General features: G+C 40.9%; 6 protein-coding genes and 3 non-coding genes across 13 annotated transcripts; 5 read left to right on the top strand and 4 right to left on the bottom strand.

The window, feature by feature from the left end:
- Nucleotides 1-12,079: 12,079 nt before the first annotated feature.
- Nucleotides 12,080-51,058, bottom strand: LOC139480173 (uncharacterized). The gene is made up of 19 exons (XM_071263205.1): nt 51,017-51,058; nt 48,696-48,789; nt 34,541-34,738; nt 33,578-33,714; nt 32,673-32,781; nt 30,447-30,607; nt 30,033-30,155; nt 29,363-29,474; nt 28,883-29,049; nt 27,663-27,770; nt 27,035-27,112; nt 26,058-26,181; nt 23,100-23,273; nt 21,889-22,110; nt 17,801-17,919; nt 16,352-16,409; nt 14,563-14,787; nt 14,281-14,352; nt 12,080-13,103 (listed from the first exon to the last, which is right to left on the bottom strand). The coding sequence occupies exons 1-19, from the start codon at nt 51,020-51,022 to the stop codon at nt 12,961-12,963; spliced, it is 2,430 nt and encodes an 809-aa protein (XP_071119306.1). The 5' UTR covers nt 51,023-51,058; the 3' UTR covers nt 12,080-12,960.
- Nucleotides 51,059-56,234: 5,176 nt separating this feature from the next.
- Nucleotides 56,235-81,184, top strand: LOC139479203 (uncharacterized). The gene is made up of 19 exons (XM_071262047.1): nt 56,235-56,276; nt 58,138-58,231; nt 59,157-59,354; nt 60,076-60,212; nt 60,960-61,068; nt 62,027-62,187; nt 62,587-62,709; nt 63,281-63,392; nt 63,720-63,886; nt 64,806-64,913; nt 65,446-65,523; nt 66,063-66,186; nt 68,769-68,942; nt 69,958-70,179; nt 73,620-73,738; nt 74,998-75,055; nt 76,016-76,186; nt 78,680-78,751; nt 80,641-81,184. Exons 1-19 carry the CDS (start codon nt 56,271-56,273, stop codon nt 80,778-80,780), a joined length of 2,373 nt encoding a protein of 790 aa, XP_071118148.1. The 5' UTR covers nt 56,235-56,270; the 3' UTR covers nt 80,781-81,184.
- Nucleotides 81,185-81,412: 228 nt separating this feature from the next.
- LOC139479204 (probable methyltransferase-like protein 24) lies at nt 81,413-95,089 on the bottom strand. Its single transcript, XM_071262048.1, has 7 exons — nt 94,802-95,089; nt 88,320-88,370; nt 87,501-87,619; nt 85,868-85,996; nt 83,772-83,846; nt 82,392-82,530; nt 81,413-81,754 (listed from the first exon to the last, which is right to left on the bottom strand). The coding sequence occupies exons 1-7, from the start codon at nt 94,889-94,891 to the stop codon at nt 81,455-81,457; spliced, it is 903 nt and encodes a 300-aa protein (XP_071118149.1). The 5' UTR covers nt 94,892-95,089; the 3' UTR covers nt 81,413-81,454.
- A 9,477-nt stretch (nt 95,090-104,566) lies between these two features.
- LOC139479205 (probable methyltransferase-like protein 24) lies at nt 104,567-120,070 on the bottom strand. The gene is made up of 6 exons (XM_071262049.1): nt 119,926-120,070; nt 113,041-113,162; nt 109,882-110,010; nt 107,540-107,614; nt 105,978-106,116; nt 104,567-105,145 (listed from the first exon to the last, which is right to left on the bottom strand). Exons 1-6 carry the CDS (start codon nt 120,037-120,039, stop codon nt 104,843-104,845), a joined length of 882 nt encoding a protein of 293 aa, XP_071118150.1. The 5' UTR covers nt 120,040-120,070; the 3' UTR covers nt 104,567-104,842.
- A 15,713-nt stretch (nt 120,071-135,783) lies between these two features.
- LOC139478908 (uncharacterized) lies at nt 135,784-170,490 on the top strand. 5 transcript variants are annotated; one of them, XM_071261591.1, is made up of 25 exons: nt 135,784-135,813; nt 137,215-137,317; nt 140,646-140,840; nt 142,972-143,105; nt 144,203-144,311; nt 145,096-145,253; nt 145,402-145,524; nt 146,398-146,485; nt 147,808-147,974; nt 149,164-149,280; nt 151,185-151,274; nt 152,217-152,343; nt 153,668-153,841; nt 154,768-154,977; nt 156,665-156,789; nt 157,157-157,217; nt 158,603-158,692; nt 158,759-158,800; nt 159,823-159,948; nt 161,875-162,102; nt 164,327-164,404; nt 165,326-165,565; nt 165,934-166,164; nt 167,540-167,605; nt 168,632-170,490. In XM_071261591.1, exons 1-25 carry the CDS (start codon nt 135,808-135,810, stop codon nt 168,763-168,765), a joined length of 3,222 nt encoding a protein of 1,073 aa, XP_071117692.1. In that variant the 5' UTR covers nt 135,784-135,807; the 3' UTR covers nt 168,766-170,490. The 5 variants fall into 5 exon arrangements, with proteins under 5 accessions (XP_071117692.1, XP_071117693.1, XP_071117690.1 ...); XM_071261592.1 differs by having other exon boundaries at nt 158,624-158,692; XM_071261589.1 differs by having other exon boundaries at nt 158,603-158,800.
- A 5,722-nt stretch (nt 170,491-176,212) lies between these two features.
- Trnar-ucu (transfer RNA arginine (anticodon UCU)) lies at nt 176,213-176,286 on the top strand. The gene has a single exon. It is a non-coding gene; the product is annotated as a tRNA-Arg (tRNA).
- A 2,145-nt stretch (nt 176,287-178,431) lies between these two features.
- Trnar-ucu (transfer RNA arginine (anticodon UCU)) lies at nt 178,432-178,505 on the top strand. Its single transcript has one exon. It is a non-coding gene; the product is annotated as a tRNA-Arg (tRNA).
- A 4,094-nt stretch (nt 178,506-182,599) lies between these two features.
- Trnar-ucu (transfer RNA arginine (anticodon UCU)) lies at nt 182,600-182,673 on the top strand. The gene has a single exon. It is a non-coding gene; the product is annotated as a tRNA-Arg (tRNA).
- A 23,996-nt stretch (nt 182,674-206,669) lies between these two features.
- On the bottom strand, nt 206,670-207,065 carry LOC139478477 (octapeptide-repeat protein T2-like). The gene has a single exon (XM_071260962.1). It carries the CDS (start codon nt 207,063-207,065, stop codon nt 206,670-206,672), a length of 396 nt encoding a protein of 131 aa, XP_071117063.1.
- Between the last annotated feature and the right edge of the window lie 60,319 nt (nt 207,066-267,384).

Genomic DNA, 267,384 nt, shown 5'->3' on the forward strand with positions numbered 1-267,384 from the left:
TTTTCATCGATTTTCGGATATCACAGATACTGTTTTCTAATCTTGTTATCTCATAATGAATAGAAGTCTGGACGCATTACAGCTCTGAGTGTCACCAGTGTAGGAGTGGAAATCCAGTTTGTGTCTTCTCAAAATGTCACAGAGAAGCATATAGATGGCGAACAGGAGGGGGCCTAGGACAGTCCCCCGAGGGACCCCTTAGGTAAGACATGTCTTGTTTGATGATGCCTCTCCAACCACTACTGAGTTCGGATTGTAAGATGAGATTCAACCCACTTGTTGATCAGGTGATGCTCACAGTGGTCTCAAGTCGGTCGTGCCACTAAGATGTTGTGGTCAATATTATCGAACGCTCAAAGATCAAAACCAAAATATGCACAAAGACACAGATCAGCAAGAAAGGAGCACGGCTGCTATAAGGTATCACATGATCAAATACGTCAAGGCGTATTTCCCTTTCTACACACATTGCAAGTGTTACATCTAAAAGTTGTGATTTATGTCTACAAAACCTCCGTGATGCCAAAAATAGCATAACACCCTTGAAGATCCGGGTTAGAATTAGCCTTCAGTAACCCTTGCATGTCGTAAGAGGCGACCATCGGGATCGTGTGGACAGGCTCGCTGACTTGATTGATGCATGTCATCGTATCCCAATTGCGTAGATCGATACCCATGATATCAATCACAGGATTGTCTGGTCCAGACAGGCCACCCTCTGGAACGTTGCTGAGTACAGGGTTAAACACCAAACAAACCAATAAAAATAGCATAACTATTTAAGCCCGTTCTGGCATTAAGCAGCGCCTGGAAAAGGTGCTCGGTGACTACCTTTAAAGTAACGACCTAGTGCTTAATATTGCCAGGGCCATCCTGGAACTAATTTCACAAAGAGGGTGTTCCCCATGACCTGACGTCAGTTCACGTTTGGAGCAACCATATCACAATACAGTATCGGAGACATCAAGTATCGCAAGAGCCGTGTTATCGACAATTCATCAGAAAACACAGTTTTCAGTGGAGAATATTTTTGTGTCTAAACTTTACAACATTCTACATAATATTACCGCTACTAATAATACAATAACTACATAATATACTAATCAATATGCTACACTACTGACCAGAGGGCACGGGTGGCCCAGTCGTCTAAGGCGAGTGGGTAGAGTTGTGTCCCATGGTCACACCAGAAATCTATGATCGTGGGTTCGAATCCCGATTATGTTTCCGGATTTGACAGCACCATATTCGCGCTCGTGGGTTTCACCAAAGAGGTAAACTTCACCATTGCGGGCTTTACTCCCACATTAAGCAGACATGCCGTGTTACAAGTAGATAGCTTCTCAAAGCGCCGTTAAACCCAACTCACTCACTACTGATCAGTTGAAAAACTGATGTATATCCATCATATTCATGGCAAATGTGTCCCTTATGCTCATATAAAATCTCAACTCACATTTCACGTTAACTACTTAGTCAAGGTTCCAGATATGCAAATCAGAGTGTTATTAGTTTCCCTTGAAGCAGATCAAACTCGCACAACGGAGTGATTTCTTACACATTTGTATACTGATATTCTTCTGTTAAAACACCCACACATAATCCTTAAATATACTAAGAATAAACTACGTTTATAACGAACACGCTTATAACGAACTGGCGGATATAACAAGCTGGTTTTTTTTATCCCAGTCATACGCTGTTTATGTTTACAACGAAATACGGTTATAACGAACTAAATTTGTATTCCCTTTGAATTCGTTATAACCGAAGTTTACTGTATAAGCATTCCAAGCATTATAATACTGGCATACGTTTGGACCAGTAATAGCAGCCACACAGACTCTATATATCAGTGCATTTCATATGATCTCACTTATGGTATCACAATACCCCCCCCCCCCCCCACCCACCCCCCACCCACCCCACACATCAAACACACACACACACACACACACACACACACACACACACACACACACACAAACCGCCAACCCCCAGTAAGGATTCCGCGTAAGAATCGTCGGGGCTCGTAAGAGCTCGCTGACCTCGTTAATAGCGTGTGACATCGTGATACGACGGCGTTGATCTTGGCGCGCAATACCGATCACCGGATTGTCTGGTCCAAACTCGACTATTTACAGGCCCACGTAATATAGCTGGGTTACTGCGGATTTCTGTCGTAACCAACAAAGAAGGAAGAAACACATTGTTTTGTTAAGTAACTTAAGTAAATGGTTAATCTTAATGTCACATAACCATCATTTAGCTGTTTTAACCAGGATGACAGGTAGGTAAATTATACAACTATGTTCAAAAGTGCATTGCCTGTACCTAACAAGAAAACAGCTTTAACACTTAAAAAGCTAACTGACTCAGTTTCTATTTCACACATGCCTCAACCAAGTCAGCGAGCCCGACCACTCGGTTAGTCGCCTCTTACGACTACCATGGTTCCTGAAGACCAGTTCTAACCCGGAATCTTCACGGGACTATACCCAATAATGAAGGCGTCTGAAGACATCCTGAAAGAGTGTGTACTTTCTACGCTGCCACATTTACCTTTTCGTTCTAACGTTATTGACCTAAGGACATTGCACTGGCGAGCTGCAATACATCTCACAAAAAAGAAATGTCTGGTGAAAACTTATATCGTCCCGGTTAATGAATGTCCTGTTATCCAGTCGAATTGGAATTAGTTTTGTTCATTGAAACCAACAACAATCACTGGAATGTCATTTGCCTGAGTTTGATGCACCCAGAGACCAGTAGGCTTGCGCTCTATCGCACAACCTTACGTACTCACACATCTTTGCTGCGTTTCAAGCGTTACCTCATCAAAGAAAGGTTTACAAAGATTTACCACTTTGTACCAGGAAATACTGACTATTTATTTTTGCCTGAACTGTTGTTAAACAAGGTTAGTTGGACATACCAAAAAGTGAATGTCTTGAAGCTCTGATTGAAAAGAAATAGTCTGACTCTGACAGTGATCCCAGCTCTCCATCCCCACCAATTCTAGAATATTGAATCGTCGGTCCCAAGTTTATGAAGGAAAGGGCTGTCACCTTGACTCTTGGTGTAGCTGTCAGACATATACACTTGACTATGGTCGATTTGGATTTAACAATCATCGGTGACACTTAGAGACCGTTCATTTGATATTACGTGTTTTAAAGATGTGACCTAAAATATACCTTGTTAACACAGAAATATTAGAATATTTCACGGTTGGACACTAAGGATGCAGCCTTCGGGTAACTTTGGGTGAATTTTAGGATCAGGCTATCCATATACAAGCTAACTACTAGGTCAAGTTGGCAATATGGAATATATCAAATCTACTAAATACTAGTATTTTACTGAAAAGTAAAATCGCAATCGGCACGAGTTCGCCATGTATCAATAAGCACGATCAATGGATGAGTTATAACTGCCTCTCTTCTAAGTATCCCCATCTATCAGAAAGAGCATGTGGGCTGGTATGTGTTGAATATTTTATGATAGGTTCTGGTGTCAGTTTCAACTACAATGACAGTATGTATCACTGGGAACAATTGTAAGCCTCCATGATGGTCCAGCTTTTTCGTTTGTTTGCTTTGAGTGATGCGTTGGCTAAGATTTTCTGAGTGGTTGTTTCCCTGCCATGTCGCGCGAGTAAGAAGAAATAATTGGCGAATAATCTAGAAGCAATGATGAACAAAAATGAAATATACAGCCAATGAATGGAAACAAAATGCAAATATGGTAATTACAACCGATAAATTTTATATGAATAAAACGAGAAATTTATCCGTCACTACCCACATGTGCCATAAATCTGTTCACAGCTTTACAAATATACTTGTGTGTTTCTCATATTTGAGTGCCTGAGTATAGTTTTACGCCGCTTTTGCAATATTCCAGCAAAATCTGGCCGGGGAACATCAGAAATGGGCGTCACACATGTGGGGAATCGAACCCAGTCTTCAGCGTGACGAGCAAACGCTTTAAGCCTAGGCTACCCCATCTCCTCTCTCATGAATAAAAATACAGTAGGTCACGGAAGCGTTTCTGGATGGTGTCTTCTGTTGTGTTTCGCCATGCAGTTTTGATCCAAGTGCTTGCATATAGCACTGATGGATTTGCACAAATCACAAGCATTTGAATAGTTGCTCCTTATACAACCAAGCATCATTGTACACAAACTGTTTCGGGGTTATATGATTGTGACTCGTGGTCATTTTTCAACTTATCTTGTAAGTTGTTTCTTGGAAGTGTTTCAGACAGATGTCAAGTCTGATTGGTCAACCGACCCGAAATTTAAAGCATCCATTGAATTTGATAACAATGATCAATCAATCAGGTATTATCTGTTAATCCCTTGAACGCGCATAGGCACTTGAGGTGCCTATAAATCATTCAACGTATTATCGGTTAACCTTTTTGGCCATTTTCAGCAACCCATCTGATCATGCCTCTCTTGCCTCGCTGCCACGTGTATTTTACACAGCATTTAGTACATTTAATTCCATTTATAACCCAAATCCGACAGTCACTGAATAATTGACCGAGACAAAATAACTGCCAAATGGGAAGCACTTATTGCTATATATATCCTAGCCCCCATCTTCCCATTTGTTTTGTTTGTTTATTTGTTTGTTTAACGCTGCACTCGGCAATATTTCAACTTTATATATGAATATATGAATATGGGATCGGGTGGTCAGGCTCGCTGACTTGGTTGATGCATGTCATCGTATCCCAATTGCGTGGAGTGTTGCTCATGATATCAATCACTGGATTGCCTGGTCCAGACTCGATTATTTACAGACCACCATCATATTTCTTGAATTATGATAAACAAAAATGAACAAATGGGGTTTTATATGAGGGACTCAAACATCATTATTTTTATTATTACAGGTACATTTACGGAATCAACCTGTCTTTGTATCATTCACACAATCAGAGAGCCAAACGCTTCCACATCGAGAATACTATATTTAACTGTAACCATCAAGAGTATTGTCAAATAACGACATCCAAGGAGCCGTTCTTGTTTCCCTGTGTGTTGATGTTGAAACAAATTTATTAATATGCAGCCTTTGTCATATCGAAATCTTCAAAGATCAAATAACCAACCATTCAGTGTTCAGAAATGCGTCTTGATATTGCTTTAAAGTCTATTACCGCTGTCCTCACGGACGGTAGCCAAGTCTTTTGTCACGCTGAACTGCGTCAGCCAACAAATCCACTCAAGATTATCTCAAAGCGGAATCTGTTAAGGATAAATGAACAACGATTTCGTAGAGTGCAGATGCAAAGTTGATTCTGGAGCCAGTAATTGTTACTTATTTTCCGCCAAGACGTCGGACGTTGTATATCTATCTCACTGGACAAAACACTAAAGTTGTGTCCCGTCTTTCGTGCACTGGTGTTGGAGTATTTGTCTGGTGTCAGATATTTTCCGGGCGCCTCTTTGAATAGAACTCTCATGAAGCGCATATGCATACACGCAAACACGCACACATATACTTTGAATTTCTTTCAGCAAGAGCATATATGTGCAGTCGACCCCTTCTGAATATAGCATCGCATTATGGATCCCAATGATAACACCCAACTTCGTTTTTTTAAAATACTTGTACAATGAGATATATGAATATGCGCGTATGGCGGGGTAGTTAGGTTGTTACGTTTGAGGCACAGGTATTTCTGTTTTGTGAAATACATACACCTCCTAAAGAGATTTTGGGTACAATATTGGACACAGGGCCTTGTCACAAGTCAGTAATGTCCCCAAATACAAACTGCCGCTGTTATCCAACCACCAACGTTCGGCAGACAAGGAACAAAACCGCCGTCTTTGTTCTCTCATCAAGGTTATGTTCTGCCGTTTGAATGAAGGAGTAAGTAAGTATATACTCCGAACTTTGTGTTTCTTTGATAATGAAGTTGACATCCATAAATTCTCTTCCTAATAATCTCCTTGCTTTTTAATACACTACTCATATCTATAGTGATGCTTTTCAATTCCAGTCAGGAAGAAGTTTTCTGAAGCCACTCTGAAAAACACCATTCACGGCAACTTTGAGGTCATCGGTGTCTCATAATACTTTCCACGAAAACAATTGGTGAAAATGGGATGAATACCCCCTGAGACACTGTATACATGTACTTACTCCGAGCCGGCCAGTTCTTGTTTGATCCCCTTAATCCCGAGGACCAGACAGGGTAACAACAAGTATCATCTTTTAACGTCTTTTGGTAAAACGCGGCCGGGGATCGACCTCCCGCTCTCCGAAAAGACGCTCTACCACTAGACCATGGGGGCAGTCCTTACGGGTTAAGACCCGTGAAGATCCGGGGTAGAACAGGTCTTCGGCAACGCATGCTTGCCCTAAAAGACGACTATGGTTGTCGTAAGAGGCGACTAACGAGATCGGGTGGTCAGGCTCGCGGACTTGGTTGATGCATGTCATTGTATCCCAATTGCGTGGATCCATGCTCATGATATCAATCACTGGATTGTCTGGTCCAGAGTCGATTATTTCAGACCGCCGTTATATAGCTGGAATATTGCTGAGTGGCGTTAAACAACAAACAAATAAGATTGGTATGATTAAGTTTAGATGCAAACCTAGATTGGTTTGATAGAATATAGAAGCCAAGGAATCCATTTAGATGCGAGTAACGGGATCGGGTGGTCAGCCTCGCTTACCTGGTTAATACATGTCACTGTAAATTAACTGCATGGATCGATTCTCATGACGTCAATCACTAGAATGTTTGGTCCAGACACGATTACGGAGACTTTGATTTTAACGCAACGTTATACTGAACGCCATTTCACATCACCTCACTCCATCAGCTATATCGACCTGTATATATACTCAATAAGAAATGTTGGACATTATCCCAAATAAAATTCAAGACTCCTAACTTTTTGGTTCAGTATAATTGTTGAATCTGTGCCAAGCAAATCAGTGGTTGAAAGCTGGAGCAACGAACCACGCTGTTCCACGTCACAGTATTACCACCTGATGCACATTAGCGAATTACAACCAAAATGGGCAACGTGACATTCGAACCCCTGGTAAGGTATGACATTATGACGAGAGGCACTACCTCTCATGGTTGCAATGCCTCCAACATGAACGTCATATTGATTTTCTTCTCATACCCACAAACCAGACACAAATAACAAACACACACTGTACGTCCCCTGCGGTACTAGTCGAAGGCCTTTAATTGTCTACACCATACACATTTTTTGACTAATAACAGAGTATTGTATTCCTCAACGAACTCTCTGGGTTCAACCGATAACCATCTGAGCTCCCTTGCTCTGACGCCACAGTGACGTATGTATCTTACTGTAAGATTATTGGCGAAGAGCCTTTTCCGCAACACCCCGTCTCCAACTTCTGAAATTAAAGCTGCTTGTTTTATGGCTAGACCGCAGGCGAGAATGAACTCACCGCCCTATACTCCATACAAGCGCCCTCTATACATTCCCCTTTGTAATTGGTTTGCGCATGAAGAGAAATCAATTTCATTCTAATTCATTCTATTCAAACGAAAGGAATTTCATTTCACTTCTACCCACAAACCAGACAAATAACAAACACACACTGTACGTCCCCTGCGGTACTAGCCGAGAAACAAAGAACGGGCAATTGCTAGCTGCATCGCCGTTTTATTGTACTAAACAACAAATCAATCACCTATAGTCCTAACGACTTCGACACACTGAGTCTGACTCAAACGTCATCTTTCACATAGCCATCCCTTGGCTTTCTCACTGCGCCAGCATCCGTGTCGCTTAAAAAGTCTATCTGGAATGCCATTATTGGCTGCTGCTGCTGTAGCTCCTCCAGATCTCAAACTGTGGAGGCCATATTTCGAAATATCTGGTACAACGGGAGACATTGCAGTCAAAAACACTTCTCTCAATCTTGTATAAGATATGGGCTTATTTTCCCATTTCAACACACACTTGCCTTTTGACATTGAAAGTGATCTGAATATATACTCATTTGAATCTGCAGTCATTTCACCTAAATTCAAGATACGACTTCATGTGTTGAACATGGCACATCAGACAATGTAGCAGCTATGACAACCCCTGCACCATCTCGGTAAACATCGGTTTTGGATTTTTCAATAAAAAATAGACATATACTGGTCACAAAAATATATATCAGATCTGGAGATATGCAGCATCTCGCGGGAACGCAAAAATCCCGAATAAGCCACGAGAATCATGGTTACCAATCTACTGTCTTTTAAACTTGATTTCCACTTAGAAGCGTTAACTATATACTGTATGTGAGACACAGTGATTAGCTCTTTTTTGCACACAGACTTAGCAATTCTCCTTTTGCCAGCTTCCAATACATTTTGTACCAGAGTATTCTCAGCTGGGCAAGGGATTCCTACAATAACATGGGCATATCTTACGCTGTAAAATGCATTCATAACTGGGGATATACTATCACAGCTTTGTATCAATGATAGATAAAGAGCACAATACAAAGGTATTACTGGAAGAGAACCTGATAAACCGTGAGTATCAGCACAAAGCTTGAGTCGCCTGAAACCATAATCATAAGATTTAGATGTTGAAGCAGATCTTGCTTCATTCAAGAGCTCATTCTGTGGATTTATCTCATTTCTCAAGCTCTTTGGCAGAGTGGATATGACATCACCATACACACATTGTAATATACATGAACCTGAAACAAAGACAACATGCTGTGAATCACATCATCCAGAATAATCTATATACAATGCTAACATTTGAAACTTCAAATCTTCAATACCAAAAATGCCACCTCCACAACGTCCTTTGACATATGCTTGTTTGCATATAGGTAACCAGACCAAATCTTTGACTTGCGAATTAAAACTTGCATTAGGACACAGCAAAGGCCAAAGATTAGCTGAATACCATCTAGGGACTACCAATGTGCCTCTGGCCTTTCACTTACTCATAAGCATCAACACTCTCGCAACCAAATACACCGTTCCAGTTCATTTCACCGTCCCATTCAACAGTAAACGTGTCAACTGATTCGCAACCTGGGTTCCAATGACTAGAATAAAAACGTACAACTTTATTATTGTTGTAAGATGCAAATCTGTCAATAGAATGAGGACCCCATTCTTCATCTATCCACTTGAACTCATAATCTGCAATGCTCCAATCATCAGTGTCATATAATCTGCTTAGATAATCTGCCCTATCATTGAGGCAGCGAGGAATCCATTCAATGTCCAACTGAATACAAGACTGTAAGCACATCTGGTAAATTTCCAGAGCTGTTGACTGAAGTTGAACTTTCATGCTACCTTTCTGCACAACTGAAACCACGTTTTGGTTGTCTGAACCATTTCACTGTGTGGAATCCTAAAAAAATGAAAAAGCTACTAAGTACCATGGCAACTGCTTTGAGTTCCCTCCACGTGGAGCTCCTCTGCATTTCACTGACTGACCATTGTCCATGAGAAACTCTACCACCGAATTGAACACAATATCCTCCATAGCCCTTGCCACTAGCATCACTATAAACTATCCTAGTTGGGGTACTTTCAGCACGCAAGGACCCTGAGTTATACACTGAAATGTTGGACAACCAGAACCTAAGTTGTTCATAACAAGTAGGAGATAAATAGATCCTCACATTCCAAGACCTTGCCTGTAACACATCAATAGATAATGCCCTCGTCATGAGTTGACTGACAGAACCAATAACTGCCTTCATTGCTATTGTCTGACCTACAACTGACGAAATACTCCGGAACGGTATCTTGCATTTCATTTCTGCAATGTTATCAATACAACCCTTGAGTTTATTAGTTTTCCTATCGGGCACGTTGAGCCTGAACAGTGAAGTATCTACGCAAAATATGACCAGGCCCATGAAAAGCGAAGATAAGCAGTATGCTGTGGAGACATTTCGATGTGATTGTAAGCCGAATGTATATCAAATTTAATAAGCCAGTCATTGGCATTAATATACATTTAAGCCGTTCTCCAGTCCTCATATTTGACTGAAAGCTTGTAAGCCAGTTTGTTAACAAGAGAGAGATCTAGTATGAGTCTTTTCTTTCCTGGTGATTGAACAGAGACAGGAAGGGGATTCACAACAGGTGGTCTATCAGTACATTCAACAATAAGGTCTTTTTTGAGCAAATATCGTATTGCTTCACATACAAATTCGTGGTGATTAAGCGCTCATCTGTTATTTTTCGGTTCCATTGACAAAGGCGAGGAATAGAAGGGTATATTATAACCATGCTTAATAGTATCTAGCACAAAGTCAGTACATCTTATTTCCTCCCAAACGTTGCTACAAAGTCTCAAACGTCCTCTAACTCTGATTTCAGCATCACGCTGCACGTATTCGTCGAAATCAGTGAGTTCAATATCTGATTTACCTTGTTCATTCTGTTTTGTTGGTCTTGTTGACAGCACGACTGGGTGGCTGTGATGTGACTGTGACGAGCGGGCAGTCTCTCCCCCAGTGTGACGGATCTCCGCACGTGAAGCACGTGCCTGTTCTGTAGTTTGTACGAAAGGGCCGCTGGGACATGACAGGCTGAGTTGTAAGGTTAGCCACAGGAAAAGTAGACTGGGTAACAGTCGCTGTATGTGGTTTTCTCTACGGGGAAAACCTGTCAAACTTTGACTGCTTCTTCTCAATTTTCTTAACAGCTCTGGCTTCAGCTCGGAACATCCTTCTTTCATCGTCGGAATTATCAGCCAGCTCATTGTTTCATACTGACGCATTGTTTCCCACCCAGCTTCTGATGTATCGGTCCCCCGCCGTGATATTGCTGGAATATTGCTAAAAGCGGCGTAAAACCATACTCACTCACTCACTCACTCGGATGTATCTGCTAGTTTGATGTGCTTATTTCTTCCTACAATGCGTGAAATCTCAGTGGCGATCAGCTCGTGAAGATACTCCCCTTTTCCATAATCAAAAGCAAATTTAAGTTGCTTCAAATTGCCTATGGTGTCCGCATGAAAGTTATACTGTATTTTATGGCCGTCACGTTTCCACTCGAATTCTTTCTCAGATTAAATTTCTGCAATTCCAAAGAAGTTCTATTAACTAGCATGCAAACCTGCAAGTTTAGCATCCACTGCATTGTCAATGTCTTCTTTGGATACCAACTGTGATCAAATGCTATCCAGTTTTTCGTTGATCTCAGTCCATAGTCCAATTAATAGATGCACTCGGACTATATTTTTGCGGGAATAAAGCTGCTTGTTTTATAGCTAGAATGCAGGCGAGAATGAACTCCCCGCCCCATGATGTCACTCATATACTCCATACAAGCGCCCTCTATACATGAGTTACTCCCCTTTGTATCTGGTTTGCGCATGAAGAGAAATCAATTTCATTCCATTCAAACGAAAGAAATTTCATAAATATCATTAAAGGATCGTGCTGGTGATTTAAAGTGCGCCTCAGGTGGATACGAGGGCTCAACCTCTAGACCTACAAGTATTTGTTTGTTCGTTTGTTTGTTGTTTAACACAGCACTCAGCTTTATGCTAGCTATATGACGGTGGACTGAAAATAATCGAGTCTAGAACAGACAATCCAGTGATTGACATCATGAGCATCGATCTTCGCAATTGGGATACGATGACATACAACCATGTAAGCGAGTCTGACCACCCGATCTCGTTAGTCGCCTCTTACAATAGCAAAGTCGCCCTTTTTACGGCAAGCATGGGTTGCTGAAGACCTAACACACACGCACGCACGCACGCACGCACGCACGCATTGTAGTTCATTCGTCTTTGTTTTGTTCCAGGTAGCAGCGTTCTTCTGATTCACCTGGACCTTGGGGAGTTTCTGTGCAAAAGCGTCCACTATCTTCAGAATGTGTCTGCCATGTGTTCTGTGTTTACCCTGACCGCCATGAGTCTGGAGAGGTTTGTACAACTGCAGAATACTGATACTGCCCACAGAAGCCCGGTGAGTGCGACGTTAAACAAACAAACAAACAAACAAACAAACAAAAGCACCAAAACCATTTCCATAATCATAAGAAATATTAAAGTAGAATTCATTGCACGATTCCCACTTTATTAAAGCATGTTTATGAACCACTGTTAAAAGGTGTTAGTGTTTAATGGAATTTCAAGTTGGGTTACGAGTCGACGAAAACCGCCATGTCTGTCCATACAAATGGATTGCCATGTGGAACGGACGTGCTTTAATTCGACGGACATCCGGGTCGCAACTGTCATGCGGTGGTCACGTGAATTGAAATTCGATGGCAGGTCCAGGCTACAAGATCCTTTTTGAATAGAAGTTTTCGAGTATACGTAACTGACCCTTGAAATATCTCGTGATACACGCGTAATTCCAAAAAACGACACATGCAGTCAAACACCGCTGTGTCGAAGTTGAAGGGACCTACGTTAATACTTCGAGATTCGATCGACACAACCGGAAATGATAATAAATAAGGTGTACGCAGGGACCAAGCTTTTACTTCGAGATAACCATAAGTTCGACACATCAAAGTTCGACACAACCGTGTTTGACTGTATATGCCTTTATCTTTATTTGCCTTTTTTCAAAGTAAACAGAATATTGAGATTTGTTATACGAAACATGAACACAAGCATATATGATTAATAACAAAACAATAAAGAAGTCACATTTCACCACCAATGATTAAATATAATTATCTGGATACAGACATTGAAATATTTACACGATAAGAATTGTTCAGAGTAATCTCTTTCCAAATCATTTGTTAAAGAGTGAGTGAGTGAGTTTGGTTTTACGCCGCTTTTAGCAATATTCCAGCAATATCACGGCGGGGGACACCAGAAATGGGCTTCACACATTGTACCCATGTCGGGAATCGAACCCGGGTCTGCAGCGTGACGAGCGAACGCTTTAACCACTAGGCTACCCGACCGCCCCCATTTGTTAAAGAGTTTTAGCTGTCGTCGAAGGTTTTGTTGACAAAGGCAACTTCAAGGTTGTCTTTTTTCTGCTGCCGTCGCTGGAGAAACATCATGACTGCGACACCGATGATGCAGCCCACAACCAACATGGCTAAAGCAACTCCCACGAATGCCCCTGGATGAAAAAAAGAAGACGGCTGTACGATGATTTTAAAATAAAATACCAAAGACCCGAATCCATGCCGTTACTAGTATTTGGTGTATGTCTGATGTGGTTCCATGTGATGTGGACCTGTGTCACGTGGACATGTGTCATGTGATCCTGTTATCTTGTGATCCTGAGTCATGTGATCCTGTGTCATGTGGACATGTGTCATGTGATCCTGAGTCATGTTGACATGTATCATGTGATTCTGTGTCACGTGGAAATGTGTCATGTGATCCTGTTGTCATGTGATCCAATTTTTGATGTGATCATATTGCTCTGTGCTATGTGTCATGTGGCATATGGTCGTGTGATGTGTCATATGTGTTTTGATTCCCTGTCACGTGGGCCCATGTCATGTGTAATGGGATCATGTGTGATACGTAATGTGATGTGTCATGTAGTCCGAAGTGATGTGTCATGTGATCCTATGTGATGTGATCCTATGTGATGTGTAATGTGATCCTATGTGATGTGATCCTATGTGATGTGTAATGTGATCCTATGTGATGTGTAATGTGATCCTATGTGATGTGTGATCCTATGCGATGTGTGATGTGATCCTATGCGATGTGTCATGTGATCCTATGCGATGTGTGATGTGTGATGTGTGATGTGATTATATGTGATGTGTGATGTGATTTTATGTGATGTGTGATGTGATTATATGTGATGTGTGGGAGCACGTGTGGCCCAGTCGTCTAAGGCACCGCGATTCACTGTGCAGAGTTGCGTCCCTTGGACACGTCAGCAATCTATAATTGTGGGTTCGAATCCCGGGTCGCCCCGAAAATGTTTCTAGGTTTTTCAGCACCATACCCGTGCTCGTGGGTTTCGCCGAAGTGGTAAACATCTGAGACCTGCATCACTTCGGGCTTTCCCCCTACATTAAGCTGACAGACCGCGATATGACTGGAATACTGTTAAAAGCGGCGTTAAACCCAACTCACTTACTCACTAACTATGCGATGTGTCATGAGTGATGTGATTCTATGAGATGTGTGATGTGATCTTATGTGATGAATGATGTGATCCTATGCGATGTGTCAAGTGATCCGATGTGATGTGTCAGCTTGCCTGTCCCACAACACATTTCTTGCATGTCTTTAGAATTTAAACGGGACCATCGTAGTTGTAGAAGTCGTACCTGCGTGGCTCGACGACTTTTGTGGGGATGCGACGTTGGGACAACTGACAGGTGGCTTCGTCGGGTTCTTTCCTGTTGTTTAAAGAAAGAAAACAATTAGTTACAATCACAACTACAGATGACTCTCATAAATTTTGGCAGACTGAATTTATATCTCGATCAAAGGTGTTTTGGTCTCTATTAAGTTGAGGTTGCTTCTGTAAACTTTACATTTATTATGTAAAGTTCAAATTTACACATAATACTTATACACTATCCTATACCAGTTAATGACGTGTTCACCTTGATTCGGTGTCTGGTGTCCAGGGTTTGGCAGTGGTGTCTGGTGTCCAGGGTTTGGCTGTTGTGTCTTTTGTGCAGAGGTTGGCTGTGGTGTCTTTTGTGCAGAGGTTGGCTGTGGCGTCTTTTGTGCAGAGGTTGGCTGTGGTGTCTTTTGTGCAGAAGTTGGCTGTGGTGTCTGCTGTCCAGGGGTTGTGTTTTGTTTGACGGCTGGTGGAGGCGTGGCTCCTAGGACGCCAGAAGGATGACAGTGAGATTATTACAAGGTTTAACAGTCACAGTGACATTTAAAGAAATAGTTTTCAATGCTCATCAATATTACGTCATCAGGAGAGAGAGAGAGAGAGAGAGAGAGAGAGAGAGAGAGAGAGAGAGAGAGAGAGAGAGAGAGAGAGAGCACGAGCACCATATACACGTAATGTCTGTTGTCCTGCGTTTACAAATGATATATCCTTCAACACGAACGTTCAACGCACTAGATTCGAATAAGATGTCATGTCGCTAGAACAAGTAGTTGTTAACTTCCACATTCCACACTCCCCCTCTCCCACATTCCACACTCCCCCACTTCAACATTCCACACACCCCCACTTCTTTGTGTATACTCTACATGCTTGTCCCTCTATCAATAGCCTAATAGTGATATTATACAATGACACATGTTTTCCACACAATCAATAGCCTAATGTTGTTATAAAACACCCGCTTGCCAAACTATCAATAGTCGTATTTGACATAACATCAATAACAATGTGCACGTGAATACTACATAATGCATTATACTTGACAAACTATGAATAAAATAAAATAGCATAATACTGCATAATGCTACATACATGACATACCATCAATAATATACTGTGAAAGGTACATAATGCTATATACATGACACACTATCAATAACGTACTGCCAATACTACATAATGCTGTATACGTGGCATACCATCAATAACATACAGTGAATACTACATAATGCATTAAACATGACATACCATCAATAACATACTGTGAATACTACATAATGCAATAAACATGATATACCATCAATAACATACAGTGAATACTACATAATGCAATAAACATGACATACCATCAATAACATACAGTGAATACTACATAATGCATTAAACATGACATACCATCAATAACATACTGTGAATACTACATAATGCAATAAACATGATATACCATCAATAACATACAGTGAATACTACATAATGCAATAAACATGACATACCATCAATAACATACTGTGAATACTACATAATGCAATAAACATGATATACCATCAATAACATACAGTGAATACTACATAATGCAATAAACATGACATACCATCAATAACATACTGTGAATACTACATAATGCAATAAACATGATATACCATCAATGACATACTGTGAATACTACATAATGCAATAAACATGACATACCAGCAATAACATACTGTGAATACTACATAATGCAATAAACATGACATACCATCAATAACATACAGTGAATACTACATAATGCTGTTTACATGACATACCATTAATAACGTACTGTGAATACTACATAAAGCTATATACACGACATACCATCAATAACATGATGGTGATATTGTACAATGGTTTAGTGTAACATGCTATCTTGCCAGTGCTCGATATCATATATATGTATGTATGTATGTATGTATGTATGTCTGTATGTATGTATGTATGTATGTATGTATGTATGTATGTATGTATGTATGTATGTATGTATGTATGTATGTATGTATGTATGTATGTAGAAAACTAAGACTTCTTACCCTGTGTTGTTGCACTGTAACTTCGCTGTCCTATGCTTTTAGCTGTAAATGTCTGATTCTGGAAGTGATTAAAAAAGAAAATACTCAAATCTTGTTCAAAGCGGGTTCACAGAGAAAGTTTTGAAAGACAGTATTTAAGAAAAACCCAAATAAATCGAGGGTATGTGTAAGTGAGTTGGGTTTTACGCCGCCTTTAGCAATATTCCAGGAATATGGCGGATAACACCAGACATGGGCTTCACACATTGTACCATTGGGATTGATTCCACTATGCAAAGGTATATATGTGGAAATATAGATCAATTAACGCCATATGAAACCTAAAATAATTCATTTCGAAATAAGCATGATAAAACCACTAACAACTGTAAACAGTTACTTGACTTACAACGAAAGCATAATTTTTTTTAACGGATGTTAAATGTATGTTCTTTTCTTACAGAGGTCACTAGTATTATGCGAGATTTGGTTGATTTTGTTTTCACCGTCGGCGTTGATGGTTCCATCTCATCAGATCTGTCACTCCGATTCGAGTACGATACCTCTCAGCGGACAGATCTGAGGATAGACACCTCCATAGATCACGTCAGATGAACCCTGTACGAACTCTCTGATAGCAGTCTAAACGAAGGATGCGTGGCACAATATAAATGAAGGATGCGTGGGTTCTTGAGCCAATCAGATGTCAGCTTCTTAAGCGATTCGGCTCTATTTCTCAACTGACGTAAAACGGAAAATTTCGACTTTACCAAAAGACAACTCACACAGAACAGACCTATCCATTCGATGGTACTCACTTTCGGGTGTGGATGGCTTATAAATTATACACAAAATAATTGCACATTTTGTTCTCATTTACATTCGGAACAGACCTATATATATTCGGTTTTGAGATACAGAAATGCTTCGTTCAGTGTTGAAGCCTGGCACTGATGAGCTGGTTAGAACGTTCACCTGACGTGGTCGTCTGTGGAGATGGCTCGGCTCTGCATGTGGACAGGTATTGTACAGGGGTAAAAGACCTGATTTTTAATGTGTCGTTGATCATGTTATCAACAACTGGCATGGCTTTCCTTACAACAGGCTTGTTGATTCACAGACCTCCCTGAAGTAGCTGGAATATTGCTGTCTAAGGGGAATTTAAAACGTCACCGTCAGCGAATAACCAGTCTAGATTATCCGCCGAAACGGATTCCATTGGACGTAAAAAGGCAACACAGCTGTAAAAATTATATGAATTACTGAAGATCGGTGATGCCAGTGTTCGCTAAAAGGTTAAGCATTGCCTGCTCGACAGGTAGAACCCACGTCTCACACAATGTGCACAAAAAGTACCTGTGTGTTCCCTGACGGCGGCCGGCAAACAAACCAGACAATCAAGTGGTCGATGGACCAGAAAGTCAAGTGACACGAAACGCATTTAAGATTAATTTAAGTACGTGTACTTACGATGCCAACAGTGGGAAGCTGCACTGGGATAACAAACTTCCCTGAAGTGACTGCGGTACGTATAAGTCTGTACGCCGTTATTAACGGTGTCTCTTGGTCAACTGCTCCGGTCAGCACACCTGTAACACAAATATGCTTATCATGAAGTTATCATATGGTATCGTATCGTATATCATATCTTATCTTATCTTGTCATGTAGCATCTGAGGTAACGAAATTGAAACCCTCTCAAATATGAAACAGAAACTACGCGTTTTAAGGACACAAGCCCACATGGATATATATTGATCGACATATGTGTACTGAACACACAAAGTTCAGGGATCATGAATATTTTGAGAGATATTTTTGTAAGTGAAGACTGAGCATACAATTTCATAAAAATATCCCCAAAAGTTTTCATGATCCCTAACTTTTTTGGTTCAGTATTTAAACAATGTACGAAAATAATGGCGGATTTAGTAAAGATATAATGTTTGGGATCTTATATATAGCGGAATCAGCGGAGATGTCACTGTTGAAAACTGTAACCTGTAACTATGTCAGCTTTCAAATGGACAATTTTGCTTCATGTATCATTAATTTATATGCCATGGTTTGGGACATAAAGGTTTACTTTAAGAGGAACATTTCATGAAGCCAGAATACATTTTCGACAAAATTATACCACAAACAGTGCAGGAGAATCATGCACAAGGATCAATGTAAATCACTGAACAATATACAGCCATAAATTCAATCCTTGAAAGTTGTAAAAATGTTTTGAAGGCTTTTTGAGAATGACTGAAACAAACACTTCTAGGCGTGCAGGGACATTTATTTAAAATATTATCGACCGTGACCGCCATGAAACTGGTCTATGTATATTATTAATAATATTAATATTAATGAGCCCACTTGTAAAGCGCTGTGCATTCACGTGTGTGTGTTTGGGGAGGGGGGCTGTTGGTACTTGTAATAAAGTAACTGTATGGTTCAACAATTATCTGCACCCGATTCTTATTTTCTATGTAATCACGTGTTGTCCGTGTGTTGACATTCATTCGTCACCACTCGCCCCTGTCCGTAACCTGCAAAAGGACTCGTACCCCTATCGATGAATACGACAAACCAATCAGAATGCGCATAGGAAAGGTCAAAGAATCTCTCAGGAATATTTTTATATTTTACACATGACTTTCATTTAAAACTATACCCAAGGTACAGTTTAGTGTGTTCAATCAAACTGTATAATACTGTAAGTCCCGATGTGTCCCAAATGGCATTTGGAACGTACATGGTATGTGAGGCAAATGTACGAGAATCATGACGCAACGAGTTGAAAATTCCTTTAGCAATGCTCGTTTGCACGTAGGCGGAACCCAGTCGCAAAGGTGGGCACGAGAGGGGCACGGGTCGCTATTCGGCTTGTCCCGGATTAACACGAGTTGGTCACGAATGTGTTGACATTGTGCCTTGTCTGTGACGATGAAATAACAAACTGCCAGTACATTGTCTTGAATGACAACCCTGCACTTCTTCGTTTTTTTCAGTGCTAGTCCGGACTAATGCCGATGTTGTAGTGCTAGCCCACTGAGATACCATGCCGCAGTTTTACATGACTACCCTACTCTGACACAGTATACTGACTCCGAGCCCACCAGTCCTTGTCTTAGCCCCTTAACGCCGAGCACCAGACAGGGTAACCATCACTTAACGTCTTTTGGTATGACGCGGTCGGGGATTGAAAGCCCGGACCTTCCACACTCCGGGCAGACGCTCTGCCACTAGACCATGGAGACGGTCGTTTTTGTTTATATGAAAATTGTCCTCCGAATGAAGACATCTCGAAGGTTGATACGCGATGTACGTAGTTCGAGCTTGAGGATATGAAGGGGAGACATTGTGTACTGACAGGTATATGGGTAGGAACTGTATGCTCTCCTGGACTTGTAACCACAGAGATGTCAGGACAGACGGGTTTTATAAACTAGTCTACAACGAAAATGTAGCCCCAGCTCTGTTTTCCTTATTTATGATCGGGGTGGTCGGATAGCCTAGTGGTTAAAGCGTTCGCTCGTCACGCCCAGACCCAGGTTCGATTCCGGACATGGGTACAATGTGTGAAGCCCTTTTCTGGTGTCCCCCGCCGTGATATTGCTGGAATATTGCTAAAGGCGGCGTAAAACCATACTCACTCACTCACTTATTTATTATCGATCTGGGGAAGCATTTAGATATGTAAATTGGTAAAGATATACAGCTCATCCAAATATCTTTCATATTTCGCGTAAAACCCAGTTTCATCGTATTTCTATGTGCAGATGATACTGTTCCCCTTGAGACAAGTACCAGTGAACTACAAATGATGTTGAATCTGGTAGTTGTTACTGTAAAACGTCCATTTTAAACCAATATCTTGTATCTATAACGATTATATAAGTATGTTCAATGTCGGATTCTCCCTAGATCTAACACAATCAAGATACATCTTATGTAACATGTTGTTATTGTGTAAAAGTATAACAAATTCACGACTCCTAAACATAACTCATGCAGACAAGACACAATCATAAGCCATGTCTACCGGAACAGTAGGACATGCTTACCCTTTCCGTGAACACCTGGTGTCAGCGGTAATTTAAAGCGGTTCGTTCGTATAAATATCATCACTGCCTTGCCTTTTACGCCTAATGGAATCTGTTTCTGCAGATAATCGAGACTCATCGTTCTCTGGCGTGTCATTTTTACGTTAACACAAGGTCGACACAATCCTGTCTTCATTGAATGTCTTTTGAATGTATTTGATTGCAATTGGGGGATTTGCATTACCCTAAAACCACAACTTATTAAAATCACAGCTTAGTATCAAAATCAGATCTTAGTTCTCGCTACCGCTAAACAAAGTTCTGACGAAATCCCATTTAGGGTCACGTGGGAACGACCTTTCTTCCGACCAATCCTAGAGTCGGCGAAAAGATCGGGAAAGTGACATTCGAAATGTGTTTTCTAATCATGCTATCTCGAAATGGATAACACGGGGTATTCCGAGCGACAGTTGCGTCAAAATCCCCGTCTGTCTCTCGCTTCACAATGGGTTAAAAATTTGAAACGGAAGATGCTTACCGTACTCCGTGAGAAGTACTGCCATACGATTTCGGATACAATACTTTTCGTTTGTTCAGTTTTCAAATTTTCAATCGATATTGTTCAAAGTGTAGTCTGGAATGAAAGCCAGTTTAAAAGCGTGTGCCATAAAGATCGCATTCTGATTGGCTTATGCGGACATTTTGTTTTATTGGTCGGTCAAAGTTCGGTCGTTTTGACGTGATCTGTTATGGGCTATCTGAACAAAATCGGCTATTTCCGGTGAAATTAGGCCTATGAGGTGCCTCGTAGCCATTGTAAACCGGGACTATATTAGGCCACATTACCATTGCGTGATGTAAGCATACTAGCGTGCAGATGACAATAATGAATAGCTTGTCAGAGAAAAAAGAAACTGCTTCTTGTGTGGCAAAAACGACCGTTTGCATATTTAAGTTATGTCACTCATCTAACGTTGAGGATAGTTATGTTAGTTATTTACGCTAATCATTATTCTCCGTCAGGCCACTTTGGACCATGAGCAATTCATATTTGTTTACATCAACATGTTGGAAGTATATTTTCAAAACGTTGTTGTATAGGAATATATATGGAATATATTGAGGATTGATTTTCTCAATAAGTAGCTAAGTATATGTAGGACTCGTGAAAATTAAACAACGATGAAACGTTAACGTGCTAAAAACGTGCCTCCGAAATCGTGTTAGCCTGTTTACTGTTGGGACAGAAAATATCCACACTCACAGCCGAGTCTCATTTGCGATTACTGAAAATGACGGAATTGGGCGAGATTGACCGAAAGCTGGGATGTTCTCAGATATTTGTTCAGCGGTAGCGAGCACTGACATCTGATTTTCTCAGCGGTTCATGGAATTCCGTGCAGCTGCGGATATCCTTAATGGAATGAATACTAGTATTGTCTGTCTCAACAAGCGTGGGCCTTAAAAGTTTCATTTCAAATAATGCTTCTTTGTTTACGCCTCAAGTCTAAATTGACTTACGCGAAAAGTGATCACAGGTCTCACTGGTTTGAAGAACCTTTCCAACCGATGTGTAATTCGAACTCATGGCGCATGTTCTTGCACCTGGGCAGAGGTCGAAGCTGTTGCAAATAAATGCCTGGTTTTTGCACACATCCGCACAACCGAGGGCGTCGCCGACGTTTGTTACACGAAGGCTGTCTGCGAAGTGTGCCACCATATTCGGCCAACGCCGGTACCTGGCTGAACCAAAAAACAACACCCTGTATGAGTAATTGTTACCGAAATGTATGGAAGAAGAAGTGGTTTTGAGTATATTGGTCTGTTAAGAAAATTTCATGCATAATGTCTGGCATTGTTTTCTCGATTAAAAAAAAAGGATGACACATTATTCATAACGTGGAAATATGTGTCCCTTAGGCGTGTCAGGATCCGCTGTTTCACCTTGTAATTGACGTCTACGACCCTTTGAACTGCGATTTTTCTTTCAAATAATTATATTGACGCTGTGGCACTGAAACACGTTTCAAAGCGGCATCAGCACCGATTATAAACCGTGTTCTATCTGTGTCCAAAGTGCCAACATCTACTTCCTGCGTTCCCTCATGAACCTGACGCTGTGTCATAACCGAAGTACTGTTCAAGGCGGCATTAAAAGTGCAGTATTGTTTATCCTTGAAGAGCAGACAACTGGGTTAGAAAAAGTCTTCAGCAACCAATGCTTGACTTAAGAGGCGACGAACGGGATCGGGTGGTCAAGCTCATTCACTTGGTTGATGCATCTCATCGTATCGCTATTGTGTAGATCGATACTCATTATATCATGTCTGGACTCGATTATTTACAGACCACCGTCATTTAGCTTGAATTCTGCTGAGTGCGACTTTAAACAACAAACAAACGACTAAACAAACATTTGAGTTTCGTGCTCTAAGAACATACTGCATACGTGAACTGAACTGAATGAAAGCATCAAACATCAACGATGTTACATAAAAAAAGAAAGTAGGCCCTTGGGGCCCTGTTCACAAAGCGATAATAGTGCTACGACTATCGTATCTCCCATACTTTCACATATAATTAAGACAGCCGTTGCGCTACGATCGCTTTGTGAAACGGGGCCCAGCTCCACAAAGCGACCTGACTACGACTGTTGCATGTCAATGTTAAAGTTTCACAAAGATCGTCTTAGCATTAAGATCGTTTTGTAAAACGGGCCACTATGAAATTACCCAGAACGGGGGCCATGTCAAGGATTGTTCCGACGAAGTAGGCGTTCTGTTTGTCCCAGTGCATGTCCACACGTTGTATTCGGACAGGTGATAGACCTCCCGTCTTGGCGATGACCACAATCACAAGATCTTCCAGAATAGTCTTGTAGTTGAGTAAAAAGTCAACATAGTTCCCTGGGGATGAAAGTAACACACTCGAAATCATTTAGCATCTGTTTTGTTAATGTCAATAAAAGAGACTAAACCCTTTCCACTTTCATCTGAAGCAGTGTCCATTGTACGATTCCCACCTTTTCATAAGTATGTGGTTATGAATCACTATCAATTAGTGATGACATTAGGTTTTTCCCGAAAAGGTGGGCGTATCCGGCCCAACAAGTGGCATCGGTCACAAACACATGCAAAGTCAAGTCAAGCCTTCACCTGAACAAACACATTCAGAGGGAAAGTTACTTTATACAAACAGGGAAAGTGTCATTATACATACAGAGGGAAAGTTATTTTATACATAGAGATGGAAAGTTACTTTATATATTCAGAGGGAAAGCTACTTCATACAAACAGGGAAAGTTTCATTATACATACAGATGGAAAGTTACTTATAACATACAGAGGGAAAGTTACTTTATATATTCAGAAAGAACGTTACTTTATATATACAGAGGGTAAATTACTATATACATACAGGGGGGAAGTTGCTTTGTATATTCAGAGGGAACGTTACTTTATACATACAGGGGGAAACTTACTTCAAACAGAGGGAAAGCTACTTTATACAAACAGGGAAAGTTTCATTATACATACAGAGGGAAAGCTATTTTATACATAGAGATGGAACGTTCCTTAATACATACAGGGGGAAAGCTACTATATACAAACAGGGAAAGTTTCATTATACATACAGAGGGAACTTTACTTTATATATTCAGAAGGAATGTTACGTTAACTTATAAACCTCCGGTGACGTCATCCTGTTGTTCTCCAGTGGGGTTCAATCTCATAAACAGGGACGTTGTAATGTCCCTGGGATTTTATAGGATATTCAAGTCATATTTGCTATATAATGTGTTATAATATCCCATAATATCCTGTGTATTTTATTTAAAAAACTTCCGTTCAGATTGTAACATGTAATGGAATTTAAAATGAAATGACAAATGTTTTCTTTATATTCCCAAGGATCGAACTCGCATCCTTCATATCTGTAGCCCAGTAAGTGTACACTAGGCTAGAGAGGTGTTGATATGCTGCACTGCTTTTTAGAATGTCCTTTTCAAGATCCGTACGCCAGCAACAGATATTTTACGCCCGTTTCTTAAGGTTCATGGAAAGTATGTTCGAAACATAAAAATGTTGATGAACGTAGTTTTAAGGTTCAAAATCGGTAAATAAGGAAGATATAACACTTCCCCTCGGGTTGTTATGATATTTATAACCCTTTCCCTAGGAAAATCCCTTGGGATGCGGGTTTTACAGATCATAACAACCCTCGGACGTGTTTTATCCTATACATACAGAGGGAAAGTTACTTTATATATTCAGAAAGAACGTTACTTTTTATATACACAGGGAACATTACAATATACATACAGGGGGAAAGTTGCTTTGTATATTCAGAGGGAACGTTACTTTATACATACAGGGGAAAACTTACTTCAAACAAACAGAGGGAAAGCTACTTTATACAAACAGGGAAAGTTTCATTTTTCATACAGAGGGAACGTTACTTTATACAAACAGAGGGAACGTTACTTTATATATTCAGAGGGAACGTTACTTTATATATTCAGAAGGAATGTTACTTTATATGTATTCAGAGGGAATATTACTTTACATATTCAGAGAGAATGTTACTTTAACATACAGAGAGAAAGTTACTCTGTATATTCAGAAAGAACGTTACTTTAAATATACAGAGGGAAAATTACTTAAACATACAGAGGAAAAGTTACTTATATATTCAAAGGGAACGTTACTTAAACATACAGAGGGAACGTTACTTAAACATACAGAGGGAAAGTTATTTTATATATTCAGAGGGTAAGTACATGTAACTTTATACACACAGGGGGAAAATTACTTTCTACATATAGAGAGAAAGTTACTTTATACATACAGCGGAAAAGTTTCTTTATACATACAGAGGGAAAGTTGCTTTATACATACAGAGGTAAAGTTACTTTATACACAAAGAGGGAAAGTTACTTTATACTTTCAGAGGGAAAGTTATTTTTAACACACAGAGGGAAAGTTACATCATACATACAGAGGGAAAGTTACTTTATACATACATTTTATACAAGTTAATTTAAACAATACTAAATGCTACTTTTTACACACAGACGAAAGTTACTTTAAACATGCAGCGGGAAAGTTGCTTTACACATACAGAGGATAAGTAACTTACAGAGGGAAAGTTTATTTATGCATACAGAGGGAAGGTTACTTTACACATACAGAGGGGACATTACTTTGTACATGCAAATGGAGAGGTACTTTACACATACAGGGAGAAAGTTCCTTGATACATACATAGGGAAAGTTACTTTATACATACAGAGGGGAAGTTGTTTAAAGATGCAGAGGGGAATATTCTTTATACATACAGAGGGTATGTTACTTTATACATACAGAGAGAAAGTAACTTTATACATACAGAGGGAAAGTTTTGGGGCAAAGGTTACTTTGTTCAAACACATAGGTGAAATTGGGTTTCACGTCGCGTCCACGATTATTGCACTTGTATAGCGCCGTGATCATTTACATGGGGTATTGCAAAGCTTAGCTGGACACACAAGGGTATGTAAATGTACAAGGGGGGGGGGGGGGGGGGGGGTGCACACACATACACATAAAGAACGTCTATCCGCATAACACAACACCTTTATCACGCAGTGCTCAAACATGGATAAAATCGTCCTTGAGAATGCGTCTTTGTACAATACATAGAGTACTTACCTGGGAATGTTATCTCGAAGCTAATCTCATCTTGGTCGGTGTAGCATGGCGAAATGTCAAAGCGACTCAACACTGGGTTTTCTTGATCAAAATTGTAGAAATCATACGACAGAAAATAGTCATCCTACAAAAAAAGATGAAATGCAATAGCTGACTGTCACAAATACATGTTTTTTCTCATATATACTAATTATCATATATTTCCATATAATTTCCCTTAGTTTGTTTCATTCGTATAACCTATACAACATAAAGAAGGTTCATTTGACTTCAATGTCATAGAGAGCGAGTGAGTAAGTTTAGATTAACACCCCTTTATACAGTATTTCCGTGTCAGCTTAACAATTGAGGAAAGCCCCAATGGTGAGGTGAGGTGATGAAAAATTTGATTTAACGTCGTGTTGAAGATTAATGCACTTATATAATGCGCACGTACGTTTTTGTGTTTGCTTGAACGTGTAGAGATTTATTCAGGTTTATAGTGCTAGCCTACAGAGATACGATGCCGCCGTGTAACAAGATCTAGAATACCCTACTCAGACACATTATACTGACTCTGAGCCGACCAGTCCTTGTGTTATCCCCTCATTGCCGATCGCCAGGCAACAACAAGTACGATCTTTTTAAGGTTTTGGGTATGACGAGTCCAGGAGAGAAAGGCCGAAGGGAAGTAATTCTTAAACGTTACCACTTTTGTGAAACCCACGAGTGCGGGTGTGGTGCCGAAAAACCTTGAAATTATTGGTTGCGGCCATGCACACATGTGAGACGCAACTCTGCATAGGGAAGTTCAAGGCCTTAGACGACTGAGCCACCCGTGTCCCTGGGAACTGTGTCGAGGCACAAGTTGTCACAATACTAGCGCCGCAGTGCAACTGGTATGACTATTGTGTTTTGAACTATCTCAACACGTTTGAATTATATACAATGCTGGCAAAGGTCTCACTTGATAAGCGTAAAGGCTATTTTTTACTCACTGCCGAAATTTCAAGCCGTACTGGAGTGTCCACGCTGTCCTGGTTGTTGCCGACGTCGTTGTCGCTAATCCAGTCATTCTAGGGAAATTTAAATGACATAAGTACAGCTTGTTATCACACAGCTAATTGTGACATTATTGGTAGATTTTGTTCGTCTTGAATGTACTGCCACAATGTATACCCTCACCCCAGCTTGATAATGGTGTCAGAATCTACATAGACGCTAAAGGCAATAAACCAGAAGCTGTTATGCATAAGGTTTTACGTTTTCTTATTTTGTATATCATCAAATTCTTTGCATGCCAATAAATGAACACAAAATGTAAATATCAGTTACATCAGTATTATAATGATTCGACCCTAGATTGTTTTCCCGTCCCCAAAACCCCGTGAATTGATGCCGTGCTTGTCTCTGTGAGTAACGGGGTCAGGTGATCAGGCTCGCTGACCTGGTTGATGTCTGTCATCATCTCCAAGTTGCGTACATCGATGCTGATGATGTCATCACTTGATTGTCCGATCCAGATTCGATTGTTTACACACCGTCATCATACTTCTCCCCATATACCGCGACGTTAAACAATGAAAAAAACCCAAACAAACCGTCCCTCACAATACATCAACTCACCGACATGAAATACACTTCGAAGGTTACAGGCATGCCTAGAAGTCCAGCGTCAGCGAAGTCCGTACGGACATTAGTAAAGACGTCACACAAGATCCCACGAGCTGTCCGCTTGTAAACACCACACAAGGTTTTGAATATGACAGGTACATACAACATATTTATATATCATCAATATGCACACACAGCTGATGTGTGTGTTCCTGTTTTTTTCTTTAATGAGCAGTTCCCTTTGGTTTTGTGATACCTGTCTACCGGAATATTTTAGAATCCGACATTCTGATTGGTCCAACGGCGTTATCAAATCTACGTTAGACAATGAATTTGCTATGACCATTTCTCTGTGGAATTAATACCTGTTGGAAACCTTGTCTTTCTCAAACCCAAACAGGAAACCATTCCACATTCTGAATTGTAATAAACGTTACGTAATAGCGCGTTATGGGACATAATCTTTCAGACAGAAAGCAGTAATACTACGAAGTCAGTGATAGAATGTTGATTTGTTTGTAAGAAATATAATTTGCTCCAGAATGTCTGGAAAAGAAGTAATTGTCATGAGGAAAGAATTCGCTAGATAGACAGGATGGCCAAACAGTATGCAATTATTTTAACCTCTAAATATTTCAGACAGGAAGCAGTAATTTTACGACGTCAGTAATAGAATGTTGATGTTCTTTGGTGAAACATATAATTTGTTCTAGAAGAGCCTGAAAAAACTAATTGTCACCAGGAAAGAATTCGTTGGGGATGCTAGATGGCCTGAAAAAAGGCCTGGCAGCTTGAACTGATTGCATCATTGAAAATGTTGAGCCGAAAATGATTATCAATTCAAATATTTTCGATTTAAAGGTGGATTAATTTCCATTAAGAGTTTCGTCATCCTTTTACACGTATGTCAACAAGCTCCAGCGGTGCTCCCAATCGTGAGCATATCTATTGTGTGAGGGATGATGGATACATGGAATTTACGATGGAATTCTGCATGGATGTCTTTGGTTTGCGCTTAAGATTCACTTATGATGTATGTTACATGGATTCTTCTTGCTTTCTCAACAAATCTATTTTAGTTGACAGGGATACTTTGAGATTAACATTTTGCTTAAAACTCGGAACAACCCAAGGTCAAGAGAAGTCAAGAGAACGTGTGATTAATGTTAGAAGCAAATGATTTTGCACCTTAAATAACGCTAACAAGCTCCTGACAGGGTGTATTGTACTACCTGTCCAGAGTAGGCAAATGTAGGATCTAAGTCAAAGAGCTGTTCTGGAGACTTCATCCCGATGGCTTGATGCAAGCGGGAGACATTGACTGTTGCGTCCCACGTTCCGTTCTCAATTGGAACAACAGAGCAGTTCAGGAAGGACTTGTCAATAACGTAGGCAACCCCTGAAAAATATTTCACACAATTTAGCAACTTACTTAAAAACTACATTTCCGAGTATCATCAATCCTTGAAGTATCAAAAACATTTAAAACTCATGTCCGAAAACGTTGATCATCTTACGTAAATCGTAAGTCCCCGAAACGGTTTACAATGAGAATGCAATACTTTTTATCAATATATATTTCATTTCGACATCGCTGTTCTAGTTTTCATAGATTATAACTTGTGTCATTTCGGGGTTTCGTCTCACATTATACATATCCGTCTGTCATAATCCATTAACCTGTATCTATTGTATGTATTTGTATCCAGTACCTGTGTTATAATCGTGTATTTCCGTGACGGCGTCGTAGCTGTAGTAAGGGTAGCTGATTACGTTAGGACGGTTGTCGAAACGGAGGAGTTTGTAGTTGTAGTCGTAATACACCTGAGGAAATAACGTCGTGGCATGGAATGAAGAAACCCTGTTTCTACGGATGATGAGGGAGCATGGCTGATCCATTTATCGAAGGCGACGTGAATCGCCTTGCAGAGGTGCGTTCGTAATAATTAGGCGTGCCAGAAACCTATGCTCGTGGGCTTGAATCCCGGTTGGTCCCAGTCATGTTTTTAGGTTTGTCAGCACCATACCCTTGCTCATGGGTTTCACCAAAGTGCTAAATTTTATATAAAAGCGAGAAACCCGTTCCATTTAAATTCTCTGCTGAAAACAATTGTACGATTCCTAATACCATATGTCAATCTATATGATGCCAAGTGTGTGAGAAAACCGGTGCATCACTTCACCGATGATACGCCATGATACAACTGAAATATTGTTTAAGCGACGTTAAACAACACTCACTCACTCATATAATATGGGTGAGATGTATATATAATTAGCTTCAGCGTATTGGTTTATGAATATTATTTATACATCAGGTCGGTTACCATTGTGTTATGCTTGTATGGACGTTGTTATCTCTATGGACATTTATTTGCTTACATCGGCATTTACGACCATGTTCATATCCTGGTCTATTATCTCCTCCCTGTACTGGTAGTGTGTCTTCAGCTTCGGCATCGCTCGGGTGTGTTTCCGACCGGCACATGCAACGCCTTTTGGAGTCTAGATGAAATTATTATGATGATAGATAAACCACACAAACAAACAGAAGGATAGTCTCTCACTCACTCACTCACTCACTCACTCACTCACTCAGCCACCCACTGTCTCAATCACTCACTCACTCACTCACTCACTCACTCACTCGTGCATGTGCAATAATCTTCAACTCGTCGTTAAACCACATTTCGACTCACATCTACTACTATTGAGGTTTACCATTGTTATGGAAATTAATCAATTATTAAAACCTATTCAACAAAAGCCAATGTTGAATGGGTTTTTTTCTTTTACCTCTAGATTTGTCGGGTCGACAATGTAGCTTTTAAAACCAATATAATCATAAATATGATGGAAGCTTGACATTGCACCCGGGCCAGCAATGGAGTTGTAGCCTTGAACCTCAGCTCTGACAGGAATTTGCATTGTTCCGTCTGCACTTGTCCACGTGGAGACTGAAACATGAAACAGAAATAATTAGCTACAAAACGGAGGAGCCAAATATATATAATATACCTGGATGTATATATGGATGAATATTATCTGTCTTCCCTTGTTTCCTGTGTGAAAAATGCAAAAATGAAAACATATGCACGGCTGTGTGTGTATTGAGGCATAGTTCATTGTGTAATACACATTTCAATATACACGGTTGGCTCAGTCGTCAAAGCCGTGTAAAAACATTTCAATATACACGGTTGGCTCAGTCGTCAAAGCCGTGTAAAAACATTTCAATATGCACGGTTGGCTCAGTCGTCAAAGCCGTGTAAAAACATTTCAATATACACGGTTGGCTCAGTCGTCAAAGCCGTGTAAAAACATTTCAATATGCACGGTTGGCTCAGTCGTCAAAGCCGTGTAAAAACATTTCAATATGCACGGTTGGCTCAGTCGTCAAAGCCGTGTAAAAACATTTCAATATACACGGTTGGCTCAGTCGTCAAAGCCGTGTAAAAACATTTCAATATGCACGGTTGGCTCAGTCGTCAAAGCCGTGTAAAAACATTTCAATATGCACGGTTGGCTCAGTCGTCAAAGCCGTGTAAAAAACATTTCAATATGCACGGTTGGCTCTGTCGTCTAAGCAGCCGCAATTCGCTGTCAAAAGCTGCATCACTTAAGCATGTTCAAAACCAATGTTTTTAAGGTTTGTCAGCACCATATACGTGCACCACCACCACAACCCCACCCCATCCCCAACACCACACAACGTGATGTAACTGGAATACTGTGCAAAGCTGCGTTAAACCCAACTCACTCTCTCAAGTCAAAATACCAAATTTCAAGTGATAACAGCTAGTGTTGATTTTGTCCGTTTAATCAAATATAGACATTCCCGAATGGTTTAGTGTGACCATGGTAACATCCTACGACGTCGACACGACTACATATATTTGAGGTTAAGTAATGGTTATGCTGTAAAGGATACCAAAATGCAATGAACACAGCACACAAAAAAACGGTTTCCGTTTTTCGGTAACCACCCGGAGATGAAAGAACCTCAGAAAAACGACCGAGACATTAACAAAAGTGATAAAAATATGAAGTACATTTATATCAAATAATAGTTAAAGAGACATCACGTCATTATTTGAAAGTACAAAGAATTATGCCCACGAGCTTTTTGTCGCATTTTCATAATTTGCTCACGGGCTTTTGTCTGAAACAGATGTTTGGAATAATTTGGAATTTATCACCCGTTAACCATAGATTGATGTGCACTGGATGCACATATTTCGACATCGATTAATTAAAAAAAAACATGTCTTGAAAACATATGGCACGCACGAACTTTTTCTTGTTTCCATGTTTAGGTATTGTTCAAATGAATGATGAAAATATTACGTGACCTGTTAGATATTAACATAAGTAGGATGTACAAAGTTCCCTCTGGTTAACAATTCTACCTGTTTAAACTCACATTGCAAAAAGAAAACAATAAATGAAATCAAGAACATATCACAGACTTCATGACTTCAACCAAATCTCAGTAGTTATTTCATCCAAGAAACGAGAAACCTGAGACGGTAGAAAGGGAAACACATTCTTCAATGGATTTGGAAATTCATGGATACTGATTGGTCAATCAGGTATCTAATCACTGTAATATCATCTGATTCAAATAGCTGATTTGACAAAGCTCATATCTATAGAGTAGTCTCTCTTTTTCAGTCATTTTCGGTAAGCGTTTTAAAATACTATATATGAAAGATCACAGAATGTTGTAGGTGCGTGTATATGTCATATGCATTTCCTTCAGCACTTGCGAATTTTTCAAAATATGTAAAATCCGAAAGTGGTCCTGTGGTATTGTCAACAGGTATTTTTTTCATGTGTATGTCATTGCACACATGTGACAATGGTGTAAAATCCGGTTTTTGGTCTTGTGGTAGTGCCAACTGGTAATTATACATGTGTATGTATATGGATATTCGGGATAGTAATCGTCCGGGAGGACGGGCTCCGGACTAAAGAGGCCAAGTCTATCGAGGTTTTCCTCTACCTGTTATTTTTACATACCTGAGAAGTAGTAGTCGACGGTGAAGTTGACGCCGAGAAAACCCCAGTACATACACGACTGCCAATGATCACACAGGACACCTCTCACCGATGTCTGCCCCTTGTAAACCTTCAGAGAACAGGTTAAGGCCTTGTACACATGACCTTCTTTAGTAGTCAGTTCAATATTTGTGACCCACAAGGAGAAAAGAACTTATGCTAGGATACAATGATTTAATTGTGCTCTGACGTCATAAAGACGTTTGACGTCAACTTACTTCAGTGAAGATCGCCATGTTTGCGGACTGTACACAAATATCTTATTTTTCTCTCGTTAGCTCGTAATGTAATAAAACATTATTTCAAAACCTTTCAGCATACATGTCTACTTTCAATTCATCAGATATTATGTCTGAAAACAGCAAATATTACATAAACAGTTATAAGTCGGAAAATATGTCCAAATGTTTGATCTCAAGTATCTCTGTAATAAATATGAATTGAAGCTTGTAAGTTGAATTTTTGTGGTCCGAAGATACTGTAGTTTTGAAATAAAATGACAGGTAAAAATGTGATTTTTCATCCATAAGGTACCTTTTCTCATGGTTGGTCACATTTAATTTACAAAACACTGACTATATGATGAAATGTCAGGTAAACCAATGTGGTGTTGATATGACAAAACTCTGGGTTTTGCAGTTATCCTGATTTGTTAAATTAATGGAAAAATTATCCTAAGAAACACAGAACTTGTATCTAGCTAAAACAGCACCTACACAGCAAAAATCTATTATCTTTGGACTTTAGAAGGATTTAAAAAATACATGAAAACGTTTACAAAGATCGGTCGTACAATGAACAGCATTTCATCACTTAAGCAAAACAGTTGTTTCAGGTGAGCTAACGATACATGTAAAGGATCATACCTCCCCGTACTTTTGAGCAAACTTCAGGATGTAACTTGTTGAATAGGTGTGGGTCATGTTGCTGTTGCCAGGCATTTTACCACCGATAAATACATCATCCATGTCCGTAGCTTGGTTCATGACGGTGCAGTTATTGTCTAGAAAACGGAAGAGAATCGTCCACAGAACAACACAAAAACTGTACAAATCAAGTTTCATTCAGAAACCTTACAACCGATAAAAAAACCACACGCTATTATAATCCTTTCAATTCAGCGTAAACGCTATTTCAGATCACGTTATTCAATGCCATCGGAAGCAGGAAACACCTTTGGATTAGAAATGCATTTGGCTTGTTGAACGTACCGGTCACACCATACAGGGAAAATTTGTAAAGCGCCGTCATTTCATGTTCTTTCCAAGAAAACAACGCGTTTCTTCTAGTGATGAAATGCACACCTGCGATCGAAACGTACCACATCTTCATTAACCATTAATGACCTTGTTAACCTAATTAGCCACTGAAATTGTTTTACGGCGCATTTAATAATAATCAAGCTGTGTCCTGAAAATATTCGAACCCGTACAAGGCAAACCAAAGGTTGAGAGAATGAGTAGCTATCCTCACGGACACAGTCAACGCGGTCATACATATTATCCTCAGTATAATAGGATCCTTCGTCTTCCCTGGGATACTGGGATCCTGCCGCCGACCTTCCACGGAAATATTTGTCTCAGAAGACAGTCAGGCCAGTATTATCGTTCCAACTTATGAATATTGCAAACATGACTTATAAATAGAGATTCCTAACATCTAATGTTATCTGGAATAGAAGAATATCCTTTAGTAATCGATTTATTTTCAATATAGCACCAACTTGAAATATATATCAATTGGTTCCATTTTGGTTTTTCTTTCTTTCAAAGGTAAATCTGTACATTCTTATATGCATAGGGATAAATAGTTCCATACAGAATACTTACTTAGGACATGGTAGCTCTCATTCGTGTTCATGTTTATGTACATGTACTCAATCTGTCCGTTCTGTGTGAGTTTCATGGCGGATCGCTGTGAATCTTGATCGAAATATTCCTCCGCAACCACGCTCATGTTCCTATCAATGAGAGCGCCCTCGATGGTGACTTGAAAGGACGGTGGCAGGGCTTGTGGAAGGCGAGGATCTGGAAGATGTTCGTGCAAGACATTAAGATATTTCAGTCATGGACAGAACATAAAGGGGTTCTTTTTACGGATAACCCATGTCTTCTTGAATCATTATTATTATTGTACTGTGCATTATGGTACAACGCCCCGGCATTACTAAAACAAAAAGTAGGAGTTGTATGATAGTATCATGATGTCATATATGAATATCGTGACGTAAAGTTCTCAGATAGTGGTGCAATGCCGTATCACTGAGGTGACCTGTTATGGTGTTGTGGTGTCGTAATGCCATAGTGTTGTGTCGTTGTGTCATGTTATCGCGGCGTGAAATTGGAATGATGTCATATGATATCGCTTTAGCATGTTGGAGCTCTGCGACAGCATGTGGCTTTGTGATGTCATGTTGTAGAATTGCGGCATCATGTAGCTTTGTGATGTCATGTTGTAGATTTGCTAAATCATGTAGCTTTGTGATGTCATGTTGTAGACTTGCTGAATCATGTAGCTTTGTGATATCATGTTGTAGACTTGCTGAATCATGTAGCTTTGTGATGTTAGGTTGTAGAATTGAGGCAACATGTAGCCTTGTGATGTCATGTTGTAGACTTCCTGGATTATGTAGCTTTGTGATATCATGTTGTAGACTTGCTGAATTATGTAGCTTTGTGATGTCATGTTGTAGACTTGCTGACTCATGTAGCTTTGTGATGTCATGTTGTAGACTTGCTGAATCATGTGGCTTTGTGATGTTAGGTTGTAGAATTGAGGCAACATGTAGCCTTGTGATGTCATGTTGTAGACTTGCTGAATTATGTAGCTTTGTGATGTCATGTTTTAGACTTGCTGAATTATGTAGCTTTGTGATGTCATGTTGTAGACTTGCTGAATCATGTAGCTTTGTGATATCATATTGTAGACTTGCTGAATCATGTAGCTTTGTGATATCATGTTGTAGAATCACGGCAACATGTATCCTTGTGATGTCCTGTTGTAGACTTGCTGAATCATGTAGCTTTGTGATGTCATGTTGTAGACTTGCTGAATCATAAGGCTTTGTGATGTAATGTTGTAGACTTGCTGACTCATGTAGCTTTGTGATGTCATGTTGTAGACTTGCTTAATCATGTAGCTTTGTGATGTCATGTTGTAGACTTGCTGAATCATGTAGCTTTGTGATGTCATGTTGTAGACTTGCTGAATCATGTAGCTTTGTGATGTTAGGTTGTAGAATTGGGGCAACATGTAGCCTTGTGATGTCATGTTGTAGACTTGCTGAATTATGTAGCTTTGTGATGTCATGTTTTAGACTTGCTGAATTATGTAGCTTTGTGATGTCATGTTGTAGACTTGCTGAATCATGTAGCTTTGTTATATCATGTTGTAGAATCAAGGCAACATGTATCCTTGTGATGTCCTGTTGTAGACTTGCTGAATCATGTAGCTTTGTGATATCATGTTGTAGAATCACGGCAACATATATCCTTGTGATGTCATGTTGTAGACTTGCTGAATCATGTAGCTTTGTGATGTCATGTTGTAGACTTGCTGAATCATGTGGCTTTGTGATGTCATGTTGTAGACTTGCTGAATTATGTAGCTTTGTGATATCATGTTGTAGACTTGCTGAATCATGTAGCTTTGTGATATCATGTTGTAGAATCACGGCAACATGTATCCTTGTGATGTCCTGTTGTAGACTTGCTGAATCATGTAGCTTTGTGATGTCATGTTGTAGACTTGCTGAATCATGTAGCTTTGTGATGTCATGTTGTTGAATTGCGGCAACATGTATCCTTGTGATGTCATGTTGTAGACTTGCTGAATCATGTAGCTTTGTGATGTCATGTTGTAGACTTGCGGCAACATGTATCCTTGTGATGTCATGTTGTAGACTTGCGCTATCATGTAGCTTTGTGATGTCATGTTGTACACTTGCTGAATCATGTAGCTTTGTGTTATCATGTTGTAGAATCACGGCAACATGTATCCTTGTGATGTCGTGTTGTAGACTTGCTGAATCATGTAGCTTTGTGATGTCATGTTGTAGACTTGCTGAATCATGTGGCTTTGTGATATCATGTTGTTGAATTGCGGCAAAATGTATCCTTGTGATGTCATGTTGTAGACTTGCTGAATCATGTAGCCTTGTGATGTCATGTTGTAGAATTGCGGCAACATGTATCCTTGTGATGTCATGTTGTAGACTTGCTGAATCGTGTAGCTTTGTGATATCATGTTGTAGAATTGCGGCAACATGTAGCCTTGTGATGTTATGTTTTAGACTTGCTGAATCATGTGGCTTTGTGATGTCATGTTGCAGACTTGCTGAATCATGTGGCTTTGTGATGTCATGTTGTAGACTTGCTGAATCATGTGGCTTTGTGATGTCATGTTGTAGACTTGCTGAATCATGTGGCTTTGTGATGTCATGTTGTAGATTTGCTAAATCATGTAGCTTTGTGATGTCATGTTGTAGACTTGCTGAATCATGTGGCTTTGTGATGTCATGTTGTAGACTTGCTGAATCATGTGGCTTTGTGATGTCATGTTGTAGACTTGCTGAATCATGTGGCTTTGTGATATCATGTTGTTGAATTGCGGCAAAATGTATCCTTGTGATGTCATGTTGTAGACTTGCTGAATCATGTAGCCTTGTGATGTCATGTTGTAGAATTGCGGCAACATGTATCCTTGTGATGTCATGTTGTAGACTTGCTGAATCGTGTAGCTTTGTGATATCATGTTGTAGAATTGCGGCAACATGTAGCCTTGTGATGTTATGTTTTAGACTTGCTGAATCATGTGGCTTTGTGATGTCATGTTGCAGACTTGCTGAATCATGTGGCTTTGTGATGTCATGTTGTAGACTTGCTGAATCATGTGGCTTTGTGATGTCATGTTGTAGACTTGCTGAATCATGTGGCTTTGTGATGTCATGTTGTAGATTTGCTAAATCATGTAGCTTTGTGATGTCATGTTGTAGACTTGCTGAATCATGTGGCTTTGTGATGTCATGTTGTAGACTTGCTGAATCATGTGGCTTTGTGATGTCATGTTGTAGACTTGCTGAATCATGTGGCTTTGTGATGTCATGTTGTAGACTTGCTGAATCATGTATCCTTGTGATGTCCTGTTGTAGACATGCTGAATCATGTGGCTTTGTGATGTCATGTTGTAGAATTGCGGCAACATGTATCCTTGTGATGTCATGTTGTAGACTTGCTGAATCATGTGGCTTTGTGATGTCGTGTTGTAGACTTGCTGAATGATGAAACTTTGTGATGTCATGTTGTAGACTTGCTGAATCATGTGGCTTTGTGATGTCATGTTGTAGACTTGCTGAATCATGTGGCTTTGTGATGTCTTGTTGTAGACTTGCTGAATCATGTAGCTTTGTGATATCATGTTGTAGAATCACGGCAACATGTATCCTTGTGATGTCATGTTGTAGACTTGCTGAATCATGTAGCTTTGTGATGTCATGTTGTAGACTTGCTGAATCATGTGGCTTTGTGATGTCTTGTTGTAGACTTGCTGAATCATGTAGCTTTGTGATATCATGTTGTTGAATTGCGGCAACGTGTATCCTTGTGATGTCATGTTGTAGACTTGCTGAATCATGTAGCCTTGTGATGTCGTGTTGTAGAATTACGGCAACATGTATCCTTGTGATGTCAGATTGTAGACTTGCTGAATCATGTAGCTTTGTGATATCATGTTGTAGAATTGCGGCAACATGTATCCTTGTGATGTGATGTTGTAGACTTGCTGAATCATGTGGCTTTGTGATGTCATGTTGCAGACTTGCTGAATCATGTGGCTTTGTGATGTCATGTTGTAGACTTGCTGAATCATGTGGCTTTGTGATGTCATGTTGTAGACTTCCTGAATCATGTGGCTTTGTTATGTCATGTTGTAGACTTGCTGAATCATGTAGCTTTGTGATGTCATGTTGTAGACTTGCTGAATCATGTGGCTTTGTGATGTCATGTTGTAGACTTGCTGAATCATGTGGCTTTGTGATGTCATGTTGTAGACTTGCTGAATCATGTGGCTTTGTGATGTCATGTTGTAGACTTGCTGAATCATGTGGCTTTGTCATGTCATGTTGTAGACTTGCTGAATCATGTGGCTTTGTGATGTCATGTTGTAGACTTGCGCTATCATGTAGCTTTGTGATGTCATGTTGTAGAATTGCGGCAACATGTATCCTTGTGATGTCATGTTGTAGACTTGCTGAATCATGTGGCTTTGTGATGTCGTGTTGTAGACTTGCTGAATCATGAAGCTTTGTGATGTCATGTTGTAGACTTGCTGAATCATGTAGCTTTGTGATGTCATGTTGTAGAATTGCGGCAACATGTATCCTTGTGATGTAATGTTCTAGACTTGCTGAATCATGTGGCTTTGTGATGTCATGTTGTAGACTTGCTGAATCATGTGGCTTTGTGATGTCATGTTGTAGACTTGCCGAATCATGTAGCTTTGTGATGTCATGTTGTAGACTTGCTGAATCATGTATCCTTGTGATGTCCTGTTGTAGACTTGCTGAATCATGTGGCTTTGTGATGTCATGTTGTAGAATTGCGGCAACATGTATCCTTGTGATGTCATGTTGTAGACTTGCTGAATCATTTGGCTTTGTGATGTCGTGTTGTAGACTTGCTGAATCATGAAACTTTGTGATGTCATGTTGTAGACTTGCTGAATCATGTGGCTTTTTGATGTCATGTTTTAGAATTGCTGAATCATGAAACTTTGTGATGTCATGTTGTAGACTTGCTGAATCATGTGGCTTTGTGATGTCATGTTGTAGACTTGCTGAATCATGTAGCTTTGTGATGTCATGTTGTAGACTTGCTGAATCATGTGGCTTTGTGATGTCATGTTGTAGACTTGCTGAATCATGTAGCTTTGTGATATCATGTTGTAGACTTGCTGAATCATGTGGCTTTGTGATGTCATGTTGTAGACTTGCTGAATCATGTAGCTTTGTGATGTTAGGTTGTAGAATTGAGGCAACATGAAGCCTTGTGATGTCATGTTGTAGACTTCCTGAATTATGTAGCTTTGTGATGCTAGGTTGTAGACTTGCTGAATCATGTAGCTTTGTGATGTCATGTTGTAGACTTGCTTAATCATGTAGCTTTGTGATGTCATGTTGTAGACTTGCTGAATCATGTAGCTTTGTGATGTTAGGTTGTAGAATTGAGGCAACATGTACCTTGTGATGTCATGTTGTAGACTTGCTGAATTATGTAGCTTTGTGATGTCATGTTTTAGACTTGCTGAATTATGTAGCTTTGTGATGTCATGTTGTAGACTTGCTGACTCATGTAGCTTTGTGATATCATATTTTAGACTTGCTGAATCATGTAGCTTTGTGATATCATGTTGTAGAATCACGGCAACATGTATCCTTGTGATGTCATGTTGTAGACTTGCTGAATCATGTAGCTTTGTGATGTCATGTTGTAGACTTGCTGAATCATGTGGCTTTGTGATGTCATGTTGTAGACTTGCTGAATTATGTAGCTTTGTGATGTCATGTTGTAGACTTGCTGAATCATGTAGCTTTGTGATATCATGTTGTAGAATCACGGCAACATGTATCCTTGTGATGTCATGTTGTAGACTTGCTGAATTATGTAGCTTTGTGATGTCATGTTGTAGACTTGCTGAATCATGTGGCTTTTTGATGTCATGTTTTAGAATTGCTGAATCATGAAACTTTGTGATGTCATGTTGTAGACTTGCTGAATCATGTGGCTTTGTGATGTCATGTTGTAGACTTGCTGAATCATGTGGCTTTGTGATGTCATGTTGTAGACTTGCTGAATCATGTGGCTTTGTGATGTCATGTTGTAGACTTGCTGAATCATGTAGCTTTGTGATATCATGTTGTAGACTTGCTGAATCATGTGGCTTTTTGATGTCATGTTGTAGACTTGCTGAATCATGTAGCTTTGTGATGTTAGGTTGTAGAATTGAGGCAACATGAAGCCTTGTGATGTCATGTTGTAGACTTCCTGAATTATGTAGCTTTGTGATGCTAGGTTGTAGACTTGCTGAATCATGTAGCTTTGTGATGTCATGTTGTAGACTTGCTTAATCATGTAGCTTTGTGATGTCATGTTGTAGACTTGCTGAATCATGTAGCTTTGTGATGTTAGGTTGTAGAATTGAGGCAACATGTACCTTGTGATGTCATGTTGTAGACTTGCTGAATTATGTAGCTTTGTGATGTCATGTTTTAGACTTGCTGAATTATGTAGCTTTGTGATGTCATGTTGTAGACTTGCTGACTCATGTAGCTTTGTGATATCATATTTTAGACTTGCTGAATCATGTAGCTTTGTGATATCATGTTGTAGAATCACGGCAACATGTATCCTTGTGATGTCATGTTGTAGACTTGCTGAATCATGTAGCTTTGTGATGTCATGTTGTAGACTTGCTGAATCATGTGGCTTTGTGATGTCATGTTGTAGACTTGCTGAATTATGTAGCTTTGTGATGTCATGTTGTAGACTTGCTGAATCATGTAGCTTTGTGATATCATGTTGTAGAATCACGGCAACATGTATCCTTGTGATGTCATGTTGTAGACTTGCTGAATTATGTAGCTTTGTGATGTCATGTTGTAGACTTGCTGAATCATGTGGCTTTGTGATGTCATGTTGTAGAATCACGGCAACATGTATCCTTGTGATGTCATGTTGTAGACTTGCTGAATCATGTGGCTTTGTGATGTCATGTTGTAGACTTGCTGAATCATGTGGCTTTGTGATGTCATGTTGTAGACTTGCTGAATCATGTAGCCTTGTGATGTCATGTTGTAGAATTACGGCAACATGTATCCTTGTGATGTCAGATTGTAGACTTGCTGAATCATGTAGCTTTGTGATATCATGTTGTAGAATTGCGGCAACATGTATCCTTGTGATGTGATGTTGTAGACTTGCTGAATCATGTGGCTTTGTGATGTCATGTTGCAGACTTGCTGAATCATGTGGCTTTGTGATGTCATGTTGTAGACTTGCTGAATCATGTGGCTTTGTGATGTCATGTTGTAGACTTCCTGAATCATGTGGCTTTGTTATGTCATGTTGTAGACTTGCTGAATCATGTAGCTTTGTGATGTCATGTTGTAGACTTGCTGAATCATGTGGCTTTGTGATGTCATGTTGTAGACTTGCTGAATCATGTGGCTTTGTGATGTCATGTTGTAGACTTGCTGAATCATGTGGCTTTGTGATGTCATGTTGTAGACTTGCTGAATCATTTGGCTTTGTCATGTCATGTTGTAGACTTGCTGAATCATGTGGCTTTGTGATGTCATGTTGTAGACTTGCGCTATCATGTAGCTTTGTGATGTCATGTTGTAGAATTGCGGCAACATGTATCCTTGTGATGTCATGTTGTAGACTTGCTGAATCATGTGGCTTTGTGATGTCGTGTTGTAGACTTGCTGAATCATGAAGCTTTGTGATGTCATGTTGTAGACTTGCTGAATCATGTAGCTTTGTGATGTCATGTTGTAGAATTGCGTTAACATGTATCCTTGTGATGTAATGTTCTAGACTTGCTGAATCATGTGGCTTTGTGATGTCATGTTGTAGACTTGCTGAATCATGTGGCTTTGTGATGTCATGTTGTAGACTTGCCGAATCATGTAGCTTTGTGATGTCATGTTGTAGACTTGCTGAATCATGTATCCTTGTGATGTCCTGTTGTAGACTTGCTGAATCATGTGGCTTTGTGATGTCATGTTGTAGAATTGCGGCAACATGTATCCTTGTGATGTCATGTTGTAGACTTGCTGAATCATGTGGCTTTGTGATGTCGTGTTGTAGACTTGCTGAATCATGAAACTTTGTGATGTCATGTTGTAGACTTGCTGAATCATGTGGCTTTTTGATGTCATGTTTTAGAATTGCTGAATCATGAAACTTTGTGATGTCATGTTGTAGACTTGCTGAATCATGTGGCTTTGTGATGTCATGTTGTAGACTTGCTGAATCATGTGGCTTTGTGATGTCATGTTGTAGACTTGCTGAATCATGTGGCTTTGTGATGTCATGTTGTAGACTTGCTGAATCATGTAGCTTTGTGATATCATGTTGTAGACTTGCTGAATCATGTGGCTTTGTGATGTCATGTTGTAGACTTGCTGAATCATGTAGCTTTGTGATGTTAGGTTGTAGAATTGAGGCAACATGAAGCCTTGTGATGTCATGTTGTAGACTTCCTGAATTATGTAGCTTTGTGATGTTAGGTTGTAGACTTGCTGAATCATGAAGCTTTGTGATGTCATGTTGTAGACTTGCTTAATCATGTAGCTTTGTGATGTCATGTTGTAGACTTGCTGAATCATGTAGCTTTGTGATGTTAGGTTGTAGAATTGAGGCAACATGTACCTTGTGATGTCATGTTGTAGACTTGCTGAATTATGTAGCTTTGTGATGTCATGTTTTAGACTTGCTGAATTATGTAGCTTTGTGATGTCATGTTGTAGACTTGCTGACTCATGTAGCTTTGTGATATCATATTTTAGACTTGCTGAATCATGTAGCTTTGTGATATCATGTTGTAGAATCACGGCAACATGTATCCTTGTGATGTCATGTTGTAGACTTGCTGAATCATGTAGCTTTGTGATGTCATGTTGTAGACTTGCTGAATCATGTGGCTTTGTGATGTCATGTTGTAGACTTGCTGAATTATGTAGCTTTGTGATGTCATGTTGTAGACTTGCTGAATCATGTAGCTTTGTGATATCATGTTGTAGAATCACGGCAACATGTATCCTTGTGATGTCATGTTGTAGACTTGCTGAATTATGTAGCTTTGTGATGTCATGTTGTAGACTTGCTGAATCATGTGGCTTTGTGATGTCATGTTGTAGAATCACGGCAACATGTATCCTTGTGATGTCATGTTGTAGACTTGCTGAATCATGTGGCTTTGTGATGTCATGTTGTAGACTTGCTGAATCATGTGGCTTTGTGATGTCATGTTGTAGACTTGCTGAATTATGTAGCTTTGTGATGTCATGTTGTAGACTTGCTGAATCATGTAGCTTTGTGATATCATGTTGTAGAATCACGGCAACATGTAGCCTTGTGATGTCATGTTGTAGACTTGCTGAATTATGTAGCTTTGTGATGTCATGTTGTAGACTTGCTGAATCATGAAGCTTTGTGATGTCATGTTGTAGACTTGCTGAATCATGTAGCTTTGTGATGTCATGTTGTAGACTTGCGGCAACATGTAGCCTTGTGATGTCATGTTGTAGACTTGCTGAATCATGTATCCTTGTGATGTCATGTTGTAGACTTGCTGAAGCATGTAGCTTTGTGATGTCATGTTGTAGACTTGCGCTATCATGTAGCTTTGTGTTATCATGTTGTAGAATCACGGCAACATGTATCCTTGTGATGTCGTGTTGTAGACTTGCTGAATCATGTATCCTTGTGATGTCATGTTGTAGACTTGCTGAAGCATGTAGCTTTGTGATGTCATGTTGTAGACTTGCGCTATCATGTAGCTTTGTGTTATCATGTTGTAGAATCACGGCAACATGTATCCTTGTGATGTCGTGTTGTAGACTTGCTGAATCATGTGGCTTTGTGATATCATGTTGTTGAATTGCGGCAACGTGTATCCTTGTGATGTCATGTTGTAGACTTGCTGAATCATGTGGCTTTGTGATGTCATGTTGTAGACTTGCTGAATCATGTGGCTTTGTGATGTCATGTTGTAGACTTGCTGAATCATGTAGCCTTGTGATGTCATGTTGTAGAATTACGGCAACATGTATCCTTGTGATGTCAGATTGTAGACTTGCTGAATCATGTAGCTTTGTGATATCATGTTGTAGAATTGCGGCAACATGTATCCTTGTGATGTGATGTTGTAGACTTGCTGAATCATGTGGCTTTGTGATGTCATGTTGCAGACTTGCTGAATCATGTGGCTTTGTGATGTCATGTTGTAGACTTGCTGAATCATGTGGCTTTGTGATGTCATGTTGTAGACTTCCTGAATCATGTGGCTTTGTTATGTCATGTTGTAGACTTGCTGAATCATGTAGCTTTGTGATGTCATGTTGTAGACTTGCTGAATCATGTGGCTTTGTGATGTCATGTTGTAGACTTGCTGAATCATGTGGCTTTGTGATGTCATGTTGTAGACTTGCTGAATCATGTGGCTTTGTGATGTCATGTTGTAGACTTGCTGAATCATTTGGCTTTGTCATGTCATGTTGTAGACTTGCTGAATCATGTGGCTTTGTGATGTCATGTTGTAGACTTGCGCTATCATGTAGCTTTGTGATGTCATGTTGTAGAATTGCGGCAACATGTATCCTTGTGATGTCATGTTGTAGACTTGCTGAATCATGTGGCTTTGTGATGTCGTGTTGTAGACTTGCTGAATCATGAAGCTTTGTGATGTCATGTTGTAGACTTGCTGAATCATGTAGCTTTGTGATGTCATGTTGTAGAATTGCGTTAACATGTATCCTTGTGATGTAATGTTCTAGACTTGCTGAATCATGTGGCTTTGTGATGTCATGTTGTAGACTTGCTGAATCATGTGGCTTTGTGATGTCATGTTGTAGACTTGCCGAATCATGTAGCTTTGTGATGTCATGTTGTAGACTTGCTGAATCATGTATCCTTGTGATGTCCTGTTGTAGACTTGCTGAATCATGTGGCTTTGTGATGTCATGTTGTAGAATTGCGGCAACATGTATCCTTGTGATGTCATGTTGTAGACTTGCTGAATCATGTGGCTTTGTGATGTCGTGTTGTAGACTTGCTGAATCATGAAACTTTGTGATGTCATGTTGTAGACTTGCTGAATCATGTGGCTTTTTGATGTCATGTTTTAGAATTGCTGAATCATGAAACTTTGTGATGTCATGTTGTAGACTTGCTGAATCATGTGGCTTTGTGATGTCATGTTGTAGACTTGCTGAATCATGTGGCTTTGTGATGTCATGTTGTAGACTTGCTGAATCATGTGGCTTTGTGATGTCATGTTGTAGACTTGCTGAATCATGTAGCTTTGTGATATCATGTTGTAGACTTGCTGAATCATGTGGCTTTGTGATGTCATGTTGTAGACTTGCTGAATCATGTAGCTTTGTGATGTTAGGTTGTAGAATTGAGGCAACATGAAGCCTTGTGATGTCATGTTGTAGACTTCCTGAATTATGTAGCTTTGTGATGTTAGGTTGTAGACTTGCTGAATCATGTAGCTTTGTGATGTCATGTTGTAGACTTGCTTAATCATGTAGCTTTGTGATGTCATGTTGTAGACTTGCTGAATCATGTAGCTTTGTGATGTTAGGTTGTAGAATTGAGGCAACATGTACCTTGTGATGTCATGTTGTAGACTTGCTGAATTATGTAGCTTTGTGATGTCATGTTTTAGACTTGCTGAATTATGTAGCTTTGTGATGTCATGTTGTAGACTTGCTGACTCATGTAGCTTTGTGATATCATATTTTAGACTTGCTGAATCATGTAGCTTTGTGATATCATGTTGTAGAATCACGGCAACATGTATCCTTGTGATGTCATGTTGTAGACTTGCTGAATCATGTAGCTTTGTGATGTCATGTTGTAGACTTGCTGAATCATGTGGCTTTGTGATGTCATGTTGTAGACTTGCTGAATTATGTAGCTTTGTGATGTCATGTTGTAGACTTGCTGAATCATGTAGCTTTGTGATATCATGTTGTAGAATCACGGCAACATGTATCCTTGTGATGTCATGTTGTAGACTTGCTGAATTATGTAGCTTTGTGATGTCATGTTGTAGACTTGCTGAATCATGTGGCTTTGTGATGTCATGTTGTAGAATCACGGCAACATGTATCCTTGTGATGTCATGTTGTAGACTTGCTGAATCATGTGGCTTTGTGATGTCATGTTGTAGACTTGCTGAATCATGTGGCTTTGTGATGTCATGTTGTAGACTTGCTGAATTATGTAGCTTTGTGATGTCATGTTGTAGACTTGCTGAATCATGTAGCTTTGTGATATCATGTTGTAGAATCACGGCAACATGTAGCCTTGTGATGTCATGTTGTAGACTTGCTGAATTATGTAGCTTTGTGATGTCATGTTGTAGACTTGCTGAATCATGAAGCTTTGTGATGTCATGTTGTAGACTTGCTGAATCATGTAGCTTTGTGATGTCATGTTGTAGACTTGCGGCAACATGTAGCCTTGTGATGTCATGTTGTAGACTTGCTGAATCATGTATCCTTGTGATGTCATGTTGTAGACTTGCTGAAGCATGTAGCTTTGTGATGTCATGTTGTAGACTTGCGCTATCATGTAGCTTTGTGTTATCATGTTGTAGAATCACGGCAACATGTATCCTTGTGATGTCGTGTTGTAGACTTGCTGAATCATGTATCCTTGTGATGTCATGTTGTAGACTTGCTGAAGCATGTAGCTTTGTGATGTCATGTTGTAGACTTGCGCTATCATGTAGCTTTGTGTTATCATGTTGTAGAATCACGGCAACATGTATCCTTGTGATGTCGTGTTGTAGACTTGCTGAATCATGTGGCTTTGTGATATCATGTTGTTGAATTGCGGCAACGTGTATCCTTGTGATGTCATGTTGTAGACTTGCTGAATCATGTAGCCTTGTGATGTCATGTTGTAGAATTACGGCAACATGTATCCTTGTGATGTCAGATTGTAGACTTGCTGAATCATGTGTCTTTGTGATATCATGTTGTAGAATTGCGGCAACATGTATCCTTGTGATGTGATGTTGTAGACTTGCTGAATCATGTGGCTTTGTGATGTCATGTTGCAGACTTGCTGAATCATGTGGCTTTGTGATGTCATGTTGTAGACTTGCTGAATCATGTGGCTTTGTGATGTCATGTTGTAGACTTCCTGAATCATGTGGCTTTGTTATGTCATGTTGTAGACTTGCTGAATCATGTAGCTTTGTGATGTCATGTTGTAGACTTGTTGAATCATGTGGCTTTGTGATGTCATGTTGTAGACTTGCTGAATCATGTGGCTTTGTGATGTCATGTTGTAGACTTGCTGAATCATGTGGCTTTGTGATGTCATGTTGTAGACTTGCTGAATCATGTAGCTTTGTGATGTCATGTTTTAGAATTGCGGCAACATGTATCCTTGTGATGTAATGTTGTAGACTTTCTGAATCATGTGGCTTTGTGATGTCGTGTTGTAGACTTGCTGAATCATGAAGCTTTGTGATGTCATGTTGTAGACTTGCTGAATCATGTGGCTTTGTGATGTCATGTTGTAGAATTGCGGCAACATGTATCCTTGTGATGTCATGTTGTAGACTTGCTGAATCATGTGGCTTTGTGATGTCGTGTTGTAGACTTGCTGAATCATGTGGCTTTGTGATGTCCTGTTGTAGACTTGCCGAATCGTGTAGCTTTGTGATGTCATGTTGTAGACTTGCGCTATCATGTAGCTTTTGATGTCATGTTGTAGACTTGCTGAATCATGTAGCTTTGTGATGTCATGTTGTAGACTTGCTGAATCATGTGGCTTTGTGATGTCATGTTGTAGACTTGCTGAATCATGTGGCTTTGTGATATCATGTTGTAGACTTTCTGAATCATGTGGCTTTTTGATGTCATGTTGTAGACTTGCGCTATCATGTGGCTTTGTGATGTCATGTTGTAGACTTGCTGAATCATGTGGCTTTGTGATGTCATGTTGTTTCTGGCGTCCCTTTACAAGTATAAGATAATTTGTAAATGTGTTTCATAATAAATAACATTAACGTATTTCCTTTACTCTTTTTAACAGCGTTACTGGGGCTTTTCGTTGTACACCAATCATCCGAGATAATATGTACACTGTATTATCTTATCAGGACAGAGGTGGACCCAACAATAATCAGGCTATCATAGCTCAACCGGGCACCTATATATGATTGTCGCGGGATGCTCACCGTTCGGGCCGACTGTTGCGGATGCGGCGAATGTACACACCTGGGCCGTGCTGGTGTGCGCCGACACTAGCCATAGTCCAAAAAGTAACAATACCTACAATCAACAGGAGAATCAACTAACATCCAACTTTCCTTTCCATAATCTAGTCCAAACTTACCCTATAATAAGCATGTCGTCTGAAACCACTATCAAACTAACAACGATACCAGGTGTTCGCAAAAAGGTGAGCATAGCCTGCCCCACTGCTGCATCCATCACAAACACATGCATGCAAGTTAATTGTTCACCTGAATAAAACGGGAAAACATGGTACAAGTCAAAATAGGGAACTGTATCGGACATCATTTTTGTCATAGAAGTGTCTAATTTGGAAATGTCCCCCACATGTTTACCATATAACATTTGTATAGCGCGTTAGTTGCCTTGAATATTGTTAACATAATTGAGTACATCGGCACCAATGAATGGAATAGTTATTTAATTGAAGTGCTATATTTATGAACGAGCACATTCGAGGTAGCTATTGTGTATTTTATTGGTAAAATAAGGGTAATATGTACAGTTGGTGAAGAAGATATCTTAAGAGAAACTTTCTTATTTCGTGTTGATGTAGACACAGGATTACCAGCATATTGATGCGCTTTTCTAAATTATTAATAGAATTCTAATCAATGTATGCTTGTCATCATTGTACATCCAGATATTTTAAGAAAAGAAATATACACTATTTAAGCATGTTCATGAAGATATTGCACATATTTGTGAAATGTGTTTTAATCATATAACAACGTTTTTATTTGAAGTGATTGATGGATATTGTTGGTAAACATGTACGACTTCACGTGGGTGATCAGATCACAAAATGAATACGTCAGTGCATTTATCAACTTTGACGTCATATGATGAGTTTATGGTATGTAATGTAATGTACCTATGTAATGATGTTATTCATTCGTACATGTACAGGGGGCACGGGTGGCCCAGTCGTCTAAGGCGCCTAAAATTCGCTGTGCAAAGTTGCGTCCATTGGGCACGCAAGAAACCTATGATCGTGGGTTCGAATACCGATTCGTCCCGATTATGTTCTAGTTATTCTAGGTGTGTCAACACCATACCTTTGCTGAGACCTGGATCACTTGGGCTTTCCTCCCACATTTAGCTGACACCGTGAACTATTGTTAAAAGTGGCGTGAGTGTTAAAAACTCACACACTCACCCATATACAAATACCTTAACATTTACTTTTCATGAGGGAAATAAGGATGACATTGTTAGTTTTGCTGTACATACTGTAAAGTGTGTGGTTAAATATGTTTCAGCAACAATGGATTTACAAACTGAAGTCACTGAATCGAACCGGATCGTCGTCGTGGAGAACCAACGATTTAAGTAAATAGGTATTTGTTAAATGGCTGTTTTACTGTAATATCAGATGAACTAATATATTAGAGGACCAGAATATCCAAGTCTCTATTAACCTGGATAAGAGTGAGTGAGTTTGGTTTTATGCTGTTTTAGCAATATTCCAGCAAAATCATGTCGGGGATACCAGAAAAGGCACAATCGTTATAGCCATTAGGCTACCCCACTATCCACAGAGAAGATAGTTAGTACAATGAGGACGTGCAGGGCAAAGGTACTTTATCTGTAAGGACTGTATATGATAAGGTTATATCAAACGCTGTCTGATTTAACTGTTGTCCAGTGGATGAGTCTCCATGTGACACAATTTTCATCTTAGGATTTTAATTAGGATTATTAAAAAGCATTGACCGTGACACAAAAACATATTCTATCTCTAACGAAAGCGTGGACACGAAGAAAACTTTACTTCGCACAACATAAACAAATATATACTAACAGCTATCCAACATCGATAGTAATTGTGTCATTAGTGATTTCTTACAAATAATAATTTCAATCGCCAGCATGTCAAATATAGGTCTTCAGATAATAATGACACAAATACCCATACCCTAATTATTGTCACCCCTCGATATATGTGTGATATAGGATGACTATATTATGAGTATAGGTATATATACCAATTTATACGACATATATACCAGCCAAAACAGGGCAAAGACATATGCTCCTGAATAAACTAAATAACTGTGAAGATTGTGTTATATTTACAAAAAGTTATGATGATATTTTAGTCGCCATTATGTCAAACATAGTGCCAGGTTCAAATTATCAAATTCATACGATATATTCAAATATAACATAGTAAGACATAAATAAGGATGAATGAACTTTTAACATGTATATGTTTGTTTTATATTATAAGTGTGAGAATACAGTGTAAGTGTTTGCTTACCTTCATGTTGATGCTGTAAAAAGTCCGTCGTTATCAATTGAGTGAAGCACTGATAAAAACTTAAGTAGGTGTATTTTAGTGTATCACGTTGGCCTCACTGCCGACGACGTGTACACACAATGACACACTTCATCACATGACATTCTTGAGTTATTGGGTAATTAGGGAAATAAGCACTGTAATTGCTGATTAAATGCAAGCAATGTTCATCTCTGAAAATGTGAGTGAGTGTGTTTGGTTTTACGCCACCTTTAGTAATATCCCAGCAACATCACGGAGGAGGACACCAGAAATGGGCTTCACACATTGTACCCATGTCGGGAATCGAACCCGGCGTGACGAGCCAACGCTTTAACCAGTAAGCTACCCGACCGCTCCCATCTCTGAAATAAACACGAATGAGCTTTTTTCCATAATTATATAAGTGTATTGTACGATTACGACTATAGCATAAGCATTTGTTATGGATCACTATCACATAGTGATGATAACAGGTGTTTGCAAAAAGGTGAATGAGTGTCTCCTGTCCCACCTGTGGAGCCCGACACAAACACATACAGAGGCAAGGCAATTGTTCCCCTAAACAAATCCCCAAGGGAACATGTGGTACAAGTCGAAATTGGCAATTGTTATTTAGGTCTTCCAGTCTTTGGGTATGGCTCGATGACTTCCTTTAAGCAACGTCAGCGGCGGAGTGTTGTTGGATGGATGACCATGCTCGAAATACCGCAGTCTTGTGACCCTTTGTGTGAAGCCTTTCTATTTATAAAGGATCGATCATTTGACAATGGCTCTGGAAACAAATTTCACATTTCTAAACAGGTCTTAAACATTCAGCTAATACCCAAGAAGATGTAGAGGAATGTAATCACTCTGGGAAGGAGTATTGTATATGCTGGAGCTGGACGTTTCCCCTCCGACATATGTTTTAGCTTTATGACGGCGGTCTGTAAATATTCGAGTTTTGACCAGACATTCCAGTGATTGACATCATGAGCATAGTTCTTCAAAATTAGGATACGATGACAAGCATCAACCAAGTCAGCGAGCCTGACATACCGATCCCGTTAGTCGCCATTTGGGTTGCTTGCAAATTGGTTGCTGAAGACCAATTGTAACCCGAATCTTCATTGGTCAAAAGGGGCGGTTGGGTAGCCTAGTGGTTAAAGCGTTCGCTTGTCACGCCAAAGGCTCGGTTTCGATACCCGACATGCGTACAATGTGTGAAGCCCATTTCTGGTGACCCTCGCCGTGATATTGCTTGAATATTGCTAAAAGCGCCGTAAAACCATATTCACTCATTCATGGGTCAAAATCAATTATAAGACTACAGGCAATACTAGAATCGAAATGACACATTGTGAAGTAATGGCCATTAAGGACGTCAAAACGTTTTTAATAGTCATCATTATTCATTAGTGTATAAGTGTAGGATAATACATGTCCGGAGATTTTGTGACATTTAAAACTCATTCTATGAATTTTATCCTACTATTACCTGAAAGAAATAGCAACATTTAGCCGCAATTTTATGCTTCAAACATACTTTCCATGTATCGTAGGCAACGGGCGTAAAATATCTCCTAGCGCCGTACATGCACTTGAAAAAGAAGTTCTTTATCAGCGTCTCTGTAGCCTGGTTCGATCACAAGGTTACAGATACGAAGGTTTCAAGTTCAAGTAACTGAACTATATAGAACCCATTTGTCGTTTGATGTCACATCATTCCGTTCATTTCTTCATGAAGATTATGTCCAAATGTGAAATACACGTTTCAAAAATGGAAACGCACAGGTAGTATGTAGTTCATTGAACCTGACTATACAAAACATCCGGTATATAATTTGGATATATGTTATTGGAAAATGTTGGTGGGGTGATATTCGACAAACTCGTGGTAGTGGCTATAAAAAGGCAAGCATAGGCCAATAAGCCGATCGGAACATCGCCGTAGGACGTATCCAAAGAGTTGAATCGTAGTCTTCTGTTGCACGCCATTTCAACGTCCACCACAGCACCATTTGCCGCCTTTGGGACCGATACAAACAGTTCAATTCCACTTCAGACCCTCCAAGGACCGGCCGACCAAGAGTTTCCATCCCTACACAGGGCCATCTTCGCGAGGCTGGAATCCGACCCAGAAGACCAGTTATCGTCCCTGTTTTGCAACAGACCCATCGACAGCGACGCTTGTGCTGGTGCCATACCTTACAGCCTTGGAATTTGAGAAACTGGGGACGAGTTGTGGTTTAGCGATGAATCACGATTTCTTCTTCACCGGCGAGATGGAAGACAACGTGTTTATCGTCGTCGAAATGAGCGTTTTGCCCCACATTGTGTACGTGAATTCGACATTTTCGGTGGCGGTAGTGTCATTGTGTGGGTGGCCATGTCCTACACAGAGAGATCTGACTTGGTTGTGGTTCAGGGGAATTTGACAGCGTATCGCTACATGAATCAAATTCTTCAACCTCACCTTCTTCCAATCATTGACCGCCAGAGGGAGCTGTTTCAACAGGACAACGCCCCACCGCACACAGCTCGTGGCACGGTAGACTACCTACATAATGCCAACATCGACGGCTTGCCCTGGCGGTCAAGATCTCCAGATCTCAACCCAATCGAACACCTCTGGGATGAACTCGATCGATGTGTACGTCAACGTCAATACACGCCAAGACACTCCCACAACTGGCCCAGGCGTTACAAGCAGAATGTCGCAGAATTCCGCAGGACAGATTTCGTACACTTATCCAGTCAGTGCCGAGGAGATGCAGAGCCGCGATCGCTGCCACGGGCGGTCACACGAGATGCTGAGTTAAGCGCAACATTGTGGCCTTATGTGACATGACAATGAACAGTTTTCACGGGAGTTGTTTATCGATCAATAAAAGGCTGCAGTGAGAATGAACTACGAGGGGGTGGGGTGGGGTGGGGGTGTGTTGGGTGTTAGGGGGTGGGGGGTGGGTAGCCTCTTTAAGGATGACAATACAATTAACAAGCTTTGAAAATATTTACCCGTTTTTAATTAATGATGACTCCCTGAATACAATCCGATCTCGGGAATGTCGGACAAGTCCATTGTATGAAAATGGGTTTAAGTTTGCTATTTCCTTAAAAATAATTTCAATTCTCACGGCCATTATCTGTACCTTTTTATCATATTAAAGATTGCCATATCTCTTGCACTTTTGGATGTGATCGTTCGGTCTTTGCGTTTAACGCCCCACCATACGGGGATGTCACAGTTAATACATTGTATTTTCAAGTTCCCGTGATATTGTAACATAATGTACCGTCACTCGCTAGATATAGTTTTCGCATTTGAACACAGTCTTCCTAAAGAAATTAACGGAATGATGTAACATCAAACGACAACTGTGTTCATTATAGTTCAGAGGCTTGAACTTGACACCTTCGTATCTGTAACCTTGTGATCGAACCAGGCTACAGAGACGCTGATAAATCACAATGCTTTAATGAAGTTCTTTTTCAAGTGCATGTACGCCACGAGGAGATATTTTACGCCCGTTGCCTAAGATTCATGGAAAGTCTGTTTGAAAGATATAATTGCTGCTTAATGTTGTTTGAAATTATTTTTTGGTAAAAAGCAGGATAAAAAAACTTTGGATGATAGTTTTAAATGTCACAAAATCCTCGGACATGTTTAATCCTACTCTTATCTATCCCATATCAACCACCCCTTGGGTCGAGCATGCCATGCAAAAGAAAAATCATTTTAGTTATAGTTTATTGACTGTAATCAATCAAAAGCAGCTTCACCGAAACTGTATGAATAATAATGACTGTTGAAAAAACACATGTGAGTTGTTTCCATTCTAGTTTTGCCTATCGTCTTATAATTGATTCTGACCCATGAAGATCCGGGTTAGAATTGGTCTTCAGCAACCCATGTTTTTCGTAAGAGGCGACTAACGGGATCAGGAGGTCAGACACCCTGAATTGGTTGATGCATATCATCGTATCCTAGATCGATGCTCAAGATGTCAATCACTGGACTGTCTGGTCCAGACTCGATTATTTACAGATTGCTATCCTATAGCTGGAATATAGTGAGTGATTGATTTTACTACAAGTTTAATGTTATAGTGACAGGGCCGTTCAGATAGTGTGAGGAATGTAACAGCCAGCACTTACTCTAAGTTTACTTACTGTCGGTAATAACCTTCTTGCTTATTAAATAAGATGCAAATTGACCATTTCCTGAAGGATGTATTAAATGTTATTCCACACAAACAAAACATAAGGAAACAGAAGACTCGTTGAAATACAAACCGTTAAAAGCGGCAATGTTTTTATCGTGTTAACGCGCCTTCCAGAAATAGTAGCATGACGTGGCATATGTAACCCCGAGTATAGTATATAGTATAGTATCGCCTACCTCAAATGCTGATCCGTTTTTAAAGATTATGAAGGATGTTTTTTTCAATGTGCTCCAAGGTTATCCTCAACTCTCATATAGGTCAAGGTCGGGTGAAGAGGTCAAGGACACTTTAAAAACTTCTGTTTCACTACTTATGAGGACAAACGTTCCTCCCAAGCTGAGAAATCCCAGAGAGATCCCATTCCTCTACCAGAAAGATATCTCCTTGGTTATTAGCAGAATGTTGAAGACCTGTTGAGAGATGTGATTTTTTATTCCCGAACCATTGTCAAATGATGGATCCTTTATAAATAGAAAGGCGGTATATCGAGCATGGTCATCCATCCAACAACACTCCGCCGCTGACGTTGCTTAAAGGAAGCCATCGAGCCATACCCAAAGACTGGAAGACCTAAATAACAATTGCAAAAATTCGACTTGTACCATATGTTCCCTTGTTTATGTTAAAGTGAACAATTGACTTGCCTCTGCATGTGTTGTGACGGGCGCCACAGGTGGGACAGGAGACGCTCAACTTTCCGCAAACACCTGTTATCATCATTATTTGATAATGATTCATAACACATGCTTATGATATAGTCGGAATCGTACAATACAGTCATATAACTATGGAAAAAGTTTATTCGTGTTTATGTCAGAGATGTACATTACTTGCATTAAATCAGCAATTACAGTGCTTATTTCCCTAAGGACCAAACAACTCAAGAATGTGATCTGATGAAGTGTGTCATTGTGTGTACACGTCGTCGGCAGTGAGGACAACGTGATACGCTAATATACACCACTTTATCAGTGGTCCGCCATTCACGATAAGTCAGCTGATAACGAGGGACTTCTAACAGCATCAGAATGAAGGTAGGCAAAATCTTGCGCTGTATTCTCACAATTGTAACATAAAACGAAACACAGGCACATGTTAATAGTTGATTCATCTTTGCCTATGCCGCACTATATTATCATTGAATATCTCGTATGAATTTTATAATTAGAATCTGGCACTATATTTGACATGATGGCGACTAAACTATTATCATAACTTTATGTATATATAACACACTCTTTCTTCACAATTATTTAGTTTATTCAGGAGCTTTTGTCTTTGCCCTGTTTTGGTTAATATATATCTCGTATGAATTGGAATATATACCATGCTCATAATTATAGTCACCCCATATCACACATGTATCGAGGAATGACAATAATTAGGGCAAATATGGTGTCATTATTATCTGAGGAACTATATTTGACATGCTGGGGATTGAAATTATTATTTGTAAGAAAAATGACACAATTACTATCGATGTTGGGGAGCTGTTAATAATATATTTGTTTATGGATTACATTAAAGTCTTTTTCTTGTCCACGCGTTGGTTAGAAGAAAGTGTGTTTGTGTCACGGTCAATGCTTTTTATTAATCCTAATGTTGTACATCAGTAAAATCCTAAGATGGAAATTGTGTCACATGCAGACTCATCCACTGGACAACAGTTAAATCAGACAGCCTTTGATATAACCTTATCCCTGTTGATAAAGCACCTTTGCCCTGACCCAGAACCTCATCATTGTACTCTCTTCCCTCAGTGGAAAGTGAGGAAGCCTAAAGGTTATAGCGATTGCTCGTCACGCCCATGGCCCTGGTTCGTTGTCAGTGGGTACAATGTGTGAAGCTCATTTCTTGAATCCATCCACATGATGTTGCTGGAATATGGCTAAAATCCAACTCACTTAAAGGTTTATAGAGTCTTGCATTTTCCGGTCCTCATACTTCTTATGATTTTACAGCAAAACATTCATTTAACAAATACCTATTTACTTATGGGGAGATGGTTGTGACAAAGGGATTAAATGGTTGGGTTCGACAAGCCGAAGATCCGTGTTCGATTCCCCAAGCGACTTCAGTTTGTACATTCATTATTGCTTAAATATATTTCAACCATACACTTTACAGTATGTACAGCAAAACAACCATCTTTAATTCTCTCATGGAAAGTAAATGTTAAGGCATTTGTACATGGATGAGTAAGTGACTTTTAAACGCTGCTTTTAACAGTGATGCAGTTACATCAGGAGATGTCAGCTAAATGTGGGAGAAAAGGCCGAAGTTATGCACTTATGCCACTTTGGCAAAACCCACGAGCACGGGTATGGTGTTGACACACCTAGAACCTAACCGGGGAGAATCGGGATTCGAACCAAGGATCATAGGGCGTGACCAAGGGACGCAACTACGGCAATTACAGCGCCTTGGACGACTGGGCCACCCGTGCACCCTGTACATGTATGAATTATTAAAATCATTACATAGGTAATATGATAACTGTGAAGTGCGTTTTGTACATGTCACAAAATGCAATAACATTTCACTAAAAAACAAACCTGTGTAAATAGTATAAATGAGTTCTCCATTACTATAAACTCATCACATGACGTCAATTCTATGACAAAAACGATTCTGATGCAGTTCCCTATTTTGACTTGTACCATGTGTTCCCGTTATTTTTTTCAGGTGAACAGTTGACTTGACTTTGCATGTGTTTTGATTGATGCTGCAGTGGGGCAGGCTATGCTCACTTTTTTGCGAACACCTGGTATCGTTATTAGTTTCATAGTAGTTTCAGAACACAGTCATATTGTGTAGTAAGTTCTGACTAGATTATGGAAAGTGTTTGCCGCTTTTATCAATTTGGATATTAGTTGATTCTCCTGTTGATTGTAGGTATTGTTAGTTCTTGGACTATGGCTAGTGTCGGCGCACACCAGCACGGCCCAGGTGTGTACATTCGCCGCATCCGCAACAGTCGGCCCGAACGGTGAGCATCCCGTCATATAATCACCGCCGAAAGAAACGCTTACGGTAGAAACGTATGGAGAATGTGTACCACTTAAATAACAAAAATAACTCTGTCAAGCGTTTAAACTTTACACGCTAATCCTGCACAAGACAATAGGTGCATCTTGAGTTATGGATCTATGTCATATGTGATGCGTTCACGAACGTCGGTTTACACAGTATGTTTTTTTGCATCGAAACAATCCAATGTCTCTTGAATATAATTAATTCTTCATATATTGACCAACATGTATCGTATTCGCGTTTCTTTTGTCGGTGAGTAAATATAGGTGCCCGGTTTAACTAAGATTGCCTGATTAATTGTTAGGCCCAACTCTGTCCTGATAAGATAATACAATGTAGTTATAGTATCTCGAACGTCAGAAGATGGTAAAAGTCCGGGACCTGCATCATTTCACACTGACATGTATGGAAATCAACTGTTTTATTTTGCGGCGTACTTGGCTTGGCTGGGATGTTAGAGGGTTCAGTGTATTCTGATCCTGCCGCAAGTAAATGTGACAATGTAATACCAATAACAGTAATAATCAATGTACCATCTTTTAACATCTTTTGGTATGACGCGGACGTGGATCGAACCCCAGACCTTCCGCTCTCCGTGCGGACGCTCCTCCGCTAGACCACGAAGGCGGTCCGACGATACATGACATCACAAGCCTATATGATAGCACCATTCTACAACGTGACGTCACGATACTCATACATGACATTTCGACACTATTATAATACTGCTACTTCTTTGTTTTTGTATTGCGAAGGTTTTGTATCTCAATAAATACAATAATGATAATAATCCAAGAAGACAGGGGTTATCCGTAACAAGAAGCCCTTCATTTTCTGTCCATGACTGAAATATCCTAATGTCTTGCACGAACATCTTCCAGATCCTCGCCTTCCACAAGCCCTGCCACCGTCCTTTCAAGTCACCATCGAGGGCGCTCTCATTGATAGGAACATGAGCGTGGTTGCGGAGGAATATTTTGATCAAGATTCACAGCGATCCGCCATGAAAATCACACAGAACGGACAGATTGAGTACTTGTACATAAACATGAACACGAATGAGAGCTACCATGTCCTTAGTAAGTATTCTGTATGGAACTATTTATCCCTATGCATATAAGAATGTACAGATGTACTTTTGAAAGAAAGAAAAACCAAAATGGAACCAATTGATATATATTTCAAGTTGGTGCTATATTGAAAATAAATCGATTACTAAAGAACAGTCTTCTATTCAAGATAACATTAGATGTTAGGAATCTCTATTTATAAGTCATGTTTGCAATATTCATAAGTTGGAACGATAATACTGGCTTGACTGTCTTCTGAGACAAATATTTCCGTGGAGGGTCGGCGGCAGAATCCCAGTATCCCAGGGAAGACGAAGGAGCCTATTATACTGAGGATCAGATGTATGACCGCGTTGAGTGGATAGCTACTCATTCTCTCAACCTTAGGTCTGCCTTGATTATAATTAAATGCGTCGTAAAACAATTTCACTGTAAGATCAATCCATGGCTAATTGAGTTAACAAGGTCATTAATGATTTATGAAGATGTGGTACCTCTCGGGCTCAGGCGTACATTTCATCACTAGAAGAAACGCGTTGTTTTCTTGGAAAGAACATAAAATGACGGCGCTTTCCAAAGTTTCCCTGTATGGTTTAACCGGTACTTTCAACAAGTCAAATGCATTTCTAATCCAAAGGTGTTTCCTGCTTCCGATGGCATTGAACGAAAAGCGTTAATATTTTATCGGTTGTGGTGTTTCTGAAGATGATTTTATTCTTCCGTTTTCTAGACAATAACTGCACAGTCTTGAACCAAGCTATGGACATGGATGATGTATTCATTGGTGGTAAAATGCCTGGTAAAAGCAAAATGACCCACACCTATTCAACAAGTTATATCCTGAAGTTCGCTCAGAAGTACGGGGAGGTATGGTCCTTTACAGTAATTGTTAGCTCACCTGAAACAACTGTTTGGCCTAAGGGACGTAATACTGTTCATTGTCCGAAAGTTCTTTGTCAATGTTTTCATTTCTTTATTAAATCCTTCTGAAGTCCACAGATTATAGATTTTTGTGTGTACGCACTGTTCAGCCAAATACAAGGTTTGTGTTTCATAGGACAATTCTTCTATTAATTTAACAAATCAAGATGACTGCAAATTTTTTTATCAGATCAACACCACATCGGTTAACCTGACATTTCATCATATAGTCAGTGTTTTGTAAATTGAATGTGACCAGCCATAACAAAAGGTACCTTATGGGTGAAAAAAATCACATTGTGACTTGTCATTATATTATAAATCTACAGTATCTTCGGACCACAAAACTCACAAGCTTCAATTCATATTTATTACAGAGATACATGACATCAAACATTTGGATTCATTTTCCGACTTTCACTGTTATGTTATAACTGCAGTTTTCAGACATAATGTCTGATTATTGAAGGTAGAAATGTATGCTGAAAGGCTTTATATAATGTTTTTATTACAGTACAAACTACAACTAACGAGAGAACGTTTTTAATGACGTCATAGCACACTTGTATTCTAGCACCCATAAGGTTATTTTCAATAATTGTTAGCTCACCTGTTTCTTTTCAACTGATGGGTTACAAATATTAAACTGACTACTAAGAAGATGTCTACAAGGCCTTAACCTGTTCTCTGAAGGTTTACAAGGGGCAGACATCGGTTAGAGGTGTCCTGTGTGACCATTGGCAGTCGTGTATGTACTGGGGCTTTCTCGGCGTCAACTTCACCGTCGACTACTACTTCTCAGGTATGTAAAAATAACAGGTAGAGGAAAACCTCGATAAACTGGGCCTCTTTAGTCCGGAGCCCGTCCTCCCGGACGATTACTGTCCCGAATATCCATATACATACACATGTATAATTACCAGTTGGCACTACCACAAGACCAAACTCCGGATTTTACACCATTGAAACACGTGTGCAATGACATACACATGAAAAAATACCTTGAAACATATGCTTAAGGGACGAAACGCTTGACAGCAAAATGCGGCGGCTTTAACGAGTGGGCCAACCGGTCCCGTTCGTATTTTAGAATGTTCATTATATGATGAACTATGCCTCAGTCTACACACAGCCGAGCATACGTTTTCATTTTTCATCTCAAACAGAGAGAGTGATTACAGATACATAATATTAGTTAAAGTGTCTTCAGTTGCCGTATGCGGTGCCATATAAGTTAGCAGAAAAATATTGACGCCTCGTCCAATATATTATGCCGAAAAGTTTACACTCTCTGGTATCCATATCGCACGTGTCATGTCAAAATGATAACTTGACACTTACAACCGTACGATAACGTTAAGGGTCAAAGGGAGACTACTCTTCAAACATAAGAGGCCAAACCTTGTTGACAATCTAAACTATAATCTTTATCAATAAAGTCACGAACGTGATCTGAAAAACAGATGAATGTCCTTGTACATCACAACTAATGCTAGTAAAACATAAAACCGTGTCAAATAACGAATTTCAGTACCAGCATTTTCATGTGAAATATGTGAGGTGGATGTTGTTACTGACGCTATACAGTTTCATATTAGGTCAGTATCAATCATTTTGGATTCTTACTGACGGTATACGGGCTCATGTGGGGTAAGTAGTTCTGCTCTCTGATTGGCCAATCTCACTTTGAGGTACATCCAGGTACATTATATATATTGGCTTCCTCTGTATTGTAGCAAACCGTCTTTTGCGTGTTTCAGTCTCCACGTGGACAAGTGCAGACGGAACAATGCAAATTCCTGTCAGAGCCGAGGTCCAAGGCTACAACTCCCTTCTTGGCCCGGGTGCAATGTCAAGCTTCCATCATATTTATGATTATATTGGTTTTAAAAGTTACATTGTCGACCCGACAAATCTAGAGGTAAAAGAAAAAAACACCATTCAAATCACACAATTAGCGTTTTAAATAATATTTTGTAATTAAAGATTAATTTCCATAACTATGATAGACATCGAAAGTAGAAGAAATGAGTCGAAATGTGGTTTAACGACAAGTGTGTGTGTGTGGCTGTTTGTGATTGAGTGAGTGAGTAAGTGAGGCTTTTTGGGATTGATTGATTGAGTGAGTGAGTGAGGCTGTTTGTGAGTGAGTTGCGAAAAGCAGACGATTTCCGCCTCTGTAGTTGTACGAACGTTTTTTCTTTAGCTTTTTGATTGCCCTTGAAACGACGGTTTAACGACGAGTTTGAGTGAGTGAGTGAGTGAAGTGTCCTTCTGTTTGTTTGTGTGGTTTATCTATCATCATAATAATTCCATCTAGACTCCAAAAGGCGTTGCATGTGCCGGTCGGAAACACACCCGAGCGATGCCGAAGCTGAAGACACACTACCAGTACAGGGAGGAGATAATAGACCAGGATATGAACATGGTCGTAAATGCCGATGTAAGTAAATGTCCATAGAGAGAACTAAGTCCATACATGCATAACACAATGGTAAAAATAAAGGTCATAAACCAATACGCTGCTGAAGTAATTTTTTACTCATCTCCCCGATATGAGTGAGTGAGTATGTGAGTGAGTGTTGTTTAACGTCGCTTGAACAATATTACAGTTATATCACGGTGCATCAGTGATGCACCGGGTTTTTCACACACTTGGTATCACTGTTTAACAGTAATACATGAAAACCAGGTTGACATATGGCATCTTATAAATCGTACAGCATGCTCGTGTTTTCAGCAGAGATTTTAAATGAGTATGGAACGGGTTTCTCGCTTTTATTTAAAGTTTACCATTTTGGTGAAACCCATAAGCAAGGTTATGGTGCTGAACCGGATATCTAGGGCTAACCGGGATTCAAGCCCACGATCATAGGTTTCTGGCACGCCTAATTATTACGTACGCACCTCTGCAAGGCGATTCACGTCGCCTTCGATAAATGGATCAGCCGTGCTCCCTCATCATCCATAGAAACAGGGTTTCTTCATTCCATGCCACGACGTTATTTCCTCAGGTGTATTACGACTACAACTACAAACTCCTCCGTTTCGACACCCGTCCTAACGTAGCTACCTACCCTTACTACAGCTACGACGCCGTCACGGAAATACACGATTATAACACAGGTACTGGATATAAATACATGCAATAAATACTGGTTGACGATAATGATCAGACAGAGGGCTATGCATAATTTGGGAGGAAAACCCCAAAATAACACAAGTTATGATCCATGCAAACTAGAACAGCGATGTCGAAATGAAACATATATATATATATATCGATAAATAGCACTGCATTGTCATTGTAAACCTTTCGGTGACTTACGATTTACGTAAGGTGAACAACGTTTACGGACATTTGCGGTTTTAAATGTTGATACTTCATATATTCATGATGTTCGGAAATATAGTTTTTAAGTTAGTTGCTTATTTGTGAGAAATATTTTTCAGGAGTTGCCTACGTTATTGACAAGTCCTTCCTGAATTGCTCTATTGTTCCAATTGAGAACGGAACGTGGGACGCAACTGCCAACGTCTCCCGCGTACATCAAGCCATCGGGATGAAGTCTCCAGAACAGCTCTTTGACTTAGATCCTACATTTGCCTACTCTGGACAGGTAGTACACCACACCCTGTCGAAGCTTGTTAGCGTTATTTAAGGTGAAAAATCAGATTCTTCAAATATTAATCACATGTTCTTTTGACTTTTCTTGAGTATGGTTTGGTAGCGGAAATACAAAATTTAATATATTGCGTTCTGCTCACTGACATCGATATAGGATAAGCAAAAGGTTAATCCCAAAGTATTCATGTCAACTAAAATAGATTTGTTGGAAATGCAGGGAGAATCCGTGTTAACAGACATCATAAATGAAGGGCAAAACAAAGACATCAATGAACCATACTGCATTGCATCCATCAAGAAGAAGAACTGCATTGCATCCCTCACACAATGGTCATGCTCTAGATTGGGAGCACCCCTCTATGGAGCTTGTTGACGAAAGTTGGGAGGGGGAGGGGTTAAAATAATTGCTTATTGTTTGGCCATCCTGCCTGTCCTGCGAATTCTTCCCTCGTGACAATTACTTCTTTTCCAGACATTCTGGAGCAAATTATATTTCACACCAAACAATTCAACATTCTATCACTGACGTCGTAGTATTACTGCTTTCTGTCGGAAATATTATGTCCCATAACGTGCTATTACGTGGCGTTTATTACAATTTAGAATGTGGAATGGCTTACTGTTGGGGTCTGAGAAAGACAAGGTTTCAAATAGTCATTAGTTTAACGGGGGAACGGTCATAGCAAATTCATTGTCTAACGCAGATTTGATGACGCCGGTGGACCAATCAGAATGTCGGATTCTGAAATATAACGGTAGAGTGTTTACCTGATAAGTAAAACCAAACCTAAGGGCACTATTCATTAAAGAAATTAACTAGAACACATCCATCAGCTGTGTGTTCATATTGATAATATATAAATTTGTTGAATGTACTTATCATATTCACAACCTTGTGTGGTATTTACTAGCGGACAGTTCGTGGGATCTTGTGTGACGTCTTTACTAATGTCCGTACGGACTTCGCTGACGCTGGACTCTTAGGCCAAGCTGTATCCTTCGATGTATATTTCATGTCGGTGAGTTGATGTATTCTGAGGGACCTTTTGTTTGTTTGTTTGCAATATGAGGACCAGTATGATGACGATGTTTGAACAATCGAGTCTGGATCAGACAATCAAGTGATTGACATCATCAGCATCGATCTACGCAACTTGGAGATGATGACAGACATCAACCAAGTCAGCGAGCCTGATCACCTGACCCCGTTACTCACAGAGACATGCATAACATCAATTCTCGGGGTTATGGGGACTGGGAAACAATCTAGGGTTGAATCATTATAATACTGATGTAACTAATATTTACATTTTGTGTTCATTTATTGGAATGCAAAGAACTTGATGGTATACAAAAAAGAAAACTTAAAACTTTATGGATAACAGCTTCTGGTTTATTGCATTTAGCGTCGATGTAGATTCTGACACTATTATCAAGCTGGGGTGATGGTATACATTGTGGCAGTACATTCAAGACGAACACAATCTAACAATAATGTCACAATTAGCTGTGTGATAACAAGCGGTACTTATGTCATTTAAATTTCCCCAGAATGACTGGATTAGCGACAACGACGTCGGCAACAACCAGGACAGTGTGGACACTCCAGTTCGACTTGAAATCTCGGCAGTAAGTAAAACATGGCCTTCTCTCCTTTCTGCGTCATACTAAAAACCTTTAAAACATGGTACTTGTTTTTGAAAGGCATGAAAGTGATATACATCAGGAATGAATGAAGGGATAAAGCAAGGCTTGGTCAGCTCAGAGTCAGTATGTGTTTGAGTGGGGTATCTCAGTAGGCTACCGGCATGCATCTCTACAAATACAAGGTGACACGCAAACGTATATTCACTTTACTATGTAAGTGCATTAATCTTCAACGCGACGTTAAACACAATTTTTCATCACCTCACCTCACCATTTGGGCTTTTTTCAGTTATTAAGCTGACACGCCGTGATATAACCGAAACACTGTTAAAAGCGGCGTTAAACTAAATTCACTCACTCACTTTCTATGACATTGGAGTTAAATGAAACAAGTTCACGTTATATACGTTATACGAATAAAACAACGTATGCGAAATAATATGGATATTTATGACAAATAACATATCTGAGAAAAACATATACTTGTGAAAGTCAACTCTTGCATTTTATCTTTTTTGCAGGATGAATATTTCCTGTCGTATGATTTCTACAATTTTGATCAAGAAAACCCAGTGTTGAGTCGCTTTGATATTTCGCCATGCTACACAGACCAAAATGAGATTAACTTCGAGATAACATTCCCTGGTAAGTACCAAAGTTGGAGGTCCTAGTATTGCTTCACGTACAAAGCTACGTTTCATATTACATGTCGGGCGTGTTAGTAATGTATTACAGTCACAACAGTCCGATGTGTTTGCATAAAGTAACCTTCTCCCGTAACTGTTTTACCCGTAGGTATAAAAGTAACTTTCCCTCTGCATGTACAAAGTAATTTTCCCTCTGCATGTACAAAGTAACTTTCCCTCTGTATGTACAATGTAACTATCCCTCTGCATGTACAAAGTAATTTTCCCTCTGCATGTACAAAGTAACTTTCCCTCTGCATGTACAAAGTAATTTTCCCTCTGCATGTACAAAGTAACTTTCCCTCTGCATGTACAAAGTAACTTCCCCTCTGCATGTACAAAGTAACTTTCCCTCTGCATGTACAAAGTAACTTTCCCTCTGCATGTACAAAGTAATTTTCCCTCTGCATGTACAAAGTAACTTTCCCTCTGCATGTACAAAGTAACTTTCCCTCTGCATGTACAAAGTAACTTTCCCTCTGCATGTACAAAGTAACTTTCCCTCTGCATGTTCAAAGTAACTTTCCCTCTGCATGTACAAAGTAACTTTCCCTCTGCATGTACAAAGTAACTTTCCCTCTGCATGTACAAAGTAACTTTCCCTCTGCATGTACAAAGTAACTTTCCCTCTGCATGTACAAAGTAACTTTCCCTCTGCATGTACAAAGTAACTTTCCCTCTGCATGTACAAAGTAACTTTCCCTCTGCATGTACAAAGTAACTTTCCCTCTGCATGTACAAAGTAACTTCCCCTCTGCATGTACAAAGTAACTTTCCCTCTGCATGTACAAAGTAACTTTCCCTCTGCATGTACAAAGTAACTTTCCCTCTGCATGTACAAAGTAACTTTCCCTCTGCATGTACAAAGTAACTTTCCCTCTGCATGTACAAAGTAACTTTCCCTCTGCATGTACAAAGTAACTTTCCCTCTGCATGTACAAAGTAACTTTCCCGCTGTATGTGCAAAGTTACTTTTCCGCTGTATGTATAAAGGAACTTCCCCTCTGTATGTATAAAGCAACCTTTCCTCTGTATGTATTAAGTAACTTCCCCTCGATATGATTTAAGTAACCTTCCCTCTGTATGTATAAAGCAAGTTTCCCTCTGTGTGTATTAAGTAACCTTCCCTATGTGTGCATTAAGTAACCTCCCCTCTGTATGTATTAAGTAACTACCCCTCTGTATGTACAAAGTAACTTCCCTCTGTATGTACAAAGTAACTTCCCCTCTGTATGTATAAAGCAACCTTTCCTCTGTATGTATTAAGTAACTTCCCCTCGATATGTTTTAAGTAACCTTCCCTCTGTATGTATAAAGCAAGTTTCCCTCTGTGTGTATTAAGTAACCTTCCCTATGTGTGTATTAAGTAACCTCCCCTCTGTATGTATTAAGTAACTACCCCTCTGTATGTACAAAGTAACTTCCCTCTGTATGTACAAAGTAACTTCCCCTCTGTATGTATAAAGCAACCTTCCCTCTGTATGTATAAAGCAACCTTCCCTCTGTATGCATTAAGTAACTTCCCCTCTGTATGTATAAAGTAACCTCCCCTCTATGTATAAAGTAACCTTCCCTCTGTATGTAAAAATTAACTTCCCGTCTGTATGTATTAAGTAACTTCCCCTCTGTATGAATAAAGTAACCTTCCCTCTATGTATAAAGTAACGTTCCCTCTGTATGCATGAAGTAACGTTCCCTCATTAAAATATTTTTTCTAACCAAGATGGCAACTTTTCATCAACTGAAGTTAGTCCTACATGTTTCGTGATGTGGCAAGCTTAAATATGGAATTATAACGACATTGTACTACCTGTGTAAATTCACCCTTATTTCACAGTGGCTGAAAATGAAATAAACAAGAAATGGTGGTTCAATGCTTATGTATTTGATATCGGTATCAAGGCGATATTACATGCATGTCAACGAGTATCTCACAACAGGTCACACAAGTAACGTTTTGAAAACGTTTCCAATTACTTGGTCACAACAGTTTATTCTGTGTATTCTATTTTTGCCGTCACCTTAGTTCATAATACCACCAGCAAACTTCTCTTGTTGATATTACATCCCCACCTTGTCTGTTGCTATGGCAGCTCATAATTTGGACAACTTATTCACATGAAATTATGCTGAAAGCCGCGTTAAACAAAATTCAGTGGCAAAAAAGAACCATATTTGCCCGGGGTTGATTGTTTTCAGTGACCAAAGTTATGTCCGATAGTTTTCTCTATTTTGACCAAAACGTCGACCATATGTTCCCATGTTTGTCTGGGGAAGACTTGACCTGCCTTTACATGTGTTTTTGACCGATGATACCGGTTGGGCAGGATACGCTCACCTTGTCGCAAACACCTGATGTCATAATTAATTGGTAGTGATTCATAAACACGTGCTTATGATATAGTAGGAAACGCACAATGGACTTTGCTTCTGATGAAAATGGAAATTGTTTTAGTCGCTTTTGTTGACAGCATTAACATAGCAGATGCTGCTGAATGAGTATGACTGTGTGTAGCTGTCCACCATTACTTTCATCCCCAGGGAACTATGGTGACTTCCTACTCAACTACAAGACTATTCTGGAAGAACTTGCGACTGTGGTCATCGCCAAGGCGGGGGGTCTGTCACCTGTCCGAATACAACGTCTTGACATGCACTGGGACAAACAGAATGCCTACCTCGTCGGAACAATCCTTGACGTGGCCCCCGATCTGGGTAACGCCATGGGGCCCGTTTTACAAAACGATCTTAATGCTGAGACAATCTTTGTGGAACTTTAACAATGACATGCAACAGTCGTAGCTAAGGTCACTTTGTGGAGCTGGGCCTCGTTTCACAAAGCGATCGTAGCGCAACGGCTGTCTTAAGTCTTTGTTAAAGTATGGGAGATACGATAGTCGTAGCACAATTATCTCTTCGTGAACTGGGCCCCAAATGCCTACTTTCTTTTTCATGTTTCATCGTTGATGTTGGATGTTTTGATTCAGTTCAGTTCACGAATGCAGTAGTTTCGTAGAGCGCAAAACTCAGATGCTTGTTTGTTTGTTGTTTAATGCCGCATTTCGCAATATTACAGCATAATGACGGTGATCTGCAAATAATCAAGACAGACACTTGAGTGACTGACATCATGAGCATCTCCGTAACTGCGATACGATGACATGCATCAACCAGGTCAGCGACCTTACGTCGCCTCTTACGGCAAGTATGGGTTGCTGAAGACCAATTCTGACCCGGATCTTCCCGGGAAGAAGCTCAGATGTAGTTGTGAGCTCATCTCAGTATAAACAATACTGCACATTTAATGCCGCCTTGAACAGTATTACGGTTATGACACGGCGTCAGGTTCATGAGGGAACGCAGGAAGTAGATTTGGGGCATTTTTGGTACTGACAGAGAACAGTTTATAAACGGTGCTGATCTAAAGCCGCTTTGAATGGTATTTCAGTGTCACAGTGCGTCATTATTATTTGAAAGACAGCCCGAAGTTCCAAGGGTCGTTGACGTCTAACATCATGGTGAAACAGCGGATCCTTACACGCATAGGGGACACAAATGTGCACATCAAACTTTCACGTCATGAATAATGTGTCATCCTTTTTTTAATCGAGAAAACAATGCCAGATATCATGCATGAAATTTTCTTAACAGACCAATATACTCAAAAACACTTCCTCTTCCATACATTTCGGTAACAATTACTCATACAGGGTGTTGTTTTTTGGTTCAGCCAGGTACCGGCGTTGGCCGAATATGGTGGCACACTTCGCTGACGATGCTGTTATAGCCAACGTCGGCGACGCCCTCGGTTGTGCGAAGGTGTGCAACAACCAGCAAGCAACTTGCAACAGCTTCGACGTCTGCCCAGGTGCAAAAACATGCGCCCTGAGTTTGAATTACACATCGGATGGAAAGGTTCTTCAAACTAGTGACATCTGTGATCACTTTTCGCGTAAGTCAATTTAGACTTGAGACGTAAACAAAGAAGCCTTATTTGAAATGAAACTTTTAAGGCCCATACTGATTCAATCAGTTTTTTCAGGTATTTCTGACGGGGATGCAGACAAACAATCATTAAAGATATCTACAGCTGCTCGAAAATCCATGAACCGCTGAGAAAATCAGATGTCAGTGCTCTCTACAGCAAAAACAAAGATATCAGTTCATCCCATAAAACCTTTCGGCCAACCTCGCCCCATTCCGTCGTTTTCCGTAATCGCAAAAAAAGACTCGGCTGTGAGTGGGTAATTTATGCCCCAACAGTAAAAAGGCTAAAGACGATTTCGGAGGCACACTTTTTGCGCGTTAACGTTTCATCAATGTTAAATTTTCGTGAATCTTATATATACTTAGCTACTTATTTGGAAGAATTGATACCAAATATATTTCAAATAAAGACAACGTTTTGAAAATATAGTTCCAACATGTTGATGTAAACAAATATGATTATGAATTACTCAGAGTCGAGGCCGGGCCTGACGTGCTATGCCGATTAGCGTAAATACCTGAAAAATACTACCCTCAACGTGAGATGCGTCACATAACTTAAATATGCAAACGGCCGTTTTTGCCACATACCTCTGATAAGACATTTATTACTGTCGTCTGCTCGTTTGGTCATGTGGCCAATACAAATGTTGTCCGGTTTACAACTTCTTACGGACTACGGTAAGCCTCTCCCGTTTCAAATGTTTATCCCATTGAAGCGAGAGATAGACGGTGATTGTGACGGACTCAGTCGAACAGACTACAACTGTCTTTCGGAATAACCCGAGTTATCAGTTTCGAGATTGCATGTATATAAAACACATTCCGATTGTCACCTTCCCGATCTATTAAGCGACTCTTGGATTGATCGGGTTAAAGGTCGTTCTGACGCGACCCGTAATGGGATTTCCTCGGAACATTGTTCAGCGGTAGCGGATTTTAATAAGTTCGTGGTTTAGGGTTAATGCAAATCCAAAAGTTGCATGAGAAATGGGGGAACCATACAATCAAACAAATTCAAAAGACGTCAAGGTAGAAAAAATATTGTCTACCTTGTGTTAACGTAAAAATATAACGTCAAAGCCACAGATTTCGTCAGAACTTGGTTTAGCGGTAGCGAGAACTAAGATCTGATTGTGATACTAAGCTGTGATTTTAATAAGTTGTGGTTTTATGGAAATGCAAATTCCCCAATTGCAATCAAACAAATTCAAAAGACATTCAATGAAGAAATGATGGTATCGACCTTGTCTTAACGTAAAAATGACACGCCAGAGAACGATGAGTCTCGATTATCTGCAGAAACAGATTCCATTAGGCGTAAAAGCCAAGGCAGTGATGATATTTATACGAACGAACCGCTGTAAATTATCGCTGACACCAGGTGTTCGCGGAAAGGGTACTGTTCCGGTAGACATGGCTTATGATTGTGTCTTGTCTACGTGAGTTATGTTTAGGAGTCGTGAACTTGTTATACTTTTACGAAATAACAAGATGTTACATAAGATGTTACAAAAGATGAATCTTGATTGTGTTAGATCTAGGGAGAATCCGACATTGAACATACTTATATAATCGTTATAGATACAAGATATTGGTTTAAAATGGACTCTTTACAGTAACAACTACCAGATTCAGCATCATTTGTAGTTCACTGGTACTTGTCTCAAGGGGAACAGTATCATCTGCATATAGACATACCGCGTTATACCTTTACAAAATAACTACATATATAAGATGTATCTTGATTTGTTTAGATCTAGAGTGAATCCGACCTTGAACAAACTTATATAATCGTTATTGATGCTCCCAAAGATACTAGTATTGGTTTGACATGCCTTGATTATTGGACCTTTTAAAGTAACAATTACCAGATTCTAGCATCTTTTGTAGTTCATTGGTATTTGTCACAAGAGGAACAGTATCATCTGCACATAGGAATACGGAGAAACTGGGTTTTACGCCATAAAAGAAAGATGTTTGGATGAGTTGTATATCTTCACCAAATTACATATCTAAATGCTTCCCCATATTGATCATAAATAAGGAAAACAGAGCTCGGCATTAAGGGGCCAAACAAGGACTAGTCGGGTCGGAGTCGGTGTACTGTCTGAGTAGGGTATCCATGTTAAACTGCGGGATGGTGTCTCAGTGTGCTAGCTTTATGAAATCGGCATTTTTGGGACTAGTACCAACTAACGTTCGCTAGTTCGACGACGTTAAGCACCATTCCACCTCATCTCACCCTCCAAGTAAAAGACCTTTGATGCCAGCTCGTTTCAGCATTCAGATGTAGTTTTATGGACCCCCCCCCCCCCACCACCACACACACACACACACATACACACACCCCCACCCCCATCTCAGATGCGCCATTCCTGAACCGCCTTTAAATCCCGACTAAAGACCCATCAATTTCAACCATTATTTGACTATGTGCTTTTATGCCTTTAGAATATTCCTACGAGGAGTGCAGTTACAACGCTCTCAAGTGGCCTCATTAATATTACTTATAATATAAATAAATCAGGTTCCCATGACAGCCACAATCGATATTTTTGTAGTAAATTTCCTGCACAAAAGATGTTTGTTTCAGAATTTTTCAAGAAGCCTTTAAAACATTTTCCATATTTTAAGAATTGTTTTTGAACTTAATATGTCTGTATATTGTTCAATATTTCCCGATGACCTTTTCGCATGATTTTCTTGCACTGAATAAACATTGTCTAATTTGAGTTGTATAATTTTGTGGCTATAGAATTCTGGCTTCATGAAATGTCTCTCTTAAAGTAAAACCTTATATCCCAAACCATGGCACATATTTCATATATGAAGCAAAATTGTCCGTTCGAAAGCTGACACAGTTGACAACAGGTTATAGTTTTCAACAGTGACATCTCCGCTGACTCCGCTATACATAAGATCCAAAACATTTGTATATTTTATAAATCTACCATTATGTTCGTACATTGTTTGAATCCTGAACCAAAAATGTTAGGGGTCATGAATAATTTAGGGGATATTTTTATGAGTGAGTGAGTTTGGTTTAACGCCGCTTTTTACAGTATTCCGGTTATATCACGGCGTGTCAGCTTAATCTGGGAGGAAAGCCCGAAGTGATGCAGGTCGCCGACGTTTACCACTTCGGTGAAACCCACAAGCACGGGCATGGTGCTGACAAACCTAGAAACATAATCGGGGCGAACCGGGATTCGAACCCACAATCATAGGTTTCTGGCGTGACCAATGGACGCAACTCTGCACAGCGAATCGCGGCGCCTTAGACGACGGGGCCACCCGTGCCCTCTTTGATTTCAGATATGATATGATATGATATAATATGATATGATATGATATGATATGATATGATATGATATGATCGTAATAAGCAAATATGTGTTACAGGTGTGTTGACGGGACCAGTTGACCATGAGACACCGTTAGTAATGGCGTACAATCTTATAAGTACCGCAGTCACTTCAGGGAAGTTTGTTATCCCAGTGCAGCTTCCCACTGTTGGCATCGTAAGTACACGTACTTAAATTAATCTTAAATGCGTTCTCGTGTCGCTTGACTTTCTGGTCCATCGACCAGTTGATTGTCTGGTTTGTTTGCCGGCCGCCGTCAGGGAACACACAGGTACTTTTGGTGCACATTGTTTGAGACGTGGATTCTACCTGTCGAGCAGGCAATGCTTAACCTTTTAGCGAACACTGTCATCACCGATCTTCAGTAATTCATATAATTTTTACAGCTGCGTTACCTTTTTACGTCCAATGGAATCCGTTTCGGCGGATAATCTAGACTGGTTATTCGCTGACGGTGACGTTATATATTCCCCTTAGACAGCAATATTCCAGCTACTTCAGGGAGGTCTGTGAATCAACAAGCCTGTTGTAAGGAAAGCCATGCCAGTTGTTGATAACATGATCAACGACACATTAAAAATCAGGACTTTTACCCCTGTACAATACCTGTCCACATGCAGAGCCGAGACATCTCCACAGACGACCACGTCAGGTGAACGTTCTAACCAGCTCATCAGTGCCAGGCTTCAACACTGAACGAAGCATTTCTGTATCTCGAACCCGAATATATATCGGTCCGTTTCGAATGTAAATGATAAAGGCTGTGCAATTATTTTGTGTATATTTTATACACACGACCACGCCCAAAAGTGAGTACCATCGAATGGATAGGTCTTTTCTGTGTGAGTTGTCATTAAGTAAAGTTGAAATTTTTCGAATCTAATTGTTTGAGAAATACAGCCGAATCGTTTGAGGAGCCGACATCTGATTGGCTCAAGAACCCACGCATCCTTCATTTAGATTGTGCCACGCATACTTCGTTTCGACTGTGCTATCAGAGAGTTCGTACAGGGTTCATCTGACGTGATCTATGGAGGTGTCGATCCTCAGATCTGTCCGCAGAGAGGTATCGTACTCGAATCCGAGTGACAGATCTGATGAGATGGAACCATCAACGCCGACGGTGTAAAACTACACACAATTAGCCAGATCACGCTTTATAACCTCTATAAGATAAATACATTCATCCAATGTGTGAGCCCATGTCTGGTGTTATCCGCCATAATGCTGGAATATTGCTAAAAGCGGCGTAAAACCTATTTCATTTACACACACTCTCTGCACAATGACATTGTCACAAATCATGGGCTTGCGATTTCTTTTGTTCTGATTATAACGTTTTTCAAATCTTTCTCTATATACTCCCTATGAACAATGTACTGAATATGACTCTTTTGTTTTTAAATTACTTCTAGAGTCAGACATTTACAGCTAAAAGCATAACCAAGCGAAGTTACAGTGCAACAACACCGGGTAAGATATATTTATATCATATATCTATCAGCGGCTAGATAGCACGTTACACGAAATTATACACAATATAACCACTATGTAATTGATGGTATGTCATGTATATAGTATTAAGTAGTATTCATAGCATGTTATTGATAGTATGTCATATATATGACATCATGTAGTATTCACAGTATGTTATTGATGGTATGTCATGTATATAGCATTAAGTAGTATTCACAGTATGTTATTGATGGTATGTCAAGTATATAGCATTATGTAGTATTCATAGCATGTTATTGATAGTATGTCATATATATTGCATTATGTAGTATTCACAGTATGTTATTGATGGTATGTCAAGTATATAGCAGTATGCAGTATTCACATTGTTATTGATAGTATGTCAAGTATATAGCATTATGTAATATTCACAGTATGTTATTCATAGTATGTCAAGTATATAGCACTATGTAGTATTCATATTATGTCAAGTATTTAGCACTATGTAGTATTCACTTTGTTATTGATAGTATGTCAAGTATATAGCACTATGTAGTATTCATAGTATGTCATTCATAGTATGTCAAGTATATAGCAACATGTAGTATTCACAGTATATCATTCATAGTATGCCATGTATATAGCATCATGTAATATTCATTGTATGTCATTCATAGTATGCCATGTATATAGCATCATGTAGTACTCATAGTATGTCATTCATAGTATGTCAAGTATGTAGCATTATGTAGTATTCATAGTATGTTATTCATAGTATGTCAAGAATATAGCACTATGTAATATTCACATTATTGTATTGGTCGTGTGACAAGTTAGTATCATTGTAAGGGGTCAACATTAGGCTCTTGATGGTTTGGCAAACATGTGTCACGGTGAGTTTGAAACGCTTCTTTAAATGCTACTGTGACTGTACAACCTTGTAATACTCATACTGTCTTCCTTCTGGTGTTCTATAAGCACAAAACCCAAACCCTGGACACCAGACACCACAGCCAAACCCTGGACACCAGACACCACAGCCAAACCCTGGACACCAGACACCACAGCCAAACCCTGGACACCAGACACCACAGCCAAACCCTGGACACCGGACACCACAGCCAAACCCTGGACACCAGACACCTAGAGGTAAACACGTTTTTCATAGTGTATAATTATTATGTGTAAATTTGCACTTCACATACGTCTTACACGTACACTTTGTTCCACAATAATCATTATGTTGGTCTTAACATATATATATGTCAAGTTTACAGAAGTAACGTTCACATGATCGCAGCCGAAGCGCGACAAGTGATCGCCATCCAATCTCCGATTCCAGAGCGACCAAAATATCTTTGATCGAGATATATTTTCAGTATGTCGAGATATTATTTGGTTGTTTTACGCCGCAATATAGCTTTATCAGCGTATTAATTCCAATTAATTAGCGTGTCACGATAATGGTGAGTGAGTTAAAACTTAACGTCGCATCGGCATTATTTCAGCCATGTAGCGATAATAGATATATCGATTAATTAGCAAATCAACCATCCTGTTCAAATCCCAGATAGGACTCAATCCCCCAAAATACAAGAATCTGTACTTTACTAAGAAAGTGTTATCCCACAATATAACATTTGGTTCATTTGACAACTTCCTAAATGGTATTTGTGTGTTCATAGCCCATGCAAGTCGATGTTTGGCAAGTCAAGATTACTGAAGTATCTGAAAATGAAGAAAGTCCCTGGGCCCCATTTATTGTAACAAAAAATAAAAATATAAACTGACGTCCAAAAGAAACTTTACCAGAGTTTGAAATCATTCTTGCTCAAAAACAACAAAACATACATGCATGAAGTAAAGTGTATTGAGAAGATCAATATATCAACATAATCAACTCGGAAAATGACAATCATACCGCGACCGAGAATGACGTCAGAGCCCCCCAAAGTTGGGTGTGGTACAAAACTCGAGATTTTAGAATCATGGACATTAGGCAGAGTACATAAACAATCGCTCACGTTCAATAACAAGTCATTAGTAGCGTGTGTGACCACCAAATGCCTCAATACATGCAAAAACTCTTCGACGCACAGAAAAAGTCAGTCGTCTGATGAGGTCAAGATCAGTTCTTGCCAGTTGGCTGGAGAGTGTGGTCGTTGTCGAACACGACGATCCATCAAGTCCCAGAGGTGTTCTATGGGGGACATGTCGGGTGAGCGTGCAGGCCACAGCAGGACGTTGACGTTGTTGGCTGCGAGGAAGTTAGTGACAATTCTGGCTGTATGGGCTCTAGCGTTGTCATGCTGATAAATGACACCACGTGGCTGCTGTTGGAGAAACGGTAGGACAACTGGACGAAGAATGTTATCCATGTAACGCTGAGCTGTCAAGTTTCCGTCAACGATGACCAGCGGTGTCCTCTCCTGCCCACAAATCCCTCCCCACATCATGACACTCCCTCCGCCATATGGTACGACCTCCCAGACGCAACACGCCGCCGTTCGTTCACCCCTTCGGCGGAAAACACGTTGTTCAGCCCTAAACATACAGAATCGACTTTCGTCAGTGAAGACAACCCTCTGCCAGTCACGTTGTTGCCAACGTCGTACAGTCCGGGTTCATCTCAATCGCAGACGACGATGTTGCGCTGTCAATAGCTGCCCTCTGTATGGTCTAAAAGCCCTGATTCCATGAGCCCTGAGTCTCCTGGCCACTGTCTGTCGACTAACCCTGTGACCTAAGGCATTTGTCGCCGATTACGTCACTGCCAGGAAGCGATTTCGGTCATCATGGGGCGTGGTCACCCTGGGTCTGCCTGTTCTTGGCCTGTCAGCGGTCCGCCCTGTCTGTCTGTAACGTTACATCAAGTTGGTAACGGCAACACGGGAGCAACCGAAGGTTCGTGCAATATGGGCGTGGGTGGCTCCCATCAGTACCATACCCAAGGCTCGTTCACGTTGTTCTACTGTGAGTCGTGGTATTTCTTTTGTGTTTTTTTATCACTGTGGATGTTTGACTTGCCGTTGCAATCGTTTTATTCCCTTACCCGCACGTGCATTTGCAGTTGTCCGTGGTGCACGTGTTTTTCACTTTATCGCGTGTTATCTCGCAAACATGTAACAGACGATTAACATGTTCTGCATACACTTTTGTTGTATTTAGGTTATGTGTTTTAGATAGACTTCATCGAAAAAACAATTATACTTTGTCTGAAATTTATATTTTCAGTTGGTAAAGTTTCTTTTGGACGTCAGTTTATTTTGTAACTGTAACTATAATTTAACAACTGTTTTTTTCTGTAAAATATGTTAATTTCAGAGATTAGATGTTAGTCTAAGAGAATGAGTGAATTGGGTATTCAACTGTGTTGAAACCTACAAATACAGCTATGGTGCCAACAAACCTAGAAACATAATCGGGGCGAATCGGTATTACAATGATAGGTTTCTGGCGTCTCTGAGAATTGCGGTGCCTGGGACGACTAGACACCTGTGCCCCGCGATAATCAGAACATGGAGGTGATGTACGTCGTATGTCAGTATGTCGAGTAACAGTTGTATGTCGAGATAACCAATGTTTACGAGAGTCAACTGTGGTTTTGATTGTAACTAGTTCCTTTCTTTTTTTAAACAACAGGAAAGAGTTCGACGCCGCCACCATTCAGTTGTGGCAACGTCGCATCCCCACAGAAGTCGTCGAACAACGCAGGTACGACTTCTACAACTACGTTTAAAAAGTAAAAACAAAATGCAATGTTTAAAAAGTAAGAAAACAACATGCAAGAAATGTGTGGTGGGACAGGCAGGCTGGCTGATCGTGACCACATTGGACATTGAATAGGATCACAACACACATCACATAGGATCACATCACACATTAAATAAGATCACATCACACATCACATAGGATCACATCACACATTACATAGGATCATATCATACATCACATAGATCACATCAATACACATAGGATCACATCACACATGACATCGGATCACATCACATATCACATAGGATCACATCACACATCACATACGATCACATCACACATCACATACGATCACATCACACATCACATACGATCACATCACACATCACATCGGAATCACACATTACATTAGATCACATTACACATCACATAGGATCACATCACACATCACATAGGATCACATCACACATCACATAGGATCACATCACACATCACATAGGATCACATTACACATCACATAGGATCACATCACACATCACATAGGTTCACATCACACATCACATAGGATCACATCACACATCACATACGATCACATCACACATCACATAGGATCACATCACACATAACATCGGAATCACACATTACATTAGATCACATTACACATCACATATGATTATATCACACACGGCACATCACATAGGACCACATCACACTTGACACATCATATAGGACCACATCACACATGACACATCACATAGGAGTGAGTGAGTGAGTTGGGTTTAACGCCGCTTTTAACAGTATTCCAGTTTTATCACGGCGTGTCAGCTTAAAGCGGGAGGAAAGCCCGAAGTGATGCAGGCCTCAGACGTTTACCACTTCGGTGAAACCCACGAGCACGCACGGGTATGGTGCTGACAAACCAAGAAACATAATTGGGGCGAACCGGTATTCGAACCCACAATCATAGGTTTCTGGCGTGTCCAAGGGACGCAACTCTGCACAGCGAATCGCGGCGCCATAGTCGACTGGGCCACCCGTGCCCCCCACATCACATATGATCACATCACACATCACATAGGATCACATCACACATGACACATCAAATAGGATCACATCACACATGACACATCACATAGGGTCACATCACACATAACACATGGCATGGGCCCATGTCACACAGGGTCACGTGACAGGGGATCACATATCACACGATCATATGACATATGACACATCACTCAGACCAACATGTTCACATCAAACGGGTCCACATGACACAGGATCATATGACACAGGGTCACACCACTCAGACAAACACGATCACATTGAACGGGTCCACATGACAAAGGGTCACATGACAAAGGTCACATGACACAGGGCCACACCACTCGGACCAACATGATCATATTAAACGGGTCCACATGACACAGGGTCACATGACACAGGTCACATAACACAGGACCACACCACCCAGCGCAACATGATCACATTAAACGGGTCCACATGACACAGGGTCACATAACCCAGGATCACATGACACAGAGCCACATGACACAGGGCCACACCACTCGGACCAACATGATCGCATTAAACGGGTCCACATGACACAGGGTCACATGACACAGGTCACATAACACAGGACCACACCACCCAGCGCAACATGATCACATTAAACGTGCCCACATGACACAGGGTCACATGACACAGGTTCACATCACTCAGAGCAACATGATCACATCAAACGGGTCCACATGACACAGGGTCACATGACACAGGTTCACATCACTCAGAGCAACATGATCACATCACACAGAACTACCACATACTTTAATGGTATGGATTCTAGTCTTTCTTTCAAAATCATCGAAAAGACGTCTTCTTTTTTCTTCCAGGGACTATAGCTGGTGTTGCTTTTGCCATGTTGGCTGTCGGCGTCATCATCGGTGTCGCAGTCATGATGTTTCTCCAGCGACGGCAGCAGAAAGCTTCCAACCTTCAAGTTGCCTTTGTCAACAAAAACTTCGACGACTGAAAGTTTTTAACAAATGATTTGGAAAAAGTTTACCGTCAACTCTGAATTCGTGTAGTGTTAACATTTCATTGTCTATATCCAAATGAATTATATCTGAACACTGGTCGTGAAATGTTAGTTCTTTATTGTTTTGTTATTATTTACACAAGCTTGTGTTCATGTTTTGTATAACAAAGTACAGTAAACTACGTTTATAAGGAACTGACGGAAAAAAAAAACATGCTTTTGTCCCGGCCATTTGCTGTTTATATGCTTATAACGAACTGCGGTTATATCGAACTATATCAGTGGTCCCTTTGAGGTCGTTATAACCGTAGTTTACTTTACTTAGATGTTCTAATTACCGTGAAAAAAGTCAAATAAGAGAGAAAAAGATAAATGTGTATACAGTCTAACACTGTTTTGTCGAACTTATCGTTATCTCGAGGATTGCTGAAGACCTATTCCAACCCGGATCTTCACGGGTCTGATGCACATGCCCCCACACACTTGCCCACAGCTAAAATCTGACCCAGATGCTCCCACAATCTAACTACCCGATATATGCACTCACTCACTCCTTTTTACCTTAATCCTATCAATACCCCCATCTCCGAATCATATTTCCTAAAACCTTTTAATGGTGTGACGGATGGAACCGGAAACAAAACCACTTCAATTGATGCTAATCTCACTCAGCAAACTTTCATCATATATATTTCATGACACGAAGTCCTCTGTTTTCCTGTCGAGGACTTGTAATGACAAAACTGGTTTCTGTGTGTAAGGAAAATCCGATAACCGAGATCATACAAATCCCGGAATATTCCCAGAGCTGTTATATATTTTTCTGAAGGAGCATCCTTATGCTGCAGCGAAATGTGTACCTCAAACACAAACTGAGTCACGTTGTGCAAGGCGTTGTTGTTAATGACTTCCGGTACCACCTTCCACTCCATGTCTTCAATATCAATTTTTAAAACATCGATCGTTGTCTGAAAGATACAAAAAATATATTTTAATGGATGTGTTGTTAGGTGTTTGTTAAGCTTGATGGTGTTTTGGCAGAGACTAGTGGTTAAAGTGGTCTCTAGTCACAACAAAGTGAGTGAATTGGGTTTAACGCCGCTTTGAACAACACGCAGTTATAACACTGCGTTTCAGCTTAAACCTGGAGGAAACCCATGGCAATCTGGGATAGAATAGGTCTTCAGCAACCCATGCTTGTCATAAGTGGCCACTGACGGAATCGGGTGATCAGGCTCGCTGACTTGATGTGATCGTTTCCCAATTGTGTGGATCGATGCTCATGATATCAATCACTGGAGTGTCTGGTCCAGACTCGATTATTTACAGACCGCCGTCATATGGCTGGAATATTGCTGAGTGCGGCGTTAAACAACAAACAAACATAATCTGGGAGGAAAGCTGGAAGTGGTACGAGTTATTTGGACCGACCATTTGATCCCTTGCATAGAATAATTCTGCAATTATGCTTCGGACTGTTGCAATATTAAGAAATTGTGGGTCACAAAATTACATTGTTGCAATGTTAAACAAACAAACAAACAAACAAACAAACCGTACCATGCAAACGTAGTAGAACAAGAGTCATACAACAATGTTAAGTACCTGAGTGTGTTTAAGAGACTCGCGTATACAGTTGAGAGTTTTCATTGGCCATTTTCTTTCTGACCTTCCATTGTAATCAGAAAGTCCCAGAGAATGAAACATCACGTGGTCGCTGCGCCGATGGTCTGGTTTGCCCATACTGAGAAAAAAATCCCATATTATCTCAATCACTTTAATTGAGTCAGATCCTTACATAGCCAATCAACGTTTCTCTGTCTTTGATGTTTCACGCCGTATCCTGCTCATGCCATTATACTTTGTTCTACATTGTAATTCGAACTTGTGCAGAGTTGGTTTTCTTAAACAAGCCTGAGTTCGACTTATAAGGGGAAATTTATAGTCATGTTAACTCTTAGGTTGAGTTCGAGCCAACCGTTATTCGACACATCCTGTTAAAATAGTGTTTGTATATAGTAAGTGTTTCCCGGGACCGTAAAGTCACTTCGAGACAAGCCTTATTTGACACATACAATTAAAATTGTGGTAATATAGAGTATGTATTTCCCAGGACAATAAAGTCAGTTCGAGCCAGCCGTTCTTCGACACATCCAGTTAAAAATAGTGGTAATATGTAGTAAGTGTTTCCCGGGACCGTAAAGTCAGTTCGAGACAAGCGTTATTTGACACATACAGTTAAAAATAGTTGTAAAATACAGTAAGCGTTTCACGGGACCGTTGAACCAGTTCGAGACAACCGTTATTCGACACATCCAGTTAAAAAAAGTGGTAATATATAGTAAGTGTTTCCCCGGGCAATAATGTTACACTGCACAGGAAGCAATTAGCTATTGCCATCGAATTATTACAAAACATGTCATAGCAATCAATTTCGGTTTGTGTATTTCATTAAGTTTGGCTCTTTATTAATATATAGAAAGGAGGAGTAAAATAGTAAAAGAAACGATCCTCAGAGATGATGGGGTTGTTAACGATATTACCTCCAAAAAATGAGCTATACAGGCGCTTAGTCAGCACTCAAGAAATACCACAATGTGTTTTTACTTTTTAAAATATAATTTAATTTATAACTGTTTAAAATTTAAAACAATTTCGCATAATACACAACTGCTGTTGGGTATCTTAGACATGTTATATTTGAAACAAATAAATCTCTTTTCGGCACATATTTACATTTCAAACATGGTAGTGGTCACGTTGCACATTCATTCCCTTGAAATTTCAGACTACTATTTACAAACTGTTGCAGGAATAATTCAATAATTTTTCAATTACATAAAAAACCTCGGTATATTTTCATTTCCTCTTTAGTATATGTTTCTTCAGAAAAAATACAGCATGAGATTTTCTGAAACTTTATTTAACGTGGGAGTACATTGTCAGCTATTTATGAGTATATAGGTATATATCTGCAGCTCTTACCTGGGGTCAAAGGCATGGATCTCACATCCGTATTCTTGCGCGATTGCGTCGTCGAAACTGAAGTCATTGTTGATACTGAAAAAATAAAATATAGATACTACTCACATTGCGATAGAGATATATTACTATGACCCGAAGCTTATGCAAAATGGGTCTTGCAGTATGAATATTGTCAGCACAGTACACGTGTTTCGGGGTTTTCAGTTTTAGTGATTTGTTTGTTGTTTAACGTCACACTCAGCAATGGTCCAGCTGTATGACGGCGGTCTGTAAATAATCGAGTCTGGACCAGACATCCCAGTGATCGATATCATGAGCATCGATCTACGCAATTGGGATACGATGATATGCATCAACAAAGTCAACGAACCTGATCACCCGATCCTGTTAGTCACCTCTTAGGACAAGTGCGGGTTGTTGAAGACCTATACTGGCCTGGATCAATAAAATGGCTTCAATAAAATGGTACGTCACATATCCAATTGTCCATCCTCAAACATTATCCTGGCAAGCCGTGATTTAACTGAAAGATTGTTCAAAGCAGTATGAAACACAACTTACACATCCACACTTATATGCATATTGGAATATCATGAAGCTTTTCATTATTCCCATGGGTGTGGTGTGGTGTGGTGTGGTGTGGTGGGGTGGGGTGAGGTGGGGTGGTGGAGTGGAGTGGATTGTGAATATTGATATGAATGTTTCAAGCCTAATGAATGTGACGAGGGAGGACGGCGATTGAGTGAATCTGTTATTGCTTAGTGTGTTTTTGCATCGTCAATATCATTTTAGGAATACAAATTGTATTATTCGAGTATTATTATCTCTCCATGCATTGTATGGGGTTTTTTGTTTAACGCCGCACTAGGCAATAATGGAGTCTGGACCAGACAATCCAGTGATTGACATCATAAGCATCGATTCACTCAATTGGGATACGATGACATGCATCAACCAAGTCAGCGAGCCTGACTATCCGATCCTGTTAGTCGCCTCTTACGACAAGCATAGTCGCCTTTTACGACAAGCATTGACGCCGTTTAGGGCAAGCATGGGTTACTGAAGACCAATTATACCCCGGATCTTCACGGGTCTTAATTCATTATTTATTCTATTCTCGGTTATGCTGTTTTGAGAAACCAGTGTGGTTCAAATAAGAGTTACGTCCCAGAAACCTTTAATCCTGTGTCCAAATCCCGATTAATCCCTCGTGCTCGTGGGTTTCACCGAAGTGGTAAACTTCTGAGACCTGCATCACTTCGGGCTTTACTCCCACATTAAGCTGACACGCCGTGATATAACTGGAATACGGTGACGATAAACCCAAATCACCCAACTCACTCTCTTTGTTTGTTTTTTACCGTTTTTTTATTTCAGAGAGACATTTCATGTTTGTTTGTTTGTTGTTTAACGCCATACTCAGCAATATTTCAGCTATATGACGGCGGTCTGTGAATAATCGAGTATGGACAAGAAAATCCAGTGATTGACATCATGAGTATCAACCTACACAACTGGAATTCGATGACATGCATCAACCAACTCAGGCTCGCTGGGATGCGCGAAATATTCGCATCTTGCATGAACAATTGAAATATTTTTGGTTTGTTTGTTGTTAAAAGCCGCACAAGCAATATTCCAGCTATATGCGGCGGTTTGTAAATAATCGAGTCTGGACCAGTACTGTGACTGACAGCATGAGCATCGATCCACGCAACTGGAATTCGATGACATGCATCAACCAACTCAGCGAGCCTAATCAACCGATTCCGTTAGTCGCCTTGTACGACAGGCATTGATGCTCTACACTAGTTTCGGGAATAATACTGAAAGCCTAAAGATCTAAATCAGGGCTTCGAACCAACGATCAGCATATCCTGACGCAAGTATGGATTGTAACTCTGCACAGGGAATTGCATCATCGGTGTCATCGGTGTCATCGGTGATCGGTGATCCCCTTACAATTGTAACAGAGGTGAAAAGTACTGTCTTAACTACTTGCAATGTGTATTATCCAATAAGACATTTCTGCTTTCGAGGACTTTGTTTTCTGGTAACCCCGCGCCAGACAGAAATAAACTGAATCGTGTTCTCACCCAAAGGAATAGACAAGGCACGGTTTCTTTGGTCTGACGATGGGGTCGTTACAAACCTCCCAGCCGCCATCTTGCTGAAGTCCCATCCTCTTCATGTCCCCACACGCCACCTGGATGTTTTCCACGTAACTGCAAGGTCAAGGTCATATGTAGTACAGGATGTCACCGCCGGGATATTCACGACGTAACAACAGCAAGGTCAAGATCATATATAATACAATACTTCCACAACTCCAACTTGATGTTCTCCATGTGAGACGGAAAGTCCCACAAACCAAGTAACAAGGTCAAGGTCAAGTGTACTGCAGGATGTGGTCATACGCCACATGTGTTACATATGACACAGGATGTCCAAAGCATCCATCTAGAAATCTCACGGCTAAAGTCATTGATGGTAAGGATGACACCAAAGTGTCACCTGCGCAATGTCCTCGTAAATGTACCAAGGTCAAGGTCATACATACAATTGTGACAAATACCAAATTCACTCGTGCACGATGCAGGTTTATTACCATTCGGCACAAATCAATGCGATATCAATATTCGGAACATCTATAAAAGAGGCATTAAGGTGTTCATTTCCAGTATTGAACACAACATTTGACACTGAGACTGTGTCATAGAAATATCATTGACTGCTCGAGTGAGTGAGTGAGCGAGTGAGCGAGTAAGTTATGATTTTACATCGCATCGGCAATATTGCAGCTATGAAAACAAGTTTATTATCATAAAATTCCTGTCGACAAAGGACAGTAAAACAGTAAGGTGTTATCACAGTGTAGACATAAAACTTACCTGAGCAATTGCTCGAGTGATAAACATCATAAACAAACAACAGTTTTTGTTGAATAAATGTTGCATTTCAATCACAAAAATGCGTCATTGTCCGTTCCAAAATTATATGTCTCACACCTTGGTGTGAGGGGGTGGAAAACTGTTCAAATCGGCGTTAAACAAAACTCACTCACTCCTTACATGTTAAGAGGGTTAGAATTGGTCTTCAGCAACCCATGTTGCCGTAAAAGGCGACTATGCTTGTCGAAAGAGGTTGATGCATGTAATCGAGTCCCATCGAGTCTCATGATTTTAACTGGATTGTCTTGTACATATTTGATTATTTACAGATCGCCGGAATATATAGCGGGAAAATTGCTGAGGGCGGCGTTAAACAAAAAAAACAAGCCAACATGTCCAGATATAAGCATTGGACTCAGTGAGTGAGTGAGTGAGTGTATGAGGTTACGTCGTTTTGAGCAATATTCTATCAACATACCGGCGGGCCACCAGAAATAGACTCCACACATTGTACCCCAAATTGTGAGGAATCAAACACGGGAAGTCAGCGTTGCGAGTGAAGAGTCTTTAGTTCCAGATGTGAAGTTTCCAGATATGTCATGACCAAACACGTGCAAAGTGGTAAACGTCTGAGACCAACTCAGGGATTCACACATTAAGCTGACACGCTGTGAGATAACTGGAAATTGTTCAAAGCGACGTTAAACCCAACTCACTCACTCCATATTAGAATATGACACACTGTGAGTAATTAACAAAGTGGGTATGTTCATTATAACACGGACTATTAACTTATGGGAGATAGTCTCAATGAGTTTGGAATTTTTAGATATTTTACCTGTGGTATACTTCAGTCATTTGAGCTGGGTCAAGGTTGCCTATCTGTGAACGTGTCGGTGGCACATGACCTCGGAGACACTCTGCCTCAGGGATGATGGGTTTGTCTGTAGAAGTGTTCTGGAAAGACAATCAGTCAGTACTAGATCATTCTACCCTACTAAATCATTGACGCGAATTTGGTCCAAGGACTGGATCAAAGCCAAAAGATCGGCGATTCTCTAAAAGACATTCTGAAGGAAATTCAAGGCGCGTTTCCACACTGCATATCCTTTCAATACATACTTGTGCATAATATTTATTACATTTCAGATTCATGATGCATCCTTGTTAAATAAACCTAATACATTACTACATACAACACAGTGTTTTTTGGGACGGTCGGGTTGCCGAGTGGTTAAAGCGTTCGCTCGTCACGCCGAAGACCCGGGTTCGATTCCCGACAAGGGTACAATGTGTGGAGCCCATTTCTGGTGTCCCCCGCCGTGATATTGCTGAAATATTGGTAAAACGGTGTAAACCATACTCACTCACTCACAGTGCTTTGTAAATGAAAACACCAGTAGATTTATAAGTCGTTGTCTTCTATTGAAAGAATGGAAGAATATTGTTACTCAATAGTATTTCTGAGTGAATGAGTGAGCGAGTATGGTTTAACGCCGCTTTTAGCATATTCCATCAATACCACGGTGAGGGACAACAGAAAATGGGCTTCACTCATTGTATCCATGTGGGGAATCGAACCCTGGCCTTCGGCATGACGAGCGAACGCTTTAACTGCTAGACTACCCCTAAGATAAACATGTTATTTGCGGCGTACCTTTAGGAAGCTATAACCTGGGCAGTTTTCTTCATAGACGATTGGTACAAGCTGGAACAAGATAGGTCAATGGTTATTATTTGTTACTTACTACATATTCTCATGAACACCATCTTTATGTAATACAGCTTACCATATATTCTTATAAACACCATCTTTATGCAATACAGCTTACCATATATTCTTATGAACACCATCTTTATGTAATACAGCTTACCATATAATCTAATGAACACCATCTTTATGTAATACAGCTTACCATATAATCTAATGAACACAATCTTTATGTAATACAGCTTACCATATATTCTTATGAACACCATCTTTACATGAAAATGCACACATGACAGATGAACTAAGGTAGAATGAAAGAATCGGGTGTTCTTTAACTTGTTTTGTGTAGTTCATATGTAATGCATGTGTATGTACATTTACACAATCATGTACGTGAAAGTATGTACATTAATGTACACATACATTTACGTAAATGCATGTAAACATAAACATATTATGAATGTGTTATACGGTATGTAAATGTATGTATATGTAGACATAAAAGTATGTAGACATAAAAGTATGTAGAGGTATGTAAATTTAGACTTGAATTTAAAGATGCTATTATTCAACCACCAGCCCATCATCTGGCTCGGAATCCACACTGGAAAACACACAATGTGGTTCAGTAATACTATCTGAGTTCCAATAATCCATTTGTTTTGACTGCAGACAACCCTTTAATGTGCGAGGAACATTGACCGGGACAGTGAAGTATTTAATAAGTGTAATATATAGCAGCTGTTGATGTAGTGGTTATAACTGTTGCGGCTCGTTTTACTGTGTTCAATCAGACAAAGTTAGGTCGCAGAGACCAAGAATGGGTGAGAATGGTTTCAGCGATATTCAAGATATATCACAGCAGGGTACACCAGAAATGGGCCTCCGGGTGTTCAACGTGACGAACTAACACTTTAGCCACCAGGTTACACGATCGCCCCAGATTCAGTGAGTGAGTGAGTGAGTAAGTGAGTTACGATTTAACGTCACATCGGCAGTATTTCAGCCATATCGTGAGAACTACATTATTAAGACATATATTGAGACTAAACAAAAACCCGTCAACGATGGACAGTACAATAACTAGATTATCACAGAGTCTACTTAAAACTAGTTGAGAATATTAAAAGTTTGTAGGTCCCAGATTCAGAGTAGTTGGGTGAATATGAAGAAATTAACTATACATTTCGAATACTAGTACAATAAAAAAGACTCCAAATAACCTTTCTACGGTTCATACACAAACCATACAAAAAATAAGTGTTCATATATAATACACCGTTGGTGCTTATACTGCATTGCTATTCGTCATATGCTCAAGGGGTACTTAAACATTTTTTGGATGAAATAATAATTTACTTTTGAACCTGAATGTGGGCGCGGTGCGCGCCGTTGGGTCACTTTGACCCATAATCAACCGGGTGACACATATTTAAAAACAATCCTTATTCATTCGGTCCTTGCGACTACCACGAGGCACTAGAATCATATTGTAATCGGACTCCCGACTGGAGGAACCAGGATATATTTGTTTGTTTTTTGCTTAAGGCCGCACTCAGCAATACCTCAGCTATATGACGGCGGCCTGTCCATACTCGAATCTGTGCCAGACAATCCAGTGATTGGCATCATGAGCATCGATCCACGCAATTGGGATACGATGACATGCATCAACCAAGTCAGCGAACCTGACCACCCGATCCCGTTAGTCGCCTCTTACGACAAGCAAGGGTTGCTGACGACCTATTCTAATCCGGATCTTTATGGGTCTACTGGTACTGCTTGAATAGGTAGTGCAACAATATTCAGTCCTCGTCATCCTCTATTGTTCCACTAACAAGCACGCATGACTGCACTGCCCATTCTAATGAAGAAGAAGAAGAAGAAGAAGAAGAAGAAGAAGAAGTTTACGCTCGTGAATCACAAAGTGACATAGAGGACAAACAGCCCTTATATGGGGCTTTTTTTAAAAAGTCATTTACAAAATACACGATTAAACAGTAGAGTCATAAAGTAATACATACATTGACCTCTGACATATGAAGCTAGTGTTATCATAAGACGCTTGTAAGTACATTGCATTATGAAGATACGATCCCAATTGCGTGCATCGATGCTCATGCAGTCAATCACTGGAATTGTCCAGACTCGATTATTTTACAGGACGCCGTCATATAGCTGGAATAATGCTGAGTGCGGCGTTAAAAAACAAACAAACAAAACATTAGGAAGATATTTTTAGATGGATATTTACATAAATATCGGAGGTAACACGCATGAGATTTCTTAGGCTGCGAAACAGAATGTATCTCAGCCAAATACATCTCAAACGTGAGGAGAGCAGGGATTTTTCATTTTAATTTTTTATTGAAAACAAATGTGACTCAGGAGGAATTCCTAATGGGTTTTTTTCACCAATGAGGACACATTAAACTAGACAATTTGTCAAAAAGGCGTGAAGGATTATATGGTTTCATTTCATAACTATGCAATTGTGACGATTGTACCATCCGTCAAATAACCTTACACATAAAATGTGTATGCACCTGTAACATCGGCTCTGTCCGGAGCATTCCGTCTAGGTATTGTCCGGATTTTAATGGTTCTTGCAAAGGGACATAACTCTATAAAAATACTCAAAAAGCTCGGAGAATAAACCTGTTTCTTTCAATGTGAACAATCGCTTGCAACGACGCTCGCCACATTAGCGTCACACGATAAATATCATGTTCCTATTACAACTAGTAATATATTTTCAGCTAACTTCGAGCTTCTTATTATTTCGCAATAACTAAATCTCCAAACGTCCAGTGTAACACTGTCTATTTACATTCGTACCTGAAACATGACCATCACACACACACACACACACACACACACACACGCACACACACACACAGATAAATAAATAAATTAATAAATAAATATTAAATAGATATACTATGTCATCGCCAAATAAAAATTTGCCTCGAAATAATCTGCCTTAACAGGACACCTTTAAGTCTTAAAGGCAAAATGGTGAAAATGATAAGAATAAATCACTGAAAATCAGTGATTACGCCAGGTGTTCGCAAAAATAAAATCACCCAATACTGATTACAATAAAACATGTATCAAATCGTTTCAAACAGTTTTTCAGTAGAGATGTAAAATAGAAACAGACATTGACAGAGGCATTGGTATTGTAGATATAAATCGACATCTTTTATGACCCCTTTTCAAATCGAATCGTAGGGCATAATCGAGGAAAAGGATGGTACGGCTGTAGAACAAAGGCCTTCACGAGAAGGACGCAACACTCTTCATATAGATATTGACAAACTCAACATTACATGCTCTGGTTAAGCAAGAACAAACACTTTTACCGTATGTGCAAGTATGTGGGATATATCTTACGATTTATGTTAGGACGTCAATATGTGAGTAGTATAGGTAATGATGGTTCTGGACCACTTCCACTGGAGCCAGATTTACATACCTATACTGCCACTACAGAGGGAATTTTTGATACAAGATCGATTATGTGATTCAACGATCGTCATGAGTCGTATTAAAAAAATCATCAATATTAATTAATTATGGATAAAATTTATTATAGACCACGAGGATATTGGAACGGTAAAGGAGCAATCCAAACATTAGCCACTGCGGCTAAGGTATCTAAAGATGTGGCCAAGGATTGGCTAAAGAAACAAGCGGTGTGGCAAATATACTTACCAGCACCGCGTTATATCCCGAGGGAGAAGTTTGATATTTTTACAACGAATGAAGTTCATCAGGCTGGCCTCTTGTTTCTTCCCCATGATAAGGTAAGACGCAAAACATATAAATACGCTTTAACCGAAGTGGATGTGGCTAGTCACTACAAGGAGGCTGAACTATTAACCTCGAAAGATTCAACGGAAGTAGCTGATGCAATGAGTCGCATATATAAACGCGGACCACTAAAATGGCCCAAGTTATTTCAAGTAGATCCTGGTCGTGAGTTTATGGGATCAGTAACTAAACTGTTAATAAAGCACGATGTCGAAATCAGGCGTGGTGAAAAAGAGGCCCACCGTAGTCATATACAATAAACTACGGTCATAACGAACGTGTGTGTGTGTGTGTGTGTGTGTGTGTGTGTGTGTGTGTGTGTGTGTGTGTGTGTGTGTGTGTGTGCGCGCGTGCAATATTGGATTTGTTGTCTTGGCAGTTTTATAATCATGTAATATAGAACGTCAACGTCAGAAAATAAGCAGTCACGATTATCAGCCGAAACAGATTTCAATGGGCGGGCGTATAAGGCCAAATAGTGGTGATAATTATATAAATGGACAATGTCAAACCAAGCCTTTCTAAATTTGACCTGCTGTGATCTTCAAAATCCCGTTGTAACAAAGTATGTGCTCTTTTGGCGTAAACTCTTTAAATAACCCGATTAATTCGTTTTTGCATTTATTTATTCATTCAAATTTTGGCAGGGGTTATTTCGTGCAAACCGTTATCACATTCAATTATTTTCATTAATTCATTCATTCGTGAAACCGCCCGTGGTGTATTACAGAGAACACACCACGTCAGTATAGCTGACACAAAGTCATTCTTAAGGTACGATGTAGAGTGACAATGGACACATTCTTGATTTCTGAGAGACATTTCATGTTTGTTGGTTTGTTGTTTAACAATATTCCAGCTATATGAGGGCGGTCTGCAAATAATCGATTCTGGACCAGACAATCCAGTTATTGACTTCATCATCGACCTACGCAGTTGGGATTACGATGACAAAGCATCAGTCAAACCAACCATCCCGTTAGCCGCACGTTATGACAATACAAACTTGACCTTATTAACATTATAAAATAAAGAATTATGTACAAATGTGGAATTAAAAAGAATTAAACGCAAGTCATCATAAGAGTTACATTGGATTTTCAGATGGTATTCGTCTACCATATTAGTAATATGTATAGTGTTGGATAAAATGTATTATGTATAATGCCTCTCGGGAAGAGGTGTTGAAGGCTTGGCGATACACATACGTAAAATTTACTATATGTTTTCCTCTATTTTTTCCTCTATCATTCCACAAAGAGGTGCGCCAGTTATCAACATCACAGTTCATTAATATCCTTTAAACATAACCAACACAACGATTAGCTCCCTACTCATTGTACAACAGAAATTCACAACTGTACTGTAATAAACAAGCTACAGATCCTCCTATCTATTGAATTTATTTTGAGTAGAGACCATTTATAAATTTAATCAACCAACCGACCGACGGTTGATAACGGTGTAAGAATCTCCATCGAAACGTCGCTATATGCAATAAACAAGAAGTTGTTTTCCATAATGTTGCATGTTTTCTTCTATCCTATTCGTGTCTATATATACACCACATTGCATCCTGCCAGCTAGATTCATTGCACAAGGCTGATACAGGTCACACACAAGAACTTCATGACATAACTTAACGTATTTGAAATTAAATTGAATGGTATGTTATGAATGAGTGCATGTGAACAAAAGGCTATACAAGGCCGTGTTGGACAGGGAGCCTATCTCGCAATGTCACCAGCTCCGGTGAATAATGAGGTAAATAGCCTGTTTTTGGAGTGGGGGGGTGGGGGGTGGGGGTGTGTGTGTGTGTGGGGGGGGGGGGGGGGGGTGAATTGGGTACAGTACAGGGCGAGATCAGAAACTACAACTGGGCTTGCCTGTGGTGTCTTGTTGAAAACAAAGGAAGTTTTAGCTGCCACCTCAATTTCAATAATAAAATCAATAAATTCGAGTCGTGGGCAATCTGTTGTTAATTTTACCATTGATTTTCGTCAAAATTGCCGCAACATATGGTCTGAATGAGTTGATTGATGACAGCAGTATTCATACTACTAACGAAAATCTTCTCGAAATTATTTGATAATCATTTTAACTTTGTCAGGTTATCATGAAGTCCATTTAAACTATAAATAATTTTACATTTTGACAAATATCTGAATTAGTGTTATTAAATTAGCTGATTATCATTTATGTTTATTAAAAAGCTACAGGAGTGTGGAATTAGAACCATGTTTTCTGAAAATGTTGACATATTTGACCCACACACCAGCACTCTCTGTCTCCTGAGTTTATACTGAGTCTATCGTCTTTGTTATGCACATGGGCGTTGCTCTGCCCATGCGCCAAGCCACATCGTGAGCTGATCTCCACACTGCATGTCTGAAGGTTGTTTAAGATTTCACGTGATCCTAATTGAGAAATTTATCAATCGATTTCAAGGTTTGAATACATGCTGCCGGGGACAACAGAAAATATTGAGGATATATGTTTCTCCTGTTTAGATTTCATTATCAAAACGTCAAGCCATTAATTAAACAGGGACACGGCCATTATCATAAAAATAACATGCACGTCTGACGTTTTAAATAAGGTTGTTCACTTACCTTAAAATAGTTCCCAATTCCTGCATGAAATATAATGATTCCAACAAGAAGGACCAAGCCCATCACAACCACAGCAGACGTGCGTCGCATCTTTCAATGGAGGTAATACGGGATATTGATTTATAACTAAGGGTAGTTCTGTGACCAACACTAAGATTTAAGGACAGTGTTTATGACCGAGTGTGTGGCAACATGTTCTCGTATTCCATGAATGGAGGACAAAGCAAACGCCCGAGGAGCCAGCGAGTGACAAAATGGCGCCATACATGCATTACCACCGCGGACAAAAGACTGTTTCGCTTTGTGTGGTGCAAAAATGTGCGAACAGTCGGAATTGTACAGTGGAAGAGATTGCTTGTGGAGAGAGTGTTGACGCTTGACATTTGAAATTGATATCAAGGTGCGTGAGGCGAGAATTTATATGAAAGACAAAGCACACCCGAGGTGTTTATGTATGCATGCATGTATGTATGTATGTATGTATGTATGTATGTATGTATGTATGTATGTATGTATGTACATGTATGTATGTATGTACATGTATGTATGTATGTATGTATGTATGTATGTATGTATTTACATGTATGTACTAAATTTGGACGGAACAAAAACATGCCTATAAACCAACATCACCATATGTGATACACTTTGCAGCCATTGATTTCCCACCAGCAACCCATGCTTGCCGTAAAAGGTGACAATGCTAGCCGTAAAAGAGGCGACCGACGGGATCGCGTGGTCAAGGCGCACTGACTTCGTTGATGCATGTCATCGTATCCGACTTGCATTGGATCTATGCTCATGATGTCTATCACTGGATTGTATGGTCCAGACTCTATTATTTACAGACCGCCATCATACAGCTGGAATATTGCTGAGTGGGGCGTTAAACAACAAAGAAAGAAAACAAAACATGCTCCACCTAGACTTCCCCCATCTATTTTTCATTTAACCACCACCGTAGTCTATTTGAAATAGTTTTCTGAATTGTCAATGGGTCTTGTGGGGAACTGAATAGAAGGTACAACTTATTCCTGAACTAACGGGATCGGGTGGTCAGGCTCGCTGCATGTCATCGATCCCAATTGCGTGGAGCGATGCTCATGATATTAGTCACTGGATTATCTGGTTCAGACTCGATTATTTACATAGCTGGAATATAGCTGAGTGCGGCGTTAAACAACAAACTAACCAACCAACCAATTTATTCCTGATATGTTGTCAGTTGTTCCGTTATAGTTTTATAGTAAACCCTGAAATGCATGACATTTGTAACTTGTAAGAAAGTTTACCACAATAATGACAGGGAGAGAGTGCCTACGTGGCCAGTCATCACAACAGTTAGGAAGATCCGGGTCAGAATAGGTCTTCAGCAACCAATGCTTGCCGTAAAAGGCGGCTATACTTGTGGTAAGAAGCGACGAATGGGTGGGGTGGTCAGGCTCGCTGACTTGCATGATACATGTCATCGTATCCCAATTGTGTGGATCAATGCTCATGATGTCAGTCACTTGATTGTCTGTCACAGATTCAGTTATTTACAGACCGCCGTCATGATCATGTAGTTGGGACTATTTGAATACGGCGTTAAACAACAAGCAAACCAACATGCCCGGGTTGGACATTTCGTCAGTCACAGAATATGGAGCTGCAGGCAAAGACGAACGTAGATACATTATATATACGTCGATGCTACAGGCAAGAAATTAAGCTCTCTATTGAAACTGTATCGTCTAACAATATTGACATTCGGCCATATGTGTACCCCAATAAATATGCCAGGCCAACACAGGTATATTGCCTGCTGCCACGAGATCAACAATTGCCTCGCCACTTGAAATAAAATCACGAAACATCACGATTATTTATTAACCAAGGTCGATATGCACGCACCGCTAAAAATAACCGCTCGCAGCCACATGACTGTGAGGTGAGGTGAAATGGGGTTTAACGTCGCGTCCAAGATTATTGCACTTATATAGCGACGTGCATGTACGTGTGTGTGTTTGTGTGGCTGTTTGTACTAGTCCGGGCTGATGCCGATTTATAGTGCTAGCTCACTGAGATACCATGCCGCAGTTTAACATGAATACCCCACTCAGACGCAGTATACTGACTCCGAGCCGACCAGTCCTTGTTTTAGCCCCTTAATGCCGAGCGCCAGACAGGGTAACAACAAGTACCATCTTTTAACGTCTTTTGGTATGACGCAGCCGGGGAACGAACCCCACATGACTGTCGATCCATACTTGGAACGTAAAAACGTGATGAAACCTCAGATGATGTTTGTCGCTAGCAAAATGGATATTTCTGAAGAGCACACTTTTTGTCATTACTATAAGTCATATTCCTTATCACCGAAATGGCTTGTTTTCACTCAATAAGTATTAGCACACATGCAGCTAGCTTCGTTAATTAATAATCACGATATGTTATTATTTCGTGATTCTGTTTAAAGTGGCAGGGACAAAAGATTCCACTGTCTCCTATGGATATGGACCAGTCAGTTCAAAGTAGTATTCTAGCTGAAGGTGTCTCGTCCATGTGTATATAAACCCTGTATATTGATTCACTGTAGTTACCGATTTGGTGAAACCCACGAGCACGGGGACGGTGGTGACATACCTAGAAACATAATCGGGGCGAACCGGGATTCGAACCCACGATTAAAAGTGTCCAGCGTGCCCAAGGGTCGCAACTCTGCACAGCGAAGTGCGGCGCCTCAATCGACTGGTACGCCGGTCTCCCATCTACACATGGCACGTTGCAACATGACAGATATTCCAAGCATGAACGCTTGCCCTTGAACCGCCTACCTGATACTGTATACTGGCGGCTCCAGGGGTATGTGGCTGTAGCTCACCTGGACCACCATATTAGACATGGCTACGTACATGCTGATAGTTATAAATATTGATGTATCGATTCGAAAGTTTTGTTCTTTTCCAAATATTCAATGTCACTATTAATTTAATTTAATCTATGAAACATGCAATATGCAGATAGCAAAATATTAAATACTCGGTGTATCGACCCGTTCTACTCACTCTCCCCTTCCTGTACCATATGTACCCGCTCTCCCCTTCCTGTACCATATCTACCCGCTCTCCCCTTCCTGTACCATATCTACCCGCTCTCCCCTTCCAGTACCATATCTACCCGTTCTCCCCTTCCTGTACCATATGTACCCGCTCTCCCCTTCCTGTACCATATCTACCCGCTCTCCCCTTCTAGTACCATATCTACCCGTTCTCCCCTTCCTGTACCATATCTACCCGCTCTCCCCTTCCTGTACCATATCTACCCGCTCTCCCCTTCCTGTACCATATGTACCCGCTCTCCCCTTCCTGTACCATATGTACCCGCTCTCCCCTTCCTGTACCATATCTACCCGTTCTCCCCTTCCTGTACCATATCTACCCGCTCTCCCCTTCCTGTACCATATCTACCCGCTCTCCCCTTCCTGTACCATATCTACCCGTTCTCCCCTTCCTGTACCATATGTACCCGCTCTCCCCTTCCAGTACCATATCTACCCGCTCTCCCCTTCCAGTACCATATCTACCCGTTCTCCCCTTCCTGTACCATATCTACCCGCTCTCCCCTTCCTGTACCATATCTACCCGCTCTCCCCTTCCAGTACCATATCTACCCGCTCTCCCCTTCCAGTACCATATCTACCCGCTCTCCCCTTCCAGTACCATATCTACCCGTTCTCCCCTTCCTGTACCATATCTACCCGCTCTCCCCTTCCAGTACCATATCTACCCGCTCTCCCCTTCCAGTACCATATCTACCCGCTCTCCCCTTCCTGCACCATATCTACCTGCTCTCCCCTTCCTGCACCATATCTACCCGCTCTCCCCTTCCTGTACCATATGTACCCGCTCTCCCCTTCCAGTACCATATCTACCTGCTCTCCCCTTCCTGTACCATATCTACCCGCTCTCCCCTTCCTGTACCACATTTACCCGCTCTCCCCTTCCTGCACCATATCTACCCGCTCTCCCCTTCCTGTACCATATGTACCCGCTCTCCCCTTCCTGTACCATATCTACCCGCTCTCCCCTCCCTGTACCATATCTACCCGCTCTCCCCTCCCTGTACCATATCTACCCGCTCTCCCCTTCCTGTACCATATGTACCAGCTCTCCCCTTCCTGTACCATATGTACCCGCTCTCCCCTTCCAGTACCATATCTACCCGTTCTCCCCTTCCTGTACCATTTCTACCCGCTCTCCCCTTCCTGTACCATTTCTACCCGCTCTCCCCTTCCTGTACCAAATCTACCCGCTCTCCCCTTCCTGTACCATATCTTCCCGCTCTCCCCTTCCTGTACCATATCTACTCACTCTACCGCTCGTACCCACGCAACCCGCTCTCATGAACGTTCCCACCCAGAAAACACTCCACCCGCGAACCGATTTGCTTAGAATTGAATGAAGCGCCCTGAAAATATGTTATTTTTTTTAATGCAAGTTTCAAACTTGCAAATAATCGCAGGTTTGGAGGCAGAAATAGCAGGTAAAATGTCATGTTTTTCAAACTTTCAATCGGGACCGGGTCGAATCTCACCTCTCAGAATAGCTCCATTGCCTCATCACACACGGTCTGTTGATCCAGTTAACGAGTGAATGAGTTGGGTTTAACGCCGCTTTTAACAGTATTCGGGATTCGAACCCACAACCATAGGTTTCTGTCGTGCCCAAGGGACGCAACTCTGCACAGCGAATCGCGGCGCCTTAGACCACTGGGCCACCCGTGCCCCCTCCAGTTAACGAAACTGATTTCAGAGTCTCAGACTACATCATCCAGAGTCCAAAGGGGAATTGAAGCTGGACTCGATGGAGATTTCTGCAGAAGTGGCAGTGGCTACAGGCCCTAATTAATTATGGGGCTGTTCTTTTAACATATATTCATAAAAATGTAACAAAACTTGTGTCCGCGGGTGTTACCTATCCCATAAATTGTTGATCGACTTGCTAAAGTCCTAAACCCTGATTTATTTCTTGTGGATACAAATTAAATTGTTAAAATCCCTACACGCACGCACGCAGTAAGTACCTAATTACAGGGTTATAATGCTTAAAGGCCCACGTTACAATAGGTACGGACCCTGTAGTACAGTAATAAATAAATCGACCCGTGAAGATCCGGGGTAGAATAGATCTTCAGCAACCCATGCTTGCCGTAAAAGGCGACTATGCATATATGTCGTAAGAGGCGACTAACGAGATCGGGTGGTCAGGCTCGATCACTTGGTTGATGCATGTCTTCGTATCCCAATTGCGTGGATCGATGTTCATGATGTCAATCACTGGATTATCTGATACGGACCACCATCATATAGATGGAATATTGCTGAGAGTGTCGTTAAACATCAAACAAACAAACAAAACTGAGGAATTTAGGATAGAAACATACACAAACAATAAATATATCAACCAATATATAAATACACAGAGAAAGGGTCAAGACTGCGAGGGACGACTACTGGGAGCAAGAACTTCCACTCAAACCCTTAAGATATAATGTCATTCCTCGTGGGCTTAGTGCAGGCCATTCGTTAGTCCTGCACCATGACCGTGGAATATATTTATTTTATGAAAAAAACATAATCTAGAAATGCATACAAAAGCAAGTCTAGCCAGCTCAAGCTAGCTCTATTCCACAAAATCAGCATAGGGATTTTTTTTTTTTAGAGTCAAGAAGGATCTTGTGTAATATAAGATTTCAGAGACTAAATGTTAGTCTAGCCATTCGTGACCAACTCGTGTTATTCCGGGACAAGCCGAATAGCGATCTTCTTGCAGTAGACGGAAAGGGGCGAGTGGTGACGAATGAGTGCAGGCGAGAGTCCTAGCTATAGGCGTCACAGATCAAGGCCATAACGCGGGGTCAAAGGTTACTTCAGGCATTATCTGCCACCCATCTTGGGGGTTGAGATAACGACTCACCCCTGCGAGTCATTGCGAGTCACTACGAGTCCTATCAGAGCTGATCATAATCAGGCCCCGACATTGCGACATGCTCCGAACAGATTGTCTGTGAATCTCATCACGCTATATGGGTCAATATAGACGTGTAGATGAGCACTTGTCTCGCAACGGTGTCAAGGGGGCATCTCTGCTTGACAATTGTTGTATTGGATGTCGTGGTTTCGTCTGTGAGAAGGTGTCGTTGAAGCAACACAACGATATGACATTTAGTGCAATTGTCTCAATCATATAGGACGTGGAATCTGAAGCCACCGAGCAATTGTTGTGTCATATATTGCCACCAATATGCTGTGATATATGTGTGCTCGTCTCTTTTCATCGAGATACATGTCCTTCAACAATAGGTATATTTAAAGGGATTGATGTTTGGGGAAATAAACTACATTAAACTACGTTTGTAACGAACACACTTACAACGAACTGACGAAAATAACGAACTTTGTCTCTCGTCCATTTGCTATATAAATATATGCTTATAATGAACTACGGTTTTAACGAACTAAAATTGGTGGTCCCTTTGAGTTCGTTATGGAGGTACGTCTGGAGGTGGTTTGATTTGTTTATATTCTGGTAGTTTGTTTGTTGTTTAACGCCGCACACAGCAATATTCCAGCTATATGATGGCTGTCTGTAAACAATCGAGTCTAGACCAGACAATCCAGTGATTGATATCATGGGCATCGCTCCACGCAATTGATACGATGACCTGCATCAACCAAGTCAGCGAGCATGACCACCCGATCCCGTTAGTCGCCTTTTACGAAAAGCATGGGTTGCCGAAGACCTGTTCTACCCCGGATCTTCACGGGTCTACATTCTGGTAGTATTCTCCTGACTTGGTATTATTACAACGTTCCTGCAATATTGTATCGGTAGTTGAAATAGGACACTTTATATAATTTTGAGGCGTCATCTGAAGGAAGGTCGGTGGTTCAATCCCTGGCCCATCATACCAAAAGACATTAACAGATTTGTTGTTGCCCTGCCTGGCGCTCGGCATTAACGGGATAAAACAAGGACTGGTAAATATACTGTGTCTGACTGGGGTATCCATGTTAGACTGCGTCGGCTAGCACGTGCACTGTAGTCCGAGATGTACAAACAGTAGCACAGTTTATGTCTCTTTTTACGTGAAATAATCTTGATAGCGCCGTTAAATCTAATTTAACCTCACATTTCTGAGGCAAAGCAAAACTCAACTTCTCTGAACCTAGCATTTTACATTAGTAATGATAATGATACAGCAGATCACCCCAGCTATACACTGTAAATAAATATAATCTCATAGTGACTGTCTTCAGCAACCCATGCTTGCCGTAACAGGCGACTATGCTTGTCGGAAAAGGTGACAAGCGGGATCGGGTGGTCAGGCTCGCTGATTTGGTTGATACATGTCATCGATCCCAATTGAGTGGATCGATGCTCATGATGTCAATCACTGGATTGTCTGGTCCAGACTCGATTATTTACAGTTTGTTTAACGCCGCACTCTGCAATAGTCCAGCTATATAACGGCGGTCTGTAAATAATCGAGTCTGGGTCAGACAATCCAGTGATTGACATCATGAGAATCGATCCACGCGATTGGGATACGATGATATGCATCAACCGAGTCAGCGAGCCTAACCACCCAATCTCGTTAGTCGCCACTTACGACAAACATAGTCGCCTTTTACCGCAAGCATGGGTTGCTGAAGACCTATTCTACCCCGGAATCTTCACGGGTTTGTCCAATGTAACTGTCCAGATTGTTTTTGTTTTTATAGCTCTACGTGGTTTCATCAGGGTCGCCTTGGGTTTTGTAAAAGAGACATAGTTCACTCATTTGATTATCAAACTATAGGCACACTCTTATTATACTAAATGAAAATCCCGTCCTTTGAACGTTTCATGACAATATGCCTTCATGCGTAGTAACCCGTGAAGATTCGGGTTGGAACTGGATCTTCAGGAATCCAAGCTCGTCGTCGTTGATGCATGTCAGCATATCCTAACTGCGTAGATGGATGCACATGTCAATAACATGATCATCTGATCCAGACTCGATTGTTTACAGACCGCTGTCATATAGCTGGAATAGTGAGGCGTTAACAACAAACAAGAAAACATACGTGGAAAGGCGAGCTTTCACGTTGCGCCAAATCAGGTATAATGTCTTAAAAACCGTTGTTGGGAGTTTGGGTCGGAATAGGTCTAAGTACCTCATGGCTATCGTAGGGTCAGAAATGGGGGTCGGATGGTCAGACCCTGTCACCTGGCTGCCATTATGACGACGTTGGACAATCGTCATGCCATCAGTCACTGATTTGTCTGACCCGAATTCGATGATACACAGGAAGTCGTGATACATTGCAGATTGTGGTTTAAAATCAAAGCAAACAAACGCGCATTAAACATGCGTTGGTAGCAATGCGTATTTTAATTGATATTGGTGTTTTTCAAAGACGTATGTCCGAATACTACTTGATAGATATCACATTATGCAGTTAATTATTATCTCAGCTTACAAATATACGGCTGTGCGATTAACTAAAAAAATTATTTTTTTAGGGATATTTTAATATATAAAAAAATGAATTGTATGCGTGAGTTTGAATTAACGAACTTTTAGAACTGCATATCATCAAGAGTCAGCATGATGTGGGAGGAAAGCCCGAAGTGATGCAGGACTCAGATGTTCACCACTTCGATGAAACCCGCCAGCTCGGGTATTGATACGCAGTGGAAGTCTCAAAAATAACAACACAACGTAAAGTTAACGTCTGTTTAATAATTGAAATTCAAATTTACACCATATCTTAATTAACCCACGATTTCAGAAACAATTTCCAAAATCACTACTTACCACGATTTGTCCTTATTTGACTATTTAAAACCCTTATTTGGTTTTATGAAAGTCCTCATTTGACTATATAAATTAATACAATTGTGCCCCCGCCGCACACATTTGCGCATGCCGCTCGTACGCCACGTGCTGTTGTCCAGAGCACAACACCTCAACAGATGGTGCGTTCGCGCGAATGTTTTTGAATGATTTGTCATCCTTCTGTTCAGGTATGGTCCTGAGAAACCTAGAAACATATTTCAAGCATATTGTTTCGAGCATGCCCAAGGGAAGCAACTCTTCACAGCAGAACTTCCGTGCCTCAACGTCCCAGATGGTAAACAACAACAACACTTACACGTGTATGATGACTAGATTATAATTTCTATAGAAAAAAGACCGCCTCCGTGGTCTAGTGGTAGAGCGTCCGCCCGGAGAGCGGAAGGTTCGGGGTTCGATCCCCGACCGCGTCATACCAAAAGACGTACTTGTTATTACCCTGTCTGGTGCTCGGCATTAAGGGGCTAAAACAATGACAATACTCGGAGTCAGTATACTGTGTCTGAGTGGGGTATTCATGGTATCTCAGTCAGCTGGTACTATAAATCGTCATCAGTCCGGACTAGTACAAGCAGCCACACAAACACACACACGTACATGCACGTCGCTATAAAAGTGCAATAATCTTGGACTTCACTTCTAAAAAAACATTAGAAATATATTGCAATCAGTGAAGGTGCAAAAAGAGAGTCGGTTTTCTTTTGGTAGATATAGGGAAAAGAGTGAACTACCTACATGTGAAAAACACCCAAGACATATCAGGCACTATTCATTTAAAAGAATTGCCATATACATGGGTTGTCATATAAACATAAAACCTTTCCGGTTCACTTCTTATGTTGTAGTGGTTAAAGCGTTCGCTCGTCACGCCGAAGACCCTGGTTCGATTCCGACATGGGTACAGTGTGTGAAGCCCATTTCTGGTGTCCCCCGCCGTGATATTGCTTGAATATTGCTAAAGGCGGCGTAAAATCAAACTCATTCAGTCTTATGTTATGGCTTGTATTTGAACAGATGTACACTTCTTAAATTATGCCCAAATTATGCCTAACGTATTAAGATTCTCGAAAAGGTGACATTTTGGGAGGTGTTTATGTTGGGCGTCAAACATCCGTCACAGCACATTCCATCATGAAAGCCTCGTCAATGGGCGCCTTATCAGCACACTTTCATCATAAATACTTCGTGGCAGGAGGTCCTCTGTTTTCCAGCTAATTTAGACTTGTAGTGACACCATTTGTTCCTATGGGTAAAGAAAATCCGGTATCCGAGATCATATAAGTCCCGGAATATTTCAAGAGCCGTGAAATATTTCGCTTGTGCAGCATCTACCTTTTTAAGCGTGATATGCACCTCAAATACAAATTGAGTCACATTGTGCAAAGCGTTGCTTTTTATCATTTCCGGAAACACTTGCCACTCCATTTCTTCAATATCAACTTTCAAAACATCGATTGTGGTCTACAAAAAACAGAAGTATCATTTGTTTAAACAGTAACAATTATGAAACACAATAATGAAACAGAAAGTGTCAACAAGTATTTCTTTCGCAGTTTTTTTCAGTTTTTAAAAAATATGAGATTTTGCCCAAACTAAGTGAGTGAGTGAGTTTGGTTTAACGCCGCTTTTAACAGTAATCCAGTTATATTGCGGCGTGACAACTTAATGTGGGAGGAAAGCCCGAAGTGATGCAGGTCTCAGACGTTTACCACTTCGGTGAAACCCGCGAGCGCGGGTATGGTGCTGACAAACCAAGAAACATTACCGGGGCGGACCGGGATTCGAACCCACAATCATAGGTTTCTGGCGTGCCCAAGGGACGCAACTCTGCGCAGCGAATCGCGGCGCCTTGGACGACTGGGCCACCCGTGCTCCCACGCCCCCACTGCATTCGAGTAGGTGTGTGAATGTTGTTTTATCCTTTTGACTTTGTTCATTTCTCAAACAATGGAATGAATTTGTGTCAAAAGGACAAATATTCTAAATCAAAGCGACAAAACCCTTTCCATATTCAATAGAAATAGTTAATGAATCTATATCATAAATAAATAGTGATGATACCAGGTGTTCGCGAAAAGGTGACTACCAAAGAATAGACAGGAAATGATCGAAATAAAAAGTGGGAAATGAAGTTGTACAATTTCTTAAGTGGGAATTGGGCCAATATATGTGCCAGCATTGATCTGTTTCAATGACGTGTTTGGTAATGGTGACTAGACTTGTTGTACGCTCATCGTACAATGGAGTCATTCCACATGTTACCCAGGGAAGAGCACGTGATATTTGTGTTTACCTGTTCGTGATTCAGAGACTGGCGTATATCGGCGAGAGTCTTCATCGGCCACTGCTTGGAAGATTTACCGTTATATTCCGCCAGACCTAGGGAGTGGAACATCACGTGATCCCCGTGCCTATGGTCTGGCCGACCCATGCTATGAACAGAATCATATAACTGTACAATGAAGTCTTGTGAAATGCCATTACCTGAAGCCACTTCCTGGTTTATATGCGAGTATCTGAAGACCACCCTGAATAGTTTATTCATAAATACACATCCTCTGCTGAGATCCACAAATATAAAACCTACATGTACCATTGTGCACCGAAGTATTTTTTTCACCCATGTACTCAGAAATATAATTCAGGCTTTACATCTAGAAATATACGCCCTACTCTTATCTCCAGAAATACACGCCCTTCACTTATCATCAGAAATATACACCCTACTCTTCTCTTTAGAAATACACACCCTACTCTTATATTCAGAAATATACACCCTACTCTTATCTTTAGAAATCCAAACCTTACTCTTATATTAAGAAATATACACCCTACTCTTATATTTAGAAATATACACCCTATTCTTATATTCAGAAATATACACCCTTCTCTTACATTCAGAAATATTCACCCTAACATCCATGAAAATAATCCAACCTTTATATATAGGTACATACAGCCACTCTCATATCCACATTAATACATTAATAGATATCAAGAAATACACAGCCTACCCTTATTTCCAGATATATAATACTACCCTTATATTCAGAGAAATATTCTGGCTCTTGTATAAACAAATAATGTACCTAATCCTGAAATCCTAATCCTAATCCTGAAATCAGGAAATATGCATCCGACCCTCATACCAAGACATATACATCGCATACTTAGAAAACAACATAACCCTTAGTTTTATAAATATACATCTTTAACTCTTGTAACCAGAAACTTAAACATTCCACTCCGTTTTTCTGAAAATATGCAAACACCATTACATACAGAAATATATCATTTCTATTTAGAAATTACGAAAGCCTATTACGGTCAAAAGTGAAATATGGAAAAGACACGAAAAGAAATTCGTTACAACGGAAAAAGATTCGTTATTGCGCAAAAACTTCGTTTTAACGGAAAAAAAGATTCGTTATTATGAAAATAAATTCGTTATAACGGAAAAAGATTTCTTATTACGGAAACAATTTCGTAATAACGAATGTTTTCCCTATTCGGAAATAACGAAATTATTTTCGTAATAACAATTTTTTTTCGTAATAACGAATCTTTTTTTCCGTTATAAGGCAGTTATTTCCGTAATAACGAATCTTTGTTCCGTTATAACAAATTTCTATTAATCTCTTTTCCATATTTCAATTTTGACCCCAGTAGGCTTTCGTAAGAAATGTACAAATTTAATTTTGTATCCACCCTTTTATCAAGAAATATGCATGCATCCTAACATCCAGAAAGAGACATCCCACCCATATATCCATGATAATACAGCCACCCTTATGTCAACAGGTAATTTACAGAAACTTCACAAATGAACTTTATCATAAATGTTTTTATACTTGCCTGGGATCGAAGGAATGAATCTCACATTTGTATTCTCTTGCCATTTCGTCATCAAAACTGAAGTCATTGTTGATGCTGGACAATCAAATGGTACAAAGTCATTGAAAAAGTCGCACAACAACTTCTACATACTTCTTCATACGTAACAGTCAATTAAAGAGCAAATTCAGGAAATGTATGTTACTAACTCACATCACAAGCTACCTGACTAACACATCCACAAGCTACCTGACTAACACATCCACAAGCTACCTGACTAACACATCCACAAGCTACCTGACTAACTCATCCACAAGCTACCTGACTAACACATCCACAAGCTACCTGACTAACACATCCACAAGCTACCTGACTAACACATCCACAAGCTACCTGACTAACACATCCACAAGCTACCTGACTAACACATCCACAAGCTACCTGACTAACACATCCACAAGCTACCTGACTAACTCATCCACAAGCTACCTGACTAACACATCCACAAGCTACCTGACTAACACATCCACAAGCTACCTGACTAACACATCCACAAGCTACCTGACTAACACATCCACAAGCTACCTGACTAACACATCCACAAGCTACCTGACTAACACATCCACAAGCTACCTGACTAACACATCCACAAGCTACCTGACTAACACATCCACAAGCTACCTGACTAACACATCCACAAGCTACCTGACCAATTCTGACACTTGAGATACTGCCAGACTCTGACACTACAAATACCTGAGCACATCTGGCATATTTACCAACCTGACGAAATATACAAACTACATATACCTACATAAAACAAGAATGAACAATAGGTACATATTTATATAAATTGGACACTATACAGACACCTACAAAATTTGGACAAAGGACAAAATACATGTATTTCTATTAATCGGACAAAATGCAATATATATACCGTATTCGACGTAATAAGCGCCCAGGGCGCTCTCAAAATTAGAAATAGGGGGCTCTTATCAGAATATTATTTTGGTGGAAAAAACAGAGTTGAAAGATAAATTTCGTGGTTTATGCTGACGGCCTGAATGTTTATATACGACAGATATATTTTTCCAGAATTTAATTGCCCATAATTAAGAGTACATTTAACACACGATTGCGTATTATACACGAATAAATAGATCTTGTGTACATTGATCAATCGGAAGGGGTGCTAATTGGGATTGTTCACTTGCCAATATATTTGCAATTGTAAACCTATAGAAAGTGTGTTCTGTGTTGTGACTGGCTAATTTGGGTCACATGACCAAATGTCAAAGGGTGAAAATATGATTTGAATTCCCTGAAGCAAGCGACCGAATCACTGTGTAGAAAACAGAGATTACTACACTATAGTGTCTGTCAGATACCATTGATCTTACGAGTTGTTTTAAAACGTATCTAACGATGTGTATTTCCATAATAAGTGCAACGATACTCTTCCCATGAATATTCTCAAACGCGTGATGGAGCCAATGTATGCAACAATTAGACGAAAGTACCTCTAAAAAGGCTACACAGTGTAAAATCTGAATTTTGCTTTGTTTACATTTCAGCAAGTACAGTTTTCCGAGCATAGTTTTCGTTTCCATACCTAACTTATTTCGCATGATTTCATCTAGATAATTTGCATTGGTGACAAAGACCATTTATCCATTGTTTCGAAAATGTATGAGGAATTCAGGGATGCATGTATAGCATTAAACATTGAAATATACCTGATCGAATAGGCGTCTCATAACCAGCATTTTGTAAACAATCCAATATGGCGGAACGTACACTTCGGCGTTCGTGTATGCGTATTTTCCAAAATATTCTAAACGATTCTAGGCTTATCAGCGCCGTTTCAGACTTATCAGTAGTGATTTGTTACCCGTGATCGCTAATATGCTAATTTTCTACTTTAATTATTCGAGTAAATATCCGATATTTAGATTTCTAAACACACAGTGAATATCTATATAACGCCGTGAATTGTGATTTGGCGAGATTTACAATGTACCTAATTTTCAGAAGTCATTTTCAGTAATTTTGAATTGCCTAAAATGACAGTAAATGATAAACAGAAAGGAATTCTGGTTGGTGGGGGGGGGGGGGGGGGGGGGGGGGGGGGGGGTGTTATTACGTCGAATACGGTATATGCAATAAACCAGATGCATTACTACCTTTGACATTGTTTGGACAAACACGATATACACTTGTAAAAACTGGAGACAGTTATCTATTATCAGAACATGAGCAACTCCGTGACAAAGGTGATTCTTTTAGAGATGTGGCTAAAGACAATTCAAACGTATTGTGTCAAAATAAGGTGAAGGCCATGTATCTAGTCGTGTTCTCACCCGAAGGAATAGACAAGGCATGGTTTCTTTGGTCTGACGAGGGGGTCGTCACAAACCTCCCAGCCGCCATCTTGCTGAAGTCCCATCCTCTTCATGTCCCCACACGACACCTGGATGTTTTCCACGTAACTGCAAGGTCAAGGTCATATGTAGTACAGAATATCTCGACCAGTATGTGCATAACGTAGCTAGGTCAAGATCATATTTAATGCAACAGCTGCACCAAATCACCGGGATACTTTCCATGTAACTGCAAGGTCAAGGTCATATGTGGTACAGGGTGTCGCGATCAGGATGTTCATGACGTAGCAAGGTCAAGATCATACATAATACAATAATTCTACCACATTTTCTCCGTGCGAAACCGAATGTCCCCAAATGTTCTCCACGAAACTGCAAGGTCAAGGTCATGTGTATTGCAGGATGTCCGAACATGCCACCAAGATGTTGACGACGTTGCTTCATCAAGGTCAAAGTCATATATAATTCATTACGTTTCATCACACCATCTTGATGTTCTCCACCCAATTAGGTCAATATCATATATTATACAGTACGTTCCACCACGCAATCTTGCAGTTCTTCACGTAACTACAACAAAGTCGCTATATCATACATGGTGTCAATCATCACGTAAAATCCAGGTCAAGGTCATATATTTTCCAATACGTTCCATCCCGCCACAAGGACGTTTTCCACGTTAGAACAAGGTCAAGGTCATATACGACACTGATCATGTCCACAGTTCCTAGGCATGATGTTCATGATATCAATCACTGGATTATCTTGACCAGACTCGATTATTTGCAGACTGACGTCATATAGCTTGAATATTACTACCTGTAATAAGTAATATAGAGTAAAATACGTTCTTTTGTTGAAATTTTACGAAAATAAGTTTAAAAACTGCTTTTTAGACACATTTAAGATTTACTTCTGCATAGGTGTAGTTATGCGTCCAAAATTCTGAATGTGTTCCAAAACGTTTTTATTTTCAAAATTCAAATGTTTTCTCATTTAGTAAATTTGGCAGTTATCTTAACCTACAAATGCTCTTATCACATGTGTCTTTTATGACATTTAGCTATCTAACATTTTAGATTCAGTAACGTGGTTTAAAGGGGATCTTCTGCGTTATTACAACGTTGTTGCTATGTTGTATTTCCACTTGGGTTATCCTGTAGCGTAGTTACGATCACCTCTTAAATATTTACACAATCGGGCCAGGGTTCAATCATAATCTTCACCATTGCTGCATAGAGATATTGCAATGACTGCCATTTGTAACGTTGAAACATTTACGACCATAACTTAGTTTGTACACATAAGATAACGTTGAGCTCGCGTAATTGCTTATTGAGTTTACGGCAAAGGTAAACATGGACTGATACATGAAGACATTTCCTGCCCCTGACAAAGTACACAAGTCATATCACAGAGATCAGATTTAATGCCGGAGCAAAGTCCAACGTACCGCGTTTTCTACTTTGAGGAACCAACGAGAGGTCTCGTGTAGAGAAACTAAGGGTTATAATCGGATTGAATCTGGGATTCGAACATAAATCAGCGGATCCTGATAACTGCAAGACACACCCCAGGACAACGTCTTGTGAACGAAAGATAATCCTGCTAACGTGAGAACTGTTACATGGGAATATGCCGATCATCCTAGCAAAAATAACATAAAAAGAATACGTATCTACAGATAGGTGATAAAGGGTATGCTTTTAGGGAATAATAATCCCCTAATCGAGAATACTTCCCCTTCTATTGGCTTTGTTTGCTTGTTTCCAGCAACATGCCGCTAAGTAATAATACGACGGCCTGTAAATAATCGAGACTGGACCAGACAATCCAGTGATGGATATCGTGAACAGCGATCCACGCCTTCTACGTGTCACCTAGTTTAATCACCCGATCCATTTTGTCGCCTCTCACGTCCAGCAAAGTTTGCTAGGGTCCTTCTATCGGCATTGTAGTACACTATTTATATTTGTATTGTAAAGAGAAATAGAAAAATTGACTGTGAGCACGAAGTGATGATGTGACAAAAACACATTAAAAACATGTCAGGCATTACACATGAGACATACAGTAACATTCGATTTTTTTTTCGATGTTTTAACTTGTTCTCTTATACGTATCCTTTTCGAAGTGAATATCGTTTCTTGAGCAATATTCCAAATAATATCATAATCAACATTTGGGTTACCAAATGTACTTTTAGTTCAACCTAAATTTTCTTCATCAACACTATAGCCATATCATATTTTGTCACAAATATGTTTCAGAATACAACTGTTATTTACAGCATTATTACCGGAACAGCTAATACTAACAGCAGGTACATACAAATCACCAGCCAGGTAAGCATTGGTTTTACAATATCTATATGTATATGCAAACAGTTATAAATCAATTTTGAAAACACTGATGATCAGTTGTCATAAAATCCACAGCCATTTGTCTAACCTCCTTACCTGTGATAAAGATAAGCTATTTGTCTGACACCTTACCTGTGACATAGATTAGTCATTGTCTGACGTCTTACCTCTGATAAAGCTTGGTCATTTGTCTGACACCTTACCTTTGATATAGACTAGCCATTTGCTTGACCTTAGCGCCTGTGATTAAGATTACCCATTTGTCTGACGTCTTACCGTTAAGATAGATTAGCCAGTTGCCTGACTGCTTACCTATGATATAAATTAGTCATTTGTCTGACGCCTTACCTATGATTAGCCATTTGTCTGACCTCCTTACCTGTGATAAAAAATAGCCGTTTGTCTGACGCCTTACCTGTGGTAAAGATTGGCCATTTGTCTGACGTCTTACCTGTGATAAAGATTGGCCATTTGTCTGACGTCTTACCTGTGATAAAGATTGGCCATTTGTCTGACGTCTTACCTGTAATATAGATTAGTCATTTGTCTGACACCTTACCTGTGATAAAAAATAGCCATTTGTCTGACGCCTTACCTGTGATAAAGGTTGGCCATTTGTCTGACGTCTTACCTGTGATAAAGATTGGTCATTTGTCTGACGTCTTACCTGTGATAAAGATTGGCCATTTGACTGACGTCTTACCTGTGATAAAGATTGGCCATTTGACTGACGTCTTACCTGTGATAAAGATTGGCCATTTGACTGACGTCTTACCTGTGATAAAGATTGGCCATTTGTCTGACGTCTAGCTTGCGGATCTCTGGTTTAGTAGGGAGCACGTGACCTCGTTGACAGTCTCCATTGCCTATATCCGCCATGGGTATGTAGACGATATTCTGGGGTAATAAATTGCACCATTAATATATGGAGGTTGTTTTAGCTTTTCCTGTCATATGCTCGGCTCATCTGGTCGGGTGAGAAACATAATCGTTTAATGAAATGCCCAGACACGAATGTCAACTTTGTCTATCCAAAATCACAAGAAAAGGCAAACCTTCACGATCGTACCCTGAGAACCATGTGATCCTGGGATCTGGGACCTTGTATCAGCTTCTTTCGGGAAGAATTTAATTCTTTTCGATAAAACAACTTATATAATCTGAGAACAAACGAACACTTTCTGATTTTAGGGATTAAGGGCGTTATAATATTAATGAGAGTAGGATTAGATACGACATTCAACTACAGTAAGACCTATCGATATATACAATCATACCAGCAGTGTTAGAAATAATACTAAAAGTCAAGGCGAGACGAAGGCCGTTGAGTTTAAATTGGTGCATATATTACAAACACAATTAATGTGGGTTCTATCACCAGTGTCACAAAAAACATCCAGGGTCCCTAGCACGGGTTGAACATGTGTCAGTCTAAAAAAACGCAAACCCCACAACACCATAATACGCCACCAATTAATTTATCAAAATGTACGCAAACATACCAGAACATGATGTTAAATATTGACATTTAAAGTAGGAAGGGGAGTTATTTGAGCCCGGGGAGTGTTGGGCCGACGAGGGTGAAGTGCTTTGAGCCTTGAGGTAGTGATCGGAGGCTTGGCACAAAAAACTCTACAGTGATATCAACCTAGGCCTAAGTCACTCTAGAGTGATTTGAGCCGGGGGATTGCGTTTGGCGTCCTACACCGGGAGAGCGTCACAGGTTTTCATCAATAATTTTACTTCACAAACATCATCATACATGTCTTGTCTTTTCATCTCTGTAAATGTGACCGATTTGATGATATATATTTCCTCTTTTAGTTGAATCGATGCTACCCACTATTGACTACTTAAGTAATTAGAGTATGACACCACATTTCGAGATCGATCAGAATTCCTGCAATGATGCTGTGAAGATGATGATTTACATGCATGGATACATCGCTTCATACCTACATACATCATCATCATCATCATCATCATCATCATTCCAATGCATTCTGTTAGACGCGGGGACAGGAGTGATCCGGTCGTCTAAGGCATCGCAGTTCGCTCTGCAGAGTTGCGTCACCCACTGCACACTATGATAAAGTTTCCAGGTTTGTCAGCACCATACCGTGCTCGTAGTTTTCACCAAAATGGTAATCGTCTGAGACCTACACCACTTCAGGCTTCCCCCCACATCAAGCTGACGCGCCGTGATATAACTGGAATACTGTTCAAAGTTGCGTTAAACCCAACTCACACACATTGTAAGACGTGAAATACTGAATTTAACAGGAAACAATAATCCAAATAAATATTCCTCTGCTTGGTTTAGACCATGTCTACTTGTACAGTAACAATGGCAGATGCATCAGAATCTTAACAAAGGAATTCAATTCGTTGTTCATTTATAAACCTCATATACCCCACCATAATCACTATCCATCTCCCGTCGTTGTGTACCACTTACGTTGTGAGCAATTGACTTTGCACTGGGGCTAAACTTGAGGTTACAGTGAACATAAAACTACAGTTATTACCAATATTTTCAATGTATTTCATACTGGATCTTGAACTAAAGCAATATGTTCGACAGATATAAAAGCAAATGATGCATATTTAGTACAAAGTTCTTGTTAGGATTTGCAAAACAGCCTTGGTCTTTGCTTTGCAATGTCATTTCCAAACACACTCAATGTTACTTCCAATCTTATTAACGTAAAGCGACAAAGCTATTTCCATAGTCATGAGTAATAAACAGAGTCGGTTGTATTATTCCGATAAAATCAAGAACATGTGTTCACACTCAAAAAGTGATGATACCAGGTGTTCGAGAAAAGGTGAGCGTATCCTTCCCCACATCAAGCACCCGTAATACTCGAATATATAAAAAAATAAAATCCTAATGATTCTGGGTTACCCAAATATATCATTTATTGACGAAATCGGTTGACATCAGATTGTAAAAGTCACCAGGTGTATACAAGCTGTCGTTATCATTAAAGTAGGCATTCAGTCCGACATGATGGCAGTTTTTTGGTGATTGTTGCCCATGCAATATACATGTACTGTATTCCCATTGCTGCTATATATTCGCAAGGACATTGGACCGTGAATTGACGTCTTATACCATCAATGTAAAATATTCTAAAACGTCACAAACCTGGCTTGCTCAGACAATGAACGGATATTGATTTCCAAACATTGTTCTTTAATTATTTATAACTCAACGCTTTTGTCACAACGTGCGATGTATTAATTCTTATTGTGGCTGGCGTTGTAGACATTTAACCCTTTCTCAGCAGTACCATTCCAATTTCAGTCATCCAGATCAACGAATCGTGGACAAGGAATAAGGTCTCTTTCTGTGTATATGTAGACGAACCATGGTTTGTGTAGACGAACCATGGTTACAGAGTAATACCTCTTTCTGTGTATATGTAGACGAACCATGGTTACAGAGTAATACCTCTTTCTGTGTATATGTAGACGAACCATGGTTTGTGTAGACGAACCATGGTTACAGAGTAATACATCTTTCTGTGTATATGTAGACGGACCCTGGTTTGTGTAGACGAACCATGGTTACAGAGTAATACCTCTTTCTGTGTATATGTAGACGAACCATGGTTTGTGTAGACGAACCATGGTTACAGAGTAATACCTCTTTCTGTGTATATGTAGACGAACCATGGTTTGTGTAGACGAACCATGGTTACAGAGTAATACCTCTTTCTGTTTATATGTAGACGAACCATGGTTTGTGTAGACGAACCATGGTTACAGAGTAATACCTCTTTCTGTGTATACGTAGACGAACCATGGTTTGTGTAGACGAACCATGGTTACAGAGTAATACCTCTTTCTGTGTATATGTAGACGAATTAACGTTACATAGCAATAATATTGTCTTTGTAGAGACGATACATCTGTATGAAGGAAGTAGAGATATTTAATGCCATTCTTGTGAAATATTCATGTGAAACTAATGACTGCAGATCTATTTTAGAATACTGCAATATACATGCATGATTTTCTTCATAACATGACACCTCTTTAGTCTTGACCTCACCAATACGGACACCTTGCCATACAGAGGATGATATAACGTAACGTCTACACATACATTGAGGGTAATTTCTCCAATGATTTGTTAATTCGGACGTTCGTTAATCTGGACGATTTCACATTGGGCAGCACTGTTGGGATAAGCGAGTTTCCACAGTACATCAATACTGTGTCGATTTGATAACGTGCATGCATACAGCTACGTGTAAAGTGCTTCTCTCCTCTGACATAAACTTAAACAATATCGTTTTGTAAGTATGCATTTTGGCGTTCTAAAGCTGTGTTGGGCAGGTTGTTTGATCAGTGGGTGTTGATTGATCGGTGGGTATTGTAATACCGCGTTCCGGTCAGACATGTCCACCTGTGTTGGGCAGCTTGTTTGATCAGTGGGTAGTTGCCAACGCGTCGCGTTCCAGTCACAAACCTGTCCCGCTGTAAATAATGTACGTGTTCAATGACGTGGCAGCAGGCTTGACAACACGATATTTTCTAAGCACATCACTAAAATACTACCGTAGTCCGTGCCAAGGAACAAGTAATAATCGTAAAGATATATAATTCACAATACTGCGCATAAAGTGATACAATAGTTTTAACACATCAACGTAACATCATTAGAGTTTTTAAAACCGTCAACTTAACATCATTATGGTCTTTAACACATCAATGTAACATCACCAGCATCTTTAACATTATCAACGTGACATAATCAGCTCCTAACTTCGTCGACTTAATATGATTAGAGTCTTTAAGACAACATCTTAACTTCATTAGTGTTTAATATCATCAACTTAACCTCATGAGCATGTTTAATACCATCAACTTAACCTCATTAGTGCGTTTAATACCATCAACTTCACCTCAGAGTGTTTAATACCACCAACTTAACCCCATTAGCGTTTTTAATACCATAAACTAAACATCATTAGTGTGTTTTAAACCATCAACTTAACCTCATGAGTGTGTTTGATACCATCATTTTAACCTCATTAATACGTTTAATACCATCAACTTAACCTCATTAGTGTGTTTTAAACCATCAACTTAACCTCATTAGTGTGTTTAATACCATCATCTTAACCTCATTTGTACGTTTAATACCATCAACTTAACCTCATTAGTGTGTTTAATACCATCAACTAAGTCTCAATGATGTGTTTTAAACCATCAACTTAACCTCATTAGTGTGTTTAATACCACCATCTTAACCTCATTAGTGTGTTTAATACCATCAACTTAACCTCATTGGTGTGTTTTAAACCATCATCTTAACCTCATTAGTACATTTAATACCATTAACCTAACCTTATTAGTGTGTTTAATACCATCAACTAAACCTCATTAGTGCGTTTAATGCCATCAACTTAACCTCATTAGTGTGTTTAAACCATCAACCTAACCTCATTAGTGTGTTTTATACCAACAACTTAACCTCATTAGAGTGTTTAATACCATCAACTTAACCTCATTAGCGTTTTAAATACCATAAACTAAACATTATTAGAGTGTTTTGAACCATCAACTTAACCTCATTAGTGTGTTTGATACCACCACCTTAACCTCATTAGTACGTTTAATACCATCAACTTAACCTCATTAGTGTGTTTTAAACCATCATCTTAACTCATTAGTACATTTAATACCATTAACTTTACCTCATTAGTGTGTTTAATACCGTTAACTAAACCTCATTAGTGCGTTTAATACCATCAACTTAACCTTATTAGTTCGTTTAATACGATCATCTTAACCTCATAAGTACGTTTAATAACATTAACTTAACCTCATTAGTGTGTTTAATACCAACAACTTAACCTCATTGGGCTGTTTAATACCATTAACTTAACCCTATGAGCGTTTTTAATACCATCAACTAATCATCATTAGTGTGTTTTAAACCATCAACTTAACCTCATTAGTGTGTTTGATACCAACATCTTAACCTCATTAGTACGTTAAATCCCATCAACGTAATCTCATTAGTACGTTTAATCCCACCATCTTAACCTCATTAGTACGTTTAATACCATTAACTTAACCTCATAAGTACGTTTAATACCATCAACTTAACCTCATAAGTACGTTTAATACCATCAACTTAACCTCATTAGTACGTTTAATACCATCAACTTAACCTCATTAGTACGTTTAATACCATTAACTTAACCTTATTAGTGTGTTTAATACTGTCATAGCGACTGATTGTCTAAAGTACATTTGACTCCAAAGACAAATTACCCTGTAGCCATGTCTCCATAACTTAATTGTCTTTAAGTTTTGGGCGCTAATCCCCGTTGTTAATCCTCACTAACATTTCATTGTATATTGACTGACAGCCAACCTGGGCTACTTTATCACTTCCCGTTAATTACTGTTATTTATAGTATGACATTTATTGCCTTAATTGTTCACGCACACACACACACACACACACACACACACACACACACACACACACACACACACACACACACACACACACACACACACACACACACACACACCACCCCGGGAAGTGCCATGTCCAGAGCAACGTCATTGTCTTTCCATTTTTGTTCATTACCATATATGTGCTACCATTACACTGTTACTAGGGTGTTAGACAAGCTTGGTATTCCGAGTGCTGGTGTAGGGTCGACCCCTAGCAGGATGTGCAGCTCGTAGGAAACGCCCTGAGGTGAGCTGGATCTCCGCTCACCTCATGTATGCCTGAGCTGGAAGGTCCGCTCATCGCTGTGTTTGTGTTGTCAGAGCAGGTATTCCGCTCATGTGGAATTGTTGTTTATGGTTTACATGTTGTGCATAAAGCGTTCCGGGACAGTGATGTCGATTTTGTCCTGTATTCCCCCACAATCAAGAAGCAGTTAATACAAACATGTATTATCATGGTTTAATATAATCTGGTGATAGTGTTGAAACACAGATGGGAAAATTGTTTTCATAAACAAGAGAATTTCATGTTTTAGTCAGCGACAAGATTTTGCCATTTTCTGTAGAATGACCCGATTATGAGAGTATGCGTTGATTGGAGACGCGTCGTTGAGACACGTAAAGAACAATGGGTTGACTCTAGTAATCGGTTCCCAAGTGCTAAATGATGAAGCTTGATGTAGTAATACAATACATCTTGTTGAATTATTTATCTGACTATTAAAGCCCATGAAGGACAGTGAAAGTCTTTTCATATATATTACAAGTCTTAATAATCTCATGGGGTGTCTGATCTGGGACATTAACGGGGTCCCAGAAGGTGGGACGCAGGAAGGTATGGCTGATTGAGTCATTAAATATATTTGTAGAATGCGTGTTACCTGCAACTAACCTTTCTATTCTCTTAAGAAATACATTTAAAGTGGGCACGGATGATATATAAATGAATAGATCAAATACACAAATTAGAACAGGGTTGGTAAATATATAGGTGAGCGTTAACCCTTTTATCGCAAGATGCTGTACAGTAACGGTACAATTAATGTCAACAGTGTTATCTGGAAGCTCCTCTGCAGAAAATTAACGTGTAATGAATAATATACGAATCACACTGTAGTGTCTTGGGTTGTTTCTATACCAATGCCCCGTGAGCTGTTGAGGAATGAATACTTACCTGGCTCTGTTGTATTGTATGACTACTCCGTGATTTCTGCATGATTACATAGCCACACATAGCAAACACCATCAAGATAACTGACACGATCACAAATTTTGTCAGTCGCCACATTTCAGAAACTGGACTATCCTTTCCGTCAGCTACAGCGACACCAAGATTGTGTGTGACCCGTGGAGGCGTGTTTGTTTCTGTCCGGGACGATTGTGCTCACCGGCTATATACGCAGGTGTACTAACCGTCCGGCGGCTGTTGTTCCTTGTGCGTGTTTATGGGTGCGCTAACAATCTGACAATAGTGAAGCTAGACATATTCAATTTACATGTTTAATGGCGAAAATGTTTTGGGCTAAGCTCGTTCGAGGTCAAAACAAAACAATTGGTTTACATTGCCACGTAGACGACAGGTCCCGCTGGGAACGTATGCTCATACACAAATCGACAATAAAGCTTACCGAGGTCATTTTGATATATATTTATCATGTAGTTATTGTCGTTTCGATGCGATATTTACGGATACTACAACTGCTACTACTACTACTACTACTCCTCCTCCTCCTACTACTACTACTAATTAGAATAATAGATCCCACCACCCTCGCTCTTCCCTCAAATAGGAGGGCGTGGTTTGATTAACTTGGATGCTCTTCATGATAGAATTGTATTGTGCAATTTTGGACACATTTATTCATCTGATGATCATTTTGTGAAGCATGTCAAGACTCCTGATGAAAACAAGGCATTCCACAATTTTATTAAACGAGCCAAAGATGTGGGACATAATCTCTATGTCAGTGTTGATTTTGTGTTGACGGTACAGAAAGAAGTGTCAACCAAGCGAAGTGCCATATCAAATCGTCCTAGTTATTCAAGGAGAGGCTATCTGAATGACCACTGCATCGAGTTTATGTGCTGTGTGTTGAGAAGATCAGCGGCCCTGCAGAGTCCTTTGTTTGGATGAAGTCAGTTGGCGTGAAAAGTGAAATAGAAGGCTTTTTGTTTGCTGCTCAGGACCAGTCACTTCCCACTCGAAACCGCCAATGTGTGATTTTACAGCAAAATGTAAATTTGAAATGTAGAAAAGACAATGAATGTAATGAGACTGTCCAAAACATTGTTAGTGGATGCTCAGCTTTGGCACAAACACAGTATCTTAAGCGACATGATTGAGTGGTTCGATTCTTTTATTACCGTCTTCGCCATGCTTGTGGTTTTGACACAGAGGTCCAACCATGCTACGACACGGAATATGTAGAGGGTGTCATTTATACCATTGCATTTTCTGTCCCTTTTGGCACTAATGTGATTGACAAGATTGAGACAACATGGCAAATATGAGGACCTCGCTTTCGAAAAGTCATGCTTGCATCCTTAGTACCAAGTTGTCCGACTCCCCATTGTTCTCGGTGCCTTAGGATTGGTACCTCCCAATCTGTTGACTGACATTGGGAGAGTACCCGGGTTTGCTACCAAGAATACAGCCCTCCTGACAATCTGGGTAATGCATAAGGCTGCAGTGTTGGGAAGTCTTCACATTCTCCGAAAAGTTCTGGATGGGTTTGACTAGGCAGTGCTTCCTGGTAGAAGTCCCATTCGCTGTCTGGGCTGCATGTAGAGGGGGCAAGGGACCTGGGCTGATGATGAGCCTAACCAGCCTGACTGTACCAGGATCACCTAAACCCTCTTTGATGCATTTTTTATTTTAATCTGTACATAATAATAATAATCATTATTATTATTATTTATATAGCACCAAATATCCTGCGTTTACCTGGTCAGTTGTGCTTGTTCTTATCTATGTATAGTTTTGATAAAATCCAGACACGTAGCCAATACAGTTACAGTGATATGCACACACAAACAATAAAATTTAACTGCACAATCTTCAGTAGCTCCATGACTATCTTGCTTGGAGATAGCGTTTCGCCCTGAACCAGCAAGAAGCCAAATGTTTGCAATTAGGATGAGCCGATTAAAAAGTAATTTGTTTGGTTGTAAGTTGTTTAACGCCGCGCTCAGCAATATGCCAGCTAATATGACGGCAGTCTGTAAATAATCAAGCTTGGACCAGACAATCCAGTGAATGACACCATGAGCATCGATCTACGCAAAGGGGGTACGATGACATGCTTCCGCCAAGTCAGCTAGCCTGACCGCCCGATCCCGATGGATCTATCCCCAACTTATCCCCTTAACCGAGGCGGTCGGGTAGCCTAGTGGTTAAAGCGTTGTCTCGTCACGCCGAAGACCCGGGTTCGATTCCCGACATGGGTACAATGTGTGAAGCCCATTTCTGGTGTCTCCCGCCGTGATATTGCTGGAATATTGCTAAAAGCGGCGTAAAACCATACTCACTCACTCACTATCCCCTTAATCCTCCCGAATTTCAGTTGTAAACTAACTGACCCCGTCTCACATACAGTCACTCATCGCACAGCAACATGCTACTGCAGTAGTTATTGCATAATGTATGCAAGATACCGGGGTAGAATAGGTCTTCAGCAACCCATGCTTGCCGTAAAAGGCGACTATGCTTGTCGTAAAAGGCGACTAACGGGATCGGGTGGTCAGGCCTGCTGACTTGGTTGATGCATGTCATCGATCCCAATTGCGTGGATGGATGCTCATGATATTAATCACTGGATTGTCTGGTCCAGACTCGATTATTTACAGACCGCTGTCATATAGCTGGAATATTGCTGAGTGCGGCGTATAAACAACAAACAAACAAAACAAAACCACAGGTAGGGGTTCACTTGTACTTCTTTCGAAATCACCAATTCATCTTCTGAGAAACACTCTCATTCCATGATAACTCAAAAACTATATATATAGTTGTCATCAGTACACCGCAAAGAGGAACAAAGTAAGAACAATCGATGCATCATTTTATACACGGGTGAGCGAATATTTTAAACACCGAAAACTCGCACTACAAAAGAACGTGTGAACCCGTGTGAACCCGTGTGAACCCGACTATGACCGTGAAAGGGGGCTCTCCTGCTTGAGTGCGAATGGAGGGGCGGACTTGTACATGTTGTACAATGAGGTGTGTAATGTTGGAGGTAGCTTGTACGACCAAGCGTGTAATTTTGGAGGCAATTTCCCCCAACAAGTCCATATATGGAGCCTCCGTCTCCCCTGTATTTTCATTTCAACCTTTGAAATTGATAGACAGGACAGAAGTACAAATAAGTTTATTTATGAGCCGCTTTCAATGTTTTAAATAGTTAACACATCAGCTTAACATCATTAATTAATTAACGCATTCACCTTAACATAAATAGAATCTTTTAAACCATCAACTTAACATCGTCAGTCTTAAACACCATCAGCTTGACATCAATAAAATATTTAAGACTGTCGATTTAACATTAGCGTGGTTATACATCAACTTTACAGTATTTGGTTTTATTACCATCATATTAACATCATTAGAGTCTTTAACATAATCATATTAACATCATTAGAGCATTTAACCGGATCACCTTAACATCAAAAGATTCTTTAACACAATCAATATAACAGCTTCAACTTAACAGCATCAGTCTTTAACAACATCATCTTATCAAGGTCTTTAACACCCTCAACTTAACATCACCAGTCTTTAACACCATCATCTTAACACCATCAGTCTTTAACAACAACTAAACATCGTCAGTCTTTAACACCATCAACGTAACAGAATTAACTTAACATCATTAGTCTTAAACAACGTCAACTTTACACCATCACTTTTAAGCGCCATCATTAGTATTTAACAACATAAACTTTACAGCTTCAATTTAACACCACCGGAGTCTTTAAGACGTAAAGGGTAGCCTAGTGGTTAAAGCGTTCGATCGTCACGCCGAAGATCCGGGTTCGATTCCCAACATGGGTACAATGTGTGAAACCCATTTCTGGTGTCCCCCGCCGTGATATTTAATCAACATCACCATCTTTACTATTCTCTATTTATGTTAACATACATGTACTGTTGAAACTAGTCCCCTGAATAACGTTGTGCCTAGTTTAGATAAGGAAACACTTACATGTATTTTAATCTATAACTTACACCATTTGTATATAATGCTTATGGGATCCCAGACAACTATGTTCATTATAAGGTGCTCAGAAACGAACAATCCTTTCACGACAATTACTTGGAACACTAAGAGAAAAGTATTTATTGAACACTGCGTTTGATATTGGATGGATAACATAGTATTCACATGTACATGTACACTAAATAATATTTATGGAATGCAGCTGCTGGTGTAACATTAGTGCAGTTACAAGAAACCGAAAGTAAAGAGTATTAATTTTATACTTTTGTTCAATTATGGATGAGTACAATAATCACCCGTACTGAATATATTTGTTTGATTGATTGAATGTTTAAAGCCGCACTCCAATATTCAAGCTAATTGACAGAGCTGTAATTAATCGATTCTGGACCAAAAAATCCAGTGATACGATACGAATGTCAATAATTTCACTATTATCTTATCTCGTTCAATGTTTGTCTTCCGTATCTGTTGGTTATGACCTGCAAATGTATGCAAGCCAAGAACGAACATTGGCGCTTTGCTGCATTTCTGCGTTGTCTCCTTTACAAAAACAAGCAAAACGTGTCCAAATTAATATAGCGCGAAAAGGCAACGATGCGACAAATTATCAAAGTGTCGCGTTGGTGCATTGTCGCGCTTTGAAAAATTTTGATAGTTTCTGCTTGTTTGGGTAATTTGGCAACTCTACAATACCTATGCTAACATTCCATACACAAGTGTACAGATAAGGTAAGATAAGATATATATGTTACACTGGAATTATAATAAGAATATAATATACCGTTCGACCTGCACACAACGCGTTAAAGTAGCAGTACATATTAAAACTAGTGGTTTAAAATATTTGCAGATACCAACCTATCACAAACATATCCCATCAACCTTATTAATGTAATTCAACTAAGATTATTTAGAGTCTCATAACCAATGAGATGGGTGACATTTCCTCCGCTTAAAACCTCGGCAAGGACTAAAGATAACAAAACTGTCAGCAGTTATTCTCATAACGGTAAATATTGCTATTGCAACTGAGGCCTGGCAGTTATATTAGGGCGGCCTTAATTTACAACGGAGATAACAGGCAGATAGATCTATGGGCGACTGCATACTTCAATTGATGTGTCATAATTGGTCGGCTGTGCTGGTTGGGCCCAAACATCCTTATAAAAATCCCCATAATGAACACAAGTAGGCTTTTTAAGTCCGAATGTGTATGGGTAAGAAAGAGACTTCATTATGCTGAATTTACTGATCTTATTAAGAATCCCGACCTCATTGGTCGGCAAGAACCGACATGTTTGATGATTTAAGATTAGATGTATATGTTTGTTTGTCTGTTGTTTAACGCCGCACTCAGAAATATTCCGGCTATATGGCGGCAGTCTGTAAATAATCGAGTCTGGACTAGACAATCCAGTGATTGACATCATGAGCATCGATCCACGCAATTGGGAAGATGGATATGAATTACATATTCATCACAGGTCATGCTTTTTAAGAAAATCCGGTGGTATTGGTGTTGCAATCAGAAATACCTTAAATGATTCGGTCAAATGCCTAGAAACAGAAAGCACATATGTTTTGTGGAATAGGATATCAGAGTCAGTGTTCCACATTGACCAAGACATGTATATTTGTACTGTATATCTCCTACCTGAAGGTTCTGAGTATGTCAACTGTAATGCATTCAATGTGATTGAAAAATCCCTATTACACTCAGTCTGTCTGTCACTCATTGATTATGGTAGCCATGGGGGATTTTAATACCAAAATCAATACCATGTGTGATTACTTTTTACTTGATAAGCACATTACTGATAAACTTGAAATGGATCTACCAGAAATGGAAAATGATATTAACCCTTTGATTCGGTCAAATGCCTAGAAACAGAAAGCACATATGTTTTGTGGAATAGGATATCAGAGTCAGTGTTCCACATTGACCAAGACATGTATATTTGTACTGTATATCTCCTACCTGAAGGTTCTGAGTATGTCAACTGTAATGCATTCAATGTGATTGAAAAATCCCTATTACACTCAGTCTGTCTGTCACTCATTGATTATGGTAGCCATGGGGGATTTTAATACCAAAATCAATACCATGTGTGATTACTTTTTACTTGATAAGCACATTACTGATAAACTTGAAATGGATCTACCAGAAATGGAAAATGATATTAACCCTTTGAATATATTAAATCAACTCAGCTTACCATATCAGAGGGGCGGTTGGGTAGCCTAGTGGTTATAGCGTTCGCTCGTCACGCCGAAGACCCGGGTTCGATTCCCGACATGGGTACAATGTGTGAAGCCCATCACTGGTGTCCCACGCCGTGATATTTCTGGAATATTTCTGGAATATTGCTAAAAGCGGCGTAAAACCATATCCACTCACTCACTCACACACTACCATATCAGAGGTGCACACAAGATGAAGATAGCTGTTTCTGTAAACTTTTCTCAAGTATCCTTAATGCGAGGTTTGTAGAAACAAATAATATTTTAACTCCATCCCAGGCAGGATTCAGAAAAGGTCTCTCCACAAGTGACAATGAATTTGTTCTACATGCAATCAGGGAAATTTTATTACAAACAAAACGGAAACTCTGTTGCGTCTTCATTGATTTTACAAAAGCATTCGGCCCTGTGTGGAGAGCTGGTCTATGGTATAGATAGCTAAATTATGGTATATATGGTACATTTCTTAACTTATTAAAGGAAATGTACCAGAACATAAAATCTACTGTTATGTTACATAATCAAATATCCCCATTCTTCCCATGCAACATTGGAGTAAGACAAGGCGAAAGTCTCTGGCCACTTTAGTTTTCACGTTTTATTAAAGATACTTAGCCCTTCCTACTGAAACGAGGAAGTAAAGTTGTTAGTTTAGACTACCAAAGGGAAGCCAATCTAATATTCTGACTGCAGTTTATTGTTTTGTTATGTGCAGATGATGCTGTCTTATTCAGTGAAGACACTGCAGACCTACAACAATCACTTGACAAGTAATTGTAAACTTGTCAAAAAACAAAATAATAGCTTTTGGAACCGGGCCTGCTAGAAACAGTAATCTGAAATACTCATTCACCTTTGGCAATCAAACTACAGAAATTGTTGATAATAATACTTAATATACTTAATAAAGTTTCACAGAAACTGGAGATTTGTAGAAGCCATCAAAACCTTAGCAGAAAATGCAACAAAAACTTTGTTCTCATTACTAAAAAAGGACGTAATATTAATTTACCTTTGGATTGTTTAATATCCGCAATTGATATTTTTATTTCACCGATCCTAATGTACTGTAGTGAAATCTGGGCATTTGAAAACATAAAACTAACAGAACAAGTTCAATTAAAATTTCTTAAACTGGCAGCAGGACTTCGAAATGCAACACCAAATTAAATGATCTATGGGGAGCTCGGAAGGGAAACCCTTTCCATCAAAAAGTACAAACGTGTTATTCTATCCTGGCATAAAATGGCAATCTGTAATCAAACTCCAAAATGAACAAATATGGTCTATACATTTATTGCTCATAGCTACGCTTGCATCTCTGAAAAAACTTCCATGGACAACACTTGTCAAGAAAATACTAAACAAATGTGGTCTCAGTGAAATATTTGACAACCCGCTAATGTGTTCATCTCCATGGCTACATTGGCTAGCTGTAAAAATATTGAAAGACCAGTTCCTGCAGAATTGGCACAGTTCCATTACTGAGAGTTCTAAAGGTATGTACTATAAAATGTTTAAAGAAAATATAACCTTTGAAAAAAATCTCTATCCGCCTAAAAATGTTTGTCACCCAATCTTACAATTTAGGACCATAACTTACCAATTTAAACTGGACGCTGGTCTGATATCCAAAGAGTGGAACGTTTGTGTAATCTCTGTAGTTCTCCCGTTGTTGGTGACGAGTTTCATTACCTGTTTAGATGTGAAGCTCCTCTCCAGTGGCGGTCTATGTACATACCTAAAGATCTCTCTGAATGGCCTAATTTGTATAAATTTAAAAAAAATGTGTATCCAGCATTAAAGTAAAAGATATGAAAAACATATCCAAATTCATCAAGACCATATTTAGAAATGTTGAAGCTTTTCGAAAACGTGTATAAGGTTCTTGTTTTCTTTATTCCTATCATATTGCTTTGTAACCTTTGATCATATATGTATTTGCACAATTCTCCTGACATCTTGATGCTGATATTTTTATTATATTGTTAATGGATATTATAATGTTTCTCATGTAACACCGTTGGTGGGATTTTCTTGGAATAAACTGTACTGAACCTGGTGTGATCATTGCAAGCTGACAGTGATTATAGTTGATGATTTGGTTATACCATGTCTTTCTGCGGCCGATGTAGTTTATGTATATATTTGTTGTAATTTCATTTTGAGGTTTTTACATATCTTTATTATTTATAACTAGTTGTTAGTTTAAGTCACCCATAACAAAGTGTAGCTGACCTGTTCTGAGCTGTCATTGTTGCTGACGCTTGGCACTTCTGTACATGTACCCGCAGGAATACCTCATGGTAAATCCAGTAACATGTAAAAACTGTATTATCGTTACATATGGATACACTGTGTGTACAAAATCTGCACATCTGAGCATTCATTTAATCTCTGACAGCGATGGCTCAAACTTCTGACGATGAGTTTGTCTCCACTGTCATGGCGTCCCAGGTTCAAGCCTTCTGTGTTGACATTGATCATGGTGATAATCGTCGTAAACGACGCTATGAAGAACAATGCGATAACAAGGTGGACAACATAAATAAGAAAAGCAAAGGTGAGAACGAAGTGAATAGTAATGATTATTTTCACGTGACGATGCACGACTTAGTGACGTGGTGAGAGCTATGAATCTTTTGACCACAGCATTCACAACACGTATGGACAGATGGTATGCTCAAGAAGATAGAACAAGCTTTTGACAGAAAATTGAAAGACGAAAATGAAACTTGTGCATAATAATATAGATTGCATTGAACATACGGCATGTGATAGCAATGACACCGTAAGACAAAAACTGGGTGAAATAAGAAAGAAGATTGATGTTAAAGAAGAAGAGTCAATTAAATTGAACATTGTTCTTAATAATGTACGCGAGACAGAAGGGGGAGCTATAGGGAACAAAGTGAATGCTATTTTACAGTCGGGATTGAAGTTGAGAAATATAATGATTGACAGAGCTGTGAGAAAACTTTCTACAATCTGGCAGATAAGATTGACATTCTAAAATCAAAAGTCACACTCAAAGATTCGAAGACATATACATCGCTTCTGATAAGTCAAAACAACAAAGGCAATATGAAGCCAAGCTGAGGTCGATCGCCACCGCTGTGGGTGAGGAGAGGCTCGCTGTGAGAGGTGCGCGTCTCGAGGTAAGAAGATCACGTGATGACCATATACACCCTGGAGACAGATACACAGCACAAAGGTGTGAGGTGGGTGAGCAGTTAAATACAGACTAACATAGTAAGCTTGATGACTCGCTGTTACAGTGGCCAGTGTCATGTGAGGCTATTAATATTTGCTCTCAGGTAGCAGATAACCAGTCAGACACGGTTTATGCTACACGATATATTTTATCTGATATACCTTCTGATTTTTTAGCATCGGATAAATGTATAGCACACGTGAATGCCATCATATTTCAGCTCGAGATGTCGACCCAGTCTCAGAATGACCTATATCCAGGTGCGGAGACTCTCACAGACTTAGTTCAGAGAGAGATGAATGAAAAGTTAAAACTACGTTCTCATGTTGTTTTTGGTGGTAAAAGCAATAAAAAGCGCCGTGTGAGAACTCTATGGTGGAATGATGATCTGCGTGTGTTGTGGAATGACATGTGCGAGGAAGAGAGAAAGTGGTGTAAATGTAAACGCCCTGGTAATGAGAGATTGTTTCTGAAACATAGTTTTGTTAGAGGGCGAAAACATTTTGACAAGGCAGTGCAAATTGCTAAACGAATATATGTGAGAGGGGAAAGTAAACGGTCAAATGAAATGTGGGAGGATAATAATAGAGAATTCTGGAAGAAGATTGCTAAGATTGGGGTAGGTGGGGAGAGACGAAAACAGATCCCCATGAGAGTGGTTTTAGAGGATGGAAAAGTGTCTGGGAAATGGAGTGACGTACTAGATAAGTGGAAGAATGATTATTGTAAACTGTTGAATGGTGACGTCAGGATGCAGAATGTTCAGTGAGACAGGTGACACACATGTGTTCTTGGACGCTTAAGTTACTCTCTTTGGAGTAACTAGAGCGGTTGATAGAAGCTATTGTGGCAAGGCATCGACGGCATCCCGATGGAATGTCTTAATTCACAAAATGTTATTTCGGCGATGCACAATATTTTTATTATCTGTTTTTGCACAGGGGAAATCCCTGCATTGTGGTTAAAGGGCATAATTAACCCCATAGCAAAGTGTTCTACTTTACATCCTGCGGATCCTTTATCATATAGAGGTTTGACCCTCACCAATTCTATGTACAAATTATATTGTAATATTTTAAATAACCATCTGCAATCTTGGGCTGAAAGCACAGGAGATCTAAATGATGCACAAAATGGGTTCCGGAAGCGTAGATAACTACGTATTACATTCACTCTGTTTGTTCTTTTATTAAAAACCAGAAAGTGTACTAAAAAGGACACCTTTTCTGCTTTTATTGACTTTCATAAAGCGTATGATAGCATTAACAGAGGTGTGCTGTGGGAGAAATTATGTAACATTGGTATGAAAGAGAAAATGGTCCTAGCACTTCAATCTATATAATTTTTATGCTAATGTGAAATGCATTCCGCGTATAAATGGTATGCTTACACCCTGGTTTAATGTTAATCGGGGTTTAAAACAAGTATGTTTACTCTCGCAAATTCTGTTTAACTTTTGTATTAATTTTTTGCTTGACAAGCTAAATGAAACTGGTATTGGTATTTGTGTTGATGATATTACTATTGCAGCCTTAGCATATGCTGATGATCTTATTTAACTTGCAAAATCGGCAGATGATTTGAATCGTCTATTACATGTTATGAATACATGGTGTGTTGATAATAGTATCCTTATTGATAATGACAAGTCAAAGATGGACACTTTAGAAATGTAAGCGTTCCAAGAACAACAGCTTTTTTAATATTGGTAATTCTATTTTAGACATTGTTGATTGTTATAATTATCTAGGCCTACTGCTCACGTAACATGTTGACTGCGATGCTATGGCAAAAGCAGCACCTGAATCGGCTAACAGAGCATTAGGTCTTCTTATATGATATGTAAATATAAGGCAATCGTGGGTATGCAATCCACTACTTATTCCAAATTGTATGATACGATGGTTTGGCCAGTCTTGAGTTGTGGGGCATCTATTTGGGGTCATCGTGACATTTCTTCTGTAAATGCCGTTCACCATCGTGCTTTGAGAATTTTCTTTGGGTTGGGTAAATACGCTCTAAATGTTGCTGTTAATGGAGATATGGGATGGATTCCTCCGATAGTTAGACAATGGATGTATATTGTTAGACAATATTGTCGTTTTACTAAAACGTGTAGAACAATGGGCAAAGCTGGGCAAAGCTGAACGAATGGGGTCTGAATATTTCTGAGAATGTTAGCGTGAAAAGTGTAGTTGTATATGTGCATGATATATGCATGGGAAAGTATGTGTATGTTGGAATTAACTGTTATGCAAGCCTGGCGGAAGAACGAGTGGTAATAAATTACGGCTAGTAACTGGTAGTATATATTATATACCCCTTTTACACTAATATATTTATTATGTATATACTTTGATATATTTTAAGTCTCTCGTAACCCTTAACGGGTGGCTCACTTTTATGTCCTGTTATATATATCTATATAAATATTTTTGTGAGGTGAGACTCAAATAAACAATCTGTCTGTCTGTCTGTTTTACCTACCAACTGCCCCATGGCCAGAAGCTTTCATATGCTGATTGGCCAAAATAACACCTATTGTTAAACTGCATGTTTTGATCACACTGCATACTCTCTCAGCACATGAACTGACAGAACTGCTAAGACCAGCATAGGAGGAAGATTTAATATTAAAGCGGGTGAGTTAAATGGCTATAATCTCTATTTTGTGTTGTATTGAAATAATACAGTATTTAAAGTTTAAAGTATTATAATAAGTAAATTAAATGTATGTAATCTATTATAAATGTTGGTTATGTATAAATATTTAAACCTGCATAAGGTATAAGCTAAACAACCATAATTTATCACAAAAATATATCCTATCACTTTAATGAAACCGCCGTCATATAGCTGGAATATTGCTTATTGCGGCGTTAAACAATAAACAGCTTTGTAGTGTACAGATTCAGATGTGATACATGCGAATCATTGTGAATAAATTGTGTGTATTTTCTTGTTCAATATATTAAATGTTAATTAGTGTTTTGGTCTATGTATTATTTATTCAGATTAATGACTATGGTGTTGCCATAAGTGGGGGGATCCACACCCTTGTATCAACACCCACAGGGTATGCATTGCATTATTTATATTTCTCTCAGATTTATAAAGAGACCGCCTCCGTGGTCTAGTGGTAGAGCGTCCGCCCGGAGAGCGGAAGGTCTGGGGTTCGATCCCCGGCCGCATCATACCAAAAGACGTTAAAAGATGGTTCTTGTTGTTACCCTGTCTAGCGCTCGGCATAAAGGGGCTAAAACGAGGACTGGTCGGCTCGGAGTCAGTATACTGTGTCTGAGTGTGGTATTCATGTTAAACTGCGGCATGGTATCTCAGTGACCTAGCACTATAAATCAGCATTAGTCCGGACTAGTACAAACAGCCATAAGCATATAAGTGCAATAATCTTGGACGCGACGTTAAACCCCATTTCACCTCACCTCACATCTACGACTTAAGATGTGATCTAAATGTTATGACCACATTTAATGTCAATTCATAATATCATTAATTTCTGTCTTAAAGTACTGTATCTGTTTATACAGAATGTGTAAGTGTTATGTATGTATATTGTGTATGTATTATACAGCCAAATGAAGTTATCTCCCTTGGATGTAGGTATATGTAGCATGAATATTACTGTATATGTTCTAGTATAATCGTTTAGTGTACAGTCTGTCTAGTGTTTCAATGGATGACTGATTTATGTAACGCTTACTTGTAATAATATGCTGTGTATCTGGCATTGATGATAATGTTTTACCTATTGTTTATTATGCAATCATCTGATATCTTAGATCTTTGATCTTACACAAAAGGTATCACAATAAAGACCTCAACACTGAAGCATGTGTTTGTTCACTGTGACAAGACATCCACTAAACTGCTACATTTCTTTAATAGTTGAATCGCCTACCACAAGATACGAGTTTGCATTCGCAAACACTCGTGTAATTTCGGGACAAACCGACTTTCAGTAGACTTGGTTCCGTCTCTTCGCAAACGCAATAGTCGCCTTGTTGTGCCATACCTGTGTTTGGTTTGTAAGTGTACAAAGATATTTCCCAACAATTAGCTACAAAATCTATGTACGACCGCTTGTGATTTAGAATGGCGAAACAATAAGATGTTATTATTGCTTTTGTCACTTTGGTATATTTTAGATACAAATTATTGCTATTAAAGTACTTATAGTGGTACGAGCTTTCTGAATACTAGTAGATTGTACTGTTTTCTCATATAACATCGATAGATAGGAGACAAGTGTTCTGGCAGGTTACGGAAAGGCGCAAGTGAAGACGAACACGAGTATTATTACCTCCGTTATATCTTGATAATGGATCCGTGATTAACCAAATTGTATAAAGAAACCAGACACAAAAGAGTTTTTAAGCACATGGAGCATATGACACAATATCCCTCACTAATCTCTCTGATGACACCTTTAAATGACTTGGGTACCTTTAACCATTATTGCCACTTGGGGTACGAATATGGGGGGTTAAGTTATTTAGCTCATCATTGGGCAGAGCGTGACGGAATCCGAGTTCGAATCCCGGTTCCTCCAGATTGTGTTTTGTGATTTGCCAGCATTATATCCGTGCTCGTGGGTTTCACGAAAGTGGTAAACATCAAAGACTGCATCACTTCTGTGCCTTGATACAAGTGTTCAAAGTGTCCAAAAGCCGAACTCACTCACACACTGTGGGCCAGAAGGATGGGTAAGCTGGTAACACCAAAGATGTGCATACCAATGACATGTAAAACGAAGAGAACGTCCAGTGCTTCCTTTGGTGCATTATCTTGCTTTGATGTAAGGTTTTCAATTTGTCAAAATATTTTGACATCACATTTAACCAGGGCTCCGTCTCACAAAGCGATCTTAACAGATGCGATCGTCTTAATCACTTGGATGTTTGTTTGTTTAACGCCGCACACAGCAATATTTCAGCTTTATGACGGCGGTCTGTAAAAATTCGAGACACTTCAGTGATTGACATCATGAGCATCGATCCATGCAATTGGCATACGATGACACGCATCAACCAAGTCAGCGAGCCTGACAAACCGACCCCGTTAGTCACCTCTTAGGACTAGCATAGTCGCCTTTTAAGGCAAGCATGGGTTGTTGAAGACCTATTCTACCCCGGATCTTCACGGGTGTAATCACTTTGAGGACGGCATTAAGGGGTTGAAGCAAGGACTGATCGACTCGGAGTCAGTGTACTGTGTCTGAGTAGGGTATTCATGTTAAACTGCGGCATGGTATCTCAGTGGGCTAGCACTATAAATCGGCATCAGTCCGGTCTAGTACAAGCAGCCACACACACACACATGCATGCACGTCGCTATATAAGTGCAATAATCTTGGATGCGACGTTAAACCCAATTTCACCTCACCTCACCTCACTTTGAGGAACGGGGCCCAGGACTTCAATTTACCAAACATCTAGATGGCAAATTCAAGGCAGATAAAGTCAAATAACGGAATATAAAAAATAATATCACTTTTCAAATAATTTAATTCGGAGGTCGGGTTTGATAAATTTGTAAGCTCTTTATGGCGTACTGTTGTAATAATTTATAAATAGCGGATGCCATTACCAAAGATGAAGGAATGAAATTCCACAGAATGGCAAACGTGTTGATGATGACTTCGTTGATGGCCCTGTACTGCTCGACGGGACGAAGATGGCATGGGTTAAGTCGGAGTCAGAGTCGGTTCTTTGAGTTATTACTTTCTGTGAAGGATAAAAAGTGCGTTATCTGACTTAACTACGTATTCAGATATAAAACACACCCTGAGAGCTAAAATCAATCAATAAATAAATGAAACTAAATACAACATAAATATGCTGCACGGAAATATCACGCAGTCATTTCGTAATACACGAGAATATTGCATTATAAAATCATTTTGAAATAGTTTAGTTGGTGTTGCAATCCATTCGACCTTTGTTGTACAGATATCGGCGTATACCATCGCTGTGATAACACCACAGTGTTGTCAGATTCCTGAGCTATATCACCGAGAGCCCTATCGCCCGGTATACCGTAGTCTCTCTACTGAAGGCATGAGCCCAGATTTAAACATGGTTTCAAATACATGACACTGCAATGCTATCTTAAGGACAAACCGAATAATGCCAAATTTACCAAAAAGCAAAACAATTCCACGTGAGCTTAAATAAAATCAATACAGCATGTTCGGTAAGCGCCCCTTTGGTATATTATAGAGTAAACGGGTATATTTTATTTAATAATTATCACAGAGATCTTGAACGTTATGGGGGCATTACGGTACATATGCTGCTCATCACTTTTGTCTGTCGGGTCAGAGTTCATTGTGACGTCACGGTAGAATAACACGACAATGAAGGTAAATGTTTATATCTCCCGAATCTTTATTTGTTTTAACTGTATTTTATCCATCCCTCACCCATGACGTTATATATTAAAGAGGGGATAGTGTGTATTGAAGGTAGAGAAATTGTGTGGTCATACGTTCACGTTAGAGCGATAAACAAACATCGACAAGAACGCTGCCGTGCATCGTGGTGTTTGTAGCCAGCATCGTCCTAGCAGTTTCAGATGGAGTGGGTGAGTTCGGCTTCTCACCGAATTTAACAGTGGGCAGGAAGAAAGGTTTTCACACATTGTGACCATGAGAGAATTGAACTATTTTCATTGACGAATCGGGGGCAGGGCTGGGGGGCAGTCGTCTGAGGCGCCGCAATTCGTTGTGCAGAGTTGCATCCCTTGGACTCGCCAGAACCCCATGGTCGAGGCTTCTAATGAGATCACCGAGTATTAGAGGAATCGGTCTATGGCCTTCTATCCCAGTATATCCGCTTAAGCATGGCTATTTTGATTATGTTACTGTGTCATCGACTTATGAACTTATGAAATCACGTGCCTGATGTATTTCATAAATTATATTAAGCGAACATTCTGTGTAAGTTCTGTGTATTTCACATTGCACATAATGTATGTGCAGCTCCTAAAGTATACAGAATCTAGGAATTTGTTAAATAATATTTTTACTGAAGAATGTATATGAATACATTCCTACAACAGTTTGCATATCTATAAGGTTTAGCTATCACAATAAAAAACATATAGTTTTGTGTAAAGTGAGCGAGTGGGTGAGTTAGGTTCAACGCCGCTTTGAACAGTAACAACCTGTCAGCTAGGAGGAAAGCCTGAAGTAATGCAAGTCTAAGACGTTTACTACTATGGTGAAAACCACGAGTATGGGTATGGTGCTGACGAACCTAGAAACATAATTGTGGCGAACCGGGATTCGAACCCACGATCGTAGGTTTCTTGCGTGTCCAAGAGATGCAACTCTGCACAGATAATTGCGGCACCTAAGACGACTGGACCACCTGTTCTGTGTAATGCACGTGACACAATGTTAAAGGACTGGGCCTTAAAACCAATTAGACATGGAAGTTCTTTTGCAACGGAACGTTATCCTCTCGTTCGGATAATGCAGGACAGTCAACAGTACCAAGGAGAAATATTTTGTTTAGAATAACTGTCGAGACGAATGTAATAGGAATCACGCCACATTCAGTGCAGGTTATTTTGGGAACTCACGTTCATGAAATACAGAACGGTCGGGTAGCCTAGTGGTTAAAGCGTTTGCTTGTCACATCGAAGCCCCGGGTTCGATTCCCCACAAATGCGTGAAGCCCATTTCTTGTGTCCCCGTCGTGATATCGCACACACGGCGTTAAAGCATACTCACTCATGAAATACATCACAATCGTTGCAGATTACGTCATTACTTCTACTGTTTGGATGTGTCATCCATCATGTCAGCACGGTAACGACAGGTCCCTATTGTATAGCCGGATCACCACAGCCGAATCAAACCGGTACGTGTGCATCAATGGGTGAGTGAGTGAGTGAATCGGAAGTATTCTGCAGTGATTCTAGATTCGATTCAACTGTACCACGGCGACATGTACGAATGAAGTTAATCTGTCATTCATTAATGAGACCAAAATGATGTAAGGTAGGTGTTTTTTTGTTTTTTTTGTTGTGTTTTTTTTATATTTTATATTTTTGGGGGGTTTCAGGATTGCACGCACGCACACATACACACACGCGCGCTCACGCACGCACGCACGCACGCTCGCACACCTGAAACACATCACCCTACCTCCACACAACCAACTTTTATCCCACTCCCTATACACTCCCACCCGACCAAGGAGCGTCCATTCCAATTTGGAATGAACGTTGGATTGCTTTGGAAAGATCGCTCATTCCAACCTTTCCAAAGCTTGGAAGGATCGATCTTTACGGAAAATCCAAAATTGGATTGGCAACATTTCCAAACATATTTCCAACACAGGAAATGTTTGGAATGACTTGGAATGGTTTGGAATTGTTTGGAATTGTTTGGAAGTATGTTTAGAAGGAACAAGTTAAAATATGTTTTATTAGTAATTTGAACAATAAAAAGACTATGAATTATCTATTGAGTTTAAACTATATATGATAAATAATAAACTTATCTCAAACATTCACTACTTGTCTGTCTAGCGAGGGGCTTTCACAGTCGCAATCTCCCTAAGGTGAGAGAGAGACCCGCACTTGACTCGACAAGACAATAATAGGTCTCAAGATTAAGTTTTCGGCTGGATGGCAGCTGCCATTTAATTATAAAACAGACAGTCGTCTATACGGCTCACATGTAAGTAACATCTAATTTATTGTTGTCTCACGCCAGAGCTTTGAATAATTCTGTTCATTGAACAACTGGAATACAGGAAGTTATCAATAAGTGTTTTACTTAACATAAGATAAGATAAGTTGTTTACAACATAATATCATCATGTCAGGACGTACTACAGTCAAAATCATATATTTTAAAATCAATTTAATGACAGACTATGATTTCCAAGTCCCGATTATCAAATCAATGAGGTATCAGTTTCACCACATGTGCACAGACCGCTATATATTTTTCATAACTATTCTCCAGTTAAAGTCCTATCCTCTTATAAAATAATAATCTGTGAGAGTGATCATCATTAACGAAACTCATTCTCATCAAAGAATACAGAACAAATGAAGAATAAGATGCATTCATTTATTGCCATGCTTCATTCATCACTAAGCAGATTTACATACATTTTCGAATAGCACTTAAACTTTTACCATGGTCCATATTGACATAATAATATATACATATATACAAAACAGGATATGCATTTAATAAATATTTACCATAATATGGATTTCCGAGTATATAAACGACTTCAACGTTGATATTTCAGACAAAAACAAAGTCTCCTGTGTACAACGGAAAATCTTGTTTTAGCGATAGCACATTTTTAATTCAATCAAATATACTTTCCTTGATTGATTATATGACTGCGGTCGTAGATCCGGATGTATCCAAATATGCTCAGTAAATACACAGGATTTATTGTTATACTATTAGGATTAATAGATACAATTGAATATTTATACGCTTGATCATAAAGTTAGTCACTACTTTCACATGTTCGATTTGTATGATTTGGGTTATGATTAAATTGACAAAATAAGAAATCATTCCGTGTATATGTGTATTATATATTGTACCCCAATACGTAATTAAATTGTGTATAAATAAGGACACTAGGTTAATTACTGTAATTGATTATTTGATAAATGTATTCACCTTTAGTTGCGTCATATGTCACAGAGGTAAAGCTAATTCATAACAACTAATTGTCCCACTTATTTGGCTTCTATCTTTTATGTGAACCAAATGCTATAATATGGGGTGATAAACTTCATTGGCAATAGACGTAGCATATAATTGTCCGCATGAACAGTCTACTCTGTTCCAGATATGTTTATTCATTTTGTCAGCATTTAAATCGTTGCATTCCTGGCTCAATGATTCATTTGACGAAATCTTGTTCCCTGTTTTGCATTACCGTCAGATAGTTCCAGAACAATTATAAAATTTCCAGTCCTATGTGTTGCGCATAAATCCGAGATAATTCGAAGTTCATATTCTTGTACGAACACTTATCAAAATTCATTTATACCTAGTACTATTATATACATATGTATATAAGTTCAAATTATAATAATGAGGCCCTCTATTCTCGAAACGGTCTTTGTTCTACGACAACCGTAAGTCGGTATGGGAAAACAAAATATTTGTTTAATTGTTCAAAGTTCATAGTCAATGTCATATGATTATAGACAAGGAAGATAAGAAATTAAATATAAAGAGTAGCCACTTTAAATGACAGAAATTCTTTTAGTTAAATTTGCTCATGATTTGGTCTTTTCGTGGTAAATAGTGCCAAAATACTCTTAATTATTTACTGTCATGTCATTACTAATCTCACATAAGGTCAAAAGTTGTGCAACGTTTAACAGATATGATTATGACATGTTGTATCCAAACATATCCAAACAAATCCAAGCTTGGAAATATGACCTTGACACATTTTGGAATGGTCATATTTCCATTTGGAATGGTGGTATTTCCAAGTTTTGGATTGTTTGGAATGGATGATATTTTGTCCAGTGTCCGCAACTACACACAAACACAATACCCCTCCTCGCACCCATCACAACACAAGAAGCCCAATTCCGTTTTTCATTTTCAGTAAAAAAATCAAACACATTGTCCAACAGTATTTAATTGTGTAATAAAACCTTCAACAAACAAGGTTTAACAGAACCAAATTTCAGGACTCAAACATTCATATTTTTCAAATAGTTGCTTCTTGAACAATGAATCTCAAAGTGCCTTTAAAGCATTGAGAATCTATAATCACATACAATCACGTCGGTAAACACATCCACATCTCGACATACACGGTTAACCACATTTCACCTCGCCTCAGATAGACAGACACTCCCACCCCCACCCTACCATCCTCCCCAACACAGCAACTACCCCCCACCACACCACACACACACACACACACACACACACACGCACACACGCACGCACACACACACACGCACGCACACACACACACACACACACACACACACACACACACACACACACACACACACACACACACACACACACACACACACACACAGCAATCGTTTAAATGTTAAATCTTACGTGCCTGAGTTAATCACACGGACAAAACACTCGTTACCTTAAATCTGATTATTTCACCACGGTACGGTAAAACGACCATAACGCCAACCTGAACTTTCTCAAAATAGACCCGCCCTTTCCGGATCTTCCCCGGAGCTTCCAGACCCGCCTGGAGGCGAACTTAGTCGACCGGGGTTTCACCATGGAGGTTGCTGAGTACGCCGACGGTGACGGTAACAGAGCGGCGTTGACTGTGGTGAGAGGGGGAGACTTCACGGACGTGGTATTCGACTATCAGGCTGGACAGGTGTACACGGTGCACGGTAAGTGCTGTTATCAGTTTGCACTTGGCGCTGCTCAGTATCCACACAACCACACTTAACGACCATATGACTACTAGAAGTAAGTAGCGGTAGGCATGTTGTAAAGCCATTAACCTTTGCGGGTAATGTCTTTACTGTTCTGGGCATGACATACCCTTGAAACGATGTTAGAAAAAAATACACTTCAAAATACCAATCAAAGACTACAGATACAATTATTTCTTCAAATAAACATTCTAATTCAGAGTACATAGAAAACAAATTTCAGGGGCATTTTAATTAATTTGATTAATTATGATTTGCAACAAAATAGTTTTTCTGTATTTTCATTTTAGTTTTTGACATTTTCGTTTTTGATTTTGACATTTTCATTTTAGTTTATGACCTCTCGTTTTTGATTTTGACATTTTCATTTTAGTTTTTGACATTTTCACTTCACTTTTCAGCGATTCACTATCTACTTTATATATAATTTATTACATAATTGTATGACAAATCGTGTTAATTTGCAAAAGGTTACGATAACAGAAAGTGAAAATTCAAAATATTGAAAAACAGACTCCATGTCCCTTATGGGCCACCGTATGTATGTGCTATTCATCATTTAAGATAGGTCATCGAAGGACCATAATTATAGAAATGATACAGGAGTGTTAAATGGATGACCACGGATTGCGGTTCCGCACTAACTGCATGCTAAGTATACATGTATGTTGTCAGATTTCCTATGTGAAACCCCAGCTGAACACCCTACGCTTTTTTATTAATCAACCTTACAACTGGAATGTATTTTAAATACAATACCCCTCAGCCTACCTTTACAAATGTATAAGATTATGTTGCAGCTACCATAACTATACAATTGCAATAGGAGCATGTGAGTGGCGTGGGTTTCAGTTAGATCACGGTATGTCAGCTTAATGTGGGAGGAAAGCCCGAAGTGATGCAGATCTCAGATGCATGGGTGTGGCTGACAAACCTAGAAACATAATCGGAACAAACCGGGATTCGAACCCACACTCATATGTTTAATGATAAAATTGACGCCTTTGACGACTTGGCCACCCATGCCCCCGAGAAATAGGAAGACGCACATATGTAGATGCGTCATCAACTTATTTGTATGCAGGGCGACATGGAGATGGCCCGAATCAGTCACCATAGATTTGGATTTAATGACGTTGAAAATTAATCATATTTTACTATTATGTAAAGCATATTCTTTGGGAAAGACTGGTTATCTGGACGATCATTATTATGACAATCCATATTACATAAATTTATAGTTTTATGTTCCGTCACATAAATATTCTACTGGTTCATTGTGTAACCTTCTACTTGTAAACTTGTTTCGTTGTTTCTTATCTTGTAATATTATCATAACACAACCCTAAAACTTAAAGTTGAAAATTTTATCCACCATCTTCGGTACATGTGTCACAGTTCACAGTTTAGTCATGTAATATGCCAGCATCACAACATAATAAGAGTGAGTGAGTATGATTTTACGCCGCTTTTTAGCAATATTCACGCAATATCACGGCGGGGGACACCAGAAATGGGCTTCACACATTGTACCCATGTCGGGAATCGAACCCGGGTCTTCGGCGTGAGGAGCGAAAGCTTTAACCACTAGGCTACCCGACCGCCCCCAACATAATAAGAACATGACAGTGCCACAAATTGGTACGAGAGAGCGGCATCTAAACACTGGCTTCCAGCATGTTCTGGTGTCATGGCATAACCAATTTTAATATTTGTTCAGAAAGTTATATCTTATGAGATTGATGTTTGTAACAATACATTGTAGGACTGTATATATTGCGATGTAACCTGCCGGACAAAAACGAATATACACTCATGATTGATGGCTAAAAATAAAATAAACAAGAAATGGAATTCGATGGTGATGTATTTAATACGGGCATAGTTGTGTTTTTTTACCTTAAGGAGGCAGTGTTTTGGCGACTGTTTTCAGCCCAGTAGCAAATGTAATTTCTTTGTCAAATCCAATTTTAGCCCGACAGTATAGTGTTGCCTTGTTTTGTTGATGAAGTGGTTGTCATATACAATAGGCTGATGTATACAAATGAATTCTGGTGGAATCTTGGTTTATTCTTACTTCTTTAAGACGGTGTCTGTGTGACCAAGACGATGTCCAACGACTCTGTTGACGACTACTTATTTGGCGACATCGGAATTAACGGCACCGGTCACATCTTCTCAACAAATGACATCATTAAGTTTGCAAAGCATTATGGTGAAGTGAGTATATTGGTTTTATGTGTATTCATTCGACGAAAGCAACTCAGATCCCTTTATCCTCTGAGGAATCCGGTTTAGAATAGGTCCCCAGTTACCCATGCTTGTAAGAGGCGACTAAATGGATTCTTTTCTTCGTATTATTATCTGTATTAAATGATCGAGTATGTTTTTACACCACTTTTAGCAATATTCCAGCAATTTGACAGCGGGGTACATCAGAAATGGGTTTCACACATTTTACCTTTATGGGAAATCGAACCCGGGTCTTCGGCCTGGCGAGCTAACACTTTCACCACTAGACTACCCCACCACTCACATCTGTTTTATATCTATCATTGATATTTTAATGATGCTTGAAGGTTCTTTGGTTTCTTCAATGAACTGAATGAGGGTTATCTTCTCTTCCTTTTTCTTTAACTTTAGACCCGTGAATCATCCGGGTTAGAATAGGTCTTCAGCAACCCACGATAAGAGCCGACTGTGCTCGTCGTCCGCGGCGACTAACGGGATCGGGTGGTCAGGCTCGCTGTTGTTGTTGATCCATGTCATCGAATCCTAATTACATGGATCTATGCTCACAATATCAATCACTGGATCATTAATGATCTAAACATAGCATTCTTTGACTTATCTGTTTCCCAATCCTGAAGCTTCTTCACCAGATCCTCCTGAGTCAAAACTTGCAACAGATGAGCATTGGCTTGCTTCACATATTCGGCCTTCGTATGTTTGTCCTGGACTGCTTCTTCTACATGTGCCGTTGCCTCAATGCACACCACTTTCAGATGAGGGTCATCCTCCAGGAATTGCTCTAATGCCAGTTCATGTACTGCCATGTTTGAGTATATGTTATCAAAATTGCGTGGATCGATGCTCATGATGTCAATCATTGGATTGCCTGGTTCAGACTCGATTATTTACAGAACGCCGTCATATAGCTGGAATATTGCTGAGTACGGCGTTAAATAACAAACAAACAAATCTTTAACTTTGTTCGCTGATTTTGTTAAAACGATTTTGTGTGTTGTCTTGGGACGGAGTGGTTCTAGACATGTATGGAAAAACATTCAAAGATGGTGTGTTCATTACTTTCCCAGGCCTATCTGGGTCAATCTGAAGTTCGTGGTATTAACTGTGACCATTGGCGGACTTGCATGTACTGGGATTATTTCAAGGCCAACTTCACACTCGACTACTATTTTTCAGGTAGGAAAACCCCAAGAGCAATGTTTGACATATAATGACTTAAATTTCAGATCAACAGGCATAAGGACGATATGATACGCAACCGGCAAAAACCAGTGTTTCAAATAAATTAATTGATGTTAAACTTTTGTATTTTGCTAAGCTCTCATCTATCATTTTCAGTACTTATTTGTCTTTAAAAATTCTGAGAAACAAAGCCAGCATTGCAGTGAAGGTAATATTTTCTTCGCGTGTGAACTGAGGAGAAAAAAACTTTACGCTCCCAACTTCTAAATGCCTCTCAAAAAAGCTATTAATCCATATATATCTTATCTTTACTTATACCTCTCTGTTGATTTAGGTTTAAAAATATCTTAGTTAGCGATATTATATCCGAAAATAACGTCACTTTGTCAGCATTCAAACAATATTTCAACATGGTTTTATGTCATTAGATATAATTAATTTTGATTTAAAAATATTTGCACGGTGCATAACAGCCAATGGGGATCTCAGACATCTTATCTTTGAAAATCAATAAATTTCAAACACGGCAGGGGTCATGTGGTTGCATATTCATGTCTTAATCCAGTCTTCATTAAACCAATCTGTTTTCATACTAAGTTACCCAGCAACAGATTACTTTTACAAACTAATGCAGGAATGAGTAATGGTTAAATAGACATAATCAAATTAACAACAATTCTTTCATTTTTCAGTTACTTTACAAACAAACTCGCTGTACTTTCTTTTGCCTCTCAGTTAATAAACTGGCACACATATGTTATTTCTCCTGTGTGAGCAGCTCTGAACTGGACAACATCGATGACATATCCACAAGTGCCTGTTAGAGCAGACGTCACAGGAATTATGCAAACAGCCTCCGGCCAGAGGGACTTTCATCACATGTACGATTACTATGACTTCCGGCCCGGAATAGAGCCAGGTCTCACTGTCTTTGAGGTATAGCGGTTTCATTATATCGCTTTTGATGGAAAACATAAACAATATAATTGCATTTGTATCAACTCTTTTAATGTCTCATTTGTACCTAATATACCGTGAATATGTTTTGTCTGCTAAATGTGTGAAATTATGCTTTCTTATCCAGACACCGCCAAATGTAGTGTGCCCACAAAGGGAGAGCGTCAAGCTGATTCCGAAGGTGGCCAATCAGTTTTACTTCCGGATGGAAGACACGAACGTACCGTCTGCACACACTTTCAACTTACAGGTGAGACTTGACATGGTTTACAACAGTTCTTCATACCAATTATCATCTCAAAGATTAGGCAATGCATGTGTATGAATCCTGCTGAGGAACTACATCCAACTTAAGTCACAACGAGGTTTTATATCGTCCTGGACACGTCCTTAAGCTGTGTCAAGGTCAGCGTTGAGATCGCGTAGAGTTGAGTTGGGTTCAAGGCCGCGTGTTTAGTGATGTGAGAGGAAGGCTGTAAGTGATGCTGATGTGTGTTGTTTACCAGGATTATCAGGGTGAATCTGGGATTATACCCAATGATAATAGGATCCTGATACGCAAGAGGGACGCAACGTGATCTGTGGAGATGACGAAAGTCGGATGAATCTTTGTAATTGTGTGTGCCATCATGTCTTACCAGATGATTTGTAAATACAGTCGATTTTAAGATAGTGTAGAATTAAGTGAGTGAGAGAGTTGGGTTTAACGCCGCTTTGAACAGTATTCCAGGCTTATAACGGGGTGTCAGCTTGATGTTGTAGTAAGGTGATGCAGGTCCCCAGACGTTTAACACTTTGTGGATAAATATTTTCCGGGTCTTAAAAGTCAATTTCAACAGACATTCTGTTTGTTGTGCTGGAAAACTAATCAACAAACTCCCGAAATCTTGAGCTGGCATTAATGGCTGATTCCTGGGAACAAATTAATGTTTAAATGGATGAATTGTTGACCAATGTGACCAATGTTGCACTAAATTTCATACATCATGGATGTGACTTTATTAGTCCGGATTAGTTGTATTCAACATAACGTTCTTCAGAATGTCAGCACCACACCAGATATACTGTATAATAACAGATTACCCACGTCTCCTACCTGCACAATGTACGACTTTCTGTCTAGGCGTGGTACGACAATGAGTACAAAGTGATACGGGTGGATTATCCCGACCAGGGGCGACCCACAATCCACATTGATGACTTCAATAGGGGTAAGTGCTGACACCCTTTCACGATGTGTCTGATGTGTGGTACCGCGACGCAAGGATATCATAAATAGACTTGGAAGAAAGTTCCTTCTGAATTAAGCGCGCCATCTGAAACGTGTATGTAGCTCCCATTGCAGCAGGGTCACTCCCTTTCGAAATAAGAGATCTGCGAGGGTTTCTTGCTTCAGAACTTTTTCTGAGACTTTGAAATGCCAACACACTTATGTCAAGAAATATTTTTTTAATGTGAAATTTACACGATGTGCGACTTTCCGTGATTCGAGTCACATGACCTCGAAAATGACGTTCATAAGCGTGTGAATGATTCATTTTGACGTTTATATGTTGTTCAAGAGACGTTCTTAAAATGACGTATATATAGACGAACTACCTTGGACCTTTAAAAAACTTCGGAAAAGTCAGCTTCGACGGTCACGTAATTTGGCTATTAATCGATGCCTGGCTCAGGGGCTATTGGGTAGCCCACTGGTTTAAACGTTGGCTCGCCACGGGTTTGATTCTCCACATTGGTACAATGTGTGAAACCCATTTTCCGGTGTACACCGCCATGATATTGCTGCCGTAAAACCTCACTCACTCACTCACTCACCATAAATATATTCATATATATCATATTCATAAATATCTGGAAATATTGATCGGAACACATAGCCACAGCAGAATCAAACTGTACATGACCAATATCAGTCACGTATTAAAATGATAGTTTTTTATTCATACCTCATGTAATTAATGTATTAAAATGATAGTTTTTTATTTATACCTCATGTAATGAATGTATTAAAATGATAGTTTTTTATTTATACCTCATGTATTTAATGTGTTAAAATGATAGTTTTTTATTTATACCTCATGTAATTAATGTATCAAAATTATAGTTTTTTGTTAATACCTCGTGTAATCATAGTTTCTAAGTTATATTTTCCAGGTGCCATATAAGCAGTGTTAAATAATGACAAAGGCTTAAAGTTTAAACTGCGAAATACCCTTATTTTGCGAAAATCTGGTGTTGTCACTGATTTTCAGCGATCGATTCATTTAATACGTTGACCGTTGATAATAAGTTTTTTCCCACCAGAATGCTCCTTTAAAATTTCGATCAAGTTACCAATCAACATGGTCTGAATACGTGTATAAAATGTCAATTCGAATCTGGGATTCAAACTACGATCATAGGTTTCTGGCACTCCCAAGGGAGGCAACTCTGCACAACATAAAACATACGGATGAAAGAGTGAAGTAGGTTATAACTGTGACAACATCCTGCATCCAAAATATTCATGTACAACAACATACGGTCACAGGTACTCGCTACACCATTGACAAGGAGTATGGCAACTGCAGCATGACACCACTCCCAGACACTGTGATGGATACCAAGAGAGTGGGGAAGGGCAACCATTGGTTTCTGGAACTACTCGATCCTCTGGAGTTCCTCCGACTCCAAGCCGATTTTGTTTATGTGGGACAGGTAATTATGTTTATTTGGGACGGGCAATAGTGTTTATGTGGGACAGGTAGTTGTGTTTAAATGGGACAGGTAATTATGACTATATTGGACAGGTAATTATATTTATGTGGGACAGGTAGTTGTGTTTAAGTGGGACAGGTAATTATGAATATATCGGACAGGCAATTATGTTTATGTGGGACAGGTAGTTGTCTTTAAGTGGGACAGGTAATTATGAATATATCGGACAGGTAATTATGTTTAAATAGGACAGGTAATTATGAATATATCGGACAGGTAATTATGTTTATGTGGGACAGGTAATTATGTTTATGTGGGACAGATAATTATGTTTATGTGGGACAGGTAATAATGTTTATGTGTGAGAGGTAATATTGTTTCCACTAGCATTTGCAAAACTCTGTCTTGGATTAAATTCAGATTTATATTCGACGTCCGAACAAGGGAAAAGTCTTTAAACGTGGATTGTTTAAATGTGAGGCTTGTTAGATTGGGGAATGAGTTTATATAGGTCTGTTCACCCCTCGTCTTGTATGTTGATTTGTCTAAACACTCTCACGTACATGTTGTTGGGAGTATATTGGGGTTTTTATGTTACGAATGTTCAATATACCGATACAGTTTATAAATGAATTAACTGCGAATCGTACATTGCCTATAATCCGTATGTACAATTGTAAGGAAAGGACTTAATTTAGTAAGTGATCATGAGTGAGTGAGTGAGTTGAGTTTAATGCCGCTTTTAACAGTATAACAGTTATATCATGGCGTGTCAACCTAATGTGGGAGGAAATCCCGAAGTAATGCAGGTCTCAGACGTTTACCACTTCGGTAAAACCCAGGAGCACGGGTATGGTGCTGACAAACCAAGAAACATAATCGGGGCGAACCAGGATTAGAACCCACAATGATAGGTTTCTGGCATGCCCAAAGGATGCAACTCTGCGCAGCGAATCGCGGAGCCTTAGACGACTGGGCCACCCGTGACCCGAAGTGATCATGACGTTACTTTTGTTACTAAAGATGCTTTAATATGAATAATATAGAATATAAAGGAATGTTACTCAGGAAACACGTTACTGTGTTGTTTACAGTAACTCTTTGTGATATCATATACTGATTCTCTGAATTATTATTTTGTTTATGATTCGGTGGATTACATTATTCATATTTCTTTCATTTTTGCCAGCGAACTGTACGTGGATTGATCTGTGACCTGTTCGTTGCCAAGGTAACCGGCAAGAGTGCCGTCATCTACACCAACACAGCGGCCGACAATGTCACAGTAGAAGCCTATTTCTCCAGGGTAGGGATGAACAGACTTTGTCCAAATATGGAGACAGAATCCATATGATTGTGTGGTGAAAAATCTGCAAAATTCGATGACTAAATGGATTCGGTGATTTGGTTGATTGCGTGTCACTGCTCCCGATGGCGTGGCATGTTGCTCATAATATCAACCACTTGTTTGTCTAGTCCAAACTTGATTATGTACTGGGCGTCGTCATACAGCTTGAATAGTACTGACTGCAGTGTAACAACAAACAAACAAACAAACAAACAAACAAAGATCCAATGGCTGCTGGGGTTGATCCTGGAGTATCTCACCTATCCGAAGACCCGTGAAGATCTGGGTTAGAATCGGTCTTCAGCAGCCCATACGACTATACTTGTCGTAAGAGGCGACTAACGAGATTGGGTGGTCAGGTTCGCAGTCTGGTTGATGCATGTCATCGTATCCCAATTGCGTGGATCGATGCTCATGATATTAATCACTGCATTGTCTGGTCCAGACTCGATTATTTACAGACCGCCGTCATACAGCTGGGATATTGCTCCCCGCGGCCTTAAATAATAAACAAAACAAACACATCTCCTAATATCCACCCTATGAAATAAAGCGAGTTTGTAAATTAAACAGAAAATTCATTTTGTATACGGGGTGATACGTATTTAGGTGGATAAATATTCAGATGCCATAAACGTTGTTTTTTAAATGTCTTGGTCGGGACTTAATTTGACCGTCGGGAAATGAGAAATGTCCATTTATGTGAAACTATAAAAGCGGTCCATGACTAAAATATCAGACACAGCACCTGTGACAAAGCAACGTCTCCGATGTGTAAAGCTGCACACGAGTTGCTATGGCAAACGAAATCTGTCGACACAGTTTTTAGAATTTTCATCCAACGTTTCTTTTTTTGTTGTTGTTGTTGTTTAAAGCGGCACTCAGCAGTATTCCAGCTATATGGCGGCGGTATTTAAATGATCGAGTCTGGACCAGACAATCCTGCGGATGACATCAAGTCTGACCACCCGATCCCGTTTCTCGCCTCTTACGACATGCATAGCCGCTTTTTACGACAAGCATAGGTTGCTGAAGTCCAATTCTAACATGGATCTTCACGGGTCCTCCAACGTTTCTTGACATATTTACATGTATCACAAAAGGTTTGAAAATATCTTGTGAGGTTAGACACATATTGTGAAGAGTAATTGTTTTTGTGTATAAAGTTTGCGTAGAGTTTGAATTGTAAATATATTTTGCGAAGTTGCGAATACATTACGAAAGTTATTATGGATTTTGACCTGTTTTGTGTTCCATAGAAATATCGACCCGCTTAGCTAAATAGCCCTGCTAACCACAGTAACCACGAGTGAGGGTCCCACCCGGGACTATGTACTCTTGATATCCTTGATCCTGATAACGAGCATCAATAACCCCATGTACACAGGTGACGTCGGAAGCTGATAACGCCAATCCCTGCTTTTAAACGTTCGTAGCACGCTTTTCAGGACAGCCAGCTTGTCCTGCGAACACGTTTTGGTCAATTCTTAGGACAAATTAAAAAAAAACATCCACCCCCCAAAAATATTAAATGGTCGGGCTCTTATGCCTTATCTGCTGCAGCATTCAGACATGATGGAATGAAAGCAGCTGGCGAGGGTGGAGAAGTATGAAATCTGAGAAGGGACATTGTCGCGTTGTTGCGCTTGGGGGTAATTTTAACTGTTTTAAAGCGAAATAGCGACAATGTCCAACCTACTTTATGGTGTTAATACTTTTACACACACACACACGCACGCACGCAGGCATGTGTTCTGTTTGGGCCTCATCACAGCTCCTGTTATAAAATCGTCTGTCAATTCGCGGAACCCGGTTTGCGAAGTAAATCAGTCGTGTGTGAGCTTTGGGTTTGTTTGTTTCAGAGTTCCAACGAGAGTGCTGACACAGGTGTTCCCGGTGACAAGGGGGTCTACACGCATGTCCTCGTACAGATTGTCACCTATATAAACCAGGTCAGATTGTTACTGAATGAATGAGTGAATGGTACGGTCTGCCACAGCAGCGTTACAGCAATGTATTTCAGCATCATCGCAGAAATGGCTCGTCGCCAGTCAAACCTGTAGTTGTTGTTTGTTGTTGTTTAACGCCGAAATCAGCACTATTCCAGCTATATGACGGAGGTCTGTAAACAATCGAGTCTTGACCAGACAATCCAGTGATTGACATTTTGAGCATCGATCCACGCAATTGGGATACGATGACATAAGTCAGGGAGTCTGACCACTCGATCCCGTTAGTCGCCTCTTACGACAAGCATTGGTTGCTGAGGTCCTATTGTAACCATGATCTTCACGGATTGATGGATAGGCAACGATTATCTCCGCTTGGGAGTGATGATACAGCTGAAACGTTGTGACCATGCAATTCCCACGCCCAAACAGTCAACAGTCAGAAAACACAATGTCGCCTTCACTATATAGCTAGGATTGTGCCGATACCGGATCACGTGTCAAGTAACTTCACATACAACACGTGTAAACTAACACGATATACTTCACGTGTACACTAACGTTACATACATCACGAGTAATCTAACGTCACATAAAACACATGTAAATTATCGCCACATACACCATGTTTAAAGTGACGTCATATACAACATCACGTGTAAAATGACGTCATATACAACATCACGTGTAAACTGACGTATACAACATCACGTGTAAACTGACAGTCATAAATAACATCACCTGTAAACTGACGTCATATACAACTTCACGTGTAAACTGACGTCATATACAACATCACGTGTAAACTAACGTAACCTCCTACATCACGTGTCAACTAAAGCCACATACATCACGTTTAAACTGACGTCACATGCAACACCACGTGTAAACTGACATTACATACTGCATCACGTGTAAACTAACGTCATCATGTTTTGTCCTCAGACTCAACTACAGACCATCATGAACTTCTATGACTTTGACTTCAGTCATCCCGACCCAGTGAAAACGTTTGATCTGACGCCATGTTTCTCTGACAGACAACAGATTGGATTCAACGTCAGATTTCCAGGTGAGAGATACGGGTCACTCCCAAGTGCATTGTAAAGGAATGTTGTCTGACGCCGTCATGCAACAACAGTATTCGATCTATCTTACGCTGCCCGTGTAATCACTACAAACAAGGTACACCAGTGTATTACAGTCGATCCACGCCGTCGGGCACGATGATACACAATCAGCAACGCCACACCCAATGGCTCGACTCTTACTCTAAATCAGCTCCTGATGGAGATTTCCTCATGTAACGGATAGAAGTCTGACGTAGCCAGATCAGAAGAATAAGATTGTTGCTGGATTATAGCCATGGCAATGACTGATTTATGCACTTGCACTTTGTCCTAATGGAAGAGTTCGCCTTTTCCAAGCTTCCTAGTCTCAGTCATAATTTCATCTCGTAACTGCCTCAAAAGTGCAAAATGATATGCTCCGTTTATAGTCTGGCTTTTGGAAGAAAGTCCTTCCTGACGACATCCTCGGCATCCAGGAATACGGAAGCCATAACGTTTCCAGCTGGTGGTACAATTTTTGCCTTCGTTGCTAATACCTTTCTGGACCAGCTCCAAACAGAGCTAGATTGTTTCGAGACATGTTGTACCTGGCGCGTTTTTTATCAGATGTGTGAAGATTTGGAATCCAAAGGGCTGATACTTTCTTCATTATCAAAGTCTATGTCATAATATAATGTGAAAATGTGAAAATGCCTAATGGACGAGGGGGCGGGCGGGTAGATAGCGTTCGCTCATCACGCCGAAGACCCGGGTTCGATTCCTGACATTGTTACAATGTGTGAAGCCCATTTCTGGTGCCCCCTGCCGTGATATGGCGGGAATATTGCTAAAAGTGGCGTAAAACCATACTCACTCACTCACCCTTAATGAACGAGCAATACGACGCTCGGCGATTCACCTGTCTGTCATCACCATTTAACTTCTTTGAGAGGCATTTAGAAGTTGTAGTACTAAGTAAGGATAAGATACATGGATGAACAACTTCTTTATTACAATTATGAGCTACGTTTCGGTGTAGGTTCTAACACGTGCTTGATAATGTACAAGTGAATAAAGACGTTTTTCATCCATATATCTTATCCTTACTTGGTCATCACCACTTGGATTCTCTTCATTGTTTCTCGTGTTGCTGACAGACATCCCAGGATGGGGTCGTCTCCACGACTCTCTCCGACACGTTAACGTGAGATTTATCGTTCGTAAGACTGCCTGACAGCTGATAAAATACACTTTTGTGGTCTCATAGGGCACTTTAACAAGGTGTAAATATTGACAGGCAATATCTCGGGCAGCGAGTCACTGATTTGTTCACTTCCTGTCCTGAAGCTCCCGATGCCCCGGATCTCCTTCCGTACGATGTCCAGATCCTGACCGAGGCCTTGAAGGAGATCTCTGTGGGTCTTCAGCTGGAGCCAACGCGCCTGCAACATCTCCGGGTGTACGCTGACGACAGCCACGTCTACGTTTCGGGGAAACTGCTGGACCGGCCACCTCTGCTGGGTTTGTAATTTAATCACATCTGAAACGTCATCCTTTTGTGTAAACAGCCCATTATGTTTCAATAGTTGACAGGGATGCTTTCACCGTATATGGACAAATGCAAGGACCATTCTCGTGTTCACTCGATCTCAAACTTTGACACCGCGAAACACCGCTAGATCGCGACATTGCGAAAACACAATGACAGATATTAGCCAAAGTTCATTTTCCTGCAGTTTCGGATTCTTTAGCTGGTACATTGCATTTTTTCCCATGTTGAACATGTATTCAGAAGGTTAAGACTGCTATGGATGATGCACACAGGTGTACACAACCTTAACGTATGTTAATTACTGGGTGAATTTGGTTAAACGCCGCTTAGTACAGTAGTCCAGTTTCATCACGGCGTGTCAGCTTGATGTGGGAGGAAAGCCCGAAGTGATTTAGGTCTCGGACTTTTACTACTTTGGTAAAATCGACGAGGAGGGGGATGGTGCTGACAAACCAAAAAACACGATCGGGGCGAACCGGGATTCGAACCCACGATCATATGACTTTCCCAGAGGACACAAATCGGCACAGCACAATGTGGCGCCTTAAACGACCGGAACATCAGTGCCCCTTAGCGTATTTTAATTCAGAAGATGATAGCCGCCGTGACGAAGGTCAGAGGCGTTTTCAGCTTCGTTATAACCATTCACGAGAACTGGCATGGTGTTGTCAGGCCACAAGCAGGACGAATTTGTATTCGAACCCACGGAATGCTGATCTTGGCCCTGCCAGGGTGTGAATTGCGCCACATTTGGTCCCTAACAACCTGCTTCTGTTCATGTCAGCGATGGTTCTGGTGTGTTCTGGTTGTGTGGATAATAACGTTCATTCCGACGTTTTCTGTTGTTGCATGTCGGCGAATTTACTCATTTACCGTCATATACTGTGTTTTGCAGCCCGGTACAATTTGATTCGGAACCAGGAGACGGAGATTGTTGACTCTCAACACGACAACGTCATGTCGGTCGAGGAATGTGCCGCGCTATGTGACGTCAAACACGACTGCGTCACCTTCGGCATCTGCAACAGCACCTGCTATCTCTCCCACGTCGTGCAGCAGTACTCCATGGACAAAACAACAACAGCACAGTGTGACAGATATTCATGTGAGTGGGGATCACAGCTGTCATATAAACAAACATACCAATGAGTGAGTGAGTTTAAACGTCCATTTGAACATTTATATCACTGTGTATCAGCTTAATGTGGGAGGAAAGCCCGAAGTGATGCAGGTCTCAGAGGTTACCATTTATAACACCCACGAACACGACTATGGTGCTGACAAACCTAGAAACATAATCGGGACAAACCCGGATTCGAACACACAAGCATTGGTTTCTGGAGTGTCAAAGGGACGCAAATCTGCACAGAGAATTGCAGCGCCTTAAACGAATGTGCAGACCGTGCCACCCGTATCCATCAGGGTGCACTTAGTACTTAATTTGAAATAAAGTAATATTAAGTATTATATTCATAGATCGAGGCGATACAAGGCACTGATTAGTGTGTACTTATGTAGAGATATGCATGTACGTGTGTTTTTAGTGTGTGTGTGTGTGTGTGTGTGTGTGTGTGTGTGTGTGTGTGTGTGTGTGTGTGTGTGTGTGTGTGTGTGTGTGCCATGTCGCAGTTTAACATGAATACCACACTCAGACACAGTACATCATCACAATGTGAGGACAAGCACCATCATCACAGTGTAAGGACATGCACCATCATCACAATGTAATGACATGCACCATCATCAGGATGTAAGGACGTGTAGCATCATCACAGTGTAAGGACATGCACCATTATAACAGTGTAAGGACGTGTACCATCATCAGGATGTAAGGACGTGTAGCATCATCACAGTGTAAGGACATGCACCATTATAACAGTGTAAGGGCATGCACCATCATCACAATGTAAGGACATGCACCATCACCACAATGTAAGGGCGTGTACCATCATCACAGTGTAAGGACGTGTACCATCATCACAATGTAAGGACGTGTACCATCATCACAGTGTAAGGGCATGCACCATCATCACGGTGTAAGGGCATGCACCATCATCACAATGTAAGGACGTGCACCATCATCACAGTGTAAGGGCATGCACCATCATCACAATGTAAGGACATGCACCATTTTCACAATGTAAGGACGTGTACCATCATCACAGTGTAAGGACATGTACCATCATCACAGTGTAAGGACGTGTACCATCATCACAGTGTAAGGACGTGTACCATCATCACAGTGTAAGGACGTGTACCATCATCACAGTGTAAGGACGTGTACCATCATCACAATGTAAGGGCGTGTACCATCATCACAATGTAAGGACGTGTACCATCATCACAATGTAAGGACGTGTGCCATCATCTCAGTGTAAGGACATGTACCATCATCTCAGTGTAAGGACATGCACCATCATCACAGTATGAGGACATGCACCATCATCACAATGTAAGGACATGCACCATCATCACAATGGAAGGACATGCACCATCATCACAATGTAAGGACATGCACCATCACCACAATGTAAGGTCATGCACCATCATCACAATGTGAGGACATGCACCATCATTACAGTGTAAGGACATGCACCATCATCACAATGTGAGGACATGCACCATCATCACAGTGTATATATGCCGAGCGCCAGACCATCTTTTTAAGTCTTGCGACATCCCCCCCAACACACACACACAAACGCGCGCGCTCTATCAACTGGACCACGGAAGCAGTCCATTCCCAGGAGAACTAATGATGTTTGTTTGTCTTTTCTGTTATTGTGCTACAGCTATTGTGCAGCGTCCGAAGGGACTTCCCGATCATGATCTTAAGGCCGCCTGGGCTGCCTTCAACAATCTGGTATCAACTGGTCATCTTACGATCCATCTGTCTGTACCTGCAGACCCTGACCAGGTAGAGTGTTACCTGTGTTTACCTGTAGACCCTGACCAGGTAGAGTGTTACCTGTGTTTACCTATATACCCTGACCAGGTAGAGTGTTACCTGTGTTTACCTGTAAACCCCGACCAGATAGAGTGTCACCTGTGTTTACCTGTAGACCCTGACCAGGTAGAGTGTTACCTATGTTTATCTGTAGACCCTGTCCAGGTAGAATGTTAGCTGTGTTTACCTGTAGACCCTGATTACGAATTGTGTTACCTATCGATATGGCATATTACTTCTCTGTACCTATCGTGTTTAATTGTTGCTTGTCACGAGACGTAGTTTTTTCTTTCATAGCATGCAGTATCATGTTATAATCCATCCACTTCATTTACAGGGTCTTCCGCTGTTGGCCAGTGATGTGGTCGAGGACGATGTATGGAAACACGACTGTCAAGGTTGGTTTTGGCTTTTCATCTATCTGTGACAGACCTACCAAAGACAACCAGCAGAATGCTCCAAAACTATGGAATATGTACACGCTGGAAAGAGAAATAACCACACAAATTACAAAGAAAAAACACAACCCCCTTAAAGTTTGTATCACAACATGAACTCAGAGGAACCCATTTTCAGAGGAACGTGACAGAAAATCATACATACAACAGCAAATGGTTACACGCTGCGTGATTTAATGTGTCAAGTTCCATTGAAAATGTGCCGGGTTCTTATCAATAAGCAGCCAACTGTATTAGAAGTGTGTCTTCGTTTGTTATTAATGGGGCTTTTTGTGTACACATAAACCATAGTTTGGTCTCACGCTCTCAGTCACTGGTTTGTCTGGTTCAAATTCAGTAATATCGCACATCCGAAGATGACTTCACACATTCTATTCTCAGACATGACGAGCGAACTCTTCGTTACAAGCAAATATGTTGCTTAATTACGTCTATGTGGCGTAAACGCCATTCCTAGTCACATGCCGATACATATGACGACATCGCAAACGTTTCCTGAAAATGAATCTAAATTCCTCATGTTTCATTATATTCAGTCACACACGTTGAGGAGGCACGGGTGGCCCAGTCGGCCGCAATTCGTAATGCCTTGTGTATCCTGGTCACCCCAGAAATATAAGGTCGTGGGTTTGCATCCTGGTTCGCCCCGATTATGTTTTTAAACTTGTCAGCACCATACCCGTGCTGGTGGTGGTAAACGTCCAAGACCTGCATCACTTCGGACTTTCTGTGGGGCGGTAAATGCGACACGAGGTTGAGTGTAGTCAAGTCGTTTTATTCCATGTCAACGTAGACAAAAAGGAAAACAATCCAGGTGACCCACTCAATAAGTGGGACTGTCAGTCCGATGTCACATCAGTCACCACTGAAGTTCACTTGCGGCTGGTTATTGTGAAGAAACGAAAATGCACGTGAGCGATAGTTGTCTGCTGCCTGCTTCGATAGTGGCCTCTTGCATGTGACGTATTTCGTGTCGTATCTTGTGACGTATGTCGCGAAGATAGTTTACAATTAGATATTATTTTATTATAGAAAGAGGACTTGGCTTAACCTGGAATTATTATTACAAGAAAGTTAAGTGAAAATTACGAAATATAGGAAAGAAATTAATAATCTAAATGTTGCAAACTTCCGGAATTCGACGAAGATTAACGAAGTTTACGTAGCTAATTTGGGTACTTCAAACACTTTTTACATTTCCTCCCACATTAAGTTGATACGTCGTGATATAACTGGAATGTCGTTCAAACCCAACTCACTCACTCACTCACACACGGTCATTATATAGTGCAGTGAACACAACACAATCGTTCCTATGTTGTCAGTTGATCAGAACCTTGCTTCAGACATGTCAACGGAGATGCAGTCAAACACCACACCAGATACAGCGTCATCACCCTTTGTGTCGACACCAGGTGCAGCGTCCACACCCTATGTGTCGACACCAGGTGCAGCATCATCACCAGATGTGTCGACACCAGCTGCAGCGTCGAAAACCCCATCTAACCCACCTGCGTCTATGAGTAAGTCGACGGAATTTACTGTAACCTCAGCTGAAGTTAAACCTTCATTTACTTTTTTATCGGCTAGCTTCTACACGGCATCGAGTTGCGTCCCTTGGGCAGAAACTTATGATCGTTGGTTCGAATCCCTCATTCACCATGATTGTGTTGCTAATTCCTATGTTTGTCAGCACCAACCCCTGCTCGTGGGTTTTTTCCAACGTGGTGAACGACTAAGACATGCAAACCTTTGTGACCCGTGAAGATCCGGGGTATGCTTGTTATAAGTGGCGACTGACGGGATCGGATGGTCAGGCTCGCTGACTTGGTTGATGCATGTCATCGTATTCCAATTGTGTGGATCGATGCTCATGATGTCAATCACTGGATTGTCTGGTCTTGACTCGATTATTTACAGACCGCCGTCATACAGCTGGAATATTGTGGAATGCGGCGTTAAACAACAAACAAACAAACAAGCATAACTTTGTACTTTCCTCATCAACCAAGTTGACACGCCTTTATACAACTGTATGAAGCCTCTATAATCCAAACGCTCTCGGACCGCCTTCGTGGTCTTGTGGTAGAGCGTCCGCCCGGAGAGCGGAAGGTCCGGGGTTCGATCCCCCACCGCGTCATACAAAAAGACGTTAAAAGATGGTACTTGTTGGTACCCTGTCTGGCGCTCGGCATTAAGGGGTTAAAACAAGGACTGGTCGGCTCGGAGTCAGTATACTGTGTCTGAGTGTGGTATTCATGTTAAACTGCGGCATGGTATCTCAGTGAGCTAGCACTATAAATCTGCATCAGTCCGGACTAGTACAAGCAGCCACACACACACATACACGTGCATGCACGTCGCTATATAAGTGCAATAATCTTGGACGCGACGTTAAACCCAATTTCACCTCACCTCACCAAACGCTGTCACTCACACGAGAGGGTATGTGGGTAAGTGGTTTCAGTTTTTGTTGTTATTTCCAGCACTGCTCTTTTTAATTCAACTTTCACTGTTGATAAAGTGACAGTCGGTTAATTTTCAGTGACAACGAGTTTTTCTTCTGGTGCATCAAGTACAGCTCCATTCACAACAGCTTCATCTCCACCGACGCCGGGAACAGTAACTCCGCCGACGCGGGGAACAGTAACTCCAATTCCACACACCACAAGTTAGTGACTGTTGAGTTAGTTCCGCTTTCGGAAAGAGCTAGAGTAGAAACCTTGAAACTCGAAACATTATGTCGCCGCATTTCGAGTGACTATATGAAATATGCCTATATGAAACTCTACTTTCGAGCGTGACATCGTCTCAAACCATACCTCGACTTAACTAAATGCGAGTTAAGAGAGATTTATTATGATGAAAACATGTGACAAACTATATCATCCAGAATCGACCTGATTCAGAAGAATATTTTAATTATATTTTTTATTGAACAAACTACATATTTTCTGAAACCTTCATTCATGCAATTTAAAGCTAAAAATTATTTATTCGGAAAACCGATGATCCCGTCCACTGAGACGAATTCGAATTGCAGAGTTGGGTCCCTTAGGTGTACCGGGATTCGGACCAAGTCGTCTAAGGCGCCGCAATTCACTGTGCAGAGTTGCGTCCCTTGATCTCGGAAACTATGATCTTGGGTTTGAATTCCGGTTCGCCCCTATTATGTTTCTCAGCACTATACCCGTGCACGTGGGTTTCACGAAGGTAAACTCCTAAGACCTGGCTTTCCTCCCATATCAAGCTGACAGGCCGTGATATAACTGGAATACTGTTCAAAGCGGCGTTAAACCCAACGAACTCACTTACTACTAAGGCATGTCGTAAATCTCAGTCTCATAAAAATCAGATCTTAGCTGTTGCTACCGCCAAACAAAGATCTAAGGACACTCCGTTACGGGTCACGACCTTTAATCTGACCATCGACTGCCTCCTTGGTCTAGTGGTAGAGCATCCGCCAGGAGAGCGAAAGGTCCGGGGTTCGATCCCGGGCTTCATACCAAAAGATGTTAAAATATGGTACTAGTTGTTACCCTGTCTGGCGCTCGGCATTAAAGGGATAAAACAAGGACTGGTCGGCTCGGAGTCAGTGTATACTGTGTCTGAGTGGGGTATTCATGTTAAACTGCGGCATGGTATCTCAGTGGGCTAGCACTATAAATCTGCATCTGTCCGGACCAGTACAAGCGCCACAGACACACACGTGCATGCACGTCGCTATATAAGTGCAATAATCTTGGACGCGACGTTAAACCCCATTTCACCTCACCTCATCCGACCATCAGGAAAGTGACAGTCGGAATGTGTTTTCTTACCGTTCAACCTCGAAAAGGTTAACACAGTGTATTCCGAACTACTGTAACGGACTGTAGGACTGATTCTGTCAAAATCATAGTCAAACCATCGCTTTAGCCGGATAAACATTTGAACGGAAGAGGCGTTGCATAGCCCATGGGAAGCACTGTCATACAATCTCGACCATATATTAGACATTCCAGAATGTTCTTTGGATCGCTTTTTAAGTTTTGAATCGGGTACTTTGTCAACATACTTTTCAAGCGTAGTCTGGAATGATAGTGGCCAGTTTGAAACTTGTGCCGTACAGCTCGAGAAAGCTGCTTTATGATTGGCTAATGTCGACTTCTTGTTTGTCATTTCATTGGTCGGTCCAAGTTCGCGAAAGGTCGTTTTGACATGACCGGTAATTGCATGTCCTCAGATCTTTATTTAGCGGAAGCGACAACTGAGATATGATTTTAATGAGATTGCAGAAACCTTTGATCATGGGTTATAATTTTGTTAGCACCATACCGTACTCGTGGATTTTTACCAATGTGTCCTCAGATCTTTGTTTAGCGGTAGCGACAACTGAGATCTGATTTTAATGAGATTGCAGAAACCTTTGATCATTTGTTCCAATCCGGGTTCGCCATGATTCTATTTCTAGTTTTGTCAGCACCATACCGTACTCGTGGATTTCATCAATGTGGTAGACATCTAAGACCTGCATCACTTAGGCTTTCTGCGTCGTGAAGTAGCTGCCTCATTGTAGCGCGTTGAACCCAACTAACTCACTCACTTGTGTTATCAGACGGAAACAACAACTTCATAATTTACAAGAAAGATGCCTTCTTCTCCGACGTCGACCATGCTGTGATTGCCAACAGCGTGGAGGAGTGTCTAGCCGACTGTCTTCAGGACAAGGGATGTCAGACAATCACTATCTGTCTTCACAAGAAGAAGTGTAGTGTCAGTAAAGTGTCTCCCGCCACGCACGGGAGTCTCGTGATGCCTCAATCAGGGTGTACTATATATTCACGTGAGTGTAACACAGAGCGCCGTTGTATCGCCGAGTACGCAAGTTTCGAATGACACCTATTTTCGAACAGCCATATTGAAAGTGATTTTGTCGCGTTATAACGAGAGGTGGGACGACAAGAGGTGAGAATGCACACGTTCGGCCTGTCAACGTTGGGTTCATGTAAAGTGCTTGTACACCTGTCAGAACGGTCCATCGTCATCCAGAATTTTGATGCCTGTGCCATGATGAAACGTGTGAACATTCTCATGACAAATAGTCATATTTTGTGACTAGTTTCAAAACGTTCAAACTGTTTGAGTTTTAATGCCAACCTGCAAGAAATATGATGAGAACTGTGCGCCCAAACACGTCTGTTCATTTATGGAATCCCGCTTAAGTGCCTAACCAATCAGGTGTCCGAAAATAGGTGACGTCATTCGAATACAGCGGAAGTTTACAAACCTTGCAAATGAGGTCACGCCTTTTATTGAGGATTGTTTTTCGTTCGGTATGGAGCTGAATTCCAACTTTGAAGACATCACCTACTGGTGTGAAGCAGAATTTGAGTTTTGATTCGCTCATTCCTCGAAATATCAACAATGCCATCTTAACTGTTCGAAAATAGGGTACGTCAGGATATATAGCATTTTCGTTCAAAGGATCAACGTCGTTTGGGGTTATGGTGCCGATATTCGCTGTGCTGCATCCCTGTAAGATGCAGATGTTCCAGTAACATATATGTCCTTTAGTTCCTAGACTCTCATTGATTAGGTTTCATTGTTTGTCTGCAGCATATGTAACTGTGTTCGTGGGTTTCATCAATATGGTAAACGTCCAAAAAGTGCGCGTTCCTCACATTAAGCGGACATTCCGTGATGTAACTGACATGCTGTTCAAAGGCGTTAAACCCCAAATCAGTCACACACGCTTTACATAAAAGAGAATATTTGCTGTTAGTGCGAACGTCTCCGGGTCTTGTGGATAGAGTGTTTGTGTGGAGAGTGGAAGGTCGATGGTTAGATATCCTGATATTATAATTATGACAATGACTGGTCTGCTCGGAGTGAGTATTATGCATCTTTCTGATGCAAGGGAGTTAACTAACTAAAAAAGTCTAGTTTCCAGCCTTGTCGAATTAACTGGAATTTCGTGGCTCGGCATTAGTCCGGACTAGTACAAGCACACACACACACACACCACAAACACCACAAACACACACCACACACACACACACACACACACACACACACCACAAACACACACACACACACCACAAACACACACACACACCACACACACACCACAAACACACACACACACCACAAACACACACACACACACACACACCACAAACACACACACACACACACCACAAACACACACACACACACCACAAACACACACACACACCACACACACACCACAAACACACACACACACCACAAACACACACACACACACCACAAACACACTTACATGCATATCGCTATATAAATACACATCTATAATCAGTGCATTCTATCGCCTCCGTCTATAAATAAAGTATTGTAATAATGTATTAATTATCTACTGATTGGTAGCTTGATCATCAATTAAGGCTGCAAAAGTACGTCAGGCCACATTAAAAACACCAGATCTTCAGGTCGCAATTTCAAAGTGAAGTTAACCAATTTTTGAGAGTAGTTAGATGAGTGACCGCGTTCGGCAGTTGACTCCTGGGAGGTTCTGAGGCTTTTGGCCTCCCCCACACTGAAGCTCAAGAAGTGTCTGCATCTGATCACCCAGCAGTGAATGGGTACCCGGTGATGGTAATGTGACTATTAACCCTTTAGGGCCTCACAGTAAACTTTGGTCGTATTCTCCCAAGGGAGACGAGAGTATAAATCGAGGGAACACTGATCCATTGACCGAGATAATAATGTGGCACTTTGAGCATGGACTTGGCGCATCATAAACACATTCATAAACACAGTATTACGTGAAACATGGATACCTGAGATCTGCTCTGTCTGCATCCCCAATGAGGTTGTGAAGTAATTTGTAATACCTGTTAAATGAAACAGTCGAATCTCATTTGTGTTTACCTGGTCAAATATGTGTTTACCAAATAACGGTGATTCAATTATGATATTGCTTGCCCACAAGGAAGATATTCGTGTTCTGTTAAACAACCTATTTGTACCAGCCCCGGAGCATGCGCTGTCAAAGTGACTGCACTAATCTACTGCTCAATATATTTCAGTGTCATCCAGTCTCCCCCCTACCAACGTGTCACCGACAGTAACAACCACTCCTGTGTTACCGACAACATCACCGACAGGTGAGAATTACCTCGTCATACACATCGTCTTTCACTGAATTAAAGATGTCAGCTTCACGGATATGAATAGGATTGGGACAAATCGTTAACCTAAATCTCCTGACCTACATGTAACAATAAGTATATTTAAAATCTGGATAATCACATCTTCCCGAGGCAAGGGAGTAAATTGACTATGAAAGCCAAGTTTTGACCCTCACCGAACTAGGCTGGACTAACGAGTCTGTGAATAGTCCAATCAATATCGCGTAACGATAACGTACCCATTATGGCGAGTGCCTTGCAGATTTCAGTCGACTGCAGGATTTACAAAGCATGTTATTCGTCAACTGTGCATCGAGAGATTTTGGAATTTTTTTCATTTTTTTTTTATCAAAATGCTCAAGTGTTATGCTACAACCCACATGCACTGGGTGTCTGAGACTGAGAATGTAAACACGTTATTTGATTAACTTGATCAGATCGTCTTGATTGGGCGCCGCCATTTTGGATAACCAAATGCATGTGATATGGGACGTTTAATCTGATTGGTCAATATGAGGGACATAGAAGGGACATATCTCGTAATAGCAACTGACGGCGCTACCGCCAAGCCACGAAATTCCAGCCCTTTTATAGTCAGTTAACTCCCTTTCATCGGGAGGATGGCTATTAAAGGATGACACAACTTCAAATCAGCCACATGACACATTGCAAACTGCCTCTCCTTGCAAATGTTATTCCCTGATTAGGCAACCAAAGTATCCAGAAGCCCTTACTCTTACATCAGTGTAAGATATATGTCAATCTGTGAGCTTTGATTTTCCAGTTCTTTCGATACACAAGTTTTGGGGATGGTACTTTTGTAGCAGGTTTCCTTATTGACGTTTTTGCGTCGTGTCAGAAGTATTTTTTTGTACCCACATCCATGTTTTTATCCAGGTACAGCGGTCAGTGGGTATACTCTGATCGCGACGTCCACAGTGCCAGGAATCGCCACGGCAGCCTTGGAGCTGATTCCAACCGCCCAGGCCTGTGGTAAGGCGTGCACCAACAAGGCGGACTTCCACTGCACCGCCTTCCAATATTGTCCCTCTAACAAGATCTGTAACCTCATGGACACCAGGCAGCTGCCTTTACCGCTGACCTTGAAGACCAAGACAACTTGTCCGTATTATTCTAGTGAGTGAATGTCTTTGTTTTAGATATAGATCAATTAGTTTCATATTTACATCAATTATTGTCACATTTACAAATACTTTTATATTTAGATAAACTTTTGTCATTTGTAGATCAATTATTTTCATATTTAGATCAATTATTGTCTTATTTAGATCAATTATTGTCTTATTTAGATCAATTGCATGTTTGTGTGTTGTTCAGTGTATACTCAGTATGTGTGTTCGTGTGTGTGTTTATTTTTGTGTATGTGTGGGTTTGTATGCGCGTGTGTAAGTGGTGTATGCGTGTGTCTGTCTGTATGCGCATGTGTGAGTGTGAATGTATGTGCGTTTGTCATATATACAACTTATCTTCTCCATTCAACACAGGGCAATTTCTCGATGACTTCACCCTGCAAACAGTTCAACCAGCCCCAAACAGTAATTTCAAGCCGTTAGATGGCGTTAGTCTTCAGACATGCGCAGACATGTGTGGACACGAGGGTGCCTCGTGTATTTCCTTCCAATACTGTCAAAATACCAAGGATTGTCTGATTGGTACAACGCAAAAGACCAAGGTATCCAGCAACCAACCTAAATCTAGCTGCCAGTACTACAAACGTAAGATTTCAATTGTTTTAAAAACTAGTGTACTTCCAGTATGAGAGAAACAGTAAACTACGGTTATAACGAACTCAACGGGACCACTAATTTTAGTTCGTTATAACCATAGTTCGTTATAATCATATATACAGTATAACTACAGCAAATAGTTTGGACAAAAAAGTAAGTTCGTTATATCTGTCAGTTCGTTATTAGCTTGAATATTGCTAAAAGCGGCGTAAAACCACACTCACTCACTTACTCAAATGAGAACGTCATTCTTGATGTCCCCGACGTCATATGGTTGAAATATTTTTCAACGTTGAAAACCCTATTCAGCAACTAAGTTGAACAAACACTTTATATATTGATATTATTGTATACTTACTCCACAATGAAGTGTGCCATCAGATCGCCGCCGCAGTCCATCAGTGCCGAACAGTTTCAGATGTTATTGTTTCCGGCTACAGATACCCGATTTCCTTCTACCCGTGAGGATCCGGGGTAGAATAGGTCTTCAGCAACCCATACTTGCCGTAAACGGCGACTATGCTTGTCTTAAAAGGCGACTAACGGGATCGGGTGGTCGGGCTCGCTGTCCTGGTTGATGCATGTCATCGTATCCCAAATGCATAGATCGATGCTCATATCAAACACTGGATCGTCTGGTCCAGACTCGATTATTTACAGACCGCTGTCATATAGCTGGCATATTGCTGAGTGTGGCGTTAAACAACAAACAAAAACAACATACATGTATATCCATCACATATTTGAAATATGTTTTAAGAAACTCACTCAGATCACTCACTCACTCACTGATAGGGTACATTTTTATAAAGGAGGATCACTCTATTTACAGGCTGGAACCTTTTCGGTTTTACTATTTGCGAAAACTGGTGTTAGTCCGGATGTCCTTGGACAAAGTATTTATTCGCCATTTTCGAATGTCAGTAGTTGTAGCATGTTGAGCGATAGGCACCACGTGTTAGGTTGATTTGGTGCTGATAATCATTTACTCTTATATATGGTGATGGAAACAAGTGGGCCCACATGTGTATATCGCCAAACTTCATTACATTGGCTCTGCTGTAGTCTGTCCATGTTTGTACTCTCTAATCCACAAGTCAGGAAACTGACTTTATATTGACAAAAATAGTTGTTCGTAATATGGTCTTTTGAACACATTCCCTACACCAAGTGCGCTTAGTTTCGAATGGGGGACACCTTGTACTTTCGATTAGGCAAGCAGAGTAAGCTCGAATCACCGATATTGCGGTTCAGCCACTCATTGTGATCAAACCACCATGCATATTTTTTCCCTTCACCTTTAGTTTGGTAGTCATATATTCTTAAGACAGGTGTAATCACATTATTGTTGTTTCCACGACAGGGCCATTACCCCAATCCAGTGGCCAGCCTCCTGGAACACAGATGCCGGAGACAGGGTACAGCGAAGGTGCGTCACGAACACACCAAGGGCAGCTTTGGCAGTGTTCACAAAACAACTCTTTCGTAATTGCCGTAGTTCACGTAGTTGAACCAGTGAAGATTCGGGCAAGAAGGGTCTTCAGCAGCCCATGCTATGCTCGTCGTAAGAGGCGACTAACGGCATCAGGGGGTCAGGCTCGCAGACTTGGTTGATGCATGTCATCGTATCCCAAATGGGTAGATCGATGCTCATCTCAATCACTGGATCGTCTGGTCCAGACTCGACTATTTACAGACCGCCGTCATTTTGCTGGAATATTGCTGCGTGTGGCGTTAAACAACAAACAAGACAAAACAAAAAGTTCACATAGTTGTCTTAGTTCACGTAGTTCACGTAGTTCACGTTTGAGATCATGGTCATACGTCCACACAGTCGCAAGTGACGCTTGCTGAGGATTCATACAAAGCACTGGCATTGTCAAAATGTTGTTAAACGCCGCAGTATTTGAACTATGACACGGCGGCATGGAAATAATCGAGTCTGGACCAGACAATCTACTAATACCTCACAACAATTATCTTACTAATACAATCCTGCCTTGTTTCCAAATGGGTCACGGATGACGTCGTCGGAGGAGCCGCAATTCGCAAGTTGCGCCCCTTGGGCGTGCCAGAAATGTGGCAGTGGGTTCGAATCTCAGATTCGCCCTGTTTATGTTCTGTTCGTTACTACCACCCGTGCTAGTGGTTTTCACTAAAGAGATAAACGTCTGAGACCTGCATCACTTCGGGCTTTCCTCCCACATCAAGCTGACACAACGTGATATAACTGAAATATGTTCAAAGCGGCGTTCAAACTTACTCACCACCCACTCAACGTATCGACAAAACTGTAAACAGATGAATTTGTATGTACAATATATATATAATTTTATAGTAGACAACCAACCAGCTGTGCATACTGTGTTCTTTCTAACATGTTTACTCCACCTGATCAGGTTCCAAACATTCAACACTGGTTTGGTGACTATTATTTTAGTTCTATTTTTACCAGGTACCCTTGCTGGGTTATCCGTTGCCATGTTGATCGTCGGTGCCCTGATAGGAACAGCAGTCCTCTTCCTGATTCAGCGACAACGTAAACGCAAGAGTTTTGATGTTGATATGCACATTATGGAATCCGAATAAGTACTCCACAGAGAACCAACTCAGTAAGTCATCCCGAGAAAAGGGAGTTAACTCACCGTAAAAAACCTAACACCACACCACCACCTGTTTCCCCTCTTTCTGAACTAGGCTGGAGTGTCGTGACGCCACCACTGGCCATTACAAGTTATTGCCCTTTGTGTGTCCCTTCTATGACCAATCAGATTCCAGCTGTCGTATCACTTACATTTGCTTCATACAAAATGGCGGCGCTAAGTCAGGACGATCTGATCGATAATCAGACTTTTTTATTGTGACAAAACGGGTCTTACCACGCGAGGTTCATCAGCCCATTTGAGCATCAAACATGAACAGGTTTTGAAAATGTCTGTCGACGCCCAGTCTATACACATGTTTTACAAATCCTGCAATCGACCGAAATCTGCACGGCAGTCGCCACGTTTTTATGAACCGGATGTCGATTTTGATTGGACTATGCATAGACTCGTTAGACCAGCCAAAATAGAACTCCATAATTCCAGCCTTGTAAGGCAAGGTTGGAAAATGGACTTATAAAGTCAGTTAACTCCCTTGCCTCAGGAAGATGAACTCAGTACTGCCGCCAGCTAGGTTAAAAATAGAAAGCATTGACAAGAGTTACTAATTTCAAGATACAACATTATCGCCGCGTTGAGCTCAAAGGATGTATTTGAGTTTTCATTCCTGTCGGGTGGAAGAACATATACCTCTGTCACTAACCGCATTTATTCATGACCCCGGTGGGGCCATGGTGTGCCAGTTGTCTGAGGCGTCGTGCTCCAAATCTATAATCTTGGGTTTTCAAATCCCAAAGGGGAAGGGATAGCCAGGCGTCTAAGACGCCGCAATACGCTGTGCAGAGTTGCGTCCCTTGGGCACGCCAGAAACCTATGAGCGTGGGTTCGAATCCCTTTTCGCCCCGATTATGTTTCTGGATTTGTCAGCACCATACCCGTGCTCGTGGCTTTCACCGAAGTGGTAAACGTCGGAGACCTGCATCACTTCGTTCTTCCCTCCCACATTAAGCTGACATGCCGTGATGTAACTGGAATACTGTTAAAAGCGGCGTTAAACCCAACTCACTCACTCTTGTGTTGCTGTGTTAACTGTACATCTTTTACTTAGACAGATACATAAAACGTTCAAAAGGAAAATATATGTTCTTGTCGTCTGAAAGGACCCAAGAAGCATTTTATTTAGCAAGAAGTTCACCACAGGTCGGAGGTGTTTTTTTTATAAGTCATGTCTTTTAATATCATACATATGCTCTATTCTTTTTAGGCTCAACGCTTAGGGTTGTTAACTATTGTATTTCAACAAAACGTCCATATCCTCAAGTTCCTTTTGTATATATCTGGCATTTAACCTGCATAGATTATGAGTACATACTTTTTGTACGTTATGTCCTTGAACGATAGTGTAGCTTTCCCATTCAGTACACAAGAGAGCACTTCCAAGCATCATCTTCTAGTCAATACAAAACTAATAAAGCAAACATATTGTTTACCATTCGTGGTCTATTGACAACGTCAGGTTTTGTGTGTATTTTTTATATACATGTAACTCAGGAAACTATTTTATTCATACATTTCTTAATTGGTTTCATATTAGAAAGTGTAGCAGACAAATCGGTAAAGCTATATTCCCATTTATGTTTTGATTTTACTTTCCAATGTTTGAATGTTGACTTGATATTATGCACACTTATAATATGTACTGAATAAAGCATGGGACACATGTTTGTTTGTTTGTTTGTTTGTTTGTTGTTTAACGCCGCACTCAGCAATATTCCAGCTTTATGACGACGGTCTGTAAACAATCGAGTCTGGTCCGGGCAATCGAGTGATTCACATCATGAGCATCGAACCACGCAATTGAGATACGATGACATGCATCAACCAAGTCGGCGAGGCTGACCATACGATCCCGTTAGCCGCCTCTTACGACAAACAAGGGCTTCTGAAGATCAATTCTAACCCGGATCTTCACGAGTTTCAGTCAGTAAAAACAATATTTTAAATCAACCACCCTGGCCAGTGTAGGATATATTTTGTGGGTAAAACTGAGGACAAATAAATTTGTTTAGCATTTTCAGGAACAGATAATGTCTATCTTAATAATTGTAACATCCCCTACTATTCCCTCCGTATAATATCAAATGGCCTGCTCTCTCTCTCTCTCTCTCTCTCTCTCTCTCTCTCTCTCTCTCTCTGTGTGCGTGTTTGTGGTGTGTGTGTGTGTGTGTGTGTGTGTGTTTGTTTGTGGTGTATGTGTCATTGTGACATTCAGTTCATACCGAAAGCAGCTGATATGATCATAAAAATGCTTGTTACTCGAATATGTAGTGGTAGAAACATATACACACAAGTGGCCGCGTTCAGGGGCCAAGGGATACCAGGCAGGACAGCTGGTCTTACTCTTAACCAAGGATTGTATCCGTGTATAGGGTCTTCGTTGTTAACACATGAGATCTCTATTTTGTGACCTGATTACCTTACTCTTGTTGTGTAAATTATGATGACTTGGCCGTCCAACTGCATAAGATAACCATATTTAAACAAAAACAATTTTCTGGTCATACTGAGGTCAGTAAGTCCATAGTTTGGATATCACCTCCTGCACATACCTCACATTGGTTACATAATGTCCTGACCTCCATGTGTTGAGGGACGTCAGGGCCTAGGGTCATCATCAAGGTTTGTTCTCCTAGTCTTAAACACAGCTGCCCGATATTACCAAGGGAGACAGCTGGGGCACTTGTCCCCATCAACTGGTTACATACGGTCATGAATGTCTTGGGGAGTACTTTGCTCTAAAGTCGAAAAGTTGATGACTGCTCGGTACTCGTCTTTTCCATTTCTGTGTCCATTCGGCCCCCTATCTCATTCAACTGGCTGTCACTGACATACAAACGGCCTCAACAGACCAAATACACTTGCAATGAACTACTCAAACAATGTACTACGTTGACTAGTTCACTTTTTGTCCCCCATACTTGAAAATTGGTCAGGCTTAGAACTTTGTGACCAGCCCTCGTACCATTTGACCACAATCATAAGTACAACGACAGACAAAATGTTTTACAGCAGCCATCAAGAAGAACCAGAAAGTTTTACAAACTAGGGGGCTTCCTTTACTTTGAATTGACATGGTGAAAACACCTTCACATATCCAGTTTGTCTGTTTAATAAACATTGATGAAGACGGCATTCACATCAACAATACGTTAGGATGATGATGGTGTAGGTGATGGGGCTGTTAGGATGATGATGGTGTAGGTGATGGGGCTGTTAGGATGATGGTGGTGTATGTGATGGGACTGTTAGGATGATGGTGGTGTATGTGATTGGGCTGTTAGGATGACGGTGGTGTAGGTGATGGGGCTGTTAGGATGATGATGGTGTATGTGATGGGGCTGTTAGGATGATGGTGGTGTAGGCGATGAGGCTGTTAGGATGATGGTGGTGTGTGTGATGGGACTGTTAGGATGATGATGGTGTATGTGATGGGACTGTTAGGATGATGATGGTGTAGGTGATGGGTCTGTTAGGATGACGGTGGTGTAGGTGATGGGGCTGTTAGGATGATGATGGTGTAGGTGATGGGGCTGTTAGGATGATGGTGGTGTATGTGATGGGGCTGTTAGGATGATGGTGGTGTATGTGATGGGGCTGTTAGGATGATGGTGGTGTAGGTGATTGGACTGTTAGGATGATGATGGTGTAGGTGATTGGGCTGTTAGGATGACGGTGGTGTAGGTGATGGGGATGTTAGGATGATGATGGTGTAGGTGATGGGGCTGTTAGGATGATGGTGGTGTATGTGATGGGACTGTTAGGATGATGATGGTGTAGGTGATTGGGCTGTTAGGATGACGGTGGTGTAGGTGATGGGGCTGTTAGGATGATGATGGTGTATGTGATGGGGCTGTTAGGATGATGGTGGTGTAGGTGATGGGGCTGTTAGGATGATGGTGGTGTATGTGATGGGACTGTTAGGATGATGATGGTGTAGGTGATTGGGCTGTTAGGATGACGGTGGTGTAGGTGATGGGGCTGTTAGGATGATGATGGTGTATGTGATGGGGCTGTTAGGATGATGGTGGTGTATGTGATGGGACTGTTAGGATGATGGTGGTGTAGGCGATGGGGCTGTTAGGATGATGATGGTGTAGGTGATTGGGCTGTTAGGGTGATGGTGGTGTAGGTGATTGGGCTGTTAGGATGATGGTGGTGTATGTGATGGGACTGTTAGGATGATGATTGTGTAGGTGATGGGGCTGTTAGGATGATGATGGTGTAGGTGATGGGGCTGTTAGGATGATGGTGGTATAGGTGATCGGGCTGTTAGGAGCATGATGAGGAGGATGAGGTTGATGATGTAGGTGATTGGGCTGTTAGGATGATGATGATGATGATGATGGGGTGGGGGGGGCTCTTGTACTTGTACTCTTGTCGGTTATATATCTTGAATACCCATATACTGACTCCGAGATGACCAATGCTTATTTTATCCCCTTAATACCTAGCGTCGGCCAGGGAAACAAGTACCACAGTGTAACGTCTTTGGTATGACGCGGTCGTGGATCAAACCGTTAACCAGCTTCAGTCACAGGGAGATTAGTAGGATGTGATGCAATTTCGTATCGTCAGAACAATAACTCCTGTGAAGGTCATTTTTTAAGCCAACACTTCACGTTGCATTGTTTGTATAATGACATAAGACCCATGTTGCACCTTACATAAAACGACATATATCGACCCCTACACTTCATATTGATAAAAGTCACAGACTTTTTTTTATTGCTATCTAAAGGTCGGGAATAAACACTGTGGATCCGAGGTCTGCAATGAGGATTCCCAATATTTGGAGGATGGATGTGGGAAGGTATGTGTGCAAGGTAAGAAATGTAGAAAATAAAAGCGACAAAACTTTTTTCATATTCATAATATACTATCTGTATAGCATTTGCCAAAAGCAGAGTCGATTTTATCATTCCGACTATCCCATGAGCATGTGTTTATGAAGCACTATCAAATAGTGATGATATCAGGTGTTCACGAAAAGGTGAGCGTATCCTGTCCAACCGATGTCACCCGTCACAAACACATGCAAAGGCAAGTCAATTGTTCACCTGAAAAAACACAGCGAACATATGTACAATATAATATCAGGAATTGCATCGGACATCATTCTTGGCACTGATGTGTCAAGTTTTGAAATGTCCTCCATCCACACGTCTACCATAATATTTTGGGGGGGAAGCTTTACTGAGGTCTTGAATGTTGTGACCTTGATCAAACAACTTCTGAGCAAGAATCGTATGACGCTCTGTCAAATCTTAGCAGAATGAGCATGCTCGCTTGTACAATAAATGGACATAGACTTGGAATGGAATAGTCAGCGCGGATCGACTTAAATTCATTTCAAAACTATAAAATAAAAATGGCCTGTCAAAGATGACACCTACTGAGATATTAATACGTTCATGATTATTTGCATGTTTACGGTTTATATATATTTCCTCATAATGAAAAGTTTCTTTTGCAGAGATTTCGTTTCTCGCTTTTATTTATTAGTGTATTGATTAAGTGATCTCTCCTTTGGGTAAAAACTTTGGTCAAGAATAATCAGAATACGCCAACTGAATTTACTAATGGGGATAGAACAGTATGGATCTGAAAACAAAATGTACTAACTTCTTTGGTACTCTTACATAAAAATAACTTTTGGGAAGATAGATAATTTCTTTTGCTTTAAAAACGTATCAATTATTTGTATTTGTTTCATGTGAAATAAAAGCATATTGTTTTTTAAGTTAATATTACACAGTTCTTCAAATTTTAAATATCATTTACTCACAACTTATGAAAGTGAAGATAGGACATTATGGTTCTCAGGCGACGTCGTGTATCCTATTTGCGTTATAGAGGTGCTCTCTAATGCCGGAAATTCTTGATATTTACCAAGTTTTAAATTTTTATTTTTGAGATCATTAATTTCGTGCAGGGTAATGTTCACGTTTAAGTTTCATTTTTGTAACCATTTTTCTCTAATTATAAGAGAAGAGGTATATGAGAGCATATCTTTTGTGAAATTATTCCATATTTGGATATTTACAATGACATGATGAAGATATCTATTTCTTAAATGATCCAATTTAAGGCATTCTAATATTTAATCAAATTCATCACCAACATTACTTTTACAAACTGGGCAAAGGCTATCTTCCTTATTGATATCATTCTATCTACTAGTTTCAATTGGGAATCGGTTGTTGGAGGTTCTCGTTTTTGTTTTAAATTTAAATTCAGAGGTAAATAGAGGAATTAATCTTCTGTTGAGAGGATATCTTTCTGCAAATTATTGTAAGGTCCTACTGATGAATTAATTTTACTTCTCCTCCAACTTTGTAAGACTTCATCAATAAGGACGGTTTTGACGCTAGCCTTTATCCATTGTACTTCTGACATTCGTAAGTCAGCCAAACGTGATTCAGACGTGTACAACGTGAAATACCTTGAATTCCAAGAATTACAAGAGCTCTAAGTGGGAAATGTGGAGTTTAAACATCGTGTTTTACATTATTCACATACCCCGCTACCCTACCCAATCGTCTTTTTTCTGACAAAATGTAGAAAAATTTAAACAGCTGGGTTACTCTATTGTTGGAGCGACGTCACGTACAACCGTCATGACGTCAAGTTGCTATGTGACTTCTCACACACAGTGAAAACATAACTGATACAATGCTCAGTGAGAAGTACTGAAAATAAGAACCAGCATTGAACATTTTATGCATACTGTAACACGCAAGCAGCGTATCAAGGGAGGCAACTCTTGTAAACTTAATCGTATAAATTCCCTTCACATGTATTGCACAAGACTATCAGTGGATTTTTTTAGTGGAACGTACTTTGCGTCATACAAAGATCGCTTGAATAAAATGTTATATTGTATGGTTGAGGTTGCATTGTGAACGTTTACAAGATGTACAGTATAACCCTAGGGCGACGAGGAATTACAAATTATTTGTGATGAGTAAAATTAATTCAGTTTGTAAGTCCCGAGCTTTGGTCATCGTCTTTATTTCTGAGAAAATGTAGAAAAATGGAATCAGCTAGGTTACTCTATTGTTGGAGCGACGTCACGTACAACCGTCATGACGTCACGTTGCTATGTGACTCCTCACACACAGTGAACATATATATTGATACAATGCTCAGTGAGAATTACTGAAAATAATTTCCTCTGTGCCCAGAACCGAACATTTTATGCATACTGTAACACACAAGCAGCGTATCAAGGGAGGCAACTCTTGTAACCTTAATCGTATAAATATGCTCTGCATATATTGCACAAGACTGTCAGTGGATTTCTTTAACAGAAGGTACTTTGCGTCATACAAAGATCGCTTGAATAAAATGTTGCATTATATAGTTCCGATATCGGCCGGTTAGCTCAAATGGATAGAGCGATGCTCTTCTAAAGCAAGGGTTGTGGGTTCAAGTCCCACACTGGCTACACGTTTTTCTCATTACGAGAAGAGATAAAACATGTACAAGAGAATATGTGACATTAAGTTTATAACATTTATTATTATTATTATTATTATTTATAAAAAAATATGTATTATTATTATTATTATTATTATTGCTGGTGGTAGTAGTAGTTGTAGTTGTAATGGTAGTCTCACATGGATTAAATCAATGTGCGGAGGGAGGGTCCTACAAAAGAAAAAGCTAAAGTTATTAAAATACCAGTCACCCGAACCAATACCCAAATACCCCAATGTATTTGATGTCCGTCACTTACTAGCAGGAAATATAAGAGACAAGGGTCATTAACCGATTGTATTGTAGTGAGTCACGTTGCTATGTCAATCTTCGCAAACAATGAAAACAATGGAACAATTGTTATAATGCTCAGGATATAATGGAATTACTGAAAATAATTCACTTATGTCCGTGCCCTTATAGGTGATATAAACTTCACACGTAAAAGAAGAATACAATAAAGATTGAAAATTGGATTTGACAGTTGCCTGTTGTGATATACTCATTGATATAATGCATGTAATATCGCCTATGATACCCGTATCAAATACATCACCATCGAATAACCATTTCGTGTTTGTTTCTTTTTTCCACCATAAATAAACAAGATATAAACATATACATTTGTGTATATTTTGCTTTGCCCGGCAGGATAAAGGGTTAAAGCAAGTCAAAGTTGTTAAAATGTTAATAGCAGTATCACTTTAATATGAATTTTGATTATTTCCCAACCTGCAAACTGAGTAAATTCCTCTTTATTGAAACTGTACTGTGTTTATTTGTTCAGTATAAATTACATCATCAAGTTTGAGAAGTTACAGCCAAACCCCATACAAAACTCAAGTTATAGTGTTTGCTGTCTGCCAGGGGAGATAACTCGCTATCGCCCGCTGTTCATAAAGGTTCATATATTATATTTCTACATATTGCATCACACGGAGAGTATTCATTTAAACCGTTCGTACATACATTCCTATATGGGCCGGTTAGCTCAAATGGATAGAGCGATGCTTTCCTAAGGCAAGGGTTGTGGGTTCAAGTCCCATACCGGCCTCAAAGACTTTTGTCATTCTTCCAAACATGCCGCGTTTGTAATCCGCCAGTTTGGCTTGATAACACCGCTTACAACATATATCAGTAATATCATATCATGTCAGCTTAATGTCGAATGAAAGCCTGAACTGATGCAGGTCTAAGACATTTACCACTTTGGTGAAGCCCACGAGTAGGGGTTTGTGCCTACAAACAAAACATATTCAGGTCGAATCTAAGATTCGAACCCACGACTATAAGTTTCTTGAACGCCAAAGGGACACAACTCTGCACAGTGAATTAGGGCGGTTTGTACGACTCGGCCACCCGGGCCCCAGCCACGGTCTGAATCAAATTAACGCTAAACATGAAGGGTGTCTCCACCCTGTTGATGAGGAGCGGTGGGGTAGCCTAGTTTTCGCTCGTCATGCCTAAGGTCCAGATTCGATTCCCCACATGAGTACATTGTGTGAAGCCCATTTCTGGTGCCCCCTTCCCTTATATTCCAGGAATACTGCTAATGGCAACCTGAAAGCAAACTCACTCACTTATAGCTGCAAAAACGATTTGAGTGAAAAAAAAGTCAGCTAGACCTACTCGAAAGTCATTCGTACAACCATATATATAACAAGGAATTAAGTTTTTGAACCTACAAAGAACTTTTGATTTTTTTTGTTTTGTTATTGACAACTTGAGCCACGATCTTTAATTTGCATTTATGTACACTTTCCCTGATCGTTTGTGTTGTAGATCCAAATTAAGAAATGTGATTCATCCAGTTCAAATTGAGGCTTTTACTCGAGGAGCATTTAATAGAGAAACACAAGTTACATTAGAATTCAGTATATTTCACATGCTGAAACATACGCGTAAACATCAACTCGTTTATACAGAACAGAGCATTGTGCACCTCGGTAACAAGCGAGTTGCGTGGCAAGGGGGGCAACTCTTGTATTCTTAATCGTACAACAGCCCATGGCGTGTGTTGCACAAGACTATCGGGGTATTTCTTTGATGAAAAGTACCTTGCGTCATTCAAAGATCGCTTGAATAAAATGTTATTTTATATAGTTCAGATATCGGCCGGTTAGCTCAAATGGATAGAGCGATGCTCTTCTAAAGCAAGGGTTGTGGGTTCAAGTCCCACACTGGCTACACGTTTTCCTGATTACGACCTGATTCGTCGTATATTTCTTACATAGTTTATACTCTATATACTCTATATCCTATTTAAGAAATACACGACGACTAAACCACGCTTCTTTCTTTATTGTTCTTTGCGATTTATCGCATAGCTGTCTTTTATTCTCATTTAAATTTATAAACTTTCATTACATTAGTTGCAGCAGCAATAGTAGTAGTAGCAGTGGTAGTGATGGTGGTCGTGGTAGTAGTAGTAGTAGTAGCAGCAGCAGCTGTAGTAGTAGTAGTAGTAGTAGTAGTAGTAGTGGTGGTGGTGGTGGTGGTGGTGGTAGTAGTAGTAGTTGCAGCAGTAGTAGTACTAGTAGTAGTGGTGATGGTCGTTGTAGTAGTAGTAATTGTAGAAGTAGCAGTAGTAGTAGTAGCAGTAGTAGTAGTAATAGTAATTGTAGTAGTAGCAGTAGTAGTAGTAGGAGTAGCAGTAGTAGTAGTAGTAGTAGTAGTAGTGGTGGTGGTGGTGCTGGTGCTGGTGGTGGTAGTAGCAGTAGTTGCAGCAGTAGTAGTAGTAGTAGTAGTGGTGGTGATGGTGGTGGTGGTAGTAGTAGTAGTAGTAGCAGTAGTAGTAGTAGTAATTATAGTAGTAGTAGTAGTAGTAGTAGTAGCAGCAGTAGTATTAGTAGTAGTAGTAATTATAGTAGTAGTAGTAGTAGTAGTAGTAGTAGTTGTAGTTGTAGTTGTAGTAGTAGTAGTCATTGTAGTTGTCGTAGTATTATGATTGATTCAAAGTCTGGCAGGATAAGGATAAGGATAAGGATTTTATTGCAGTGTGTATTTCGAGCCATTCATACTCATTCTTTTCACATTGATCATTTTATTTATTTTTATATCGTAGTACCGGAAAAAGAATAAAAATTATTCATTTTTACCAAAGAACGTTTGTCTGTCTGTGTGCCTCGTTGGTTTGTTGCACTCAACATTATTGCAGCTATGACGGTCTGTATACCATCGTGTCTCGACCAAACAATTCAGGTATTGACACAATCGGCACCGATCTACGCGGTAAGGGTACGGTGATATGCATCAACTAAGTCACCGAGCCGACTACCCGATGCATTTGGCCGCCAGTTCGACAAGCATAAATATTTGAGAGTCTATTCTAACCCGGATTCCCACAGCGTGTAGCCATATCCCAGGGGACTCGTCACACGTGACACATTTCTCTTAACGTTTCTCTCCATGTCGTCATCAAACAAGACCGGCGTACATGTACAGACCCATCAAACTCCTCTCCGTGTTGCCGGTGTTCTACTATGGTGGGTTAAAGCGTTTGATCGTCACGCAGGTCCAGGGTCCATGTGTGAATCTCATCCCGGTGTCACAGGCCGTGATACAGCGTGATATCACTCACTCACTCACTCACTCACTCACTCACTCACTCACTCACATTTTACTTTTTCAAAGGATAAATGAAATATTAAATTAAAGATAACTAAAACCATCAGATGATTTGACTGTGTTTTTTATAATGAGGTACACGTTTATAAGATATACGTTTACAAAGCCAACTTTTCTATATTCCTGTAGCAAGTTAAATTAACCATTGCTTTGTAGGAATAAATATGAAGGATAAAAAACAATTAGTATTAGTGCTCTAACCCAATACACATATTGAAACCCTGTCTCAAGCGGAATTATATTTCAAAGTTAATTTTAAATGTCATTGTTAAAAAACATAATTACTTAGATACTATGAAACCGTGAAATCATCTGTGGAAGAGATATACACACGAAACACTGATATGTATACAGTAATTATGCTTTCGCCTGTATAAACATGTATATCATGCGGTTGTATATTAATGGGGGACTAGTCATATTATCATTGCGTCTCGGTGTAATTAGGTGGAGAGCGACAAGGCATATTGAAACTGGTAATCTTAAAAAAATGCATCTGCATCAAATCCTTAACATGGCGCACGTTGCATGGAATCCACAAATATTCATTTTTTGAGAATTATTTCGGCCGTTCTTATATTTCAATAATTGCGACTTGAAATTAACTATTTGTTAATATTTTGATTGAGGCTTTGTTTGCCTGATTGATTTGTGGGGATCACGGAGTTGAAGCTTTTCAGAGGTTCACGATGTCGAAACTGATAGTTGTGTGTACTGTTACATGTAATCGTTGATTGCCACTGAATCAGGACTTCTCGGCCAATTATAAACATAAGATTGTTTAGAACCCAAATATCATTTCATTAAATCAATTTATTTCCAATTATGAATTGTTTCATTTCCTGTATCCGTTTTGGGATGTGGGAGTTGATGAATCACGCGCTGAATCAGACCCATGTCTGACGTGCACCATCTTATTGAAAACCAAATCCGTTTTAATTTAAAGTAATTATCATTGTGAAATTGACATTACATCTCAAATAATGTGGCTGATTGGATGCGTCTCATTATCGTCACTTGTCACTCGAAAATAGGTGACAGCAGCACGGTAGTGCTGTGTAGCTGTGATTCAGTGTTATGTAGCTATAGTTTGGACTGCATGTGAGGGTTCTCATTGTAAAACATCCATTGAGCTCCGTTAGTCCGGGTCCCCTTTGTCCCGTTTGTCAGAAAACCCCTGTAGTCGAGAAACTCTTTCGCCAGGAAACCCCTTTCGGCAGGAAACCCCTTTAGTCAGGAAACCCGTTTAGTCAAATAAAACCTTTCGCCAGGAACCTCTTTTAGTCAAGACAACCCTTTTTGTCAGAAATGCCTAATCTCAGAAAACCCCTTTAGTCAAGAAAACCCTTCAGTAAAGAAACCCCTTTCGTCAGGAAACCCCTTTCGTCAGGAAAACTCTTCAGTCAAGAACCCCTTTCGTCGGGAAACCCCTTTAGTCAGGAAAACCCTTTAGTCAGACCCTTCGGTCGGAAAAAAATGATTGTCAGGAGAAAAACCCTTCTAAAACACGTTCGTCGGGAAAAACCTTTGTCCCATGTCCGTATTAATGTGTATATAATTTTTAAGAAATGTCTATGTGTCAATGTATGTAGGCTAACATTTAGTCCCTGAAATAAAGTTCTGTTATTTTGAAAATATATATCACAAACATAAAAAACAAAACCCGAATGGAGCCCAGAACAATGCTAACGCAATCTAGACTTAATTTGGATTTTATTCCTCACTCATTCTCCAGGACATGGAAGACAGACTTCCATGCTAAGTCGGTAGTCGCTTTAACTGAGAACGGTAAAGTCCCGATTATCGAGGTCTGACAATATGTACATATACTGTGAACAGAGACACAATCTTATGCCAAGTAACTTCTAATCGTTGATTATCCAAAACGATGTTACTACACATTACACGTTTGTTTCAAAATGTTATGTTCCAAACTGAGTCCCTACATTATGTTACACGCAGCCATATGTTTTCTTGTAGACGCCTATATTAACGCCATAAACACATTTCTGAATAATTGCTAATAGGCATTCCAACGCCATCTTATGTACTTGTGTTTGTTTGTTGTTTAACGCCGCACTCAGCAATATTCAAGCTATATGACGACAGTCTGTGAATAATCGCGTCTGGACCAGACAATCCAGTGATCGCCATCGTGATCATCGATCAAGGCAGTTAGGATCGATGGCATGCATCAGCCAAGTCTGACTACACGATCCCGTTAGTCGCCTTTTACGACAAGCATAGTCGCCTTTTACGACAAGCATGGGTTGCTGAAGACCTATTCTACCCCGGATCTTCACGGGTACCTGGCCGCATTACTACAACAAAATAAGAACCATAATATGGCGAACTTCCCCATCTTCGGGGCCGTTGAACACACTAATCACAGTTGTGCACAACAGAGCTCGTACTTGAAAATATATGTGGACACAAATAAATACAGGTCTTGATATTGAAAATAGATTGTGAAACTTCAAACAGTGACTCAGAGCACGCCAGTTGTCAAGGGAGGTAACTCTTGGACACTTACTGGTAGGCTAGTATTGCGCATGTATTGCACAAGATTCGTTGGTGGATTTCTGTGATAGATGGTACCTTTCATCATACGAAAAAGGCTTGAATAAAATGTTATATTGTATAGTTCCGATATCGGCCGGTTAGCTCAAATGGATAGAGCGATGCTCTTCTAAAGCAAGGGTTGTGGGTTCAAGTCCCACACTGGCTACACGTTTTGCTCAGAGCAAGATTTAATACAGATTGAGGGATTATGACATTCACAAAAGATTAGAAAGGTTGTCTTTTTCAAAATAAAAAAATGCAGTTTTCTGGTATACATTTAATATGCAACGAGTCGTTCTGGGAGATATCCGTTAATTTTGAATAAAACACGGGGGAAATAGTTTAATGATAATAATAAATAACATTACCAACGAACCCGCCTCGACAAGCAGCTGAACCACTGTATTTATCATTACTGATACTCAAACACGCAGTCATAACTGTGGAATCCTAAAAGGGACATTGTCGCGTTGTCGAAATTAACTAAAGCGCGACGATGTGACAACGCGACATTTTAGCCATATGTCGCATTGTCGCGCTTTGAATACAAATTTAGATTTTCCTGAAAGTGCGACAATGCAACAACGCGACATTTTTCAAGGTAAAAATATGTCGCGCTGTCACATTGTCGCCAGATAAAAAATGTATAAAAAGGCGTTAAAATGCGCGACAAATGGCCAAAATGTCACGTTGTCGGATTGTCGCGCTTTGGTAAATTTTGGCACTTTTTGTTTGTTTGTGTAAGGGCGACAATTCGACTCTGTCCTTTCTGGGATTCCGTACATAACACTCTCTTTCACTGTGCACCGATCGGGGGCTTCAGAAAATATTAGAATGTCTCTATTTATGCGCACAATTCAAACATTTAAGTTGCGTGGGCAGAGAGACTGCCGCGGGCAGACATTCCCAGAAGACGGGTGTGCGAGGTAGAATATCGCCCTGAGTGAATATTGTTTTACACTGCAGATATTAATATTGTTATATCGCGTGCTCGTGCATGGTCCGAGTTGAACTAGTGATTGATAACATAAGCAACGATTTACGACGTGGGCACGATGAAACGCAATCAACCAGGTCAAATGTTGAGGCCCCCTATCTTCATTTTAGCCGGTGCTTAATTACGGACCGCCTCCGTGGTCTATTGGTAGAGCGTCCGCCCGGAGAGCGGAAAGACGTCAAAAGATGGTACTTGTTGTTACCCTGTCTGGCGCTAGGCATTAAAGGGCTAAAACAAGGACTGGTCGGCTCGGAGTCATTATACTGTGTCTGAGTGGGGTATTCCTTTTAAACTGCGGCATGGTATCTCAGTGTGCTGGCACTATAAATCGGCATCAGTCCGGACTAGTACAAGCAGCCAAACACACACACACACACACACACACACACACACACACACACACACACACACACACACACACACACACACACACACACACACACACACACGTGCCTGTACGTCGCTATATAAGTGCAGTAATGTTGGACACGACGTTAAAACCCTTTTGATCTCAACTCTTAATTACGACAATCATGAGATGAGAATGTTTCACTCCTCAACCATAGCAGAATATTTATTTCTTCATCTTTACAGAATTTACTCTCATTTTTCACCAATAAGTCCTTGAGTATTTGCATATGAATATAAAAGTATGCATAGCGAAACCTTTGAATAAACATCTGCAACGTTTATATATGCAAACAAGTCAGTAATCCTTTCACGGGTGTCTGAACATATACAAGACGAATATGGTGTTTTATCATAAATTATGAAATGCATCTATGTGTGAAATCTGATAGTTGTGTTTAACGTCGCTTTTACAGTATTCCAATTATATCACAGCCTCAGCTTTATGATGGAGGAAAGCCCGAAGTGATGCAGGTCTCAGACGTTTACCACTTTAATAAAACCCATGAGTAAAAGGTACGGTGTTGACAAACCTAGAAACATAATCGGGATGAACTGGGATTCGATACCACAATCATAAAGTTTCTGGTGTGCTCAAGGGACGCAAATCTGCACAGCGATTTGCGGCGCCTAAGACGACTGGGCTCCCGCGCCCCCGAAATCTGAATACTAAATCACAGTCCTGAATAAATCTGAGATGAATGTTTGGCTTTACTATAGGGAGTGGCTCCATTCGTTAGACTATTTCATAAACGGCAAAGTTAACAGGGACCATATTCTGACTGTAAACCCGAGGGTTCCTATTGTTGGGCCGAAGATAAAATATTTCAAATCGAAATAAATTTATGTTATAAATTCATGATAGCAATTGATTTCTTCTTCACAAAAAATCAGAAGAAAAAGAACCTATGATCAAAAAGATCATATAAACATTATATTGTGCCTTTGAGTACTGCTTTGAGAACGCTGGTAATAGATAAACTCATATGCATATGTTAAATTATGGTTCTGACGTCTCACTGGAGCATGGCAATCTGTTAAATTTGGCAAATAAACTGCTTTGGAATTGGAGGGTGTTATTGAACATTTTATTACCTGGAAATATATTTGAAACTCATGACTTCGTCTGAAGGTTTCAAACCTGAACGTTTCTGCATACATTGAATAACGTCAAATAAACCTGAACGTTCCAGCATGCATTGAATAAGGTCAAATAAACCTGAACGTTCCAGCAAACATTCACTGAATGACGTGATATATACACCTGAATGTTCCAGTACGCATTGAATGACGTGATATAAACCTGAAATTTACAGCATTCATTGAAACACGTCACTTAAACTAAAAGTACCAACATAGATTGAAAGACATCATATAAACCTGTATTTTCCAGCATGCATTCATTGATTGACATAATATGAACCCGCAAGTCCCCGCATGCATTGAATGACGTCCTATAAACCTGAAAGTACCAACATACATTGATTGCCGTGATATAAACTTGAATGTTCCAGCATGCATTCATGGAATGACGTCATATAAACTCTAAAGATCCAGCATGCATTGAATAACTACATATAAACCCAAAAGAACATACATTGATTGACGTGAAAAAACCTGAATGTTCCAGCATGGTTTCATTGAAATGTCATATAAACCTGAAAGTACCACCATAAATTGATTGACATGATATAAACCTGAATGTTCCAGCATGCTTTGAATGACGTCATATAAACCTGAAATTTACAGCATTCATTAAAACACGTCACATAAAGCCTCAAAGTACCAACATATATTGAAAGACATATTAATGTACATATTAACCTGAACGTTCCGCCAAACAATCCACAAGACCGAAGGATCTCTACTGAATATAAATCAAAGGAAATTTAAAATGAGGCTTTTGGTGTCAGTTTGCCGAATATCACGTTTGTCACATTTTGCAATTTATTAAAAAAAAGTGCTCAAAGTATTCATACGTGATAAGTCCCGATCATTTCCTGTCTTCAAATACCGTTTAATCACGTTCTTCAATCAGCCAAATTGCGGCATGTTCGTTTGTTTTGTTTGTTTTAGTTAGAGGGTGACCCTGCTTCGAAAACAATTATGGTTTTGTAACACAGAAATATATTTATTTGGTAGTGATTTCAGACGGTCTTTTTGTACAGGATTCTATCAAGTGTTGAAGTGTATTCCATGTACACATATATAGACACATATACACACCTGGAAAAATGTTAAGTACCCTTGTCATTGTCTGTATTGATGTTGTGGTGAAACATATTTGTTTTGTTTTTTTACAAAATGCCAAAATGAAATATAAATCTGAATCTGTTCCTTGACAATAGTCATTGGATTAACCTTTCAGTAATCATTGCTTCCTCTACAACATATTGTACGACCATCTGGGCCAAATAAATTCATGGTTCGGTTACTAACTTTTAAGTAAGTATCGTTGATATGCTTAACGTTTATTAAAATGAGAACAAGGTCATGTGAAAATATTTTCCAAGATCGGGATACATGTAAATGAAGAAGGATGTTGGTTAACCTTTTTGGAGGTGTAGATCTTTCATTGCCCCTATCATGGAAAGACAAATGACCTGTTTTCATTATTCAAATGTTAATTCCCAACTACGCAAAGCACTAACACTATATCTAAATAGAGAGTCAGCTGGATCTGATGCTTTCATTTTTATTAATTATTATATTTATTTATATATTTCCAAATAATCATAACATGCCAGTTTAATGTGGCATGAAACCCTATATTTTGAAAAAAATCGCTTAACTTACACAAATTTGTTTCTTTGTTCGTTTCATTCCGAATACAAATTTTTGTTTGGGAATATTTAATGACGTAGGGTTATACAGTTTTCAGTAACATTCATATTAAAACAAGCTCATACTGCTGTTAAGGAAAAACGGTTTCAATCAACGTATTTATCGTTTTTGTTGGCCTCTCCAATTAGGCGTTCAATATATACTGAACCGCAAAAGAAACGTCACCACGGATAGATATATGACAAACCTTATTTGTCCAAACACTGTAAACATACTTTAAGACATATTAAAAAGATGAAACTGATTATCAAGGTTGAAATTATAGTGTCAAATGTTCTTAAAGTGAAACACAACACTAGTCTCTGAGAAAATGGCATCACGAGTCAGTATCTCGTGTGTCCGCCCTGTGCCGTGCAACGTCTACACATGGAATGGATGAGGCGGTTGATGAAGGCCATAGGCACTTGAACACACAGTCTGAGGAATGCCTGGCGCAGTTCAGCTGCAGTTGTCGGACTTGGTCGGACGTCATTCTGCCGTCTTTGAATCTCGTCCCACAGGTGCTCAATGGGATTTAAATCGGGACTGAGGGCAGGCCACTGCAAGGTTCTGATGCCATTCTGCTGTTGGAAGTCTATTGTTGTTCTCGTAGTGTGTGGAAGGGCGTTATCATGCTGAAACTCGTGGTTGCGGCGACGTGCCAAATGAGGTATGGCGTGTGGTCTCAAGACTTGATCAATGTACCGAGCTGCTGTGACACCATTGCCCCTCTCTGGACCGATGTTCTGGAAGACCACAGGGCCATCCCTCTGTGCAAGACCAATTCCACCCCACACCTTGATGCTCGGACCACCCCACAAGTCTCTCTCGACAACACAATCTGAATAACGTTCCCCACGGCGTCGCCAGACTCTTCTCTCTCTGTCATCTGCTGTTGAGATACAGTAACGGCTCTCACCTGAGAAGAGGACTCTTCTCCACTGCTGTCGGCGCCAATGCTGGTGCTATGTTTCCCACTGAAGACGGTCCAGGCGATGACCTAGTGTCAGAATGGGTCCTCGGTGTGGCCTGTGACAGTGGAGGTGTCTGCTCGTCAATCGTCGACGCACGGTGTCCGCACTAATGTGTCGCTGGTGTGTCACCATGGTCTGTCGAGCAGTTTCCGCAGCAGTAACAAAGCGATCTTGTTGCACAATCTGACGATCCTGACGTCGGGTGGTGACCCTTGGTCTTCCACCACGTGGTCGGTCATCTGAAGTGTTGGTGGTCTGGTACCGTTGCTGGAGCCTGTATATGGTCCTTACGTGGACTTGAAATGCATTGGCTTCTTGCCGGGCGGTTTGTCCAGCTTGCAATCGCCCAAGGGCTTGGCGTCGCTGATATCTTGTCAATCTTGGCATGTGGCAGCAATTCAATAACGAATGAATGTTATCCGATCTGGGTGGATTTTTATAGGGCATGACATGTGGGAACGCATGTGCATTTCAATTTGCACGGAACTCACGTGCATCGGGTTACCATGGCCGTTGTCATGATGCTTTTGGGCGATCGGTTTTATTGTCATCTGCTTTGTTTTTTATCATAAATTTCATTTTTCCGGACAGGGTAATGTTAAATTTTAGAAACTTTGACAAAAATCAGCCATTTGTTGGAATGACAACTTTTCATGCAGTGTTACTTGGGGTGACGTTTCTTTTGCGGTTCAGTATATTAAACAAACAATACTTGACTGATTACTTTGTTCCGAAAGAAACGTTATATTCCGGAATGGACTTGGTAACAACTGGTGGGAAAAGAGCACGGATGTCTAAATAACCAGATTTATGTCATCTTTTTTATTTTAAAAAATCGAAGAAACCGTTTTGTTTTCTGCAAATTTCTCGGAAAATGGCTATACCATGGCCCTATCATGTTGTTGCCAATCATTAATCTACGACGCAACGTTTCAATCTTCTCTCTAAACACGCCATGTCGTGCAAATCAGCATAAAATACATTCAAATCCTAATCTATACAACTTAAAAATCTTTGATTCCGTCCATAAACACGTGAAGTGATGACATTTATGTCCCTCAATATGGGTTAGATGAGAAGGGGGGATGTCTTCTAGTGACGTCATAATCCTGCACGTGCCCGCGTTAAGTCAACGTCTGATTGGTAATGAAATTTTATCCAAGTTGCATCCAGTGCTGACAACCTGGTAAATAGAGAGCTTTTTTTTATATATTGCTGCATGAAATTTATCATCTAACTGAGTCAAAGGCGGCACAGCCTGTTTATGCTGAGCAGATTGAGTTGTGATTTGATGTGTTCAGCTGCTATCATTCCATCTGAAAGCATACACCATACTTCGATAAAATGTGCAGTTGTAGAGGTGCTTGTTGTTGTCGTAGACGTGATTGAAAAAGTGATTGAACATGTAGCCGAAGTTGTACAAGTAGTTGTAGTTGTAGACGTGATTAAAGAAATGATTGTAGATGTAGCCGAAGTTGTACCAGTAGTTGTAGTTGTAGACGTGATTAAAGAAGTGATTGTAGGTGTAGCCGAAGTTGTACCACTAGTTGTAGTTGTAGACGTGATTAAAGAAATGATTGTAGATGTAGCCGAAGTTGTACCAGTAGTTGTAGTTGTAGACGTGATTAAAGAAGTGATTGTAGATGTAGCCGAAGTTGTACCACTAGTTGTAGTTGTAGACGTGATTAAAGAAATGATTGTAGATGTAGCCGAAGTTGTACCACTAGCTGTAGTTGTAGACGTGATTAAAGAAATGATTGTAGATGTAGCCGAAGTTGTACCAGTAGTTGTAGACGTGATTAAAGAAGTGATTGTAGATGTAGCCGAAGTTGTACCAATAGTTGTAGACGTGATTAAAGAAGTGATTGTAGGTGTAGCCGAAGTTGTACCACTAGTTGTAGTTGTAGACGTGATTAAAGAAATGATTGTAGATGTAGCCGAAGTTGTACCAGTAGTTGTAGTTGTAGACGTGATTAAAGAAGTGATTGTAGATGTAGCCGAAGTTGTACCAGTAGTTGTAGTTGTAGACGTGATTAAAGAAATGATTGTAGATGTAGCCGAAGTTGTACAAGTAGTTGTAGTTGTAGACGTGATTAAAGAAGTGATTGTAGGTGTAGCCGAAGTTGTACCAGTAGTTGTAGACGTGATTAAAGGAGTGATTGTAGGTGTAGCCGAAGTTGTACAACTAGTTGTAGACATGATTAAAGAAGTGATTGTAGATGTAGCCGAAGTTGTACCAGTAGTTGTAGTTGTAGACGTGATTAAAGAAGTGATTGTAGGTGTAGCCGAAGTTGTACAAGTAGTTGTAGTTGTAGACGTGATTAAAGAAGTGATTGTAGGTGTAGCCGAAGTTGTACAAGTAGTTGTAGTTGTAGACGTGATTAAAGAAATGATTGTAGATGTAGCCGAAGTTGTACCAGTAGTTGTAGTTGTAGACGTGATTAAAGAAGTGATTGTAGGTGTAGCCGAAGTTGTACCACTAGTTGTAGTTGTAGACGTGATTAAAGAAATGATTGTAGATGTAGCCGAAGTTGTACCAGTAGTTGTAGTTGTAGACGTGATTAAAGAAGTGATTGTAGGTGTAGCCGAAGTTGTACAAGTAGTTGTAGTTGTAGACGTGATTAAAGAAATGATTGTAGATGTAGCCGAAGTTGTACCAGTAGTTATAGTTGTAGACGTGATTAAAGAAGTGATTGTAGGTGTAGCCGAAGTTGTACCACTAGTTGTAGTTGTAGACGTGATTAAAGAAATGATTGTAGATGTAGCCGAAGTTGTACAAGCAGTTGTAGTTGTAGACGTGATTAAAGAAGTGATTGTAGGTGTAGCCGAAGTTGTACCAGTAGTTGTAGACGTGATTAAAGGAGTGATTGTAGATGCAGCAGACATTGTAGATGTGCTTGTTGTTGTCGCAGACGTGATTAAAGAAGTGATTGTAGATGTAGCCGAAGTTGTAGCTGTAGTTTTAACGAAGCATTCATACGTATTTCAGTTATTATTATATTTTGTCTGCATGCATATGTCACAGCATAACTGAGTATCGGAAATATATTTATAAATCTTCATCGCATAAAACTAAAGTCTAGTCAATCAGTATGACATAACGTGTTCATGACCTGTCAGTGAATGACAAGAGTGATCTCCCTTGTTTGAAATCACCGGAAGACAGGTCTGCAGTGAATCTGATGATTGTGGGGATTATTTGCGCCTTTCGTGTGCTTGTTGAAGGGCACAGGGTTTCAAGTTTTGCATATGCCTCTGTCATTGACATTAATGACTTAAACAGTTGAGTTAGCCGTTTTCGACACACTCTAAGTCCGCAAATCGTCATCAAGACTTCTTTTGACATTTTCTATGGACTGTTCGTGTAAACAGAGAACACCCGGCTAGAATACGTTAACCCAATATCCTCGCCTCTTGCCAGTGTCTTCCACTCGGCCTCTGCTTCAACAGCAATGAGTGTGCGGCCGCATCGGATCGCTGCTCCCGCTTGGAGCGATTGATGGAAGCAAAACAATCAACCAGATCCGCACAATGAGAAGGTTTCGTGCAAAGCTGGGCGCTTTATCGTTATTGCATTACCCTGGCGCTCTCTGGAGACCAAATATTGAATCACCGACTCTGAATTTGTGTAAATGCCATCGTCCATTCGTGAGGACTGTCCGGGCCATTATAGTCAACGTTTACCGGTCTTTCTTGTCCGACTCTCTCCACGGCCATCCGTCATCCTCACACGAGAGGTGACGCCGCCGGTGGTGAAAGTCTCGCGAGACTTCCGAGATGTGCTAGAATTCTTGATTCTTGGCAAATTATCCACGCTGGTATTTACGTATGCTAGGGTACGGTGTATGTGGAATATTTGCTGAGGGGGACGACAGTCTTGTGTCATTTGTCTGACAGTTTGGAATTTAGAATGAACGGGGATCATGGGATGGTTGGAATATATGAATAATACGATAAGATATTTTTTTAAGTGTGTAGACGTACATTGTAAATCCCTCTGTAAACGTCTACTTGTTTAGAAATTGCTGTATAATCAAAAACAGTTATTGTGCCCAACAGTGAAAATATCAAACCAAATTCCATCTCTGCTGTTTTCGTAGACTGTACGTTGTGTTCGTTTTAAAGCAGTGTACTAGTTATGTCGAGAAGTCCTTTCAACCATTGGTGATCGGAAGTGAGTGTTAGTGAGTGAGTATGGTTTAATGCCGCTGTGAACAGTTTTTCAGTTATATCAAGGCATGTCAGCTTAATGTTGGAGGAAAGCCCAAAGTGATGTATGTTTTAGGCATTTACCACTTTGGTGTAACCCAGGAAGTGGGGTATGGTACTGACAAACCTAAAAACAATATTAGGGCGAATCTGGAATTCGAACCCATGATCATAGGTTTCTGGTGCATCTAAGGGGCACAACTCTGCACAGCAAGTTGCGGCGCCTTAGGCGAATGGGCCACCTACATGTATATCGCTAGTGAATTGAAAAATGAATCAACCTCAATCTTTCCTCATTGCAATCAGTGCATAATGTCGCTTTACATGTGGTAGCGCCCCGTGAAGATCCGGGGTAGAATAGGTCTTCAGTAACCCCTGCTTGCCGTAAACGGCGACTATGCTTGTCGTAAGAGGCTACTAACGGGATCGGGTGGTCAGGCTCGTTGACTAGGTTGATACATGTCATCGTATCCCAATTATGTGGATCGATGATCATGATGTCAATCACTGGATTGTCTGTCCGTCCTCGATTATATTTACAGACCGCCGTCATATAGCTTGAATATTGCTAAGTGCGGCGTTAAACAACAACACAGACAAACGAACACGTGGTGATACACGCAAACCTTTAGGGACATTGCGCTTCATGATTACAAATATCACCAGACCGCCTCCGTGGTCTAATGGTAGAGCGTCCGCTAGGAAAGCGGAATGTCCGGGGTTCGATCCCCGACTGCGTCATACCAAAAGACGTTAAAAGATGGTACTTGTTGTTACCCTGTCTGGTGCTCGGCATTAAGGGGCTAAAACAAGGACTGGTCGGCTCCGAGTCAGTTTACTGTATCTGAGTGGGGTATTCATGTTAAACTGCGGCATGGTATCTCAGTGAGCTAGCACTATAAATCTGCATCAGTCCGGACCATTACAAGCAGCCACACACATACATACACGTGCATGCACGTCGCTGTATAAGTGCAATAATCTTGGTCGCGACGTTAAACCCCATTTCACCTCACCTGACAAATATCACCTGTTGCCTCTTAGTTATAACGATACGTGAATCAGTCAGTGTTCTCTAAAACATCTGTAAGCAATATCACGACCGTGGCGCTAAGAATATAAATGAATAAATTTGAGCATCGAACCCTGGGTTTCAACGTGAGACTTGCACCACTTGGCTAACCCCTCGTCACACAACAACTAATAAAACCATTATACCAACATCGCTTGTAAATTGATTTGTGGTGATAGTGCTGTCGCTAAACTAGCCCCAGCCTAGTAGTACATGTAGGTAAATCTAATGAAACCCATTTCTGGTATCGTCCGACGTAGTATTGCTGGATTATTGCTGAACGCGGCGTAAAACAATACTCAGTCTTAACACGGCGTGTGCGGATTCAAATATACCAACACTCAACACGGCGACTGCAGGTTCAAATATGTCTACACTTAACACAGTCACTACTGCTTCAAACATACCTACAGTTAACCCGACGACTGCTGTTTAAAATACAAACTACACTTAACGTGTCGCGGCAACGTCTACGGCTGCTACCTGCCTACAAACACGACGTTGACCAGGTGGTCGCATTGCTAATCTTTATCTTACACACACGAACTTTCCGATAATCTCCTAGGGAGGTCTTTTCAATGAGTGCTCGTCCTGTGTTTTAAGAAAACTATAAATCGATAAGTGGTGGCACTAAATCGATTTCAAACCTGGTCACTGGGTATAATGGTCTTTTAAAACGGAACATGATTTGATTGAGGGATGTGTCTGTCGCTTGTTTTATGGTGGGTAAAATTGTTACAATCAATCCGTCGTGAGAATCAATCTTTGTAAATTGAACTGCTTGACATAATTATCGATAGTAAGACAGGTGAACGATATTGATCTGAAAGGCTAAATCAATATCCGCCAAAACAACCAGACTGGTGTAGAATTTGATTGTCCAATAATATAAACAGTCGTTCAAGCAAGTTCCCACACGTTACCGCATCAGGGACCGACAGGCATCTCCCTCTCTCTCTCTCTCTCTCTCTCTCTCTCTCTCTCTCTCTCTCTCTCTCTCTCTCTCTCTCTCTCTCTCTAAATTTTCTGCCAAAATTCTCTGTCTCTGTCCCCCTCGCTCTGTGTCTATCTCTGTCTTCCCGACTCTTTCTCTCCCCTAAGTCCATCTCTGTCTATCTATATATTTCTCTCTGTCTCTCTCTCTCTCACTCTCAATTCTCTCTCTGCCACAATTGCAAGCTATTTTTATTTTGTTTAGGTTTAGGTTCATTTTTTCCAGAGAAAGAAATTGCTTCTTTTGCAGCTGACAAAGATATCTAGGCGCCAAACAACATCCCATGTATATAAGTTACATCACGGCGCGTCAGCTCGGAGAGGAAAGTTATGCATGTCCATGACGTTTAACCCACGAGCACGGGTATGGTGCTGACAAACCTGGAAACATAACCCCTACGAAGACGGATTCGAACCCAAATCATAGGTTTCTAGCACGCCACAGGGACATAACTCACATTTCCTTGAGCTGCTCTTATGTATGTGGAATATGATGGGAATGTAGATGGAAAGTGGACGTTTCTGACTTTCGGGTTTCTGTGTATAAACAAAATGAGACATGAGACTTTTATTCGGTACTTGGAGGCCAACCGCCAGTGGTACAATAGGCATACAATTCCTCTTGGCACGCTGACATGTTACATGATTTAGACAACGTGTCTACAAGTCTAATTAGCTGGAGCTATAATAACTAACGTATGGTATTATGTCATGGGTTGAGTCGACACAAATGTTGCATGTCCCAGGTGTTATAGATATGTAGAAATTTTTTGAACATGAATAACATTACCATTGTTCAATATCAATTTTGGGTATTCCCTTCCTTAAGATACTATAATCTAAGGTCAGTATACCATGGACAGGCTTCAGATATATGGGGCTCTTCTTCTATGAAACAGAAACATTCCTGCAAACAATATGCACAATGTTTCCGGTGGCATGGGGTGCCTTTAAATCTACCAATTTCTGTCATTAAATTCAAATTGCCACATAATTGCCACAAAATTTGCAAAATACATTGTTAGTTCACTTCGGTACCACAATTCAGGTAACTTTCAACATCTAAAATATTTTTAAAATGACAATAAAATATAATACTTGTAGACATCTCGTTCAACTCAGAAGGTTCAGTGCTATTTCACTTAACAGTTGTGTGAAAAGAAACAAACAAAAAGTGTATTTTGAGGCCATCATGTGTCATCTTTTTCATCATGCTGTAACTGCTAACAAACACATAGCTCAAATCGCATCTATTTTGTTGTGAATATTTAGAGCGTGCACATGTGTACTTTGGCTTAAGATGGACCACGTTTTTCCTTAGATCCGTTCACCTAAAAAACAAAGCAATTATAAACAAGATTTCACTTTTGCAATGTCTGTTGGTTTTTTTCACATATACACAACAGTTTGAAAAAATAGTTTAGGTATTAAGTTCTATTTCTACCCTGATACACATTAAAACGACATAACGCGGCACTAGTCTGTCTTAACAAGTTTGTTGTGTACACAGTTAAATAGAATATTGATCCTTCTGTAAAGCCATGTAGTCTATATCATCTCATTAAAATCAGATCTTATACTCCGATAGATGCGTCTCTGCCTCAAGATCTCAGGACACATGTATAGAACTTTGACCACATAATGTAAATGAAACCTGCTTGGATTCCTGAGCCAATCGGCGGTCAGCTTTCTAAAACCATTCCACTTCTTTTTTTACCATCTCGATTCGGAAATTTCGATTTGTACAAATGAAAATCCACACAGAACACAAATATTCCTTTGATAGTACTCCGTTAGGGCGCAGATGCCACGGAGCTCAGAGACAACAGGATATATGAAGTACCCATGACAATATAATGGCGCCGCTATACTTTCTACTTTTGAGATACAGCAATGGAATGGTTTGAATGCTAAGCTCAGTGGCACGAAGAATTTAGAAGGCTCCACCTGATTGGCTGATTAAAACGTTCATCTGATTGGCTGACCTACAGAGGTGTCCTCAGATCTTCATGCAGATGGGTGTTGTCAGCAAAAGATCTAATTTTAACGAGATTGAAATATATTGATTTGATCATAGTCACTATTGTGTTTTGGGGCATGGTTGGCCCAGTCGTCCAAGGCGCCAGTAGCAGAGTTGCGTCCCTTACGTGTATCAGGAACCTATAGCTACGGTTGTGCTTTCGACTCATTGACTCACTTATTAACTAACCCATTGGCCTGCCCATTGACTTGCCCATTGACTTACCCATTGACTCATTATTAACTCAATCTTTGACTCACCCATTGACTCACTTATTAACTCACCCATTGACTTACCCATTGACTTGCCCATTGACTTACCCATTGACTCATTATTAACTCACATACTGACTCCCCATTGGCTCACTTATTAACTCACCCTTTGACTTACCCATTGGCTCACTTATTAACTCAATCTTTGACTCACCAATTGACTCACTTATTAACTCACCCATTGACTTACCCATTATCTCATTATTAACTCACTCTTTGACTCACCCACTGACTCACTTATTAACTCACACATTGACTTACCATTGACTCATTATTAACTCACTCTTTGACTCACCCATTGACTCACTTATTAACTCACCCTTTGACTCACTCATTGACTCGCCTATTAACTCACGCTTTGAGTCACAGTTGACTCACTTATTAACTCACTCTTTGACTCACTCATTGACTCACTTATTAACTCACCCATTGACTCACCCATTGACTCACTTATTAACCCACCCATTGATTTACCATTGACTCATTATTAACTCACTCTTTGACTCACCTATTAACTCACGCTTTGAGTCACAGTTGACTCACTTATTAACTCACCCTTTGACTCACTCATTGACTCATTATTAACTCACCCGTTGACTCACCCATTGACTCACATATTAACTCACTCTTTGACTCACTCACTGACTCATTATTAACTCACTCTTTGACTCACTCACTGACTCATTATTAACTCACTCTTTGACTCACTCACTGACTCATTATTAACTCACTCTTTGACTCACTCATTGACTCACATATTAACTCACCCGTTGACTCACCCATTGACTCACTTATTAACTCACTCTTTGACTCACACATTGACTCACCCAATGACATACCCATTGACACACTTATTAACTCACTCTTTGACTCACTCATTGACTCACTTATTAACTCACCCATTGACTCATCAATTCAATCACCCATTCACTAAATCACTGACTCACCCATAGACCTATCCAGTTACTTTCCCATTAACTCACGAAGTGACTCACTCATTAACTACTCACTGACACACTCACATATTGACTCACTCACTCACTTTGTACAAATAACGATATATTACCGCAGATATTTCCCATGTTAAGCCAAAAAGCTCCAAGGCAAGACTATGACCATACCGCAATCGAGCGTTTCGTGGTTATATCAACATCCCATCTTCACCTGTCAACTTCTCCATTAACACCACGGATGTGTAAATATGTCGTGCCACGAGCGTTTACTTAAACAAACCCATCTTCATCAGTTAGTCAATGGAACCCCTCAACGTATGCTTTGCATCTTATGTATAAAATCTTTGCATCTTTAAGTTTAATAATAATCTAAGTCCATGGTTAGTTACAATTGTTTATCATTAAACCAGTTTACCATTCATCCAGGGTTTGTGATAATTCGATATCACATGGCATCATTTAGGATGACCTCATCACTTCATGTGCAAGTAATATATTCCTTGATTAACAGCACCCTCTAATACCGAGACTCTGGTTGGAAATGTTGGCTCTAATGGCTTCCTTTCATGACGAGACTAATTTCTCAACTTGAAAGTGTTTCTATTAAACAACAAAAGTTTCTTCAAGCTATGGCCCTGGGCTGTCAGACGAAAACGTCTGTAACTTCTAGGCCAGTAACTATCAGATGAAGACTTCTGTCAGCGTTTGACCAATGGCTAACATATGAAGACTTCTGTCAGCGGTGGATCACTGGCTATCATATGAAGACGTCTGTCAGCGTTGGACTAATGGCTATCATATGAAGACTTCTGTCAGTGGTGGACCACTGGCTATCATATTGAGACTTCTGTCAGCGGTGGACCAGTGGCTATCAGATGAAGACTTCTGTCAGTGGCGGACCGCTGGCTATCATATGAAGACTTCTGTCAGCGTTTGACCAATGGCTAACATATGAAGACTTCTGTCAGCGGTGGATCACTGACTATCATATGAAGACGTCTGTCAGCGGTGGACCAATGGCTATCATATGAAGACTTCTGTCAGTGGTGGACCACTGGCTATCATATTGAGACTTCTGTCAGCGGTGGACCAGTGGCTATCAGATGAAGACTTCTGTCAGTGGCGGACCACTGGCTATCAGATGAAGACTTCTGTCATCGGTGGATCACTGGCTATCATATGGAGACTTCTGTCAGCGGCGGAGCACTAGCTATCAGATGAAGACTTCTGACATTTGTGGACCACTAGCTATCAGATAAATGCTTCGGTCAGCTGTTGACCAGTGGCTATCATATGAAGACTTCTGTCAGCATCGGTCAAGATGTATCATACACTTCTGAATGTATGAAGGTGTGAGTATCTTGGCTTTTAGCAATATATTACGTCAAGGGACACCAGAAATGGGCTTTTCACTTGTACTTGTGAGGAAACGAACCTGGGTCATGGGCGCGATGAGCGAACGTTTTAACAACAAGGCTACCCCACTGCTCCTTATACGCCTCTGCCAGCTATGGACAAGATCATATGGGGGTCATCACGCAATATTCATGTCAGCCGTGGCTCAACGCTAACATATCTCCAGTCGAACGCTTCTGTCAGTTATAGTCAAGATGCAGTGATACAAGGGGATATCATACGAAAGTTTCTGTCAATTGTGGAGAAGGGACAATAAGACGATCAGCTATGGTCAACGGGATAACAAACGGACACTTATGACAGCCATGGGTAAGGGACAATGAAACGAACACTTCTTTTTAAACATGGTCTGATGTGCTATCAGACGAACACTTCCTTCAAACATGGTCTAAGTACTATTAGATGAACACGTCTTTAAAACATGGAATAAGTGCTATCAGACGAACACTTCTTTCAAACATGGTTTAAGTGCTGTCAGACGAACACTTCTTTCAAACATGGTCTAAGTGCTATCAGACGAACACGTCTTTAAAATATGGTCTAAGTGCTATCAGACGAACACTTCTTTCAAACATGGTTTAAGTGCGATCAGACGAACGCTTCTTTCAAACATGGTCTAAGTGCAATCAGACGATCGCTTCTGTCAGCTATGGACAAGGTGCTATAAGACGAATGTTCATGTCAACTGTGTACAAAGTACTATCAGGCGATCGCTACTGTCAGCTATGGACTAGGGGCTATAATACGAACACTTCTTTCAAACATCCTATCAGATGGACGCGTCTGTCCGCGCGGTCAAGGTGCTAACATATCTCTAAACGAATTATTTGGCAGTCATGGCCTAGCGCTATCAAACAAATACTTTATCACCCATGGTATCTGCGCTATCAGACGAACATTTCCTTAATCTGTGGTGAATGTTCTATCAATCAAACATATCTGCCAGTCATGATCGCGGTTTCATCATAGGAATATTTTTGTCAGCCATTAGTCTGACAAGAAGACAGCAGTGCGCAAAATATAACAAACTTTTTCTGATCCCAACTATTTTTAACTATGATTCCCATGTGTCCTCCTGAGCATTTATATTTCATCTGTCCTGTATCCAAAATTTGACTGTTTGAGAAACCGTATGCCGATATCCACCTTCCAACCACGTTTGTGTGAGATAGCAAACTATTCTCGCCCCCTGGCCCGACATCAGAGATCCAGCTGCCGATCTGTCTAAATGTAGGTGCACTGCCCTCCCAATCACAGCCCCAGCAGATGGCTGGGCAATAAAACAATGTTGCTACACCTGGTATCACAGTTCCTGCTGATGACTGACATATCACACATCTACTGTTAGTGGCGGTGGTCTTGGCGGCGGATGTAGCGTTGGCGCGTTACCCCAAATACCTGGTTCTATTCCCGACTTGGAGCACAATATATGTAAACGACGTCGATGTCCCCTGCTGTTACATTGCTGAAGTATTACTGAAAACAGCGCTCACTCACTCACTCTGGTTTAGGTGTGGAGTGAAATGAGGTTTAACGTCGCGACCAAGATTATTGCATTTATATAGCGACGTGCATGCACGTGTGTGTGTGGCTGCTTGTACTTGTCCGGACTGATGCCGAATTATAGTGCTAGCTCACTGAGATACCATGCCGCAGTATAACATGAATACCCCACTCAGACACATTATACTGACTCCGAGCAGACCAGTCCTTGTTTTAGCCCCTTAATGCCGAGCGCCAGACAGGGTAACAACAAGTACCATCTTTTAACGTCTTTTGGTATGACGCGGTCGGGGATCGAACCCCGGACCTTCCGCTTTCCGGGCGGACGCTCTACCACTAGACAACGGAGGCGGTCCACTCTGGTTTAGGATACTGGTTAAGGATAGTTAACGGAACACGTATAATAAGCCCATATTTATAACATTGAAGAAGACAGGTAAACAAACAGCAGTAAACACTGTTTCAATACCAGCAGTTACATCCATACACAACACTGCTGTGTAGCCCTTTGTCCTTGCCGAGGCACGGGTGCCCAAATCGTTTGAGGCGCGTTGTGGACTTGCGTCCCTTGAGTACGCCAGAATGCTATGAGTGTTTGGTCGTATCCCCGTTCGTCCCGATAAAGTTTCTGGGTTTGTCATCACCATAACGTGCTCGTTGGTTTCACCAAAGTAGTAAACGTGTATGACCTGCATCATTTCGTACTTCCTTCCCGGATTAAGCTGAAGCTACGTGATATAACTGGAATATTGTTCAAAGCGGTGTTAAATCCTACTCACTCACTCCTTGCTGGGGCGATGGGGAAACACAGTGGTTAATGCGTTCGCGCGCAAGTCACAATGTGTAGCCATTTCCTCGTCCCCCGGCATGATAATGCTAAAAAAATGCAACAGTACCACTGTATTTGTTGATACCGGCCATGTGCCCGCCAACTGCTACTATAATGTGCATAACACTCCAACTAAACGCTTTCAGTTGACGTAACACTCCAAGTCAACCGTTCAGCAGAATTTATCAGACATTGCCAAGGAGGGAAGTGTTTCCGAATTCCAAGACAGAAAAAATCCTGATGGTTCCGTTTGAGTGGCATACTTGGCCTCTTCTGTTTCTGAATGAAACATACACTGAACAAAACAGTTAGGGATCATGAATATTCTTGGGGATATTTTTCATGAAATATGAGTGCGGAGTCGCTACAAAAACTATCCCTCAAAACATTCTGTTCAGTATAAGTATGGGTGGTGTCATCTTGAATAACTTCAATGAATACAAATATGGGCTTTGATTCCCTCAAGCGGTAATAGGTGGCCTGGTTGATAGGTGGTCGAGTAATAGGTGGTCTGGGTGATAGGTGGTCGAGTAATAGGTGGTCTGGGTGATAGGTGGTCGAGTAATAGGTGGTCTGGGTGATAGGTGGTCGAGTAATAGGTGGCCTGGGTGATAGGTGGTCGAGTAATAGGTGGTCTGGGTGATAGGTGGTCGAGTAATAGGTGGTCTGGGTGATAGGTGGTCGAGTAATAGGTGGTCTGGGTGATAGGTGGTCGAGTAATAGGTGGTCTGGTTGATAGGTGGTCGAGTAATAGGTGGTCTGGGTGATAGGTGGTCGAGTAATAGGTGGTCTGGGTGATAGGTGGTCGAGTAATAGGTGGTCCGGAAATGAAAGTATGTGGGTGGGAACCGTATGTGCAAATATTTTTTCGGTAAAATTTACTCGTTTTCCTAATGCTTGCCTTGTATATGTTAGCTATGTATGCTTCATGTGTCTTTTTCTGTATTTTAAGCTTACAATTTTTGTGAACTTCCGCGGTCACCGGTTTTTGAAGATATTTTTTGTTTATCAATTATATCAATGTCCACTGGATATAAGGTGAGGTTTAGTGAAATTGTATTTAAGGTCGCGTCCACGATTATTGCACTTATATAGCGACGTGCATGCACGTGTGTGTGTGTGTGGCTGCTTGTACTTGTCCGGACTAATGCCGATTTTATAGTGCTAGCCTACTGAGATACCAGTCCGCAGTATCTATGTTAATGTCAAATGGATATGACTGAAAAGACGATACAATGTGTATGAGTGAGTTGGGTTTGCGCCGCTTTGAACATATACATCACGGCGTATCAGCTTGATGTGGGAGATGGTTTAATGAGGTTTGACATCGCGTTCAAGATTGGTGCGCTTTTATAGCGACGTGCATGAACGTGCATACTGTCATCTTCTTGTAGCCCGATGGCTCGAAGGGACACCGGTCTCAGACGTAAACCAACGAACCCAGTTGTGTATGGTGCTGACAAACCATGAAACATAGTCAGGATGAATCGGGATTCGAACCAAAAGTCATAGATCATAGCTGAAACTCACGAGCACGGATATGGTGCTGACAAGCCTAAAAACATATTCAGGGCGAACCGGGCTTCGAACCCAGGTTTCTTGCACGCACAAGGGAGACAACTCGTAGTGCATATCGGCGCCATGGACGACTTCGTGACCCCATTTTGATTTAAAATGACATTTTATTGACATCTTGATTCCACGATTCACGTGCAGGTGCGCCTTAATTTCAACATACGATATGATTACACTAACTACCTGCAAGTGCTATCATAGCTCAAGCAGACGACAATGCTAGACTCACATCCACCCTCATTACAGAAGTCCGGCAGACGACAAGGCTATGTCACACAATTACAAGACTTTAATAGATGGACGAGATATTTCCAGCCATTACCCTGGTTTACGACGTCGACAACGACTTCACCTCCATTCCCCCGCTCCAACATCAACTACAAGATATCACCACATCTCCGGCTCCCAACTGTCGAGGGACATCACCACCAGACAACACGTTCAATCAATCTGTATTAATTACGCGGACGTGATTTTCCCGAGAATTGTGGATTACTACCCCGTTTGGTGAAATAGCGTCGTTTTTTTCCCAAGGTTCAAGCTTAACGCGTGGCCCAAGACCCTTCTTCTCTCTCCGGCTCTCGACGATTTGTTAATTGGTGCGAGGAACTGTTCGTTTAGCCTGCGATGTCTGATAGAAACTGCTGGATTTAGAACTAATTGTAGCAAGCATTTAAACTGTATCAATACTTGGGTCCATTAACAGCTGCCGACAACAGCCATTGTGTTGGTGTAAATTGAAGCAGTGTTTGCTAAATCTCCTGGCACCAATCTGATAGTGCTTTGCCTGTGAGTAAAATACTGCGGTATTAACACTCGAGGAAGACAGGTCTAAACATCTCCCTACGGCACGGGCTATTTGTTAATGTCAGCTGTTGAAAAGATTTACCAGTATTTGATTGAACAGGGGTCTTTTCGGGGCTGGTGAGGGGAGGCTAACGCGATGTAATGGGGCAAAATGAACCGTAATGTGATTTCTGTGTAATATATGTAATAGAAGGGAATAGACTTCGGTCTCTACGATGTAGTCATGGCAAATAGATCCTGCTTAGGCTCAACGATTTCAAAGATTAATATCTTATGCCATTTCCTTACTGGGCTAGGCGGTAATGGGGCTTTTGTATGGGATTGCTGATGTACCCAACTGTTTACAGAAAACTGTCATAAATATGAAAAATGGAATCATGTATAAGAGACACTTATTGAAGTCTCAGACATGATGGGCTATTGGTAAGACAGCCATTTGTGGTACGATCGTATGTAAATTGCTTTAACGGATATTCTTTATTCCCAATCATATATCTTGGACAATACCCTGAATACAACAATGAATTGGAAAAAATGTGTTTTGTTCGAATACGTCACTTAAAAATGAATTATTAGGATGTTCTAGAATTCATCCACAACACATCCCCGATCTACAGCACATTTTGTTTATCTGAGAATGTTCCAACGTCTGAGCTGGGCTTGATATATACTGACAGAAATAAAAAAAGGGACGCTTAACCATTGTTGAAATAGTCTTTCATATTGCGTGTTGATGGTCAGTTATTATATGTTTCAAAAGTATTTGAGTACTCAAGGGTTTTAATCAGGGTGCATAAGGATTTTCATTTCAAACATTATTCACTTAAAGGTACCTTTCGAGCCTTCATTCCAAGCGCTGCTCAAACATTCAAAGAGATTTACATGACTCATGTTTCTAAACATAAGTCATAAATGACAGTTGTTAGTTACACTGGTGTGCAGAAGGGAATTCCTTTGTAATTTATTTGTGTCACGTGTTACTTGAAGTCTTCCAGCCTTGGGTATCTCTTGATTGTTACCTTTAATGTTCCCTCATATCTTTTCAAATGTCAGTCTTTGTAAATGGCAGTTAACTCGTTATCTCCAAATGTTTCATGCGACCTTTAAAATAACTTATCGGAAACTGCATTTTCGTATATTAGCATCTCATATCCTCTGATAGGTATTGAATTTGAAGATCAAAGGAGACTTATCTTTAATTTCATCTTAGTTTGAACCATTTTGAACCTGAAAGTCTGAAAGTTTTAGATATAGCGTGGTCCTATGGCGATAGACGAGTGATTTGATATTGATCTAAGCATCAATCAGCAGTATTATAGCTGTATCATCGCAGCGTGTAAATATTCGAACCTCAAGCAAACCAACCAGTGGTTGATAGCTCGAGCACTGATGCTCGCCGCCGTGCCAGATGTTAATGTCTCCACCCTCATTGTAATACACGGACAGATAGAGTTTGTAAAGTTTACTAACCTAGTAGTGAATTTCACTGTCCAATCAAACACTGTTAGTAGACTTTACTAATCAGTTAGTATTTGTTTACTAGGTGGTGGGGCGGTCGGGTAGCCTAGTGGTTAAAAGCGTTCGCTCCTCACGCTGAAGCCCAAGTTTCGAGGGGACAGAATACATCACACGCTCTTACATACAAGGGACATAACACAACACGCTTTTATATTCAAGGAACAAAATACAGCACGCTCTTACACACAAGGGACAGAATACATCACACGCTCTTGCACACAAGGGACAGAATACAACACGCTCTTACACACAAGGGACAGAATACAACACACGCTCTTACACACAAGGCACAGAATAAAACACGCTGTTGTGTACAAGGGACAGAATACAACACGCTCTTACACACAAGGGACAGATTACATCACACGCTCTTACATAAATTTAACGCATGCACGAAACACGAAGGGCCCTAACACAATGCATGCACTTGTACCTTTGAAAGTCAGAATACAACGTAATACTTTACTGTGGATTGAAGTTGGAATTTTATATAACGCCAAGGGACAATTTAAGTGACCTAAAATTTATTTTTTTCTTTACAAACTTTAAAAAGCGGTAAGCATTTTCAAATCATGACGTCTGAGTTGGACGACCACGTATAAATTTTTACTTGCTCTGAGTAAGCTAAGTATGCATATACTCTGAGTAAGCTAAGTATTGATGTTCGATGCAATTCCCTATTTTGACTTGTATTATACATACATGGTTTTTTAGGTGAACAATTGACTTGCCTTTGCATGTGTTTATGACGGGTGGGGCAGGATACGCTCACCTTTTCGCGAACACCTGCTATCATCACTATTTGATAATGATTCATAAACACATGCTTTCTCGTCGATGTAGTGACATAGTCGTTTGGGGCAGAGATTCATATGAGTATGGAAAGGGTTTGGGTGCTTTTATTCACACAAGTTGGGGACAGAACCCTCGTCCTTTGCGTAACCGACAATGCAGTAACCGGTATGCTTCCCAATATGAAATTCGTGAATCATTTTCTGTCGGAGCAGGGGTTAATTCAACTATTCAAGCACGCTGGTGTCGCGTGATCGTTGGTTACAACAGCAGCACTTGTGGCGATGCTACCTCGTGCACAGAGATCACTACGCCATGCAAGGAGTAGAAGTAAATGATTTTTACAAATGAAAACATATTGTATAAATTCTCGACGTTTCAAAACCTACAATTAAAAGAATTGTATATGACCTGTATTGCCATAAAAGAATCAAATTGCTATTTGTGCTTTGATTCGGTAGGAGGTATCTCAGTACTGGTATTTTCATAATTCGAGACCCTCGTTCGGATTCAGGATAGACTTGATCCCCAGTACCCCCAAATGTCTCTTAACGAGGGGACTGGGTGGGCCTGTGTAAGTGCAGGTGAACCCTTGACCTTGTATCTTTACTATTTGAGAGTGATTCATTATCACATGCTCATGATATACTCGGAGTATATACCTCTTTCTGTCCTCCCGTCTCGGCCTCTCTCCCAATGTCTTTTTCTGCCTGTTTATATCTGTCTGTCTGTCTGTTTGTCTGCCTGTCCCTCTCTTTCTTCCTCTCTGTGTCTCTGTCTATCTCTGTCTCCCCGTCTCTGTCTCTGTCTATCAATATATTTCTCTCTCTCTTCATCTATCTGTCTGGCTCTCACTGCCTTTCTCTGTGTCTATCACTGTCTTCCCGACTCTGTCTTTGCCCCCCCCCCTCTCTCTCTCTCTCTCTCTCTCTCTCTCTCTCTGACTCTCTGCCTTTCCCTGTTTCTCTGTCCCCCTCTCTCTCTGTCCCCTCGCTCTGTGTCTATCTCTGTCTCTCCCCTCTCTCTGTCTCTCTCTGTGTCTCGCTTTCTGTCTCCCTCTGTGTCTCTGTCTCTCTGTGTCTCTCCTTCTGTCTCATTGTGTGTCTCTGTCTCCCTATCTCTCTCTGTGCCACTGTCTCTCTTCTAGCTTTCTTTGTGTATGTGTCTCTCTTTCTAGCTTTCTCTGTGACTCTGTCCCCCTCGCTCTGTGTATATCTCTTTCTTCCCGACTCTCTTTCTCTCTCTTTCTGCCTTTCTCTGTGTCTCTGTCCCTCTCTCCCACTGTCTCTCTGTGTCCCTCTCTGTGTGTCTCTCTCTGTGTGTCTCTCTTTCTGTCTCTGTCTCTCTTTCTGTCTCTCTCTGTGTCTCTGTCTCCCTATCTCTATATCTCTCTCCATCTATCTGTCGGGCTCTCTCTGCCATGCTCTGTGTCTATCACTGTCTTCCCGACACTGTCTCTCCCCTAAGTCTCCATCTCTGTCTATCTATATATTTCTCTGTCTCTCTCTCTCTCTCTGTCTCTCTCTCTCTCTCAGTGTCTTGTATCTCCCTGTCTGTATGTCTCTCTGACAGTGTGTGTGTGTGTCTCACACTCTTATATGTACGTTTCAAAAGCCTACTCCTTTTTGAAAGTAACTTATTACTGGTTTCAGTATATCCAGGACCACTAAAGCTTCACGTGAAGTGCACACGCTTCATTGAACCTCAAGCCACCGGCTCAGAACCTCAGAAAAACTACTCTAATCAATTGAATCGAACACAACGTAAGCCGAGGAAATTAAACACATCTTTTCAATTTCCCTTCTTGTTTGTGTAATGAGGTGCATGCGAAAAGCATGATGTGAGAGCTCGCTCATATTGAACTGCTTGAAACCAGCGCGAGCTGACACTGCTCGTCACTGTTACTACTGAAAGCTGCCGGATCGGCCTTTCGGGACTGATACGATTACTAAAAAGCCTCTCCCAGGGTGGTCTTGGACGATGTTGCGGGCCGACCACGTCGTCAGTCTCCAGGGACGGCCATCTGTATTTGTCAACTCAGATCGATCTGATTCGACCCCTTAAATGGATGGCCATGATGGCCTGTTGGTAAGCCGATTGAACCGGAAGTCGGATTTCAACATGGCGGTTTAAGGAGTTTGGGTGTGACATAGCCTCATTTACGTGTTGAATACAGACCGTATTGAGTCGAAATGAAGGCTAGGCTCCCTTTCTACGACCGTCGTGCCGAGATATAATGAATCTCTGACCTTATGAAGACTCCAAATGAGCAAGCCTCATTGTGGCACTCACGCTGTACATGATTGCCTCATGTTAGCGGCAAAAAAGGACTGGCGTTTAAATAGCCTGAGTTGAATTACTACTACCAGAATAAATGTCCCCTACAATGACTGCTGCATCTGACTAACTGACTCCGGTGCCTCATCAACTGAAACATCTGACTCGTATCGCTCGGTGAAACCGCTGGAGCATTCATCGCCGAGTTAATTCAGACCAGCAAGGGTTATCGCCATTGTCCAGATTGTATACCTAGCTGGTCTAACTTGTAGCGATGTTTGAGGGTCATTTCCCTTGCGTAATCCGCACTGAGAAAGGCAGGGAGTGTTTTGTGTTGGGATGCCAGTACTCTATGGCCTATCAGGATATCGATCTTTGGCTGGACCAGCCGCACATGTAATGCACTTCTCTTTCACATTCTGTATGGCTTAATGACTTTCTGATTGAAAAAAATTCTGCTTTGTATCCAAGCTGGTTTGATACAATCTGGTCTAATTGACGATAACCTACCCTAATTTCTGGGTGAAAACTCGTTTGAAGCATTCTGAAACACGGAAAAGTTGTTTATAACTTTGTGAAACTTAATACTTCTTGGTGCGTGCCTAAAGAATGAGAAAGACCATTAAAGGCAAGGCGAAGACCACGCTGTCGTTTGATTAAAATGTTATGCACATTTCTATTAAATTTAAAAAGATTTCAGAAAAATGCATCAAGAAAATTCCTCGAAATTTCAACAGCCGCACGTTTTATATGCATTTGGGAGTGTAATGAGAAAACTGCGGTTATTTAGTGAAGATTTTATTATCCTCGTGTCACCTGAAAATTGTTTACACACGGAAGCAATCAAGCAGATAAAGACAATAAGAGACAGAGAGACAGGGCAAAAATGGCGAGAGGAGAAAAGAAGAGATGGTTCAGAAAGTCGTAAATTGTTGAGCCAATTCCTGTACACGGTGTCCCTGAGCTTCATAAACTCTTAGATAAATAGGGGCGGTCGGGTAGCCTAGTGGTTAAAGCGTTTCGTCTCGCCGAAGACCCGGGTTCGATTCCCGACGTGGGTACTATGTGTGAAGCCCATTTCTGGTGTCCCCCGCCGTGATATTGCTGGAATATTGCTAAAAGCGGCGTACAACCATACTCACGCACTCACTTAGATAAATATATTAATCATATTAACTATATTACTGTGTAAATTAGCAATATACTATATTCGGCACTTTGTGATAAGTATATTGTCGCTAAATCTGGATGACATGAGATGAATAAATATTCAAGCTGTTATAAACTTTATTGGAAGGGTCCTCATACACAATGTTTGTTTTTTTGTTTTTTTTGTTCATGTTGTTCAACACCGCACTTGGCAACATTCCAGCTACATGACGGCGATCTGTAAATAGAGTCGGGACCAGACAATCCAGTGATTGACATCATGAACATCGATCCACGCAGCTGGGATACGATGACATGCATCAACCAAGTCAGCGTGCCTGACCACCCGATCCTGTCAACGTTTTATGACAAGCATGAGTTGCTAAAGACCAATTCTACCTGGATCGTTCACGGGGGCGACAAGCATATGTTGCAGGAGACCAATATCTTCACGAGTTTATTATACAAAGACGGTCGCAGCCTCAAGTTTTAGTAATGACTTTGGTTAAAAAATGAATGTGAAAATGGATTTTCCTTGAGGTTTTATATGTGATATTCCCCTAGTGAAAGGTTTGTTTTTTTAAATATATCACTAATAATTGCCCAGACATTATTGGATAAAGATCAATAACATCAGTCCTTGATGTTTTGTGCGGATGTAACGTCAAGTCGGAACTTCAGCTGAAAGGAAAATTAGAATAATATTTTTTATTGCTTGAAAAAACAGAGAGCATATGCCAACATGTATGATATCGACGCCTCCAGAGCGCAATGGTCTCCCGTCTGACGAGATTCCGGTGAAAAGAATTATCAAGCCCTTATCATTCAACTCCCGAGTTTGTTTTCTGATTGTTAAGAGCATCAACAGTACTGAAATATGTCCGCATCCACCATAATTACTGATCCTTTTTCTAAAATATATTTTACCTAACACGTCTAATATCCTAAAACAAACCATGTAAATCTTGTTTTATTGCAACTGATAAACGTTTACTTACCACGCATCGTTTGTAATGAAGTGAGTTTCATTTCTGAAAGAGATAATCTTCGTGAAAGAAAATTTGATTTTACTATATGTAAATTATTTGCACCATCTACAGGGCAACTGGAGATATGGTGCTCCGGGGATATAGTGAACAGAAGGATACAGAGAACATAAGGATATATAGAGCGGAACGATATAGAGAACAGAAGGATTTAGAAAACAGAAGGAAATAGGTAACGGAAGGAGAGAGAGAGAGAGAGAAGAGAGAGAGAGAGAGAGAGAGAGAGAGAGAGAGAGAGAGAGAACGGAAGGAGACAGATCAGAAGGAGAAAAAGAACAGATGATAGAGAGAACATAAGGATAAATAGAGCGGAACGATATAGAGAACAGAAGGATATAGAGAACGGAAGGAGAGAGAGAATGAAAGAATAGAGAGAAAGAATGGATATAGAGAACAGAAGGATATAGAAAACAGAAGGATATAGGCAGCGGAAGGAGAGAGAGAGAACGGCAGACGAGAGAGATCAGAAGGAGAGAGAGAACAAATGGATAGAGAGAACATCGGGATATAGAGAGCGGAACGATATAGAGAACGGAAGAAGAGAGAGAACGGAAGGATAGAGAGAACAGAAGAATATAGAGAACGGAATGATATAATGAACAAAAGGATAGAGAGAACAGAAAGATATAGAGAACAGATACAGAGAACAGAAGGATACAGTGAACAGAAGGATACAGTGAACAGAAGGATAGAGAGAACAGAAAGATACAGAGAACAGAAGGTTAGAGAGAACAGAATGATACAGAGAACAAGAGGACACAGAAAACAGGAGAGAAAGAGAACAGAAGGATACAGTGAAGAGAAGGATAGAGAGAACAGAAGGATACAGTGAACAGAAGGATAGAGTGAACAAAAGGATACAGAGAACAGAAGGTTAGAGAGAACAGAATGATACAGAGAACAAGAGGACACAGAAAACAGGAGAGAAAGAGAACAGAAGGATACAGTGAAGAGAAGGATAGAGAGAACAGAAGGATATAGTGAACAGAAGGATAGGGAGAATAGAAGTATAGAGAGAACAGAAGGATATAACGGAAGGTCGGATGCAGCGAAGAAATACAGCCAACTGTCCTTATTGCGAACTGTCGGCAACAACGACCAGTTAGATTTCAAATTAAGTCGAACAAAGAAAATCACTTCATCTTTATAACTGATTAACCGATATGTCACTACGTGGATTCTGATAACAAATAGTCGATGCCCTCCTGTCTTTTAATCTCCTATTGACCATTGCCTTTAATAAGATAATGGGCCAACCATGTTCAATTCACTAATTTAATATATTCCCATTAGGATTTTACACTTCACCCTCATAACGATGGAAGTAAATTCCCGATAAAAACAATTACTTTTTGTTCTAACTTAGAAAATTAGACCAAAAAATACCCATCGGTATCAGCACTGTGAACAGATTCTCAGACAGCACCATTAATTTGTGGGAACATGTGATGTATTTATTCAACAGAGCCATGGTCCTGTGGGTAATACCACTGTGCAAAAGGTCATGTACACAAAGGCAAGGTCATGTTTTGTAGCCATGGTTAAAAGGGAGATAATAGATTTCAACCTAAACGTTAAGCAAAGAAGGACCGTTAAAGGATTGTGAATCAGAAATAACAGAGCTCAGCTTAATTAAATATACTTCCCAAAATAATGTTTGTCAAGCCCTGTCTTGTTTACACTCTGATAAATCAGATTCTGACCAGAGGCAAATGAAAACACTACCGTTGTGTTTCAGATTGAACAGAAATGTTATTTGAGATTTTTTAGTGTAAGATAGCGAGAGGGCAGGTCAGGTTTGCGCCAGATTGCCAGAAGAAATTGTTCTTGATGACGCAACTGTTATATCTAACTGATGGGACGTTGTCAAAATTGATTGATGTCGAATTACATCTCTGGTTTCGATAAAAGCTCCCATCTTCCCTGATCCACAAGAAAAGGAGCCAAGATGGCAGGAAAATGCTTTAAGTCAATTTCCCAGCGTTAAACCAATTTCGAGGCCAAACGCGACCGGTCTTAGTGGTCCTCGTAGGCTATTCGTTTTCACGTAGGATATTACATATGAAAATCCAATATACTGAAGATTACTTCCTTAAACACTTGGTCTTTGATTACACAGATACCAATTTTTGGTTTCGATTTTCCATGAGAGCCATGAAGTGGGAAAGAAACAACAAAAAGATGAGTGGGGAGCGGACAAAGAGGAAACAAATTGGAATAGAATGTTTTTAGGTTTTTCATATATTTTACTCAACCTTTGCTGCAAATAGGCCTGACAGGAGAAGTATGATGTGGAACGCGATAGACATATTATATCAGTTGAGGGATTGGTTGACCCTGGTGAATATTCAAACTTAATGGGAAACGTTTTGCAATATTTAAGCCATATCTCGTCGGTGGAGAAACGTTGGACAATGTGGAGAGCTGAACCCGGGCCTTCGAGCGAAACGAGCCACTACGCTACCCTACTGCGTATAGCTGAGAAGAGGCCGCGCGTGCAGCATATAGACTGGGCTCAATCACTAGAGGGTGTACGTGCAACATATATACTTGGCTCAGTCAGTGTAGATTGTTAGTGCAACATATATACTGAGCAACAAAAGTTCATGTGACATTGAATAAGATTTGATGCAAAGTTATGTTTTTTACCAAATCTGAAACAATTTTGGTTTGCAACAGATAAAAGACTCCTGTAAGTGTTCAAACGGTTTAATTTGCCATACTGACTTCAGAAAATGCGTGATTTCATAAAAAAAACATGAACATGCCAAAATGTCAATTTACAAGTCAATAGCGTGTGTGTCCACCTCTGGACCAGGCGTCGCACAAAGTCCTGTGGGATATCTGTCCATATCTGCTGGAGCATGTTTCGAAGTTCCTGGAGTGTCTGTGGAACACGTGGTTGACGTCGAAGGCGCCGATCAATCTCATCCCACATGTGCTCGATTGGTGAGAGATCAGTGGAGCGAGCCGGCCAGGGGATGACATTCACGTTGTTTTGTTGAAGAGAATACTGAACAAGAGAGCAATATGAGGCCGGGCGTTGTCATGTTGAAAGGTAATGCCTAGGCCATGACGACGCACAAACGTTATAACAACAGGGCCGATAATCTCGTCGCGGTAGCGCTGTCCATTGAGATTTCCCTCTACCACTATTAAACGGGTCTTGCTCTAATCCCACCCCATACCATAACGCTGCCGCCCCCGAACCGATCATCTTCCATGACACAATGGTTGACGTAACGTTCACCCCGACGTCGGTACAATCGAATCCGTCCATCGCTGTGGCTGAGGTGAAAACGAGACTCGTCAGTGAATAGAACTTGTCCCCACTGCATGGCCGTCCACTGTAGACGTACTTGACGGTAGTTTCCTGTCAAAATGGGACGTCTTGCGGGTCTTCTGGCGACAATCCCTGCACATCTGAGGCGACGACGCACGGTTTGTGAAGATATTCGTCGAAGGCCAGGGATGCTTCTTGCAGTCACTGTTGCTGGCTGGAATCGATTTCGTCGGTGTGTTGTTCGAATCCAGTTGCCTTGTTGGTTATTGGTTACGCGTGGCCTGCCACTCCGAGGATGGTCTCTGACTGCATTCGTCTGTTGCCAACGTTGCCATAAACACCAAATGGTGTTTCTATGGACGTTAAATTGTCTTGCAACATCACGTTAACTCGATCCTGCTTCAAGCGTACCAATGGCTCGCAGACGCTCAATTTCGGACTGGCGTGGCATTTCGTAATGTTGAATAATTGCGTATTTTTTTGTTTTTCTGAGTGGTTGTTGTCAGCACGATGCTAAACAATGCATATGGAATTCCGTAAACGCACATGTTTTTATACCCATCCTTGGGTAGTGAAATGCATCGGGCTTGCATAAAAGTCAACTTTTGCATGGAATGCATGCTTTTCTGTAGCAGTTGCGTTTTTGTGACTTGATTCCTTACATGTACTACAACACTGAAAACCAACCTTTACTTGTTTGAAATATACACTAAAATATTGGTGTCACGGGAACTTGTTGTTGAGTATAGACTGGTCTTAATCACTGGTTGAACGTGCAACATATAGACTGGGCTCAATCAGTGTAGATTGTTAGTGCAACATATAGACTGGGCAAAATCAACAGAGGTTGTACGTGCAACATATAGACTGGCCTCAATCAGTGGAGGGTATACGTGCAAAATATATACTGGGCTCAATCAGTGTAGATTGTAAGTGCAACATATAGACTGGCCTCAATCACTGGCGAATGTTAGTGCAACATATAGAATGGGCTCAGTCACAGGAGAGTGTAAGTGCAACATATAGACTGGCCTCAATCACTGGAGAGTGTAAGTGCAACATATAGACTGGCCTCAATCACTGAAGAGTTTAAGTCGCATCATATGGAATGGGCTTAATCATTGGAGGGTGTGAGCACAAGATACAGACTGGATTCAATCACTTGAGGGTGTAAGCGCAACAAAGAGAATAGGCTCGATCAATAGAGGTAGTAAGTGCAACATATAGACTAGGCTACACCATTGGAGGTTTGAAGTGCAACATATGGATTGGCCTGTTGTCTGTCTACAAGAACCTTGGAAATATAATTAAAACAGGAGTCCAACTCAAGCCCAGATCGATTTGGCACAATTCTCCTGGGCACCATTTGGATTTTATTGCATTTATTTTGTTGATGTATGTTTTTAGATAAGATAACTGTATTTCTGGGACTAAATGTCCGCTTACTGGCCTGAATCACTAGGTTTTAAGTTCAGCATCTACATTACATTGAATCAGAGGAAATGGTAAGTACAACATGTACTTCACACTAAATGAATGGAGGTTGTAAGTGCACGTTCACTAAATCACTGGAGTTTGTAAGTGCAACTCGGCTCGGGTTAAGCATACTGTGTCTGAGCGGCGCTTGGCATTAAGGTCTAAAACAGGGACTGGTCGGCTCGGAGTAAGCATACTGTGTCTGAGCGGCGCTTGGCATTAAGGTCTAAAACAGGGACTGGTCGGCTCGGAGTAAGCATACTGTGTCTGAGCCGCGCTTGGCATTAAGGGCTAAAACAGGGACTGGTCGGCTCGGAGTAAGCATACTGTGTCTGAGCCGCGCTTGGCATTAAGGGCTAAAACAGGGACTGGTCGGCTCGGGTTAAGCATACTGTGTCTGAGCGGCGCTTGGCATTAAGGTCTAAAACAGGGACTGGTCGGCTCGGAGTAAGCATACTGTGTCTGAGCGGCACTTGGCATTAAGGTCTAAAACAGGGACTGGTCGGCTCGGAGTAAGCATACTGTGTCTGAGCGGCGCTTGGCATCAAGGGCTAAAACAGGGACTGGTCGGCTCGGAGTAAGCATACTGTGTCTGAGCGGCGCTCGGCATTAAGGGCTAAAACAGGGACTGGTCGGCTCGGAGTAAGCATACTGTGTCTGAGCGGCGCTTGGCATTAAGGTCTAAAACAGGGACTGGTCGGCTCGGAGTAAGCATACTGTGTCTGAGCGGCACTTGGCATTAAGGTCTAAAACAGGGACTGGTCGGCTCGGAGTAAGCATACTGTGTCTGAGCGGCGCTTGGCATTAAGGTCTAAAACAGGGACTGGTCGGCTCGGAGTAAGCATACTGTGTCTGAGCCGCGCTTGGCATTAAGGGCTAAAACAGGGACTGGTCGGCTCGGAGTAAGCATACTGTGTCTGAGCCGCGCTTGGCATTAAGGGCTAAAACAGGGACTGGTCGGCTCGGGTTAAGCATACTGTGTCTGAGCGGCGCTTGGCATTAAGGTCTAAAACAGGGACTGGTCGGCTCGGAGTAAGCATACTGTGTCTGAGCGGCACTTGGCATTAAGGTCTAAAACAGGGACTGGTCGGCTCGGAGTAAGCATACTGTGTCTGAGCGGCGCTTGGCATCAAGGGCTAAAACAGGGACTGGTCGGCTCGGAGTAAGCATACTGTGTCTGAGCGGCGCTCGGCATTAAGGGCTAAAACAGGGACTGGTCGGCTCGGAGTAAGCATACTGTGTCTGAGCGGCGCTTGGCATCAAGGGCTAAAACAGGGACTGGTCGGCTCGGAGTAAGCATACTGTGTCTGAGCGGCGCTCGGCATTAAGGGCTAAAACAGGGACTGGTCGGCTCGGAGTAAGCATACTGTGTCTGAGCGGCGCTCGGCATTAAGGGCTAAAACAGGGACTGGTCGGCTCGGAGTAAGCATACTGTGTCTGATTGGCGCTCGGCATTACGGGCTAAAACACGGACTGATGGCTCGGAGTAAGCATACTGTGTCTTAGTTTGGTATTCATGTTAAACTGAGGCATATCTCATTGGGTTAGCACTATAAAACCGACACTAGTACAAGCAGCCACACACATAAACACATGCGGGCACGTCGCTATATAAGTGCAATAATCTTTGACGCTACGTTAAACCCCATTTCACCTCACCTTCTAACCAATCCATGAAGTCAAAAAATGCCACATATAGTTTAAAAAGAACCACCAACCAATGGACATAGTCAGCGCCAGTCGTAAAAACGTAAACAGTATAGTGTACTTTACTTGTAGTAGATGTAATTAAGTTCAACATCCGCAATCACTGAAATATTTTGCCAGGCACCAGACAAGACGTTTAGCATTGGTGACCATGAGTTCCCGACCGATAGGCACTACATGAAGCGAAGGGGGGGGTTAGGGGTATGAAAAAGGAGGTGTTGGGTTGGGGTGGTAGTGGGTGATGGGGGAGGGGTCATTATCAGGGGTTGGGGAATAATCTGCTGAACCGGACATTGCCGGACTCGACCATTCATCAATTTGTCCAGACGCCTGTAGCGAGGCTTAGACAGAGAACCAGCTAGTAGGAAAACAATATGTCTCCTGTAATCCGAACATCGCCCTTTGGCTGGCAAAACAGGGTAACAGGTCATGTGAAAATTGAGAGGACCAGTGGCTAACTGATCGATTGTCTAAATTGGATATTGGTTCCCCTCCTCCCCTGGGCGGGACATCCAGATTGGGGATCAATTGGGGGTAGTGGGGAGGGGGACGCTGGCTTGGACGATTGTGAAAATTGCCGTTCTTTCGCGTTAGTTAGAGTTTCTGCTGCTTGCCGATGAGTTGAACCGACGGAATACATGTGTAAAGGCAGAAGCTTGTGTCTGTAATCAGTCGAGAAAATGAAATGAAAACATGAGAAAAAGTTGACGGATTGGAAAAACGTCATCTTTTTTTGTCGCGATTCTGCCGTTTGAGATGGACGTGAAAAGATATAATCGTCATTTACCTTGTACAACGAAATGATGTCTTTTGGGGTATTGATCCTTAACATGGGCAGAATGACTGTAATCCAGGGAGACTTTGATCACAGTTCGACTACTGGTTTTTAATTCACAGAAAAGAAAGGCAACAGAAAACAACTGCACTATCAAAAAGATAAGACCGCCTAGTAGTTCCGATGGTGATCTATAAGGCGGGAACTCATGCAAGGGAACTGTATTATTTTGTACTTAACTTGAAACCGAAATAGAAAATAGTTAGAGTAACGGTCGCTCCTTCATCGAAGTAGAGAATTGTGCGTGATGAGGTTGAATGTAACGTGGGAATCTGATCCAAATCACTTAGTTGTTGTCCTTAAAACGCGGGGTCCTCATTTTGTCAAATGTAAGACGAGATTGATGAGATAAGTAATACAGTGCGGGTATGTGTCTCGGTACCCCGCGTGTGACCGTTATTTGCAGTCTGTCCTTTTTACTGCGCGGCCACAGAAATCTGTGCCATCTGTACCATATCCGGTTCTTGGTACGCATGCGTACTTTTCTGAATTACGAATGCAATAAAGATGGTGAAGTGACCACACCTTGAAAGTTTATTTTGTGTGATACGAATTATACCAAACAGCCCTGTTGATGTTAACTAGAGCGAGAGCAATTATACTTAACAAACAGACTAAGGTATTTCGTTGGCTTTCGTGACCAACTCGTGTTATTCCGGGACAAGCTTCTTGAAGGTTACGGAAAGGGGCGAGTGGTTACGAATGATTTCGTTGGTTTTATTCGATACGGATGACAAATGGATACAATGTTTATAGTCGGCCAATAACAGCCTACGAGAAATCGGCCGTGTATTCGTTTGGGTAGCCAGGAACTAGGTTTTCGTGACGATTGGGTGAGTGGAGATTATGGCGATTAAGGGGGGCACGGGTGGCCCAGTCGTCTGAGGCGCCGCAATTCTCTGTGCAGAGTTGCGTCCCTTGGGCACGCCAGAAACCTATGATTGTGGGTTCGAATCCCGGTTCGCCCCGATTATGTTTCTAGGTTTGTCAGCACCATACCCGTGCTCGCGGGTTTCACCGAAGTGGTAAACGTCTTAGACCTGCATCACTTCGGGCTTTCTTCCCACATTAAGCTGACACGTCGTGATATAACTGGAATACTGTTAAAAGCGGCGTTAAACCCAACTCACTCACTCACTCACTATGGCGATTAAACAATAGAGCAGCCATATCAGTTTAGGGTGCCCAACGAATGGTTCACATGTAAGGTGGACAATCGAATCCGGTCATCGGTGTGACCAGTGAACACTTGAACCACTGGACAACCGCAATGTCCAGTTTGTCGTGGTAAACTAAACGCTGAACAATGTACTGTACCGTATAGAAAACCGAAAACTGGCGTTGCTTGAGATGGTCCAGCATTTGGGGCCCGACACAAACGCTTTGCGGATTGACGACTGATTGCATTTACACGTCATGTACGGTATCCAGATATTGTAAATGTACTTGTTAACCTGTGGGATCTGACACAATGTAATAAAATATTACTTACTTCGAATCAATGAAACAAATTAATGTTTATGATTCTAACTGGGTAAATAAGCTCGTGCTGGTCAAGACTCTATCCTCCGTTTTTGAGGCGATGATTACTGACTCAACTTTAGTTCGAAATTAAACGTAACCTCTTCACCAAAACACCCGTCTACCGATTCTGTGTAAAATAGTTCTCGATCGTCATTCATTGAATGCTACACGCGTCTCACAGTGACCCAACGCTTCCCATCATTGAGATACTGAAAGGTTGGATGATTTGACTGTAGAAAAGGATGCTTGTGCACAATATTTGTTTGTTTGTTGTTTAATGCTGCAGTCAACAATATTCCAGCTATATGACGGCGGTCTGTAAATAATTGAGTCTGGGCCAGACAACCCACTGATTAACATCATGAGCATCTATCTACACAGTTAGTCCCCTCCTCCCCACCCAGACCCCCTGTGAAAACCAAATGTAGTTTGTTGTGGGCATTAAAACTACCTGAGATAGAATTTTGATATTTTGGACCCCTCCCTTTTAAAAATGCTGGATCCGCATAAATAAATATCATCATTCAAGCACAGCAGTAAATATATCAACAGCACGGGTGCGACGTCTGTCTGACTGTGAACCCACTTGATGACAGCTGATGACCTCACTAATACTGGAACAAGAGTCCAGTTTCAGAGAATGGCGTTAGGTCATGGTACCACACCGTTATAGGGCTGGACTATTGCTATAAGCGACTCTTTACTTCTTCCCTAACTCCATGCTAAAGTATAGCATCAGCGAATTCCGGAGAAGAAAAGGGCTCCTGGTTTACTGTCATCATCACAATGGACAAATATGAAGATGGGGTCACTACAGTGTGGGGCTGTGTGTCCCCTCGAGGCGTGGAGTGTTTTTTATGCCATGAACCACAGGTTTACCTTCCCAGACTCGTCTATTTTCATGCCTCCGTGATTTAGCTGGACATTGCTCACTGCGGAGCCAAAACAACATACAATGCCTCAATCGTACACTAAGTTTGTTTAATGTTTAGATATTGTGGTGTCTGGGTGACGTACGATAAGAACTCCAAGCATGAGATTTTCTCTTCTGAAGTTCAAAGGCGAATGTGATGAATCACAATGTACTCAAACACCATGTCTCTCGTGTGAGCGAGATTGTTTGATCTGAGAGACATTTCTACAAACAGTTTACAGTTTAGGAGAACTGACATGATTGACTTTATTTAATTATGCACCGATCAGAAGTTGTTATCAAGGCAGAACAGCATAATGTGTTAGCATTTCATACATGGTGCTTCAAAACCACTTTAATAATTGTTTGACCAACACACCGTAATAAAGAGAAATAAACGGATATTTTAGGTGGGTGAAAGCATGTCCGTTATTGATGATATTTTCATAGCTGATGGTCGGGATCAAAGTATGTCATCGATTTGGTTGTACTACCAAGATTAAGTAAGGGCAAGTGCGATCTGTGTTTCTCGTGTGATCTTACTTGATATGAATCGTTGGGGACCCGGCCAATATGTACTTGAACGCCGGTTTTTAACAACGCACGAGTCCTTACCAGGATTTGAATTAACATGGAATGAACGCTGTTTTAGACCCTGCGTGTTGAGTGACCACCTCTTGCACATTTAGTCGAATAAATATATGTCCAAGACTATTTCTTGTCGTTTTGTGTGTTGTATTGCGTTGGATTGTGTTGTAATTACTTGTATTGTATTGCCTTAGCTTGTTTAATATTGCCCTGTGTTGTGTTCTATTGCATTGTTTTGCGTTGATGTAGCTTGTTTTAGATTGCAGTGTGTTGTGTTCAATTGCGTTGTATTGTGTTGCTCAAGATTGTTTTATATTGCATTTTGCTGCGTTCAGTTGCGTTGTATAGCGTTGCTGTAGGTTGTTCCATTTTGCACTGTGCTGTGTTCTATTGCGTTGTAATGTGTTGCAGAGCGTTGTAGTGTTTTGCCTTGCTCAAGATTGTTTATTTTGCATTGTGTTGTGTTTAATTGCGTTGTATTGCGTTGCTGTAGATTGTTCCATATTGCACTGTGCTATGTTCTATTGTGTTGCATTGTGTTGCAGCGCGTTGCAATGTATTGCGTTGCATTGCTCTGCATCTATACATATTATTCCAATGCTAGTTTGCCTCCTTCCAAATTAATGGGTTTTGGCGGATAGTCGAGACTGGTTGATCTCTGGCGTTGGCGTTTTATATACTACTCAAAGAGGTTATAGAAAACCCAAGCTGCAAAACAATACATTTTTTATTTAAGACTATGAGCCTAAATATAAAAAGATCAAAAACATCCTGTAACAATGCCATTTTTGTGGCAGACAATTCCTTTTATTTAGTGCGACAATTTACGTTTTTCGATAACATCCCTTTCCCCCTTCTCCAGTTTTACATCTTAAAATGTCTAAGCGACTTGTAGGGTGAGATAGCTAAAAGTTGGGTTGGATGGGTCCTGTAGGGGCGTGTGTTTACCTGTCAACATATATGTCTATAATGCTTTCACATTCAACGTAACGGAACGTCGCTCAGATTCTAGTTCAGATGACCTGTTTAACTCTTCGACAGACAATGAATCTCGGTTCTTGTGACCGCCATCTAGGGGCCAGTATTCAAGTCAGGGACCTTGGCGACGCTCCACACTCCTCACCTGCGGCCGCCCTATTGTATACTTACAGTAATTGCTCAATTAAACATCTAAACTCGCGAGGGGTTCTCACACAGCCGGTTACATTGCCACTGCCACAGGTAACGACAAAGGCACAAGCGACGTGATTAACACAAATGTCAGGAGGCTAACGAGGTCAGAGCCTCAGGAGGGGGCTAACGCGGGGATAATTAGTCATGTGTTCATCAGACCACAAAAGGTTAATGACAGACGTTCCTGACGTCCCCGTTACGCGGTGCCTGGCTAATATAGTCCTTGTGGTAATCATTGCATGGTTACTACCACCAGTGTTTCATGTGATGGCAGCGTCATCATCAATGTTGCAGCTGCTCCAATCAGTGTTGCAACTGACTCTGACTTTCGCGAGGTTTCTACTGCAACTACACTGAAATGATTGCAACCACAATCATTTCTGTTGCTGCTTTGTTAGTCCTGCACCATGACCGTGGAATATATTTATTTTATGAAAATAAAATCTAGAAACGCATACAAAAGCAAGTCTAGCCAGCTCAAGCTAGCTCTATTCCACAATTTTTTAATTTTTTTTGAGTCAAGAGTGAGTGAGTATGGTTTTACGCCGCTTTTAGCAATATTCCAGCAATATCACGGCGGAGGACACCAGAAATGGGCTTCACACATTGTACCCATGTCGGGAATCGAACCCGGGTCTTCGGCGTGACGGGTTAACGCTTTAACCACAAGGGTACCCGACTGCCCCTTTAGAGTCAAGAAGGGTATTGTCTAATATAAGATTTCAGAGACTAAATGTTAGTCTACTGCTTTGTCTTAAGATCTATTCAACAATGTAGAACAGCTGTTCGGGTTTGTACAACGACATCCACTGCCGCTGTTAATGTGTCCACCTCCACAACGACAATCACTGCCGATGTTAAAACGTCTACCTCTACTACGACAATCATTGGTCCTTCTTATGCGTCTACCCCTACGACGACAACCACTGCTGCTATTAATGCGTCTTCCTCTTCTCCGACAATCACTGCCGCTCTTAATGCATATGTCTCAACTGCGTCAATCAGTGTCTATGCTCATACTAGAATAAAACAGAAGAAAAGCTTGTTCTAAAAAGACACCTCGCCTCAACAGTGTTGCTGAACGCACCTCTAAACGGGCAAGCACGCCTCACAGTGATGTAAGGAAATACTAGAAGTCAGTGATACAATAAGATTAAATTAGCCAGGAAACTTCGCCTTATCAATGATGCGGTGTGATGTATTTGTACAGAAAAACCTCTTCTGTGATGCAGTGATCCCCGGTTCCGAGGACATCTTGCCTCACAGTGATGCGATCTCACACCCTATGTCGAAGGACTAGTAGTACTAGTGACCTTTGTCCACGACTGGTCACTTGAACCTCCATCGACAAGACACTGACGTCAGAGCATGGCCAAACTTAGAGTGACCTTCTATAATGTTCGGAAACCTTTTCGATTTTTCCGTACTCATGATCAACTGTTTCACGTTTCCAAAAAAAGCGCAAAACAATACGGCACATTGATTAGTTCATTAAAACATCAGACATTCTTATCTTTGAAATCAACAACAAAAAATTAATGGATTAGTATCAATATCAATTGCAAATCTTCCGACACAAAGCATTTATAGATATAATGCATGGTAAATTCAAGCGCACAAACATCCAATTCTTTGTAGCATATTAAATTCAAGTTAAACTAATTAGAAAGAAAGGAAAATAAGCTACAGCCTTCACTTATATCGTCGAAAACGAGAGCCATTATATTTCAGTATCGTGTATCACATTAAATTCAAGTATAAATCAATCAGAAGAAAGTCAATTAAACTGCAACCATCACTTATATCGACAAAAACGAGAAACATAAAAAAGCCGAAATTACATCTCATACCACTCGGCTACACAAAGGATACTTAGGATCTTTCAAACCACCATCAGCAGCGCTATTAATTTATCGAGATGAGAAGCTTTTATATCCGCCATATATCCAAGCTTATATCCGCCATATATCCAGCGTATATCCCGCATATCTAGGCCTACGCAGTGTCTCTCTCGGTAAAGACTACACTATACTATACATCTATACTCTGTAAGTTAATGACCTTCCAGACTCATTAGAACCTCAGCATGGGCTCGACAACATGTCTAATATTGGAAAAAAATCGATTAGCGCTTAAGTCCATTTACAAAGACAAAGCAAAAAGTTTTGAAATACTTGAGAGCCCAAGAGGCTGCAAGTTTATTGCTTTTCTACAGACGTATTACTTTTATGTGAAAGTGTGCAAGAAGGCAATGGTTTTCTACGGTGTAAGTGCTGTAAACGATCATTACTGGTCGCCATTGTGCCACCTGGTCAGCTGCACTATAAAAACATGACCTTGGGATATAACAGTAAGATGCATGGGTCAGATTAGTAGTATTTCAGGTTCTTAGAGACCCTAAGAGTCTGAAGAACACGATAAAGCGGTATTTTTATTACGATTTCGTTACATCAGTTACAAAATGCAAGGAGAGGGTTTGTCGCAATCATTCAATGACTTACATTTCTTTACATGAGTGAATATAACATTAAAATGTCATCGAAATTGCAGGTTGAGTCTTGTAGAATTGGGATAATGAGGCAAAATATTCGACCAGGAGTGATCTGTCAATAAATATACAAAATATTCACAGCTCATGTGTAAATTTTACTGTTAACCTGTTATTGTTTAATAACGTGAGTGAATGTTTTTAATGAGGCAACAACATATTCGATCATGAGTAGTCTGTTATTGGAAAAAAGGAAGAATCGACGGAGGCTGTTGTGTAAGTTATACTGTCAACCTGTTATTGTTTAATAGAAATGAATATTTTTTTACGTCGGAAACATTAATATGTCAGCTACATCACCACAGCATGTAAACACGGACCAGTCAAACCAGAGATGAGAAACGTTCGTCTATCGGACACGCTGACACAATCAGCCAGTCAAACATTTTAACCATCCAATCCTCTGTTGGGTCATACAAGCATAGTATGTTGGAGGCTTACTCTGCTCCAGAATTGTCCGATCCACACCTGATTATGTCCAGAGCGCCGTCATAGAGTTGGGATATTGCTGAGTACAGCGTCAAACAAGCAAATTGAAAAAACCGACTTGACCCAAAAGTTACCAATTATCAATTATGAAAACGTTACTAAGCTAAAGACAATCGCCTAAACACTGATTAATGTCCAAAATACAACTTTAGTCAGACAGTGAGTTTATTTCAGTAAAGAGGCCACCGGCCCATTAGAAAATATGGATACAGTGGATTACAACAATAGCAGGCGCCAGATAATATAAGTTATATACATAGTGAAACAATTGAATTATTGCATACATTTGAAAAACTGTTGTTTCTCGAAAGCAAGAAAAATATATTTAGCTAATTATTAATAACATGTTCATTTTGGCAAGACATAAGAGTGCAACATTTATCGAATGAAGGCTGGGAATGGTAATACCTAGGTATAAGACTATTTCTCAGATCTGAGTAAAATTGACATTCAATGCAGAAATGATACGCAGTTTCAATTACACAGACTCCACAAAATGGACATAAGCGTTCATCTCTAGAAAGACCCATTTTTCTGCCTTCTTCAAGCATTAGGTTATGGCTAGAACAACGGAAAGAACTAAGAGCAAATTGATGAAAATACAACTATAATACTCATATCAAATACATCACCATCGAATTATCGTTTCTTTTTTGTTTCACTTCAGCCACCATCAAACATTCCTTGCTTTTTCTCACTGTTTATTTTTCATATGAAATACATGATCGTGTCTGTTTGTAGTTTATGTCATGTGATTATTTTCCTTACGAAATAGTTTCATATATCAAAGTGATTTAATATCCCCTTCTGTGTGTACGAACTAACTTCAACTCATATTTAAGTTTCTGATTGCGATTCCTGTTGTATTTGGTTCAGCTGAAACAAGTTTGTAAGTATATTCGTTTGATATGTGATGTTTTCCCCTGTCGGTGAATCTCTTTATATCTATCACTCTATTTGAATTACCGACGTCCCAACATCTCAAACTGACACATAGTGTCACAGCATCATGAAATGTCGAATGTTTTGTTTGTATTCTTGGAGCCGAATAGCTCTCATAATATTTGCACATTGTGATTTACTAGAATTGACTTAGATTTGCTGCTAAATTGTCAGTTTTATTAGAAACGACAACAGCTAGTTTCATTCAATAAGCAAATTCTGTTATTCGAAGCGCCATGATTGCAGACAATGCAATCAGCACCGTGTCTTCAGTGAGTGAGTGAGTGAGTAGTTCGTGAGTACCGTGTGGGGAATCGAACCCTTCGGCGGTATGAGCAAACGCTTAAACCACTAGACTACCCTTCCCGCCTTCTTGTGTTAAGACTCGATCACAAAAGGGGATTAGTTGGTTACAGTTTCTGACCTCGTTACTTGTGTGTCACCGTGACACGTGAATCGTTGTCATGCTATCGACCCCTGGTTTGTATTATCCATTCTAGTATATTTACATGCCGCGAATCAATTGACTACCTAACTCGACGCACAAAGAAACAGGAATTAAAAATCCAGTGGTTTAAACAGGGAAACTGCATTGACAACCATATTAGACTAAAGTCTTGGTCTTCAGCAACCCTGCATGTCGTAGCGGCGACAAACGGGATCGGGTTGTCAGGCTCGCTGATGCATGTCATCGTATCCCAATTGCTAAGATCGAAGCTCATGATGCCAGTCACTGGATTGCCTGGTTCACGCTCAATTATTTACAGACCGCCGTCATATACCTGGAACATTGCTGAGTTAGGCGTTAAACAACAAACAAACAAACACAAAGTATGTCATCGCCATACAAGAAGAAGAGTAAATTGGTTTTAACGCCGCTTTTCAGTTTTATCACGGCCTGTCAGCTTAGTGTAATACAATTCTTTGACTTTTACATCGGCGCCTGACACGAACAAGGGAGGCCACTCTGCACCACATCAAACAAGAAAAAGAAAATAGTTATCCACTTTGCTGCTTCATCAGCGTCATACGCAACAGCAAAGCACCACCAACATCAGATACAACATCACTGATGAGATCTTCAAAGCAACGTCACCAGTAATGGATACAACGTCATCAGCGTCACGGACAACAACGCGACATCAGAGACAATGTACGCGTCACAACGTCAGAGATAACAGCACAACGTCATCAGCGTTAGACAACAGCACGTCGTTATTGGAGACACCACAGCGTCAGACAACATCACAACGGCATCAGGATTTACGACGACAGTATCAGCGGCAGAGGCAGTTACACTCACCCACCTCGGCGCGAACCGTTATCATGATTTAACCGAGATAAACAGACCGGGCGATAACGGTGCGAGTGTTGGTCTCCCTTGGCGACGAGAGTCCCAGCTCGACCTGAAGCGGAAGTATAGATACGCTGTGTACACACTATTGTTAGCGCAGTGAGATAAGAGCCTTGTCCACTTGTTGACCGGCATGTTATCATGACGTCATCATAACTAACAGTTGGTGCAATGCTGTAACACTAATAAGTGAGTGAGTGAGTTGGGTTTAACGCCGCTTTTAAGAGTATTGCAGTTATATCACGGCGTGTCAGCTTAATGTGGGAGGAAAGCCCGAAGTGATGCAGGTCTCAGACGTTTATCACTTCGGTGAAACCCACGAGCACGGGTATGGTGCTGACAAACCTATAAACATAATCGGGGCGAACCGGGATTCGAACCCACGATCATAGGTTTCTGGCGTGCCCAAGGGACGCAACTCTGCACAGCGAATCGCGGCGCCTTAGACGACTTGGCCACCCGTGCCCCCTGTAACAATAATGCTTCTCTGTGCTATTACTACGGGTATTGCCTAGTGTTGTATAACGTGAACTCATGCCCGTTTATACCAAACATGATCGGAAGCATTGTACTATTGCTTACGAATTCTTAAAGCTGGTATTTTGAGAAGAAAAAAAATAAAATTACTGATGAAACGTATAAAACTATATGTTACATTATATATCCGACATCTCTATCACGTATAATTGTTAGTGATTTAAAAACATAACCGTATTAGCATATTTAAAGGGCGACCACTTGCTGTTCCAGCCTGGTTTTATTACCATATAATCTGCTCCCGAAAATTATGGAAATATATATTTTGTCTTCGGGTAAAATATAAAATCAATCATGGGACGTGGTGGATGTTCTCACGGAAAAATAATATGTTGTCTGAAGCCTCCCCCTATACAACCCACCCCCGACCCCCTCCCCCAAACCCCCCAACCCCCAACCCCCACAAGCACACCCAGAATATTAGATGGTCGTCTCCCAGCTAGAATATATGGGTAACGAATATTTACTGAACAAAAAGGTTAAGGATCATGACTACTTAGGGGGGGCATGTTTAGTCGTGAAGACAGATCACACAACTTCATAAACTTCAAAGATTAATGATCCTTAACTATATTGCTTAATGCATGTTGAAAGATTGGTTCATGTGCAAAACAAAGCAAATCTAAATATTTCTCTTTCAACATAAGGCTGTTATAGAGGGCATGAAATAAGTAGGCAATGCGGACTATACTTCAGATAACATGGTTCACCCGAGCTTCCTCTGTGGGGGCGGCAATGTGGGTTTGATCAGGTCCGGCATCCCCTCACGTGTCTGCCATACCCCAGCCTCTTTACCCTTGCGCAGCGGGGCCTCAGATCCCGGACATCAACTACATACCTCCTCGCCGACACACCCACTCATCACCTGAGGACGTACCACCCCCTCACAGCTCCTTACCTAGGGATGGAAGTATTCCTTACTTGGGGACGTCCCTCCTCAACATCTCAGGACGTACCATCTCCTCACTTGTCCACGTACCATCTCCTCACCTGTCCACGTACCATCTCCTCACTTGTCCACGTACCATCTCCTCACCTGTCCACATATCATCTCCTCACTTGTCCACGTACCATCTCCTCACTTGTCCACGTACCATCTCCTCACTTGTCCACGTACCATCTCCTCACCTGTCCACGTACCATCTCCTCACTTGTCCACGTACCATCTCCTCACCTGTCCACGTACCATCTCCTCACTTGTCCACGTACCATCTCCTCACCTGTCCACGTACCATCTCCTCACCTGTCCACGTACCATCTCCTCACCTGTCCACGTACCATCTCCTCACTTGTCCACGTACCATCTCCTCACTTGTCCACGTACCATATCCTCACCTGTCCACATACCATCTCCTCACCTGTCCACGTACCATCTCCTCACTTGTCCACATACCATCTCCTCACCTGTCCACGTACCATCTTCCTACCTAGGGATGTAAATACGCCTCACCTAGGGACGCACCTTCTTCTCGCCTAGGGACCCACATCCTTCTCCTTACTGCTGACGTACCTTCTCCTTACCTCGGGACAACTTCCTCTTCACCTAGGGACAACTTTCTCTTCACCTGGGGACAACTTCTCATCACCTGAAGACGTACGTCCTCCTCACCTAGTGACGCACCTTCTCATCACCTGAGGACGTACGTCCTCCTCACCTAGTGACGCACCTTCTCATCACCTGGGGACGTACCTCCTCCTCACCTAGTGACGTACCTTCTCATCACCTGAGGACGTACGTCCTCCTCACCTGAGGACGTACGTCCTCATCATCATCTGGGGACGCACTTTCTCTTCAGCCATGGACGTACCTTCTCCTCACTCTGCACTTGCCTCCTCATTGGGGCGTATCTTCTCATTCTGCACTTTCCTCCTCTCCTTTGGATGTAACTGTGGGGGTGGGGGTGGTTACTGCTGTGGGTGTGGTGTTGATGTGGGTGTGGGGTGATGTGGGGGTGTGGGTGAGGATGTGGTTGTGTAGGTGTGTGGGTGGATGAGGGTGTGTGTGTGGTGTGTGGGTGTGGATTTTGGTGTGTAGGTGTGTAGAGGTTTGTGTTTTATTTGTGTTCTTTGTCAACATGTTTTCGATATTCGAACATGATTTTATTTATTAGTTATGTATTACTTATAGTCACTACGTGGCTGAAATACTGCCAAGGTGACTTTAATGTTAACTCACTCTTTCATTCCTTCAACCACCACTCACGCCATTCAAGTGTAAAAAGGTATAAGTGTACCTGAGTATCTTTCATTGTTCAAACCAAACATAATGAACAGTTTGTGCCTTTAAAGGGGTTTTATTTTATTTCTCGCATCCATCATTAACATTTTGAATTTTGAAATGAACAAGTATTTCAAAAAACTTTTGGGGTTTCTCGCGACTCACACCATTACGTCAACAGCGTCAATGTACTCATCGGGAACAAGAGGAATAACGGTACTTTTATGGATTCAGTTTCGACCTGCCGACTGTTTTATAATCATACAAAATCCATCAACAAAATGGGTGTCCTAGCTGTATAAACACGGCTCGTGCCGCTAGCCTCCGTCAACACCAACTAGGTTGCTTCAAAATTGAACACACATGCGAACGCCGGCCTGACTGAACTAATTTACCGCGTCTCGTTGTTCCTCCCGACAACACCTGATCAGCGATGTTAGAGACGATAATTTGTAACATCATTGTCTACAACGACGTCTAGGCTGACATAAATCTGTACAAACATTCCCACCTCTAGGAGCTCGAAATACAACCGTCGACTATGGCAGTCCCTCTGTAATTCTCATTTCGTTTTTCCTATTTTAGAAAGTCTACGCGTTTTTACAGACACTCGCGACTTTAGCGTTAATTATGTGCTATGAATCCCTCTACTAACCATGGATAAAAAAGATTGGAGAAAATTATATCTGCTCTTGTTGATAAAAAAAATCCATCGGAAATGCTCGACCTCTATGTCTGAGCACATGCTACGGTTTGTCTGGCGTAAATTGCCTTTATTCAACCTGCTGCAAGTCATGTTTTGGACTCTGTGGGGTTGCGATCTGTGCATGGAAACATTACGAGTTAATTACAATCGTTGGAAAAACTTGAGATCCTGCCGGGAGAGCTCGAGATCTCGCAACGAGGTTCTGGTAGTAGGATCTGGATCATGGGGGCTTCTTTTAATGACGCTACGGATTTCTTGAAAAAAAAACCTGACGAGACCTTATTAGAAGGTGAACTTTACTAGCACTGGGGCTGAACTTTTGCATCTGATACACTGAGTGATCAAATAATCTGTAACAACCGCACATTTTATAGGTATCAACAATGCCTGTGTCGAGGTCAGTACACGGGCGATAATTTCTCTTTGCCTGTTTAGTTAAAGAATATTTAAAGACATTTTTTTTATTACGTACCACCTGGATTTATTTGGTTGTCACTATTTACAAGTATATTTTTTTCTTAAAAAGACACGGTTGGGTGTATTGAAAATTGAAGATGTATTTGGACATCTGAAACTTATGACTAGTAAAACCACACGACCTGTATCTTGCAAGGTTCTACTAGTCAATTTTGATAGGGATAATTAGATAATTTTAATATACACCTGACATATTTTGATAATCAGTTCGGTGTATCATGGAAAATGTCCCCTTCAAAAGTAGAGTAGTATACTTTGGGCATATTACCAGTGGTGGTGTTGGTAGTGCTGGAAGTGATAGTAGTAGTGGTGGTGGTAGTAGTAGTGGTAGTAGTAGCAGTGATGGTAGTAGTAGTAGTAGTAGTAGTAGTTGTGGTGGTGGTGGTGGTGGTGGTGGTAGTAGTAGTAGTAGTAGTAGTAGTAGCAGTGACGGTAGAAGTAGTAGTAGTAGCAGTGATGGTGGTAGTAGTAGTAGTAGTAGTAGTAGTAGTGGTGGTGGTGGTGGTGGTAGTAGTAGTGGTAGCAGTGACGGTAGAAGTAGTAGTAGTAGCAGGGATGGTAGTAGTAGTAGTAGTAGTAGTAGTGGTGGTGGTGGTAGTAGTAGTAGTAGCAGTGACGGTAGAAGTAGTAGTAGTAGCAGTGATGGTGGTAGTAGTAGTAGTAGTAGTAGTGGTGGTGGTGGTGGTGGTAGTAGTAGTAGTAGTGGTAGCAGTGACGGTAGAAGTAGTAGTAGTAGCAGGGATGGTAGTAGTAGTAGTAGTAGTAGTAGTAGTAGTGGTGGTGGTGGTGGTAGTAGTAGTAGTGGTAGCAGTGATGATAGTAGAGGTAGTTGGGGTAGTAGTAGTAGCAGTGACGGTAGAAGTAGTAGTAGTAGCAGTGATGGTGGTAGTAGTAGTAGTAGTAGTAGTAGTAGTAGTAGTAGTAGTAGTAGTAGTAGTAGTAATATTAATGTTTGTTGTAGTATAAGTAGTGGGGCAGGGTGTGAGGATGGAGGGCTGGTAGTGGTAGTTGTTGTGGTCGTTGTAACAGAAGCAGCAGCAGCAGCAGAAGAAGCACATCACTAGAACACAGGTGGTGAAAATAGAAGCAATGGTAGTATGCCAGTTTCAGAATCCAGTCAATCTTTAATACAAATTTAATTTCGTATATCCGGGTCGCACTGTTCCACGTTATCCATTATACCATCACCTACTCATCATGTCTGCCACCTAAACCCTGTTACATCATCCTTTAATCAGGAACGTCTTGTATAGTTCCCATAGAGCTGATTCCGCCTTCAAGGATCTTTGTACATGTATTGCTCGTCCCTTGATGAAAATAACTGCAGTGCAATAATATACTACAATCCTGCTCGTGTTTATTTACAAATCCCGCGTTCCTATTAGGTGAAGACAGTTGTTCATTAAGTGCACCTGCTAGGGCCAATTTGGTGTTCTTAAATACAACAAAGCATATTATAAACAAATAACTGGCAGTGGCAGTAAACGAGACGATCTATCTTCGTTAGGCTGCACATTGCACCTGAGGTATGTTATGAAAGCGAGTTTTGTCCGAAACGTTTTAGTTGATTCTAAATACAGTAAAGAACTATATTGCTGTGGTGCTGATCCCCTGCTTCCGGTTAGTCATAAACTACATCCGGTTCTCTCGTGTGCGTTCGAAGAAACTTCAATGTTCTTTTTCAGTGCGCTTAATGCATGTCTGTCATGGAGTGCACAAATAGCTATAAGTGTTGGTAAACCAGCCGCGCTTTAGAACATTATCTGTGATTCGATTGAGCATTGTGTCAACTATCAGACTAGGGATTTATAGGGTGTCTTGGCATTGTTGAATTAATACTGAAGTGGTGTTCATCGCCTTGCGCTGGCAAACACTTGCTTGTGACACGCTTCTACGGTGTAGTTGTTGCTACGGCAACAAACACTAACACTACACTGTGATTACTACTACTACCACTACTACTACAACAACAACCATCACCAACACTACTCTGTGACTACTACTACTACCACTACTACTACTACTACTACTACTACCACCACCACTTCTACTACTACTACTACTACTACTTCCACTACTACTTCTACAACAACAACCATCACCAATACTACACTGTGACTACTACTACTACTACTACTACTACTACTACTACTACTACTACTACTACTACTACTACTACAACAACCACCACCAGCATTACACTGTGACTACTACTATTACCACTACTACTACTACTACCACAACAACCATCACCAACACTTCTCTGTGACTACTACTACTACCACTACTACCACAACAACAACCATCACCAACACTACTCTGTGTCTACTACTACTACCACTACTACTACTACTACTACTATTACTACTACAACTACTACTACTACTATTACTACTACCACCACTACCACCACCACTACTACAGTACTACAACAACAACCATCACCAACATTACATTGTGACTACAACTACTACTACTACAACCATCACTAACACTGCACTGTGACTACAACTACTACTACTACTACTACTACTACTACTACTACTACTACTACTACACAACCATCACCAACACTACTCTGTGACCACTACTACTACAACAACAACAACCATCACCAACACTACACTGTGACAACTACTACTACTACTACTACTACTACTACAACAACAACCATCATCAACACTACACTGTGTCTACTACTACTACCACTACTACTACAACAACAACCATCACCAACACTACACTGTGACTACTACTACTACCACTACTACTACAACAACAACCATCACCAACACTACACTGTGACTACTACTACTACTACTACTACTACTACTACTACTACTACAACTAGTACTACTACTACTACTACAACAACCATCATCTCCACTACACTGTGACTACTACTACTACTACTACCATCACTACCAGCAACCACCACCACTACTACTACAGCAACAACCATCACCAAAATTACATTGTGACTACAACTACTGCTACTTCAACCATCACCAACACCACTCTGTGACTACAAGTACTACTACTACTACTACTACTACTACTACTACTACTACTACAGCCATCACCAACATTACACTGTGACTACTACTAATACTACTACAACTACCACTACTACTGCAGCAACAACCATTACCAACATCACACCGTGTCTTCTACTACTACTACAACTACTACTACTACTACTACCACTACAACAACCATCACCAACACTACACTGTGACTACTACTGCTACTGCTACTACTACTACAACTACCATCACCAACATTACACTGTGACTTCTACTACTACTACTACTACCGCTACTACTACAACAACAACCATTACCAACATCACACCGTGTCTGCTACATCAAACTTCACCAACACAACACTGCGTCTACTACTGCAGCTACAGCAACACTACTATAAGACCATTCTACATCAAGGCTCATTTTTTCAATAAATCCCTCAATTGCTGTCTAGTATTTGACCAAGATGACGTTCAGAGCATCGCCCCTGTCTACTCAAACCCGGCCCAGCGGAGCAAGGGTGGACTCCGAGAGACTCTCCAGCCCGCGCTATTTTCATTTGCAGTAGTCACAAGAGATGTGCGAGTGTTGGCCAACATTTACCTTGTCTCTTAATGTCCACTTCGTTGCTCCGTGACTCACATCCATGTTCCCGATACTCTCAAGTGTGGAAAGGGAGCATCCATCCTGATTCTACCATTTCAATATTTTTTTACAACTAGCGGACGCAGAAAGATATAATTTTAACCGTCAGTCGAGTTATATTATATGCGTATCTCGAATAAAGCCCTCCCTATGTTCACCATGTGTCACTTGTCATCGTGTCCCACTTCGACAATACAGAACATTCGACTGGATGTGAAAAATAATCCTCCACGTTTTTTTTTAATTCAACAATCGATTTTAAAGAAATCGTCATGATTGATTTCTATTTTCATTTCTATACATAATGTCAGAGTAAATAAGACGAATGATGTACAAAAGACCGGAGCGTGTGGATGGAATTGATTATGTGATGCTAGGGATAAGTAACCATAGCGACGAAATAACAAAATAGCAAAATGGCTATTATATCATGTAAACTTTCAAGTTGAGATTTTAAAAATGAGCCCAGTTCAGTTAAACTGTTTAACTTAGTGTACACAGCGCTTTAAACATTTAACACCGCCTCAAAATACAATTATACAGAGAAAAAAGAATACGACGAAAAAATGCGTCAGGTTACATTACAAATTATCGACAATCACATTACCACAGGAAAAGGTTACTTCGCGAAAAACAGAACACAGATGTGTCAAAATGAGTTTGCATCATATTGCTAGGATTGTATAATGTTCCCAATCATGAGCTAATATCAACCACGTGCACCTCCTCGTTCTTCAAGCATAAAAATTCAAAAGACACAATACGGACTTGTAGAGATGATATCTATGCGTTATCAAGTACAAAACGTGTAAGCGGAATGCACATCATGTGTTTCGTGTGTAACGCTAAGCCGAATCGTGCTAAGCGAATGCGAACACATGTTCAAGCTCTGTTTGCGGAAGCCCAAAACAAGGGAGGTAATCACCGCCAGATGGCGCATGACCTCTGAGTCCAACTGTTTTCGGACCACGCAGGAATCTTGGCACGGCGAACCCTAATGGGAAAGAACGCAATAACGCAGTATGGCGTGTGTGTGTGTATGGGGACAAACTGCCCATTGACTTTTTATTCCACCTCTGACCTTTTTGCGGTGGTACAAGTTTGGACGTTGCTGCCATTGCCCTGGGCAGAAGACTGAAGATAAATGGGCTCCTTTGACAAGATAATGTATTGTTTATTGCAGACTCTTAAACATTTGAGCAGAAAATCACGCACGGTATACAATGTAAATTGGATGTTGTTACACCTTTGTCGTTAATCTTGATTAGCGGGGTGATGTATGGCCTGTGTCTCTGCTTAGAAGAAATTTGCTGCAGATATTGGAAGGTGTTTTCATAGGGAAGATATGATAAGTGAGCGATATGATTTGGATTTGTTGTTAGTCACGAGGGAAGATAAAGCACGAACATAACTTAACAGGAATTGTTCTGCGATAGCTGAAAAAATATCTCTCAATACTATAATTCTGATGTAGTCATTAAATTGGTGCCAAGTAATTTCAAGACAATTATTGTGTCTTTTTATTTTAAACACTATTGTATTACATGATGCTATTTCGGATATTTTTTATTTAAAAAGAAATGATACGAGGTTTCAAATGTTGATTTCAGAGGTATCAAATGATACGTATTTGGACCATGGTGACCATTCTGTCTCATATCACGTACTTACGAGGGGTGTTCAATAAGTTTTGCAACTTCAATATAACACCAAGTCTCAAAATATCTTTTGCACTTTTATTTTTCACTATAATATCCATTCACCTCAATGGACTTATCTCATTTGTCCTTCAAGCTTTTAATACCACTTTTTTTAGAAATCCGCAGATTGGCCCTCTAACCACGCCTCTGTGGCAGCCTTTATTTCCTCTTCATCCTGGAAGCGTCTTCCATGTAGGGCAGATTTCATTTGCCGGAACAAGAAATAGTCAATGGGGGCTAAGTCTTGGCTGTACAGTTAAATCACCCACCCTACAGCCCAGGCTTAGCCCATGTAAAAGAAAGCATACACTTGATGGCTGAAATAAAACAAACAAGAATTGGTTATTCGGTCATTCGACAGACAGACAGACAGACAGTTTATTCAGAAAGTTAGGTCATATGGCTCATAGCTCAGTTCAGGTGAGTGAGTATGGTTTAACGCCGCTTTTAGCAATATTCCAGAAATATCACGGCGGGGGACACCAGAAATGGGATTCACACATTGTGCCCATGTCGGGAATCGATCCCGGGTCTTCGGCGTGACGAGCGAACGCTTTAACCACTAGGCTACCCGACCGCCCCTCAGGTTTAACACGTACATGATGAATGTGATACGGGTATCATAGTTGTGTTTTAGACCTTTAAGCATGCAGTGTTTCTCCGTCTGTTTTAAGCCTAATTACAGTTTGATAACATTTGTAATTTTTGGGGCAAATCCAATTTTAAAAATGTAAACTTTCTTTTTCTGAGAGTTTACAGTGGATTCTGACAAACACATGAAACAATTATAGAGCACATACTGTGGACATCTAATGTGTTGGACGAGCACCTTGACCAAGAGGTTGCATCTCGTAGCCGTGCCAGGATACTATGATGGTGATTTGAATACTAGATTCGTACTGATTATAGCCCCATATTTTTTATCAAAATATGGGGCTTGAGTCCTGATATTTGTAACGAAATTGAAGGCGTACATATGATTTCGAAACTCAACCTCAAACCATGTTGTGCGAGGTGAATGTGGACGTTATCCGCTGTTTATTTATGCGTATAAAACAGCTGTAAAATACTGGTGTAATATTTTGAAAATGCCAGACTCACGATATGTCAAAAAATGTTATAACATGCAACTTCAGGCGCTCCAAAATGGTAAAAATAATTGGGCTTCAAAAATTAGAAGTATTATTCAGGTGACAGGTTTTGGCCTTGTGTGGTAGCACCAATGTATTACAAATATCCCCATGTTTATAAATGAATTTCTATGTAGATTGAAATCTTCATATGAACAAGACTGGCATGCAACTCTTCCAGAAAGCTCTAAATCATAACACTATTCGTTGTATAAGCAAACGTTTTGCCTGGAAATATATCTTACTATGTTACCACAAGAGAAATGTAGACATGCTCTGGCTAGATTACGGTGTAGTTCCCATCATCTTCGGATCGAATCTGGTAGACACAAAATGGAACCTAGCGTGGAGTTTGCAAAGCATGTATAACAATTATGTTGAAGATGAGTACCATTTTATTCTAATATGCAAATGTTACCAGATTCTGAGGGCAGAATTTATACCAAGAAAATATTATGAATTCCCAACAAGGCAAAAGTTCAACATCCTAATGTCATCTGTCCATCGAGCAACTGTACAAAGTCTTTCTTTGTTTATTGTTAAAGCCATGTATCTTAGACAATCATTGTTAAATACATAAATGTGATCCTCGAACTTCCACTGTACACTTACTGTTTGTATCATGGGCCTATAGCTATGGCCTACAATACACTTGAATAAAGACTACTACTTCTATTGATTATAATACTTGGTTTGTCATTCCACACTCGGGATCGTGGGTTTCACAAAAATGGTAAGCATCTACCGTTGTCATTTTGGGATTTCCCCAAACTGCTTCGTGCTTTAACTGAATTACTGTTCAAAGCGGCGCTGAACTCAAATCACTCATCCAAATGCAAGAATATGTTTTGTTTGTTTGTTGTTTAACGCCGCACTCCGAAATATTCCAGTTATATGACGGTGATCTGTAAATAATCAAGTCTGGACCAAACAATCCAGCGATAGATATCATCAGACAGCATCGATCAACGCAATTGGGAAACGATGACATGCATCAACCACGTCAGCGAACCTGACCACCCTATTCATTAGTCGCCTCTTACGGCAAGCATAGCAAGAATATGTGGGAGAGAGTGTGTGTTGTTAGGGTAGGGATGACGGAGGTGCGATCAGTACATATGTATGACTGGTCATGTTTTACGACAAGGGTTTACCAACCCCCTAAAGCCTACATCACAGAATACATCAGTATCAGTGTTGTATATAGCACAAGCTTCCTATTGCTACAGAGACAGACGCCTTGCCCCCCGCGATAGGGCTTACTATCTTAACAGCGAGGTGGGCCATCTTGTCCGCAGGTCACTTATGATACACACATGTGTTTGTTTGCAAATGCCGCGATCTTTCGGGTTTCATGTTAGTATCGCCTTTCTATCGTACCCAAATTGCCAATTCCTTAAACGCCAGACCCGACAGTAACAATATGGCAGCTCAGGTAAATACCAAATATACAGGTACTGTTACCTGTTCCACACACCTATAAGACGCTACTCCAGAGCGGAGACCATGTTGAGATACAGGCTGACCTTCTGATCGCTACTGCTTGGATGAGAGGGTGGGACGGATTTGATTCGTCGTTCCGGTCAGATTTGACCTTTCGGAAGCATCACAGATCAAGCCGAGTGATGTGTAGCAGGGCCTGCTGCAATCAAGTGCGTCCCCTGTATCTCTTAGAATACTGATTATCGAGAATCGTATACTCCCATTGAAATCTCGAAGACATAGGGTTATCATCTGCAGAGGGGCTCCTGATCTGGAGACATCCCTTGTGGAACAACGGTCGGGATATGATGCTGATGATATACTGCTGAACATGTGCTGTCTGTACCGATGTCAAAAGCTGGGTTATATTGCATATTTATTGCTCGTGATCCGCCATTTTGTATTCCGAACGACTTTCAAAGCACACTTAAGGGTTTATTGATAGTGGAGTACTGATCTTGTTCTCGGCGTTCCTTGTCTCGCAGACTTTTCATGTTAGCAGCAGGCATCCATATTCAAAAGAGGCATATTTGCTTCCATTCACAATTATCTCGTTAATAAAGGCTTTGATGTTCCTTGTTCGTGAGGATATATATACGAGGTGATGCCTCACATAAGTGAGTTTGTATATATCGTTCTAGACTTGTACAAGTCTCGACGGCAATAATTATTAACTTAAATCATAATTTCTAGGTTATGTAAATAATAAGAACAAGATGTCCCTATAAGAGACAAAAGTCTTTGTACTGGCCACATATCTAGACTTGCCTGTTAGGAGGATATAATTACTGCTCATTCATGGAGTTTTCTTTCAGTACAGCCTTGGAGCAAGGCTAGCGTCGTACCACTGAGGTATGGAAGCACGGGTGACCATGTTGTCTGATGTAACGAAATTCGCTTAACAACATAACGGCCAATGATGCCGTAGATCGACTACACATTTTGCAACGATGTGGGGAAGCCAAACTCGTGTTTTAGTCGTCACGAGCGAACGCATTAAACACCGAGCTCCCCACCGCCCCCTGAAACGTATGTGTGTGGAATCGAACCGCGTCTTTAGGGTGATGCGCGAACACTGTAACCACTAAGCTACCCTACCACTAGAAGGAAAGGACACACTTGCATGGGATGGAATATGTACAGCTCCAGTTGAAACACCATCTCACTGAAAAGTATGTCAGAAGAAGTATAGATCGAACTGTAATAACCCTCCTTAATCATAATGGGACTGTTTTTCCAAAGGATGCAATGTTTGATGTAGAGGTGGCTTGCGACCCATCTACTGAATCATTCCATTTATAGTTGTAAACCCCTGTTTATCTTCTTCAGAATACAAATCTATAAATCTATACTTTAAGACTGATAGCGGCCCGTGCGAGTTATAATTATTTAGATTTTCCTGAAAAGAAAGATTTTAATGTAAAGTGACATTCCTGTTTTTCGTTAGATTCCCGGCGTCAGGAAGTAAATAGTAAAATTGATTCCTACGAAGACAACTTATATTTTCTGTTAAGAAATGAAAAAAAACGTAAAATATCTCAACACAGGAGATGGTATTTATACAAGACTCCGAGCAGTGGGAAACAGAACCGACAGCGCTGATCAATCAAAATTACTTTAATATCGCTGAGAATTATAAAACGAATATCTTCTTCTACTAAAGTCAAAATCGCAGTACGCTCTCCTTTGAAGTATTGTCCCGTATAGATTCCAATTCCAGGGCACTATCTTTTCTATACCAGGAATTAAGACGAATCTACATAAACATATCTGGCATTCAGCCATCGGAACGCAAATTTGAACCTCCTCAATGCCAGGAAATATTGTTAACTAGATTACTGGATTTAGGAAGGGGATTGGGTTGGCACAAAACAGGAATATATCGTCACTCCATCCGCTTCAAGAAACATCATATCAAGAGATATCATCAAATCGCTCCAACATGTTGCATTGACAATGTACAAAGAGAATCTCTTATAGCAGCAACGTTGGCCATAGGCGAATCTAGTGTTTGGGGCGAGTTCACCTCAACAATGCTTCAGCGCTACCTTGAATCCTTTCGGCAGACTTATTAAACCGTTGCTTTTTTCAATGGTGGTAGCTTTGTTGGTCTAGATATAATCGTGGTTGTGTACTGTACACAGCTGTTGCTGACAATGAATCTAGGAATGTGGTCGTGATTCTGTTGTGCCTACAAAATCCAGCTGTATATATATCTTGGGTCGTTTATCATCACTAAATCGTGACTTTAATGTTGTGTTACATCTGGCCAAGATAAATGTGTATGTGGGAGACAAGCTTGAGACGGTTGATGTTACCTAGACCAGGGTGTAGTGAGTGAGTGAGTTGGGTTTAACGCCGCTTTTAACAGTATTCCGGTTACATCACTGCGTGTCAGCTTAATGTGGGAGGAAAGCCCGAAGTTATGCAGGACATTTACCACTTCGATGAAACCCACGAGCACGGGTATGGTGCTGACAAACCTAGAAACATAATCGGGGCGAACCGGGATTCGAACCCACGATCACAGGTTTCTGGGATATCCAAGGGACGCAGCTCTGCACAGCGAATCGCGGCACCTTAGACCACTGAATTTATACCGAAATGTGGTAATTGGATGATGTTTTTGTGAAAGTAACTTACAGATTATTTTGGTGTGAAATAATATGTTGTTTTTATTTTAGCAGTTAGGCAAAAAATGTAAATATTATCTAGATCCAGGCGACATTCACACACATACACACACACACACACACACACACACACACACACACACACACACACACACACACACACACACACACACACACACACACACACACACACACACACACACACACACACGCACGCACGCACACACACACACACACACACACACACACACACACACACAGTACAGGGTGTTTATTTCGAGGGTATAGTTTGGGGCACGTAAATTGCTCATTTCAAAAATCATAATGGTTTACGTAATATATATATATATTTGATATTGTGTCAGTAATTTAACTTCAAATCGCACCTTTTCTCCATGCTTTTCTTATTCCTGTTTGATAGTATTGGGAATTCATTGGTGACCCCGAGATGGAAAATTAAATGGTATTCGGGAGGGGGAGGAGGGCACCCTCTGTATGTTAACTTATGATCACAAAATTCGCCACCTTTTCAAAAAGAACGCTATGTTTGCGCTTGCAGGATCCACATGGACATTAGTTATTTTCTACATACTGTTTCTCGAAATACTGGTAATTCGACATATATTTTATTCGAGTTAACGAGGTTTGAATGTGAATGTGAAAACCTTGCACCCTTAAGATTCGACAGTCACGTGTTCAGTCCTCTTTTTACTAATCAAATTGTTAGAAAACGTTGGAATTGATAGTTGAAATGCCCACGAGTGCATGACAAGGCGATATTTCACTGCAGGCTGGTTCAGGAGATGAGGATGGCATTGGCATTTCGCTGAGAGGCTGCGGGAGATGAATGTCACTTGATTCGTGTTCTGGTGTTGATGTCACGTGATGTATCCCGCGTGACGAGATTCCACGAGACAAGCGTCTGTTTCTGACAATACTCACCATCGGGATGCGCCCTGATTGTGATCCTGGCCCAGTTAGTAACTCTGGTAATTCAGAATACGTGTATTCGGTAAAGTAGACCTTAAAATGCCCAAACAATTTGTATTGCTTTAGTAAGTGAGTGAGTATGGTTTTATGCCACTTTCAGAAACATGTTCAACAATATCACAAGGAGTGAGTGAGTATGGTTTTACGCCGCTTTTAGCAATATTCAAGCAATATCACGGCGGGGGACACCAGAAATGGGCTTCACACACTGTACCCATGTCGGGAATCGAACCCAGGTCTTCGGCGTGACGAGCGAACACTTTAACCGCTAGGCTACCCGATCGCCCCAATATCACAAAGACTTAGCTTCAAACAATGTTCCCATAAGGGGATTCGAACCCGGGGCTTGGGCGTGAAGAGTGAGCTGCTAGGCTAACCCACCCCCGTAATGTTTAAAGACAGGGCAGTCAAGAGGTCAAAGCGTTCGCTCGTCACGCCGAAGGCCCGGGTTCGATCCCCACGAGTATAATGTGCGAGGCCCGTTTCTGCCGAGATGTTGCTAGACGTTTGCTTAAAGCGCCTAAAACCATAATTACTTGTATTGTGTAAAGAATTGCAATAAACTGTTAAACATGACAAAGACAAACGCTTTAAAGTATCGATTTCACGAATTGGTATCTGGCCAAAGCGTCACACTGAAAACCCGTTCATCCGGACGATAACGTTCCAAATAGTCGGATTAACGACTCAGCGACCTGTTTATATAGAAACTGCCAGGCAAGAGAAAGTATCCACCGATATTTGACGGCGGCTCAAAATGAAATATACAAGAAATGGTTATTCGATGGTGATGCATTTGATACGGGTATCATAGTTGTGTTTTGGCCCACAACTTTACAGCGTTTTGGCGAGTATTTTCAGCGTTTCCGTAACGTTTCAATAACACTTGTAGTTTCGGGGTTAAATCAAATTTTAAAGTGTGTACAGTAAACTACGGTTATAACGAACTCAAAGGGATTACTAATTTTAGTTCGTTATAACCGTAGTTCGTTATAAGCATATATACAGCATAACTACAGCAAATAGTCGGGACCAAAAAAGTAAGTTCGTTATATCCGTCAGTTCGTTATTAGCGTGTTCGTTATAACCGTAGTTTACTGTAGCCCGGCAGTCTATGTAAGCGCTTCCTGCAGAAATCGCCTTGGAGGCAAGGTTTCCGTATTATCGAGGTTTTAATGTATACATCATAGTATGGAAGAATATTCACACACCAGACCTCAAGATGTTAACATAATGAGGATAAGGATTCGAACCCGGAGTGTATTGAGAGAATTAAACACGATTTTCTCGCGACTATATATATTTTCCTTCGGGAATTTCGCCTGGAGTCGAGACAATTAGAGGGGGGGGCAAAGGTGGCCCAGTCGTCTAAGGCGCCGTGATTCACTGTGCAGAGTTGCGTCCCTTTGGGCACGCCAGAAACCTATGATTGTGGGTTCGAATCCCGGTTCGCCCCAATTATGTTTCCAGGTTTGTCAGCACCATGCCCGTGCTCGTGGGTTTCACCGAAGTGGTAAATGTCTAGGACCTGCTTCACTTCGGGCTTTCCTCCCACATTAAGCTGACACGCCGTGATATAACTGGAATAAGGTTAAAAACGGCGTTAAACACAACTCACTCACTCACGAGACAATCAGATTAAATCTAAATCACTGAAAATATATAGTTTAGATAGAAAAAAACTACTCCATTTAAATTTAAAAGGAGCCCGAATGAGGGATATTTAGAACCTGTGTAAAATCTAGACTTGCTTCATTTGGAATATAGCATTACAGTTAGGGCTGGGCAGAACGGAAAATAATATGGTTCGGGGACTGTGAGACTACCAGACAATTTTAAACACTATAATATCGTTAATGAATTGGGTCCGTCCCACAAAGCTCTCTCAGCGCTGAGTTCAAGCTTGTGACCTACGATCGCCCAAGCGCCATGATCGAGTTGTGGAACGGGGCTTCTGTTACGTGCAATTTACCAACATCAGAAATATTTACTGATGCATAGGCCATCGTAACTTGAATATTTCTTTTTTGAATTTAAACCAAAGTGCTTTTGTTATTATCTCTTGACACATGTATCCTATGAACAGTTGACATACCATTAACAAAACTACGCTTATTTTAGATGTGTTTCATGCATATGTTATGATATGTTCGTTTGTTGTTTAACGCCGCACTCAACATATTCCAGCCGTATGACGGCGGTCTGTAAGGTGAGATGAAATTGTGTTTAACGTCGCGTCGAAGATTTTTGCACTTATATAGCGACGTGCATGCACGTGTGTGTGTGGCGGCTTGTACTAGTCCGGACTGATGCCGATTTATAGTGCTAGCTCACTGAGATACCATGCCGCAGTGAATATGAATACCCCACTCAGACACAGTATACTGACTCCGAGCCGACCAGTCCTTGCCTTAGCCCCTTAATGCCGAGCGCCAGACAGGGTAACAACAAGTACCATCTTTTAACGTCTTTTGGTATGACGCAGGCGGGGATCGAACCCCGGACCTTCCGCTCTCTGGGCGGACTCTCTACCACTAGACCACGGAGGCGGTCGACGGCGGTCTGTAACCATACATGCCTGGACCATACAATCCAGTGATGGACATAATATACATCGACCTACGCAATTGGGACACGATGATATGCATCAACTAAGTCAGCGAGCCTAACCACCCGTTTCGTTATAGTCACCTCCTACGACAAGCATGGGTTGCTGAAGAACAAGTCTAACCCGGATCTTCACGGGTCTCATAAATTGTAATAACTCCACACTTGAAGATGCGAGGCAGATACAACAGTGTCTGATGATTAAAAATTCAACACTTCAACAAAGCTTCGACCGCCTCCGTGGTCTAGTGGTAGAGCGAACGCCGGGAGAGCGGAAGGTCCGGAGTTCGATCCCCGGCCGCGTAATACCAAAAGACGTTTAAAGATGGTACTTGTTGTTACCCTGTCTGGCGCACGGCATAAAGTGGCTTAAACAAGGACTGGTCGACTCGGAGACAGTATACTGTGTCTGAGTGGGGTATTCATGTTAAACTGCTGCATGGTATCTCAGTGAGCTAGCATCATAAATCGGCATCAGTCCTGACTAGTACAAGCAGCCACACACATACACGTGCTAGTCCTGCACCATGACCGTGGAATATATTTATTTTATGAAAAAATAATAATCTAGAAATGCATACAAAAGCAAGTCTAGCCAGCTCAAGCTAGCTCTATTCTGAAATCAGCATAGGGAATGTTTTTTATTTTTAGAGTCAAGAAGGATATTGTGTAATATAAGATTTCAGAGACTAAATGTTAGTCTAATACACGTGCATGCACGTCGCTATATAAGTAAAATATTCTTGGACGCGACGTTAAACCAAATCCCACCTCACCTCACTTCAAAGGTTCAGGACATTATTATTAAGCAAATATAAGAAAATAATAGCCTTATGTTTGTTCCATGTGATGAGACTCTTTGTCTCTGTATCCAAACAAAAACGGAAGATCGACCAGATTGAGACAGCAACAATCAAACAGCCAACCCTTAAATTCCCTTGTCAGCGACTCGCATGTACGTTTAAGACTGAAGACGATAGACTGCGGCTGTGTTCCCGGTGCTGATGTTGAGAAATGTGAGGAATGTCATGTACTCACAGGCGCCAAACAGCGAACCCGAATGAATGACAGCGTGCGTGGTAGCGACATCTTCAGCAGGTAACAGCTTGATATCAGCAGCATCAACGACGACGATGAGGCGCGATCTGCTGATTGTGATGAATGGGTGGATTGAGGTGCACAGATGTAGCCCGTTTGGCTATTTAAATGAAAACAACGGGACAGTCTGGTTAGCGGTTGTGCCTGTTATGCATGTCACGACTGAGACCGTTATAGGTTTAAATGATGATGATATTGATGCTACGCTATTATTACGCCGGTCGATCGATCAATGTGAACTCGAAATTCATTCTCAGCTCCATGGGGAGTACATAACCTAAGTTGCCTTATGGAACAGGGCCAACTTGCACAAAGCCATCTCAACGCTATGATGATTGTAACTTCCAAACTCTAACATGGACTTAAGAGAGTTGTATCGCTAAGATCGCTTTGTGCATGTGAGCCCTGGAAGGTTAACAGTCACAATACGATATCATCCTACCGGGTACCCATTCACTCCTGAGTGGACAGAGGCATGTTTCGAACTCAGTTCCTTGCCTAAGTGAGGTGAAATGGGGTTTAACGTCGCGTTCAAGATTATTGCACTTATATAGCGACTCTTGCCTAAGTAGACACACGTGTGTTTCAGTGTGTGACAGGACCGAAGCCCTAGAAACTCATTCAGGAGTCAAATTAGCGGAACACGGTCACCCATGCAGCTACTCTCCGCCATACTCTGGGCAACACCTCTGGGTATTCCGAACAGAAAACAAACAAGTCTTCAGAACTCATTGTGTGTATTTTCAGAAGCGTGAAAGAACTTTCGTTTCATCCTTAAAAATGTTTTTAATCAATTTTTATTATGTTTTTTTTTTCCTGAAACAATTGAGGAGTGACGACATAATTTAATGCTTCAGCAGAATACCCCCATATTCGAACATACAAATTGATGTGTGAGAATAAATACATTTTCACACAAGTCCCTCGTCATCTAGAGTAAGGGGCATGAACGTGTCTTTCCTATTTTGAGTTGTACGTTATGTTCACGTGTTTTTGTCAGAAGAACATTTTACTTGCCACTGCATGTGTTTGTGACGGGTGGGGCAGGATATGATCACCTATTCACGAACACCTGGTACCATCGCTATTTGATAGTGATTTATAAACACATGCTCATGATATAGTCGGAAGCGTACGGTGGATTCTGCTTTTAGTAAACATTTCTTATGTTATGGAAAGGATTTGTGTTTTCATTTAAAGATAGTCATCGAGTTTGACTGAAAGGCAGGACGATATAAAGTAACGCGTGGCCTAAATACGTCACACCTTTTCTGCAGTGTGACATCTTGATTAACTTTCTTGCACAAAAATACTTATTTGATTAAACATTGACAACTCAGTGTTTTGTACACAAAGTCTACGACAAACACTGTTTACCTTTCAAAGGATGACGCTGTCTGATCAATATGCTCCGGACCTCCAGGCGAATAACTTCCATCAACATAAACCCTACTCAAAGAATTAACTCACTTTCATTAATATAAACTGTTCTTGAGACGGCCCCCTTCCATCAACATCAACCCTGCCTCTCTTCTATCAGAGGGCACTGGTGATCCAATCGTCTAAGGCGCTTCCATCCGCTTGCATCTCTTTGGTCATTGGTTCGAATCCCGGGTCACCCCGTTAATGTGTCTAGGTTTGTCAGCTCCACACCCTTACTCGTGGGTTCACCGAAGTGGTAAATGTCTGAGACCTGCATCACTTCGAGCTTCCATCCCACGTTAAGCTGACACGCCGTGATATGACTGTAATACTGTTAAAAGCGGTGTAAACCCCAACGCACTCACTCATTCTTATCCCTCAATTTATACCGTTCTTGGAGGGACCCTCTTCAATGAATATAGACCCTACTTTGAACTGACTCGACTCCACAAACCTGTATCCAATGGTCTTTCCTCCGCCCATACCAACGACATCTAAGACAAACACATTCCTCCACACAGAAACACAGTAGGCCTTAAAGCTAGATTTATCTAACAACTCTTTTCTCACTTTTGTCAGTCCAGAACTGAATAAGTACATACAACGCCCCACTGCAAAGCTACCTGATAATACCGCCTAATCTCTAAATCCACAGTAATCAAATTAGGCGAATAGAAAATAAATTATCGGCGTGGATGCCAGACCAGAAGACCCGCTAACCGAGCACAGCATACGGAGCCATTGGAGAGGATACCACTAATATAGTTACATAAATACAAACCAAACAATCGGCACCGTTTTCACCCCATTCCAGCTTTCTCTTTCACAGGCCTGCTTTAGACGCGACGTATAAAGTATAATGTACTTAGACAGCTATGAGGTAGCGCGAAGCCGTGCTTGTACCTTGGTCATAGCGGCTTCAGGAACAAGAAGAAGATGGAACCCTGGAGATTACAGCGGACTAAGGTTCACACCATCACATTTACTGTCTGTGTACACAGATTAACTGATTTGCTTCTCAATCCTGAAGACATTAAGATATTAAAGGAGCGAGACGGTACCGTTGAGTTAAATGAGTCGACCAGAAATTGGTGTATAATTGCTTAGGCAAATTGAGAAAGAATCAATTGAAATGAAGTTGATAAAACCAATACCGTTCGTGTCCTTGTTTCTCAAGTGGGCGAAGGGGAGGAATCTGATAGATTGCTTTTATTGAAAGCTGAAGACCGATCTGTGTCATAAAGTTGATGTGATGCTTCTGCTGTCTTTCTTGGCGGACTTGTTTGTGCGCACGGTGAACAACAAACAAGTCTACTTCCGGTTCAGACAGGTCGACGATCGTTTGACTACTCGCTCTCAAATCTCTTCTTTTGTTCTGACACTGATTTAAGATGATGTTGCGGATGTTGGACTGAGTCGTGACCGCTTTGAACAAAGGACTAAGTGGTAAAATAATAGTTCCAGACGTTGGTAGGATTTTGGCGTGAGGCCCAATAATGTATTGAAGGCTGGGTACAAATCTCTTACGACAAGCAAGGGTTGCTGAAGACCAATTCTAATCCGTGTCTTCTGTACTTAACTAAGAAAGTGTTAACCCAAATATAACATTTGTTACATTTGACCACTTTCTAAATGGCATTGTGTGTTCATAGTTTTCGGCGGTGGGAGCCGTGCCAATTTACACTTGACAGAGGGGTACACAAAGTACGTGATCTAGACTACCAGTTGTTGGACTTTCATTTTTGTAGAAGCCTCGATGGCTGAGTGGGTTAGGTCGCTGACTTTGTGTGCTGGCGATTAGGCGCCTAACTATGTACATAGAGGTTATCACGCGAGTGTGTTTGGGGATGGTAAATATCCTGCATTAGGAATAAACATTCCTCGCCAAGGCTCGCTAAATACATAGTGTTTATTCCTAATACAGGATATTTACCATCCCCAAACACACAAGCGTGATAACCTCTTTATCATATAATGTCATTCTTTAATTCTGTGCTTCAAAATTGCTTTCCATCTCTCACAATCATTACCGAAACATTGCGAGTTTTCCTGGAATGCGCGCATTGATATTTATTACGTCAGAGGGTAAGTGATGTGTCAGTCGGACAGTGACAGTAGCCAATATAGTTCCAACTGAAATCTATTTCTTATGCAGTGGCGAAGCAGCATATACGCAAAACAACAATTGTTTGTAATTGCCTTTCTCGGCAATCCATCGGTCTGTCCACTAGAGTAACTGCCCTTTGTCAAAGGGAAGCTACTCTAACCCTAGTCTATGAGACGTCACGGCCACGGTCAGACGTTGTTGACAGTCAGTCTGTCCTGTCATAACGTTAAGAAGTGTAGTCAGATGTACACACAGCGACAAAACGAAACAAGGTAACAATTCAAACATATTTCGGCCAAATCCAACTATTTTAATTTGTGGAGTAGGTTTCCAGCTGCAGAGGTCTACAAGCACAGATATGGCAACTGATCCCGCCTGGCTAGGCCTCGTGCGTTCGCAAAATTGTGTCGAAATTTATATCTGCTTAGTCATAAAAGCATGAGGAGTAACGTGAAATGTGTTTAATTTTTTATTTGAAGGATTTCATAAGGGTATAACGTATAAAACTGTCATCGCTTCTAAAGGATACAATAGGATATATTCTCTGTCGTCAAACCGCCTCTTCCTACAGTAGTTTAATTTTGAATGGGTAAATGTACAGCGGGCAAGGTGATCCCTGGTGCTACAATTCGCGTAGTCGCGTAGAATCAGGTTCCGCTGATCATGGGTACCCTCTGGTTATGATAGTGATGTCTTTTTTCAGGAATCCGATAAAAATCATTAGTTAAAGACAACAGAATTAAGGAAAACACACACATTCTAATATACAAGAATAAAAATCGCACTGGGTGTGTTGAGTTAAACAAGTAGTGTTTCTCGGACCTAACCCGCCCATCAACTGGAGTGAGTGAGGACGTTTAAGACAGGAAGGGAGGGAGAGAGGAGGGGGGGGAGAGAGGGAGAGGAAGGGAGGGAGAGAGGGAGAGAGGGAGGGATATGCCTTTCACAGCGTCGCAAACAAAAGTTGTCTGGTACTGTAGAACAAGATTTAAGGGCCATACAACGCAGCCAAAATGTATTTTGAAGAGCAAGTGGATGTTGTTATATGTGGCAGCCAGTATTCCATCTATATGACGGTGGTAAGTAATGATCCAGTCTTGCTCTGGTGGACTATTAGTCGATAACATGAACACATTTCTCGCCGTTGACGTACGTGACGCAGTCACCCAGGTCACGCGTTGTGACCACCCAATTATAATTATTTATTTATTTATTTACAGATTGAAATTAAAAATGCAGCAAAGAGGGTTCGTGTGATCCTGGCACAGTCAGGCTGCTTAGGCTCATCATTAGTCTCAGGGCCCTTGTCCCCTCTACACGCAGCCCAGACAGCGAATGAGAATTCTCCCAGGAAGCGCTGCCTGGTCAAATCCACCCAGAACGGAGAATGTGAAGATTCCCCAACACTGCAGCCTTCTGCATTACCTAGATTGTAAGAAGGGCTGTATTCCGGTTAGCAAACCCGGGTACTCTCCCAATGTCAGTCAACAGATTGGGAGTACCAAACCCAAGGCATCGAGAACAATGAGGAGTCGGACAACATGGTACTTGGGATGCAAGCGTGACATTACGAAAGCGAGGTCCGCATGTTTGCCATGTTTTTCCTGAATTTTGTCAATCACATCCGTGTCAAATGGGATAAAATTTAATGATATTAATGATTTCATTGGATTTATCAAAAAGGACAAGATCAGGTTTGTTGGCCTGGGTACGTCCGAAGCTGTATACGGGCGTATTATAAAATAACAAAGACGTTCAGCGAATTAAAGTTTTATAATACAAGTTCCGCAAGAATTTGTACCACTCGAAATGTGTAACAATTGATTTCACTGTCTATTGACCACAATTGATTCCCGTCAACAATTTGTCAATAGCAGTCGATATCACAAGACACCCCTATACGTGAAACAGGCAGAGTTGTATTGTGTGGCTGTCATGCACTATATAACATGTCGATTTCGCGCGGCATCAATCATTCATGAAATGCATGCCAGATATATGAACAGATAGCACTGTCCACGTGTCTGGAGGATTATCATTGATTCTGTGAAGTCGAGAATCAATGGGACTTTCAGACATAATGTTCAAATCAGCCCCGTGCTGTGAATAATAATTCTACGACCCGGTAGTTTCGGCGCTTTTGTCCTAATGTTTGATCTGAAGATACGCCCGGGTTTTGCTTGTTTTGTTCAATCTATTCGTCGTTCAGTGTTGAGATGGATTTATATTGTTACATGCATATTTTGTTCAATATTATATTTTTATTCATGCATAAAGAAGGAATATGAATAGCATCGCACATGCCATGTTATGTTTTATAAAAGAAAGGAATGTGATTGAGGTTGAGTTTATTTCAATAAAGATCTTGTCTTGTTTGAATGTTTGCAATATGCAAACTCGTCAAAATGTTATATGGGCTCGCGTTGCAGAATATCCAACAAGATATAACCGAACATCTGTAATGGTCTTTATTTCATTTGGTATCAAGAAGAAAAATAAAGGAAACATTTGAAATGTCCACCCAAAAAAATCCCTGACGTCATTAGATGACGTAATATATCAATACATGACGTCATGAATAAACAATGACAGCCTTATATCATATTGTTCTTAACAATGGAGCATTGTGAGGTCTTATCACTTTGCCTGACAAATCAGCTTTGCGAATCGATAAAGTGCACATGTGTAAATATCAGAGCCTATTCAGCCTATTCTATATCGTTCTATCCACCAAGCCTGCATTCAGCCATAATAAGGACGTACATGACGATGGATTTAGCACACTGCACCTTGAGAAGTTGGAATAGGATTGCTAGCTATCCCATCACTCTGAAAGGCTGGAAGACGTGACCTTAATAGGAGTTGATTAAACGTAGCTCACAATACACACAATAATTAAACATCATTGAGTACCCTATGCCCTTATTGCACAAAAGATCTACACACAAAGTGTCTGTTTAATGGCCGCCCGATAGCGTTTTAAACAGAGATATTTACTGTGACCAGTTCATTTCAGGTGCACGATACTTGATATCATGACCCTGATCGGATTCCGGGTCAAAACAGGCAGGACCCCAGAACATTATTGTAAGAGCAGATTAAATGGGGATTAGGTGGTCTCGCTCTGTGGATTGGATGGTTGCTTGTCATCGTACCCAAATCCTTGCTTATGTTTTCAGTCACCTTTTTGTCTGGCCCAAACTCGATGATGACAAGGCTGCTAACATACAGGTGGAATAGTGCTGACTGCGGCGTCAAAAAATATTCAATCATTCTAATCTGCTTCTCTTCGAATACTATTTCTGCCAATTTGGTTCGTCTCTGCCAGTCAGGAGTGAATGCAAAAACAGTATTGTTTTACGCCGCTATAAGCAATATCCCAGCAATTTCAGGACGGGGGACACCAGAAAATGGGCTCCACACTTTGTAGCCATGTGGGAATCGAACCCATTTCTTCGGCGTGACGAGCGAGCGCTTTAACCACTCGGCTACCCAACAGCGCTGATAACTTTCAATTTGGTTGACGTCGTGTGAACTTTGGATATGGAGGGATACCTGTCTTAGACGTATACCACATTGTTGATGAATCAAACATCCAAGATATGATGAGGACAGACCAAGAATCATAATCTACGATTCGATCCTACGACCAGCGGATCCTGACACTGTTAGGGGTTTAACTCGGATTAGCGATTTCCGTTGCCAAAGGCCACAAAGCCATCCGTACAATCGTTAATGAAGTAATTGGTTTCATTCAACGGAAGGCATCTCACTACAGAAAAACCTAATGCCGTTATAGAGTTCTGTATAACTTCTGAATGAACGACGTCATTGCTACGATTAGCTCCAGCAAACAATCTTCAGCGATATTTTGTTCCTGTTGTCATGACAACGTAATATTATCGTATTAGTGTTAAGGTTTTGCTGTGATTATACCGTTAACTGATCACATGCTACAATTGGATTTCTTAAAGCAACCCTTTACTGTTACTTTATGCTGGTTCGTAGGCGAAGCATAGAATCATATCGGAGTATTTCCGCTGCAATAAGGGAGATATGCCAATATGTCGCACTTAATCTGCTACAATACCCTGTGTGTCAATTGACATCATGCTATATGTTTTAGTAGCGTAGAACATTTCTTGATTGGATGCAAATCATTCTGTTGGAAAATCTCGGAAATGACTGTTTGAGTAATGTGGTGCGAGCCAATTGATTAATAGGATCGGCACTGAACAATGAGATGTTCGTACACAAAATGAGTCGCAGTTTGATTTCGGTACCCGACAGTATATGTTTCAGAGTTGACTTTTACTATCGTTTGACCGCCTCCGTGGTCTTGTGGTAGAGCATCCGCCCGGAGAGCGGAAGGTCTGGGGCTCGATCCCCGGCCACGTCATACCAAAAGACGTTAAAAGATGGTACTTGTTGTAAACCTATTACGCTCAGCAAGGACTAAAACAAGGACTGGTCGGCTCGGAGTCAGTATGCTGTGTCTGAGTGGGGTATTCATGTTAAACTGCGGCATGGTATCTCAGTGGGCTAGCACTAAAATTCGGCATCAGTCCGGACTAGTACAAGCAGCCACACATACACACACGTGCATGCACGTCGCTTTATGAGTGCAATAATCTTGGACGCGACGTTAAATCCAATTTCACCTCACCTTTAATATCGTTTAGTTTGTTCACTGTGGTGAAGCACAGAGATGCCCTGACAGACCAGAGTTCTTGGTCGTACCCACGAACAATATGGAAGTAGTAGCACCATGACTGTGGAATTTATTTTTTTTAGATATTATTTTTTATTAAACGCCTTGGCAGGTCTAGATCAAACTAACCATGTCTAGTTTGCTTGATTCCACGGGAGAGGGGAAAGGTTCTTTCAAAAAAACAAAAAAATTATTTCAGAGGCATGTTTTCATAACTAAGTGTTAGTCTGATATGGAAGTTAAATGACGCAACGCTGGACAGCGGGTTTGAGCCGGATACACGACTGGGCTACATGTTTATAACAATTATTAGTATCATCATCATCATTGACGACGACGATGGTACCGACGTTTATATCACCCAGGTTGCCTCTCAGGCACCATAATGTGCCGTGCAGTGTCGTCCAGGCCCCGCCAGAAACCTATCGCATTGGTTCGAATCCCATAATCGCCCTAATCATGTTTCTAGGTTTGTCAGCACCATACCTGTGCTCGTGGATTCACCGAAGTGGTAAACGCCTGAGACCTGCATCACTTCGGGCTTTCCTCCCACATTAAGCTGACACGCCGTGATATAACTGGAATCACAGTTAAAAGCGGCGTTAAACCCAACTCATATTAGCGGAAATTTGGCCTCCTCGGATTAGTATAAGTATTTCAGTCAGGGAACACTCACCAATACAAATCACCAACTTGAAAAAGTGGATACAATATATCATGGTTGTGTTATCCTAATCATAAATAGTCTTTATTTTGATAAACATTCTATGAAACTCTAATCTATTCAGCACAATGTCCATTGAAGAGTCAAGCAAAGCCACGGTTATCGTCAAGACGACGGCTAACGTATTTTGAAGAATTGTTGTCCTTTTATTGCAAGCAATAGCCACAGAAACTGTTGACATAAGTTACTCCCAGACTTTGGGAATTATCAGCAAACGAAGCAGCACGTGGCTACACATTTCCAAATTGCGAATTGACTTTTATTGAACTTGGTGAACATCATTCTGAGCCATTGCCTCCGCAGCCCTGCTTAGTAATCAATGGTTTGAGAGTCGACATCTGGCGGCGACAAGGCAACGTTGGCGGAGTCGGTCAATACGGCTACAACTACACGGCGACTAGGTAACCAGAGCGGGAATCGGTGGAATTAGGCTTGTAACACCGCAACAGTTCTGAGTTTAGCTGTCTCAATTGGTGTTAGTTCTGAAGAGTTTCCATCCCAGTTATGAACAGCTGGCGTTTCTGTTAAGCGGATTGCGATATTGGAATACCTGACGCGGTTTTATAAACTTAATTCGCTAACAGAGATGTTTAGCACAATACAAGAACCGATTTCATTTGAGAAAATACAATTCACTAAAATGTCATTTTATTTTGCAGCCCAGGGGACATGGTGACATTGATGTTAACATGTGAACGGGAAGGCTGCACGCTGTCGTGATGCCCTACAATTGACGTACGTGATCGTACATCAGCCTAAAGACATTTCTGAACGAACACCTGGTGTCTGATATTGTGTTGAATTGTAGATAGGTATTCGCATTGATGCTGTACTCGCGCAGACTGATCCGTTTTATATATCCAATGATTTTGTTGATATGGTGAACGTCACAATGATGTGGGGTAGGTCGTTAACACGGGTAATGATATCAGCATGGATGTTCTCCTGACAGGGGGTAGGACGTTAACATGTGGTAGGACATCAGTGAGTGAATATGGTTTTACGCCGCTTTTAGCAATATTCCAGCAATATCACGGCGGGGAACACCAGAAATGGGCTTCACACATTGTACCCATGTCGGGAATCGAGCCCGGGTCTTCGGCGTGAAGAGCGAACGCTTTAACCACTAGGCTACCCGACCGCCCCTGGTAGGACATCAACATGGCGTAGGTCAACATGTGGTAGGACATTACCATGGGATAGGACATTAACATGAGGTGTGACAATAACATGTGGTATGGTATACAAACATGGGGTTATGGCATGAAAGACAGAAGCTTCAACTGTTTCCAATATATTATCAATATTTAGCCAAAAGATAATCTAGTCGTAACTAAATTCTTATCAATATCATATACACGATCAAAGTTATAATAACACTATCAGTGACTTAGTCAAAGTATACATCTGACATAGAATCACCTGTAGTCAGACACAGATGCACCTTAAGTGGAACACAGATGCACGGAATGTCGGACACATACTCACCTTAAGTCGGACACAGATGCACCTTAAATCGGACACATATTCACCTTAAGTCGGACACCGATGCACCTTAAGTCGGACACAGATGCACCTTAAGTCGGACACAGATGCACCTTAAGTCGTACACAGATGCACCTTAAGTCGGACACATATTTACCTTAAGTCGAACACAGATAGACCTTACGTCGGACACAGGTGCATCTTAAGTCGATTGTAGGATGTTGTGCCCGTTTGTTATTTTGATATTGATAACTCAAAGCGTCTCGAGCGCCTTAAGAAAATAGTCATCACATTGTGTAGGCACTGGGGTCTGTAAGGTAGTTTGTAGGGTGGTAAACGTCATAGCTGGCGTCGACGGGTTCGAGTCCCAAAATGGTAACAATGTGAGGAACCAGTTTCTAGAGTTCCTCAATATGGCCAGAACACTGCTAAAGCTTTCGTAAAATTCAACACACTCCTAAACCCCACCTCACCACACCTCTCTACACCTCACCACACCTCTCTACACCTCTACACACCTCACCACGCCTCACCACACCTTTCGATTTGAATCACGGTTCGCCCTACACCCCACCACACCCCAACCCAACCCACCAGACCACACCCCAACCCACCACACCACATCGCACCACACCACACCACATCACACCACACCAAACCACACCCCAACCCACCACACCCTGACTGACATTTACAGAACGTATCCTGTATCGTGTCACGTCGCGGTACACGTAAAACAATGGCAATATTAAACATCACTTTAATTACGTACAACGTAATAGAACTTTTAAACACTGAGACGACGGCACATCTTTGAGTGTAGGTTATATGGTTGTGCTGCGACTGAATAGCCTTTATAGCTTCTCTTCATTACGACTTTGCTATTCCAGACAACGTCTTCTTATATGACCAACGGTGTCCCCTTACATGAATGACGTCAGACAACGTAAACAGGCGGAAGTTTTCAGACGCCAACGATTTTAGTATCCGGCTTTTTAGAAACTTCTGCTGCTCAATTCTCCCGTCAATCTCATAATCCGGTTCTAGATATTGTTAGCGATCCGCGAATCTCATTAAATTTTGTTTTGTTTTGTTTTGAACCTCGGTATACCAAACTATAGCGGGCTATGATCCAGAAGGAAATTAACTACGGATGGTGCCATGGTTTGTTTACAAGCTGTTTGGTTAGTCATGGCCCCATTAGTCTGGCTGCTGTCTGGGGCTGGTTCGCACTATATAACAGTACTATGTCCTCGTGAATAATATCATATGTCCTTAAACCACGGAGAGGGTGAATAATTTGTCTTATTTTGTGTCCATAGGCTATATTCAGAGACACATTCAATCATGTTAATTTGACCATCTGTCGGGTGACGTGCTACCTCAGGGGAAAATTAACGCTTGAAAATGTGTTAAATACAGATGAAGCGGTCAGTAGATGTGATGGCGAAGGGACCACACGTGAACGGGATTAGAAAAACACTAAAACAGTATTTGGAGAGCATTCGACGACATCGGGACGACGACGTTCGACGGCAAAGGACAGCGTTCAATCGCATCAGGACAGCGTTAAACAGCATCAGGACAGCGTTCAACAGCATCAGGACAGCGTTCGACGGCATTGGGACAGCGTTCAACAGCATCAGGACAGCGTTCGACGGCATCAGGATAGCGTTCAACAGCATCAGGGCAGCGTTCGACGGCATTGGGACAGCGTTCAACAGCATCAGGACAGCGTTTGATGGCATCAGGGCAGCGTTCAACTGCATCAGGGCAGCGTTTGGAAGGCATCAGGACTGCGTTCGACGGCATCGGGATAGCGTTCGACGGCATCAAGACAGCGTTCGGCGGCTTCAGGACAGCGTTCGACAGAAGCAGTACAGCATTCGAAAGCTTCAGGACAGCGTTCGGCGGCCTCGGGAAAGAGTTCGACAGCATCGGGACGGCATTCGACATAATCAGGACCGCGTTAGAAAGCATCGGGACAGCAATCGACATATTCAGAACACCAGCCAACACCGTCCAACGTCAAGGAATCATTCAGAGTGAGTGAGTGAGTTTGGTTTTACGCCGCTTTAGCAATATTCCAGCAATATCACGGCGGGGGACACCAGAAATGGGCTTCACACATTGTACCCATGTCGAACGCTTTAACCACTAGGCTACTCGACCGCGAATCTTTCAGAGAATTGATAAGAATTTTCAGACTATAATTTCCAGAGTTAACTGACTTTATAAAAGTCCCGTTTCCACCCTTGCCGAACTAGGCTGGTATTATGGAGTTACAATTTGGCTGGACTAACGAGTCTATGCATAGTCCAATCAAAATCGCGCTACGAAATCGAAATCCTGGTCGTAAACTGTAATGCAGGTTTTGGGCGATTGCAGGATTTGCAAAGCATGTGCACCGTGAACTCGTTGTCAACAGATATTTTATAAATCTTTTTATGTTTTTAATCAAAGTGATCACGTGATTTGATGCACTTCACGATGTAAGACCAATTTTGTCACAATATAGATCTTGATTATCGATAAGATTTTCTTGACTGGGCGCCGCCATTTTGTTTGAAGCAAATGCAAGTGATACGAGAGGTGGAATCTGATTGGTCCATAGGAGAGACTCAGAAGGGATTTAACTCGTAGCAGCCACTGGTGGCGCTACGATCGATCCCAGGAATATTCCAGCCTAGTTCGGCAAGGGTGGAAACTGGACTTTAGTTTGTTAATGCCCTTGCCTCGGGAAGATGGCAAGGGACCGATTGATAAAGCACTGGTTGTCGAGATCTCTGTCTTGGGCATTGCTCATGATGTTAGTCACTGGTTTTCTGGCCTAGACACGATTATTTACAGACTGGAATAATATTTAGAACTGGAATATTGCTGACTGACGACTCACTCACTCACTCACTCACTCCAAGATTGCTACTTTTCTTGTAAGTTCCCGTCTTTCTGACATCAATGGAAATTAAAGTTCCCCTTTCTCCTTGCCTGGCACCAAGTCAACTAAAATGAGGATTGAATGGCCACTTGACTGTATCCCGTTGTTCATGCTGTCAGCCACTGGTCCACACTCAATAAGTATAGGCCGCCTGGTATATATACCTGACTGCGGCGGAAAACAACATTCACTGACTCACTCACCACAGTCAATATCACCTCATTGTGTACCAATCAACACTGATTGCGAATCAATCGGATATATGTGTAGCGTGGCTATGACCGGCTTCAGTCCCGATGCCAAATTAACATGTATCAGACATTCGTCTACGTCACATGTGGAGAAAGCTGTCATTCACAGATTACATTTGAAATGGGCATCAAACATGCCCATGAGAAGAATCGATCCCAGGCCTTCGGCGTGAGTGTGAGTGAGTATTGTTTCACGCCGCTTCCAGCAATATCATGGCAGTAGACACCAGACATTCCACCAATGTGGGGATCGAACCCGGCTCTTTGGCACATCACACCACTCCGAACCCCGTGGCGATTCCGGTTTAGAAACCGTCCCCATTAACCTATGCTGGTGGTAATGAGGGACTTATCAGATCGGGTGTTCAGATGTAGTGACTTGGTTGATCATGTGCCCAGACTTGATGTTTTAAATGCTAGTTTCTGTAGCTGGAATACTGCAACAACAAACAAACCAACAGATTTTAAATGTCATCGGACGGGACCGGAAGTGACGCATGAACACCAGGTGTTATTCCAATGTTCCACATGTGAAGTTCGCCGAAGGATGTGGTTCGACTCCGCGCATGAATACAATGTGTGAAGCCGACTTTTGGTGTCCCCTGACGTCCTATTTTTAAAAGCGGCGTGAAACATCCCCACTCACTCATAAATGAAGCTACTTGAGTTCGTCCTTACCTTTCTGTTATTTGTCTGTAACAGATTGGCAAGGTTGTAACAGATCCTGGCGTTGACATATGACTAAATGATTGACTTCAACACATCCGACAGGCAAAGTAGTGAACAGACAATCTTGTCGTGGCTGTATTTTATCATTGGCTGTCGGGGGTTTTCGTTGCCTTGTTTTCTAAAACTCACATGGATATGTTAGATAGGTAGCTTTCGAAAAATATATGTTTTCCGCATCCATCTAAGTGTACCCAACAACTGTTACAAACCAAACATTTTCATCCCCACAAGGATTGTGAATGCTTTCCAAAGAACAGATATTTAGAAAATCAAATTGCATCGATAAAAATATCAGTTTGGTAAACATCCCTAGCATTGCTCGAATTTCGCGTAGAAAAGCGTGCGTGCGTGCGGCAAGCGTGCCTGCGTGCCTGCGTGCCTGCGTGCGTACGCCACCATCGTTTCGGAATTTACGTCCTCGCATCATCGCTTATTCTTCATCGCCACATCTTTCCGTAACCCCTCGCACCGGAATGGCACGAGTTGTTCGCGAATGCTCGTTTGCCAATTATTTGATCAGCTATTTTAGCATCGTAACATTCGAATCGGGTTCAATACGAAACTATGGTAGCGAAGAAGTACAATACCCTGGATAAGCAAGGATGATAGAATCTCAGCGGAACCTTTTTCTCCCATAACACAAGCTGGTAAGGAGGTGCACAGATAAATTTCTGTATTGTCTCCAAGACCCAAGAGAATAAATAATATATGAATCCAACTCAAGTCTAGAATGATTGGGCAAGTCTAGATTGCCTCAGCTATATTAAGTATATAGTATACATATATATTTAAAATAAAATACTTTTTTTTGTGTGTTTCTGGGACTACATCTTAGTCCCATTTTTCTAAGCTGCAGCGCGTAAAGCAGAGCAAAGACAATCTCGGCCGAGCCTCAAGTAGATTCCGATGGACCAGCACGTCAAGCCCAGCACAGACCATTACGGCGGAGCGTAGCTCGAGTCGGTTGTATAGGTAGGTGATTACTTGAAATGAACAACAAGCCCCCTCCCCGCCAGGTATGTACATGATTGTTCCCCGGGGTACCCGCCCAGTAATGTGATTAGGCCAATTACTTCCAGTAATAACGGCAATGCAAGGTCACGTGAAGGTCGCCTTCTCTCTATCTGCGTGTTGAATTGAACTGACAGAGATTTCATTGTCTTGTTGGCTGATAAGCATTACTCTAATGTTGTTGACATGTTTTATCTACATCAAGGTTTTTTGCACAATTGTACTCATCAGTAGCGTAGTATGAGTATATATTTTCTCTGGAGGAAATTTCTACAGTTATTAATGGATAGATATGATTTTTCATTACCCAAAAATTGACTGATAAAGTTCCGGGTTAAATAATATTGAATTGATTAGAATTATTTTCAAAATCATGTCATGACAGCTAATTTATTTGTGGAATTTGATTATATTTCTTTTAAAAGATCTGAACATGCCAAACGTCCGTCATTCGTGACGGCATGCTTTGACGAACCAATAGTCCTTCAATCATGGCGATAGGATGTGACGTATGCTGTGACGTACCGAGCGTCCTCCAGTCGTGACATGCAGCGATGTACTCATAGCTCCACTAATGACAGTACCAATAGCTATCCAAGTATGACGGCGCCCAGTACGGTACCAGTGTGTACTCTATTCATTACGACTTGTATCGCCGTACCAGTGTTGTCCTCCAGACATGACAACGTGTAGCGCGGTACCAATCTTGTTCTCCAGTCATAACGACTTTGGCGCGGTACCAGTGTTGTTCCCCAAACATCATGACGGCGTGTAGCGCGGTACCAATGTTGTCCCCCCATGACGGCGTGCAGCAGGGTCCGAATCGTCCTCTAGTCCTGATGCCAATCACGGCTCTTATCCGGGAAATAAATAAAAATCGATGTTCATTGCTGTTTTGTAAGTTTTAATGATGACTTGACAGCATGTGTTATCTGCCGAATGAATCCCGAACTAACAACCGAGACGGGCCGATTGCATGTATGGATCATTGACGCCGTGCTGGCAATTCTTAATCATTATTTTGTAGGATTTACTGTCGACCTGGGAATCCTAAAGTTTCATCGTGGGCGAATTCTTTAGAGAAGTGAATTTCATCATTGTGATCGATTAGAAGATACACCCCACTGTACAATCCAAAATCCCGCCCCCCCTGTAAAGCTACTGGTAGCTAGCATGTCGGTACACGTGCATACAGACTGACAAATGTCTCGAGAACTCCAATCCAGTAGGAGTATCAGTTGGCGAATGTCTACCAAAGCTTGCCATCAAGCTACCTTGTCATCAAGTAAATTATTGCCATGGAATTCCTGTTTTCCTGGATAATAACTTCACAATGATATTCTTAGAATACGCCGCGAATCCTCCTGTGACAGCTGCTTATTACGACGCTCTTCAAGAATGTCTTGTCAGAGGGAAAACATATTTGAAGAAAATTATTCACCCATCCGCGTTAAACGATTCTACCTACAATGCAATATATGACAACCAAACAAAGGTTTGTCTCAAAATGTGTTTCCATGCGCTACATACTGTCCTGTTCCGTCATGCCTTGCTACCGTAGACAATGGACCCGTGAAGATCCGGGATAGAACAGGTCTTCAGCTACCCATGTTTGTCGTAAAAGGTGAATATGCTTGTCGTTAGAGGCGACTAACGGGATCGGGTGGTCAGGCTCGCTGTCTTGGTTGATGCATGTCATCGTATCCCAATCATGCCATTTGCGTGCATTGATGCTCGTGATTACAGTCACCTGATTGTCTGGTCAATAGTATTTACAGACCGCCGTCATACAACAAAAAAACAACCCTTAGACAATGCCACCAGTCGTCTCAACCTATTTGTTGCCATCAAGCGTTGCTACCATAGACATAGCATTCATACTAACACATCATTGATTCTTCTGTAGACCATGTCGCCACACGTCCTAGTCAAAGCGTTTCTATCGAACATTGTTACTTAACAAAATATCTCCAAACGTAACAATAACTGCGTTCAGTGCAAGCATTCGTTCGCAAACAATGTCAAAATCCCAACAAATTCGTTCCAAGAAAATAAACGTATCTGAGACCATATTGTCAAACATTCTCACCAATGATTTGACAGATTCCTAGTTCTGACAGCGGTATCAAACATCCCCAAATATACACCCTCGTAGACATCTCTAGGAAAGCGTCAAACATTCGTGCCAATGTATCCAATCAGACATTAGACAATTAGAAATTTTGTCAAACCTTCCGACCAGTATGCCCCATGTGACAGTCCTCGCACAAAGTCGTCAAACCTTCCGACCAGTATGCCCCACATTTAACAGTCCTCGCACAAAGTCGTCAAACCTTCCGACCAGTATGCCCCATATTTAACAGTCCTCGCACAAAGTCGTCAAACCTTCCGACCAGTATGCCCCATATTTAACAGTCCTCGCACAAAGTCGTCAAACCTTCCGACCAGTATGCCCTATATTTAACAGTCCTCGCACAAAGTCGTCAAACCTTCCGACCAGTATGCCAGATGTTACAGTCCTCGCACAAAGTCGTCAAACCTTCCGACCAGTATGTTCCATATTTAACAGTCCTCGCACAAAGTCGTCAAACCATCCGACCAGTATGCCCCACATTTAACAGTCCTCGCACAAAGTCGTCAAACCTTCCGAGCAGTATGCCCCATATTTAACAGTCCTCGCACAAAGTCGTCAAACCTTCCGACCAGTATGCCCCACATTTAACAGTCCTCGCACAAAGTCGTCAAACCTTCCGACCAGTATGCCCTATATTTAACAGTCCTCGCACAAAGTCGTCAAACCTTCCGACCAGTATGCCAGATGTTACAGTCCTCGCACAAAGTCGTCAAACCTTCCGACCAGTATGTTCTATATTTAACAGTCCTCGCACAAAGTCGTCAAACCTTCCGACCAGTATGCCCTATATTTAACAGTCCTCGCACAAAGTCGTCAAACCTTCCGACCAGTATGCCCCATATTTAACAGTCCTCGCACAAAGTCGTCAAACCTTCCGACCAGTATGCCAGATGTTACAGTCCTCGCACAAAGTCGACAAACCTTCCGACCAGTATGTTCCATATTTAACAGTCCTCGCACAAAGTCGTCAAACCTTCCGACCAGTATGCCCCATATTTAACAGTCCTCGCACAAAGTCGTCAAACCTTCCGACCAGTATGTTCCATATTTAACAGTCCTCGCACAAAGTCGTCAAACCTTCCGACCAGTATGTTCCATATTTAACAGTCCTCGCACAAAGTCGTCAAACCTTCCGACCAGTATGCCCCATATTTAACAGTCCTCGCACAAAGTCGTCAAACCTTCCGACCAGTATGCCAGATGTTACAGTCCTCGCACAAAGTCGTCAAACCTTCCGACCAGTATGTTCCATATTTAACAGTCCTCGCACAAAGTCGTCAAACCTTCCGAGCAGTATGCCCCATATTTAACAGTCCTCGCACAAAGTCGTCAAACCTTCCGACCAGTATGCCCCATATTAAAAAATTCTCGCACAAAGTCGTCCAACCTTCCGACCTGTATGCCCGATGTTACAGTCCTCGCACAAAGTCGTCAAACCTTCCGACCAGTATGTTCCATATTTAACAGTCCTCGCACAAAGTCGTCAAACCTTCCGACCAGTATGCCCCATATTTAACAGTCCTCGCACAAAGTCGTCAAACCTTCCGACCAGTATGCCCCATATTAAACAGTCCTCGCACAAAGTCGTCAAACCTTCCGACCAGTATGCCCCACATTTAACAGTCCTCGCACAAAGTCGTCAAACCTTCCGACCAGTATGCCCTATATTTAACAGTCCTCGCACAAAGTCGTCAAACCTTCCGACCAGTATGCCAGATGTTACAGTCCTCGCACAAAGTCGTCAAACCTTCCGACCAGTATGTTCTATATTTAACAGTCCTCGCACAAAGTCGTCAAACCTTCCGACCAGTATGCCCTATATTTAACAGTCCTCGCACAAAGTCGTCAAACCTTCCGACCAGTATGCCCCATATTTAACAGTCCTCGCACAAAGTCGTCAAACCTTCCGACCAGTATGCCAGATGTTACAGTCCTCGCACAAAGTCGACAAACCTTCCGACCAGTATGTTCCATATTTAACAGTCCTCGCACAAAGTCGTCAAACCTTCCGACCAGTATGCCCCATATTTAACAGTCCTCGCACAAAGTCGTCAAACCTTCCGACCAGTATGTTCCATATTTAACAGTCCTCGCACAAAGTCGTCAAACCTTCCGACCAGTATGCCCCATATTAAAGAGTTCTCGCACAAAGTCGTCCAACCTTCCGACCAGTATGCCCATATTTAACAGTCCTCGCACAAAGTCGTCAAACCTTCCGACCAGTATGCCAGATGTTACAGTCCTCGCACAAAGTCGTCAAACCTTCCGACCAGTATGTTCCATATTTAACAGTCCTCGCACAAAGTCGTCAAACCTTCCGAGCAGTATGCCCCATATTTAACAGTCCTCGCACAAAGTCGTCAAACCTTCCGACCAGTATGCCCCATATTAAAAAATTCTCGCACAAAGTCGTCCAACCTTCCGACCTGTATGCCAGATGTTACAGTCCTCGCACAAAGTCGTCAAACCTTCCGACCAGTATGTTCCATATTTAACAGTCCTCGCACAAAGTCGTCAAACCTTCCGACCAGTATGCCCTATATTAAACAGTCCTCGCACAAAGTCGTCAAACCTTCCGACCTGTATGCTCCATATTTAACAGTCCTCGTACAAAGTCGTCAAACCTTCCGACCAGTATGCCCCATATTTAACAGTCCTAGTACAAAGTCGTCAAACCTTCCGACCAGTATGCCCCATATTTAACAGTCCTCGCACAAAGTCGTCAAACCTCCCGACCAGTATGCCCCATGTAACAGTCCTCGCACTAAGTCGTCAAACCTTCCGACAAGTATGCCCAATGTAACACTCTTCGCACTAAGTTGTCAATCGTTTCAACAAATGTCCTATCAGTCCTAAAAGGAACAAATGGTCAACAGTCATATCTAAAACTAACTTCAGAAATATAAAAAACATCATCGCTATACGAGTATCTTCATCTGTATGTTTCCCCACTACATCTCACAGCAACGGGCTCTTACCGATTTCACATTAAGGCATTTTTGTCAATTCAAACCAAGCTCAGGCGTCGGTAGAATGCAAGTACGGTGTCCCCCAACAAGCGGTCCCCTCCGAAAGCTCGCGTAGAGCTTGCGCTCCCCTCAGCATCATAACGGTTCAATCTGAACCGAGAACCTCCAGCCTCCTTCGCTCTTTCTCGCATCAAAGGCTCATTCCACACACAGGCCCAGACCTGCTCTGTGTATTGAGCTGATTATGTAACCCATCAGTGGGGGACGGGGTTAGGGGGGGGGGCTGTGGTATGCAGAAAATGATTGTGGGGTGATGTATGGCTGCGGAGAAATGACAGCGTGCACTCTCGCCATATGGAATACACTGTATCCTGTATGCACAACCCATGACATCAACGCTTTGCTTCCTGAATGGGGTACCACTAGAGAACGCTCGGAAATGATGGGGAGAGGGAGATTTGGGGGATGGGGGATCAAGGAAGACAGCAAATTGGCGTGAAATGCTTGAATGGGGAACCTTGTCGGCCCCGTGTTGACGTCTCACTTCGCGTGCAGTGTTACCTCTCAAACAGAACTACAAACACCTAATCCGCTGTAAGTAATAGATGGTTTGGCGCCAGAGAAAGAACAACGGACGTAAACGCAGTGTCAAAAAGAGTGTATGTTTATTATATACACGCCG

The sequence above is a fragment of the Haliotis cracherodii genome, unplaced genomic scaffold (assembly GCF_022045235.1).
Source record: "Haliotis cracherodii isolate W230 unplaced genomic scaffold, xgHalCrac1.p SCAF_4, whole genome shotgun sequence".
Taxonomy (NCBI): Eukaryota; Metazoa; Mollusca; class Gastropoda; order Lepetellida; family Haliotidae; genus Haliotis; species Haliotis cracherodii.

Excerpts from the sequence above, each read along its gene's own strand:
- LOC139480173 (XM_071263205.1), bottom strand. Across the intron at positions 34,739-48,695 it reads CGCAACAGTCGGCCCGAACG|ATCCTCGCCTTCCACAAGCC; the intron begins GTGAGCATCCCG and ends AACATCTTCCAG. Across the intron at positions 29,050-29,362 it reads AATACACGATTATAACACAG|GGGTTGCCTACGTTATTGAC; the intron begins GTACTGGATACA and ends AATATTTTTCAG.
- LOC139478908 (XM_071261589.1), top strand. Across the intron at positions 151,275-152,216 it reads TTGTCACCTATATAAACCAG|ACTCAACTACAGACCATCAT; the intron begins GTCAGATTGTTA and ends TTTTGTCCTCAG. Across the intron at positions 165,566-165,933 it reads AACTTGTCCGTATTATTCTA|GGCAATTTCTCGATGACTTC; the intron begins GTGAGTGAATGT and ends CATTCAACACAG.
- LOC139479205 (XM_071262049.1), bottom strand. The coding sequence starts at position 120,039 with ATGTGGCGACTGACAAAATTTGTGATCGTGTCAGTTATCTTGATGGTG. Across the intron at positions 110,011-113,040 it reads ATGGCCAATCTTTATCACAG|TTACGTGGAAAACATCCAGG; the intron begins GTAAGACGTCAG and ends TTGACCTTGCAG. Across the intron at positions 106,117-107,539 it reads ATTCATTCCTTCGATCCCAG|CATGGGTCGGCCAGACCATA; the intron begins GCAAGTATAAAA and ends TTCTGTTCATAG.
- LOC139479203 (XM_071262047.1), top strand. Across the intron at positions 62,188-62,586 it reads TCGACCCGACAAATCTAGAG|ACTCCAAAAGGCGTTGCATG; the intron begins GTAAAAGAAAAA and ends AATTCCATCTAG. Across the intron at positions 63,393-63,719 it reads AATACACGATTATAACACAG|GAGTTGCCTACGTTATTGAC; the intron begins GTACTGGATATA and ends AATATTTTTCAG.
- LOC139479204 (XM_071262048.1), bottom strand. The coding sequence starts at position 94,891 with ATGCGACGCACGTCTGCTGTGGTTGTGATGGGCTTGGTCCTTCTTGTT. Across the intron at positions 88,371-94,801 it reads GAATTGGGAACTATTTTAAG|CTTGTACCAATCGTCTATGA; the intron begins GTAAGTGAACAA and ends ATCTTGTTCCAG. Across the intron at positions 83,847-85,867 it reads TGCCTTGTCTATTCCTTTGG|TATCAACAATGACTTCAGTT; the intron begins GTGAGAACACGA and ends TTATTTTTTCAG.
- LOC139478477 (XM_071260962.1), bottom strand. The coding sequence starts at position 207,065 with ATGGAGAGAGATATAGAGATAGGGAGACAGAGACACAGAGAGAGACAG.